This window comes from Ornithorhynchus anatinus, chromosome X3 (genome assembly GCF_004115215.2).
Source record: "Ornithorhynchus anatinus isolate Pmale09 chromosome X3, mOrnAna1.pri.v4, whole genome shotgun sequence".
Lineage (NCBI taxonomy): Eukaryota > Metazoa > Chordata > Mammalia > Monotremata > Ornithorhynchidae > Ornithorhynchus > Ornithorhynchus anatinus.
In genome coordinates this window covers 25,314,058-25,602,415 of record NC_041751.1, presented here as the reverse complement: position 1 = coordinate 25,602,415, position 288,358 = coordinate 25,314,058, and the positions used below count along the sequence as shown (strand labels likewise).

General features: G+C 45.3%; 2 protein-coding genes across 12 annotated transcripts in view; one reads left to right on the top strand and one right to left on the bottom strand.

The window, feature by feature from the left end:
- Positions 1-7,039, bottom strand: part of EPB41L4A (erythrocyte membrane protein band 4.1 like 4A) — a 199,015-nt gene extending 191,976 nt beyond the window's left edge. For 2 of the 3 annotated variants that reach the window (XM_029053855.2, XM_029053856.2), the window contains exon 1: positions 6,611-7,039. In XM_029053855.2, the coding sequence (XP_028909688.1) occupies positions 6,611-6,709 (99 nt within the window). In that variant the 5' untranslated portion in view covers positions 6,710-7,039. The remainder of the gene's footprint in view (positions 1-6,610) is intronic. The other variant, XM_029053854.2, reaches the window with a different exon arrangement.
- A 149,143-nt stretch (positions 7,040-156,182) lies between these two features.
- On the top strand, positions 156,183-277,783 carry APC (APC regulator of WNT signaling pathway). Of its 9 annotated transcripts, none has more exons than XM_029054016.2 (17): positions 156,183-156,509; positions 179,518-179,575; positions 227,948-228,100; positions 232,986-233,070; positions 233,572-233,773; positions 239,951-240,059; positions 241,264-241,377; positions 243,471-243,554; positions 254,788-254,892; positions 259,125-259,247; positions 262,476-262,854; positions 264,252-264,347; positions 268,242-268,381; positions 268,663-268,740; positions 269,059-269,175; positions 269,745-269,959; positions 270,323-276,899. In XM_029054016.2, the coding sequence occupies exons 3-17, from the start codon at positions 227,966-227,968 to the stop codon at positions 276,897-276,899; spliced, it is 8,559 nt and encodes a 2,852-aa protein (XP_028909849.1). In that variant the 5' UTR covers positions 156,183-156,509; positions 179,518-179,575; positions 227,948-227,965. The 9 variants fall into 9 exon arrangements, with proteins under 9 accessions (XP_028909849.1, XP_039766566.1, XP_028909848.1 ...); XM_029054015.2 differs by having other exon boundaries at positions 156,184-156,509; positions 179,518-179,604; positions 270,323-277,783; XM_029054020.2 differs by having other exon boundaries at positions 156,184-156,509; positions 179,518-179,604; positions 259,125-259,223; positions 262,617-262,854.
- The last annotated feature ends 10,575 nt before the right edge of the window (positions 277,784-288,358 follow it).

The window sequence follows — 288,358 nt, the reverse complement described above, 5'->3', positions numbered from 1 at the left end:
TTGTTGCGCTACTCTGGTTGTCCTGCTAAAAACTTATAATCAGCTATTCAGCAGTTCAGTATGTGTGAATTCGCCTGCAGCCATGCGTTTTCCATCCATTGTATGAGTACGGATTAGAGTATCTTGGCAACAGACTTTTCACAATGAGATTCTCCTTATTCTTTTGGTCTTTTTAAACCAATAAATATTGTCCTGTGCCCTTCTCTCCCTTCAATAACTGGTGACAGTCATTTTCACTTAGTTTTCATATTTCACCGTGCTCAGCTAACGAGAGTTAGGAGCTTGACTGAAGTTAGCGGCTTTGATTAGGACACGCTGCTGTTCTTCACAGTGAAAGATGACACGGCTGATAGTTGGGCGACAGCATGTACAAAAAGGCAGACAAGGGTGACCTGCAGTCCTTTTCACAGCGTCTGTCCGTCCTCTGGTTAACGATTCGGGTGTAGGTCTATGGACTTGTCTCCGGAGTCCACAAGCTGTATAACAAAGTATCATGAAATACCACTTGAGTAAAATTGTGGCTGAAACCCTTTATCCTCTGAATATTTTCAAAGAGATTTATATCTTTAAAAAAAAAAGTCAAGAACATACATACTCTATTGTGTCTAATGTTCTAGACCCACTATTTATTAGCCAACCCCATGGAAAGGGAATCCTTTGGATACCAACATTTGGAAAAATGTTTTTAAAATGGCACAAAGAATTCTTTTTCATTTCTTGCTGCCTCAGGAAATGTCTGCTCAAAACCCCAAAACCGAGTAACCTGGTAATGTTATTTCATAAACCACAGGATGATTAAGAGGTAACTTCATTTAAAAGTTAATGGGTTTCTGTCTTGCTGTCATATTGGTTTCATTAATTTAGTTAAGGGCACCTGGGGAAAAGAAAGTGTCTCAGCATTCATTTATTATGTGGTGATTCCTTGGAGGACAAAAAAATTGCTGGTCTCATCTGTAGAGACTGGGGCAAAATTACTAATCTATTTCAAATAGGTGACAGGAATTCTGTGGACTAGTTACTTTACCTCAAGTTAAATGAAGTCCTTTGTCCTTGTAACCCTTCATCACCAGATAATACCCAGAGGGAGAGGGCTCATGCCATATCCAAAGAATTTAATCAACCCTGATCCGGCCATATTATTTTAGGCCAGTGAGATTCCAAAGAAACACAGGGTTTTGTGTGTATGGTTTGATTTTAAATTCAAAATAAAGGTTTTGTTGTTCCGTGTTTCAAAGCAATATTTACTGAGTACTTACTGTGTGCAGAGCGCTGTACTGAGCACTTGGAATTAATGTTTATTCTTCACAGGAAAGCATCTTGCCTTTTATTGTGTTTTGGAAACAATTTCTACTGCAAAACAATAGAAAAGGAACCTAGGATATCCATTAAAGGATAATGTCATGGATATTAGTAAACTCCTACCTGGTCACTAAAAGCTGTTCATCGATAGCCAGAATAGAAATGGCATTTAAGCACAATTTGGATGAGCTTTAAAATAAAAATTATAAAAAGAACAGGCATAAGACGTTTCGAACACACATGCCAGTGATGAGAATGACACTGACGATAAATATGAATATACTACTTACTGTCATTCGCAAGTCCCTTTCCAAAGGCTTAATGTACTCTTAAGAGCACATAAAGAATCTTCACTGAAATGGTTTGGCAGATGCTAAAGTAATTTTCAAATCTTAAACCAGGGTAGGCAAGAATTTTGATTTTATAAAAGTGAAAGCAGCAAGCATAAGAAACTGGTTGTCACCACACCCTGTCCCTATAATCGATCACTGATTATTAGTATCAATTATAAAACTTCACCTTGCATGCCATGCTAATTACAGGCTAGTTATACAGTATAATGACCAATGCTACCAAGGACTGGAAAACTATAAACTGGCCTGTTTAACTTTTCCTTAATGGTGTTTCACAGCGAAAATAGTTAGTGCTCTTGGTTTATGGATTAGGGGACGCTTATTCCCCACTGAAATTAAATGTAATTATTTCACGCAAGTGTTAACTCAAGTTACAGAGAGTGATACGCAACTATGTAACTCTTCCACATGAAGTCCTACTGCCTTCAAGGCAGCTCTATGAACAAGAGAGACATGGGATAAAGGTAAAAAAAACCTTAAGGAACTGTCCAAGTGGAAAAGATGCATCACCTTTTTACCTTCTATGAATGGGACTAGCAAGTACTCAATGAATTTAATTCTCCCATATTTAGAAGGGTGTGGAATTCAGGTAGTAGAACAAAGGGGTGACTTCTGCCTCACAAAGCTGAATTTACAATCTCTCTGAATTCAGGGGGAGCCAGGCTCAATATTTGGTTTCAGTAGCGTGGCATGGATATTTATTTTTCTTTAATTACCCAGTGCTGTTATTTCAACAGTCTCCTGAGGCTTGGTGCATGGATCCCATCTGTCCACAGAAAATGACAGGGCCACATCCATCTTCTGAGACGCACAAATTTGCAAGACCTTCCCCTTGCAAATGAAAACCCCAGGCTCTTAGCCCAAAGCCACACTGGAGGTCAGTGGCAGGACCGGGAGAGGAATGCTCAGTTTCCAGCCTGTTGTCCAACCCCCGCCCCGGTCACCACCCCAAAGCAATGAAGCTGCTCAGCATACAGCCATAAAGGGAAAATTGACGTGGGCTACAAGGAGTTCACATCAGTCATAAGAAATGAATATTCTGACATTACAGTGGGAGTCCCAGAACGGAGGAAGAAGATAGTAGTTCCCTTCCCTACAGATCTTTGTGAATCAACCACCATCTGGACCTGGGATGGTTTAGATACAGCCCTGCTGGGAGGCAAGAGCAACTATTGGAGCCTCCTGCCCGCTCTAGGAAATGTCTTGTCTGCAATATTCACTAGAGTTCTAACAAAAGATGTTGACAAAACCAGGTGACAATGATTATACCATAACAACACAAAATGATAGAAACCTGATGAAGTGTCTTCGGAAATATTAGAAGGATTTCAGACTGATTTAAAAGAGGCTTTTCCCAAGCCTTTCTCATATTCAGTTAAGGGTAAAAGTCTGCTGTTCAAATGAAATTCTAATTATGGGTAGCTATTATCTTATTTTGAAAAGTCAGAAGAAAAACCTGCACAATTTATAGCTAATGTAAAATCAAGTGTCATTTTCGCTCGCCCCCGAAACTTCCAAGTTTGAAAAGAAAAAAAAGTGTGCATTCGACCCAAAGAAATGATGTCCACACTACTGAAAATATACACGTTGAAGTTGGATGCCAATCACCAATAAGCATTTTGATGCTGTACAGAAGATGACCATGAACCAAACATTATTTCCAAAGAATGCACATCACAGAAAAACACAAGATTTCGATCTCTCTCCAAGCCATAAAATGCTATATAAATATTTTAAAAATAGAACATCAAAAAGTCCTGATCACATGCACGGAACGCCAAAGTGTTAATGTGGTAAGCTCAATCATTCACGAGGAACACAAAGTCAAAAAAAGAAATGTAGCAACCTTATGATGCTAGCCTGTTTTGAATTTGCAGTTTCTATGAACAAGCCAATTCAAAGTATTGAATATGGCAACCAATTTCAAAAGTGAGGAAGTTATGATATGGTGTTTGTCAAGTGCTCACTATGTATCAAGCACTGTACTAAGCACCGGGGGCAGATACAAAATAATCATGTCCCAAGTGGGACTCTCAGTCTAAGTAGGAGGGAGAATAGACAATGCATCCCCATTTCGCAGATGAGGGAACTGAGCCACAGAGAAGTTACATGACCGCCCAAAGTCACACAGCAGACACATGGCGGAGCCGGGACTATAACCCAGGTCCTCTGACTAGCAGGCCCGTGCTCTTCCACTAGGCCACACCGCTTCTCACACTGTTGGTTTAAAATACAAGTTAATGAGAAAGTTGGAAAGATGTATTCCCAGGTTAATATCTTACTAAATTTACTCTATAGAATCTTGCTTTATTGAAACTTTCTATGGCTCACCTTGCTCATTTTGACACTTATGAGACTCACTAGAGGCAATGAAAGTGCATTTATAAAGATTGGGATGCTTTTCTCATTGGTCCTATGTGAAAAAAGTATTCTCAAGATTCACTACTTTGAGGGGGGAAAAAAGTGCACTTAATTAGCTTTCCTTTAACCATAAAAGCAAAAAATGATGAATTCTCCAAACAGTAAATAATTTGAGAATTACCTTGAACAAAATACAGACACCGATTTAACTAGCACTCTATTTTCAAAACAATAAAGCTCAGTTGATATTGGCATCACTTTTTGCTTTTGTTTTCACTGGGGAGAAGCAACTGCTCAACAATATCATTACCCACTTTACAAGGAGTAAAAACTACAATAGTAGCTGTTAGCTGCTAAACTTGAAAACACTGCCACCACCTTCATTTAAAGGCTAGCATATTTCAATTGTGAGCGGTAAGAACGATACACATGAAATCTGAACAGAATTTTAAAGGGAATAGGAGGTGGGAAAAGTTATACACAACCTCACACCACAACCTGGATGGATGGGCTTTCAATAAATAACGACGGCTCTATAAGTTTTATTATAGACATCTGTGTCACATCACTGATTATTGTTGTCTTGTGCTTCCCAAGCGCTTAGTAGTGTTCTGCATATGGTAGGCGCTCACTATATACGACTGAATGAATGTGTGGCCAAACTAATTGTGACAGGCTTTTGTGACCCTTGAACAGGCTAAGCCTGTTGAGAAATGATTACTTCCAATAAAAGCCCATTTAAATTATCAATTATATATATGGCATATATCTAAAATAACAGTATTATTAAAAGTGGTTATTGTCTTTGAATCACCAAACCATCCCCAAGCCACGATAAGTGCCACGAGGTTTTAAAAAACCATTACAAAAGGGGCTATTAGTCTCAGGCTCCTGTTCCTGTCACAATTCCACCCCACCCCCGATTTGAAACCAATGTCCTTACCCTGATGGTACAATGTAAGGTATACCAACTAGAGGTATACCCCTCTGGAATGTAAACTCAGAATGGGCCGGGAGCGTGTCCTCTAATGTAGTTATATTGTACTCTCCCAAGTGCTTAGTACAGTGCTCTGCACAAAGAAAGCTAACAGTAAATACCACTGACTGATTGAGGTGATGCTCGGCACGCTGTGGTTTGGGCAACACAGTAAGCTCATCCTCTGGATAACTTGGGACTTTGGACTAAGAAGATATGTCCTTTTTGTTTTCTGATCACAGTAATCTTCCCCCAAACTAGCTTTTCAAGACACACACACACACACACAGAGTTAAAAAAAAAATCTAGGCTGAATTAGGGATTCTTCTGATCTTGTTTATCTACCCAGTAGACCAGAATGCTCCTCCACTCTGGAGAGTCTACCTTTTCATCTCAACTGAGTCCTCCTCTTTTGAAACAAAGAAAAAATGATACATTAAAAAAACCTCAAAGAAAACTTGCTTTGTTGGCTTGTAAGGAGTAACTCCGAATGAAATTCTAAATGCCAGAAGCAGCTCTTTCATTACAATAATCAGAATACTTTTAGTAAAGGTCAGGGCAGTATGACTGGAGCCCCTGATGTCTTTCTAAATTGCCGGTAGCCATGATCAGACCTGGGTACATCTGAATCATGTTCACAAATCATGGCAAGATCAAAGCCTTACAGTTAGCTTGGAGAAACCATCCTATCTTCCCTAGCAGGCAAGAGCTAGGCACTTAGGTTGCTATGGGACTGATTCCCGGAGGTAAGCGTCACCAAATTGCCCAGGACCCAGCCACCCCAGAAGGCTGAACTTCATTCAAGCACAGTAGTGGACATAAGGAAAATTTTCGCTTCTCAGAAACTGATGTGCCGTATTTAAAATGGCATTTTCTCTCCCCAGACCGTTCAGTAATGGTACATTATTTTAAAAGTCAACTGACAGACCGACAACAGCGTCTCTGTTTAAAGTTGGAGGGGAAAAAAAAAAAAGCCAAACCCCACACTGCTGGAATTGTAGTGGAAACACTGTTGCAAGACCAAACACATGTGAGCATAAAACTGTTGACAATTTACACCTGGACAGCAGACATATGGCTTGGCTATCATCCCTAAGAAACCGGATTTCCTTCATGGACACCTAGCCTTTTTCTTTTTTCTTTTGGTGGGGTGTCTGAAGGAGGGAATGAAAGGGGAGATTCTGCAATGGTAGCTGCGTTTTAATGACTTCCAACCAGAGCAAAGTCATTTCTGAGTCACTCCCGGTGATGTTTAACACGATGGGAAAGAAAACCAGTTCTCTCGTTACAAGATGAAGATCTCGAAGTCAAACGCTGGGTCGCTCCAACATCGCAGTTCGATAAAACGCAGTTGGTTTTTCTCCCCCCCTTCGACAGCCCGATCTGACGTCCTGGATGCTCCCCCTTTCGGGGGCTAGGCAGGAAGGTGGGAGAGGGAGGATTTGTCTCTATTTGCAGATAAGGGCTTATTTATTTTTTTGGAAGGGGGGATGGAAGAAGTTTTCATCTTGAGAAAGTGTGTCCGGGGGAGGGGGTAGCCCTAATAAAGCGCACCAGTCACCCCATCTCCCTCTCCACCGCTAAAGCTACAGACAAAGCCACCGTCCCGAGCTCTCCTTACCTTGATCCCCTGCTGCTGGGTGGTCAGGGGCAACTTGGACTCATCCAGGAGCAAAACTTCGCAATAAAATTCTTCCGGGACCGCACAGAAACAGCCCATGTCGGCTCCGGACGTGTCGGGGTGTCGAAGTCGAGAGAGAGAGAGAAAGGGGAGGGGCGGACACGGGACCGGCAGCGAAGCCTGACCCTCCGCACCGACCCCGGGGAGGATGCGTGGTCAAGGGGCAGCCCGGCGGCGACGGCCGTCAGGCCCCGGCCCGCTCCGGCCAAGCTGCCGCTGCAGCCGAGCCCCAAGGCCGGTCTGCTCCGCGCATCCTGCGCTTCCCTCCCGCGGCTCTTCGACCTGGAGGAGAGACGAGACGCGGAGGGAGCGGGAGACAAGTGGCCGGTCCAGATGTGTCTGGCCTCCGCCGCCCCTCCCTTCCCGCAGCCCCAGCGCACCAGGGCTCCTCCTCCTCCTCCTCCCTCCTCCTCCTCCTCCAGCCGCTGCCGCCCCCCGCCTTTGCCCCGGCAGGTCACCCCGCAGAGGATACGTCTTTGTGTCAGCAGACCCTCCCTCCGTGGAACAACACATCCACCCCCGAAAGGCGTCGGGGGCGGGCCCTCTGCCGCACCCCCTCCCAGCCCCCCACCAGAACCCCGCGATCCCGCGTCGGGACCATAGTTAGCGGGGGGCACGACAGGCTGGGTGCAAGGGAAACGTCTTTGGGGCTCCCGCTTCGGGGCGTGGAGGAATTGGAGTTGCCCCCGAACCTGCGGCTGCCGCCCGATCTCGGGCAAAGTTGTCGCGGTCGTCACCTGCCCGGCCGAGGGGGGGCGGGGATCAGGAGCCACCCGAAGGGGAGAGGAAAAGGCGGAAAGATAGGGGCGGGGGGAGGGGGGAAGGTGGCTCCCCGGGCGGAACCACGAGCCACTCGGGCTTGCTCCACCTGAGCCGGGGCAATTGGGCCGCTCAGGTGGGTCGGAGGCGGGAGCATCGAGGCGGCAGTGACCCCTACTGGGGCCCCACATCCGTGCACCAAACCCCCCCCCCCCCCAAGATGCACCCTCAGAGACCCCCCTTCTCCCTCTATTTCCTTCGGTTCTTTGGGGGGGGACGCTCCATCTAGAAGAGATCCCCCCTCTCCACCCCCTCTAGACTTTAATAATAATAATAATAATGTTGGTATTTGTTAAGCGCTTACTATGTGCAGACCACTGTTCTAAGCGCTGGGGTATACAAGGTAATCAGGTTGTCCCACATGAGGCTCACAATCTTCATCCCCATTTTACAGATGAGGTAACTGAGGCACAGAGAAGTTAAGTGACTCGCCCACAGCCACACAGCTGACAAGTGGCAGAGCCGACATTCGAACCCACGACCTTTAAGCTCCCCGCGGGCAGGGAGGTGTTGATGGTCGTATCGTACTCTCCCGGGCGCCCAGTACAGCGTCCTGCCCGCCGTAAGCGCTCGATCAGTGGAAAGAGCCTAGGCTTGGGAGTCAGAGGTCATGGGTTCTAATCCCCGCTCCGCCGCTTGTCAGCTGTGTGACTATAGGCAAGTCACTTCACTGTGCCTTAGTTATCTGTAAAATGGGATTAAGACTGTGAGCCTCACGTGGGACAAGCTGATTACCCTGTATATACCCCAGCGCTTAGAACAGTGCTCTGCACATAGTAAGCGCTTAACAAATACCAACATTATTATGATTATTATTATAAATACGATCCAGCGAAAATGGGGTACGTGGCTCAAACGGCGAACGAGTCATCCGGAAAATCCAAAGCAATCTCGATTTGCATCTAACCCCGAGGATGACAGTCGGGGCTGGACACCCTCCCACCGCCCAGTTCGGTCGGCCCCTAAACCCACGAGGAACCAGGTCTAAGGCTTGAATCTATAAGCAAAATAGAAACCTGGGCAACTGATACCGTTTCGCTTAAAACGACTTTCTTAACTCGGGCACGGCCTTGATTGTTCGGCAGAACAGCACTTGTTTGTCTTCTAGGTTTAGTTAATGGCCTAATATAGTTAACTGCCATATCTGGTTTAAGGACATAACCTAGTAATCTATTCCTTCACGCCCCCCCCCGGAGAGCTAAGGTGGATTTTCAGGTGTTTATCCTCAACTTGATTCGGCAAATTGGGGTTTTGGACAAGGGAATCACGTGGGAATCCTTAAAGCCTTATTTTTGATGATCTAGATGCATCATCTCTAGTCCCAGACATGAAAAAGAACCAAGTTTATAAGTTACAGAAAGAAAGTTTGAACATTCTGCTCGATCCTGGGTTCGCTGTTCCTAAAGGATAAGGCTCTTGGAAATCATCTGACTTGCCCTCCCTTGGGAGAGCTACAGGGTAATAGTAATAATAATTTCAGTATTTGTTGAGCGCTTAGTATGTTCCAGGCACTGTACTGAGCACTGGGGTAGATACAAGCTAATCAGGTTGGACATGGCCCCTATCCCACACGAGGCTCACAGTCTTAATCCCCATTTTACAGACGAGGGAACTAAATCAGGGAGAAGTTAACTGACTCACCCAAGGTCACGCAGCAGGCAAGTGGCAGAGCCGGGAAGATTAGAACCCAGGTCCTCCTGACTCCAATGCTCCTTCTCCTACAATGTTTTTTTTTCCAATACCATGGATTTCACAGTCCCATGATTTCTTCATTTTGACTGTGAGTAGCAGCATAAGTGCCAACTCTTCATTTCAAGTTCACAGGTGCATTTTGGGCAGGGCTTTTAGGGAGCAGGGGGCTTGGAGGGAGGAAAGAGACAGCAGGGGGGGAAATGAGAGACAGAGTAGTCTAACAGGAGTGTGAGAACCTCCCCATTTAAGTTATCAGAGGCATGTACTAGTTGTCAGTGGCCTGCATAACAATAAATCTTCCTGTTAGTCAGCTGGTATCCAGGTAAACCATTAAAACTTTCTCTTTCTTTCTCTCTTTCTTCTCCCCACCCACTACGGCCCTTTGAACTTGTGTCCCTGTCATGGGTTCTTTCCTGATTCTATTTCCCCGAACCCCCAAACTTTTACACAGTAAAAATATCACTGACACATAAAACTGTGAGCCCATCACTGGGCAGGGAATGTATCTGTTGCCCAATTGTACATTCTAAGCACTTAGTACAGTGCTCTGCACATAGTAAGCGTTCAATAAATACAATTGAAGGAATGAATTATCTTTTATTTACTGTCAGCACTTGACAAATTCCACTTTTAAAAGTCATGTATTTTATGCTTTGATCTCTTTTGGGATGATTTGTAATGTCTTTTCTGGTCAAGATAACATTTTGTCATTACAAGTCCATGTAAATGAAGCCAAACTCCAAACACATTAAGCCTAGCTATGGAAAAATCTGCATGGTGTCCTACTGCTAAAGATCTTACTTTCATAAACCATTCTTTCTAACCCCTTTGGTGTCACATGCACTTGAAGTTATCTTGCCCAAAAGTATTTTTAAGGTAGGGTGTTCTCATTAGGATGGTTCATTTAAATGACATATGTCACCTGTCATCTTTATATTCCCACACTCTAGAAAATGTAAACTTAGAAAGTTGAAAAAAAAAACACTGTGAAAATCATAAGCCACAAGGGGGGCAAAATTTTAATTCTAAAAAGGATTGAGAAGCAGTGTGGCCTGCTGGAAAGAGCATGGGCCCGGGGTTCGGAGGACCTGAGTTCTAATCCTAGCTCTGCCACTGTCTGCTGCATGACGTTGGGTAAGTCTCTTCACTTCTCTGTGCCTCAGTTACCTCATCTGTAAAATGGGGATTAAGAGTATGAACCCTACATGGGACATGGACTGTGTCCAACCTGATTAGCTTGTATCTACCCCTGTGCGTAGTTCAGTGCCTGGCACATAATACGCACTTTACAAATACCATTAAATAAAAAGTAGTCCTCAGGGAGTGACTTTTCCAAGGGAAAATACAAATACATTGTAAATGAGCAATAAAACTAGAACCGGAGGAGGCTTCAGGTACAGTAATAGGTAGGTAAAATGGCCCACCCTAAGAGGTACCATTGTGAAGTTGAAATATATTTATAGCATTATCATCAACCTTAAACCATACCAGACAGATGCAATCTCCTTCTGGGGGCGGGTTGGGGGGAGCTAATTCCCTTCCTCTGGTTTTTTCCACCTCCACCCCTAACTCCTTGTTGAAAAAATAGCAAGGAGGAACCAACCTCGGAAGGAATGGGAAGACTATGAGGATCCAGGCACTAGCCACTTGGGAGAGACCCCTCCCTATATTAAATGTCCCCACCGCCCCCACCCCCTTTTCTGGTACTTCTGTGTTTGAGCACTCAGTTGTGAAAGTAAAAATAAAATCTGTTTTAGGTTTGTAAACACCTAACCCTCACACAGCACAACACTAGTAGACTTCTTTTCTGATACTTGCATTGTGACCATATATGAAGCAGGGTTGTTGTCATTGGTACTCATGACAACACCTTCCCCTACACATTCAAAGTCATTCATTACCAATTTAAAATATACAGTTACATCATTGTGTGAGCGCCAGTTCCTCTCTCATTACAAATTAAGCACTACCCAACACAACATAGTTTACTAATACTGGTAACAGACAGCTTTCAATTGGCATTATCACTTAACGCTATTTCTACCCCCATTGAAAGCTTTGTAAAATAGAAATTAAATCACTTTCCTAGGGCGTTATTAGTTTTGAGCTGTTGTCCCAACATAGTTGAAAATCATAATATTCTGATGAAATTGTAATAATATTGCATTCATTAAACGCTTACTACGTGCCAAGTACTGTTCTAAGCACTGGGGTAGATACAATGTAATCAAGCTGTCCCAATTGGGGTTCACAGTCTTAATCCCCATTTTCCAGGTGAGGTAACTGATGCACAGAGACGTTAAGTGGCTCGCCCAAGGTCACACAGCAGACAATTGGTGGAGCCAGGATTAGAGCCCATGTCTTCTGACGCCCAAGCACGTGTTTTTTCCGCTAAGCCATGCTGCTTCTTAAGAAAGCTTCTGTAGAAAGTCTTGCTTTTCTAAACCCACGTATTCAAGCTGTCCCCAAATCATGGCAGTTCTACCTTCCCAACATCTCTAGAAACTGCCCTTTCCTCTTCATCCAAACTGCTACCATGCTGATCCAGGCACTTATCATATCACACCTTGACTACTGCATCAGCCTTCTCACTGACCTCCCTGCCTCCTGTCTCTGTCCATTTCAAGTCCTTCATGCTGCTGCCTAGATCATTTTTCAGTTTTCATGCCTCCCCAACTCCTCAAAGATCTCCAGTGGTTGCCCATCCACCTCCTTACCAAACAGAAACTCCTCTCTTTCTTCTCCTTCCAAAGCCGTCGAGTCATTTCTGTCCATAGCAACTCCATGGATGCACTCTCTTCAGAACTTCCCTTCTCTGTCAAAGTCATTCTGGTATGTGTATCCCCAGAAACTTCTTACCGTTGGCTTTAAAGCATCCAATCAGCTTGCCCCCTCCTAAATTACCTCACTGCTTCTCTATTACAACCCAGTCCACATGTGTTCCTCTAATGCCAACCTATTCGCTATAACTCGAGTTCATCCTCCTCACCCACGTCCTCCTTCTGGCCTGGAACTCACTCCCCCTTCGTATATGACAGACCATCTCTCTCCCCACCTTCAAAGCCTTATTAAAATCACATCTCCAAGAGGTCTTCCCCTACTAAGCTTGCATTTCCCCCACTCCCTCTCCCTTCTGCATCACCTGTGCGCTTGGATCTGTACCCTTTAAGCATTTGATATTCACCCCAACCTCTGTCCCACAGCACTTACGTACGTACCTGTGATTTATATTGTCTGTCTCCTGTAAACTGTAAGCTCCTGGTGGGCAGGGAACATATTGGCCTATTGTACTCTCCCAAGTGCTGAATACAGTTCTCTGCACACAGTAAGCACTCAATAAATTCCATCGATTGCTTGCTTTTACATCAGTTATATCATTTGTCCTCACAGCATTCCTGTGACATAAAGCAAGATAGAAATTCATTTTCCCATTTTATAGATGAAACAGGGGCCCAAAACTGGTCAGTAACTTCAAGCAGCTTCACTAGAGTAACCTCTGAACCATACTCAACATCGAATGGATGGTCAGGATCATCAAAAGTAGGACCTGGAACACAGTCAGCATCGAGGCAACATACACAACAGCATAACTTTGCCCACATTAGACATGTGAAAATAATGGATGGTAGCAGGATTCCCAAGCAGCTGCTCTATAATGAACTGAAATGGAGGACATAAGCACTTAGTACAGTGCTTGGCACACAGTAAGCACTCAATACATATGATTGAATGAGGACATGAAAGTCACGGGAGACAGGCAGGGAAGAGGTGGTAAGGACAAACATTTAAAGACATGCTTGGCCTCCAGTTTTTGATATAATAATAATAATCATTGTTGCATTTGTTAAGCCCTTACTATGTGCCAGGCACTGTACTAAATGCTGGGGTAGATACAAGATAATCGGGTTGGACTCAGTCCCTGTCCCACATAGGGCTCACCATCTTTATCCCCATTTTGCAGAATTGAGAAAACTGTGGCATAGAGAGGTTAAGTGACTTGCCCAAGGTCACAGAGCAGACAAGTGGTGGAGCCAGGATTCAAACCCAGGTCCTCTGACTCACAGGCCCAAGCTCTTCCTACTAGGCCATGCTGCTTCTCTCCATCTTCACATCTCCTCCAAGAAATCTTCTCCAATTGATTTCTAATCTCCCTACTTTATATCTCCCAACTGCCACGTCAACGTTTCCATGTCACCTAAGCACTTAAGGACTCACAAGTCCCCATAGCACTTATATACATAGCTTTATGCTCTATTACTTCCTCTTATCTGTAACTTATTTTCCTTTCTGTCTCCGATAGACTGGAAGGTCCCTGAGGGCAGGATTCATGTGCACTAAATCTACTGCAATCTCCTAAGCACTTATTACAGGGTTCTGCCTACAGTAGACACTCAATAGGTTGCATGGCCTAGTGGGAAGAGCATGGGCCTGGGAGTCAGAGGAGCTGCAGTCTAATTCCAGCTCGGCCACTTGCCTGCTGTGTGACCCTGGGGAAATCACTTCACTTCTCAGGACCTCGGTCTCCTCATCTGTAAAATGGGGATGGAATATCTGTTCTCTCTCCTACTTAGACAGAGAGCCCCATGTGGGACAGGGACTGTGCCTGACCTGATGATTTTGTAGTTACCCCAGCACTTAATACAGTGTTTGGCACATAGTAAGTGCTTAACAAATACTACAATTACATCATTATTATTGATTAAACCTTCCTCTTCAGAGTCCTCTTGGACCTATCTTTTTTTGCTAGTATCTGATCTGCCACTCTTTATGGATTTTCCTGTCATCCTTACTTGGGTGAACTTTCCATTTTTGAATGGATGGCCTTTCCCTCTGCTGCCCTTTCCACCCTTGTCAGTTAGTCATGCAGCAGGGTGGGTAGAGAGGAGCTTCTGTTTAATTGCTTGATTTTTACTTTTTTTTGGAACTGTACCAAACCATTTTATCTGAGACTCTTAATTTTTAAGTCTTCAGGGGTCTAGTTTCGACCTTTGGATGAGCCCTGCGTTTCTGATGCCTGTTTACTTGTTTTGATGTCTGTCTCCTCTCTTCTAGACTGTAAGCCTGGGGTGGGCAGGGATTGTCTCTATTGCTGAATTATACTTTCCAAGCACTTAGTACAGTGCTCTGCACATAGTAAGCGCTGAATAAATGACTGAATGAACAAATGAATGAGCACAATGCCCTGTTCGTTTGCAAACCTCTGTGACCATCTCACCTCTGTGACCATCTCTCTGCAGTGGTAGAATAACCCACTAACTCTTTGGCCTTGGGTCCTGGGTCTGATTTTGGCTGTGTCACTGCGAATGGGCCCAGAGTGCCCCAAGGAGTTCTGCCTTTTCTTCTATCTTTCTCTACCTCTCCTTCCAGCGCTTAGAACAGTGTTTGGCACAGAGTAAGCACTTAATACAATTATTATTGTTTCTATTTCTCTTTCTCACTCTCTGTTTCTCACTGTCTTTATCTCTCCAGCTGACTATGGCTGTCTCTTCTTTTTGTTGAACCAGCAGTTCTTGTTTCTGTTCCTCAGTCTTTCTCTGGATCTGTCTCTATCTCTGTCAGTCTCTTTCTGTTCTCTGTCTTTCCTTCTCTTTTTGCCCTATAAATATCCTGGAGGTCTCTGGCCATATCTGTCCCTTTATGGTGCTCTCTCTACTCAAGGGGCTCAATGTAGGGTGCTGTGCTTCTCCTACAATTCCCAAAGTTTACAAATATATTTGACTCCCACTGCCTGTATCCAGAGGTTATGGCGCGTACCCTTCTCACTTGGTGGCAAACCACCCAGTTCCCATATCACAAACCTCCACTCCCTACCACCCATAACTGCTGTCTGCTCTACTAGGCTGGAAGGGACTAAGGCTGATATATATGCCTCCTTCCCAACAGTTGATGAGCCTATATTTGAATGTCAAGAAAAAGATCATGACAACTTTAAGACATTTGTAGTGGATGGAGAGAAGATTGAAATAGTTGACAATTTTTGTCTCCTGGGATTAATAATCAATAATAAAGGAACTAGTAGCTGAGAAATACACCAAAAGATTAATGTTGGAAAGACATGCTATGAAGAGCCTGGAAAATGTCATGAAATGTGCCAATGTAACAATTACCACTAAAATACAAATGATCAAGTCTATGGTGTTTCCAGTGACAGTGTATGGCTCCGAAAGCTGGACAGTGAAAGAACAGGTTAGAAAGAATTTCAATTCTTTTGAAATGTGGTGTTGGAGAAGGCCTTTGCGAATACCATGGACTACCTGAAAGACAAACAAATGGATTTTGGAGCAAATAAAACCAAAGTGGTCTTTGGAAGGCCAAATGACTCGACTTAGATTAGCATATTTTGGACACATAATCAGGAGGACCTATTCTCCGGAGAAGACACTAATGTTAGGAAAAGTCCAGGGGAAACATGGAAGAGGCAGACCGGCAGCTAGATGGATAGAGACCATAACAACGATAAAGGAAGAACCGTGAGAAAGGTGGCAGAATATGGCAGAGGACCGGACGTTCTGGAGAAAGTACATCCATGAAGTCGCTGTGAATCGGAATTGACTCGGCGGCACTTAATAATAATAATTCCCAGCAGTTACAGTCAGAACAGAATGGTAGGGGGAGCGAAATGCTCTGTTTCCTCCTCTTTCTCCCTCCCTCTCGTGTCTTTCCACTGCGCTCCTTGTCCTGGATTCCCTTTCCCTTTTTGCTTCCTGCTGCCTTCACCTCCCATTCTGTCATTGCCTCAGGGCAGTCCCCAAAGTCCAACCAAGCAGTTGTCAAGGTCCCCCAGATCATCCACACCCCTATTTTTTTTTTAATTGGTTCAGCCTCTGATGGGAATTCTGCTTCTGAAAACTGGGAATAGAAGGGGCTAAGAGACCAACCGCACACTAAATCCTCTTCCTGAATGTTAGGGCTCAGCCCAGATTTTCTGCTTTATCCATGTTCTGTGCAACTCCCAACCTCATTACCTGCCCCCAAAGTAGCAGCTGGCAACTGTGCATACTCATGGGTCTATCAAGAAAATCACTGGAGACTGAGAATCCTTTAACTCTGTAGACCACTTTGATTTTCCAATGCACTTGCCCATCAATGATCACATCTCTATGAGGCAGGGGAGGGATTATTAACCCCATTTAACAGAGGAGGAAACTGGGTCCCAAAGAGGTTAAGTGACTTGTCCACCCACCAACAGCAGGCTAGCAGTGGTAGAGATGAGGACTCCCAGACTTATGCTCTTTCCATTTGGTCAACTGAAAACTAGGCAGTGATGTGATGCAAAGTGCCATGGGCAGGTTTCTGATGCATTGTGACTGGCAAAGGTTATGCCAACTTATGAGCTCAAGGGTCCAGTCACGCTTTTCTTTCCCTCACCGAGCCTCTGGAAAGAGTGACTGACAAAGGCTGCTAGCCACAGGAAGTTGCTCTTTGGAATACATCAAACATTTTTTATAATCTACTGGCCCTTTGCTCTAAAGGAAATAAATAGAACAATGAAGTAAAATGTTCTTTTACTGTGTTTATACTTCAGGGAAATCCTTGTATGCTTGTAAATATTTGGTGTCAAGTGTCTACCATCAAGACAACTTAAATTCTGCTTTCTCTGGCTATTTCTTATGCCCTTATTATTACAATATTCCATGTTTATAAAGAGGTAACTAGTGGATACGTCTCAGGGTTCTTTGTTATTATGCATTCAGGTGGGCACTTTATATTCTCCAAGGGCTTGGGAATCATGTTTATAAATGATTCCTCCTAGAAAGCAGTCAATTAATCGATGGCATTTATTGAGCACTTACTGTGTGCAGAGTGCTGTCCAAGCCCTTGGGAGAGTACATTACAACAGAGTTGGTAGACATATTCCCTGCCTACAGTGAGCTTATAGTCTAAAGGATGAGCTATGAGGTAGATCAGTATTATCAGTCCCATTTTACAGGAGAGGAAACTGAGGTACAAGTTAAGAGCCACTGGACTCGGATAATAAATTCCAGACCAGGGATGAGGGGTTCTGACCACAGCACCAGGAGAAAGATGATGCCGCTGATCTAAGAGAAAAAATATCCCAGATGGAACCCTCAGCTAGCTGACACTCCCATGCTTCACAGATGTAAACTTCTTTAAGCAGATGGGCCTTGCACTGTGCCCTAGAAGCCAAGAGAATGAGCTTCTGTCAAATTAGTCTAACATTTACACTGTAAGCTCCTTGAGAATGGGGATCGTGTCTTCTCTTTTGTACTTTCCCAAGCACCTCTAGTAGGCTTTATGGATGATGGCTTCATTTGAATAGTTCAAGTAAGTCATCAGATGTTGTACTGAAATTTTGTTTCTAAAAAGCAATAACAATGTTGGCATTCTTTCCATCCTAGGGGAGAACTTGGTGCCAAATGGTGACTGATGACCAACATTTGCCAAAATTTCCAGAGCAAATGTAACAGTTTTCTTTATCTAGCCACTGTGTTTTACAATATGAAACTCTGAAAAGAACCGATAGTTTACTTCTAACTGCTTAATTAGTCACAGTATTAGGTGTTTTCTGAAGGTCAAGCACTGGAGTAATAATAATCATAGTGATTATGGTACTTAAGTGCTCACGATGTGCCAAGCACTGTTCTAAGCACTCAGATAGATACAAGTTAACCAGGTTGGAAACAGTCCCTGTCCCACACTGGGCTCACACTCTTAATCCCCAATTTTTACAATTGAGACACAGAGAAGTGAAATGACTTGCCCAAGGTCACCCAGCAGACAAGTGGTAGAGCTGGGATTAGAACCCATGACCTTCTGACTCCCAAGGCCATGCTCTATCCACTACACCATACAAGATAACTAAATCAGGGAGGCCCTGCCCCATGTGGGGCTCACAGCCTAAGAGATAGGGAGAACAGGTAATCTTATCCCCATTATATGGATGAGTAAACAAAGGAAGGGGAGGTAAATGGACTTACCCGAGGTCACACAGGAGGCTGGTAGCAGAGCCTGGACTAGAATCTGGGTCTTCTCCTGACTTCCACTAGGCCATGCTCCTTCCCTGTCATTGCACATACTTTTCCTCTATCTAATGATTAGAGGCTGGGTTTGCATCTGACAGCCATGAACTCAGTAGGGACATGGCCCTGGATAAGCCAGTCCCCCGCCGCATGAACAGACCCATCACTCCTGCCACCCCCTGCTCCTCTCCCGGCCGCTATCACTCACCCTCCTCTCCCCACCTTTCTTGGGCTCTGCAATTTTGGCCCCACCCACCTAAAGTACTATGCTGTGAATCCTTGGCTCATCTCAATGCAACACAGCAGCAACAAGGAAAAGTTGAGGGGAGGAGGTGCTAAGGGAACTAGCAACCTTCACGTTCTGGGCACTCACTGCACAAGGATTAAAGCTGTCTGGGAAGACAACTGCTCAAACTGCCATACCCTCAGCACAGCTGGAGTCTCCCTCACTGATTGCCTCGCTGTTGACCTCCCGGCCCACCCGAATGAGATAAATGGGCAATATCTGCTACCTTCCTGTGGTGTGACTTTCATCAAGTCACTTCTCTGTGCCTCGTCTTCCTCATCTGCAAACTGGAGATGAAATACTTGTTCTCTTTTCCCCTAAGACTGTGAGCCCCTTGTGGGACAGAGACTGTGTCCAATGGGACAATCTTGTATTTACCCCAGCACTTAGCACATAATAAAAGCTTAAAATACAATTTTTAAGCTATTACCATTATCAATAAAAATGTCAGGGCCCAAGGAACAATTGGAAAATATAGTCTTAACTCTTCCAAGACACCACACATAAAGCAGTTAGTGGCACAACATTAGTATTGTTAAGATTTCAAAGACAACACGAACTTTCCTTTATAAGAGGCTCTGCAGCCAGACCTACCTAGGGAGAGCAAAATGCATGATCAAGCAATTATGCAGTGAATCTGGGACAATCCTACCACCAATCTAGATAATTTAGCCAAATAATAAAACCCTCTTCAAGTATCTGAATTACCCTGATTGACTGCAAGCAAAGACCATTCCAAATTCACCACATGATTGGTGATCTTCTTTTGGGTTTCAGGTGGATGTCAGTGATTTAGTGAAAAGGATTTTTGAAAGAAATGAAGTGAAGGTTCTGTATTGCTCTTTCTTCTAGAAACCCTGACTGCATATGCCATTTTAGGTCTGAGAATGTCTGTCCCAAATCCCTTCATCCTGGGGCAGATCTAAGCAATCGTGAGATTCCTGTTCTACGCAAAGGGGGGCGGGGAGGGGGGGTTTACAAAAGATTAAGCGCATCGTGAATGTTTTTAGTCCTTTCTGCTTGTTTGAGCTGATGATGGCCATACACAGCACCCACCCCGGCAGGATGGCAGCTTGTTGGCCGCACGAAAGTCTCACGTGACTGGCAGCCGGCGGCCTCGGCTGGTGACTGGGAAAACATATGGTATCCAGTTCAATATTTGGTTTCATTTGATGAGTGAGGTGTTTTATTTACTCTGGGAGCAAAATCCTTTTGTTCCCTGCCTGGATTACTGGTTATCCCAGTGCCTAGGGAAAACTACTTTCAGCCAGCACTAGCCAACACATAATGCACTGTTTCCAGACTTGTGCTTTTCAGGCCCGTACAAACTTACTGTTTATTCAGCCAACCTCTGAGGCATCTTTTATGTATTAGTGAAGGACAGGCTGATTGAGAAATGCTGCTATTCTTTGCATTCTTGGCAGGAAGTAGAACTAAGGACAACTTCTGCCTCTTCAAATTCACCCTTGCTTGCTATAACGCTACCCTCTCTTCTGCTCAGCAACATTACGTCAGCTCCTTCACTGACTCCCATGTCCACTGCCCCCACCAATTACTCCAGGCCTTTAACTCCCTTCTGAAGTCCCTAGTGTTTCTCCTCTCAACCCCAATGACCACACCAACTGCTTAGTTAGCAAAATTGAAACCATCAAGTGTGAGATCCCCAAAGTCCCTCCGTTATCTCTCCAACTCCGTCCAGGGCCTAATTCCACTCGCTCATTCTTTCCAGTCATCTCTCAAGAGATCTCTTCCCTGCTCTCAAAAATCTACTCCCTCTTCCTGTTCCTCTGACCCCATCCACTTCTTGTTCCCGCCCTTCTTCCCTCTGTAACCGTCACTTTCAATCGTTCACTATGATGACTCCTTTCTGTCTTCAAATATCTCCAAGTCTCCTCTGTACTAAAAAATGCCGGTATACTGCGACTATCACTCCTTTCCTTGTTTTCATTCCCATCCAAACTCTTGGAATGAGATATACAAACCTGTTTCCTCCACTTCCTCTTCCCGAGTTCTCCTCTTGACCCACTAAAATCTAGTTTTCACCTCCTTTACTCCACCGAAACTGCATTCTCTAAGGTCACCAGTGACCTTTTCCTCACCAAATTTAATAGTCTCTATTCTTTTCTAATCCTCCTTCACCTCTCAGCCACGCTTAACACAGTGGACTACTCCCATCTCCTGGAAACATCATCTAATCTTGGTTTTGTCAGGGCATTTCTCTCCTGCTTCTCTGGATGCTCTTTCTCAATCTTCTCTTCTGCCTCTCACTCCCTGACTGAGGATGTCCCTCCAGGATCTGTTCTCAGTCTTGTGTGATACTCATTTCCTTGAGAAAGATATCCGCTCTCTTGGCTTCAACTACCACTTCTATGCAGGTGACTCCTGAATCTATCTTGCTAGGCCTGATGTCTCTCTGACCTCTCTCCCCATTTGCAGTCTAGCATTTCCTCTTGCCTTTTACTGAAACCTCACTCTGCGCACATCTCCCCACTCCTCGAAAACCTCCAATGAATGACCACCCATCTCTACAAATAGAAACTCCCTGCCACTGACTTTAAGGCACTCAGTCAGCTCTCTCCCTCCTACTTAACCTCAGTAATCTCCCACTGTAACCCAGCCCACACACTTTACTCCTCTAAAGCAACCTACTCTCTGTACCTCGATCTTCTCTCTCTTGCCCCTGACCCCTTGCTCACACCCTCTCTCTTGCCTGGAGGAACCTCCCCCTTCAAATCCGACAGATCACCACTCTCTCCATATTCAAAGCTCCACTAAAACTATATCTCTCCCAGAAAGCCTTCCCTGACTAATCCCCCATCACCCCCCACTATTCTCCCTCCCTTCTGTGTCACTTAAGCACTTGGGTCTGTACCCTTTAAGTACTTTGCTACCCCACCTCCAGCCCCTCAGCATTTATGTACATATTTTTATACCCTGCTACTTTCTCAACCTGTAATTTATTTTATTGCCTGTCTCTTCTACTAGACTGTAAACTCCTTGAGGGCAGGGATTGAGTCCACCAACTCTATTGCACTCTTCCTGGCCCATGCTCTTTCCACTAGGCCACACTGCTCCATATGTATACACAACACACACACATCCAACACATCACTCCATTCCTCAAAAAGCTCTGTGTACTAAAATGCTAATATTCTAAGTCACCAAAATTGGTTCCATGCAAATGACTCAATTTAAAAAATCTACTTACAGCAGAGGAGGTGCACAAGAGCATTTTGTGTCATCCCAGAATTGGCTCCAAGTGGCTCCCATCTCATCACAGTCAAGGAGAAAATCTGGAAAAGATGACAAGAACATTTCAGTATTCTCCTCAACCCACCTTTCATTATTGAAGACCGATTTCGTTTATTACTGTTTATTGTTGTCAGTGCTGCCACCCACCTCTCTGGCCTCGCCATGTCCCTCCTCCCCCCCTCCCCCCTCCCGCCCCTTCCTATCCTCCCCTTCCCCTTCCCCTCTCTCGCTCAGCTCTTTCCCGCTCTCTCCTCTGTCTCCACCCCCCCTCCTCTCTCCCGCCCTAGAACCCCACTTTACCAGCGCTACCCCTCTTCCCCCTCCCCCTACTCTTCCCCCCACAAAACCCCCTCTTCACCCCCTCCCCCCTTCTCTCTTCCCCACCCATGCCCCATCCCAGTCCTCTTGTCCCACCGCCACCCCTCATCCCCCTCTCCTCGTCCAGGGCCCCGCCACCTCCTTCCCATCCAAACCCTCCCCTCCCCCCGCCCTTCCCCCCTCCTCCCCTTGCACCCACAGCTACTTTCAAGTGTGGCCTCTGGAACCCCCGCTCTATTACAGGCAAGCTACCTTTCATCCATGACCTTTTCCTCTCCCGCTCTCTCCTCCTCCTCGCCCTTTCGGAAACGTGGCTCTCTCCCGAAGACACGGTCTCCGCCGCCGCTCTCTCCAGCGGAGGCCTCTCCTTCTCCCACTCCCCCAGACTCACCGGTAAGGGAGGAGGCGTCGGCTTCCTCCTCTCGCCCCGATGCCGCTTCCGCACTATCCCTCCTCCCCCCTCCCTCTCCTTCCCCTCCTTCGAAGCCCATATCATTCGCCTCTACCACCCACTCCAGTTACTTGTCGCCGTCATCTACCGCCCTCCCGGTCCCACCTCCGACTTCTTCAACCACGTTGACCCCTTTCTCACCTTCCTTCTCTCCTTCTCTCTGCCCACTCTGATCCTTGGAGACTTCAACATCCATACGGATGTACCCGACGACTCCTCTGCCGCCCGCCTGCTATCCCTCCTCGACTCTGCCGACCTCCTCCTCCACCATACCGCGCCCACTCACCGACTCGGTCACACCCTCGATCTCGTCATCTCCTACCGCTGCACTATCTCCTTCCTCACCAACTCTGAAATCCCTCTCTCTGACCATAACCTTCTCACCTGCCTCATCTCTCACACTCCCTCCCCCTGCAAATCTTCGCTACTGCCCCACAGAGACCTCCGCTCTCTCGATCCCATCCGTCTTTCCAATAGCATCTCGCCTCACCTTGCCTCCCTGTCCTCTCTTCCCACTCTCGACGAGCGGGTCTCCGCTCTCAACTCCACCCTCTCTACTCATCTCGACTCTCTCGCCCCCCTTTCCCTCCGCCGCTCTCGCTCCACTAACCCACAGCCCTGGATCACCTCCTCCGTCCGCCTCCTACGCTCCTATGCTCGAGCTGCCGAGCGCTGCTGGCGAAAGTCCAAGCACCAAGCCGACCTCACACACTTCAAATTTATCCTTTCCTGCCTTAACTCTGCCCTCTCCTCCGCCAGGCAAAGCTTCTTCTCCTCCCTCATCGACACCCATGCCCGTCACCCCCGCCGATTGTTCCGGACCTTTAACTCTCTCCTTAGGCCCCCTGTTCCTCCCCCTCCCCCATCTCTCACCCCCAATGATCTGGCCACCTATTTCCTCAAGAAAATCAACACGATCAGGTCTGAGCTCCCCAAAGTCACCCCTCCGCCTCTCCCCTCCCCCCCCAACAACCCCCTCCCCTACTTTCCCATCCTTCCCTGCAGTATCCTCAGAGGAGATCTCCTCCCTCCTCGCAAGCGCCACCCCCTCCACCTGCGCCTCGGACCCCATTCCCTCTCACCTTCTTAAAACCATCGCCCCTGCCCTCCTCCCTTCCTTAACTTCTATTTTTAACCACTCAATCTCCAAGGGCTCCTTCCCCGCTGCCTTCAAACATGCCCACGTCTCCCCCATCCTAAAAAAACCCGCTCTCGACCCCACTTCCCCCTCCAGTTATCGTCCTATCTCCCTACTACCCTTCCTTTCCAAAATCCTAGAACGAGTCGTCTACAATCGATGCCTAGAATTCCTTAACTCCCATTCTCTCCTAGACCCCCTCCAATCTGGCTTCCGTCCCCTCCACTCTACCGAGACTGCTCTCTCTAAGGTCACCCATGACCTCCTTCTTGCCAAATCCAATGGCTCCTACTCCATTCTGATCCTCCTTGACCTCTTTGCTGCCTTTGACACTGTCGACCATCCCCTCCTCCTCCATACCTTATCTCACCTTGGCTTCACGGACTCTGTCCTCTCCTGGTTCTCCTCTTACCTCTCTGGCCGATCATTCTCGGTCTCCTACGCTGGAGCCTCCTCCCCCTCCCATCCTTTAACTGTTGGAGTTCCTCAAGGGTCAGTTCTTGGCCCTCTTCTGTTCTCCATTTACACTCACTCCCTCGGTGAACTCATCCGCTCTCACGGCTTTGACTACCATCTCTACGCAGATGACACGCAGATCTACATCTCCGCCCCTGTCCTCTCCCCCTCCCTTCAGGCTCGCATCTCCTCCTGCCTCCGGGACGTCTCCACCTGGATGTCGGCCCGCCACCTAAAACTCAACATGAGCAAGACTGAGCTCCTCATCTTCCCTCCCAAACCCGGTCCGCTCCCAGACTTCTCCATCACCGTGGATGGCACGACCATCCTTCCCGTCCCGCAGGCCCGCAATCTCGGTGTCATCCTTGACTCGTCCCTCTCGTTCACCCCACACATCCTATCCGTTACCGAGACCTGCCGGTTTCACCTCTACAATATCGCCAAGATCCGCCCTTTCCTCTCCACCCAAACGGCTACCTTACTATTACGGGCTCTCATCATATCCCGGTTAGACTACTGTGTCAGCCTTCTCTCTGACCTCCCTTCCTCCTCTCTCGCCCCGCTCCGGTCTATTCTTCACTCCGCTGCCCGGCTCATCTTCCTGCAGAAACGATCTGGGCATGTCACTCCCCTTCTTAAACAACTCCAGTGGTTGCCTATCGACCTCCGCTCCAAACAAAAACTCCTCACTCTAGGCTTCAAGGCTCTCCATCACCTTGCCCCTTCCTACCTCTCCTCCCTTCTCTCTTTCTACCGCCCACCCCGCACGCTCCGCTCCTCCGCCGCCCACCTCCTCACTGTCCCTCGGTCTCGCCTATCCCGCCGTCGACCCCTGGGTCACGTCCTCCCGCGGTCCTGGAACGCCCTCCCTCCTCACCTCCACCAAACTGATTCTCTTTCCCTCTTCAAAACCTTACTTAAAAATCACCTCCTCCAAGAGGCCTTCCCAGACTGAGCTCCTCTTCCCCCTCTACTCCCTCTGCCATCCCCCCTTTACCTCTCCGCAGCTAAAGCCTCATTTTCCCCTTTTCCCTCTGCTCCTCCACCTCTCCCTTCCCATCCCCACAGCACTGTACTCGTCCGCTCAACTGTATATATTTTCGTTACCCTATTTATTTTGTTAATGAATTGTACAGCGCCTTGATTCTATTGTTTTTACGAGATGTTCTTCCCCTTGACGCTGTTTAGTGCCATTGTTCTCGTCTGTCCGTCTCCCCCGATCAGACTGTAAGCCCGTCAAACGGCAGGGACCGTCTCTATCTGTTGCCGACTTGTTCATCCCAAGCGCTTAGTACAGTGCTCTGCACATAGTAAGCGCTCAATAAATACTATTGAATGAATGAATGAATGAATGAATGAATGAGGCTCTTTGAAACTTAAGAAAACTCTCCAGTGCATACCAAAGACACAGCACTTGTCCCAACAAGAAGCAGCATGACCTAGTGGATAAATCATGGGCCTGGGAGTCGGAAGGACTCGGGTTCTAATCCCAGTTCTACCGCTTGTCTGCTGTGGGACCTTGGGCCAGTCTCTTCACTTCTCTGTGCCTCTGATGATGATGGTATTTGTTAAGCGTTTACTGTGTGCCGAGCATTGTTCTAAGTGCCGGAGCAGGGGGAGATACAAGATAATCAGGTTGTCCCACGTGGGGCTCACAGTCTTAATCCCCACTCTGTTCCCTCACCTGTAAAATGAGGATTAAGACTGTGAGCCCCATGTGAGATAGGGACTGTGTCCCACCTGATTTGCTTATACCCACTCCAGCACTTAATACAGTGCCTGGCACATAGTTAGTGTTTAACAAATACCCCAGTTATTATTATTAGGTTCTTCCGAGTCCCAGACCCATGCTCTATCCATTAGATCTCATTGCTTCTCTTATCTTACAACCCTTCCTCATTGGTTACTGAATCCTCTAGGATTGGCTGCTGCTGTTACCTCCTTCTCCCGATATCAATCAGGGCTAATGAATGATCATTAGCATTAGCCTCCTTCTCCTGTATTAGCCTACCCTCAGGCTTGACAGTGGCTTATCAATGAATGCTAATGGCTGATCATTAGTGTGCACCGCAGCACCTCCTCCTCCACCCCGTCTCTTTAAGAAGGTGACTCAGCCTTGGCCGTTTGCCACAGTCTAAGTCAGTCAATCGTATTTACTGGGCGTTTCTTTTGTGCAGAGCACTGTACTAAGCGCTTGGGAGAGGACAATATAACAATATAACAGACACCTTCCCTGCCCACAAGGAGCTTACAGTCTAGAGGAGGAGACAGACATCAACATAAATAAATATATGACAGATGTGTTCATAAGTGCTGTGGGGTTGGAAGGGGGGATGAATAAAGGGAACGAGTCGAGGCGATGCAGGAGGGAGTGGGAGAAGAGGAAAGGAGGACTTAGGGAAGGCCTCTTGGAGGAGATGTGCCTTCAATAAGACTTTGAGGGCGGGGAAAAGTCCTTGCCTGGCAGAACAAAGGGGAGTGGGGAGAAGGAGGGCTGGAGAGATACATCTCAATAAGTACGATGTCATCTGAGACGCATATCCCATTAGGGCCATTTCTGGGCCCTGATACCAGTAGCTCAGGGACTGCACTTGCGAAGAGCTTTCTGTTGGGTCACCCACCAGGAATCCAGCCCCATTATCAATTACTCTGTTGGAACTATCTGAATAAAGTACTTGAATTACATAAAAAAGCCAGTAATATCAGTCAATCAATTGATCATATTTATTGAGCACTTACTGTGAGCAGAGCAGTGTACTAAGCGCTGAGGAGAGTACAATATTACAACAGACATATTCCCAGCTCACAAGGAGCTTGCAGTCCGGCAGGGGAGACGGACATTAATATAACCCAGAACTAAATAGGAGGGAGAATTACAGACTAAAGAAGCCTTGTTTTCATTTTCCCTCTTGCCTCTCTTTAGGACTGAGCCGGCCCAAAGCCATTTATTAAAATCACCACCAATGCCACTCAAGGATTCGGTATCCCCCATAGAGCCCTACGCAGGCTTCGGTCACACGCCAGGCCTCAGGTGAAAATTCAGGCGGGGCCAGGTACATCCACTCCCGCCCGGAGTCTCGTCCAGCTCCTCTGGACTCCCACCCAGCATGGCTTGGAAAAAAAATCCCACATGCGTAGCTCCCTGTGAAGCTCAAATCCCAGCGGTCCTGAGGGACAGCATCGCATGTACATGGTAACTGCAAGGGCAGTGCTCAGAAATGAGGGAAAGACTTCCACGCTTGGAGCGTGATAAGCATATGGAATATGTTATTATGAGACACTGCGCCGGCTGAATTATATCAGCAGGTTCAAGAGGGGTCTGAATCAATATATCAGTGACTATAACACAAAGGATTGCTAGAGGGAAAATGAGGGATGCCAGCTGGTACATCTATAACTGTGAAGAAGGAGATTCAGGCAGGCAACCATCAGTTCTGTCCAAAACCCAATTCCTCATCTTTCCTCCCAAACTCTGCCCTCCCCCTGACCTTCCCATCCCTGCGGAAAGCACCACCATCCTCCCTCTCTCACAAGGCCATAACCTTGTGACCTCGGGCATGTCACTTAAGTTCTCTGGGCCTCAGTTGCCTCATCTGTAAAATGGGGCTAAGAGTGTGAGCTCTATGTGGAACAGGGAGTGTGTCCAACCTGATTAACTTGTATCTACCGCTGCGTTTAGAACAGTGCTTGGCACATAGTAAGCACTTAAAAGGTACCATTAAGATGAATTCGGCTGAGGGATTATGTAAATTGTACCAAAACAAATACCCAGTCAAGCAACTCAGACAACTGGATTTTAGGGATTAAATAATAAGGTGACCAAGTTCATTACATTTTCTGTTTATGCTTAGCCACCCAGCTCTGTCATATTTGCCTATGATCATTTTAGGCAAACTTGTTTCCTAGTAGACAAAGGGGCATTGTTTCCAGGTTGATTACCAAATACCAGAATGAAGTCATGATGATCTTGCCCTGCTGGGTTTTATTGCCAAATGCAATGAGAAAGGAAGCCAACTATCCTTAGGTAAAGAGGTATAGTCAAAATTGCAAATTCAACTTTAAAACTGCATGGTCTTTATCTGTGTCATACATCTGTTCAAACTGTTCATTCGAAAACAACATTTTTGCACCTAGCTCTCTCCATATGGGCTGCTTTCTGCTGACATGTCATTCATGGTCAGCATCCTTTCTTGTAGAGACACTAGAGAAGCAGCATGGCCTAGTGGATAGAGCACCAGCCTGGGAATCAGAAGGACCTGGGTTCTAATCCTGACTCTGCCACTTGTCTGCTGTGGGACCTTGGGAAGGTCACTTCACTTCTCTATGCCTCTGTTACCTCACCTGTAAAATGGGGATTAAGACTGTGAGCCCCATGTGAGACATGGACTGTGTCCAACTTGGTTAGCTTGTATCTATGCCAGTGCTTAGACCGTAGTTCACTGTGGGCAGAGAATGTGTGTTTATTGTTGTATTGTACTCTCCCAAGCATTTAGTACAGTGCTATGCACACAGTAAGCGCTCAGTAAATATGATTGACTGATTGAGTAGAGTGCCTGGCACATAGTAAGTGCTTAACAAATATCATTAAAAAAAAAATCACTTTCTCTTTCCAGGTTTCCTCTGCTCTTGGAAGATCCGATTTATGTATTTGGCACAAATCTTGTATCTGGGGGGCCGAATTGCACAGAAAATTCCTTGAATGGGCAAACTGGTGACACCAGAGCCACCAAACTTTGTGGGTCCCCAACTTTTCACTACCTAGGTGAGACTCCCAAACCTTGAAATCGATCTTCTAATTCACTGTTCCAAGCACGTTCCTTTAAGTGAGAAACCTGGATTATATGGCTAAATTCAACTAAAATGCAAAACAGCTCTTCAAAATCTGCTTAATCACCATAAAATTTCCATCCCAATGAAGTTTACCAACTTTCTAGCAATAATAAATGAACTTGGAGCACCATCAATTAACAACGAGAATTTCCTTTGGCTCAAAGTCGCTTTCAATGCGAGGTTGAAACACTTTGCTGTGTAACAGCACTGAATGCTTTCCCCACATTGCACATCAAATAATGATAATAATAATAATAATAATGTTGGTATTTGTTAAGTGCTTACTATGTGCCAAGCACTATTCTAAGCGCTGGGGCAGATACAACGTAATCGAATTGTCCCACATGGGGCTCACAGTCTTCAGCCCCATTTTACAGAGGAGGGAACTGAGGCACAGAGAAGTGCAGTGACTTTCCCAAGGTCACACAGCTGACAAGTGGCAGAGCCAGGATTAGAACCCACGACTTCTGACTCCCAAGCCCGGGCTCTTTCCACTGAGCCACGCTGCTTGTGATGTCCATGCAGAAGTACATGTCTTTTTAATGGTTTCGGGTTGAGACGCTACAGGATTTTGATTTCCCAGTAGGGACTTGGCTTGGGTCTGCTCTTTTGCCTTTTCTAATGCCAATCTCAAAATTACCGTGCACTGTAGACATTCTTAGTCATCACCTATGTCACTTTGCTTATAATTTGTTTTTTTTCAAGACTGTATCTGTTTAGTAGTCATTATGCCTTAAGAGAAATCTGGGCACTTTTAGAAGCAATTTTTGGATTAAAAACTCCAATCTTTTGCCTTAGCTTCTTTTGCCTATCTCACCACCAACCTCCCAGCCACGTCCTGCCTCTGCCCTGGAACGTCCTCCCTCCTCAAATCAGGCAGGCAATTACTCTCCCCCTCCTTCAGAGCATTATTGAAGGCACATCTCCTCCAAGAGGCCCTCCCGGATTAAGTCCCCCTTTCTCTTCTCCCACTCCCTTCTGCGTCGCCCTGAATTGCTCCCTTTGTTCTTCCCCCTTCCAGCCCCACAGCTTTTATGTACATATCTGTAATTTATTTATTTATATTAAGTCTGTCTCTCCCTCCCCCAGCTCCAGACTGTAAGCTCATTGTGGGCAGGAAATGTGTTTGTTTATTGTACTCTGCCAAGCGCTTAGCATGGTGCTCTTTACACAGTAAGCACTCAATAAATACAACAGAATGAATGAATAAATGAACATTCCTGAAATTCACACTGAGAACTGGAGCCATCTAGGCAGGGGCTACCTAAATGATTCTGAAATAGACACTCCACCGTTTGACCAGCCTTGCAGTTACAGTCTTAATTTACTAAAGATGAAGCACCAGAAGTGAGTCCAGAGATGGAAAAAGAGAGCAGAGAATTGCCTAAGGAAATATGCTTGTTGTCTATTTGACGACTCTATTGTTTTGTACTCTCCCACGTGCTTAGTACAGTGCTCTCCCGTGGTTGCCCATCCACCTCTGCATCAAATAGGGACTCCTTACCCTCGGTTTTAAGGCATTCAATCGTCTTGCCCCTCTTACCTTATCTCAATGAGCTTCTCCTACAGCCCAGCCTGCACACTTTGCTCCTTTATCATCAGCTTGCTCACTGTGCCCTGACCTCATCTATCTCGCCACTGACCCCTTTCCCATGTCAGCCCCTTAGCCTAGAACTCCCTCTCCCTTCATATAATAATAATAATAATGATGGTATTTGTTAAGCGCTTACTATGTGCAAAGCACTGTTCTAAGCGCTGGGGGAATACAAGGTGATCAGGTTGTCCCACATGGGGCTCACAGTCTTAATCCCCATTTTACAGATGAGGTAACTGAGGCACAGAGAAGTTAAGTGACTTGCCCAAAGTCACATAGCTGACAAGCGGTGGAGCTGAGATTAGAACCCATGACCTCTGACTCCTAAACCCGTGCTCTTTCCACTGAGCCAAGCTGCTTCTCTTATACTCCACCCTCATCCCCAGAACACTTATGGACATATCTAAATTTGTTTATTCTAATGTCTGTCTCCCCATCTAGACTGTAAGTTCATTACAGGCAAGGAACGTGTCTACCAACTCTGTTGTAGTTTCCCAAGTGCTTAGTACAGTTCTCTGCACACAGTAAGTGCTCAATTAATACCACTGATTGCTTAATTGAAAGACCGACAAATGGCGAAAAATAAATAAACTTTGGACAAGAGATTAATTCACTAGAAGGTTAAACTCTTTCTCTCCAAACTGCCCTTTTCCTCAAGCCTCTGGGAAAGTTCACAAGTGCCAGAGTACAGTGAACAGTAGTGACCTTAGGGACAGGAAAATCATCATGGCTTAGTGGAAAATCCTGGACAGAGGAGTCAGAGGACCTGGCTCCTAATTCTGACTCTACCAATTGCTTGTTGTGTGACCTTTGATGAGTCACTTAACTTCTCCATACCTCAGTTTCCTCAAGTGAAAAATGGGGATTCAATACCTGCTGTCCCTTCCTGCTGGACTGTGAGCCCCAAGTGGGACAGGGACTGGGTCTAACCTGCTTAACTTGTATCTATACCAGTGCTTGGAACAGTGCTTGACATAAATTAGTGCTTAACAAATATAATAATAATAATAATAATAATAAATAAAAAAAAACCACACCAGCCTCTACCCTGTAGGGATTCTGACCCTAGAATCAGTCGACCTCAAATTTCCATCTCCTTTGGCCTCCAACTTATTACAAACTGGGTGTTCCTTAAACAACAGTTTGGCAAAGGCAAATGGAAAGGTGAAATGTCCAATTTGCCTTTAGATCATCCCAAATCAGCCTCCCAAGGAGCCTAAATGACTCTCCCTGCTTACAGCCCTGCAACCCAAAAGCCAGCACTCTCCTAGTTGCAAACTTCCTTAGAAGCTTGCCTCACAGTTTCGAGAGAGCAAAATTTTTGGAACTAAGGGTTAATGTGTAAAATAGCTTTAGGGCGCTGAATATGCTTGAAAAGGAGAAAATGCCGCACCCATGGCTTCACATAATGATGTGCAGCCTAGTACCAAAGGGAAAAAGTGAAATATGGATGGGACTGGGGAGAGGCAGGAGGCTGGATGGTCAGTGAGGAGGCTGATGGAGTAATCAAGGCAGGATAGGATAAGAGCTTGTATCAGTCAACCTGATAACAGTTTGGGTAGAGGGAAAGGGACGATTCTAGAGATGCTGTGACAGCATTTGTGACAGACTGAATAAGGCGGGTTGAATGAGAGAGATGAGTTGAGAATGCCAAAGTTATGGACCCATGAGGCAAGGAGGATGGTGGTGCTTGGCCTAGTGGAAAGAGCACAGGCCTGGGAGTCAGAAGATGCGGGTTCTAATTCCGGCTCCATCACATGTCTGCTGTGGGACCTCGGGCAAGTAGCTTCACTTTTCTATGCCTCAGTTCCCTCATCTGTAAAATGGGGATTAAGACTGAGCCCCATGAGAGACAGGGACTGTGTCCAACCTGATTACCTTCTATCTATCCCAATGCTTGGCACACAGCGCTTAACAAATACCACAGTTATTACAGTGATGGGAAACTCAAGGGGAGGATAGGATTTGGGTGGAAAGAGGAGGTGTCCTTTTTTGGACATGTTATGTTGGAGGTGTCGGCGGGACATCCAAGTAGAAATGTCCTGAAAGCAGGAGGAAATACGAGACTGCAGAAGAGAGAGGATGATTGCCCTCATGTGATGATTATCCTCTCTCACCGTTCTCCCTTCTCCTTCCCCACTTTTCCTCCTCTCTTGCGTCTCAGCAAAAAGGCCAGCCAAGCTTGCCTGTTAGAACTGGCAGGGTGGGTGGGACTGCCACCTCCTACAAATTCTTGCAAATGAATAGACTACTCATGATGCAGTTAAAGCAAGGAGCAGAAAGATCATCCAGGTGGAGGACTAACCTTTTAAATGTTAGTCATCTTGGTGTTTTTTCAATCTCCTTCCACCCTAAGGGACCCACCTTTTTCCACCTTTCCCCCTCCTCTACTCCAGCAAGAGTGAGAGGTTTTACCCCTCTGAGTCCAAATTAGAAGGCAGAGATAACTGCTCCTCAGGCAGCTGAAAAAGAAGCAGTGTAGTCTAGTGGATAGAGCACCAGCCTGGGAGTCAGAAGGACCTGGGTTCTAATCCTGACTCCACCATTTGTCTGCTGTGTGACCTTGGCCAAGTCACTTCACTTCTCTGGGCCTCAGTTACCTCATCTGTGAAGTGGGGAATTAAGAGTGTGAGCACCATGTGGGACAGGGACTGTGTCCAACCTGATTACCTTGTTTCTACCCCAAGCTTAGAACAGTGCTTAGCACATAGTAAGAACTTAACAAGTACCATAATTATTTTTTAATATTAATTTATGGAACATCACAATATGTGTCCTTGCCCAGTTTAGGGGAGAGCAATCAGTGGTCACTCTTCCCTCAACATATTCCAGCTCCCACTCCTTTACCAAGCTGCGCAACCTAGAAAATGCAACACTGTGCCTCGAGAGTGGGGGAGATGTGATGGGAGTGGTGGTGATTCTTTTCTCAATCTTTAGCCCTGTTGCAAAAAAAACTGTAAGTGGTGATAGGTTTCAGGCTAGGCCTGCAAGACCTGGGGCAGGAACTTTTAGGGGGCAGAAAAATGGGAATTAAGACTGTGAGCCCCATGTGGAACAGGGACTGTGTCCAACCTGATTACCTTGCATTTACCCAGCGCTTAGTACAGCATCTGGCACATAGTAAGCGCTTAACAAATACCATAAAAAAAGAAATAGAATCCCCAGGTTTGGCCTCTCTCCAGTGAGGAAAGTCTTAGGACTGCACTTCTGGTTGCCCGCTCAAGGCAAGTTGGAAAAAAAAACAGGTACTTTTATTAAAAGTTATAATCAGCTATTATTAATGACAACAAAATGAATGAGTTGGGTGTGAGAAATCTGGCTCTAGTTCAACAGAAACTCCACCCCCACGTTCTGTAAAGGGAGATACGTTCAACCGATCATTCATTCATTCAATTGTATTTAATGAGCGCTTACTGTGTGCAGAGCCTTGTACTAAGCACTTGGGAAGTACAATTCAGCAACAAATGGAGGCAATCCCTGCTCAATAACAGGCTCAATCAAACACCATACCCAAACTTGACAGGATGGGAATACTGTCTCACTGAGCTGGTAGGCAAGAGAAGTTTGAAAATTTCCAGAATTGCCAGCTTCATCGTAAATATGATGAACGACAAAATGTCCCACAGAATAATGGAGGGAGGAAGCGGCAATGAGGGGATGCAAGATATAATTAAATTAGACAGCAGATCTTAAGTCACTGTCAGAGTGCTGCTCTCAAAATTTGCCTTGAAGACCAAGGACATCTTTCTTAAAAATGACCTTCTCCAATCCTCCTCCTCCTCCTCCCCCTCATTGTCATCAGCAGCAATAGCCTCAGCAGTGTTTATCAAGCCCCTACTGTACCTGTTTTGATTTGCTTTTATGACTGTGGTAGTTTTATACATATTTCATAGAACACACTCATCTATTTTCAGTTGAAAACAGATTGAAATACACCCCAAATTATATCCTCGGGCTAATAGTGCTAATCAGTTTCACGGATCAAAATAGTACATGTAACCTAGCTTTACAAGGCTTTTTTTTATTAAAACCTGATTATTGAATTTTGTATGAATTCTAAAGCAAAGGGGATATAGTATAACACTCAAGAGTACAGGGTATTTCACCTAAGCTTTAGGCAAAGTATTTCAAAGGAAATTCACAGTTGTACATGACAAAAATAGGTCAAGCATAAACAAAAAGGAATGCATACAGCAAGAATGTGGTTTTGCATCAATAGGATTATTAATCCATTACATTATCCTGCAAAGTCCTTCTTCAATCTGCTAAGTAGTTTCGTATGGGAGACCATCAGTATGATCTCTGTGTTGATAATTCTGTGACAAACCTGCACTGGGCATCCATTAACTTTAAGTATTTTAGTTGTTTCTGAAGTGAAGGTTATAAACAGCAATTCATGTGATTGCATGCGTCCAAATGGCATTTGGTTCATAAAAAACAGCCATGAATACTTATTTCTGTTAGGACCATTCAAACAGAATGGCTTCTGGAAGAATTCAGCTATATATCATACTATTTTGGTGCACTTAGAACAGATATGGACCCTGTGCCCTTGAAGCCAAAACCCTACGCTTGAAGGAATCCCCAAATCACCTGTGGGAATCAGGAGACCTGGGTTCAAACTCTGGTGGGCAAAGACTGCACATGAATTTCGCCCACTTGCTTGCTGAATTCCGTGCCCCAGAGGGAGTATGATCGGCTGGGACGAGAGAATGCAAATGACACCGCCTAAGCCCCTAAGGCTAGAATCGATTCCTCTGCTCAAGTTTTTCGTTCTCGGGTCTTAGGACTGAGGCTCATCCATCATTCCTGATGGGAGACTCCACTGTCACCTAAATCACTGACCTTGTATCTTCTCTCTCATTCAACATTCATTTATTCATTCAATTCATTCGATTGCATTTTTGAGTGCTGACTGTACGCAAACTACTGTACGAAGCACTTGGGAGAGTACAATGAAACAGTAAGCAGACATGATCTCTGCCCACAGTGAGCTCGCAGTCCAGAGGGGCAGAGAGACATTAATATAAATAAATCAATAACAGTTTGAGGAATATAGTAAGTCCTTAACGAGTACCATTTTTAAAAACACATATTTAATCTGTCACCAAATCCTGTTGGATCTACCTTCACGACATCTCTTGAAATGCCCCATCGAAACTGCTACCAAGCCGATGCCACCTTGACTACTGCATCAGCTTCCTCTCTGAGCTCCCTGCCTTCTGTCTCTCCCCACCCTAGGCCTTACTTTACTCTGCTGCCCGAATCATTTTTCTACAAAACACGTTCAGTCCCCATCTCCCCACTCCTCAAGAAATTCCAGTGGTTGCCCATCCACCTCTGCATCGAATAGAAACTCCTTACCACCAGCTTTAAAGCACTCTATCACTTTGCCCCCTCCTACCTTACCTCACTGACCTCCTACTACATCCTAGCCCACACAATTCAACTCCTCCAGTGCCACCCTGCTCACTGGACTTCGATTTTGTCTATCTCATCACTGACCTCTCGCCCAAGTCCTGCCTCTGCTCTGGAACTCCCTCCCTCTCCATGTATGGCAGATCATCACTCTCCCCACCTTCAAAAGCCTTATTGAAATCACTTCGCCTCCAAGAAGCCTTCCCAGACTATGCCCTCCTTTTCCCTTCTTCTCCCTTCTGTGTGACCTTTGCAGTTGGATCTCTACCCTTTAAGCCTTCGATATTCACCCCAACCTCAGCCCTGCAGCATTTACGTACACATCGAGCACTTAGTACGGGGCTCTGCACACAGTAAGTACTTAATAAATATCATTAGTTGATTTATATTCATAATTTATTTTAATGGATTTTCCCCCCCTCTAGACTGTAAGCTCTTTGTGGGGAGGGAAGGTGTCTACCAACTCTGCTGTACTCTCCCAAGTGCTTAGTACAGTGTTATGTACACAGTAAGCGCTCAATAAATACCAATGATTGCTTGTGTCACTGCTCTGAAACATGTTATTCATTCATTCATTCATTCATTCATTCATTCAATCGCTGACTGTGTGCGAAGCAGTGTACTAAGAACTGGAACAGTGGGTTCTGACCATTTTCAGGGCTCAAGACAGTGTCATGACTTAGCTCCTGATGAGAATCTGATTTATCAGCTCTTTTCAAAGGTAGTGAACAAAGAAATACGTTTTTCTTCCACTTAATTCCATCTCTGTTATCTCAGCTCTGCCTAACAAAGATTGAAAACGGGCGGAACCATCTTGCAGAAGTGTATCTGTTATTGCCAGTACCATCAGTGGAATTGGAGTTAATGAACCTAACTAGCCTGAAGCCTCTAAGTAACAGATAGCACTCCTGACGGAATAGAAAGTGATACTGATAATCAGTACCTTGCCCTTATGGGCCTGCTGCTGTAGGTTGCCTTGAAGGTGGATGGGTGGGGGGTGAGAGAGAGAGAGAGAGAGTGTGTGTGTGTAGAAAATAATTTTTTCTTTCTCTGGGAAGAGAGGGAAAAAATGGAATTTTGAGGAGTTCCACCTTGGCTGGTTAGAACCCCGAATCTTCCCAGACTGAGCCCCCATTTTGCTCTGCTCCTCCACCTCTTCCCATCACCCCCCTCCCCACCCCACAGCACTTGTGTATGAGAAGCAGCGTGGCTCAGTGGAAAGAGCCTGGGCTTGAGAGTCAGAGGTCATGGGTTCGAATCCTGGCTCTGCCGCTTGTCAGTTGTGTGACTGTGGGCAAGTCACTTAACTTCTCTGTGCCTCAGTTACCTCATCTGTAAAAATGGGGATTAAGACTGTGAGCCTCACGTGGAACAACCTGATTACCCTGTATCTACCCCAGCGCTTAGAACAGTGCTCTGCACATAGTAAGCACTTAACAGATACCAACATTATTATATATACATATTTATTCTACTTATTTTATTAATGATGTGTATATATCTATAATTCTATTTATTTATATTGATGCTATTGATGCCTGTCTACTTGTTTTGTTTTGTTATCTGTCTTCCCCCTTCTAGACTGTGAGCCCGTTGTTGGGTAGGGATTGTCTTATTTGTTGCTAAACTGTACTTTCCAGGGGCTTAGTACAATGCTTTGCACACAGTAAGAGCTCAATAAATACGACTGACTGAATGAATGAATGAATCTGGACATAAACACCCAAAAGAAGCCCCTCAATCAATGGTATTTATTGTAGACATACTGTATTGTACACATATTATCGTATGTATTGTATGTGTACATTAATATGTATTGTACACATATTATTACTATGTGTACAGCACTGTACGGAGCACTTGGGAGAATAGAACTGAATTAGTAGATATGATCTATGCCCTCAAGGACCTACAGTCTAGCAGGGGAGACAAAATAAATTACGGTTAGGAGGAGGTAACCTAGCATAAACATGGGCACAGAATAATAATAATGGTATTTGTTAAGCGCTTACTATGTGTCAGGTACTGTACTAAGCACTGGGGTGGATACAAGCAAATCGGGTTGGACACAGTCCCTATACCACATAGGGCTCACAGTCTCAATCAAGTCCTGGGGCCGAGGGTTGGGGACTGGAGAGGGGTATTAGGGGGGCGCCGGGGGAGTCACCCAAGTGCTGATGCAACAATAGGGGAGATATAAGGTGGGGAGACTAGAAATAATCAGGGATGGCCTTTGGGAGGAGATTTGATTTTAGAAGGGCTTTGAATCTGGGGAGATCAGTGGTCTGCTGCCTGTCAGATGTGAAGATATCCAGGTGCCAGATATCTGATAACGTTTAGGAAACCCTCTGGAGACCAGCCCAGAAATTAGCCACACAGAAATTAGGAAGAACTGGAAGTCACTGGGAATGATGACTCAATCCCCTCGGAAGGATGCTGTGAGAAGGCCAAGAGACCCTTCCTTCAGAACTCCTGTCCTTGGAGAAAAACTCAGGATTGACTTTGCCAAATGGGGATACATTCACTCGTTCGATCATATTTACTGAGGGCTTACTGTGTGCAGAGCACTGTACTAAGCACTTGATACAGGGTGTGAATGATGGGCACTTGCAGTCATCAAGAATTTAACACGAAGAAATAAGGTGCAAGTCCCAGGGAGGCTCATCAGAATCCAGTCTGGAAGAGATCATCTATGATGGGCAAAGGTACAAGGTGCTAATGCCAGTTGCTTACGTGGTATTTTTTTAGCGCTTACTATCTGCCAAGCCCTGGGGAAGATAAAGCATAATCAGATCAAACACAGCTCCTGTCCCACATGGAGCTCACAGACTAAGGAGGAGGGAGAACAGCTATTGAATCCCCAATTTACAGATGAGGAGACTAATGCACAGAGAAGTGAAGTGATTTCCTCAAGGTCACACAGCAGGCAACTGGTAGAGTTGGGATTAGAACCCCGATCTTCTGACTCCCAGGCCCCTGCTCTTTTCACTTAGGTCTTGCTAATTCTCTGGGTAGTCTCTGTATAAAGGTGGGAGTTTGTGTGTGTTCTTTTTTGGGGGTTGCCATTTTGAGAAGGGACTGGTCATTTTCTCAGGTGGTTATCTGTATGAGGGGCCACTCTGTTGGGGAAGGCTGCATCTTTCTAAAGGACACGACCCCACTAGGAATCAATCAATCATATTTACTGACAGTTTACTATGTGTCGAGCACTGTACTAAGTACTTGGGAGAGCACAATACAGCAGAATTAGCAGACACATTCCCTGCTCACAATGAGGATGCAAATAAACCATCTATGACAACTGCCTGATGACCTGGATTGTTGAAGATCATTGCTGATCGGGGAGTCCGTCAGCTCGACATTTCCGCGCACACATGTGCACGGGTGTAATTTTTTAATGGTATTTTTAGGTGCTTACTATGTGCCAGGCTCTGTACTAAACACTGGGGTAGATACAAGTTAATCAGATAGGACACAGTCCACATTCCACATGGGGCTCACAGTCTTAATCCCCATTTTACAGATGAGGTGACTGAGGCAGACAGAAGTTAAACGACTTGTCCAAGGTCGCACAACAGACAAGTGGCAGAGTGGGGATTAGAACCTGGGTCCTTAATATAATTGTGGTATTTGTAAAGCGCTTACTAAGTGCCAAGCACTGTTCTAAGTGCTGGGGTAGATACAAGTTAATCAGGCCACAAGGGGCTCACAACCTTAATCCCCATTTTACAGATGCGGGAATTGAGTCCCAGAGAAGTGATGTGACTTGCCCAAGGTCACACAGCAGACAAGGGGCAGAGTCAGGATTAGAACACAAGTCCTTCTGACTCACAAACCCTTGCTCTAACCACTAGACCATGCTGCTTCACTGTTCTTACATATAAGTGCACGTGTCTATGTGTATGGCCTAAGGTGTCCCTGGAACAAAAACAGGTGGGCTGGGGCAATGAAGTCTGTCTATGCTGGTGACACTCTCCTCTTCCACTCCCTTCTGCTTGCCGCTCTTACTTGCTCCTTCATTCATCCTCCCTCCCATCCCCACAGCACATATGCATATATCTGTAATGGTTTATTTGTCTATCTATTCATTTATTTATATTAATGTCTGTTCCCCCCTCTAGACTGTGAGCTCACTGTGGGCAGGAATGTATCTGTTGTTATAATGTACTCTCCCAAGGCTTTAGTACAGTGCTTTGCACACAGTAAGTGTTCAATAAATACGATTGAATGAATGAATGACATCTCTCAGAGCTGAATGCAGCAGAAGTAGCAGATGCACGCGGGACTGTCCTGTTGAGGACGTACAATTCCGATATTCAAAGAAGGAAGAGGGATCCATTTATGCGATTCCATGGCTCCAGACCAGAAATGTATTGAACCAGTTTGAAACCATCGTGGGTGTCTTTTGAGGCCATGCAATCTCAACATCCAAGCAGCAGATGGAGAGTCAGGTTGCGCTTCTGCTATAACACATCTTGCTTGGATATAACATAATGGAAGAATTAGGGAATGTTTTTCCCACAACATCCGAGGAAAGTAACCGTGGTAACTGCGGCTCTCCCTCCCATCCCTGAGGACCCCTGCTTCTGACATGCTTCACGTGTGCCGGGCTGGGGATAAAAGCTGCTTCTGGGAACTCCTGGCATGTTCTCATCCTCCCCGCCCCCCCGCCCACCAATCAGACAACCAGCCAGAAAACACAGCCTGAAATGCCCTGGGGCAAAGTGGGAAAGATGTCCAGGTCAGAACAATGGTCACTTTGACCAGGTCCTCTCCCTTGTTCAAGCGGTCTGGAAGTCAGAACAGAGAAATCGTATCTACACTGGTACACTGAAGAGAAGCATTATTCAGATTTAAAAAATCTTGGTATATCTTAATCCCAACAGTCCCACTGGCTTTTTTGAATTAAATTTGCCTATCCTGGTAGTCTAAATTCCCCAGGAGATTGCTGAACTCAACCTTCCACTTTGGGCAGTCCTTTAATCCAGGAAAGTTACCAATCACAACAAGGAAATGGAATCCAGTAGGGGTGTTTGGGGGACCGGTTTTGCCACAGCTCTAACGGCCTCTCGTGAGACTTGCCTATTTCAACTGAGAGTTTAGGATTTCCAAATTGGTAAGATTTCTGTAGGCCTTACAATGTAGCTCAGTGTACAGTGCGTCATCTTGATGGCATCATCAGTTTAAATTAAGAAAAGAAGTCGGCATGACATTTATTTAACACATAGTCACAGTATCATCCAGGTTCGTTTTTATTTAGTTCAATAAAGGACACCACTTTGGGGGGTTTGGTATTGAAACTACAACTTGATTTTCATCAAACTATCACCCCCCAAACTCTAGACTGGTGGCTTAATCTTCTCCTTGACAGGGGTCAGTGACATCTCTACTTTACAGGCAAGGGATGTGTGTGCTTAAGTACTAGCAAACTGTAAAATGTCCTACTGCAGGCTTTAAGGGTCCAACTTTCAGGAGAATGATGTGGGAGGGATTTGAGAGGATTGGTATGGATGACAATAATATTCATGCTTAAGCTTGGGGCCCAGAAATGTATCTATCATTATAGTAAAGAATGTCCCTTTCCAACCACAGAATGGAAAGGAATGTCTGTTATCTAACACACAGTGCAATTTATAATTGGCAGCACACATAATCCCAGTGGAGATACGGCAGATTCTATATGTACGCATTGGCCAGCTGATCTCGAACCACATTTGGCCATCAAGAATCCTAAATTAGACACTGATTTATGAACAGATTCCCTGGGTGCTTATGGATTGAAATTGACAAAGCTACTAAATTAGATTGCAGACCAGATGCTTCACTTTGGGGAGATTATTTAAAATGAGAAACCATCTATAAAGATGGAGGTTGTCCAGCCCCTTGCTAGAACGGATTTATATCACTAATTTACAATAGAAAAGTTGAGAAATTCATTTATATCTGAGGTCACCGTGACTGCATTTACATACGCCAAGTGAAGCTCAGAGTTGAAAAATAAATTAGATCGGTGCAATCAACCCCATCTGATCACTCGGGTCTCCTGGAAAAACCTTTCTATTCTTCAATTGCAAGGGTTTTTTTGCTTGAATTCTATGAATAATCACCTCAACTATGCACTTGATTCGGCCTGGGTGGAGGCAGCCTTACTGCAGAGAAAAATCTGCCTCAAAAGCAAATTTCTGCATGCTACCAAGAAAAGAAATAGAGTAGAAGATCCTGAAAAGACTGCTGAAGCTGAAAAGGTCCCTATGGCAGTAACGGATGCTCACCTTGGCCTAATTCTCCGTTTTGCAGTCAACTGGGATATAAACAACCAGAACAAGACAGAATGACTAGCCATAGATGATCAAAACAAATCAAATCAGTCGATCAAGAGAAGCCACATGGCCTAGTGGAAAGAGATAGGGCCTGAGAGGCAGAGCACCTGGGTTCTAATCCCAGCTCTGCCACTAGACTGCTGTGTGACCTTCGGCAAGTCACTTATTGTTTATGTGCCTCAGTTCCCTTATCCACAAAAGGGGACTCCAATACCTGTTCTCCCTCCTATTTAAAACTGTAAGCCCCCTATGGTACCCGATTATCTTGTATATACTCCACGGTTTAGTACAGTGTTTGGCACAGAATAAGTGCTTAACAAATACCACACTTCTTAATAATAATAATAATAATCATATTTATTGAGCACTTACTGTGTGCAGAGCACTGTACTAAGCACTTGGGACAGTACAATAAAACACAGTTGGTAGAGAGTTCCCTGTCCACAAGGAGCTTACTGTCTAGAGATGTAGACAGATATTAAAATAAATTATGAGTTCTTCATCTCTGCTTCTCCTCCATGTCCTTCACTAATCCATCTCTAAATTATTTTCTTCTATTAAACCATCTCATTTTTCCTCAGCTGAATGTCATCCACCTTCTTGACAGGAAAAGTAACTTCAGTCACATTCTATCAATCAATCAATAGCATTTACTGAGCACTTGCTTTGTGTAGAGCATCGTACTAAGTACTTGGGAGAGAGTACAATAGTTAGACACGTTACGCTGCCTGCCTTCAAGGAATTTACAATCTAGTCAGGGAGACAGACAGTAAAATAAATTACAAGAAGGGGAAAACAAAAGTGTTAAAAGATGGAGCTACCTGAGTGGGATGGGGGGTGGGGAGGTAGTAGGGTGGTCAGAGACACAAGAACAAGGCCCAGTGAATAGTTTAGCTTGGTAGGACCAAAGCTTGTGAGCTGAGATTTTAATGGGAGAGGAGCGAGGATAAGCAGTGGGGTGAGTGCCTTAAAATAATAATAATTAATGATATTATGGCATTTGTTAAGCGCTTACTATGTGCTGAGCGCTATTCTATGCACTGGGATAGATACAAGGTTATCAGGCTGGATGCAATCCCCGTCTAGCTAGGAGGAAATGGGATTTAATTCCCATTTGACAGATGAGATAACTGAGGCACAGAGAAGTTAAGCGACTTGCCCATGTTCCCGCAGCCTACATGTGGCTGAGCTGGGATTAGAACCCAGGTCCTTGGATTTCTGCCCTTTCCTCTCCATCCAAACTGCTACCACATTCATTCAATAGTATTTATTGAGCGCTTACTATGTGCAGAGCACTGTACTAAGCGCTTGGAATGTACAAATCGGCAACAGATAGAGAAGTCCCTGCCCTTTGACGGGCTCACAGTCTAATCGGGGGAGATGGACAGACAAGAACAATGGCAATAAATAGAATCGGGGGGAAGAACATCTCATTAAAGCAATAGCAAATAAATAGAATCAAGATAAATATAATCAAGATAAATAGAATCAAGAATTACCACATTAATCCAAGCATTTATCCTAACCGTCTCAATTATTGCATCGGCCTCCTTGCTGACCTCACTGCCTCCAGTCTCTTCCCATTTCAGTCCGTACTTCACTCTGTTGCCCAGATCACTTTTCTACAAAACCATTCAGTCCATACCTCCTCACTCTTCAAGAATCTCCCGTAGTTGCCTGTCCATCTCCACGTCAATAATAATAATAATAATGATGTTGGTATTTGTTAAGTGCTTACTATGTGCAGAGCACTGTTCTAAGTGCTGGGGTAGACACAGGGGAATCAAGTTGTCCCATGTGGGGCTCACAGTCTTGACCCCCATTTTACAGATGAGGTAACTGAGGCACAGAGAAGTTAAGTGACTTGCCCACAGTCACACAGCTGACAAGTGGCAGAGGCAGGATTTGAACCCATAACCTCTGACTCCAAAGCCCATGCTCTTTCCACTGAGCCACGCTGCTTCTCAAAACTCCTTAAAAGAAACTCCTTACTATAGGCTTTGAAGCACTCAATCACCTTGCCCCCTCCTTCCTCACCCCACTGCTCTCCTACTACAACCGAGCCCAGACACTTCATTCCTCTAATGCCAACCTTCTCACTGTACCTCGATCTCGTCTATCTCGCTGCTGACCCCTCGCCCACATCGATTAGACTGTAAGCCCGTCAAAGGGCAGGGACTGTATCTGTTGCCGATTTGTCCATTCCAAGTGCTTAGTACAGTGCTCTGCGCATAGTAAGCGCTCAATAAATACTATTGAATGAATCCTGCCTCTGGCCTGCAAAATCCTCTCTTTTAATATCTGACAGACAATTATTCTCCCCACCTTCAAAGTCTTATTAAAAACACATCTCCTCCAAGAGGCCTTCCCCGATTTAAGCTCTCATTTCCTCTTCTCCCACATCTTTCTGCATCACCCTTGCACTTGGATTTTCACCCTTTATTCACCTCACCTTCAGCCCCACAGCACTTACGTGCATATCCGGAATTTATTTATACAAGGGTCTGTCTCCCTGTCTAGTCTGTAAACTCTTTTCGGGCAGGAAACATGCCTTCCAACTCTGTATACTCAGCCACATGCTTAGTACAGTGCTCTGCACCCAGTAAGCACAGAGAGGAAGCGTGGCTCAGTGGGAAGAGCACGGGCTTGGGAGTCAGAGGTCATGGGTTCTAATCCCAGCTCTGCCACTTGTCAGCTGTGTGACTGTGCTGTGTGACTGTGGGCAAGTCACTTAACTTCTCTGTGCCTCAGTTACCTCATCTGTAAAATGGAGATTAAAACTGTGAGCCCCATGTGGGACAACCTGATCACCCTGTATCTACCCCAGCGCTTAGAACAGTGCTCTGCACATAGTAAGCACTTAACAAATACCAACATTATTATTAATAAATGTGATTGATTGCTTGATAATTTACCAAGATAATCTGGGAAGGCTGCAAGAAGGAAGTGGCTTTTTGGAGGCCTTTGGAAGGAGGGAAAATGCATATTTTGGCAAAGATTTCTGCACTTCAAGCTTTTATGGCCTCCTTGAATCCTAAATCTAGTCTAATTAAATGCTATGGACTTACCAGAAAAGGACTATGCCTTCATTTGGGTGGGAAATTTCCCGCTCCGCAAGGGATTCTGGAGGATTAACCCACTCATCTGGCTTCTAACAGGGTCAACCAATCGAGTCTGACTCCACTCCTGGCCAACGGGAAGAGCTTGACCCCCTTCTCCTGCATACCCCACGCTGCCTCTGTCACTAGCGATGGTCTGCTGCCCAGCTGGGATGTGGAGGTATTTGAGTGGTTCCCGAAGGGTTCTGTTGCTAGGACCTTATCAGCATAGACCTTACCCCTCTTACACTTGTGGTTGGTAGAGTAGCTTCAAGCTCCACAGGAAAGGCATCATGCAATCTAGTCTCAGCTCTGCCCCTAGCCTGCTGTGGGAAAGTCTCTGGGAAAGTCACTTCACCTCTCTGGGTCTCTGTTTCCTCATCTGCAAAATGGGCATACATCTCTCTGCACCTTAGACTGACACCCCTTTGGGGAAGGGACTGGATCCAATCTGATGATCCTCTATCTACTCCAGGGCTTAGCACCATGCTTGGCACATAAGAAGGGCTAATAAAATACCATAATTAACAGAGGACAAATCTCAGACTTCCACCTTCAGGCATGCTCCCTGGTGTAATTCCCAATTTAGTCCCTCTAAATTAGGAGTGGGGGATGAATAAAAATGGTGGGGAATTCTTCAGTGGCCCTTAAGTGTATGGCAGTTACTAATTGTATGCATACTGTGTCGGAATCAAAGGGGCTACTGCAGGAAGAAGAGTAACAGTGTTGCCTAGAGGAAGAGCACAAGCCTGGAAGTCAGAGAACCCGGGATCTAATCCCAGCTCTGTCATGTACCTACTGTGTGACCTTGGGCAACTCACTTAACTTCTCTGTGCCTCACTTCTCATTGCCAAAATGGGGATTCAACAACTGTTCTCTTTTCGGCTTAGACTGTGAGCCCTTTGTGGGACCTGATTATCTTGTATCTATCCTAGTGCTAAATACAGTGCTTGGCCTATAGTAAGTGTTCAAAAAAATACCACAATTAGAAGAAGCTACTCTTATGGAGTTGGAACACAATCGGTCAATCAGTGGTATTTACTGAGTGTTTACTGTGTAATAATAATAATAATGTTGGTATTTGTTAAGCGCTTACTATGTGCAGAGCACTGTTCTAAGCACTGCGGTAGATACAGGGTAATCGTGTTGTTCCACATGGGGCTCACAGTTAATCCCCATTTTACAGATGAGGTAACTGAGGCACAGAGAAGTTAAGTGACTTGCCCAAGGTCACACAGCTGACATGTGGCAGAGCCGGGATGCGAACCCATGACTTCTGACTCCCAAGCCCAGGCTCTTTCCACTGAGCCACGGTACTAAGTACGTAGGAGAGTACAATACAATGGAGTTGGTAGACGTATGCCCTGCCCACAAGGAGCTTACAGTCTAGAGCTGGGAGACAGACATTAATTTAAGTAAATAATTTAAAATGTATAGCATATAGATATATACATAAGTTCTCTGGGGTTTAAGGTGGGGTGAATACTTGAATACTGATCCAAATGCACAGATGAAGCAGAAGGGAGAGAGAGCTGGGGAAAAGAGGTTTTCAACAGGGAAGGCCTCATGGAGGAGATGTGACCTTAACACACCCCCGCACTTCACTTTTGCCTGACTCACAGTCACTTCGAAGACTAGGTAAGTGTCCCAGAGGCAGAGCCCCCAAATAATTGCTCACCCTTGCCAAGGGCTCCTACGGGGATCTCATGCCCTTCTTCCTCCCCCTTTACCCGTCCCCGACCCCAAAAGTTCTATAAACCCAAAGCCTAGCTCTGCGTTTCCCACCATTTTTGCGGAAATCAAACAATCGAACAAAGAGAGAAACTGGAGACAAACAGGAAAGAGAGCACAATCATGGTGCACAGAGACTGAACACCAGGTGTCCCTGTTGCCTCATGAGTGGTTGATTCAAGGCTTCTCTGGAGTGCATTGATTGCATACATTGATTTCTTAAGGAGATGTATACTGAGGAAAATGGTCAAAACCCAGCGTGTTTTCCCTTTTGCTTTCTAAAAAAGAAAAGTAATTGAAGCTAGAAAGCAGCTTCCTGGACTACTTTCAGCATAGCTGGGGTTAGGAAGCTTTGTAATGGTGTTTGCTTATTCACAGCATAAACTGATTATCCTGCTGCTTCCGGAGCTCCATCACAGGCCGGGAGATTCCTCCATTTTAGGCAGCCACTGGGACCAGACTGCCTGGAGTCTCTGAATCCTTGAGCCCCTTTGGCTGCCATCGTGGCACTAGGGTGGTTATTTGCCTGGTTTTCTGCTGGTCCGTCCCCTGTCCGTTCTAGATAAGGCACTTGGATCTGTGACCTTTGGACATTAGATAATAATAATAAGAATTATGGTATTTCTTAAGCATTTACTATATGCCAAGCACTGTTCTAAGCGCTGGGATGGATACAAGGTAATCAGGTTGTCCCACGCGAGGCTCACAGTCTTATTCCTCATTTTAGAGAAGAGGTAACTGAGGCACGGAGAAGTGAAATGACCTACCCAAGGTCACACACCAGACAAGTGGCGGAGGTGGAATTAGAACCCAAGTCCTCTGACTCCCAAGCCTGTGCTCTTGCCACTAGGACGTACTCTCCCTACCCCCAACCCCACAGCACTTACATACATATCTTTAAATTATATATTATAAATTATTTATTCCTATTATTGTCCATCTCCCCCTCTAGACTGTAAGCTCGTTATGGGCAGGGGGCGTGTCTGCTAGTTCTGTTGCACTGTACTGTACCAAGTGCTTAGTACAGTGTCCTGCACATAGTAGGCACTCACTAAATACCACTGATTGATTGACTGGATGTCCTAGATTTAGTTTTTTTTCAGTGCCTCTCCTCCATCCACCTCAGCTCCTGCTGCCAAATTCCATGGCTCAGATAGGGCATTCATGTTCAGAAGGATCTGAGAAGGCAATTTATAGCTATGGATCAATAGGCCATAGCATCAAGGTGGAATATGTTAAAAAAAATGACAAGAATAAACATTCATTCATTCATTGTTGGGGGGGGGGGGGGTGACATAGAGGGACCGGGGAGACAAGGGGGAAAGCCATGGGAACGGGGCGGGGGCGAGGTTGTGGGGAGGGGATCCTGAGAGAACGGCCAATTAACGGCAGTTAAGTTTCACCATGAGAAAGTGCAAAATAAGATACCTAGGGGAAAAACCATATAAATTATGACTCCCTGATGATGGGCTTACCAGCCATGACTCAAGAAAGAGATCTCTGAGTCACTGTTTGACGGTTCTTTGAAATCATCAGTCAAATATGCAATGACAGTAGACACCTGCATGGGTGCTGTATTTGACACCTGCACCCAAACCATGCCAGCAAAGAAAGTTTACTTGCCCAACCTGCAATATTGCTGCAAGTACCTTTGGATTGAAACACATAAAATGCAGGTAATGCAGGCCTCTGTGGCAAGGAGGACAAGGGGACCAATTCTTTTCTTTCCTTAGTCCATAGGTGACTAACCAATTCACCCTGCCACCCTACCCTCAGGGCAGAATCATGAGAGCTAGGCCTGGGTTGGGGGGCGTGGGGGGGGGGGGCAGGGCATGAGGGGGAACAGGAAGGGAGGAAGGGGAAAAAAACAGGAAAGGCTGCTGTGCAGTCTTGGCCTTTGGCAGCTGCTCATTTATTCAGGCAATGCAGCAGAACTAAGCAATGCATAGCACACTGTGTGTGTGTGTGTGTTTGTGTGTGTGTGTGTGTGTGTGTGTGTGTGTGCACGCTCCTCTCTCTTTGTCTGTCTCTCTGTGTCTGGTCTCTGAATCCTTTTGCTGTTATTTTTCACATATTTGAATCATTGACCCAGCTTCCCCCCACCTCCCCCCCCCCCCCCCGAACTCCAGAGAAGATGGTCACTTTTCATTTTCTTTGGTTTCCATGGGAATTTTGGACGAGTGAAATCTAAGGGGATAGCCGCCATAGGCTACATTCTGGGAACCTGAAATGATTGATTTGGCATTAATGTGGATCAATTTTTTGAAGATTTGGCTCAGAAGCTAAGTGGTTTGCATATGGTGAGAGTGCATACGTTGTACTCTCCCAAGCATCCCGTACAGTATTTTGCACACAATAAAGGCAGTCAATAAATACCACCGATTAATGGGTTGAACTATACCACATACCCCACAGAGTGTTTCAGAAGGTTCAAAGAAATGCACACCCTCCAAGTTTCAAATTGTGCTGGACCATAGAAAGCAGTCCATGTAGCTGGCTATGAGCCAGAATAATAATTACAATAATAATAATAATAATTGCAGTATTTATTAAGCACTCACTATGTGCCAAACACTGTTGATTCTCGATTCCAGATACTCAGGTTGGACACAGTCCCTTTCCTACATGGAGCTCACAGTCTAAGTAGGAGGGAGAACAGGCATTGAATCCCCACTGTACAGAAGAAGGAACAGAGATACAGAAGTGACTTACCCAAGGTCACACAGCAGACAAGTGGTGGAGCTGGGATTAGAACCCAGATCGTCTGACTCCCAGGTCTAGGCTCTTTCCACTAGGCCTTATAACAGTGCTTGACATAGAGCAAGTGTTTAACAAATACAATAATAATGATGATGATGATGATAATTGTGGAAACAGGGTGGAAGGGTGAGGACCAGGGAGATAGAGCTGGACCAAGGAAGCGTCCAGTTGGGGCTACCCATTCCCAGGTGCTGGAGTTTCAACCTAGTTGGGTGGCCCTAGGAAACACACCTTGGAAGCATGGATTTGTGGTTCCAGATTATAGGATAATTAGCTCAGGAGATTTTGGAAAAGACCTGAGTCAGGAAATCTGAGCACTCATTCTTGTTTTACTTTCTAGGCAACTCCATAATTCAAGAATTAAATGTAGGTCAGAAAGGCCCCTGGCTTGCTCTCTGCCATCTTTCTCACCTCCCCTCCTCTGAGCAAAGCAAGGGGTAGCGTACTCTCCCAAGCATTTAGTACACTGTTCTGCGTTGATTGATTGATTACCTACTAATACCTGAGTTCTCCAAATGATGGATGATACACTCAGTGATCGCTCTGGACTTGCCCTTGTAAATCTTGAGGGATGGCCTCTTTGGATAGTAAGCAGTTGGCTCAGAAAGAACTTCTCTCCGAACTTTCTCCAAAGAACCAGAGCTCCGCTGAAGTCTTCTAGACTGTAAGGCTGTAACAACTGTGTGTAGGGGGCTGGGGGGTGGGGGCAGCGACAGTTTGTTCTTTAGTGACCCTAGTTACATTTTGACTCCAGAACACATTCCTTTTTTTGTTTCAACCATTCTACTGCTTTCTCTTCTCCTCCAGCCAGGTGACAGGATTATCACTGTGCACCTTTGCAAACATTCCCAGCCCTCTCGATCGAGGGTGGTGGTTGCTGGGATAGGATTTTGCTCTGCTGGGAGTTCCCTCCTTGTCTGATTGAATGAGCTGGCTGGAGAACACTTACTGCACCTGTTTAGGTCAGAGGGGCTCACCACCACCTTATAGCTTCCTGGATGGTCTCCGCCTCTAGACTGTAAGCTCATAGTGGGCAAGGAACATGTCTCCCAACTCTATTGCATTTTACTCTCCCAAGCGCTTAGTACAGACAGGGCTCTATCCAGAGTAAGCACTGGCCTAGTGGAAAGAGCATGGACCTGGGTTCTAATCCTGGCTCCACCACTTACCTTCTGTGTGAACTTGGGCAAGACACTTAACTTCTCTGTGCCTCAGTTACCTCATCTGTAAAATGGGGATAAAGACTCTGAGCCTCACGAGGGACAACCAGATTACCCTGTATCTACCTCAGCGCTTAGAACAGTGCTCTGCACATAGTAAGTGCTTAACAAATACCAACATTATTATTATTATTATTATAATAAATCTACCCTAGCGCTTAGTACAGTGCTTGGCATACAGTAAGCACTCAATGAATACCGCAATTATTAATAAATATCTTTGATCGATGACCGTGCACTTAGCTGAACCCGGTGATATATTGAGGTGAGTGGCATATATCAATGTTCCATTTGAGCTTCCCAAAGGCATGACCGAAACCCCCAGTGTCACTCCTCCCCTAGAACACAATGATAATAATAATAATAATAATAATAATAATAGTACTTGTTATGTGCCAAGCACTGTTCTAAGCACTGGGGTAGATACAAGATAATTGGGTTGGACACAGTACAGTACCTACCCCACAGTGGGCTCACATGCTTAATCCCCATTTTACAGATGAGGTAACTGAGTCCAGAGAAGCTAAGTGACTTGCTCCAGGTCACACAGTAGGGATGTGGCAGAGCCGGGATTAGAATCCAGGACCTCTGTCTCCCAGGCCCATGCTCTTTCCACTAGCCACGCTGCTGACATCACCCTCACCACCAGTCAACCCCAGAAATCACTATTATATCTGAAACAAACTGGCACCATCAACAGACTCAATCCAAAGGGCAAAAATCAAGAAATGAGCAGATCTGATGAAGAAATAAATGTGTCCCACCATCCCTCTGGGCCAGGGTTTAATGAAGCCGTACTGCTGTGCCCTTAGGTCACTGTAGCCTCTTCAGTTCAAGATGTCCCCCCACTCACTCTTTGATCTGCGGCTGTTATTTTCCCCTCCCAAGTCCTGGTTCTCCTAGGCAATGGGTTGTTCTTATTAAGCCGTCTTTATTGCCCACCACTCAGCTGACGCGTGAGACATATTTAACTTTTCACCCCAATATTGGCTTAGGCAAGACAGGTCCACAGCCAGAACCACTTATTCAGAGCATTCAACCAAATGAACATAAAGCCCTTTTTAAAAATTTACCACTTCCTATGGTCTTGGCATGAGCAAAACCCGAGAGGTCAATTTAAAAAAAAAATGGTATTATTTTAAGTCATTTTTATAAATATGAGAAGTTGGCCCAAACCATGATCATTTCTTTGGACAATAAATTGTCTCAAGAAAGAAAATAGTCTGAAGCTCACACATACGACATACCGTTTTGTTGAATGGTCTTTATTTCACTAACGCTCTCATGGACAGGGAGCTATTATTCTTTTTCATTTCTCCTTTTTCAAAGAATAGGTGGGAGTATTTAGTTCAAATTTTTGTAATTGAAATACAACTGCAGCATAGTAGTGGGAATTTCTTTTGGAAACTGGGTTAAAATGTGTGACTCAAATCCATTTCCATTCTGTTCCCCTGCAGAGACTTGGGATTTGGTGTACACAGTCACCGAGTTGACTGCACAAAGAGACACCCAAAGAATACCAAGAGGAGAGTCAAGCCAAACATGAAAGCACTTTAGCAGAGTGGCTAATCCTTGGGGAGGTAGAAATCAAACCAAACACATTAAAATCAGGTAAATATGACAGAACGGTGGAGATGATGCAGATAACAAAACAGCGGAACCAGGGAACGCCATCAAATACTGTTGTTGTGACACGGTGATTTATTTTAGTGTTGGGTGTAATTTCCCTGTTTGTCTTGTAGTGTCTGTCTTCTCCACTAGATGATAAACTCTTTGAGGGCAGGGATCATGTCAACTAACTCCACTGTCTCCACTGTCTCCTCCCAAGCATTTAGGACAGTACCCTGCACAGAGTAAATGCTCAATCAATCGATCCATGGTATTTATTGAGCACTTACTGTGTGCAGAGCACTTGGGAGGGTACAATACAATGAAGTTGGTAGACACGATCCCTGACCACAAAGACTTTGCAGTTTATAGGTTGACTGATTGATTATTGGTATTGCTCATGGCAATATGACTGTGAAAGACATCAATCAATCAACCGAAGATATTTATTGAGCACTGTACTGGGAGCTTGGGAGACTGCAATATAGTAGAGTTGGTAGACACGATGCCCACCCTCAAAGAGTTTACCATCTAGCGGAGGAGACAGACACTAGAATAAATGACAGGGAGATTACACTTACACTAAAATTGGCACCTGAGCAGCAGCTGCATAAAGCAGGCTAAGCAGGAAAAGAAGATAGAGGAACAGCTTTTAGCAACTTCTCTCCTTCCCTCTCCTCCTTTTCTCTCTCCTCTCCTCACTCAGCCCACCTTCCATTCAGGCAGTGGTTTTCCTGGGGGGCCCAGAAGGTGGGCTGGTGGAAGATAGGGGAAGAAAACCATTCAATCTGTTCAGATTTCCAAACTGACACCCAAAAGCATGTTTACTTAATGCTAACCTTCTCACTGTACCTCAATCTTGTCTGTCTCGCTGCCGACCTCTCAACCATGTCCTGCCACTGGCTGGAACGCCCTCCCTCCTCATATCTGACAATTACTCTCCCAACCTTCAAGGCCTTACTGAAGGCCCATCTCCTCCAAGAGCCCTTCCTTGATTAAGCCCCCCTTTCCTCTTCTCCCACTCCCTTCTGTGTTGCCCTGACTTTCTCCCTTTGTACAGCCCCCCTCCCAGCCCCACGGCATTTACGTATATCTCTGTAATTGATTTATTTATATTAATGTCTGTCTCCCCCTCTAGACTGTAAGCTTTTTGTGGTCAGGGAATGTGTCTGTTATATTGTTATACTGTACTCTCCCAAGCACCTAGTACAGTGCTCTGCGCACAGTAAATGCTCAATAAATACTACTGACTGACTGACTCAGATTGGGGCACCCAGGGAGATGGTTATAGTGAAACAGCTCCCCAGAAACACGCCAAGAACCCAGATCCAGACAAACATGGTGACACATAGACAGAAAGAACTGTATAGACATAACTGTATAAACAGAGAAAAGTCTAGGAGGAAAATGAGGCGAGAGGTAGGGAAACCAGAAGGAGAATGAGAGGAAGTACATTACCTACCTAAACTTGGAGAGGAGGATATTTTCTGAAAGTTAGCATTGCAATAGAGCAGCCAGAATGTACAGAATTGTGACCAGAAGGATAGATGTGGAAAAGGATTGCCTGCCACCTATGTTTCCCACATACGATGAAACCTCACATATCCCAGTATCTGGTATCCAAGCTTAGAGATCTGCTAGATCACTTATCTACAGGCTTCCCTTTTTTCCCCTGAAGCTGAAAGGGGTTGCCAACAGCGGAAGACAAGAATACAATTCAAAGCTACTGAAACAAATTGAGGAAATGATCCCATAAAAACAGGAAGAAATTTAACAGGAACAACTCCAAGGTGGATTGAAAAAATAGGTAACATAATGACCGGATGGGGAAAGGCTGGCTAGGCACAATAGAACTGAAAGAGATCTGGGGGTCATCGATGACCAGAGGCCTAATATGAGTCAGTGGCATAGTGCCGTATTAAAAAAGCCATCATGCCACAGGGATATATCAAGAGGAGTGGGAATACTATGCCCCAAAGTTGGGAAGTTACCATTCTGCTATTCTCTGTACTGGTTAGTCCTTTATTATTATTATCCTGGACCCAGTTTTGATCAATGCATTTTACAAAGATTGAGGAGAAACTAGAGCGGGTCCAGAGAAGAATGACAGTAAACTAGAGGAATGGAAAATTGGTTGAAGAAATTGAGATTGTGGAACCAGGAGAAAAAAAAAAGCCTCCATAGTGACTTCCCAATTTTGAAGTATATGAAGAATTTTTTAATAAAATGCTGAGTGGCTGTTTTCTGAGGAAATGGACTGAAATGAAAGTAGGTGGGGATTAGGGTTTAGCATAAGGAAAACCTTGACTATTAGAAGATAAATCATCAAGGCACGTTGTGAGTTTTCCATCCTTGACAGTCTTAAAGAACAGGATAGAGACCTCTCCTGTCTCCTGTCTCCTCCTCTACACTATAAGATCATTGTGAGCAAGGAATGTGTCTACCAACTCTGTTGTATTGTGAGGCTGGACAGCGACTGGGTCTAATCCCATCTCTATATCCTTTCCTGGTGCTTAGTATAGTTCTGTGCACACAGTAAGTGTTTAATAAATACTATTCCTACTATTGTATTCTCCCAAGTGCTTAGTACAGTGTTCCGCACACAGTAAGTGCTCAGTAAACACCACTGCTTTATTGATTGATTGATTACTAGGTGTGGGTTGTTTTTTTCCCACAGTAGAACCCTCTAGGGAAAAAGCAAAGGCCCTATTGCCTCATGAGCAGTTCCTTCAAGGCCATTTTGTAGTCACTTTGTTTCTTTTGGAGAAATTTACTCATGGAAGAAAACAGTGGCATTTCAGCACCCACACCCCATCTTTCTTTTTATAATAGCACTGAAAAAGGAATACAGTTAAATGAGCAGGTCTTATAAGCATACTGAAATTAGGAAAGTATTCAGTTTGCATAAATATTTGGTTACTCACAGGATACATAAGTAGTCCTTCTGCCTTAATGATAATAATGGTATTTTACAATAATAATTACTATTATTATGTTTTTTCTTAAGCACTTACTCTGTGCCAAGCCCTGAACTAAGTGCTGGGGCGGACATAAGCAAATCAGGTTGGACCCAGCCCTTGTCCCAGTCTCGATCCCTGTTTTATAGATGAAGTAGCTAAGGCACAGAGAAGTGAAGTGCCTTGCCCCAGGTCGCATGGCAGACAAGTGGCAGAGCCGGGATTAGAATCCGTGACCTTCTGATTCCCAGGCCTGTGCTTGAGCCACTATACCATGCTGCTTCTCTTACAAATTTTGTAATGTCTGCCCCTCTTTTGAGTGTGTAAGGTAGAATGGCGAAAGGGATAGCGATTTTATGAGATGTAGAAAAACTTGTGGGCCTATCCAGAGGTGAAAGTTGTCATTTAGCTGAAGAATGCAGGCTGGAAATTGGACCCATTTAGGTAATCAGTAGCTCTGAAACCACCGGGAATCATCATCTTCAACATAATCAAAAAATATTTATTACACATCACCAGCACACGGCATTATTTTGGTTGCGAAATCTATTTAAATCAAGTTAAACAAACACAGTCCCTGTCCCTTCAGAGTTTATATTGAAAACCAGGAGATACTGAGGGGGAGAAACACAGATAAGAACCTCTCAAATTCCTCTCCCACTCCAGGATTCTATGAGTCTATTCGCTGACACAAGAACAAAAAGAGGCTTATTTTAACCCCACACTTAACCCTCATTTCCCTCTTCAGAAAGTATTTCCTGCAATCTCATTTTTTCTCACTAGCCACCAACACGCCTGAAACACATTGAAAATGGAGTTCAAGGGCTATTGACACTTATAATTTGCTCTTTGTCATCACGCAGGGCTATATTTCCATTTTAAGAGCTGCAGAATTTCAGGCCCAGAAAAGAGGACATTGATTAGAAAATTAGATCCCAAGACTAGGTCTACACAATCACAATTAACTAGGGAAATGGGGGTCCCAGACACATAGGGTTTGCTGGAGTTTGAAGGATAAATAACATCCTGCTGCCTTTTGGCTGAACTTGGCTTTTGCCAGCTAGGATGCATGAATACAGAACACAATCTCTGGATGCTCAGGACCTGAGACCAGGTAGGCTTACATCAAACCATGACTAGCTGGTCACCTCTCCCTTATGACCCCTCGCCAATTCATTCGCTCCACAGAGGAAAGGAAAATGTATAATTCAGAGGTAGAAGCTGAATGGCTGTAGGTGAAATGCCTCTCTGTATTCTCTGATACATGTGACTTTTTTTTTAATGAAGGCAGCTACTGAATTTGGGGAGCTTTGGTTCAGAAAATGAATGCGTCCCGCCACTTTTGTTGAAGAGTGCTTCATGAAGGCTGAAAACTAGAATATCAGGCCACCGTCCCCAGTTCACAAACCTTTCCCTTTTCTCCTGGTAACCATGAGACACAGTATGACATAGTGGATCCAGGCTAGGCCTGGGAGTCAGAAGGACTTGTGTTCTAATCCTGGCTCCACCACTTTTCTGCTATGTGACCTTGGACAAGCCACTTCACTTCTCTGTGCCTCAGTTTCCTCATCTGTAGGAAACTCCAATTCGCTTCTATCCACCCCAGCGCTTAGTACAGTGGTTGGCACGTGGTAAGTGATTAACAGATACAATAATTATAATTAATGAGAATGGTGTGGAAGGAACAGCATTCTAGGGCACCTGTATTACAAGGTCCAGAAAGCAAATCGGGTTGGACACAGTCCCTATCTGACGTGGGGCTCACAATCTCAATCCCCATTTTACAGATGAGGTAACTGAGGCATAGAAAAGTAAAGTGACTTGCCCAGAGTCACACAGCAGACAAATGGTGGAGCCAGGATTAAACCCATGACCTTCTGACTCTCAGGCCTGTGCTCTATCAACTAGGCCATGCTGCCTTGTCTCCGGACAGGTCACTCCCAAGCCAGCCCCGCCCTGTAGCTGTAGGCTTGGCTGGATGAACCTTGGGCCAAAACAACTGAAAACGCTTCGCAAATTGACTCCTGTTTGCAGGCTGCTTTCCACTGAGCAGAAGATTTCACAAAAATAACTTCCAAGCCGAGTGGATTCCCATTGCTGTAACACAATTAAGGGCTGGCCGTTACCTAGACAACCAAGAATTCAGATTAAAAATCAGAAAAAAGTAAAGGAATTGAAGGTTGATGCTTCCTAACAGATTTGGCCTGAGTCCTTTACTAGTTGGGAATGCCTCAGCTTGACACATGATAAAGGAGACGAAAATTCCCGAGATAGAACAAGTTTCTTGAATGGGCCGATGTGGTGACCAGTGGCTCTCCTGCAACTCGAGATTCTGTTGTATTTAAGTAATCCTTAAGAGCTGGTAGATGCACTTGGCTGGGACCTACCAATACAATTCTCAGGAAGCTGTGGGACCTTGGGCAAGTCACTTAGATCTTCTCTGGGACTCAGTTACCTCAACTGTAAAATGGGGGTTCAATGCCTGTTCTCCCTCCTACTTAGAATGTGAGCCCCATGTGGGACAGGGACTGTGTCCAACCTGATTATTGTGTATCTACCCCTGTGCTTAGACCAGTGCTTGACACATAGTAAGCACTTAGGTGCCATAAAAAATTGTGTGTTTTGTCAATAGACACTGCCATATACAAGGGATATACTTGTATCTTTGATCTTGGAGTAGACCAGATCCCAAAGCATTTTGGGAAGTTTAGATAGATGAGGAAGTTTTAGACATAGGAGGATGTAGGAGCTAATGATAAATTTGTAGAGCCAGTGAGGATTTGTAGAGGCTGAGGACCAGCTAGCCCAGGATTTAGAAAGCCTTCTGGGTCTTTCCTATAGCCCTTGACACCACTGGTCAAAAATTACAGTCCTGATGATGATCTGGCAAGGCGCCTTCCTTGTCTGCAAAAAAAAAAATCCAAACACCTCTTGCTTCTGTCCTAGTTAAGCTGTAAACTAGATTGGTATCCTTAAAAAGGGCTTATGTGACATCTGAATTTCAGCTATCATTTGTTTTCTGAATTTAAATTTACCTTCACCATAGACTTGTTCTAAAAAAGGCCAATCTCTCCTATTTACCTTGAGGGTGAAGGCTATGTGTTTTACTATAAATATACATGTGGCTATTTTAATAAGGCTTTGAAGGGGGGGTGAGTGGTGGTCTATCATATATGAAGGAGGAGGGAGTTCCAGGCCAGAGGAGGATGTGGTCAAGGGGTGGGTGGCAAAAGAAACGAGATTGAGGTACAGAGAGTAGGTTGGCATTGGAGAAGCGGAGTATGTGGCAAGGTTATGTAAGAGGGGGTCAGCTGATCGAGTGCCTCCAACTTGATAGTAAGGGGTTTCTGTTTGATATGGAGATGGATGGGCCACCACTGGAAGTTTATGAGGAGTGCCGAGATGTGGAATGAGCAGTTTTTGAAAAGTGAACCAGGCAGCAGAGTGAAGTATGGACTGGAATGGGGAGAGACAAGAGGCAGGGAAGTCAGCGAGGAGGTAGGACAAGATAAGGTGCTTCAATCAGTACAGTACCAGTTGGAGAGGAAGGAGGCAGTGGGAGAAATGTTGTGGAGGAAAAATTGATAGGATTCAATGAACTACTGAAAAGAGACCGAGTTGTAAGCTTGCTGTAGACAGGGGCTATGTCTGCTAATTCTGTTGTACCATACTCTACCAAGCTCTTGGTCCAGTGCTCTGCACACAGTAAGCGCTCAATAAACAGAATTGATGATGAAATACCATTAGTGATTATGAGAGTTGAAAGAGAGGGAAAATTCAAGGATGATCCCAAGGTGCGGGGATTTTCGAGATGGGAGGATGGTGGTGTTGTCAACTGTGGTTGGAAAATTAGGTGGAGGAGAGGATTTGGGTAGGAAGATGAGGGGCTGGGTTTTGGACATGTTAATTTTGAGTTGCCAGAGGGACATCCATGTGGACATCCAGAGGCAAGAGGAAATGTGAGATAACAGAGACGGTCAAAGGTTGGGGCTAACAGAGTAGTTCTGGGAATCACATGGAGATATTTCGATTCAGTTATTCAAAATCAGAAATGATTATGAATTTGACCCCAGACTTTGAAATAGAACTCATTCTCTTAAACAATTATTAGAAATACTGTAACCAGTTTTGGCTAGTGAAGAAGAGAGTGCATATTATTCTCTCTTGTACCAAATTAATCTTCTGCAAAATGATTTAAAACATTTTTGGACTATTCTGAGATCCATAAGTACCGAGCACAATATGGAAACTTTCTGTAATAAGCAAATAAAGGTACAGACCTTCAAAGAAATGGGAAGAGCCATTTTGTACCTGAATGTTTACTGAGAAAATGCTCCCACCATGGACTTTTTGATGTTTTTTTTTTTTTTAAAAAAACAAACAAAACAAAAAACAACTCGTTTCTTCCTTTTTGAACATGGAATGAGTGCCAAAAAAAGAGAAAAGCTCAAAGAAGGTTTTTGTGGCCTTTTCCCTCCTGAAATGAATTTATCACACATAAAAGCGGCCCATTTAGACTCTGAAAACAAAGTCATCTCTCCTGAAACAGCAACTCAGCAGCACCACTGGCTTTAGCCCTTATCTTAGCCAGTGTGCTCCTATCCCAGCCCAACCTCACCTAAGAGTGATGGTGCGAACAGCTCTTTGCTTTCAAGTTTAGGGCCTCTCCCCTGAGGCTGCACGGCACAGTGCCAGTTGTGATGTTAGGTTTGAATGTTGACATTGGTCCAGGAGAGGATGGAGCTACTGGGGGGAGGGGGGACAGAGGGGGAGTGCTAGTTACATTCATTAATTAATTCACTTATTCATTCAGTGGTATTTATTGGTTCACGGTTTCCCTCTCACCTCTGCCACTTCAAGGCATATTTATTTCTATTATTTCTTGCTTAGATTTCTATAGTTCCTCTCCTCCAAATAACTCAAAGTGCTGTCCAAAGAACTTCCCAAAGATCTACATTTCTTAAGCACTCTATCGGAAAAGCAACGATTTTTTTAAAAATGGTGTAAAGTTTGAGGCGGAGAACAGAAAGGAGGGTTACAAAGACGTAAAGAGGGGAAAAGAACCAGCAAATTCAAGCTGGAAGGCCAGTGGTAAAAATGCTCATCCCAAGCCTAATTCACCCCTCTATTCTGGATTCAAAGAGGCAGTTGAGGAAACTGAGGCACTGAGGAGTGAAATGACTTGCCCAAGGTCGCACAACAGGAAAGTGGAAGAGCTGGGATTAGAACCCAGGTCCTTCGAGGTGGCAGATACATCCGCAATGAGGGCTTGACAAGAGTAGGAAATTTTTGTGAAGAGAACAGTCCTGGCATCTTAAATAGCCCACAGATCTTTGACTCCCTCCCTCAATTTACCCCGGGACATCATGCCCCATATGGACTCTCTACTCAACCTCCCCGCTCCTGATTTTTTATGCTGTTTCCCAAGTGCTTACTATGATAAGTGCTTATTATAATTCTAGACATTTTACCAAATGCCTAGGTACAGTCTGCACAGAGTAAATTCTCAATAAATACCATTCCCCAAATGAGTTGGCATGGGATTGGCTGGTGGGGAGGACTCTGAAACAATCTGGACTGTTACAAACCTCAACCTGTCTGGTCAGTTTTATAGAAAAATTGAATACAAAATCTTAAGGAAGAGAGTTAGATACAAATAACAGTTGATACATTATGCTAATTTAACTAGACTTTATTTTTATCACAGTTAAATTTCAAATTGCATAATTACACACACAATTTAATTATCCTCGATGATTAGTTCTACCTTCAAACCACTAAAATCCACACTTTCCTCTCCATCTAAACTGCTACCATGTTAATCCAAGGATTTATCTATCCTGCCTTGATTGCTGCTTCAGCCTCCTTGTTGACCTCCCTGCCTCCAGCCTCTCCCCACTCCGGTCCTTCACTCTGCTGCCCGGATCGTCTTTCTTAAAAAAAAAACAACATTCAATGTTTCCCCACTCCTCAAGAGCCTTGAAGTCGACTGAGAACACGTTTTACTTGACGTGGAGGGAAGTGGGATGCTATGAGAGAGTTTTGGGGAGATGGGAGATGAGCAGTGCATATCTACAAAATATGAAAAGAACCCGCCTCCCCTCCTTGCACTGAATAAATCCCAAACCTGTTAAAATATCTTTATCCCCACTTCATACCAAGAGAACCATAATTTTCATATCAATCCCTGAAATAAATGTATTTCCCAGTGGCCAGAACTAGTTTTCAGGTAGATAAGGTACAGCTCAACAAGGCCAAGGCCTAAGAAACCATCTCCTTGCCGAGAGACCTGCACTGTACCTCACATGTGCATTTTCCACCCTCTCACTGCTCACGGTGAGGGTCCATCCACTGCCAATTAGACACTCAAAAAAGGAAAATGCCAAGCGATAGTCTGGACAGCAGTAAAAAGACTAAGTTGAAAATATCACAGACAAAATAGAATTAAGCTGGTGTCAGCATTATTACAATGATGATGATGGTATTTGTTAAGTGCTTTACTATGTGTCAAGCACTGTTCCAAGCGCTTGAAGGTAGATAGAAGGTAATCAGGTTGGACACAGCCTCTGTCCCACATGGGGCTCACAAGCTAAATCAGGGGGAGAACAGGTATTGAATTCTCATTTTACAGTTGAGGGAACTGAGGCACAGGGAAGTTAAGTACTTGCCCAAGGTCTCAGAGCAGGCAAGTGGCAGAGCTGGGGTTAGAACCCAGATACTAAGCGCTGGGGTAAATAAAAAGTAACCCGGTTGAACACAATCCATGTCCCCAGGGGCTTATAGTCTTTTTCCCCATTTTTTAGAGATGAGTTAACTGAGGCATAGAGAAATTAAGTGACTTGTCCAAGGTCACAAAGCAGACAAGTGGGGGAGCCGGGATTAGAACCCAGGTCCTTCTGACTCCCAGGCCCGTGTTTTTTCCACTAAGTCATGCTGCTCCATTGCTATTTATTTTGGGTCGGAGCAGTCCTAGACCCGGACTCCTTCTAAGGCTGGTCACTCAACTCGCTGCAGTGAGCAGCCATACACAAATGAACCAGAGACGCAGCTCGGCCTAGTGGAAAGAGCATGGGCTTGGGAGCCAGAGGCCCTGGGTTCTAAACCCAGCTCTGCCACTTTTCTGCTGTGTGACTGTAGGCAGATCATTTAACTTCTTTGTGCCTCAGTTGCCTCATCTAAAAAAAAAAGGGATTAAGACTGTGAGCCCCTTTGGGACATGGATTGTGTCCAATCTGATTATCTCGTATCTATCCCAGCACTTTGTACTCTCCCAAGCACTTAGTACAGTGCTCTGTGATAAATACCATTGATTGATGATCAAATACCTTTTAAAAAAACCAGATGTTTGAGCAGCAGGTTCTGCAAGATTTAATAATGTTGGTATTTGTTAAGCGCTTACTAGGTGCCAAGCACTGTTCTAAGCACTGGGGGAGATACAGGGTAATCAGGTTGTCCCACGTGGAGCTCACACACTTTTAATCCCCATTTTATAGATGAGGGAACTGAGGCACAGAGAAGTTAAGTGACTTGCCCACAGTCACACAACTGACAAGTGGCAGAGCCGGGAATCAAACCCATGACCTCTGACTCTGAAGCCCAGGCTCTTTCCACTGAGCCATGAAGATTTCACCACTACAGGAGCAGGAATAAAGATAGGAAGGATTTGCACTTGTAAATATACCTGCCTTTCATAGCAACATTGAAATTGTAAATGCAGAGGCTGTGTTAAACAGTGGTCATGTACATTGGCCATTCTTGTAATAGATGCTTCATGGGATCATAAAATGGTGCTAGTAAAACTAATGTTAAGCATTCAGGTGATACTTTCAAAGAGCTTTTACGGACAAGAATTTATTGTGAATCTCTGGCCGCACAGAGAACCATTAACCAGGCTACAGACCCTTTTAAACACAATTACCGCCTAATGGAATGGTAACATAGTTTACATGCACACCTAACAATTTTATAACAGTGTGAGGAAGTGGTACTGGGGGCTAGGGTTAACGATAATACAATTTCAGCAGAAATGTGCAGGTTTAGAGCAATTTTTCTACCATCTAGGCAGGAATGTCATCCATTTACATGAACAATACCAATTGATCTTCTTTGTCATTTCTCTTGGTGTTAAACTAAGAACTCAAGACTGCCTCTGACAGGGACAACATCATCTCGGGAGGAATCATGGAATGGTTGTCCTCCTTGGTTTCGGAAGCAGGAGGTCATCCAGGCCCACCAATATCAGAGGGAAGAAATCTGGTAACAGAACCCCTGGAAGTAAAAGACCTAGGGCTTAGTCTCAGGAGACAGTCCCAGGAGCAAAACTGGGCCTAGAACATGTGTCTCTGACCTCCAGTCCTTAGCTTTTTCCACTAAGCCAGGATAATGGCTATAGTAATAGTTGTTCCATCGATGTAGAAAACCTTCAACTATATCATCGCATATGCAGATAAATCAATCAGCCTACTGATAAGAACAAAAACGTTATTGGCCTACAAGCATTTTTTCTTTTAACCAACAACTCTCCCCACTGACTACGAACCGTATAACTAGACAGTCCAATAAAGGAAATCAGCATCCATTCTACTGGCCCGCCATCAATGACAGTGGAAATGGATGCTGATCTGCTGGCTCCAGGCCTGCAGCTCTCTGGTGGCCGATGCTCCAGCTTCCCTGGGCTTACCCATTCAGCCTTCCCTCTCCTGCCAGACACCCAAAACCTCTCCCTTCCAATCAGCATCAAGAGATCTGCTGATTGAAATCAGGAGAATGGAGATGAGACCTCATTTTGGTACCATGCTTACCAGGGAAAGGGGAGGGAAAGATGGGAGTGCTGATGACACTGGAGTCTTGCATTCCACGGACTGGCTGACAAATGCATGCAGCGGCAGGTGGCAATCGCAGGGGCCGATATCTGCACTGTCTCAGAAGGTGGGTCCCTTCGGGTACATATTTACATGTACAAGTAAAGCCTCTTTACTTCCCAAGACCATGGTGGTTGCTGTTATTGCGATAGGTGGTCTTTACGAATACCGGACAAGGAAACACGCCTGATATCACATACATTACACCAGGCACACGGAGTAACGTGGCAGAAGTAAACGCAACATTATGCTAAAGAAAGCCAAGTTTACCCAATTCTAAAGTGCATCTCCGGGGCTCTACCCCTGGCCACCCCCACACTTAATGTAGAGTCTTCGTGCTCCTTCTTGGGGGTCTTTGTGAACAAGGGGAACGCTTCCCAGCTGTAGTGGAGGGAGATGGGATGTGAAGAATTGAAATACTCGATATAAAAATGTCTGGTACTGGAATGTAAGCTAGACTGTAGACTAGGTTGTAAACTCCTTGTGGGCAGGGATTGCAACTACTAACTCTATTCTGTTATACTCTCCCAAGCACTCAGTACAGTGTTCTGCCCACAGTAAGCGCTCAATAAATACCAAGGATTGATCTACTGGTACTACAGCTGGACCAGACAGGGGCAGGCCGGATCCAAACTGGATTGTCCGGTGCAAGTAATGGACAACTGGCCTTCCTAGCAGTCAACTCTTTCAATGTCTTTATGACCGCTCTGGCCTAAAGCCTCCACTAAAGAACAGTGAAAACCAATCACTGAAGATCCTGCCGATTCGATGGATTGGACACTGTTCTAGCTAAGAATGGGACACAGGGGACTAGTGGGTCATGGGGACTGTGAGGGTTAGTGCGTACCAAGCAGGATTGTCATTTTCATGAGGATATCTGGAGCCACCCCTGGGCACAAACTAGAGGTAGGAGGCCGGGTGTTTTAGCAGGAGCAAGGTAAGGTGAACGAAAACCCCAAATGAGCCCAACTTGGATGATGCCTCTCCCCTCACCACATCGTTCGTGGAATTAGACGGGCTGGCAGAATGAGAAGCAAAAGGGGCCGGTACATCTGGGTTTTCGTTCAAACGCCACGTAGCCTAGTTCATTCCACAGCCTCTGACTGGAAGGAAAACAGCTTCCCGAGCCCAATTCCCACATGAGCAAAGGAAAGGCTTCTCTGGACTCTGGGAAAGAAATGAGATGGCCTTTATCCACAGCACGGGGAGGGGGGAGATTTCCACAGAGTTCCTGACGGTGCTTATTCCCCTCTCACCTGGACAATGAGTTGCTTGTTCCCTTTGCAAAGAAGGTCCAGCTGCACAGGTGCAGGTTCCCTTTTGGATTTTGAAAGTGTTTACCAGAGCATCTCCTTGTCTGGAGAGAGGCTTTCATCCTGTTCCTGGCTAAAAGAACTGGGTGGCAGCCATTCATTCATTCACCTAACCCCAATCCCACTTCCAACATTCACCCATACCCACGTAAATGCATGCAATCTATCGATCCATCAATCGATCCCCCTTGCTTGTATCCCCCCCCAGTGCTTAGGACAGTACCTGGCCCATAGTAGATGCTTAACAAATGTCACGATTATTATTATTACTTCTTCATGACTACTGGATCTGTCTCCTCATTGACCTCCCTGCCTCCCATCTCTTTCTCACTCCAGTTCATACTTCGCTCTGCTGCCTCAATGATTTTTCCTACAAAAATGTTCAGTACATGCCTCCCCACTGCTCAAGAACCTCCAGTGGTTGCCCATTCAACTCCACACCAAGCAGAAACTCCTTACTATCCGCTTTAAAACACTCACTCAGCTCTCACCTTACCTCACCTTACTCACTGATCTCCTACTACAGTCTAGCCCTTTTCCCATGTCCTCTCTCTGGCCTGGAATGCCCACCCCCTCCATATATGCCAGACCACCACTCTCTCCACCTTCAAAGCCTTATTAAGGTTATATCTCTCCTGAGGGGCCTTCCCTAATTAAACCCTCTTTTCCCTGACTCCTCCCTTGTGTGTCATCTATTTCACTTGGACATTTGGCATTCACCCGACCCTAAACCCTACAACATCTATGCACATATCTGTAAATTGTTTATGTTATTGTTGGTCTCCCTCTAGTCTGTAAGTTCCCTGTAGGCAGAGAACATGTCTACCAACTCTATTGTAATTATTCTCCCAAGCACTTAGTATGGTGCTCTGCATACAGTGAGCCCTTAATAGTATTTAGGTTCTATTTTGAGACTGCCTCTACTTAAGAATGGGGTCTGGGTGCACCCCGAGTCAAAAAATAGCCATCGCCTCTTCATCCCCTTCTCTATTCAGAATTCAAGGTACAGGGAGGCAGGGAACATTTCCTACCCAGCAATAGGAACTGCTTGCCTCATATCAAGTTCAGAGACAAGGCCCAAGCATCCCTTTGCTCCCTAACATTCCCAAACACCAAGCCGGAGATGGGCCTTGTCAAAACAAAATTTCAGATAAGTGGAAAATTCAGAACATTTATATGTGGGTGTGCAAGGGTTTACTATATTTTCCTCTGCCCTGCCTAAAGGGATTGTCTTTCTTCTTAATAAAGAACTTCCGCAAGGAGCAAGAAAGCTTTCTTAACTACTTATGCCTCTGCCTTTCAGCAAAGAGATCATTTATTAATGTCTGTCTCCCCCTCTAGACTGCAAGCTTGTTATGGGCAGGGAGCGTGTCTTTTAATTCTGTTGTATTGTACTCTCCCAAGTGCCTAGTATAGTGCTCTGCACAAAGTAAGCCATTTTGCATTCCTGGATAATCTGGTTGCTGGGGAGAGGGTCCAGGGGAGTGCATGCGGTGTGTGTGTGTGTGTGTGTCTACCCTTGAATTTGTTGGGAAATTCAATTTCAGCTGCATGCAAATAGAAACCTGCAATGCTTCCTGAAGGACAGAAGCTGATAGCCTCTCTTCACAGGCAAAGGAGCCCCAGCATGAAAGACTAAGCAGGTGCTGGCTTGAAAACCTAAGAGGATGCAGACAGAATTCCAAAATTCCAATCAATTCTCTGCTGGCATACCAACTGGGTCTTTTGGCAAAGGAAATGTATTTTCTTCGATAACTTTGGAGAATAAGTGCCAGGAGGAGAGAAGCAAGTAATGCATTGAAATTCCAGGGAAAGAGAGTCTCATCTGCTCTGCTCCACCCTGCCTTATTCAAACACGGCACTAGATATTCTGGGAACAGACATTGGCTATTTCACACTAGTTCCAATTCAGTGAATGCTTGTAAAGACTTTTTAAACATTTGGGATTATTTGCATTTGTTTAATGAGCAAGTCATTAAAAAAGGGGCCGTTTTGAGAGAGATTCCTGGGCTATCAGGAACAGTCACACTATACACCACTACCAGAATGCCTACTCTTCACCTGAAGTTCATGATCCTTTGCCCTGCCCTTTTCCTCTGAGCTCCTCAGTGGGGAAAGGAGGCAAAACTACTCAATTTGTTCCCTATGCATGCTCTGACACATCCCTAAAGCTAACCTGCCTTCTGAACTACCATCCTATATTGCTGCCTCATGGTCAGCTTGGTATCCATGTGGAAGATCATTTTCTGCTCTAATACTTATATTATTTGTGGGCAAGGGCTGTGTCAATCAACTCTGTTATATTGTACTCTCCCAAGCAGTGCTCTGCACACTGTAAGTGCTCAATAGATACCACTGATTGATTGATTTGTTAAGCACTTACTATGTGCCAAGCACTACAGGTAAGTCTCGGAGATGATGCAAAACAACTCAGGCTCAGAGCTTGTCCCACATGGGGCTCATAGTTTAGTGGGGAAGGAAAATTGGTATCTTATCTCCATTTTACAGATGAGGAAACTGAGCTACAGAAAAGCCAAGTGACATGTCCAGAGTCACCCTGCAGGCAGGTGGGGAGCCAGAACCTGAACCCAGGTCTCCTGACTCCCAGCCCTGTGCTCTTTTCACTAGACCCAGCTGCTTCTCATACTTGCCCTTATTTTTTCTGTGGCAATTGTTAAGCACTTACTATGTGCCAGGTGCTGTTCTAAAAGCTGGGGTAGATACAAGCTAATCGGTTTGGCCACAGTTCCTGTTCTACATGGGGCTCACTGTCTTAATTCCCATTCTACAGGTGAGGTAACTGATGCACAGAGAAGTGAAGTGACTAGCCCAAAGTCATCCAGCAGACAAGTGGCAGAGTGGGATTAGAACCCAGGTCCTTCCAACTCCCAGGCCTGTGCTCTCTCCACTAGGCCATGCTGTGTTTTGGAGCAGTTTGTTCTCTCTTCCCAGATGTGCCTACCTCCTCTGGCCCTGTCTGAACTTCATTTTGGTTTTCACTCATTACTTCTCCACTTCACTTAAATCGACTTTAAAAAACAAAATAGGACCCTGACTTTGTACAGAAAGGTGACTGGACCAAGCCAGGTACATCATACCAGATAACTCGTTCTGAATTTTGCAAGGTGGATCTCGAAGCCTTAGTATACAAAATTAATATGGAAAATAATGCCACTGTTAATCCAAGGAGCTTGGAAATTCATTTTACAAAACCAAACCGACCAGATTGGTTTAACAACCTAAGCTGGTATTCTTCAAGCACTGCTAATGAACAACTCCCTTTGGCTCAAAAGACAACAGAGCCAGACAAGTAACTAATTAAATTATGGGCTTAGTATAGACCTGCCCTAAATTTCCAACAAGCGCTCTAATGCGCTTAGGAAATATGCACCAGAAGAGCCAGGGAGAGTGGTAGAATTAGCGGCTTTTACTCTTATGCGGCCCCCCTCACGTGTTGTTTACGAGGAGGGGAGAGAAGCGGAAGGTTGTGGCCGTTGCCCACCGCTGCGAGACTCCGTTGCTACCGACTGCTGGTGCTGCCGCTTCTGCCTGGTGTTAATGCATGCAGCCACTGCCGTTGTGTTCAGAACTGAAGAGCAACCTAACATTAGCATTTTCCCTCCCAGTGGGCCTAGTGGCTAGCCCCTCCTCCTCCATTCTCTTTCCACCCACCAGCTGCCTCCATCGTAGTGCCCCACTGGAGAGAAATATCCTATTTCTAGACTCTCTTTAATGTTTTCAGCTGTGAAGATACATCACAAACAGAGAGGGCTTGCGGAAGGAGTGTCTTTCTTCTTTAGAATACCACAGGCCTTGTCCTTCTCTCCTCCCATAATATTAATAGTTAAGCATTTAATATGACCCAAGCGCTGGTAAGATCGTCAGGTCAGACACAATCCCTGTCCCACCTGGGGCTCACGGTCTAAGTAGGAGGGAGAACAGGGATTAAATCCCCATTTTAAGGTTGAGGGAAAGTAATGAGCTGAGAAGGGAAGGGACATGACTGACGCCACGCCACAGGCAGATGACAGAGCAGGAATTAGAACCCGGGTCTTCTGACTTCCAGGCCTGTGCTCTTTCCATTGGGTCATGCCGCTTTCCCACAGGTGATGCTTCCAGGTCCTGGTTCGTCACACTATGGCTCTGGTGTAAAATGGGGTCACGTCTCCACCTCCCAGATCCCGGGCCGCTGATCCTAATGGCAGCTCCTGACTCTCCACCCGCAGTGCTTAGCCATGGTCTCTCTTACCCCGGCTCCTAGCCCCTTGAATGGAAGGACTTGAATGCCTGGCTCTTCTCATTTCCAGATATGGGCCCTTCCTTACCCCGGGGCTCAATCTCTTTCTCCTCATAAATTCCCAAGAAAGACTTTTTTTTTGGATTCAATGACAACCTAACATGATGCTGATGCTCATAAAAAGGGAGGGAATCTAACTTCTTGGTCCTTAAAGGAACTGCAGCACACATGTCTAAGCAAGTTGTAAAAGGACTCCCTGGTCCTAGGCTTGTGCAAATGTATACTTGCACACACGTGCGCGCGTGCACACACACAGACACACACACACTAAAATTTTTAGGCTTTGTCTTTCTTTTCCACTGAATTGCTTTGGCTGCTTGACAACATTCTGCTTTAGCAGACCCAACCTTGATAAACCTTCTCTCATGGTCCATCCTGCCCTTTGGGAAGGGCCTTCGAGAATCTAACGAAAGGCAACCTAAAAGGCCAGTGGGAACAGGCAGGTGTCCAGGGTAGTCAGGAACTCCTAGGAAGCCCATCCCTAAAATCTCATCCTCGACTAAATTAGAGAAGAGTGATGGCAGGACTCACCTCCTCCAGGAGGCCTTCCCTGACTGAGCGCCCCTTTTCCTCTGCTCCACCTCCCCTCCCCATCAACCTGATTCCCTCCCTCTCCTCTATCCCCCTCCCCGCCCCTTAGCATTTGTGTATATATGTACATATTTATTATTCTATTTATTTTATTAATGATGTGTATACATCTATAATTCTATTTATTTATATTGATGCTATTAATGCCTGTCTACTTGTTTTGTTGTCTGTCTCTCCCCTTCTAAACTGTGAGCCCATTGTTGGGTAGGGAATTGTCTCTATCTGTTGCCGGATTGTACTTTCCAAGTGCTTAGTACAGTGTTCTACCATTTTTTATGGTATTTGTTAAGCGCATGCTATACGTCAAGAGCCGTTCTAAGCGCTGGGGTAGATACAAGTTAATCAGGTTGGACAGAGCCCCGTCCCAGTGGGACTCAAAGTCTATGGAGGATGGCTCTTACCCCTTGGTAGGCTTGAGGGGTTATTGTCCCATCGCCATGATTAGAAAGGTGGCTATATTTTCTGGAGGACAGAGTGGGGGTTCCATGGGGTGGGAGAAAAGAACAGGAAAGAAAGACAAGAATGGACAGAGTCATTGAGAGTGAAAGCCAGATTTAGATAGACATGGAGACTGAGAGTCACAGATGGAGATAGGCAGAGAAAGGCAGACAGAAATGGGGAGAGAAGGAGAGAGTGGAAAGAGAGATGATAATGACAACTGTGGTATTTGTTAAGCACTTACTATGTGCCACACACTGGACTAAGTGTTGGGCTGGATACGAGCAAATCGGGTTGGACGCAGTCACTGTCCCACGTGGGGCTCACAGTCTCAATCCCCATTTTACAAATGAGTTAACCGAGGCCCAGAGAAGTGAAGTGACTTGTCCAAGATCACACAGAGATCAAGGGAGAAAAATGAACTAGAGGGGGAGACAGGGAGACAGAAGTAGCGTGCTTCCTCTCCTCTCTTCTGAGCCTGTCCCTTCAACTCAGCCCAAAACCTCTGTTAAAGGAAGCAAAAGTCACCCTATTCCTGCTGCTCCCTTCAATTCCCTTTCTAGCTCCCGTAGTCTTCCCCAGAGTCTCCCCCTCACTGCTAGCCCTTCCCATAAGCCCATTATCTCCAACACAGGAACTGCCAGACCCCAAAGCAGAATAGGTTGGAGTGTGCCCTTCAGCAAGTCAAAGCCTCTCCTCCCTGTAGAAAGAGGATTATGCTTGCCACCTACCCACCTGGCAGTGCTGTTGTGAGGATTAACACGTTGATGTGTATGAAATGTTTTGAGCTGTGAGGCGGAAAAGTGTCACTGAAATACAAAGCCGTATTAAAGGCAAAACAAATTGCTCTAGTGCAATAGTTTGCTTGAAGCCTCACATGCAGAAAGAGTCAAGAAACCTCGAGTTTTGTTTCCAAAGCAACAGTCAGTCAGCTTTCCATCCCTTTTTACCATGGATACACTGCATTGTGGTAGCCTTGATCCCAGGGAGGGTCTCTGTCCCTACTTGTAACTCACATATCATGTATACTGAAGGTGACCCCTCCTCCCTTTCCCCTTTTTCCCTCCCCCCACCTTCTCCTTTGTGAGCAGGTTGTTGAATCACCCCTGTGGCACTTGCTTTCTTAACTGCAGAGGTAGAATAACACTGCAGCATGCATGGAGGAACCAAGCTAAAAAGCCGTTCTGTTCACATAAGGCTTCTGCATTGCCTGGCCTTGTTAACTGTGGCAGCATTTCAGCATGTCTTTAACAATTTCAGCAGGAATCAGTCAAGCATTAAAATAGCTGGAGCATAAAAGAAATTCAGTCACTGGTCATTCCTGAACTAGTTTCTATGTGCCTTTTGTGTTGGTCCACCAAAACAAGTTTAAGACGCAGGCCAGGACTCTAATTTGCCAGCCTTCTATTGTGAGAGGAGTTGAGCTTTTGATATGCTCCCGGGTTCCGGCCAAAGAAAGAGAAGATATTTGAGCCATAAGGGTACGGTAGCCCAACCTCCACCCGCCGGCCATGGACATCTGCTGCCTCCAAGTCGGCATGCTCAACGAGTCTGATGGTCCCCACTACACAGGGGCCAGTGGGCTGGCACCAATGTCTCCTAGGTATTACTTCTTGCAAAATGGCTGCCTTTCCTGTAGAACTACACATGGACTGGGTCTGCCCGGGTAAGTAGGTCAGGGGTCCTGTTTTGAACTGGTTTATCCCCCTGCCCAGTACCGATATGGCACCAGGTGCCTCTGTGTCCCATACTTTTCCCTTTGAACCCCCAACGTCTAAGAACCACGACTAAACCTTGTGTATGCTTCCCCAAAGGTTTATTTTATTTTTGACCTTGTAAATAGCTATTATCATTGCTGGCTTTATTGCTTTCATTACTATTATTATCAAAAACTATCAGTTTGTGAGCTATAAGCACTTTTTAAGACAATGGATTGTTTATAGGGAAAACACTTGAAATAATAGCATGAGGTTTGAGGGGTGCTGTCGGCAAAGGGATGTGTCCTGAATTGTTGAAGATCATACGTGGCCACCTTACTGACCTGCAGATTCTGAGCCCGTGGGGTTGGGCCAAACCCATAGAAAGTTGGACCCCATCCTCTTTGACTGGAATTGGTCAGCAATCAATCAGTGGTATTTATTGAGAGGAAACTGGATGAAGAGCATGGTACTAGGTACTTGGGAGAGAGTACCATATGATACAGGATCCCTGACCTCAAGACATTAGGGTCTAGTTGGGGAGGCAGATGATAAAATCAATTATAGATAGGGAAAGCAACAGAGTTCAAGGGTATGTACACAACACTTGTGTTGTGGATAGGGTGAGACTCAAAGGGCTTAAGGGGTACATAGGTGATTCAGGAGGGAGGGAGAATAGGGTGGAGGGAGGAGAGGTTCCATGCAGATAGTAATCCCACCTAATTTCAGACCCTGATTTTAGACATCTGGAGCCTGGCGGGGCATAGATGAAGAAAGAAATGTCAAGTCCACAGCTTAACCCAGAGGTGCTGCCAGACAAAAAATGGGAATCGTGAAGTGGTTCAGGCCTTTGTTCCAGGGGACTGCCTTTTGGTAACCACATTATTTGAGGTTTTGACACACTGAGTCTTTAAAATTGATTCTAGTCACCAGGTGTCTCGAAAGAGGCAGAAGGACTATGCTAATCGGGGTTCTGCCTCACCACCCAAAAGGACTACTTTGGGATCAGTTAGGGTTCCATCTTCCACTGGGATACTGTACTAAGTGCTTAAAATTATGGTATTGTTAAGTGCTTACTATGTGTCAGGCACTGTAATGAGCGCTGAAATCGGGTTGGATATGGGTTGGGGTTGTATCTAATCCCTTGTCCCACGTGCGGCTCACACTCTCAATCCCCATTTTCCAGATGAGATAACTGAGGCCCAGAGAAGTGAAGTGACTTGCCCAAGGTCACACAGCAGACATGTGGCGGAGCCGGGATTAGAACCCATGACCTTCTGACTCCCAGGCCCATGCAGTGGAAAGGATGGAGGATATAGGGACATGAAAGGAGAAGAGATGGCAGGAAGAAGTCCCAACAGCTGATGCTTGGGGGATCTGAAAACCTTAGCTTACTTCTCTTTCTCTTCCTCCACCTGCTCTGCCTTTTCCCCCCTCTTCCTTCTCTTCCTCCTCTTCCTTTTTCTCCTCCCCTTCCCCCTCTCTTCTCTTCCTCCTCCTTCCCCTGTCCAGCCCTGGGACCCTCTTCTTCCTCTTTTTCAGCTTAGCCCTGTGCAGCAGCAGGGAACCAGTGAACTCTTGAGTGGAGGCAGTCTGTAGAGGGGAAAGTGGCTAGACTGGGTTATTTAATATCAGGTGAGAGCAGACAGGCCAACACTGATTTACAGGGGTTTGGATGGGAAAGAGAAAAGGAGGTGGAGGAGCCCTCTGGATTTATATCTGGGTATCCCACTAGGGTAGACCTAGTGGGGTAGGGTAGCAGGTTCTAAAGGTATTTTTTTGTCATCTGACTTTGCCATATAATGGCTGCAGTGTTGGGAAGATATGTGAGATACAGTGGGTGGGAAGAGAGGAGAGGCTGGGATTGATTGAAGGGCCTTCTTTATGATAGAAAGAAGCTCCATGAAAATGTTAGCTAAATGCCCTTTCCTGGCACATAGGGAGTATTGGGCTGCTTTATTCCCCTCAAGAATTCTTTCTTCCACCCAGGCAAGTACTGAGTTCAGCCAGAGGGGAGAACAGCCATTTACCAATGCTCTCTAGCTGCTTGAACCCTCATCCGGTAGGATGAAAAAGCCTTCCGGGCTGGAGTTTTTCCTATTGGAGCTCGCTCCGGTCCACCTTTTTGGTATCATTTGTCCCTGTTTATAGAGCATTTCAAGCTTGACCTTATTCACACTGGCATCAGCAAATGTCTGCTTCAGTTATGCTATTTCAGCAAGAATGTGCTCCCAGATTGTCTTAAAGCCCAGAGGGCAATCAGGCCCTGCAGACCTCAGGCTTAACTCTTGTGGAAAAGGAGTCACCTGGGTGAGGTGGAATCACCTGAATCTCACCAGGGTCCAGAAAGATACATGAGGTAATTGAGGACCATGATTTATCTGTCTGCTGCTTCTAGATTACCCTGGCTTCCAAAGTGCTAATGTTTGATTAATGTGTTCTTCTTTTAGGTATCTCATCTGAAAATACTGAGTCCGTGGTGAACAGATGGTACGTTAAATCAAACGATAAGAAATGCTTTAAGCGGAGAGGGAAAAGCACACATAAAATGCTGGTAATAGGAATTTTAATCCCTTAAAAGGGAATTGCACAGATTTTCATCGTTTCAGAGAGACTGCCAACTCTAGCCTGTCCTCTGCCTCCCTGTATCTATTTTTGCTGCTGTTGGAGGAAGAGGTGGGGGTGGATCAATGTTACTTCTGTCCTTCAGAGGTTATGACTTGATATGTCTATGCTATATTGGTACTTGGGGATTTGCATATCGTTGCCCTCTGTCTAGGAATATTCTGCCACTGACAATGTCATAGCTTGTGTGCATGAAAGTTTCTGCAAGGACTAAGGTGTGGTCTGAAGTTCTCACCACACAAGAAGTTTGGGCTTTGGCAAGCCACTAGGGCCGTTGTTAAAACCTGTTCCTAGACTTCTGCTTAAAGCAAGCCCGCCACCCCCCACACCCCACTCCATCCCCCCTCCCTGTCGTCTTTGACTGGAGTGAGCTGTCTGTTGCTGCTGCTGCTTCTCACCAAATAGTAACATAGCTGATTGCTTTCATGTGCAGAGTGACCCAAGTATGGGACCAAAAGCATCATCTAACGTCATCCCCACTGTGGCCATCATGGCCAGCTGCCCAATGAAACCAGGTGAGCTGGGGGTAGGGGAGAGGGACTATCCCTGCATCTTGATAAGCATGATCACTGAGCTGTATGGGCTCTCCATATTCTCACAGGTTTAAATCCAGGTAGAAGCTACCACTAAAATGGGAGTCACTCTCTGGCTTTTAACTCTCACATTCAGTCTGTCTCCAAATCCTTCTGGTTTTCCCACATTATTTCCCAGCCACAGTTAAGGTCACTTCCCTGGTCCAAGCTCTCATCATCTCCTGACTAGATTATTATATCAGCCTCCTCGCTGGTCTCCCTGTCTCCAGCTTCTCCCCCTTTTCATTCTATACTACGCTCTGCTGGCTGGATCGTCTTCCTTAAATATCATTCAGAACTCACCCCTTCCCCACTCAAAAGCCTCGAATGGTTACTCATTTCCTTCTAAGACAAAGAGAAGCTCCTCCTCATTGGCTCTCTCCTTCTTACCCATCCCTTCTCTTTACCCTCTACACCCCATCTCACATTCTATGCTCCTGCCAGGCTAATTTTCTCACTGTACCTTATTCTCAATTCTCTCATCTCCAACCCTGTCCTTCATGTCCTTTCCCCTGTCTGGAACTACCTCCCACTTCAAATCCACCAGATCTCATCTCTCCCCATTAACAGAGCTCTTGAAAATCTACCTCCTCCAGGAAGTATTCCCCAAGAATTTCAGCTGCTTCTGGCCATATCACCCAGCAATCAGCCCTGGCATACATACATACACACAAACCCCATTTATATATACATACACACACATACATATATATACGTACACACACACACACAAATACAATTTAGTTATTCATTTTTCCATTCTCTGCAAATCGTATTTATATTTTTCCTATCCCCACTGTGTGTACATATACATATATATACACACACACACACAATGTATGTATCCCCTCAATTATATTGTAAGCTCCTTGAGGGCAAGGACCATGTCTTCTTTAATTCCGTGCTCCCAAGCACCTAGTACAGTGCCCAGTAGACAGTAGGTACTCAGTAAATATACTATTAACTAGTCTACTCCCAATCCCATGAATCCCTGCTGGGATTTAGGGGACAATTCTGGGCTCCCCTAGGGATTCCAGTCATATCACAGGTCCTCAGAGGAGCTTAGTTCCAACCAGAGCCTCAACTCCCTCTTCAATCAATGGTATCTAATGAGCACTTACTGTGTGCAGAGCACTGTACTAAGTATCGGGGGAGAGTACACTATAACAGCATAACAGAGTTGGTAGACACATTCCCTGACTCCAACAAGCTTACAGCCTAGAGGAGTCCCTACCCGTGAAAGTTCTCCACCTGGGAGTAGGGGCAGAAGCATGGCCCAGTTCATGCTGGGGCTACCGTAAGTATCGTCGCCAGCCAGATAGACACGGGCACGAATCTTCCAGTCAGCCCAGCTGATCTGGCCCACTCTGGGACTGTTTGTAAAATAAAATTTTAGACCCAGCTGGAAACCTGCAGTTCTGACTGGGCCGGAAATTCCCATCATGCATCAACCCAGCGTGGGCCAGAACAACCATGGCAGTGATAGCGGGGGCTGCAGTTCTGGCAGTTGCTGTCGCCGTAGACGAGGGAGGGGAGGGCTCAGTCTCTTCTACTCAGGATTCCTCATCTTCCCACCCAGACCCTGTGGTTCTCCTGTCCTTTCCCATCACTGTAGACAACAACACTATGCTCCCTATCTTATAAATCCATCAATCAAATAGATCGTATTTATCGATCGCTTACTGTGTGCAGAGCACTGTATTAAGAGCTTGGGAGAGTACAATATAAAAGAGGTAATAATAACAATAATGATGATACTTGTTAAGCACTTACTATGTGCCAAGCCCTGTTCTAAGAGCTGGGGTAGATACAAGTCAATCAGGTTGGACACAGTTCCTGTCCCACATGGGGTCCACATTTTTGGTAGACATGTACCCTGCCCACAGCGAGCTTATAGTATAGAAGACTGTAACCTTAATGATAATTACAATAATTGTGGTATTTGTTAAGCATTTTTTACGTGTCAGGCATCGTACTAAGCGCTGGGGTAGATATAAGGTAACTGGGTTGGACACAGTCCATGTTCCACTAGGGGCTCACAGTCTAAATCCCCATTTTACAGATGAGGTAACTGAGGCATAGAGGGAGTGAAGTGACTTGCTCAAGGTCACAAAGAAGACAAGTGGCGGAGCCGGGATTAGAACGCAGGTGTTCTGCCCACTAGGCCACACTGCTTCTACCACTAGGCCCCACAGCTTCTCACCTTGACATCGCCCTCAACTCATCTCTCTCATTCAACCCATATATTCAATCTGTCACCAACTCCTGTTGGTTCTACCTTCACAACATCACAAAGTCCATCCTTTTCTCTCTGTCCAAACTGCTACCACACTGATCTAAGCACTTATCATATATTGCCATGACTACTGCATCAGCCTCCTTGCTGACCTCCCTGCCATCTGTCTCTGCCCACCGCAGTCCATATTTCACTCTGCTGCCTGAATCATTAAAATGAAAAGATAAGTCTATGTCTCCCCACTCTTCAAGAACCTCCAGAGGTTGCCCATCCACCTCTGTATCAAAGAGAAACTCCTTACCGTTAGATTTAAAGCACTCCGCCAGCTCGCACCCTCCTACCTTACCTTGCTGATTTCCTACTACAACCGAGACCACACATTTTGCTCCTCTAGCCCCAATCTACTCACTGTACTTCGATCTGGTTTATCTTGCTGCCGACCCCTTGCCCATATCCTCCCTCTGGCCTGGAACTCCCTCCCCTTTCACATCCGACAGACAACCACTCCACTTTCAGAGTCTTACTCAAGTCACATCTCCTCTGAGAGGCCATCCCCAACTATGCCCTCATTTTCTCCACTCCCTCTCCCTCCTGTATCAGGCAAGCACTGGATCTGTACCCTTTAAGCACTGAATATTCACCCCATTTTTAGCCCCACGGCACTTAGGTACATATTTGAAATTTATTTTAATGTCTGTCTCCCCTTCTAGACCATAAGTTCCTTGTGGGCAGCAAACATGTCTGTCAACTCTGTTTTACTGTACTCTTCCGAGCACTTGGTACAGTGGACTGCATCATCAATGGTATTTATTGAGCACTTGCTATGTGCAGAACACAAGGCAAGTGCTCAATAAATACCATCGATTGATTAACTGATTGATTCTTCCTCTTCAGTTTTCTCCATCTCCCTCCTGCCTGACACCAGTAGTACGAATGGGTCCCTTTTCACTATTAGTGAATCCAATTTTAGGCTTTTTGGGGAGTGGGACAGAACCTCAAAATCATGATCATTCCTCCTAAAGCAGGGCACTTCATGACAATAAATTAGTCACTTTCCATTCTATCTGAAAAGAACGCAGGAACCTTTTATCTAATACCTCAAGAGAATAAAAATGAGTGGATCCCATGATAACTTTTTTTCTTTTCTTCAAAAGTCTCCTCAAATCACTCTCCTAGAAGCAACAAGTTCTAGGGAGAATATGGGTGTTGGCATGCAAACCCAGTTCCTGGCCTCTGTTCCTGATAAGGGGGAACTTAAATTCTGACAGAAGAAATGCTGAAAAGCTGGAACTCAACCAAAGAGAATGAGAGGGCAGGGTAACTCATGTGGGCAAGTTCATTTGCTTTTCTATATATTTTTAGGGTAGAACTAGGTCAGTGTACCTTTCTTAGAAAGGTTTGGGGGATGTCCCCTCAGCAGGTATGAAGGGAAAGAAAACTCAGATCTGTTTCAAATTATTAAAGCCCTTCCCAATATCATAAAATGATTTCCCTAAACCTCCTTGAATCAATCTGTCTTACCATCACCCCCTCAACTGATTTCTTGGGGAAGAGAGATTCCAAACAATCATTCGGCATTGCTCCCAAGCCATTTCCCCTCCTACCATTTCTACTTACACAGAGATAAATTGTAGGTAATTAAGTGAGTGAGACTGAGTAGTAGGAGAGTGAGTAAGTCATCAGTAAAATGACCAGAAGGTTCTAGAAAGGAGAATGGGGAGGAGAAACAGCTGCAGCTTGGGAGGGGGTCATTGCCCCCCTTCCCCCCAACTTTATCACTGCCTCTCCCCATTTGCTGTTCTCCCTTCTAGAACCTTCTAGCAGCCACTAAAGCAAGGACTAAAAGTGTCCCACAGTACACAGTTCAGCACCTAGGGAGTGTGGGAATGTAGTAGGGAATTTCTGGAGAGGGGCTGGGCTAGGACTGTGGGTTCAGGGAGAGAATGGAGTCGGATGTGCCTCTTAGCAAAAAGGTCTGACTTCCCCCTCCATCCTTCTGGAGAGAGCCAGCTTTGGGAGAGGGGGAGGAGGAGGGGTGGTACCTCTCACCTAATCTGGAAACATATCCTGAAAAGCCCTGGAAGAATCTCTGAGCTGCTCTGTCGTTTTAGGGTTGGGGTTAACCCTATTTTGTATTCTAATTTTGTGTTTTAATATTTTCTGTTTTAATATTTTTGCATATTTTGAATGGATTCATTTTAAAAGTTTTTAATAGAAAACCTCATGTTAATGTTGTGATGCTATGCTTAGAATTACTTTAACCAAGATGAAACAATAGCTTATTGATGGTTAACATTGCAGTACGTAGCACATAAAAGAATTTGATATTATATTTTCAGAGGTTCTAGAATGGAGTCTAATTTAAAACATGTAAATCCATGGGAAAATGTACCCCATGATAGAGGCCTTCACAACACAAGTATATTTTCAGGATACATAGCCCTGATATATATATACATCCTGCCTCTGGCCTGGAACGCCTTCCTTTTTCATATCCGACAATCACTCTCCCTCAATTCCTCTTCTCCCTCTTCTGCATCACCCCTGCACTTGGATTTACACCCTTCATTCACCCCACCCTCAGCCTCACAGCACTTATGTACATATCCATAATTTGTTTATATTAATGTCTGTCATTCCCTCTAGACTGTAAGCTCATTGTGGGCATGGAATGTAATAATAATAATGTTGGTATTTGTTAAGCGCTTACTATGTGCCGAGCACTGTTCTAAGCGCTGGGGTAGACACAAGGGAATCAGGTTGTCCCACGTGGGGCTCACAGTCTTAATCCCCATTTTACAGATGAGGTAACTGGAATGTGTCTACCCACTCTGTTTTATTGTACCCTCCCAAGGCTTAGTACAGTGCTCTGCACACAGTAAGTGTTCAATAAATACCATTGATCGATTGATTGGGTAGGCCTATAATTGAACTCGTTTAGTAAGCTACACACAGAACATTTGAAACACAGGTCTTAATAGAGTGATAGTATTTACTGAGTGTTTATTCTATACAGAGCACTGTACTAAGCACTTCATTCATTAAATAGTATTTATTGAGTGCTTACTATGTGCAGAGCACTGTACTAAGCACTTGGAATGTACAATTTGTCATTGGGAGAGTATGATAGAATTAGTAGACACAATATCTGTTGTGTAGGACTTTATGGGCTAAAGCATTCAATGGTTTTGAGAACTCGGGACTGAATTTTCCCATTAAGTTCCTAGTAACATTACAACATTATTATTTTAGTTAAGCTCTTGTTTAGGATATTTCAGAATGGAAACCTTACAATGCAAAGATTTCTGTTTGGATGAGTAATGAAAATAGGTTTAGGGTTTCATTACTCTATGCTGAGATATGTGATGACATATTAGTAGGGAAAAGAAATCACGTGGTCCAATAATGGTATTAATTAAGCACTTATTATTTGCCAAGCACTGGGGTAGATACACGATAATCAAGTCAGACACATTTTCCCACATGGGGTTCGCAGTCCAAGAGGTGGTGTAAACAGGTAGACTGTGAGCCCATTGTTGGGTAGGGATTGTCTCTATTTGTTATTGAATTATACTTTCCATGCACTTAGTACAGTGCTCTGCACACAGTAAGTACTCAATAAAGACGATTGAATGAATGAACAGCTATTGAATCCATATTTTACTGGTTAGGAAACTGAGGTACCGAGAAGTTGAGTGACTTGCCCTAGGTCACACAGCAGATGAATGGCAGAACTGGATTTAGAACCCAAGGTCCTCTGACTCCCTGGCCCATGCTCTTCCTACTAGGCATAAATACCAGCTGTTAGTGTAATACCGAGATGGGTAGCATGGCCTAGTGGATAGAGACAGGCCTGGGAGTAAAAAGGGCCTGTGTTCTAACACCAGTTCTTCTGCTTGTCTGCTGTGTGACCTCAGGCAAGTCATATAACCTCTCTGTGCCTCAGTCACCTCATCTGGAAAATGGGGATTAAGAGTGTGAGCCCCTTGTGGAACAGGGACTGTGTCCAACCTAATTCGCTTTTATCTAGCCCAGTGCTTAGAACAGCGTTTGACACATAATAAGCGCTTAAAACAAACACCACACACAAAAAAAGTAACCAATCCTCTGGGGCAGGATGGTGTGCTTCGGGTGAAGGAGAGCACAAATCCAAAGCCAGGTGAATTAATCACACCCAGTATTCCCTGAAACTTTTTCAAGTACAGTATTTGCTTTCCATCAACCAAAAGCCTGATTCCTTTTCAAAAGGCTTCCCTGAGGCACAGAGGTTTTATGAGCAGAATGGGGTTTGCTGGTTGGTGTAGAGCTTGATAGTAATGTTCAGTGTTTATGATCTCTGTTCAGTCCAGATGGGGCTGGCTTGTTGAATCTGTTTCCTTTTGGGATTTCATAGGGCAGAGGCGCACCAGAGTTGGATTCCTGACTGACCCCTTGCTCGGAATTAGGTGGCATGTCGGGGATAACTGAGAAAGGGTGTTTTTTTTTTTGGTATTCACTAAGTGCTCACTCTGTGCCAGGCACTGAACTAAGCGCTGGGGTTGATGCAAATTTATCAGATTGGACACAGTCATTCATTCATTCAATCATATTTATTGAGCACTTACTGTGTGCAGAGCACTGTACGAAGTGCTTGGAAACTACAATTTGCCCTGCCCCACATAGGGTGCACAGTCTTGATCCCATTTTACAGATGAGATAAGTAAGCCCCAGAGAAGTTAAGTGATTTGCTCAAGGTCACACAGCAGAGCTAGGGTTAGGACCTAAGTGAAACCCAGAGGCATTACAACTTTGAGGAAACATCTCCTTGGCTCTTTTCTGTCTTTCACCATCCTCGCCTCCCTGTGGCTGTGTACTACATGATTTAGCTTTCAAATGACCCAGAGTGTGATTATCTGCTGCTTCTTCCCATCTCAGGATCAATCAATCAATCAAGCTGGGAGTCAGAAGGACCCGGCTCTGCCACTTGTCTGCTCTGTGACCTTGCACAAGTCACTTCACTTCTCTGTGCCTCAGTTACCACATCTGTAAAATGGGGATTAGGACTGTGATTCTCCATGTGGGAGAGACATAGACTGTGTCCGACCTGGTTTCTTTGTGTCTACCCCAGTACTTAAAACAGTGCCTGGCACATCATAAGCACTTCACAAAATTTGTGTTCACTGAGGGTTTGCTGTGTGCAGAGCACTGCATTAAGCACTTGAGAAAGTACAATAAAGTTAGTAGACACAATTTCTGCCCTTCAGGATCTTACAATCAAGTGGGGGACACAGACACTAAAATACGTTACAGGTAGGAGAAGCAACTGAGTGTAAGGATGTGAACCTAAATGCTATGGTGGATTGTGGTGCAAAGGGATGAAGTTGCCGTTGGGGAGTGTAAGGTGAGGAGATGAGAGATTAGTCAGGGAAAGCCTCCTGAAGGAGATGTGATTTCAGAAGGGCTTTGAAGATAGGGAGAGCAATAGGCTGTCAGATATAAAGCGGGAGGGAGTTTGAGGCAAGACGAAGAATCTGAGCAAGAAGTTGGTTGGGGGAGAATTGAAAATGAGGCCCAGTAAATAGGTTAGTTTGAGAAGAATGAAAATTGCCATCTAAGGTATAGCAGGAGACAGTAGATGAGTAGGAGAAAGAGAGAGCTAATTGAAGATGAGGAGTTCAATTCTGGTCACATTGAGCTTGAGGTGATTGCAGGACATCCAAGTAAGTGCTATCCTGGAGGCTGGAGGAAAGAGGAGTTTGCCGAGGTGGATATGGGAGTCACCCACATAAAGGTGAAACCTTGAGATTGGATAAACTCCTAAGGGAGTGAGTGTAGATGGAGAAGAGAAGGGAATCCAGCCCTGAGTCTTGAGAGATTCCCATGCTTATGGGTGGGAGGCAGAAGAGAAGCCTGAGAAAGAGGCTGAGAGGGATCAGCAGGAGAAGTAAGAGGAGAACCTGGAGAAAAACACACTCCCAAAAACAAAGGTGGTGTTTCCCAGTGGAGGGAGTGGTCCACGGCGTCAAGGGTAGCCAAGAGATCGGGGAGGATTAGGACTGAGTGGAGACCTTTAGATTTGAGATGAGAGACCTCTGGCATGGCCCAGGGAGGTGAAAGAAAGATTGTCTACATAGCTTGTCCTCCAGAGGAAAACAGTGGTGATTTCAAGCTAAAAGCTGCATATGGTACATTCCCTTTTCCCCTGCCAAGAGAAAGTATCTAAGATTTCATTCCCCTTGGAGAAAAGACAACAAGTGAATGCCATCCTTTTCTGGGATCATTCGTGTGTGAGGAGAGAAGATGCCTGCAGTGCGTTAGGAGTGGAGACCTAAAATTTTACCCCCTTGGAGTTAAAAATATGAGCAACCCAGGGGGCAGTGGCTGCAGTGCATTTAAAGTGGAGTCTGGCAGATGGATTCTTTCATGAGAGATAAAAGGAACCCACACAGTGGTTGAGGATGACATTTCCACCCTGACCAAAAAAAAAAAATCAAATGGTAAATCCCTATGTTCAGAAAATTAATCTCTTTTACAGGTACAGCATCCTTTTTTTACCTCCATTTAGAGGTCCGATGTCTCTGTTAGCAGTACACCTTAAAAAAACTAGCCTGGCAGCCATATACACGGAGGATCACACTGCTTTTGCCAGAGAGGATCAGTTTGCCTCCGAACTGAGTGATGTGTCTGGTATGGAAGTGCAGCTGAGACATACAATAGTGCTTTTCACCAAGAATCCCTTTTTCTCAGGGCCAGAAGGCAAAGCCCAGGATGAGATGAACTTTCTACACCCAGAAAATTGCTGAAATCTCCAATTGGCCTTGTTTCTTAAGTACAGTGCCATCTGGAAACTCCCTCCCTCCTTTGTCTTTGATATATCCAGTATAGTCATTTGAATTGAACTGTGCAAGAGGGCACCTGATCTTCCTTGACAGAAAAAAAATACCCTGACTCTGAATATCTTTATTTCTCCTTGTCGCTACTCCAGCTGAATGGTGGAATCATTTCATTCCGGCAGCTTTATCTAGGCTGGGTGCTGAGAACTGTGCTCAGATCTACCTCTCAGCGGCATTCTTTTTCCTTAAATACTACAAAATGTCAGGCAAAGAAAAGAAGCGATTAACACATAATGGTCCAAAAGTAAAATGATACACGTTCATGGAGGGAACAGAGCTAAAACGGTCAGTTTCAACAAATATCAGCAAACATTGCTCCACTTTAGCGTGCTACTCCTTTGCAAAATGGTGCCTCTGATTTTTTTTTGCTGCTTAGGCTATGAGAGAGAGGGAGAGAGAAAGAAAGAGTCCCTCCAAATGATGCTATCTTTTTCTTTTTTGTTTGCAGCTCCCTTAAAAATTTTCCACACAGACTCATAGAAGATCTAGTTGTGATCTCTGATGAAAATAAAAAAAGAATCAGTTAGGGGGTTACGATCTCTTATGGCGTAACTTCTTGAGGGGGGGTTTCTTTATGGTCATATTTCAATTGAACAGAATAATAATGGGCAAATTGACAGCTGTTAAGATTTTAGTCTTGTCTCTGGGAGACGATTCCACCGTCTGTAAAATGGAGCTGCCAATGCTTAGTCACTTGAGATTACACTAATTGTATGCTCTTTCAAATTCTTATTATCATTGAGCCAGTTCTGCCCTCTGAATAAGAGGAGAAGGGACTAGCGTGTAAGAATGCCCGAGTGGACACAGGTTGGTGGGGCAGAATGTATGTCCGTCCTCTCTCTGCAAATCCAGGGTTAATTCATAGTGGCCTTGTGAGGAATTTTTAAATTATCAAATACGATCAGGAGTCCCACACTGAATCACTGCTGGGACTTGTTCCCTCTGTGTTCTTTTTGCATTCCTTCAATAATGCAACAAGCCACTGAGACCTAGGGTGAACAGTTGGTGGAGAATGTCCTGGTGAAGCAGGGATCATCAGACCGGCAGAACTGGATCAGTAGTGGTTCCAGGGTTGCAAAATTTGTAATGCAGGATGAGAAACAAAGGTGATCCAACCTCATTTCATTCTAGTCAGGACAACACTCCCTCGGGCAAGCCCAGCGGCTCCCAGTTACTTCCTCTGGAAGGGCCCGCCTATTGAGACTTTGAGCCCTATGTGGGACAGGGACTGTGTCCAACCCAATTTACGTGCATCCACCCCAGCACTTAGTACAGTGCCTGGCTCACAGTAAGTGGTTAACAAATACTAGTTAGTATTATTATTAATTCCAAGTCCAATCCCTAGCCCTGCCCAAGCCCCCCCTCGACTGTCTGGCAGGAGCTGCTGTAGGGAAGCAGGGTGGCCTAGTGCTTAGAACAGTGGTTGGGCACATAGTAAGCGCTTAACAAATGTCATTATTAATTTTAGTGGCAAGAGCACAGGACTGGGATTCAGGAGACCTAGGTTCTAATCCCTAGTTCTTTTGTACCAGATTGAAAAGGTTGTGAATGACAAAAGGCATTGAAGGACAGAACCCAGGAAGCAATTTCACCTGTACTGTGCACAGCAGGCCACCCCTGTGGACTTAAGCCACTGCTGATCGGGCTCTGCCCCTCCCCACTAACGTCCACCCAGCGCCTCTTCATTGCAGCTCTCAGGGCTCTGCCGCCAGCAATAACCACCGTTGATCCCTCCTGGGCCTCCCCGCCAGATGGCCGCATTTCTCCTCCCAGTACTTGCCCCCCCAAACTGTAGTGCTCAAGGCCCCGGCATCCACTTCTACCCGATCACCAAGCCGCCTCCCCGGGATCCCACCCCAGCTCTCTTCCTCATCGCCTAGGAACCACCATCCCCCTTCGCCTTCCACCACCCGGGAGGGACACAGCACCGCAACTGCAGCCCGGCCCCACCTCCACAAAACCTCGGGAAGACTGGCGCCGGCTGCCATAGTGGCCGCCGTGGCCACAGCGGTCACTGTGGCCGTGGTTGTGACTGTGGACTCTGAGCCACGGGGAGCCGGAAATTCTGCCCCTCTAGCCAAGGTATCCTATTGAGTTTTGTTTGCCTTTATGTTGTCTTGGTGTTTTCTTTCATGCTCCTTATCTGTCTGTGGCTAGTCCTCTCCCCCCATTTTTGTGGTTTAGACTGTGATGTGTGGACTAGTGGGTAGAGCACAGGCCTGCGAGTCTGAAGGTCATGGGTTCTCATCCCGGCTACACCGCTTGTCTGCTGTGTGACCTTGGGCAAATCACTTCACAGGTTGGGGCTGTGTCTAACCTGATTACCTTGAATCGACCCCAGTGATTAGTACAGAGCTTGGCACAGAGTGAACACTTAACACATATCCCAATTACTATTATTGTTATTGAGACTATTATTATTATTATGGTTATTACTATAAAAACCAATTTGGGGTGGCTGTGGCAGTCTGCGGGGTGCAGACAAGAGAAAAGAAATACAAGCACCACCCCATGGTGGAACCTGAATCTCAGACTCTGCAAACCCAGGAGGGTAAAACGTGCTGCCGAGCCATTGACCGGGAGCGGCACATGTGCAAACACGCATTCATCTGAGGATTGGGATACATTCGATCCTGCCAGGATGCATGATTTCACTACATGCTCTGGCTAAAATGCTGGTAGGATACTAGGGGATTCTCATCCGACAAGGCAAGCAAGGCTAGAGCGAGCCGCGGTGGTGGAGGTACCATGAATCACTGTCCTGGTGTTTCTCCCCAGCACTTAGTACAGGGCCCCGCACATTATAAATGCTTAATAAGCATCATCCCGACTACTGCTCCTGCCATTACTTACTACCATTCATTCATTCATTCATTCAATAGTATTTATTGAGCGCTTACTATGTGCAGAGCACTGTACTAAGCGCTTGGAATGTACAAATCGGCAACAGAAATCGGCTACCATCACTCCTCAACTACTAAGACTATTGCTAGCAAACTCAGAGCAATTGCTGGTAGCTGCTTTTTCAGAGAGCACAACAAGAGACGTTCAGGTCATCGAGTAAAAACCCTGATGGCCCCTGGTGATTTTGTGACTGGACTTTTGACATCTTTTAGGACTGGGTCAGTGATCATGAAATGGTGGTTCTTGGAGATTGTTTTTCCCAACAGATGAAAATCGGCCAGGTGAAGTAACGATGGTAAAATAGCTCGCCGCTTGAGAGTTTGGTAGAGAACAGGGTAGAGCAGAGGCATATGCTCTCAGCAGTTCTGCTGTCAATGTGGCCGCCCCTGCTCTACTTCCCCTGACAGTTTGGAGAGGCAAGTTGGAGGGTAATGGAATGGGAGGTAGCAAGAGTGTTTCTTTGCTTGAAGCAGGCTGGTGCCTGCTTCCAACGGAGAATGGGAAAGAACAGAAGGAGGTGGCTTTGCCCTCCATGGCAGCTCTGAGCAGGATAATCAGTCTCGTCATTTTTTTAATTAACCTTCAGCAGATCCCCTGGGATCTCTGTGACATCAGAGGTTTTATAACTACTGCTATAAATGTACCCTGCATGAAATTACTGATGTTTCTGTGTACCTGTGCTTCTGTTGTGCCTTTCAATGACTACAATTTTTGGTGTGTGACTTCATATATTGGGGAGCAAAGGCTATTAGTTTGTTATCGGGATCATATCGACCCCCTGGCACCAACATGGAGTTCTGAAATTATGAGGGTTAAATATCTTTCTTGCTTCTCTTCGGGGGTATTTCCTCCCTTTGAAATGTTGTTTGGCTTTGCTCTACTTCACCGTTCATTAGGTTTCATTCCTATTCATGTCAATAATCTAAACAACATTTGGCATTAAAGCCAGATAGCATGCCAGGCACCACAGCAAACATCAGGGCAGAACTGACTTCTTCCAGTTACTGCTGTTTCTCATCCAGAAATACTCACTTATGAACAGAAGAGCTTCTGTGATCATGCAGCCATGTCCAAAATGGGATCATTCTAATGTGATTTTTAATGAAATGTTTCCTGTGCATTTCATGGCTTTGAAAATAAATGTGAAAGAGGCATTCATTCATTCGGGTTGAGTTGCCTAGTCATATATCTTTGGACCATTAGCATTTGGGTCAGGCTTAATTGGTTTCTCATTGGATTATTTAATTAGGATATAGGAAATGAAGTAAAATAGAAATCTCCCTCTGCAGCTCTCTCTCTCTCTCTTTCCTCTCTCACTCTCTCTTCCAGTCTCTCTCTTTGCAGTATCAATTAGGACTTGGGGCCTTTTTTATTTCTTCCCCCATACATCATTAAGACTGATATGAAATTAAAGACACTAATTGCAGTTTCCCTTTTGAAATCGGAGGCCCACATTACTGCATTGTAGCAGACTACAAAATGAAGCCTTGAGTTAGACATAAAATGGAGCAATGTGATGAACAGACAGGAATTTTAAGCAACAGTGAATTTCAAGAAACTATTTATGAGTCGATTTAAATATCCACAAGCTAGTAGCCAAACAGGCAGAAGACTGAAAAACTGCAGAGTAAGAATCTCAACTGTCTTGTGGGTTGTCAAATCTCTCTCCAATCTGTACAGTAGAATGGCCACACTTCAAGCCTCCTGTTAACCTAGACTTTTCTGAACTTCTTTAAAGAAATAAGACATTTTGCCATGAACACCATTTGCTCCATAAGATTGCCAGGTTAAGCTGAATTCCATGCTGAAGAGAGCCACCAGGGCCTGACTGTACAAACGCCCTGAGTAGCTGATATATTAGGAAATATTTGGTGGATTTCCTTTTCCCATTGACCTGTCAGAGAGAGCACCAAATAGCCGCTCGTGATGAAAATTATCATCCAGTAGCATGAATCAGGGTCTCGAGTGTGTAATAAAAGATCGTTGCTCTCAAAGGGTCTACTGTCATAACCTGGCCTATAACAAATAGAGCAGTTGCCTATGGATTACATGAAAAGCCAGCAAAGAAAAGGTTTTCATGCAAATCTAACTTCCAAATGAGAAATCGGCTTAATCTGCCTTGGGGCTGACAACCTGATGACACCACAGAAACCTATCAACCGGCTTTGGAAATTCTAAACCAAGTTCCAAAGCTCCCCACTGAATCGCTGTTGGAACACGCTCCATTTGTGTTTGCTTTGCATTCTTTCAATAGCGAGGCCAGTTTATAGAGACCAGGGTGGTGAGTGGGAAGAGCAGTTTGAGAACATCCCGCTTAACAGGCCTGGTGTTGTGAGAAGGGGAGGGAGAGGGGCAGGAAAGACCATTACCCAGGATCCCAACCGGGATGGGGGCCCCCGCTTCACCCACCCAGGCCCCTGTGAGAGATTCCCCCAATGGTAAGAGATCCCCCCGGGCGGTTGCAAGGCGGCTGGCGAAGAGGGCTTCTTCTGATCCACAGAGTTGGGCAGCTGACCCCCCGCCCCCCCCCCCCCCGGGCCCTCCTGTATTTATTGAGAGTTAACTCTGTGCACAACATTGTACTAAGCACTTGGGAGAATATAACAATCAACAGATAGACTCCTAAACCCCAGGGCCCTGATGTCATTGCCCTGTGGGCCTCTAATGCAGTTCTTTCCAGGAATCACCTCTCGCTGCCTCATTAGGGCTCCCTAAATCCTCCAGGAGAGTTTGGCCAAGGCCAGATGGGCCTCTTTTCCCATAATACTTGGGCCACCTCTTTATTTTTGAATGTCTCCCAGCCAGAAGCTGGGCTATCTGAGTCAAACAATCTGTGTCAAACTGCACAGTGTCCAGTTTCCTTCACTAGAGACCAGCACCATGGTTCCTGAGAGCTGAGCTCTAGAAATGTTAGAGCCAAGGGGCTTCCTCAGGGGCTTCAAGGCCTCCTGGCTACTATCATGGCCTCAAAGCCCCTCCGCCTGCAGGAAGAGAGGATGGGTAAATACACTTTGGAAGGTTGGGATTTTCTGTTACAGGGCAGGGGAGGAAAGAGGGAAAGGAGAGGGGTCATTATGTGTCTCTGAGCAGTCTTGCGGAGTAGCCCTTGGGTAAATATTTATTACACTGTTTCTCTGTTTGTCTCATCGTGCTCCCTGCAACAGATGGTGGCCAGGAGCTGACTTGAATTCAATTTTCTGTGGACATTCTGAAGCCCCTAGTACAGTGCTTCCCTGAATTTGTAAGTGCTCAACAAGTGTTAGAAATAATAATAATCATCATCGTATTTGTAAAGCGCTTACTATGTGCCAAGCACTTTTCTAAGCACTTGGGTAGATACAGGGTAATCAGGTTGGACACAGTCCCTGTCCCACATGGAGCTCACAGTTTCAATCCTCATTTTACAGATGAGGTAACTGAGGCAACGGAGAAGTGAAGTGACTTGCCCAAGGTCACAAGCAGACAAGTGGCAGAGCTGGGATTAGAACCCAGGTCGTCTGACTCCTAGACTTGTGCTCTTTCCACTAGGCCATGCTGCTTCATTGCTCTTATACCTCCAACCCAACAGCCCTGGATCACTACCAGTGTAAATTTCCTCTGTCCCTAGCCCCTTGTGGGTGAATGCAGCTGGTGGGAATCCAGGCTCCAGGGCAACTTCTCCCACTACAGATTCACACTCTTACACTTTAACTCAGTTCTGCTTTTTGCTCAACAACTCTATTATTCCTCCCTTATTGACTCACATGCCCAGCCCTCCCCTAGCTCTTCTAAACCTCCAATTCTCTCCTAAAGCCCCCAATCCCATTTTCTTTCCTAACTTCTGATGATCACGCCAGCTACTTTGTTGGTAAAATCGAAGCCATCGGACATGAACATCCCAAAATTTCTCTAAAACCTCCTTGACGCTACACTCCTGCTTCTTCATCTTTCTTCTACTTCCCAGCTGTCTCTATTTTTTTAAATGGTATTTGTTAAGCACTTACTATGTGACAGGTACTGTACTAAGCACTGGGGTAGATACAGGCTAATCAGGGGGCTCACACGGGGCTCACAGTCTTCATCTCCATTTTATAGATGAGGTGACTGAGGTGTAGACAAGTCAAGTGACTTGTCCAACGTCTCACAACAGACAAGTGGCAGAGCCAGATTAGAACACAGATCTTTTTCACTCCCATGCCTGTGCTCTATCCTCTAGGCCACGTGGCTTCTCTATCTCTCTCAAGAAATTTCCCACCTGCTCCTTAAATCCCTCCCGATACCTGCATCTCTGTTCCTATCCCTTCTCACCCGCTAATATCCTTTGCTCCTACTCCCCTCCCTCACTGCCTTCTTCAAACTTTCACTAGCCAGTGGCTCCTTCCCTTCTACATTCAAGCATGCACATCTCACCAAAAAGCCCTTTCGACAGCCTCGGTAGTCTCTGGTTATCACCCTACCTCCATGCTCCCTTTCCTATCCAATTCTTACATACTCATTGCCTCATATTTCTCTCTATCGACTCTCTCCTTGATGCTTTCCGGTCTGTTTTCACTTCACTGATATTGCTCTATCCAAGGTCATCAATGAACTCCTCATAGCCAAGTCCAAAGGGCTAAACTCCACCCTGATCCTCTGTAATCTCTCTGCTGCTTTTGACACCGTGGACCACTCCATCCTCCTCAAAACCCGATCAAGGTTGCTGACAGAGTGTACTGTCCTGGTTCTCCTCCTACCTCTTTGATCATGTCTCTGTTGCATCTGCTGGCTCCTCTTCTGTCTCTCATCATTTACCGTGGGCACCCCTCAAAGCTCTCTTCTGGGTCCTCTACCTTTCTTGCTTTACACTCATTCACCCCAGAGGGCTTCTCAGATCATCTGGCTTGGAGTCACCTCTACTCAGATGACTCCCAAATCTCTCTTTCTAGCCCTGATCTCTCATCTGACTCACAATCCTGCATTTCTTCTTTCCTCCAGGATATCGCATTTCCTCTTTCCTCCAGGATATCTCCTGGCAGTACCTTAAGCCTGTGATTCCCCCTAACTTTCCCATTTCAGTCAACGACAACACCATCCTTCCCATCCCAGAAGCCCTTAACCTTGGTGTCCTCAACTCTTTGCTATTGTTTAGCTCTCACATTCAGTCTACTGTCTATTCTGCTGGTTTTACCTGCACATCTCCTGGATCCACCCCTTCCTCGCCAACCAAAACTACGACCACCCCGGTACAAACTTTCATTTTCCTCAGCTAAACTATTGCATTAGTCTTTTCACTGGTCTCCCCACTCTAATCTCTACTCAACACACCTGCTCAGATCATCTTCCTGAAGCATCGCTCAGCCCACATCTCTCCTCTCCTCATAACTCTCCAATGACCTCGTGTGTCTCTTTGCGACACACAAAAAGTCCTCACAGTTGGCTTCAAGGCTTTTCGCCACTAACCCTACCTTGTCTATTTGCTCTCTTCACCCACTATTCCCCAATTCACTGCCTTCACTCCTCCCAAGCCGACCTTTTAGCCTCACTTTCGACTCTCCTGCCTCCATCTCCTTGCTTACACCTCTGTTGAACTGCTCTTTAATAATAATAATAATAATAATAACAATTGTGGTATTTTTTGAAACACTTACTATGTGCTAGGCACTGTACTAAGCGCTGGGGTGGATACAAGCAAATCAGGTTGGACACAGTCCCAGTCCCATGTGGGGCTCAGTCTCAATCCCCATTTTACAGATGAGGGAACTGAAGCACAGAGAAGTGAAGTGACTTGCCCACAGTCATACAGCTGACGAGTGGCAGAGCGGGGATTCGAACCCATGACCTCTGACTCCAAAGCCCGTGCTCTTTCCACTGAGCCACGCTGCTTCTCCTGACATCAGACCACAGCTCTCCCCGATCTTCAAACTCTTCCTAAAATCCCCCCTCCTCCTTTTTCCCTGCTAGTTAGAGATTGTGAGTCCTGTGTGGGACAGGGACTGAGTCTAATCTGATCATCTTGAATCTACCCTACTGTTTTCCCTCTCGCCGTGGCACCTGGAGAGTTTCCAGTACTCGACTACAGGAAGGAGAGTCAAGCAGAGCACATCCATTCCATTCCTAGCTTGGGTAGTGGCTAGCGAGTGGAAGGCCATCTGCTACAAGTCAAAACTCACCTGTGCTGGGCAGCAGCGGCCCGGAAGAGAGTCGAGGGCGGAGACTCAAGTTTACTGTGCAGAAGGAGACAGTGTAAACCACTTCCAGATTTTTCCAAGAAAATTCTCTGGGTACACTACCAGAACCATTGCAGATGGAGCTGGAACGTTCTGGCAGAGAAGTATCTATGGTGTCACCATGGATTGGAGATGACTCGACAGCATAAAACTGGACAAGTCTCTACTGTTTAGAACACATAGTAAGCACTTAAAGAATACCATCATTATATATTAACGTTATCATCCCTTCAGTCACCTCTAGCACTTACAAACTGATTTACACTCTCCTTAGTAGCCATGTGTATATGTCTGCTCAATTTATTCATTCATTCATTCATTCAATAGTATTTATTGAACGCTTACTATGTGCAGAGCACTGTACTAAGTGCTTGGAATGTACAAATTGGTAACAGATACAGTCCCTGCCCTTTGACGGGCTCACAGTCTAATAGGGGGAGACGGACAGACAAGAACAATGGCAATAAATAGAATTGAGGGGATGAAAATCTCATTAAAACAATAGCAAATAAATAGAATCAAGGCGATGTACATCTCATTAACAAAATAAATAGGGTAATGAAAATATAAACAGTTGAGCAGACGATTACAGTGCTGAGGGGATGGGAAGGGAGAGGGGGAGGAGCACAGGGAAATAGGGGGAAAAGAGGGTTTAGCTGGGGTAGAGGGAGTAGAGGGAAAAGGGGAGCTCAGTCTGGGAAGGCCTCTTGGAGGAGGTGAGCTTTAAGTATGAGCTTTATTTATTTTGACAGTGCTGTAAATATTTTTACATTTGGGTCCCCCATTAAGACGTAAGCAATGGGGGGCCCGGAATGATTCCTTTTGATTTTCTGTACTTCCCAAGTGGGCTCTCAATAAATACCCCTGGAACCATTAGTATTATTCTAAGTTCTACTATTCCGATTACTACTACCTACTACAAGAGCCCAGGAGGCTTCTAACTTCTTGCAGATCTCTGCGTCCTGAATTCTCAATCTCCCAAAGAAGTATAGATGAGGCCTCCTTAAATAGGCCAACCCTCACCCTATAACTGTTGCTTGTTTGTTAATGGTTCATTCAATAGTATTTATTGAGCGCTTACTATGTGCAGAGCACTGTTCTAAGCGCTTGGAATGTACAAATCAGTAACAGATAGAGGTAGTCCCTAACCTTTGACAGGCTTAAGCACATTGACTATGTGCTAGGCACCATACTGAACAGTTGGGTGGATATAAGCAAGTTGGGTTGGACACAGTCCCTGTTCCATGTGGGGCTCACAGTCTCCATTCCCATTTTACAGATGAGGGAACTGAGGCCCAGAGAAGTGAAGTGACTCGCCCAAGGTCAAGCAGCAGACAAGTAGCAGAGCTGGGATATTTGGAATATATTTGGAAGATATATTGGGATATATTTGGGAAGAGAGAGAACAGGTCCAGTTCTACAAAGCACCCAATCACTTGCACGCCAGTCCTCTCTTCCCCGTCACCTTCCTGGTCTTCCCAGCCACTTGGAGTCCAGAGTCATCTTTGGCTTATGCTGATGAATAATCATGAGAAATTCAATTGATTAATCTATGGTACGTACTGAGCGCTCACATGTTGCAGACCGCTGTACTGAGCGCAAGGAAAAGTACACTATAATAGAGTTAGTAGATGCGATCCCTGACCACGGGGAGTCTACAGGGAAAGACAGACATTAAAGCACGGATAGGGGAAACAGTAGAGTATAAGGATATTTAGGTAAGTGCTGTGAGGTTGAGGGGAGTATCAAAGTGCTTAAGGGGTACCCAGCCAAGTGCATAGGCCACGCAGAAAGGAGGGCGGATAGGGGAAATGAGAGCTTAGTCACGGAATTAGAGTGTACGGACCTTGAAAATGTTGTTTTCCTTGAAGGCCACTTTGCAGTTTTCTGTACCAATTGCTTTTCTATTCAGCAGACGTCCTGGGTCGTTGTCTAAGGGCTATTACCGTCTAAAATCCCCGAAGCCTTCTTCTCCCCCAGATTGGTAGAATGTGGTTTTCTGAGTTACATAGAGTGAGTAACCGTTCAACAGTGGCTGATTTGATGAGGTTGCATTAGTTTCCTCTTTTTTTTTTTTGTTGTTGGTGGTTTATTGTACATTAAGGCTTTATATGGTCTTAATATTGGTCACGCTACTGCTTTCAGGCCAATCGAGCCGAGCTCAGGGGCTTTGTCATTAAAAAAGAAGCAAGGGTGATTAGGTTAGGGGAGCGCTTCACTGTCACTCAAGAAATTTGCTGCTTTTATTGGTTTGTGGAGTCTGGAATTACTTCGTGACAGCAGAAAGCCCAACGCTCTCGTCATTGAACACAAGAAAGTCGTTTGCCCAGGCTTCCTGGGGATATTTACAATATTTCAGGAAGAATTCACAACAGACATCATTTTAGCAGCTCCTTCTTCTCCTCCCGTTACCTCGCCATCTCCCCATTTCCCTGCAGCCACTCTCAACCGTCCCCCACTGCAGAACTAAAAATGGCCCCTTCGATGGGATAAAGAAAGGGTCACGCTCCAGGAAGGTTGGGAGCAGTGGGTGGTTTCACTCCCGCTCCTGCCCCAGACGGCAATCTGGAACAAAAGAGAGACATCTCCCTATTCCAAACTTAGGTTGTGAGATTGGCTTTACTGTAGTGTGGCAGACTGTTGAGCTTGGCATCCTGCCAGTTTCAGTGGCCAGGCCAGCCGCTACTGAGCAATATATATTTTGGGAAAGGATTTTCTGGTGGAAAATTTCTCCTATGACCCAAATCCACACAGGCCACACCTTAGTGGACAGAGCACGGGCCTGGGAGTCAGAAGGACCTGGGTTCTAATCCCAGCTCTGCCACGTGTCTGCTGTGTGATCTCAGGTAAATTGCTTCACTTCTCTGTGCCTCGGTTACTGCATCTGTAAAATGGGGATTAAGATTAAGGCCCAGATTAAGAGTGTGAGCCCCACGTGGGACTGGGACTGTGTCCAACCTGATCAAGTTGGATCTGCCTCGGTGCTTAGAACAGTGCTTGGCACATAGTAAGCACTTAACAAGTACCATAATTTTTATTATATGGTCACACTCTGAAAACTGGGGTACCGTCTTTGGAGTCATGGACTGCTGGGCCCACCTTAAAGCCCACCCCAGGACTACTGGTAGAGAAAATTTCAAGCTTTTCCACCTCCCACCCTGCCCATTTGCCCACCTACATTTATGGGGGAAACCCATAGGAGTCCCCAGAATCCCAGCAGTGAGGTATAAGGAAAAGCACAGCACCTCCAGTCTTTCCTGGGTAAAAGCTCTCAATAACAATAACTGGTATTGGTTAAGCACTTACCCTGTGCCAAGCACTTGGGTAGATACATGATGATCGGGGCCTACACAGTCCGTGCCCCACATGAGGCTCACAGTCGAAGAAGGCAGAAGAAGGGGAATTGAATCCTCATTTTACATACTGAGGCAACTGAGGCCCAGAGAAGTTGAGAGACTTGACGAACATAATAATAATAATAATAATAATGTTGCTATTTGTTAAGTGCTTACTATGTGCAGAGCACTGTTCTAAGCGCTGGAGTAGATACAGGGTAATCAGGTTGTCCCACGGGAGGCTCACAATCTTAATACCCATTTTACAGATGAGGGAACTGAGGCACAGAGAAGTTAAGTGACTTTTCCACAGTCACACAACGGGCAAGTGGCAGAGGCGGATTAGAACTCAGGTCCTCTGACTCTTAGGCCTGTGCTCTTTCCACTAAGCCATGCTTTCTCAGATGGGATCCTGGACCAATCAGAAGGCACAAAGAACAACAAGCTCACAAGGGAACCAGTGGTTCTCTGCCAATCCCCAAAAAATATGCAGTATTCACGACTCATCCAATGGGAGGTGAAAGGTTATTGTACACAGTTGCCCAGCTCCATTACGAAACATGAGCGCAGACTCAATTTTGAGTATGAACACTGGTTAGAGAAGCAGTGTGGCCTAGTGGATAGAGCATGGGCCTGGGAGTCAGAAGAACCTGGATTCTAATCCTGGTTCTATAACTTGTCTGCTGTGTGACCTTGGACAAGTCACTTCACTTTTCTGGGCCTCGGTTACCTCATCTGTAAAATGAGGATTAGGACTGTGAGCCCCTTGTAGGACAGGGACTGTAGGGACTCTGTCCAACCAGATTTACTTGTACCTACCCTAGTGCTTAGTACAGTGTCTGGCACATAGTAAGCACTTAACAAATACCACAATTATTATTACTATTATATCCTGGGCAGGCTCAGGCCACGTATACTGTCCTCCGTAATGTGCCGGTGCACAACCAGATGTGTTCTAGAAATGGAAGACACTGTCCTTTGGGGAACTGTCTTGTCTCCCAGTGCTTATTTTCAATCTTTTCTACTACTTTAGTGGGTTTTGTGATGGTATTTCTTTAAGAAAGGAATGTTCTAGGGGAATTAGGAAGTAATGCAACTCGGTGCAGAGCTAAGACCTGAAGCAGCTGAACAGAGATGGACTCAGGTTTATTTGAAAATACTTTCATGCTTTAAATCAATAATTCATTTGTTTTATAAAACCTGCAGTAACTAGCTCACTTCTCTGTGAAGACACATATCCGTCGTGGGGCACTGTGGGGCGAGAAAGGGTTTTGTTTGGCTTGTTTCCTTTCAGGGACTCCTGGCTTCCATAGGGGCAGTGAATTTTGAACCACAAACACCAGGAACCATTAAGTGGGTAATGACTTAACATCTTGGATCCCACTCAACCATACCATGGAGAAAATCTGTGACGAAGTGCAGTCCTAGCACTTTAGGATAGAAATAGCCAGTTCCCCTCCCAATAATCAACTGGGGGAAAATCACAACACCCCAAAACTAGTTTGAATGATAATAGTAGGAGCAGTGGGGCCTAGTGGATAAAGCACGGGTCTGGGTTCCAATCCTGGCTCCGCCACTTGTCTGCTATGTTCATTCAATCGTATTCATTGAGCTCTTACTGTGTGCAGAGCACTGTACTAAGCACTATGTGAATTTAGTCAAGTCACTTCATTTCTCTGTGTCTCAGTTACCTCATCTGTAAAATGGGGATTAAAGCTGTGAGCCCCATGAGGGCCATGGACTGTGTCCAACTTGATTAGCTTGTGTTTAGTAGAGTGCTTGGAACATAGTTAGCGCTTAACAATGTGGTTGGTCCAGGCTGGACGTTCATTTCTCTGCACCTCAGTTACCTCATCTGTAAAATGGTAATTAAGACTATGAGCCCCACATGGGACAGGGACAGTGTCCAACCTGATTACCTTGTAACTACCCCAGTGCTTAGAACTGGTGTCTGGCACGTAGTAAGCGCCTAACAAATATCACAATTATTATTATTTTTATTATTGCAGTGCTCAGTATACATTAAGTGCTTGATAAATATGATCGATTGATTGATTGATGAGTCTATCTGCTTTACACCAAATGGGCTATGGATTAGGGCATCCTGGAAGGGGAGGAGCACAGCTAATAGACTTGGTGGGTAGGGCCCATGAGGTGCAAAGTCAGGCTCCATAACTGGTTAAAATTAGCTATAAAATAAACAGATGAAGAATTAAGTAGGTAAATCAGGATGAGCACACAGCCAGGAGTGACATTTCGTAATGTGGAAGTCTTTGGATGTCTGGCTGTTGTGGAGAAATTTAAAGTTTCCAAACGGGAGGGGACAGGAGGGTCATCACTGGTAATGATGATGAGGGGAGCAAAGAAAACAAATCGATTTTCAAAGTCAGTCCCCAAAAAACCCATTAGCAGAAATCGATCTGGTGCCTGGGCCAGGTTTCTGAGTCAGTAGCTCTCCAACCAAGTCAGCACATTGGACCGATTCCCTGAATGCGCCCCCCCCCCCCCAAATCCAGCTGCCACACCATCCCCAAACTCCCAGCAGGCCGGCAGCAAGGGGAAGGGAGAGAGGAACCAGCACATTTCCCTTCCTTGCAGTCGTCTCTCTTCCCTCATGCGTAAATAGCAATTGTGTCTCCCCTGAACTGGACCTGTGCCAGGCTTTCTGCCTCAAGTGTAACTGCTGAGGGGTGGCAGGAGACAAAATGCCCCAAATCGAAAGACTATCTCCCCAGTCCCTTGTCCCAGGGGCCCCAGAAGACAATCCAGTTCCTGTCTAGCCTGGCAACCACCAATCTTGAGGAAGGTTTACTCTCCCGAGCACTTAGTACCGTGCTTCGCACACGGCAAGCCCTCAATAAATACGACTGAATGAATGAATGAAAGTTGCCCCAGAAGGTTTGGCCTGGCGTATATCCTCTTAAAACCAAACTGTCCAGTGGAAAACAGAAGAATGACCATCCAAGTTGGGGTGATCCTGAGCAATGAGTCATGGGAAATTCTCCTCTCTGGCCTCTGACTAGTTCCATCCTTATGAGTGCATCTTCTCCTCTAGACTGTAAACTTGCTGTGGGCAGGGAATGTGTCTGTTCATTGTTATATTGTACACTCCCGAGTGCTTAGTATAGTGCTCTGCACACAGTAAGTGCTCAGTAAATACAATCGACTGGCTGACTCTTTCCCTGAGATCAGGGTGGAGTTGTAATACAGCAAATTAACCCTTCTTATATGCTCCTCTATCTCCCCTCTCTCAACACCACCCTGAACCACTTCGACTGCCCTCTTACCTTACGGATCTGGTGTTCCTGCTTTTACAGATCTATTCCCCTCCCCCAGGCTCCTGGGGCAGCAGGCCCAGAGTGTCTTTAGACTCTATATTTACTTAGACTGTGAACCCCATGTGGGACCTGATTATCATGTATCTACCCGAGCGCTTAGTACAGTGCTTGGCACATACTAGACCCTCACCAAATTACCACAATTATTATCATTGTTCTCCTCATTATTATCATTATTATTTCTTGCCACTTTTTCACAACATTAAACAATAGCCACGACTTGGCGATGAACAATGTGTGCGCAGCCCTAAAAAACAAATGGTTAATTTTTAAAGGGGCATTACCGCTTTTCCCTTGGTATCTGATTCCCAGAAGAGATGTGGTTTTCCTGGTATGCCAACTCAACACCAGTAGGATTGGTGGGGGCAGAGATGAAGAAGGAAAGCAGTCTACCAATAGCTTAATAGGGGTTCAGCTGTGGGCTCTGGAGCTTGAAAATTGTGGATGGCCTGTGGGGACAATCATGGAACCTGTGGTTTTGTTCTACTTGCAGCAGCTCTAGTTCACATGCAGCAGGGGAAAGTTTCCTTAAAAGGAAATTTGGGAATGCTCTGCCAGGGGTTTAGGTTTTTGCTATCTAGACAAGAAAAACATCCCCAAGGGAGAAGGGCACGAGAAATATACCCACCTGCTCCAAAAGGCATTGATTTACAATTAGATATGGGTGAGAACGAGGGGAATTAGAGGGTCATCCTGTCTAGCCCTGCTCATGGTTTCCGGAAAGAAAGAGACATTCCCAAAATGGACGGCAGCCAGAGAGGGAGTCCTAAAATGGCCAGAAGAGATTGAATAGACAGGGCATACACTGCTTCTCTGGCACATACTCTTGGCGCTCTCTGCGGCTGCAGGCGGAATCATCCTTGTCAGGAAGCTCAGCGTCCCTGAGCGATGCTGAGAAAAGAAAAATGAAGAGGCTTGCGAGGGTAAAAGATGCTGCGGATCTCGAGGAGAAATATTGCTAGGAGAATTGTGCCGAGGGCATCGACAAAGCCCTGAACATATTTGAAGATTTGTTGCAAAAAATGTGGATAAAAGGAAAGCCCCTTCTGTATGTGGAAAAGGAGGGGGTGGTGTTTGAGACCGGTGTATTTGTGCTTACAAGAGCGGGAACTAGAAAGCCATTTATGAAGGCCATTCAATTCTATGCAGGTGGCATTAGACTCTGATGATGACAGTACCTGTGCTTTCATGACTGTTCCACTTGAGTAAGAACCTTTTCCTTCATGTTCCTTCATGTTCCCTATTTTATTTGAAATGGTGAAGAGTTAAGGGCTGTCAGCATTTCCATAACTGCTGGGTCTCTCTACTTCTCAGGCTGGAATTGAGAGGTCTTATTTTCCCAGTAGAATCTTTGCCCCTTTATGAACTGAATGGGTGGTATAGATTTGTAATTTCTCCTATTTGATATTTTCAGGTTCCTGTCAAAGAAAACCATTATCTTTCAAATGGGTAAAGCTGTGTTTAAGGAAGGAGGCAGTGAATCCAATTTGGGGGTATTTATTTGGGTATCATCCAGTAGCCCTCTAAACTTGTATTCAGGATTTAATTAATAACCAGAACCAACACTGAAAATACCATATTTGGTTTTTCAAAGCTGCAGGTTGCACTTGCGATCGTTCCAAGCACACGGAGCAGTATTCCAAAATGGGATGCTAACCTTTCATTTTGAGAGTAGGAACGTTTCTACCAACTCTGTTATAGTGTACTCTCCCAAGCACTTATTAAAGTGCTCTGCACACAGTAAGCACTCAATAAATACCACTGAGGGATTGAACGGACTTGGGGCGAAGTGTTGAGGGGGTGAGGTGCCGAGGGCTGAGCACAGGGACTGGGGCTTTGATGGGGAAGGGAAAAGAAGGGGCTACTAAGAAGCCAATCTGACTTCATGGACGGAGATCCTCCTGTTTGGCTTATTTGCCAAAGACTGACTGTCTTCGAGATGGCTTATCAAAGCAATGGTTTCCTTTCTTACGGCTAGGTTTCGGTGTTGCTAGTAAAGAAGGGGTGGGGTGGAAGGAGGAAGTATGGTGGGATTCTCTACACAGCCAAGTCAGTCGTGGCGGGGGGGGGGGGGGGAGGGGGTTGAGAGCAGTGGGCCCCAAATTTCCCTGGGGATTCGCTTCTCCTTTCTGGAAAAGCCTCCATAGGGTGCCTCTCCCCTCCCCCCTCGACCCCACCCCTGGGCCACCAGCTTCTGGATTTGTTCCTCTTGTCTTCTCCACCCCCGTGATACTGGGGACAGAGCCTGAGCTCCTCTCTGGGACTAGCAGCAGCGAGCGTATCCTGGCTCAGACAACCCCCCCAGTTGGAAGAATCCAAACAACAGAGGTTTCCCAGAAGCCTCTCATTTGTCGTGGGAGTTGGAGACGAGCAAACTGCAGACTTACCGGTACCCAAAGAGGGAAGGAAAAATAGGAGATGGAGGGTGGAAGAGAAGAGAAGATGAGGTAGAAAATGGGGGAGGAACGAAGAGGAAGATGAAAAGGATTAGAGGCAGTGGGGAGAATGGAAATTTAGAGCTCTGCATACAGAAGACCCTCAAAAATACTAGTGAATAGGTAAGCAGCATGGTGTTGTGGATAGAAGCCGGGCCTGGGAGTCAGAAGGTCATGGGTTCTAATCCTGGCTCCACCATTTGCTGTGTGGTGAGAGGTGACTTGGACTGTGTCCAAACTGATTAGCTGGTATCTACCTCAGCACTTAGAACAGAGCCAGGCACATAGCATGTGCTTAATAAATACCATTAAAAAACCTCCTTAATTATGATTTTTGCTTTCAGAACTTTGGGTGGATTTGGATTTTTCAATTTCCAGGCCACTGCCTGCTAGAGCCTCTTGAAGTAGAATGTGTCCAACACTGAGTGATTATTAACACTACAGGTTACATCTAAGATGAAAGGGAACAATTTCTGATGTGTCATCACACAAATTCCATTTATGGCTTTGCTCCCACTCGATCTGAATTAAAGCATGAAGAGAGGGTATAATTATTTTTTTTCCCGTTGCTGATTTCACTGTAGTGGAGTTGGAAGCAACAATTACTCGATCAATTGATAGTATTTACTGAGCACTTATTCTGTGCAGAGCCCTTTACTAAGCCCTTGGGAGAGTATAATAGAGTTAGAAGACAAGAACTCTGCCCTCAAGGAGTTTAAAATCGAGTCAGGAAGACAAACAGTGAAATAAATTACAGGTCGGGGGAAGCAACAAACTTAAAGATATGTACGTAAGTGTTATGGGTGGGGTTGGGGAGTATCTAAGGCTTTAGAGGGTGAAGGATCAAGTGCTTAGGTGATGCACAAGTGTGGAAGCGGCAGTGGTGGGGCAGGGGGTGGGGGGTGAAAACAGGGTGGAGAGACGTGAGATTCAGCAGGGAACAAGCCTGATGGAAATCTGTCTGTGTTCCTGTGAGGTCCAGGTCTGCCTCAGCCAAATTCAGAAACCGTGCCTAGCAGGATAGCTTCATTTCTACTCCCTGACATTAACTCTGAATGATGTGGGGGTTATGGAGACACTTGCCTCGGAAAATCGGAATATTCGACAACTTTTGTTGGGTCCTTTCCTTTTCTACAGCTTGAGTGAGTCAGCATTAGTACCAGGACTTGGCACTGCTGTGGCAAAGAATGTTCTGTCCCCTTCCTTCCCCACTTTCAGCAAAACAGAGCAGTTTGTCTACCCGACTCCCAGCCGCTGCGGGAGGTCGAGCTTCAGGAGGGGAGCACGGAAAGGGTTGGGGAAGGAAGAAGATGGGGGGCCAGGCAGGCTCATAGGCTCTGTCCTTCGCTGGCTGGATGACCTTGGACGAGTCACGTCTCTTCACTTAGCCTTATGATGTTAGTCACTCCTGGCATGCTGGGAGGCCTGAGGAGTTACCAACTTTGAAGCAACCTGAGATTTGGGGGAATTGCTACTATTATTTGGGGTGCATGTTGAGGGGACATCCCTCAATCTGGGTGGACCTTTACTGTATTATTTTATTTTTTAAAGAAAGAAACTAGTGATAACGGGTTCAACACAGTTTGAAGTGGAATAATTACCTGCCATACTGCAGACAATGCCACCATTCACCCTCTGGGATAAGGATTTCCTTATCAGATATAAAGTCAGTTGCAATAGTTATTTACAGATGGAAAAAGGTGACTGGGGATAAAATCATGGGAAAAGCAGGGATTTCTGTGAGAGCTGAAATGAATGAAAATGTTTGAGATCTGGTCAAGTTCCTCTAAAAAAGCAATCCCTGAAGGAATTAGTCTACGGGCTGAAAGTGTCGCTGAGCAAGAAATAGAGCAATGGCAGAGAAGTGGCCAAACCTGGATCTGGAATAATCTAAAGAGCTGCTAACAGGGTCAGAGATTATCGGAGAACACATGGGAATAGGGCAAGGCGGAGAAACTGGGAAGCTGAGAAGCAGCGTGGCCTACTGGTTAAAGCACAGTCCTGGGAGTCAGGAGGAGCTGGGTTCTAATCCCGCCTGTGACATTTGTCTGCTGACCTTGGGCAAGTCACTTCACTTCTCTATGACTCAGTTACCTCATCTGTAAAATGGGGATTAAGACTATGGGCCCCGTGGCTCAGTGGAAAGAGCCTGGGCTTCGGAGTCAGGGGTCATGGGTTCGACTCCCGGCTCTGCCACTTGTCAGCTGGGTAACTGTGGGCAAGTCACTTAACTTCTCTGTGCCTCACTTACCTCATCTGTAAAATGGGGATTAACTGTGAGCCTCACGTGGGACAACCTGATTACCCTGTATCTACCCCAGCGCTTAGAACAGTGCTCTGCACATAGTAAGCACTTAAATTCCAACATTATCATTATTATTATTATGTGGGACAGGGACTGTGTCCAATCGGATTACCTTGTATCTAACCCAGCGCTTAGAACAGTGCCTGGCACAAAGTAAGCGCTTAACAAATACCATAAAAAAACACCCCAAATAGGCCCTGAAACCTCTGTCCTTTCCCTAGATTCGGGGTTGGTCATCCATGGCCTTTGAGTCATATCTTTTTGGATGTCAGAAATAGTTCTCAAGGATAGGCACCCACTACATAGTCACCATCCAAGCCAGAAAAGGAAAGGGTATACTCGGTCCGCCCCCATGTGCCAGGGGCAAAAACAAGCCCCTACTGTGTTGAGCACTGGTGCCAGCACACATTGATTGTGGCAGCAGGGGGCTGCATCCAGCCAGGGAAAAACTGAGGCTTCATGCCAGACACTGCGGTGGAGAAAAAATTCTTCCCCTCACATGCACCAACCAGGTCCAGATCAGCAAACCGGCAGTAGTTGGTGCAGGACAAGGAGGACGTGTATGAGATGCCAACAACCCTCACTTCCCAAATGAAGAGAACTGCGAATAAGTTCATTCATAACTCTCTTTCTCTCTCTCTCTCTCTCTCTCTCTCTCTCTCCCTTACTATGTGCAGAGCACTGTACTAAGCACTTGGGAGAGTACAATACCACAGATTTGATAGACACATTCCCTGTCCACCGGGAGTTTACATTTTAGAGGAGACAGACATTAAAATAAATTACAGACAGGGGAAATGGCAGAGTGTAATGATATGTACATAAGTGATGTGGGACAGAGGGTGGGGTGAATATCAAGTGCTTAAAGGGCACTGATCCAAATTCACAGGCGACACAGAGGAGAGAGGGAGTAGGGGAAACGAGGGTTTAGTCGGGGAAGGTCTCTTGGATGGGATGGGATTTTAGAAGGCTCTGAAGGTGGGAGAGTTGTAGTCTGTCAGATACAAGGGGGGAGGGAGTTCCAGGCCAGAGGCAGGACATGGGCAAGGGGTCGGAGGAGGAGAGCTAGATGAGATCGAGGTACAGTGAGTTGGCTGGTGTTAGAAGAGCAGAGTGTGAAGGTGGGATTGTAGGTTGTTGTACTGTACTTTTCCAAGCGCTCAGTACAGTGCTCTGCATTCAGTAAGTGCTCAATAAATATGATTGAATTGAATGAATGGATGAATGAATAGTAGGAAATCAACAACTTAAGTAGGACTGTCTCCTCCAAGAGGCCTTCCTTGATTAAGCCCATCTCCTCCATCATTCCCATGGAGTGGGCTCCAATGGGGGTAGATGCAGGAGACCAGCGGGTGGACATGGGAGAGCAATCCCATGGCAAAGCAAACCAAGAGAAGCAGTATGGCTTAATAATAAATAATAATGATGGTATTTATTTATTAAGCACTTACTATGTACCAAGCACTGTTCTAAGAGCTGGGGTAGATACAAGGTAATTAGGTTGTCCCACATGGGGCTCACAGTCTTATCCCCATTTTAAGGATGAGGTAACTGAAGCACAGAGAAGTGAAGTGACTTGCCCAAGGTCACACAGCAGACAAGTGGCAGAGCCGGGATTAGAATCCATGTCCTCTGACTCCCAAGCCCGTACTCTTGCCACTAGGCCACGCTGCTTCACCAGTGGATAGAGCACGGGCCTGGGTGTCAGAAGGACCTGGGTTCTAATCCTGACTCAGCCACATGTCTGCTGTGTGACCTTGGGCAAGTCACTTCACTTCTCTGGGCCTCAATTCCCTCTAATATAAAATGGGGATGAAGACTGTGAGCCCCATGTGGGACAGGGACTGAGTCTAATCCCATTTGCTTGTATCAGCCTCAGCGCTTAGTATAGTACCTGGCACATAGTAAGCACTTAACAAATACCACAATTATTACTGTTAATATTATTAAGTCTCAAAGCCGACTCTGGCATAATAATAATAATAATGTTGGTATTTGTTAAGTGCTTACTATGTGCAGAGCACTGTTCTAAGCGCTGGGGGAGATATGGGGTAATCAGGTTGTCCCACATGAGGCTCACAGTTAATCTCCATGTTACAGATGAGGTAACTGAGGCACAGAGAAGTTAAGTGACTTCCCCACAGTCACACAGCTGACAAGTGGCAGAGCTGGGATTGGAACCCATGACCTCTGACTCCCAAGCCCGAGCAAGTGTGTGTCAGCATGTGTGCTGGTGAATACTGCCCCCTGCCCCGGAGGCCTTCCACCAACAGCAGATAGCCTGCCTCTATCTTCTCTAGACTGTAAACTCCTTGTGGTCAGGGAACACGTCTACCAACTCTAGAGAAGCAGCGTGGCTCAGTGGAAAGAGCCCAGGCTTGGGAGTCAGAGTTCACAGATCCCGGCTCTGCCACTTGTCAGCTGTGTGACTGTGGGCAAGTCACTTAACTTCTCTGTGCCTCAGTTCCCTCATCTGTAAAATAGGGATTAACTGTGAGCCTCACGTGGGACAATCTGATTACCCTGTATCTACCCCAGTGCTTAGAACAGTGCTCTGCACATAGTAAGCGCTTAACAAATACCAACAAAACACAAAAAAACCCCTCTGTAACACTGTACTCTCCCAAGCACTTAGAACAGTGCTCTTTACACAGTAAGCACTAGATAAATACCATCGGGCAACTTATTGACTGATCAATTTGTTTCCGTGTCACCTCTCCTCCATCTCCCCACGCCGTTGACACCCTCCTCAGAGTTTGGAAAAGGAGGAAAAGAACCAAGAATCCAGGGATCCTGCAAGGCTCTCAGCAATCCTGGAGGTTTCTATCTTGATAAGGAAAAATAGGACAACTGCGTCATAATATTACCGTACACAAATGAGGACAGAAAAGGCATGCGTGTCATGAACGGCTTGACCAGAGAGTTAAATAGAAGGCAATGACACTGTCCAATAAAACATCTATTTATTCTGACGTGGCTTCATCGTGCTTCCTTTCCTTGACCCGAGGCAGTGCCTAATCTCATGCCATGGTCTGCATGCTCAGCATGCTTCTCTGATGCTTCCAATACTAACTTGTTTCCTTGTATGCCATCAAAGCCTCACTTTTAGAGATACAAGTCAAATCATGCTCCGATACAACAGCTCAGGTTAGAAATTCTGTGGGCACTCGAAGACTCAGGCTAGGGGCATGGGATTGTTGCTTGGGGCGGCCTGGGGGGAGACATCCCAGTGCCCTGAAGCCCGGTGGCTTCTACAAGCTGAGCGAGGAAATGACGAGGGGGAAAGGGAGAAGACCGGCAGGCGTAATGAGAAAGATCAGTAAGAAAACGGACGAGAAAATGAGCAAATGGGGGGTGGGCAGCCACGGCCATCCTAATGAGATCAACGGCAAAGACGGTGGCTGTTGCTACTCATGTCCTATTTTCATTCCATTCTAAAGGTCCTGACGGGAAGCAGCGTGGTTTAGCGAATAGGGGCCAGGCTTGGAAGTCAGCAGACGTGGGTTCTAATCCCGGTTCCACCACTTGTCTGCTGTGTGACCTTGGGCAAATCACTTCACTTCTCTGCGCTTCAGTACCTCGTCTGTAAAATGGGGATTAAGACTATAAGACCCTTGTGGGACAAACTAATTACTTTGTCTCTACCCCACCGCTTAGAACAGTGCTGGGCACATAGTAAGTGCTTAATAAATACGATTGAATAATAATAATAATGGTAATTAAGTGCTTATTATATGTCATGTACTGTTTTAAGCACTGGGGTAGATACAAATTAATCAGGTTGGACAGAGTCCCTGACCTACAAAGTGCTCGCATTCTTAATCCCCAAGTTACATATGAGGTAACTGAAGCGCAGAGAAGTTAAATGACTTGTCCAAGGTTACCCAGCAGAGATGTGGGATTAGAACCCAGGTCCTTCTGACTCCCAAGCCCATGCTCTCTCCACTAAGCCATGCTGCTTCTTCCCTGGCTGCTACGGGGAAGCCAAACACCTGGAGTGGCCAGATTTAATTTTTTCCTTTTTTTGAGGTATGTCACTCTGTGCAGTTTTTGTTTTTTCCCAGTGGTATTTGTTAAGCACTGACTATCTACCAGGCACTGTACTAAGCACTGAGGTAGATATAAACTAATCGGGTTGGACACAGTCCATATGCCACGTGGGGCTCACAGTCATAATAATCCCCATTTCACAGATAAGATAACTGAGGCACAGAAAACTGAAGTGACTTCGCCAAGGTCACACAGCAGACAAGTGGTGGAGTCAGGATTAGAACCTAGGTCCTCTGTCTCCCAGGCCCGGGCTCTTTCCACTGGGCCATGCTGCTTCTTACTGCAAGACACTGTTAAATCCAGGGGATACAGTTGGAGGAGAGCAAAGGTGACCAGTGGTAAAGACACATTAGATCATTCCAGCAAATGACCACTCACACCTGACAAGTAACTATGTAGGAAAAAGTAGCTGAATCTGCTTAACTGACTCCTGGGAGAAGTGTTGGGTAAAAGCAACCGATCAATCATATTTATTGAGCACTTACTGTGTGCAAAGCACTGTACTAAGCACTTGGGAAGGTACAATATAACAGAGTTGGTAGACTCTAAAAGGAGAAAATTGTATGGGTTAGTAATTTTTTTAACTTTATTGCAAAATTCAAATCAGTCCTAATGAATAGGATATAGTCAATCTAGGGAGATTCCCTTCTGACATAACAGGATAAGAATTATCGCAATATCTCCTGGCTAGTGGAGCTCAAGAATAGAGGGAATAGAGTATGTGAAACAGTCGGGAAGGTAGGAGTGTTAGGGGGAAAAGCCCGGAGTAATAAGCCCATGAGGGAGTTGGAAATTCAAAGCAAAGGAAAGAAGACTTGAGTGGAGAGATTGATTTGGCTTGGAGAGAAAAAAAATACAGAAAGACAGGCAAAAATGAAGGGGAAATTGTAAAGGAAATACATGTGAAAAGTCCTGTGTGTGGAATATCAAGACATTCCTTTGACTCTAGAATATCTTTAGGAAATAATTTGCATTTTTGGCACTCGAATAAAGAGGTGGTTGACCCTGCAATAGGTGAGAAGGTGCCAAGTAGCACTACAGAGCAGGACACAAGACACTGGTCCTCAGTGTCTTTCTAAAAGGATGCAGGGCACTACTTTTTTTCCTGCCCCCCCAAACTGCTAGTTGTTGGCATGAATGATCTCTGTGCAGATGGAAGCAGTTTGAAGTTAGGCTGCAGCTGGCCCTTCTCCAGTCAATAATTCACTCTAGAGATAGACGCATTTGTAAAGCTAACCACATACACATCTGTAATGTACGTTTTGGTGGTGATTATATTGTTTAATAAATGGGTCATAATGGCTCATAAATAGTTTTATAGAGCACTACAATAAGGAGGCCTACTTTTTTCAGGTTTTAAGACTCACTCTTCCTCTTGAGTGTTTGTTCCGTCGTTTCCATTTTTACCGTTGCACGTACGCTTCAGTTCGCGAAGGAAGCTAAAGCAAGCGGTTATTTGCTCAATAACCTTAGGTAGCAACACCCAACTCCAGATGTTCCCCATTTCTAGCCCGAGTTTCAAAGGAGAATTTATCATGCTTCATTTCTCAAAAGGTCTTTGATTTTTTTTTTCTTTCTTTCTTATTTTCATTCATCCCACATATTGAGAGTCGCGGCAATTTTCTCTCATGTTAGGCAAAGGAAACAGTGGCCTGGGACCAAACAGGGAGAAAATGAGAAAGATACAAGTGGAAGAGACGCTCGATGGCTAACAGGAATGAGACCAGAAAGCATGGAGTCAAAGTACCATCTCTGTCCTTTTAACCCAGGTCCTCAGAGTCTTAAGTCCAACATCTTAACAGTTTGCAGGACCCCAGCCAACTTTTTGGTCCACATGTTTCTACTTAGCCTTTGGCAATGTATAAAGTTGGTTTTAGGGTATCAAGGACAGTTCAGGCCTTTCCTATTTATTTTCTCATTCTCATCTTTTTGGGGTAGTTTTCTTTTAGTAGGTAATTGTGGCTATTACTACGAATAAGCATCAAAAGGGTTGCTAAAGTTTTCCCTGCTCCTTCCACTTGGAATCTGTTTCGAGTTTTGGTCTGGGCATTAACTGCATAAATGACTGGAAGGAATCCCAAGCATCTAAGCTTCCATATTGCTGTCTCCTTTCCCCTACTCTTTTCCCTCCGAGAAAATCCCAACCGCTTTGTTTCCCCCTTACTTTTCAGCAGCCCATTTCTTACCATCAGAGCTTGAATGGGACACCCAAAGCGTGTAGTAGGAATTCCCTTCGGTGGGCTCAATCTAGAGAAACTGATCCACTGCACCTGGCTGAATCACAGGTGCAAATCAGAGAGCAAACCCACCCCGAACAGTCAGGGCTGGGAGGGTGAGGCAGCTGGCACCTCTGATTAGACAATAAGAGCCTTCAGTAGGCTGGGCAGAGCAGGGCACAAATTCAATAATAATGACTGTGGTATTTGGTAAGCCCTTATTTGGTGCCGAGTACTGTACTGAGCACTGGGGTAGAGATGAGTTAATCAGGTCAGACGCGATCCCTGTTGCATAAGGGGCTCACATTCTAAGTAGGAGGGAGAACAGGTATTGATCCCCCCATTTTACAATGAGGAAACTGAGGCACTGAGAAGTTAAGTGACTTGACTAAAGTCACAGAGCAGGCCAAAAGTGCAGAAGCAGCAGCCGGGTCCACCCGCATGAAAGGCAAAGGTAAATAGGGGTGGAGCCCAAGTCCTCTTCCGCTTAAGGCTTTTCCTTAGCAGTTCTCACTTGACCTCATCCTCGGGAATTAGAGAGGTATTTGGGCGTCATCATCAACTCATGGTATTTATTGAGTGCTTACTGTGTGCAGAGTGCTGTACTAAGCACGTGGGAGAGTACAAAACACCAGAATTGGTAAAAACTTTCCCTACCCACATCTCATCCTCTACTGCCTGGGAAAGTAGAGGTGCCATTAAGAAGGTAAGGCCCTAATGGGAAATACTTTTCATTACATACCAAGCAGCTGAGCAGCCTTTAGATCCTGGAGCTAGGAGAGAACCTCAAACCATCCTATATGTCCTTCTGACAATCATCCTACTGATTAGGAACAGGTCAGCTAATATCCCTAACTTTTCCATGAACAGCATTTATTAATACTACTATACACAGGACACTGCACCAACTGTTTGGGAAAGTTCAAACACAAACCATAGCAGCAGAGAATTACCAAGGGCTGTTGTTCCACAGCCAGCTCTGCTACTTGTCTGCTGTGTCACCTTGGACAAGTCACTTCATTTCTCTGTACTTTCGTTACTTCATCTGTAAAACGGGGATTAAGTCTGTGAGCCCCATATGGGACATGGATGATCTCCAACCTGATTAGCTTATATCTACCCCCGTGCTTAGTTCAGAGCCTGGCATGTAGTAAGTGCTTAGCAAATACTATGAAAATAAGAGATGTGGTCCCTACCCTCAAAGTGCTTATAACTGAATGACAGAGGCAAGCAAGTATACATTATTTACAAAAACCTGGAGCAGGAGAGGAAAAAAAAGCTAGATTTGGTAGTAACAGCAGTATGACAAGATGGCTAGATGAATCAATGATTGAAAAAAGTATTGTGAATAATGATAATAATAATGATGATGATGGTATTTGTTAAGCACTATGGGCCAAGCACTGTTCTAAGAGCTGGGGTAGATACAAGGTCATCAGGTTGTCCCACGTGGGGCTCACAGTCTTAGTCCCCATTTTACAGATGAGGTAAAAGAGGCACAGAGAAGTTAAGTGACTTGCCCAAAGTCACATAGCAGACAAGTGGCAGAGCCGGGATTCAAACCCACAATCTCTGACTCCCAAGCCTGTGCTCTTTCCACTAAGCCCCGCTGCTTCTCATGTTTAACTCCTTCCTCAAAACCCCTGCCCCACCTCCCCCATCTCTTCCCCCTAATGACCTGGCCACTTACTTTACTGAAAACATTAAAACTATCAGGAGTGATCTCCCTAAAATTTCCCTGGCTCGTCTCTCTCCTCATGACCCTTCTTCAACTCTCCCATCTTTCCCAGCAGTATCTCAGGAAGAGATTTCTTGCCTTCTCTGAAAATCCACCCTTTTCACCTGGCATCCGACTCCTTTCCTCGGCACCTTATCAAACCACTTGGCTCCTCGCTTTTCCCCTCCCTGACCGCTATCTTCAAATGTTTGCTCTCCAATGGTTTCTTCTTCACTGCCTTCAAACATGCCCATGTCTCCCCTAGCCTACAAAAACACCCTCCCCTGACCCAATGGCCCCCTCCACTTATCATCCCAACTCCCTCCTACCATTCCTCTCCAAACTCCTTGAGCGATTTGTCTACATCAGTTGTCTCAAGTTCCTCTCCTCCAATTCTCTCCTTGGCCCACCTCCAATCTGGCTTCCGCCCCCTTCACTCCACAGAAACTACCCTCTCAAAGGTCAGAAATGATCTCCTTCTTGCCAAATCAAACAGCCTCTACTCTACCTTAATCCTCTTCGCCCTCTCAGCTGCCTTCGATACTGTCGACCTTCCCCTTCTCCTGGAACATTATCCAACCCCGGCTTCACTGACTCTGTCCTCTCCTGGTTCTCCTCCTATCTCTCTGGCTGCTCATTCTCAGTCTCTTTCACGGATTCCTCCTCTGCCTCCCCCCGCCTTAACTGTGGGAGTCCCACGAGGCTCAATTCTGGGTTCCCCTTCTATTTTCCATCTAAAACCACTCCCTTGCAGAACTCATTCATTCCTACGGCTTCAACTACCACTTCTAAGCAGTTGATTCTCAAATCTCCATCTTCAGCCCTGATCTCTCTTCCTCTCTGCCATCTCGCAATTCCTCCCGCCTTCAAGGCATCTCTACTTGGATGTTCCGCTGGCATCTCAAACTTAACATGTCCAAAACAGAACTCCTTATCCTCCCACCCAAACCCTGTGCTCCCCGTGAATTTCCCATCACTGTAGACGGCCCCACCATCCTTCCCGCTTGTAAGCCCATAAGCTTGGTGTTATCCTTGACTCCTCTCTCTCATTCAACCCACATATTCAATCTGTCGCTAAATCCTGTCGGTTCAGCTTTCACAGCATTGCTAAAATCTGCTAAAAACCTTTTGGGTACCTAATGTGGGTGGAAGAAAAAAAGAGGTATAGGGTGGTAGAACTCACATCATTGTTAAATTCAGTGTTGAGCTGCCTATGTACTCTTCATTTTAAGGTTATTGTTGTTGCTGTCTTATGCTGTCGAGTCATATCCGACTCGTAGCGACGCCATGGATACGTCTCTCCCAGAACACCCCACTTCCATCTGCAATCGTTCTGGTAGTGTATCCATAGAGTTTTCTTGGTAAAAATCCCGCAGCGGTTAACCAATGCCTCCTTCCGCACAGTAAACCTGAGTCTCCGCCCTCGACTCTCTCCCGTGCCGCTGCTGCCCAGCACGGGTGAGTTTTGACTTGTAGCAGATTGCCTTCTACTCACTAGCCACTGGCCAAGCTAGGAATGGTACAGTTATACCTCTGCTTGACTCTCCCTCAGTGCAGCATGGCTCAGTGGAAAGAGGCTGGGCTTCGGGGTCAGAGGTCATGGGTTCAACTCCCAGCTCTGCCACTTGTCAGCTGTGTGACTGTGGGCAAGTTACTTAACTTCTCTGTGCCTCAGTTACCTTATCTGTAAAATGGGGATTAACTTTGAGCCTCACGTGGGACAACCTGACTACCCTGTATCTCCCCCAGCGCTTAGAACAGTGCTCAGCACGTAGTAAGCGCTTAACAAATACCAATTTAAAAAAAATTTTTTTTTAGTCAAGACTGGTAGCGTGCTATAATAGGGAGAGGAAAAAGATATCCAGTCACCAGCAAGATGTACCCTTGAGTTGTTTTTCCAGGTGAAGCACTGGATTATGCCAAACCATCCACACTCTGTCACTTGACCCTCACATCCCCAAGAGCACACACTGGAGGAGAGCTAGTCGACATCGATACTGTGGGTGCAGTCTGTGGTCACTGAACAGAAAATCTTGTGGAACTTTCCTCACTGCTATCCCCTCATCTGCTTCATAAGCCACCACTGAGTTTATAGATACGCTATAATAATAGTAATCATAATAATGGTATTTGTTACATGCTTACTACGTGTTCTGAGCACTGGGGTGGAGAAGCAGTGTGTCTCAGTGGAAAGAGCCTGGACTTGGGAGTCAGAGGTCATGGGTTCAAATCCCAGCTCTACCACTAGTCAGCTGTGTGACTGTGGGAAAGTCACTTCACTTCTCTGTGCTCATTTACCTCATCTGTAAAATGGGGATTAATTGTGAGCCTCACGTGGGACAACCTGATTACCCTGTATCTACCCCAGCGCTTAGAACAGTGCTCTGCACATAGTAAGCGCTTAACAAATCCCAACACTACTACTATACAAGCAAATCAGGTTGGACACAGTCCCTGTCCTCCATGGGGTTCATAATCTTAATCCCCATTTTACAGAGGAGGTAACTGAGGCACGGAGGAATGAAGTGACTTGCCCAAGGTCACACAGCAGATACGTGGCAGAGCTGGGATTAGAACCCAGATCCTTCTGACTCCCGGGCCCGTGCCCTATCCTAGGTCATGCTGCTTCTTACTAGGTCACGCTGCTGCTTCTCCACAGGGGCTAGAAAATGTGCCTTTCTATATTCTTGAAGAAATGGTGTGGAACTCTTTCTCAGCAGCATTCACACATGAATGGATTCTCAGTGTCATCTTCAATGCAGAGGAAAGCTCTCTTTCTCCCTCCCTCTCTAATTTTTTTTCTCTCTCTCTCTCTATATATATATACGTATATATATTTATATATATTCCTACAGCAGCCCTACACAATAGCAAGTGCCCAAGAGCCTAAAAACCTTCAGGAGGTGGCTCTAATAAGGATTTTTTTCATTCTATCTGTGTAGGGTTTATTTAGAAGAATTATGAAGGAAAGGCCATTCTGAGACCAAGTCCTCACAGAAAAGTAGACAACTGAATCAAGTTATTGAGGAATTTCAGGCTAAAGTACGTTGTTGGTCTTTTACCTAAATCGTGCAGATAATTGCCTCAATCCCTCCAATTCACCTCCAACTTTTGGAGCCCTGGCCTGTATATATTTTTGGTGTCAGCCGCTCTGATTCTTTTGAACTAATGAAGCGGAGGAGGTGGTCAGGGAAGGAGCAGTGGTAAGTGTGGAAGGGGTCGCTGAAAATTATGCATTGAATGCTTTGCCAAGGACATTTTAAGGGTGGTGGTTTTTCAAATCATTCTGACTCTGTCAAAAATGGGGCTAGAAAATTGCAATTGCCTTATGACCTGGAAAAAAAAAATTGCTCAATACCAGAATGATACTATAAAATGCCCAGATGGAAAACTGGGCAGAATCCTACTGTCTCTCCTTAGTCTTGTCTTCTTTTCTGTAATTGCTTCCTTTCAACTGTAAAGTTGTTTAGTGTCAGAGAGCTCTTCCAAGGGACTTTTTATATTCACTGTGGCAAGATCCACTTTTAGCATAATTACAGTCTAAGGCCTAAAGAAACATGTTCGCTCTGTCTAGAGATGGTTTGGTTTTCTCAAATGACAACAGGATGCTCACTAACCTAAATCAAGGAGTCTGTTAACCAGAAGATGGCCAATATGCTGGAATGTTATCCTGTGCTTCCTCTGTTTTCTTGGAGTGTGGGAAAATTCTTCTGAGTGAGGGAAATATATTTTCTATCACTTTTAATTTTATACTAGCAGAAGTACCCATACTTTGTGCAGGTCTGAAAGCAAAGAGGTGTATATTGGGGAGCGTCAGAGGAGAGGGACACCCACACAAACTCATACACCAAGAGAAGCAGCATGGTCTCTTGGAAAGAGCACGGGCCTAGGAGTCAAAGGACCCAGGTTCTAATCCTGACACCTGCTGTGTGACCAAGGGCAATTCGCTTAGCTTCTCTGTGCCTCAGCTTCCTCATGTGTAAAATGGACAATTAACTACCTATCATGCATTCGTTCAATCGTATTCATTGAGCGTTTATTGTGTGCGGAGCACTGTACTAAGCGCTTGGGAGAGTAGAATATGGCAATGAACAGACACCTTCCCTGCCCTCAGTGAGCTCACAGTCTACTTATACTGTGAGCCCTGGGTGGGACGGGGCTTTGTCCGGCCTGATTACCTTCTATCTACCACAGTGCTACACTACCAGAATGATTGCAAATGGAGAGTAGGGTGTTCTGGGAGAGATTCATTCATTCATTCGTATTTATTAAGCGCTTACTGTGTGCAGAGCACTGTACTAAACTCTTGGGAAAGTACAATACAACAATAAACCATCACAATCCCTGCCCATGGCAAGCTCAAAGTCTAGAGGGGCTCGCTTACTGTGTGCAGAGCACTGTACTAAGCGCTTGTGAAAGTACAATACAACAATAAACCGTGACAATCCCTATCCATGGCAAGCTCAAAGTCTAGAGGGGCTCACAGTCCACAGAGACGCTATGGGGAGGAGACGACTCGACAGCGTAAGATGAGACAGGCCACAGTGCTTCCTGGGTTGTTTCCCTTTCCTGTAATTTTATTTTAATGTCTGTTTCCCTCCATTAGATCGTGAGTTCCTTGATGTCAGGGATTGGGTCTAACAACTGTATTGTACTCTCCCAAGTGTTGAGTACAGTGCTCCACATGCAGTAGGTGCTCAATAAATGCCCTAATTGACTGTTTAGAACAGTGCTTGACACATAATAAGAGCTTAAGAAATACCATTTAAAAAAAAAGAGATAGCCGAGAGTGTGTTGACTTAAACTGTCTCAGAAGACTGAGGTATTTTCCAAGTGAGTATATTTTCTGCAGCTCAAATTGGGACAAGGATGGGACTTTCAAGGGGGCAGGATCAAAAGTCCAAGAATGGAAGGTGGGGAAAGAAAAAAAGCCAGAAAGGGAAATTGGCAACATGCCCGGGCATGCATCCATTGCCATGGTTCCCATCACCCCTGCTGCTACAGGCCAGAGTAGGATTTTTGCAAATGCCACCAATCACCTTTTAGGTTGGCTGAAGAAGTCCAATTTTGTCAGAGTCATATGGTCTTGTCTGTGTGCAGAGCACTGTACTAAGCACTTGGAAGCATTCAGTAGAGTAAGGAGACAAGATTTCTATCCTCAAGGGGCTTAGAGTCTAGTTTTGGACACTAAAATAGATTACAGAGCAGGAGAAGCAACAGAGTTTAAAGATAGGTGCAGAAGTGGATGGCGTAATGGATAGAGCATGGGGCTGGGAGTCGGAAGGTCATGGGTTCTAATACCGGCTCCACCACTTGTCTGCGGTGGGACCTTGGGCAAATCACCTAACTTCTCTGGGCCTCAGTTACCTTATCTGGAAAATTGAGATTGAGACTGTGAGCCCCACGCGGGACAAGGGCCGGTGGCCAATTCGATTTGATTGTATCCACTCCAGCACTTAGTACAGTGTCTGGCACATAGTAAGCACTTAACAAATACTATTATTATAATTCTGTGCTTTGGACTTCTGGTAAGATGAGCACTGGACACGCATGAATACTAGACACATTTGCTAATCTGGATGCAACAGACAAATGTTATGATGTAGGCTATGCAACATAAAATAGTCATAATGATAATAACTGTGATATTTGGCAAGCGCTAACTATGTGCCAGGCATTGTACTAATTGCTGGGTTAAATACAAGTTAACCAGGCTGGACACACAGTCTGTGCAACATGGGGCTCACAGTCTAAGAGGGATGGAGAACAGGAATTTTATGCCGATTTTACAGATGAGGAAACTGAGTCACAGAGGAAGTGAAATGACTTGCCCAAGGTCACATAGCAGGCACGTGGCAGAGCTGAGATTAAAACCCAGGTCCTCTGACTCCCAGGCCCATGCTCTTTCCACTAGGTCATGCTGCTTCCCACGTCATATGGAATCGGTCGGTCAAAAATATTTACTGAGCACCAGAGCCCAACAAGTGCCTGGAACTTTTTTTAAAAAAAATCCTTTGAAACCTCTCACGCATCCCCTGGGGGCCACCTGACCTCCCCTCTGCGGATCTGTGGAACCTCGAATGAATGAATCAGTGTGTTCTCTTTCAGGTCCCTATAAACATGGGCCCAACTTATGCGTCACGGAACTCAGCAATAGGAGCTAAGGCAGAAGGAGGCTAGGCGTTTGAAATTAAAATACTGGACCTAAAGGCGTCAGGTGTTGTAACCCTACCAGATGGGGCATACCAGCTGAAAACCAGATGGTTCAGTCACAAAGCAGCCAAATGGCCACCCTAACTCCTGGTCACCTTACATTTCCACCCCAGCCTTAGCCAAGCAATATCACAACTTCTCTCACACAAATTCCCTTAGGGTCAAGTAGTCTTTGCTTTTTCGATTTAGTCATAGGTCTGGAATGAGAGAGCATAGCAAGTTTTCCCTTCTGGATTCAATTCACTTAATGCCTGATCATAGCCATTAAACTGATCATGGTCTTAAATAGCTGTAAAAGGAAAAAAAAAATCCCTCTTTAATTAGCTCTCTCCCTGTTCCTCCTCAGTCACTTTTTTTACACGCAAAGGATTGTCCTTTAACTGTGATGTTAGGCAGCATCTGCTTCACAAATACAATGAGATTTAAGGACTTATTTCCTTTGTGAATTCAAACCACACTTCTATTATAACATTTTATCTCCTGCTCTTAAAGTGCTCATTATGTCACTCCTGGATCATGTTGCTCTTAATTAAGAACTTAGCTTCAGAGGAAGGATATTCAATAGTGTTCAATTTAGGATTCAGGGATTGTCACTTGTTCATCGGTTTGCCCGGATGCTACTTCTATTTCCTGTTCATGACAATGCTCAAGATTAGAAAAAAAATACAAATACTACACTGATCTCTTTATTAGAACCATTATTTCTCTCATTAAAATATGGTAAGTGCTTACCACGTGCAAAGCACTGTACCAAGCACTGGGCAAATTCCACGCCCCCCCAAAAAATTGAAGGCACTGTCCCTGGCCCAAAAAAGGTTTACAGTCTAAGTAGTGGAGAACAGACCCCTAGAAGACCAAGATTAGGAAAGTGTGGCCTAGTGGAAAGAGCATGGGTCTCAGAGTCACAGGACCTGGGTTCTAATCCGGACTCCACTACTTGCCTGCTATGTGGCCTTAGGCAAGTTACTTAACTTTTCTGTGTCTCAGTTACTTCATCTGTAAAATGGGGATTAAGACCATAAGTACATGAGGGGCATGGACTGTGTCCAACTTGACTAGCTTCTATCTACTCCACTGCTCAGTACAGTGCCTAGCATACAGTTAGCACTTAAATGCTATAAAAATCAAACAAACCCCCCCAAAAAATCCCAAATCCTCAGTGAGAAACTGTAGGAAAAGTAACTTCCATCTACCCTCCATTGCTGCGGAGGCAGGATTTATCTGCCTCTACATCCGTAATTTAATTATTTATATTAATGTCTCTCCCTCTAGACTGTAAACTGGTTGTGGGTAGGGAATATATCTGTTATACTGTACTCTCCCAAGCACGCAGTACAGAACTCTGCACACAGGAAGCACTCAATAAATACGATTAACTGACTGATGTTGGGCAGAGAGATAGAAAGCATCCCAGCTAAGTTTACCACCACCTCGGAACTCCAGTAGCTAGGAAATTCAGGTCTTCCTGGTCCAAAATATCTCCTCACGTCCTGCTCTTTCCTTTGAAGCTGTAGTCTAGTCTGATTCCTCCCTGTTCACTTTCCAGGTCAAGATTTGGCTGGCATTACGTCCAGATCTGTGATCTTAACCGTACCATTTTAATTGTGTTTTTATTTCTTTGTGGTTTTTTTAATGGCATATGTTAAGCCAGTGACTGTACTAAGCACTGGGCTCAAGTTATAAGTTATAAGATAATTGGGTTGGACACAGTCCATGTCCCATGTAGTGCTCATAGTCTTAATCTCCATTTTACAGATGAGGTAACTGAGGTGCAGAGAAGTTGATGATTTGCCCAAGGTCCCACAGCAGACAAGTGGTGGAGTTGGGATCAGAACCCAGGTCCTTCTGACTCCCAGGTCTGTGCTCTGTCCACTAGGCCACACTGCTTTTCATGTGTTCTGATGAGTGCCTATGCTAGGTTTTCATGGTTGGAGGAATATGCATAATCTAGGGAAAATGTGAATTAACTCAATAAGTGAGTCATTTGAAGGGATGTAGGAATTTAAAAAAAAAACATTGATCAACCAACTGGCAGAGAATTCTAATTAATTCATCTGAATCATGCAGTTGGATCTGTGACCTTTGGACATTTGATATTCACCCTGCCCTCACCTGTACAGAACTTAGGTACATATCTGTGAATTATATATTACAAATTATTTCTTTATATTAATGTCTGCCTCCCCCTGTAAGCTTCTTGTGGGCAAGGAACTTGTACTGTAGTCTCCCAATGGCTTAGTAGAGTGTTCTCTATATAGTAAGCGCTCAATAAATACCACTGATTGATTGACTGAATTAGAAAAGAAGGCTGGGAGAATGACGGCTTTTTTTTTTCAGATTTTAGAATGTAGCTTTTTCGTAGGAACTTTTTAATGGAAGATTGTAATCACAGCAATCAAAGAAAACACCTAGTATTTGAAGACATCTTTTCAACTTTATTTTCTTGCTCCATATCCCTCATTCCTCTGCTTCCTTCTTCTCTCCTAATCCATCTCATTCCCCTTGCTTCCCCCTTCCTGGATTCCATTCCATGTCTTTGTTTCACTCTGATTTATCACTCACCAGCTTCCCTTTCTCACTTCCCTTCATCCCCAAAATAGGAAAAAAAAAAAAAGAAAAACAACAAGCAGTGCAAAAATGAAAACCTTTAACCTTTTAGGGTACTGGGGACAGCATCTGGTAATAGTAGCAACAGCAGCCATAGCATTTATTAAATGTTTGCTTTTTGTAGAGCACTGTACTTAGTCCTGGGAAAGCATATGCTGGTGGGAATTAGATAGGGTCCTTGTCTCTTGGGGGCCTCAAAATTATTCTCACTCCTATTCCCGTTTTAACAAGGACGGTGGCCATGGGGTCTAAGGTGGTCAAGGGGGTTAAAGAGGGTTAGGAAAGAGTTAAGCCCACTGAATTAAGCTTTGAGGAGATCAAGATTGTTAGCTCCTTGTAGGCAGGGAATGTATTGTACTCTCCCTAGGGCTCAGTACAGTGCTCCGCACACAGTAAGCACTCAATGAATACGACTGAGTGGAAACAGAAGTTCCTTCAAGGCAGGCAGCAGGTCCGTTGCTTAGTATATCTCTTCTGCATTTGGAGACATTTTGACTGTTCAACTACAGTCAGACTTCTTGCAGTCTTGAGGGTTTATAGCATGATCCGGTAGAAAGAGCACAGGTCTGGAAGTAAGGAGACCTGGGTTTTAATCCCAGCTCTGCCACTTGCCTGCTGTGAGACCTTGGATAAGTCATTTAACTTATCTGTTCATCCGTTTCCTCATCTGTAAAATGGGGGTGAAATGCCTGCTCTCCCTCCCCCTTATACCATGAGCCCCGAGTGGGATGGGGACGATGTATCGTCTGATTATCTTGTATCTTCCTCAGTGCTTGGCACACAGTAAACACTTGACATTCACCCCACCCTTAGCCCCACAGGGCTTATGTACATAACTGTAATTTATTTATTTACTTTAATGTGTGTCTCTCCCCCTTGTGACTGTAAGCTCCCGGTCGGCAGGGAACCTGTCTATAAACTCTGTTGTATTGTACTCTAGCAAGTGCTTAGCACAGTGTTCTGCACAGACTAAGTGCTCAGTAAATGCCATGGATTAATTCATTGATACAGTAATGTCAATATAAGAGGACTGCTTTAAAATAAGCTTCAAGTGAAATAAAGCCTTCTTGTTATTTTCCTCTGGTGTCACAGTTCTATCAGGGTAAGGAGATCAGATTTAGAAATCTTGTGATAATCAAGGTAATGTTCAGTCTAACTGAATGTAATGGAAGTTACTAACTACACTTTTCCCAAGTGAATCGGTACAGTCACCTGGCTAGTCTTAAAATAAAACTAAATCAATTTTATATTATCTATTTGTTTCTGAGCATTCAAAGCTAGCTGTCCTCCTGGTCAAAACATGACACATTTTTATTACCTATGGATGGGATTTATTTAATAGCTGAAAAAACTCCCATTCTGTATCAACTACTTCAGAAATGAATTAGGAATTGGAGAGGACAAAAATGATTCAGCGATTTGACCATGAGTTCCTAGCAGAAAAGTCAAGATGAACAGGGATAATTCAGGCCGAAGGAGAGAGGGCCATGGAGAACTTGAAAAAAGACCAAGTAAAAGAAAGGGTACTTGATGAAAGCTCATGAACAGCTTTCTCTGAGGAGATATCCTAGTGGGAAAGTTCTTAAATGGCCACAGAAGGGGCTGAGATTAGACATTAGGAATGGAATCAACAATACGATGCCTTTGTGATGGCAGATGTAGGATCAGATCACAAACCTCCAGCCTGATGGTCCGTTCCACTAAGGTGTTCCTGCACTCCAGGACTCCCGAGGCCCATGCTCTATCCACTAGGCCACACTGCTTCTCTTGGACAACTTGGATAACTTCCCAGCTCTTCCCCTCCTTCTGAGGCAGCAGTGGCTCAGAACTGAGGCTGCCTTGGGCTACCCCAAATAACCATGAAGGTTTCTGGGTATCCCAGGTTGCTACAAGGTTCAGGGTAGCAGTGTGATTTCTCAACTGTTGGCTCAGTCGCAGCCTACTAAGGACAGCAGCTGGCAGAGAAACTTGACAGAATGTTGTCTTTGGGTACGTTATCTATGTCGACAGTGGAAAGACATTCTTTACTGGAAAGGGTCTGAAGCTCTGTAACAGTTTATCAATGCAGGGCAAGGAAAGGGTAGACAATCCTTTGTAGGACTGTTTGGACTCATGGCGAGAGGCGTTGGGCTAGATGGGTTCTCGAGGCACCTTATCACTCTCTGAATCTCAGAAATGGAGAATGTGATGGTTAAACTGAGAACAGAGCTACTGCCAGCCCTCTGCTTTTTATCTGGACTCTGTGGGAACCATTTGTAAAGATAAAGCTCTCCTTTCTCAAGCCCATATTAAGCCCCAGGGAGGTTGGACATAATAAAAAGAAGGGTTTTTTATGTTTGGTAAAGATAAACAAGTTTGTGGATCCCAGAACTTTTATAACTCGGGCCACTTTAATTTCCTGATCAGGAGGCTCCTAAAGAAATCCTGTAATATTCCCATGGTCCTTGACTCACTTAAGAGCACAAAGATAATCATTGGGGAGAAATTGCTCTTTAGGGGCCCCACAGGCTTCTGTTTCGCATTCACTCACTACCCAAGAAGGCTCATCAGCCTCCAGAAGCATTTATTGCCCATCTCTTCCTTTAAATTCTCCACCTGCTATCTGCATAACAATTTGATGTGGTCAAATATTCATTTTTAATGTTTTTTTTTTCTTCTGAGTCAAGAGGCTTAAAATTCTGGGCTAGTTGGGTTTTGGGGTAAGGAAGACAAGTCCATCTAAGAATATGATTAGACTAGATGACTGACATTTTGAAAGACCCTTCCGAATCTCAGATGACTGAGCTACTTGCAATTTGATGACTTTGATCAAATACCGAAGATGCTGAATGGATTATAGACACAGTGTTTACTTGGCCAGAGTACAGATATTCCTCCTTTCAAAAATGACTACATTCTCTTTAATGCTGACTCCAAATCCTGAGAGCTCCCAAGGCTTAAAATCAATTGATAAATAACTGGCATTTGTTAAATGCTTACTATGTGCCAGACACTGTACTAAGCACTGGGGTGGATGTAAGCAAACTGGGTTGAACACAGTCCCTGTCCCACATGGGGCTCACGGTCTCAATCCCCATTTTACAGATGAGGTAACTGTGGCAAAGAGAAGTGAAGTGACTTGTCTGTCACACAAGAGACAAGTAGTGGGGCCGGGATTAGAACCTGTGACCCTCTAACTCCTAGGAGATAGCGGGTACCTCTCTTCCAGGATGTCCTCTGACTCCTTGCCAAGTACTTAGTTGTAAAGGTGAGTTGGAGGTTGGTATTTTTTTTTGTCCCAAATGTTTTTCTCTGTGATAGCAAAGTCAGAAAATCATTTCTTCTCTGTCACAATCTTGACGCTAGGGCTTTGATGAACGATCACAAAAATTGCTCTAAACAGTAAGCTCGTCGTGGGCAGGGAAAGTGGCCACCAACTCTGTTATAGTGTACTCTCCCAAGTGCTGAGTACAGTGCTCTGCCCGCAGTAAGCTCTCAATAAATGGTCAGGAACTTCTGCGTGATGCAAGGAGGGATGGGCAGCCATTAGAGAGTTTTGAGGAGTAAGGAGAAGTGCGCAGAACGACGTTTTAGAAAAATGATCCAGGTAGCAAATGATGTATGGAGTGGAGGGAGGGAGTTCTGCAAGGAGGCTTGAAGGAGGCTTGAAGTTGACTAAAAAAAATCCCCCAATGAACACCTGACTCTAAGTGCTCAGTCGTTTCACTCTTCAAGCTGAAGGCCCATCTTCCATCTTCCACCTTGCACTCTGGACACCCCCCTCCCCCAGTTACTTGGCCTGTGTGCAAATGAGGTAGACAGTTCCATTACCTAGTGTCAGGGAAGATAAATCCATCCAGATTATCTGCCAAAAACATTTCCCGGGCATCAAAGGGATGAGCTCGGTTGTCCAAATGATTCTGTAAACTATGCAGGGGAACTGGACCTTTTTGATTTTTGCACTTCCGACAGTACGCTTTTCTGGTGAGGTGGTGGAACTCGAAGCAAATCTCCTCCCCTCCCCGTTCCCAAAGCAGAACCATTTGGAATGGGCTTTGCTATATAATCATTTGCTCACCCAGTGTGGTTAATTGCCTGCCTGAGGATGCATTAGGCTCAGGATTCATGACTCATGTGGGATTCTCTGCATCACAGCCCTGGACCAGGCATCACAATGGTTTCCATTTAGGTAGCCACAGGGGCCAACTCCATAGAGGCTGCAGTGGGGGGTGGGGGAACAATCACTTCATGAGCTTGACACCTCCAATAGCTTTGCCATAAAACTTTTTAAGCAGGTCAGGAGCCACATGCTGATTCAATCAATCAAGCAGCACCGCGTAGTGGATAGAGCATGGGATTGGGTGTAAGAAGGTCATGGGTTCTACTGTGACCCTTGGGCTAAGAAGGTCATGGGTTCTACTGTGACCTTTGGGCAGGTCACTTCTCTTGGCCTCAGTTCCCTCATCTGTAACATGGGGCTTGAGACTGTGAACCCCATGTGGGACAGGGACTGTGCCCAACCCGACTTGCTTGTATCTACCCCAGTGCTTAGTACACTGCTTGGGATGTAGTAAGTGCTTAACAAATACCACAATTATTAGTAGTATTATTATTACTGTGTGCACTAAGCCTTTGGGACAGTGCAGTAGAGTCAGTAGACCTGATCCCTGCCCTCGAGCAGCTTTCAATCTAGTGGGCAAGCAACAGTGGCTCTGGCTTAGCTGGAACATTCTGCATCTGTCGGCAGTGGCGTAGAGACTGTTCTCACGCACAGGGCTTTATTATTATTATTAGTTTTCATAATAATACTAACAATGACAATGGCATTTGTAAGACAGTTGGAAAAAAACTTTTAGGGGCTGCCAAGTAATTCTATAATACAATTGCATGTGAACATATAAAAATATTACAGTCACGTTTTTCTCTAAAATATAATTAAAATGAAATGAATTTCATCTGACCCTTCAAAATCGGTTTACTTTCTTAGGGCAGCCCAGCTACAAACTTTCCTAAAAAAAAAAAGTGCAGATATATTCTAATTATACCCTATGACACTTATTTTACCTCAGTATTATTACATGGAATAAATCTTTATGGTGCAACATTAACATCTCCTGGTGTATAACAAAGGGCACTAATTTATATATGATGTGGTTTCTTATAGGAAGCGAGGAAAGGTATTTTCAAAGCCAGTAGGTGTAATAGTTCCCGGTAACCTGTCCTTGTGCTTATTGAATAATTTATTATAATTGAATATTCAACTTTCTCAAAATAGTGAACTGAGGTTAATAATAGCAAGGAGTACAATTGCTTGCCCCAGGAGTACCACAGACTGAAAAGCTTCACGGAGTTCTGAAAATCTAAAGCCTCTTTAAATCAGTTCTAAAAGTCATTTTTTTTTTAAACCAGAGTTTGATATGATTTGGTCTTGCCTTTAGTTCTCATTGAGCCTGACAATGACCCAGGGATCAGAAAGTGGCTGCAATGATCCCGACAAAGTAATTCCATAGTTGCAAATCCAGGTCCAGGTTCCCTTCACAGTTTCAATGCCCATTTTACAGATGAGGTGACTGAGGCCCAGAGAAGTGAAGTGACTTGCCCAAGGTCACACAGCAGACAAGTGGCAGATGCAGCACTAGAACCCACGACCTTCTGACTCCCAGGCCCGTGCTCTATCCACTGCACCATGCTGCTTCACTGAACACAACTCCACCGTCCTCTCCGTCTCACAAGCCTGCAACTTTGGCATCATCCTCAACTCATCTCTCCTTCTCAACCCAAATATACAATCCATCACCAAATCTTGTTGGTTCTACCCCCTCCTCTCCATCCAAACTGCCACCACACTGACCCAAGTATTCAACACATCTCACCCTGACCACTGAATCAGCCTCTTTGCCGACCCGCCTGCCTCCTCTCCCTCCCCACCCCACCTCCCAGCCCCCTCTGCTGCCCCGATCATTCATCCATAAAAATGTTCAGTTTACATCTCCCCACTCCTCAAAAACATCCAGGGGTTACCCATCCAACTCTGCACCAAACAGAAATTCCTTACCATTGCCCATCCATCTCCACACCAAATAGAAATTCCTCACCATTGGCTTTAAGGTGCTCAATCAGCTCTCTCCCTCCTTCCTTATCTCATTGATTTCCCACTTCAACCCGTCCTGCATAGTTCACTCCTCTAATGCCAACCAACTTACTGTACCCCCAACTTGTCTCTCTCTTGCCATCAAGTCCTTGCTCAAGTCTTCTGCCCCAGTCTGGAATCCCCTCCCCCTTTTTTCCCCAACAAACCACCATTCTTCCCATCTTCAAAGCCCTAGTAAAATATCTCTCCCCAGGAAGCCTTCCATAACCAGCCTTTCGTTTCCCCACCCTACTGACCCTCCCATGGGTCTGTACCCCTTAAGCATTTTGATATTCACCCCACCCAAGTCTCACACACTTCTGTACATATTCTTGAACTCTGCTGCTTCCCCTAACTTCAATTTCTTTTCATGTCGGTCTCCCCCACTATACCGAGAATTCCTTGTGAGTAGGGAATGGCTCTACCAACCCTATTGTATTTTCCCAAGTGCTTAGTACAATACTTTGCCCACAGTAAGCACTCAATAAATATGACTGATTGATTTCTCATACTCGCCCACACCTAATAATAATAATAATAATAAAATAATAATAATAGTATTTGTTAAGCACTTACATTCTGTTCCAAGGACTGTGCTGAGTATGGGGGTAGATGCCAGGTAAGTAGATTGGACCCAATCTCCTATATGGGGTTCACAGTCTAAGGGGGGAAGAAAAACAAGCACTATTTTTGCAGATGAAGAAACTGAGGCACAGAGAAGTTAAGTGATTTGCCCAAGGTCACACAGCACACAAGTGGCAGAGCAGGAATTAGAACTCAGGTCCTTTAACTCCCAGTCCAGTGGTCTTTCAAGTAGGCCTTGCTGCTTTTTCTCCACCCTTGGAATACCTCCTCGCCATTCTGGTTAAAAGAATGTATTTTTGATCTGCAGCTCTAGAGCAAATTAACGTGTTTTTGGTTTGAAGCTCTTCAACTGGGAGGCTAGGCCACCTCTGGCATCGGCCAACCAAACCCCCCTTGGTGAGGTATGCCTGGGAATTCTCTGTGCAGTAAGTACCGAGAGTTGCTTTGGCCCTACTGCAGCTTGAAAATATTTCTAGCTGTCAGTGTCAGGGGAGCCAAATCTCTGGTGGCTGCTTAGGATACCAGCTGCTGGAAAGAATACCCCTCCATGGTTCTACACTATTACCTTCCAGAGTCAGAAGAGGATCGTCTAGGACATTGTGAATTTTAATGGAAAGTCCTCTCTCTCCTTCCACAGTGACAGACCACAAGTCTCCCACCTCCAGAGCCTTATCAAAATCATGTCTCCTCCAAGAGGCCTTCCCTGACTAAGCCCTCTTTTCCCTTACTCCTTCTCCCTCCTACCTCTCCTGTGCCACTCAGGTCTGTACCCTTTAAGCACTGAGTATTTGCCCCACAGCACTTTATGTACATATCTGTAATTTATTTACATTAATGAACATCTCTCCCTCTAGACTGTAAGTTCCTTGTGGGCAGGGAACGTGTCTACCAACCCTGTTGTATTATACTCACCCAAATGTTTAGTGCGGTGTTCTCCACATAGGTAAAGCTCAATAAACACCATTAACTGAATGTATCAACCTGTGAAAAATTATGTACTGTATTTCTTGCACTGGGTCACGATGCATTTCGAAAGCATTTGAGTTGCCACGAAGGGGTAAGAGTCCATTACTGAATTCCCCTTATAGATTACTTAAAAAGAAGATAAGAAAAGAGCTCTAACAAGCTGGGCGTCATTGAACAGCTTTTTAATTTACTTTCCAAATTGAACTCAGAAACATGTACTGTGCCATCAAGAGTCAGTGCTCTCTGCTTAATCTGGCCCCCAAACCATCCCTGTATCTGGCAAGTATCTGCCCTTCCTGCCCCGGTCTTGGCAGAAATAGAGCAGGGTCCAAAAAGAGTTGGATCCAGCTCAATTCCCTTTCCCCTGCAAGCAGTGTGGCTATTTGTATCTCTGCTGCTTCTGCTGCCCATGCCAGACTGAGCTGACCCGAGAATGAATAGAGGACTTGAGTCTCCACAAAGATCAATTCACCTCTTGGAGAACAACTCTCAAGATCACTAATCTTTTTATTCATAAACCCTTACACTCAATGGATAAACAAGTAGATTGCCAGTAACCGATCTGCAAACTCTTCTCTGGAATCGCCCAGGATCAAGGTTGGAATTCCTCCTTGGAGGCGGCAGATTTTCATGCCAGGCCACCGAGTGAGACTCCTGAAGGGAGGAGGCTCATGAAGGCAGAACCTTCAGGGATCAAGGTTGCAAATAGCCTCACTCCAGCCAATAAAATTTCCACATTCCCTGAAGCCAGCTGCTGCCCTTCCTCACAAAGCAACCCAACAACTTTTCCTGGGTGAATAACTGGGTCGGACCACCAACTAAAAATGATTGGGCTCCCCATCTCGTAAACTGTGGGATTCCCTCCAGGCTCAGTTCTGGATCCCCTTCTATTCTCCATCTAAACTCACTCCCTTGGAGAACTCATTCGCTCCCATGGCTTAACACTATCATCTGGATAATTCTAAGATCCATCCCTTCTCTGATCTAAGATCTCTCTCCTTCTCTGCAGTCTCGCACTTAATCCTGCCTCCGGGACACCTCTACTTGGATGTCCTGAGGACATCTCTACTTGGATGTCCCGCTGACACCTCAAACTTAACGTGTCCAAAACGGAGCCCCCCCATCATCTTCCCGCCCAAACCTTGCCCTCCCCTTGATTTTCCCTTCACTGTAGACAGCACTACCATCCTTGCTGTCTCACGAGTCTGATCCTTGGCATTATCCTCGACTCATCTCTCTCATCCAACCCGCCTATTCTGTCTGTCACCAAAGCTTGTCGGTTCTACCTTCACAACATCTCTAGAATCCACCCCTTCCTCTCCCTCTAAACTACTACCACACTGGTCTGAGCGGTTATAATATCCTGCCTCTTCTTCTGCTTCATTCTCCTTGCTGATCTCGCTGCCTCCTGTCTCTCCCCACTCCAATCCCTATTTCACTTTGCTGTCTGGATCATTTTTTTTTAAAAAAAAGTTCAACCTTGTCTCCCCACTCCTCAAAAAACCTTTAGTGGTTGCCCATCCGTCTCCGCATTAAACAGAAACTCCTTACCATCGACTTTAAGCTTCTCTATCAGCTCACCCCCTCCTACCTTACCTTGCTGATCTTCTACCACAATTTAACCTGCACACTTCACTCCTCTAACACCAACCTACTCAAGCAGCATGGCTCAGTGGAAAGAGTCTGGGCTTGGGAGTCAGAGGTCATGGGTTCAAATCCCTGCTCTGCCACTTGTCAGCTGTGTGACTGTGGGCAAGTCACTTCACTTCTCTAGGCCTCAGTTCCCTCATCTGTAAAATGGGGATGAAGACTGTGAGCCCCAAGTGGGACAACCTGATTACCCTGTATCTACCTCAGTGCTTAGAACAGTGCTCTGCACATAGCAAGCGCTTAACAAATACCAACATTATTATTATGATTATGATTATGTCACCGCCAAAACCATGCCCACGTCCTCCCTCTGGCCTGGAATCCTTTCCCCTTTCATATCCAATAGCTCACCACTCTCTCCCTCTAGACCGCAAGCTCGTCCCTCTAGACTGCAAGCTCGCTGTGGGCAGGGAATGTGTCTGATTATTGTTATATTGTACCTTCCCCAAGCACTCAGTACAGTGCTCTGCGCACAGTAAGCGCTCAATAAATACGACTGAATGAATGAATGAAAGCACTATTAAAATCATATTTCCTCCAAGAGATTTTCCCAGACTTGGACCTCATTTCCTCTATACAGCTTCCCTTCTTCCATCATCTTTGTACTTGGGTCTGTACCTCTTAAAGCACTTTGAAACTCACTACACCCCAGCCCCATAGCACTTACTCACAGGGGAAATGGAAGAGTATAAGTACATACTATGTGCCAAGCACTGTACTAAGTGCTGGGGTGGATACAAGCGAATCGAGCTGGAAGCAGTCCCTGTTCCATGTGGGACTCACAGTCTCAATCCCCATTTTCAGATGAGGCAACTGAAGCACAGAGAAGTGAAGTGACTTGCCCTAGGTCACACAGCAGACAGGTGACAGGACTGGGATTAGAACCCGTGATCATCTGAGTCTCCGGCCCATGCTCTTTCCATGCTGCTTCTCACTCTCACTTTGTACCCTTTACGCACTTGATACCCCATCCTCAGCCCCACGGATCCATATACTCTGCCATTTCCCCATCTCTAATTTCTTTTGTCTTTCTCCCTCTGTAGACTGTAAACTCCTTGCAGACAGGGATCATGTCTACCGACTCTATTGTATTATACCCTCCCAAGTGCTTAGCAGTGAACGCTCAATAAATACTATTGATTGATAGAAGTGGGTCAGATGCATGCTGATTTACACTAAAAAAGAGAGCAATCAAAATCCAGAAATTTCTCCAGAAATCCAGGGGCCATTGTTTTGGGTCCCCACTTTAATCACATGTTCATATTCACAGTGGGTTGTGTTTGTGTGCTTTTCAGTATCGTAGCCTTGGGATATGGAGATTGAATGGAAAATAACCGGGTAGGTACATAAAAATATTAACATCAAAAGCAAACAGTTTCAACTTCAAACAAATGTGGTATCGTTAAAAACATATAGAAACTATTGAAGGTTTAAAATATTACGTGACCAGTGTAATAGGAAAGAAAATTGCCCTGAAGTGATGTGTAGGTTATTCACTTTCCTTATGTTTCAACAACCTGGACTTTTCGGGTGGGGATCAGGTTCCAAGGCTGTCAGATTGATGAGGATATACTGCTTCTAGTGATTTCAATGTATTGGAAACAGGTCACGTTTAGAATCTGCAGAAGGTTATATGGAGCACTGGGGTTTAGGTTTCAGCTGTTCAGACCACAAGCCCCATGGCCCAAGGAGTTGAGGTAGTCATAATAGGTACTAAGCGGGGAGAAGCAGCGTGGCTCAGTGGAAAGAGCCCGGGCTTTGGAGTCAGAGGTCATGGGTTCGAATCCTGACTCTGCCACTTGTCAGGCTGTGTGACTGTGGGCGAGTCACTTAACTTCTCCGTGCCTCAGTTCCCTCATCTGTAAAATGGGGATAAAGACTGTGAGCCCCACGTGGGACAACCTGATTCCCCTATGTCTAACCCAGCGCTTAGAACAGTGCTCTGCACATAGTAAGCGCTTAACAAATACCAACATTATTATTATTAGGTGCAGAGCACTGTACTGAGCACTGGGAAATCATACACAGGTGGGAATAAGACCTGATCCTTGTCGCTCAAAAGGCTCACAGTCTGAGAATCTAACGGGGGAGAGGGGATTGGAGACAGGCACATAATTTTGACATTTGCTAAGCATTTACTATGCTGCTTCTTAGAACGCAGGTCTTCTGACTCCCAGAACCGGACCTTTTCCACAAGGCTGGGCAGGTACACCTGACCAAAGGGGACTTTAATGCTGATAGAACTCAAAGAAAAGAGGAACACTGTGCCATAATAGGGCTGAGAAGTTTGCCATAATGAAATGCAGCTCTTCTTTGCCTTCAAACATATCACGCTGTATTTCTCTATCAGTTCACTGGTAATATATAAGGAACTAATTGTAAATGTTGAAAGTTCACTGTTGACATATGTTTACTGGAATCAGTGAATTTAAAGCAGTTTCAGATTAGTTTCTTACACAATGCTAATGAACGGATACAGTGTCAGATACACACCGGTCAGAACAGGTTATGTACTGTTTTAATTGTTTTTGAAACATCTTCCTGCACCTCCACAACCCCTGTTTTAACAATAACAGAGTAGTTGACACCCCATGATTTTTTTAATAGGATTGGAAGAGGACAGGACTGATCTAATCCCATTTCTGCCATATCCCTGCTATATGACCTTGGGCAAGTCACTTAACTTCTCTGTGCCTTGGTCTCCTCATCTGTAAAATGGGGGTTAAAGGCCCGTTCTCCAATCAGTCAGTCAATGGTATTTATTGTGCATCTAATGGGTGCAGAGTGATGTACTAAGCACTTGGGAGAGTACGATACAATACAGTTGGTTGACACATTCCCTGGATCTGTACACTTTAAGCACTTGATATTCACCCCACTCTCAGCCTCACAACACTTATGTACCTATCCATCATTTATTTTAATATCTGCCTACCAAATCAATCACTCATATTTATTGAGCACTCACCGTGTTCAGAGCACTGTACTAAGCACTTAGGAGAGTACAACAGAATTGGAAGACAAGTTCTCTGCCCAAAACTAGCTTACAGTCAAGGTGGGATATGATAAACCACAGAGTCAATTGGTCACCAAGTCCTGTTGAATCTACCTTCACAACTTTGCTAAAATCCACCCTTTCCTCTCCATCCAAACTGTTCCTTACAGTAAACCTATGGTAAGGAGTTTCTTTTGACATGGAGGTTGGATGCGGGGTGGGGAAACATAGGCTGAACGGTGTTGTAGAAAAATGCTCTGGGCAGCAAAGTATGAACTGAAATAGGGAGAGAAGAGGCTGGGAGATGAGCAAGGAGGCTGATGCAGTAATCAAGGTGGCATAGGATACGGGCTTGGATTAATATGATAGCAGTTTGGATGGGGAGGAAAGCGTGGATTTTAGCAATGTTGTGAAGACCCATCCCTGCTCTCAAGGAGTTTCCAACCTAGCAACCCCTGAAAAGCAAAGATCCAACTCTTCTTCTCTGGCCAAGGAATGATTCAGGATTTGATAGTGAGTGAACACTACCAGAATTAGACATGTGTTTGAGGGTTGGAGAGAAGGAAACAGAGGGAGACTTAGGTTGGCAGAATCTCCAATATCATCAACTTTTCCAAGCATGACAGACACCTACCTACACATACACGCACACACACACACACACAGTTGGGGGGAGGGTGATGGAAAATCTTTTTTATACAAGGTCTGTTCCTCTTTGGAACCATCCTCCAAAACAGAGTGGAATGGTAGTAGGAGGAAAAGGGAGAGTGGAAAACAAGGGAGCGAGGGAATATGGAAACAGATGGCAGTCCTGCTGTCTCCTCAAGCAAGAGAAAAGATTTAGTGCTCCCTGCCCTATGGCTTCTCCACCAGCAGGCATAGCCCCTCCCCCATGTTCTTGTTATCGCCTGAAAGGGGAAGCAACGCTGAGCCAAGGAATAAATGATGGAAACTGCAAGGAAAATATGAACACACCAAACAGGAAATAACAGAACCAGATTTCATTAGCTGTTGGACATACACTTCACTGAAACACATTCTGGTGCACTGGTAAAAGACATGTGACAGAGCTGAATATCTAAATCCACACATCTAGAATCGACCCTCTGGGATCCCATGACGGTCCAGGAAAAATCACTTTCCTTTGAAGCCATTTCATTCATCCAGTCATATTTATTAAGTGCTTACTGAGTGCAGAGCACTGTACTAAACGCTTGGGAAAATACAATACAACAATAAAGAGTAACATTCCCCGCCCACAACGAGCTCACCATTTCTACTCAGCTTTGTCGTTTTGACAGGTGCAGCCGTCCACCCCTTTTTACTGCCTCTTCTCCGCACCTTTCCTGGTTCTCTATATAGTTTTCTTTCCTTCCCCCTCCCCTCAAATTCACACTCCTCCTCCCCATCTCCCCTAGGCCTTTTTGTCTTTGCCCAGCCAGGGATCCTTCGTGCTCCCTCCACACCTTCCCACCACAACTCCCCTAACCTACACCAGATCTTTTCTTTTCATATAATTGTTTATCTTTTTTACTTAGTGGCACTTCTCCCCACTTCCCCAGCTTGCAACTGTCCCAGGCAAAGCCAGTCGGGGCGGGAAGGGAAGGGGCTTCCCATTGAATAGTATTTATTGAGCGCTTACTATGTGCAGAGCACTGTACTAAGCGCTTGAAATGTACAATTCGGCAACAGGTAGAGACAATCCCTGCCCAATGACGGGCTCCGAACCACAGCAGGATGGAGGAAAGGCAGTGGATGTCAGAGACCTGGAAGGACACTGAAACCACCTGCCCCGTTCCCACTCTGGTCCAGCCCTACCTCCCTGGCCTTGACAGGTGCAATTGCCATCTTGGGAAAGGGGTGCAGAGGTGGCGGTGGGAGTGATGGAGTGACCTAAAAGGGAAAGTTTTTAAAAGGGAAAAAGCCAGGTCAGTTGCAGGGTCTGGGCAGTCACATGAAGAAAAAGATGTAAAAAAACCTGAGGCGAATCAACCCTCAATCAGTGGTATTTATGGAGCACTTACTGTGAGGAGAGCACTGCACTAATGATAATTAATAATTCTGGCATTTGTTAAGCGCTTGGGAGAGCACAACACAATGGAGATGGTAGGTCTGATCCTGCCCACAAGGAACTCACAGTCTAGAGAAGAGGATAGGAATAATTTTGGTAATAATTATTGTATCTGTTAAGCACTTACTATGTGCCAAGCACAATTCTAAACGCTGAAGTAATACAAGATAATCAGGCTGCCCATCTTGGGGTTCACAGTCTTAATCCCCATTTTACAGATGGGGTAACTAAGGCACAGAGAAGTTAAGTGGCTTGCGAACCACACTGATTTAGAGGTCACTGTCGTTGCACACTTCGGCATTCAAAGGAGGGGGAAATCTCTCCATTTTTCATGTCAAAACAGTTTTTAAACATTCAGCTTTGGCAGGCCTAGTTTTCAATATTCACTCCTCCTCCTCCATACTAACAGCTTGGTCCTATTCTTAGCTACGTGGGTTGGTTTCACTGTGAAATCACAGCTCAAATCTGCTGCTCTCGTGGATATGCAAGCAAAGTTGCTGATTTTTACAAAGAATGCAGAACTCTCTGGGCTAGGCTTCACTGCAGAATTGAGGTTTAAATTAAACTTGTGATGGCATATGCAGTTTGAATTTTTAATGATAAAGCACCACTACATTTTGGGCCAAGAGGATGTGAAAATGCCCATTTCCTAAAAAGGATTTGTGAGAGTACTGTATTCTGGTTATGCTTAGGTCCTAGAATTATCAAGAGTCCAAAGACACTCAGGCAGGTGAGATCTTTCAAATGACAGTCCTATCATTCAGATTTGGGGTAAGGGGAGAAAGGCAGGACTCTTGCACTTTCCAGAATCCTGGGGACAAAGACATTGTCCTCAGTGAGGAAAATGAAGCAAAAAGAGCGCACAGCACTGTGCTGAAGAGCTGAAGCACCACCTGACCTGCCAAGTCTTCTTGTTTGTTCTGACTAATAGGTGAGGATTACGAACATCCCCAGTCGAATGCATGAGAAACTGAGGTCCGGAAAGGTTGACTTTCAATAGTAATAGTATTTGTTAAGAGCTTACTATGTGCCAAGCCCTGAGCTAGTTACAGTATAAGCAGCTCAGACACAATCCCTGTCCCACAATCTAAGAGCAGCTATCTTAGCCTCATTTTTACAGATGAGGAGCTAAGGCCCAGAGAAGTTAAGCGGCTTGCTCAAGGTCATCCAGAGGACAGGTGGCAGAGCCAAAATTAGAACCCAGGTCTCCTGACTCACAGGTCCAGGTTCTTTCCACTAGGCCATGGGGCTTTCCATCCCCACTTCGAAATCTTGCAGTTACGGTTCAGTTCTCTAACCCAATCTTAATCAGACACACTGACTTGGTCTACAGCAGGTAAGTCTCGGGGCTGATGGAAAAGACAGTATGGAATCCATAATGGCTCTAATAACATCTTTCATGTTAGCCAGCTAATATTGGGAGGATCTGATACCATTACTTTTGGTCACAGATTCAGCATTGCGGAACTCAAAAGTGTTCGCTTGAATTGGGGCAGGCAGGGAAGGTTTGCCATGAAAGTGTTTCTTCATGTGTGTCTCGGATGGGTCTCTAAATCTGCCCAATTGACAGCTACTGCCTGGGGCTGCTCACAGCCATCTACTGCCTCAGAGCAGTAATAGGGCAGATGGGATTGGGATGAAGGTTGCTAAATTCAGGCCACCTGGACATAGCGGTTAGGCCGAACTCATGGCCTGAGGCCCCTAAAATTGTTCATCATGCCCACCATCTCATCTAACCCTGTCTCCAAGATTTGCCCTCTGTAGATCGGGGCGGGGGGGGAAATTTGCTATACAAAATACATCTGCTTATGAGCAAGAATTCTAAAGGTCGTCTACTACAGCATCAACAACATTATCAATAACATTTACTGCGCATCTACTGTGTGCAGAGCACTGTACTAGAGAAGCAGCATGGCTCAGTGGAAAGAGCATGGGCTTTGGAGTCAGAGGTCATGGGTTCGAATCCTGGCTTGGCCACTTGGCTGTGTGACTTTGGGCAAGTCACTTCACTTCTCTGTGCCTCAGTTACCTCATCTGTAAAATGGAGATTAAGACTGTGAGCCCCACATGGGACAACCTGATTCCCCTGTGTCTACCTCAGCACTTAGAACAGTGCTCGGCACATAGTAAGCGCTTAACAAATACCGACATTATTATTATTATATTACTAAATTTTTGGGAGAGTACAAAAGCCTCAAGGATCTTACAGTCTAGTTGGGGAACCAGACACAAACACATTCAGGTAGGGGAGTAATAGAGTGGATAAGTTATGTGCATAAATACTAGGAGATGGTGCTTACTTCAGTCCTTAGGTGGACCAGAATGACCTAGGGTGATACAAGGAGGGAAAATTAGAGATTCCTTGGAGAAAGCCTGTGGAGGAGACATGATGGCAGAAGGGCTTTGCAGATGGGAAGAGCTGTGGTCTGTCAGATATGAAGGGGAAAGGAGCTCCAGGCGGGGGGGGGGGGGGGGGGGGCGTGAGCAAGGAGTCAATGGTGAGAGCAGGAAAGATGAGTACGATGCCCAGTGAGTGAGAGGATCAAAAATTGCAACCTGGGGTGGAGTGGGAGAAGAGAGTGTAAAAGTAGGAGGGAGAAAGCTGATTGGGTGCCTTTAAACCAGTGCTCAAGAGTTCCTGCTTCTAATCCCGGCTCTGCCACTAGTCTGCTGTGTGACCTTGGGCAAGTCACTTCACTTTTCTGTGCCTCATCTGGAAAAGGGGAATGAGACTGTGAGCCCCACATGAGACAGGGACTGTGTCCTACCTGATTTGCTTGTATCTACCCCAGCACTCAGTACAGTGCCTAGCACATAGTAAGTGCTTAACAAATACCATGATTATTATCATTACAGAGAGGTATGGGTAAGCACTGGAGGTTTTTGAGGAGGGGGGAGCTGAATGAAGAATGACAGTTTGGAAAATGATCTGGGCATTAGACTGAGGTATGGACTGATGAAGAGTGTGCGACCAGAAGCCGGGAGATTAGTAAAGAGGCTTGCACAGCAATCCTCTCGAGTTCTAGATAATTCCCAAGCAGGGTTATGTCTCAGTCCAAGTCCACACTGGCAAAAGGATGGGAAAACTGAGGCAGTTCTCCAGCTACTTTAATTCAAGACACACTTGCCTCAGTTAGTAGGTTGTTTTTGGAGAATTTTTTTTTAGGTTTGAATTATGCAGTTTCATTTCCTGAATTCTCCTCCTTCTGTTAGAGTAGATTTGCCCCCAAGCTGTGGCGCTAGGTACCAAATGCTTCTTTTAGAGAGTGGAATTGAGGAGCCAAAACCCTGCATGGGTTCTGAAAATTCTGAGGGGTGTTGAGAGGGTTCAGGGGACTATTCATCAGAGCTGCTAAAGAGCATTTTGAATTTTTTAATTTGGGACAAGACTGTGCCCACCAAGCCCTCATTCCCCAATACCCCTTGTGAGCAGGATGAATGTGGGGTCCCCAGATTCAGAGAGCCTATCTCTGGGGATATTTGTTCCATCTCCTCGGAGGTGGAACAAATGCTATACCATGCTGCTCAGAGAAGCAGCATGACAGTGGCTAGAGCACAAGCCTGAGAGTCAGAAGGTCATGGGTTCTAATCCCAGCACCGCCTCTTGTCTGCTGTGTGACCTTGGGCAAGTCATTTCACTTCTCTGGGCCTCGGTCACCTCATCTGAAAAATGGTGATCGAGACTGAGCCCCACATGGGACAGGGACTGCATCCAACCCGATTTGCTTGTATCCACCCCAGCGCTTAGTACAGTACCTGGTACATAGTACGCACTTAACAAATACCATCATCATCACTATTATTATTACTATTCACTGAGCACCCACTGGGAAATGAAGGTGGGAGAGGTGAGAGTGAGGGGCATTTCGCAGGTTGGCTTGAGAGAAGTGAAGAGAGTGAGCTGGAGAGTAGCAGGGGAAGAGAGCAGATGTGGATGAGGGGACGAGTTGGTGGAGAGCCTCAAAACCGAGCAAGAGGGGTTGTCTTTCCTTCAAAGGGACCCAAGAAGATAGTGGAGGGTTGTAAGGGGTAGAGGAGATGTGTGCCGAGCAAAGCTCCAAGAAGATGATCCGTGCAGCACTGTGCTGTGTAGGTAGGAAGGGGAAGAGGCTGGAGGCAGGAAGGCCAGCAAGGAGGTAGATAGTCTAGCCATGATTATAAATAGGTCTTGGACCAGTGTAGTACCTGTCTGGGTGGAGAGGAAGGAGTGGATTTGGAAGATGCTGTATAGGAAGAACAGGCAGAATTTGGCAGTCGATTGAATATGAAAATGGAAAGAGAGCAAGGAGTCCAGGATGACTCCAAAGTTGTAAGTTTCTGTGACATGGTGGATGGTGGTGTGATCAACATATATGGGAAATAAGAGGAGTGGGTTTAGAGGGGAAGATCAGTCATTCCATTTTAGAAATATTGAACTGGAGAACTGGAGATAAAGACCACTTTCCACTGTCTTGTTTCTATTGGCTGGAGTGGGAGGAGGAAGTTTCTAAATGTTCCAACAGTAGATCACTAACTTCTCCATTCCCAGACTCTGTCACTAACCATAAGATCTTTGAGGACAGGAACTGTGCCTTCTACTTTGGGGGGGCAGGGGGGTGTCATGGTGTTTGTTAAGCACTTACTATGTACCAGGCACCGTACTAAGCGCTGGGGTAGATACAAGTTAATCGGGTTGGACACAATCCTTTTCCCACATAGGGCTCACAGTCTTAATCCCCATTTTACAGATGAGCTAAGTGAGGCACAGAGAAGGTGCATGCTCCCAAGGGCATACGGTACTTTGCGCCCAGTTAGATACTCAATAAATACCGATGATGAGGAGGGTGAGGATCGCGATGATGCTTGCCGCCTGTAGGAGAAACCAGAAAACATGAATGACAACATCTTTCCTTTCCTATGGCCAAACACAGAACCTTGCCTCTCTTGAGGTCCCCGCAGATAAACCCGGACTAAGGTTTCACTGATAATGAGCCCAGTGGCAAGTCTTCCCCTGTCATTTCACAGACTAATTACATGAGCCAAGACTTTGGGCCAAAGCACATTTGGATAAAAATGTTAATGTAAGTAGTAAGCAAGTTCCTTTGATGGACTTTTCTGTATTCCCCTCACTCTCATTCCTAATTACTGTATTCAAGATAGTGCATTTGGAAGGGAGCTTTGTTTCTTCCCAGCCATTCTTCCATCTGCTTGATTCTGTAACAAAACCACCAACCCGTATTTATGACATCAGAATGTTGCCATGGAAATGAATTTAATTCTTCAAATATAAGATGATGACTTCACAAGAGTCGAGAGGCAGGTCTGAGCGGGAAGTATTAAACCGAGAGGCCAATTTTTAGAAGTCCAAAGGACACTTTTAAAAAGCCCGGAGCCAAATGAAAATGAAGCCATTGTTAATGTTGAACCATTGTCAGCTTTGTGCACACTGAGCCGGAGGAGTGTTTTTAAAATGAGGTGAATTCAAATGCATTCTTGGGCCCCCCCCCCATCTCTTGGGCAATGCTACTGGCTACAAAGGCAGAGAAACGCTTGCATTTATTTAAATTGGTCTCAAATTATGAAATCTCTTTGAACTCTCAGTATAAAGGCCCTTTTTAAGGACTCAGCCTTCCTTGTTCTCTCCGGCTTCCCCTACTTACCTGGAGTAATCTCACCAGGCTAGGCATAAATTAGGGGCTCTCAGAGGATTTCAGATCTAAAACTTTTTTGGTGCTTGAAGGGAGAAGGAGCTGAGAAATGTGCTCTTGGCTGGCCTTTTGTTTACCATTAAAGCCCTGGAAGCTGGCCACCTAAGGGAGTGGGGAGAGTAGGAAACAACATCAATGGCTGAGCTGTTTTTTTTTGAGGGGGGGTGGGCGGGGGGAGGTGGTGATGGGATGGAGAAGACTAGTGGAAGCTTGGTTTTATTTCATATAGTACACGGAGCCCATTGGAACCAAAGTAAAAATTTCCTTTTGCATGCCCTTCTTTCACTCTCCCCGTGGCTTGTATTTCTTTTTTTCCCCCTTCTTTTCGCTCTCCCCACCTTTCTTCTCCCTCTCTCTCTTTCTCTCCCTTTCCCCTACCTCTTCCTCTACCCTCCCCTCTCTGCCCCTAGAAACAGAGTGTGATTCTCTCTTGAGTCAGGCCTTTCTGTTAATTCCTGCTTGCCCATTGCCAGTCCTGACCTCCGCTTGCTGACTGTCTGGCTTTGAATGCAGCCTGCCCAGATATGTCTGTTGAATGTGTTTATTGTTGTAGTGTACTCTCCCAAGCGCTTTGTATAATGTTCTGCACACAGGAAGTGCTCACTCAATACAATTGAATGAATGATCCTCTTTTGTCTTTCTTCAGCCCTGACCTCCAGCACTTGGCGCGGGGCAAAGGGAGTGTTGGAATTGAGATTGGAAGTCATCAATCAGTCAGTCAATCAATCCATGGTATTTATTGAGTGCTTACTGTGTGTAGAGCCCTGCATCAAGGACTTGGGAGCATACAACGGACTATTAAGTCATGACTAGGACATCTTTATGATTTACAAGGTCTTTGTTTTCACAGCTTCTAAACAGGGAGAGATGGGAAAGAGGGGCAAGAAGGGTGGGAAAAAAACTGGGGAGAAATGAAGGGAGAAAAGTAGAAGACTGAAAAGAAAGAAAAGAGATAAAGGAGGTAGCTTGCCTGGAAAAGGTGAACTGATGAGACTGCCTCTTTTCTTTTTTCACCAGCCTCTTTATCTTTCACACCCTCTTCTTTCCCCCAATCTTTCTCGCTTATTTTTTTGTTTCATTTTATTTTAATGGTATTTGTTAAGCACTTACTATATACCAGACACTGTACTAAATGTTGGGGTAGGTTCAAGTTACTCAGGTTGGACACAGTCCGTGTCCCTCATGGGGCTCACAGTCTTAATCCCCATTTTACAGATGAGGTAACAAGTATTTATTCCCACTCTTCTACTTTTCTCCCCCATTTTCTCCCATTCCTCTGAATTCCTTCCCCACCACTCCAGCAGTCTCTCTGTGGGTGAGAAGAGGGAAAGCTGTGCATTTTAATTTGGCATTTGACACCAACTCCAACGATTTTTTATTCTGAGCAGCTAGTGGAGATGTATGTACAGTTTCAACCCCTTAACCTTATCAAACAGGGTGGGTTATTTAGGTATTATAGATGCAATATAGCCTAGTGGAAAGAGCACAGGCCTGGGAGTCAGAGGACTTGGATTCTAAGCCCAGGTCCACCACTTGCCTACTGGGTGACCTTGGACAAGTCACCACCTTCTCCTTGCCTCAGTCTCCTCATCTGATCTCTCTTCCCCTGGGACTGTGAACCCCATGTGGCAAAGGGATTGTGTTTTGACCGGAATATCCTGTATCTACTCCAGAGTTTAGTATATTGCAATTATTAGTATTGTTCTGTCCCCTGAAATATTTCATCAAGTTTAATTTTCATCAGGTCCTCGTTTTTCTTCAGTCATTTTCTTCAACACTATTACCTAAAAAAGTTTTCCTATACATACATCTATCCTTAATATATTAATATTCAGAAAAAGTCCCTTGAAGTTTGCTGCACTTGGGGTTAAATAATTTGGTAGTAGCTCTATAAAGAGTGGAAGAATAATTTGTCATTTCCCCTAAGAGAATGATGAGTGAAACAGACACTACTACATTCAGTTGCATTTAAAAGCCAGATGTCCAGGAATCGGATATGACTAATTATCAATTTTCTCCAGATGGAGTGTTTTCTTTTTTCCTATCATTAGAAGGAGAAAAACAGCATCTCTGGCAGCTCACTCTCTTACGTGCAGTCAATTATGCTGGAAGACTTTGAGAAATAGGTGGAGTTTGAGGAAGGGTAGCTTAGGTAACTGCATTTTTTCGCTCAGACAGAAAGTTCTGATTTAGCCTCGATTCTTAGCTCTGCAGACTAGTGGTGGGTTAAGGTCGAGCAGATGTAACAAACAGCAGAGGGAGGCCCGTACATAAAAACCGTGGTATTTGTTAAGCGCTTACTATGTGCCAAGCACCGTATTAAGCGCTGGGGTGGAGACACGATCGTCGGGTCCCTGTGTGCAGAGCGCTATACTATATGATAGAGTTGGTAGACAATGTTCCCTACCCACACCGGGCTTACCGTCTAGAGACTCTATTTGTACCCTTTATACCCCCCACCCTCAATCCCAGAACACTTACGTACATAGCCGTCATTTATTTTAATGCGTCTCCCTCTAATGACCGTAAGCTTGTTGCGGGCAGGGAACGTATCTACCAATTGTGCTAAATTGTGCTCTCCCAAGTGCTTAGTGCAGCGATCAGCACACTGGAAGCGATCGATAAATACAAATAATAATAGCATTCGTAAAATGCTTACTATGAGCCAAGCACCGTTCTCAGCACTGGGGCAGACACAAGACAGCTCTCCTCTGCAGTCTCACACTTCCTTCTGCCTTCAGGACATCTCTACTTGGATGTCTCGCTGACACCTCAGACAACATTCTAAAACAGCATTTCTCATCTTCCCACCCAAACTCTGTCTACCCACATACTTTCCTATCACTGTACGCAGCACCACCATCCTCCCTGTCTCATACACATGTAATCTTGGTATTATCCTTTACCCATCTCATCTCCCTCATTCAGTCCTCACATTCAATCTGTCATGAAATCCTGTCGGTTCTACCTTCACAATATTTCTTAAAATCTGTCCTTGCCTCTCCATGCAAACTTCTACCATGCTGATTGAAGCACTTATCACAACCTGATTGTCTTGTATCTACCCCAGCGCTTAGAACAGTGACTGGCACATAGTAAGCCCTTAACAAATACCATTATTATTATTATTGTTATTTCCAACCTGGATTACTGTGTCAGCCTCCTCACTGACCTCCCTGCCTCCTGTTTCTTCCCCTCTACCGACCATGCTTCACTCTGCTGCCCAGATCATTTTTCTACAAAAATGTTCAGTCCATGTTTCCCCACTTCTCAACAACCTCCAGCAGTTGCCCATCCACCTCTGCATCAAATGGAAACTCCCTACCACTGGCTTTAAAGCACTCAATCAGCTCTATCCCTCCTACCTCACTGATCTAATACAACCCAGTCGGCACACTCCGCTTGCCAACTTACTCACTGTACCTCAATCTCACCTACCCTGCAACCGACCTCTGGTCCACATCCTCACTATGGACTGAAACTCCCTTTCCCTTTGTATCCGACAGACCAAATCACATCTCCTCCAAGAGGCCTTCCCTAACTAAGCCCTCATTTCCCCATCTGCCCTCCCCTCTGCATCAACTAGACACTTGTACTCCTTAGTGATAATAATGACAATAATGATGGTATTTGTTAAGTACTTACTATGTGCCAAGCACTGTTCTAAGCGCTGGGGTAGATACAAGTTAATCGGGTCATCCCATGTGGGGCTTGCTGTCTTAATCCCCATTTTACAGATAAGGTAACTGAGGCACAGAGAAGTCAAGTGACTTGCCCAAAGTCACACAGCTGATAAGTGGCGGAGTCAGAATTAGAACCCACGACCTCTGATTCCCAAGCCCGTGCTCTTTCCACTAAGCCACGCTGCTTCTTGCTGCTCTCTGCTCGCTGAACGCTGCTTAAGCACTTTGATACTCACCTCAGCCCCACAGCACTTATGTACATATCCTTATACTCTGCCATTTCCCCTACGTGTAATTTATTTCAACGTCCATCTCCCCCCTAGACTGTAAGTACCTTGCGGGTTGGGGCCATGTCCACCAACTCTAGTAGATTGTATTTTCCCAAGCGCTCAGTACAGGGCTCCTGCACGCAGTAAGCGCTCAGTGAATACCACTCATTGATTGGCTTAGCCTCAGCACCTTTTAGCAAAGAACCTTTAAAAACTCCTTTAGCCTTTCTTCTGAGGGCTGAATGGCGGGGGCGAGGCCATAAGACTGCGTCTCTCAGCACAACCTGCCAACACTTGAGTCCAAAATTGGAGGGGGGCCAACACCTTTCCCAGTTCTGGCCCCCCCAGCTGCCACTGCCCGGAGCCCACCGGCATCTTCTCCTTGCCCCGCTTGCTGCCTTCCTTCCACCCAACTAGGGAGCTTGAAGGCAGACGGTGCTGAATTGCAATGTGCAATTGCAATCCCCTCATCACTGGATTCCAAAATGAGTCTGGGAACACTGGAACCATTAAAGGTGCAGCCAGTATCCACCCAGATTCTTTTTACTTTTTTCAACTGCCATGCATTTGCCTGTTATAGACACGATAATAGTCTACTGTTAACGGAAAGGTTATTCCAGGCATAAGAGGTGGAACAGAAAAAAGTCAAGAAGTTTCAGGTGGAGAAAAGAGACAAAGGGGGCAGTCAGCAGTAAAACTTGGGTGGAATGAAAGAGGCTGGCTGGAGTAAACTGGTATGTGTGTTTGGCATGGCTACTTTTCCAAAGGGATGTGTGGAATAAAATCTTTCCCTAGAACAATGTTTGGAAAATGGCACATTCTACAATCATTTCTTTTTACCACAGACATAACAGCTATTTATCTTTTTCTTTTTTTTTTTTTGGTGGAAAAATTAACCGAGAAACGGGCAAAAATAGGGTAGCTCCATCGTGGTCTGATCAGGAAAATGCTCTGCTTTTTGCCTACTTTTGGAAAAGAAAAACAAGCTAATTGGTTTGGATCAGGGTTGTTGGGTATCTCCCAAGAGGGGACAAGCTCCAGAAATGAAAAACCACAATACAGACCAAGAAAAACCTCCTTCTTTGCTCCCCCATATCCTTGCCAGCTTTAAAAATGTATTTTTCTACATTTTGTTCCTCAGGGGGAGTAATTAAACTTGGTCTCCATGGGATCTTCTAAGCTGGCTCAAATCTGAGATAATACCTTATTGAGCTGAATATAAGATAGCCTTTCACCCCCGTCTTTCATCACAGGAACAACACATCAAAAACATGAAATGGACTTAGGAAAATATGAAAATACACCTCATTTCAGTTTCTTTCTCCACACAAAAATATAAGAAATACCATACTGAGTCAGACTAAAGATCCGACCAGTCCAGGACGCCATCTGGTATAGTATGATGGTCGTCATACTTTTTTAATGGTATTTGTTTAATGGTATAAGTGCTTGATATCATCAATTGTATTTATCCAGCGCTTGCTATATGCAGAGCACTGTACTCAGCACTTGGGAGAATTCAACAGAGTCGAAAAATACGTTCTCTGTCCACAATGAGGTTACAGTCTAGAGGGGGAGACAGACATTGATATAAATGATTTATTATATAAAATATGAAGATATGGACATGAGTGCAGTGGGGTTGAGAGTTGGGTGAATATCATATGCTCAAAGGTCAGAGATCCAAGTGCAGAGACAACGCAGAAGAAAGAGGGAGCCAGGGAAAAGAGGGTTTAGTCGGGGAAGGCTTCTTGGAGGAGATGTAACCTTAATGATACTTTGAAGGAGGGGAGAGTGGCGGTAGGTGTACATGGAGAGGGAGGGAGTTCCCGGCTAGGGGATGGATGAGGGAAAGGGGTCGGCGGCGCGGTAGACGAGATCGGGGCACAGTGAGCAAACTGGCGCTAGAAGAGCAGAGTGTGCAGGTTGAGCTGTAGTAGGAGAGTAAGGAAGGAGGGGTTGAACTGATTGAGTGCTTTAAAGCCAATAGTAAGGAGTTTTTGTTTGATATGGAGGTGGATAGGCAACCATTGGAGGTTCTTGAGGAGTCAGGAAACATTGGCCTGAATTTTTTTTAGAAAAATGATCCAGGCAGCAGAGTGAATTATGGACAGGAATGGGGAAATGGGGAAAGACAGGAGGCAGGGAGGTCAGCAAGGAGGCTGATGCAATAGTCGAGACTCTACACATTCTGACCTGGATCAGCATGGTAGCAATTTGGATGGAGAGGAAATGGTGGATTTTAGCAATATTGCGAAGATAGAACCTACAGGATTTAGTGACAGATTTATATGTAATAATGTTGGTATTTTTAAGTGCTTACTATGTGCAGAGCACTGTTCTAAGCGCTAGGGTAGATACAGGGTAATCAGGTTGTCCCACGTGAGGCTCACAATCTTAATTCCCATTTTACAGATGAGGTAACTGAGGCACAGAGAAGTGAAGTGACTTGCCCACAGTCACACAGCTGACAAGTGGCAGAGCGGGGATTCGAACCCATGACCTCGGACTCCCAAGCCCGTGCTCTTTTCCAGTGAGCCACGCTGCTTCTCTAGGTTGAAGGAGATAGAAGAGTCAAGGATAATACCAAGGTTATGGGCTTGTGAGACAGGGAGGATGGTGGTATTGTCTACAGTGATAAAGTCATGGGGAAGACAGGGTTTGGGTGGGAAGATAAGGAGTTCTGTTTGAGACACGTTTAGTTTGAGGCTTCGGCGGGACATCCAAGTAGAGATGTCCTGATGGCAGGAGGAAATACTAGATTATAGAGAAGGAGAGAGACCAGGGGAGGAGATGTAGATTTGTGAATCATAACAATGATAATGGTATTTGTTAAATGCTTACTATGTGCCAGGCACTGTACTAAGGACTGGGGTGGATACAAGCAAACTGGGTTGGACCCAATCTCCGTCCAACATGGGCTCCCATTCTTGCTCCCCATTTTACAGATGAGGTAACTGAGAAGTTAAGTGACTTCCACAAGCTCACACAGCAGACAAGTGGCAGAGTCAGGATGAGAACCCAGGTCCTTCTGACCCCCAGGCCTCTTTCCACTTAGCTACACTGCTCCTCGACAGACTTCCATGGACAGGACTATCTTGGATTAGCCGGAATACCCCAAGGATCTCCAATAAGTCTTATTAAAACCAAGCAACCGAAGAAACATGGACTTTACCCATCGATTTGGGTCGGTCTTTGCTTTTGGTTTTTCTTTACAAAGTATCCCTCTACTTGCCCGTTTCTTAAAGGTGGGGCTATTTTCCAACTCTGTCCCCTTCCTTTCCCTCTTCCCCATAAATCCGGGAAATTTTCTCCATAAAAGCATTCAGAATTCATTCCAGTCCTGGTGTAGATGTCACAGAGTGACTTGTACTTGCAACTCCTCTGAAAAGGCAAGCCATTCACATTGGGTTTGACCTGTTCCCCACATGAAATTGTATTTCTGAAACTCAATCGTTTTTATTTATTGAGAACCTACTATGTTCAGAGCACTGTACTAAATATTTGGGAGAGCACAGTTGAGTAAGGTCCCTGCTCTCCAGGAGGCATAAGGAAATGAGATTGCAAAGGAGGTGAGAGGGCAGGCTAGCGGGCTAAAGAGATAGACTGGGGGGTCATTTGCATAAAACTGGGAGCTTAATACACTGGAGCTGATTAACTCCCCTAAGCAATCAAACAATCAATCAAGGGTGTTTATTGAGGGTTTACTATATGCAGAGCACTGCCCTAAGTGCTTGAGAGAGTACAATTCAATAGAACCGGTAGACCTAATCCCTGCCCTCGAGGACTTTACAATCCTTGAGGTGGGGCGGGGAGACGGACATTAAAATAAATTCCAGATAAGGGAAACTGTGTGGCTTTGAGGAGTAGTGGGCAAGTGAACCGGAAGACCTGGGTTCCGATTCTAGCTCTGACACTTGTCTGCTGTGTGACCTTGGGCAAGTCATTTAACTTATCTGTGCTTCTGTTTCCTCATCTGTAAAATGGGGATTCAGTTCCTGTTCTCCCCTCATACTTAGATCGTGAGCCCCATGTGAGACAGGGACTGACACAGATAATAATAATGTTGGTATTTGTTAAGCGCTTACTATGTGCAGAGCACCGTTCTAAGCACTCGGGTAGGTACAGAGTAATCAGGTTGTCCCACGTGAGGCTCACAGTCTTAATCCCTATTTTCCAGATGAGGGAACTGAGGCACAGAGAAGTTAAGTGACTTGCCCACAGTCACACAGCTGACAAGTGGCAGAGCTGGGCTTCGAACCCATGACCTCTGACTCCCAAGCCCAGTGACTTGTATCCAACACAGGGGTTAGATCAGTGCCTGATGCAGAGTAAGCACTTAACAAATATAATAATAATAAATGGCAGGGTGTAAATTCTGTGGGGATGGGGATGGGGTGAGTATCAAAGTGCTCAAGGGGTAAAGATAGATCCAAGCAGCATGGCTTAATGGATAGAGCCCGAGCCTGGGAGTCAGAGGATCTGAGTTCTAATCATGACTCCACCACTTGTCGGTTCTATGATCTTGGGCAAGTCACTTCACTTCTCTGTGCCTCAGTTGCCTCATCTGTAAAAGGGGAATTAAGACTGTGAGCCCCATGAGGGACAGGGACTGTGTCCAACCTGATTAACTTGTATCTACCCCAGTGCTTAGGACAGTGCTTGGGACATAGTAAGCACTTAACAAGTATTCACTAATTCATTCAATCGTATTTACTGAGCACTTACTGTGTGCACAGCACTGTACTTTGTGCTTGGAAAGTACAATTCGGCAATAGACAATCCTTACCCAATAACGGGCTCACAGTCTTGAAGGGGAAGACAGACAACAAAACAAGTAGATAGGCATCTACAGCATCAAAATAAATATAATTATAGATATATACACATCATTAATAAAATAAATAGAATAATAAATATGTACAAATATACTCAAGTGCTGTGGGGCAGGGAAGGGGGTAGAGCAGAGGGAGGGAGTAGGGGTGATGGGGAGGGGAGGAGGAGCAGAGGAAAAGGGGGGCTCAGTCTGGGAAGGCCTCCTGGAGGAGGTGAGCTCTCAGAAGGGCTTTGAAGGGGGAAGAGAGCTAGTTTGGCGGATGTGAGGAAGGAGGACGTTCCAGGCCAGAGGTAGGACGTGGGCCAGGGGTCTACGGCGGGACAGGAGAGAACGAGGCACAGTGAGGAGGTTAGGGGCAGAGGAGCGGAATGTGTGGGTTGGGCTGTAGAAGGAGAGAAGGGAGATGAGGTAGGAGGGGGCAAGGTGATGGAGACCTTTGAAGCCAATAGTAAGGAGTTTTGTTTCATGCGAAGGTTGATACAGGTACCATTATTAGTGCTATTATTATTATCCAAGTGCATAGGCGATGTGGTAGGGATGGCTTAGAAAGGCCACTTGGAGGAGATGTGATTTTTAGAAGGGCTTTAAAGACAGGGAGAGAGCTGTGCCTTGCAACCAACCCCCGACCCACGTCCTGCCTCTGGCCTGCAACGCCCTCCCTCCTCAAATCTGACAGACAATTACTCTCTCCCAGTTACTGAAGGCAAATCTCCTCCAAGAGACCTTTTCCCCCTCTTTTCTCTTCTCCCACTCACTTTTGCATCACCCTGACTTTCTCTCTTTGTTCTCCCCGGCCCCTTGCCCCGCCCAGCCCTCATTCATTCACTCAATCGAATTTATTGAGCATTTACTGTGTGCAAAGCATTGTACTAAGCATAGAAACATTGTGACTTAGTGGCAAGAGCATGGGCTTGGGAGTCAGAGGTCGTGGGTTCTAATCCCAGCTCTGCCACTTATCAGCTGTGTGACTTTGGGCAAATCACTTAACTTCTCTGTGCCTCAGTTACCTCATCTGTAAAATGAGCATTAAGACTGTGACCCCACATGGGACAACCTGATTGCCTTGTATCTACCCCAGCGCTTAGAACAGTGCTTGGCACATAGTAAGCACTTAACAAATACCATCATTATTTTTATAATAATATAACAACAAAAAGATTCCAGCCCACAATGAGCTCAGAGTCTAGAGGGGAAGACAGACATTAATATAAATAAATAAATAAATACATACATACATAAGTAAATAGATAAATTATAGATATGTGCTGTGGGGGTGGGAGGGAGGATGAATGGAGGAGCAAGAAAGAGCGGCGCAGAAGGGAGTGGGAAGAGAGGAGGGCTTAGTCAGGGAAGGCTTCTTGGAGGAGATGTGCCTTCAATAAGGTTTTGAAGGGGGGGAGAGCAATTATCTTTCTGATATGATGAGGCAGGGTATTCCAGGCCAGAGGTAAGATGTGGGTGAGAGGGTGGCGGCGAGACAGATGAGATCGAGGTAGAGTGAGAAGGTTAGCATTGGAGGAACGAAGCGTGAGGGCTGGGTTGTACTAGGAAAGTAGCGAAGTGAGGTACATATCTGTAATTCATTTATTTGTATTGATGTCTGCTTCCCCCCTCTAGACTGTAAGCTTGTTGTGGGCAGAGAATTTGTTAATGGTTGTATTGTACTCTCCCAAGTGCTTTGTACAGTGCCCTGCACACAGTAAGTGCTCAATAAATACGATTAAATGAATGAATAAGTAAGCACTTAGGAAATACAAAAACTACGACTATTGCTGGTTCTGCTTACCTTGAGGGAGTCCTCGGGTGCAAGAGTGACAGCTGAACATCAGCTGTTCACCGTGACATCATCTGGAGGGAAGGTCCCATCTTAAATTCACTTGTCTCCTCTCCAGCTTTTTCCTCAACATCCTGAGAGTTGCCATGTAAGCCTTTTCAGAAAGCCACTGAAAGCTTGGTTGATCTCTTCCCCATCTGAAATTGTGTCACTGCCAAATTATCAGTTGTATTTAATGAGAAAGCTCAGAGCTCGGAAAGCTCCTCCATTTTCCTCCTTCCCCTTGCACTCGTTCACCCCTGTTTCACCTCATTCTATGTCCATGCTGTGTTGAGGTGAGCATAGTTTTGATGCTGGTTGAATGACTTCACCATCATCATTGGGATCATTTATTGAGCATTTTCTGTTTGCATGGGCTTGGGAATGTACAGTCTAACTAAATCCTAGAGGCACAAATGTACAGTGCCTGGCACATAACAAACGCTTAACAAATACCATTATTATTAGTAGTAGAAAGGGGCCTTTTGGGTCCTAATTTTGGTCCAGAACTCATTTGCTCCCATGGCTTCAACTACCACCTCCATACTGATGATTCCAAAGCTCCATCTCCAGCCCTGATCTTTCTCCCTCTCTGCAGTCTCCCATTTCCTCCTGCCTTCAAGACATCTCTATTTGGTTTTCCTACCATCACCTCAAATGTCACACACGTCAAATACAGAACTCCTCATCTTCCACCATCCAAACCCTGTCCTCCCCCTGACTTTCCCGTCACTGTAGACAGCACACCATCCTTTCTGTCTCACAAGCCTGTAACCTTGGCATTATCCTTGACCACTCTCTTTCAATCAACCCGCATGCTCAATCTGTCATGAAATCCTGTCTGTTCAACCTCCAGAACATCACTAAAATGGTCTTTTTCTCTCTATTCAAACTGCGTTAATCCAATCACTTGTCCTATTTCACCTTGATTACTCTATCAGCCTCCTTGCTGACCTTCCTGTCTACTGTCTCTCTCCCCGCACTCCACTCCATACTTCACTCTGCTGCCCGGATCATTTTTCTACACAAATGTTCAGTCCATGTTTCCCCATTACTCAAGAACCTCAAGTGGTTGCCTGACTCCCTGCGGATCAAACAGAAACTCTTTACTGTCGGATTTAAATCATGCAGTAACCTTGCCCTTTCCTACCTCACCTCACTGCTCTCTTACTACAACCCAACCCACACACTTCGCTCCTCTATAGCCAACCTACTCACTATACCCTCCATCTCGTCTATCTTGCCACCAAACCTCTTGCCCACATCCTGCCTCTGGCCTGGAATGCCCTCCCTCTTCATATCTGCCAGACAATCACCACTCTCCCTCCCCTTTAGAGCCTATTTGAAGGCAGGTCTCCTCCAAGAGGCCTTCCCTGACTGAGGCCTCTTTTCCTTTTTTTCTCTTTTCCTCTTTTTTTCCTCTTCTTCCACTTCCTTCTGCGTCACCCTGAGTTGCTTCCTTTATTCATTCCCCCCTACCAGCCACACAGCACTTATAACCATATTTATTTATATTGATGTCTGTCTCCCTCTAGCCTGTAAGCTCACTGTGGGCAGGGACTCTGTTATGTTGTCATACTGTACTCTACCAAGTGCTTAGTAAAGTGTTCTGCACAAGTAAGCACTCCATAAATACAATTGATTGAGTGAAGGCTTCACTTCAAATTGAGTTAATTGATTTGAAGTGAAGGCTTCACTTCAAAGGCTGAAAAGCCTTGTGCCTAGTGGATAGAGCAGGGGTCTAAGAGTAGTAAGGACCTAGGTTCTAATTCCACCTCTATCACTTGTCTGCTGTGTGACCTTGGGCAAGTCACTTCACTTCTCTGCACCTCGGTTACCTCATCTGTAAAACGGGGATTAAGATTCTGATCCCCACATTGGGACATGGACTGTGTCCAACCCGATTAGCTTGCATCTACCCAAATGCTCACTCCAGTGCCTGGCACATAGTAAACACTTAACAAATACCATTAAAACCCCCCAAAACTTTCAGGCCCAGAGAAAGGAACATCACTTGCCCACCACTGATCATTAGGCTTGATTTTATTTTTTATTCCTCCACTAGGGTCAGAGGCTCCTTGGGGATTTTTTTTTTGGACCCCATCAGAAGTACCTAATTTTCTCCTCTCTTCTGCTCTTTCCGTGTTTCGCCTAAAGTTGCCTCCTCAAAATGAAAAATCGGCATCGATGGACAAGCTGAGCTATTGTTCTCTGGACACTGGGATACTGCAATATTGCTGATCCTGTTGAAGATCTGGGGCTTGTAGGGATTACCTAACTCAGATTATCGAGAAGCAGGGTGGCTCAGTGGAAAGAACATGGGCTGGGGAGTCAGAGGTCGTGGGTTCTAATTCCGCCTCTGCTACTTATCAGCTGTGTGATTTTGGGCAAGTCATTTAACTTCTCTGTGCCTCAGGTCCCTCATCTGTAAAATGGGGATTAAGACTGTGAGCCCCACGTGGGACAACCTGAATGCCCTGTGTCTACCCCAGCGCTTAGAACAGTGCTCGGCACATAGTAAGCGCTTAACAAATACCAACATTATTATTTATTGAGCGCTTACTATGTGCAGAGCACTGTACTAAGTGCTTGGAATGTACAAATCGGTAACAGATAGAGACATTCCCTGCCCTTTGACGGGCTTACCTATCAGCTGTGTGACTTTGGGCAAGTCATTTAACTTCTCAGTGCCTCAGTTCCCTCATCTGGAAAATGGGAGTGAAGACTTTGAGCCCCACGTGGTGTCCCTGATCACCTTGTATCTACCCAGTGCTCAGAACAGTGCTTGGCACATAGTAAGCGCTTAACAAATACCAAAACGACTATTATTATCCCCGTTTTCCTCAGCTTTCTAATCAGTGTAGGGCGTCGGGGGTCTTCACAGAAGCCTCGGGTATAGAGTTAAAGAGAGTGGACAGGGAGGTCGGCGGGAACATCAGCACGTGCGCCCTGCTAGGGACGCGGCGAGTTAATCGCTTCGCACATGCGCAATGGCTCCGCCCAACTTGGCCTGGACCGGCTCGGCCAACCTTTGGAGAACGGGGGAGTCGGCTCTGGCCGCGCATGCGCACGGGGATGCTCTTAATCCCGCCTCGAAGAAGATGGCGGCGGCGCTGGAGTGAATGGGTGGAGTGAGGTCGCCGGAAACCGGGCTGCGGGGCGCGGAAGGGAACGGGGAACCGGGAGGGGCGGCCGGAGGAGCGGATCTGGCCTCTCGGCACGACTCAGAACCCCGCTGTCGGAGGAATGGGGCGCCCGGTGAGCGGGAGCTGCCGCCTGTGAGGAGCCCCCCCCTCCCATCAGCGCCCCTTATGTCCGCTTCCTCGGACTCCGTCCCGCCGCCGCCTCTTCTTCTTCCTCCGCAGCCCCCTCGGTTTTAACTCGGGGGTCCCGAGGCTCCGGCAGAAGAAGCGCACCGGCGGGGCGAGCGGCTGGCAGGTGAGTCCGCTGTGTCCGGTCGCCCCCATCACCATCCCTCTTTCCCGACCCCCCCCTTCTCTCTCTCCCCTCCGACCCTTTATCTTCAACTTTTTGCGCGTGTTTCTTCCCCCCCCCCCCCACCGAGTGACACCCGCTTTCTTCCGTGGTTTTGTTTCGGGAAGGGGGAGGTTCTTCCTTCCCCGCCCCTCGTCCATCGGCTTCGCTCCGGCCGTTCGCATTGTCCCGTTTCACTCTCCTTCCCCTTTACTCGCTTGGAGTACCGAAGCATCTCCTCGGCGAAGACTAGGAGAACCGGGGGCGGGGGGCTAAACAAAGCGACACAAAAACCGTGGGCCCAACTGAACATCTTCAAGCCAGTCCTTGGGGCTAGTGGATGTGCCTTGGGAAGTGGGTTGGGGAGTTTGGCTCTCTCGGCAAAGTAGCGATCTGGTGATGACAAGTAGGTGTTTGACCCAGTTCTTCTAATAATAGTGATGATGATGGTGATGATGGTATTTAAGCGCTTACTATGTGCCGGACTCTGTACTAAGCGCCGGAGTTCTTGGGGAAGGCTTCCGGACTATATTAAAACCCCTGTTGGCCCCAGGCCGATTTGAGATTTTGAACACAGTACTCCTTTGTGGCTTTATGCCGAGTTTCAAGTTTGACCTGAAACAATAGGGAAAACGATGCTTCGGTTGCGACTTTTTAGGAGGTGTCATGTTCTGTCACAGGAGGGGATTCGTATAAAATTACCCTGGCCATTGGCAAGGAAGTCTCTGATAATCTTCTAGACTGCTGATTGAGGCTATGGAATCCTTCATTGTACTCGTCTATTGTTTCATTTAGTAGGTGAGCATACAGACGGAAGTATTCGATCGTATTTATTGCAGAGGCTTTAAGAGTGGAGAAGTTAGTGTTTCTGTTGTTTGCGTTTTTGATGGTATTAAGTGTTTACTGTGTGCCAGGCTCTGTACTAAACAGAGAAGCAGCGTGGCTCAGTGGAAAGAGCACGGGCTTTGGAGTCAGGGCTCATGAGTTCGAATCCCAGCTCTGCCATTTGTCGGCTGTGTGACTGTGGGCAAGTCACTTAACTTCTCCGTGCCTCAGTTCCCTCATCTGTAAAATGGGGATTAAGACTGTGAGCCCCACGTGGGACAACCTGATTCCCCTATGTCTACCCCAGCGCTTAGAACAGTGCTCGGCACATAGTAAGCGCTTAACAAATACCAACATTATTATTATTATTATTACTAAACACTGGGGTAGATACAAGCAGCATGGCTCAGTGGAAAGAGCCCGGGCTTGGGAGTCAGAGGTGATGGGTTCGAATACCGGCTCTGCCACTTGTCAGCTGGGTGGCTGTGGGCAAGTCACTTAACTTCTCTGTGCCTCAGTTACCTCATCTGTAAAATGGGGATTAACTGTGAGCCTCACGTGGGACAACCTGATGACCCTGTATCTACCCCAGCGCTTAGAACAGTGCTCTGCACATAGTAAGCGCTTAACAAATACCAACATTATTATTAATCAGATTGGACACAGTCCGTGTCCCACATGGGGCTCACAGTCTTAGTCCCCATTTTACAGTGAGGTAACCGAGGCCCAGAGAAGTCACGTGGCTTGCCCAAGGTCACCCAGCAGACAAGTGGCGGAGCTGGGATTAGACCCCAGGTCCTCTGGCTCCTGGGCCCGTGCTCTTTCCACTAGATCATGCTCTCTAGTGTCATGGTCACTGTCTCCTCTTACTTTTTAAGCAATCAATACTTTTCAGCAGAACTTAACTTTTTCCCCTTCTCTCACTCAGAGATAACCTTAGTAGAAACAAATCCATGATAAATATTTCCCACAGTAGGTCATTTCGTTATCAGCTGCTTCAGCAAGGGGTGATCCAGGTTGTCGGATGTCAGGATCTGCTCTCAGTCATTGGCTCCTGGCCAGAACCTGGAAGTGCATACTTCCAGATCTGTCTGATGTGGTGACTGCTCTTTTCCCCACCTCCTCCTGACCTCCAAACTGGCCATGTGGGTATGATCAGAACTGTTTTACTTGACTTCAGGAGAAGCTGCAGAAGTGTATCGATGTATAGTATTTATTAAGCACAATCATGTATGTGTTGCCATTGTACCTTTCCCTAGCTCTTGGTACAAAGCTCTGCAGAGAGAAAGTGCTCATTAAGTACTACTGCTTAATTGCTGGACTGACTGCTTTGTGAGCTTGGGCTTACAATGTGCAGTGCCTCTTCAAAGTGCTGGGAAAGGTAGGGTATTAAGCACTTACTATAATAATCATGGTATTTGTCAAGCACTTGATATATGCCAAGCACTGTAATAATAATAATGGTATTTGTTAAGCATGTACTATGTGCCAGGCACTGTACTAAGCACTGGGGTGGATATGGGCAAATTGGGTTGGACACAGGGATAGGTACAAAATAATCAGGCCCCACATGGGCCTCATAGTTTAAGTAGAAGGGAGAGCAGGTATTGAATATCCATTTTACAGGTGAGGTAACAGGCTCAGCGAAGTGACTTACCCAAGGTCACAAAGCAGGTGAGAGGTGGAGCCAGGATTAGAACCCAGGCCTCTGCTCTTTCCACTAGGCCACACTGCTTCTCTTGTGTGTCCTTTAGGGGTTACAGTCTAAGAAAAGACATGGGAATGGGCAGGCAAATTAAAGACATACAACTGAATCGAATAAACATTGAACAGTACATAGTCAAATCATGAAATAGGTAGATTGTCGTACCGTCCAATCAATGGTATTTATTGAGTGCTCACTGTGTGCAGAGCACTGTACTAAGTGCCTGGGGAGAGTACAGTGTAACAGAGTTGGTAAATATCCCTGCCTACAAGGAGCTTACAGTCTAGATGGGGAGACAGTAAAATAAATTTCAGCTAGGGGAAATGGAGTATTAAGCTATGAGAAGGGCTGGGGTGAATATTAAGTTGCTTAAAGGGCACAGATCTTAGTGCAGAGGTGACACCAGAAGCGAAGGGCACGTAGGGGAGATGAGGGCTTAGTTGGGGAAGCCTCTTGGAGGAGATGTGATTTTTAGATGTGCATTCGGTTTGAAGAAAATACTGCTGACAATTAGATCATATCTGTGGGTGTGAGTGCCACCTGGAAAATCTTGCACACTGTCCCCTGGGAGGTACAGTGAATCTTCTTTTCTGACCAGTTGCCATTTGGGTGATCATTGCTCAGCACCAACAGTTAAGAGGGGGAAAGGTACTAGGGAGAATGGGTGCATTCTGTGGCCACGGAACAGAGTATTCCTGAAGCCTCAGCAACAGCAGGCACCGCTGTGACCCGACCCATTTGTGTAAGCCACCTTTGAGAATGCTGTTTGAGAGGTCAGGGATGTCGTCTCAATTTTCCCGCAAAAACCAGGGGGGAAAACAGGAACAAAATAAAAGCACAACTGTCCTCTAGGCTGTAAGCTCCTTGTGGGCAAGGACCGTGTCTTTGTCTACTGACTCTGTTGTATTGTACTCTCCCAAGCACTTAGTACAGTACTCTGCTCCCAGCACATTGGTTGAGCAAAAGCAGCAAGAAGACACAAACATACTCTTTCCAAGTAGACGGACGGGAGCCGGGAAATGGCAGGAGCATAAGAGCAGGGCATATGCAGGCAAAGGTGGTTGTTTCAGGGGGAAGTGCCACCTCGTCAGACATTCACTTCTATCTCTGGGCAGGTTTAGAAGGCCTGATCTCAGAGCTTGTCTGATTACAAAGCCACTCGATCGTATTTATAAGTGCTTACCGTGAGCAGAGCACTGTACTGAGTGTTTGAGAGAGTAGAGTATAACAATATAACGGACACATTCCCTGCCCATAATGAGTTTGTAGTCTAGAGGACTCCTCCTCCCCCCGGCCCCCAACAGCCTCTGCTCCAGTGAGGAAAACCCTCTCCAAAAGACGTACCTCTCACCAAAAGTCATCCTTCATCAAGGCTGAACGGCCTCATGCAATGCTATTATTCAATCAGTGGTATTTATTGAGCGCTGCCCCCAACGACCTTACAGTCTAGAGGACAAGCTCGAGCTTGATAGCCATGCCACGTCTGGCCAGAACCTTGTGCTACAAGTGAAACCATCCTTTCTGGATGTCGACTGTTCTCCTCATCACCCAGCACCCCAGGCAGAAGGGGTACCATATATAGATAATGGGGGCGGGGGACCTAGAAAAGCCCCCACTCGTCGCTGCCCCAACCAGGGAAGACTGGAGAAGGGGACCCTTGCTTCCTTGAAGCCCCCTTTTCTGGGTCAGGCTAGTGGAAGGACACATGAAAAAGAGAAATGGTTTACCCTGGATCCAGTCAGTAGACTCTTGTTGAGTGAGACAGTCACTACCGGTTTGTAAAGTGATGGTTATTAGAAGGCGTTCAGTAATGAGAAGCAGCATGGCGTAGTGGATAGAGCATGGGCCTGGGGGTCACAAGGTCATGGGTTCTAATCCCGCCTCTGCCCTGCGTCTGCTGTGTGATCTCGGGCAGGTCAGTTCACTTCTCTGGGTCTCAGTTACCTCATCTGTACAACGGGGATTGAGACTGTGAGCCCCATTTGGGACAGGAACCGTGTACAACCGATTTGCTTGTATCTACCCCAGCGCTTAGTACAGTGCCTGGCACATAGTAAGCGCTTAACAAATACCATAATTATTATTATTTTAATTATTATTATTTTAATGCTCATGTCTGTTGTAGAGAGGGAAAGGGCCAGGAAGTCTGGGGCGGGGGAATCGCACTTCATCAGAAGACAGTGGATGGACCTGGAAGTTGAAGGAAAAGAACTGAGAGGTGACTTAGCCTGCTTGCTGCCCTCTTGCTCCCTGGTCCTAGATGATTTTGGTATTAATTGCTTATTATGTGCTCAGCACTGTACTACATGCTGGAGTAGATACAAGATAATCAGGTTGGGCACAGTCCCTGTCCCATACGGGCTCACAGTCTAAGTAGGATGGAGTAGCATTTAATCCTCATTTGGCAGATGTGGAAGATGAGGCACAGAGAAGTAGTGACTCACCCAAGGTCACGCAGCAGGCAAGCTGGGATTAGAACTCAGGCCCTGACTCCCAGGCCCGGCTCTTTGCACTAGGCCACGCTGGTCCTTGGGTAGAGCTTTTCACGGAGTGGCTTGTAGTGTGGAAATTTTAGGGAGGGCCTTGGAAGAAATAGGTTTCTAGAAGGGTCGATTTAAAGACGTTTTTTGAAGAAAAGGAGGAGACAAACTGAAGTGCTGGAGTGGAGAGTGATCCAAACCTGTATAATGCTTGGAAGGAGGATTAGAAGTTGGAAAGGGGTAGCAGGCAAAAAGCACACTGGGAAAATTTTCACTTAAGAGCTTCAGGAGATATACTGAGGACTAGAATGATAGAAGAAGACTTGTTCTTCACTGTCCAGGAATTTCATTCACAATCCAAACTGCTGGGTGAATCGTTGATGGCATGGTCAAAATATAAATTTTATATTCCCGAACTATTCCTCCATTCTCTCCCTCCCCCAGTCCCAGTCATTCTGGTTTCTCCTCCCGTTGCATAGGATGCTTCCAGTGCAGGGGTGTCTGGCTTAGACTGTACAAGATGGAGTAGAAAAAAGAGATGACGATTTCAAGGAGCAGTAGGAAGCTCCACGCTTTCCGAAGACTTGATTCTGATACGTTAGCCACAGGCTTTCGTTTGATGATAGATACTTGCAGGTGTCTACGGTCTCCCTGGCTCATTTATGGCATCAATAGCTACATGGAAGTAGAGGGTAGGTAGTCTTGCAAGTATAAGGAGAGTTCATATTATACTTCATGTGGATGAAGGCAGGAAGCAATTTGGTGCATCGGAAGCATAATTAGTCATGTCTTTTTATATTGCTTAATTTGATCCTGTCTATTGAGTTAGATTACAACAAGGCATAGCACAGGGTGGGCTTTTGTCTAAAAACAGGTGACATTGCATTTGCATCCACATGGCAATTTAACTGTAAGATGGATGTTGGCAGGGAAGGTGTCTGTCAACTCTCTTGTACTCTCCCAAGTGCTGAGTATAGTGCTCTGCACATAGTAAGTGCTCAGTAAGCACTTGGTCTTTTTCTGCTAGCAGTTCTACAGCAGAAAGATCACTTGATTGATTTTAAAAGTTGCTTTTTTTTATGCCTTGAACAAGTCTGTCCTTGCATTGAAAGGACAGTTATACCTACTACCTCTAGAAACTTTTTGAATTTGTGGTCTTTGAAGGAGCAGCGAGGGCAGGGGAAAAGCCCACATCTGCTCATCATTGAAGCATCTTACCCTGAAGACAAGACTTATTTATTTTGTCACTGTACTGAAGTTCCCCAGGTAACTTCTCCAAGGTGTGTGCCACTTACGGCATTAAGTGCTTGCTAAGCGCTACGGTCTTGTATTTGTGATGCCTACTGAACAAGTGTTGACCCTGCGGTAGTATGCCAAGCCCAAGTATCAAATTCAAATTTGTGACTCATTCATTCATTCAATCGTATTTATTGAGCGCTTACTGTGTGCAGAACACTGTACTGAGCACTTGGAAAGTGCAATTCGGCAACAGAGACAATACCTACCCAACAACGGGCTCACAGTCTAGAAGTGGGAGACGGACAACAAAACAAAACAAGTAGGCATCACTACCATCAAAGTAGATAAATAGAACTATAGATTTTAGGTGAGTCACTTACTGTGCCTCATTTTCTCATCTGTAAAATGAGGATTAAGATCGTGAGCCCCATGTGGGACTTGTATCTATGTCACTGCTTAGTACAGTGTCTGGCACATAGTAAGTGCTTAACATATACCACAGTTATTATTATTACAGTACAACTCGATCAAGGAGTTTGGAGAGGAATGGTAGGAGGTAGATGGGACAATAACTGGAAGGAGCCGTGGGATCGAGGGAGGGTCTTTATTTATTTATTTATTTATTTAGAATAAGTGATACGTGAGTGTGTTTGAAAGCATTGAGAAAGAAGCTGTTGGAGAAAGAACAATTGAAGGTGGCAGTCAGAGAGGGAAGATGGGAAGGGGCAAGTTTTTTGATAAGGTGCAAAGGAATGGGGTCAGAGGTGCAGATGGAAGTAATTAATTTTGAGAGGAGGTGAGAGATCTCTTGAAATACCGCTAGGAAAGATGAGAGAGGTGAAGATGGGGCAGGGAGAGGGAGGGCTTGGAGAAGAGCAGGGGAGATTTAGGGAGATCATGCCTGATGGTTTACATTTTTTCAATGAAATATGTGGCCAGCTCATGGTGGGGGTGAGGTAGGGGGCTTGAGGAGGGAGTTGAGCATCTGAAACAACTGGTGAGGGCAGTGGGCTTGGGAGTCACTTAGGTTGGAGAAATAATACTGCTTGGTAGAGGAGAGGGCAGAGCTGAATGAAGCAGTTAAGTACGTAACTGATGTGGACAGGGTCATCCTGATATCTGAGCATCCTGAACAGTGTGTGGCACATAGTAAGCACTTAACAAATACCATCATTATTACCATTGTTATCTGGATTTCCGTCAGCAGTGGCTTTCCAGCTCGTGTACAGGAGCAAATGTGGCGGTGTATCACATTGGATCTTGGGGAGGGAGATACGGTGGTTTCCCCCTATTAGAAGAAAGCAGTGTTAACTGATGGAGCTGCTAAATCCATCCTGCGATTGGGGAAAACAATAGTACCACTATTAGAAGAGGCAGAGAGTGGACTGGAGGCATGCTTTGGGAAATTAAAAAGAAAAAAAATGAATCGGATGCCCCTGGGGCCGCTTGTTCAGCTTCCTCATTGATCTATAGGTAGAGTGTGAAATAGGTGCAAAATTGTATGGCAGATGAGGGATTAGCTCAAACCAACTGATGTATTTACTGAAATACACAGCAGGGCCCCGTGAAAGTCTGTCAGTATCAACAGTATTGATTGAGCATATACTGTGTATAGATGATGTTTAGACACTTAAGGTATTTACAAAAGTATCAGGTGCGACCTAGATTAATTTACAACCTAATAGCAGAGACAGTAGCCATAAAGCGACTGCAGTTTGTCCTATCAACGGCAGATTTTCCCAGTGCAGTTTTGAGTACCCGCACTTAATAGACTGTAAATTATTTTGTATACCGTGGTAGACAACTGAGACATGGTTTTCTGTGGCTGACCCCTGATGTTTCTAATCTTCTGTTCTCATCACTCTGCAAGGATAAGGTGGCTCTGCAGAATCCTATGCACATTCTCACATTATGCTTCAGTGTTAAGGTCCAATGGACGTATTCCTCATTTTCCTCCTGCTTTCATTGTGATTTTTGCCCTTAAGCTTGATTTCTAAGTGAAAGATTAAGTGAACAATTTCTGAAGAAGAAAAGACAAGATTAAAAGACAATAATTTCCCTGTTAAATACATTTCTAGAATAATTTGTTCTCATATTAAAAAGGAATGATTTTTGTATGCTGTACGTTCCTTTATTATTCCTATTTAATACTGGCTAAGTATGCTTATTTTTCACCATCACTACTCTTTTAAACTTTTAAACTTTTCCCAGTGTTTCCAAAGCCTTGTAGTTAGTTCCTCAAGTCAGGAAACTAAACACCGTTTTGCCAACCCATGGAGACTTGGGGAGCCTGATACCAGTGGTAGGCAAGACAGTCTGTATATAGTAGTAAAGAGTGAGAGAAGAGATGCCAATAGTAGACACAAGTAAATGATAAATAAACAATAATTGCTGAATCCTCAGAACTTCATTTGAGAGGTTTCTCCTGCAATCTTATTACACTGTCCAAATGGAAATTTCTACACCTCTGGGCACTTCAACAAATTTAATAGAAACTTCCTTTTTTCTTCCCTTCCTTCACTAGCTTCTTGCTTATTACTACTCCATTTGCTCATGTAGCGTTTTAAGACTTAATATATTTAAGTTCTTTGGTTCTCTGTTACTGCTAGATATTGGGGGAGGAGAAGGAATGCATTCAAATTATTTGAATGTGATTAGTAGGGTTTTTTGTTTGGTTTTTGTAGATATAACCATAATTTGAATTTGGGATTTTCAGTATTGCATTTTAACCTCCAAACTGCAAGGTGTGTAGTTTGGGAGCTTACAGAATCAAGGTGTGTGTCAATTACTTTTGAGAAACATTAATGCTTAAGGAGAATGAGACTGTAAGAGGTCACATTGAGAAGAAAAATTCCAAGAGCCATACAGCACATTTTTGTAAGAATCAGTCATTCTAGTCCTACTGGTACAAATACCCATCTTCTGCAACCAGTTAGGCTCTGCAATTGAAAGATTACCAGCAACTGACTTGACTGTATTGCTTATTGCTTTTTGCTTTTCTTTTTTTATTTTTTGGTCCTTACCCAGTTTTTAATGTTCCTCTATTGCAAACTTAGACTTTAATGAGTTCTAATCCCTCTTCTATAGGATTTCAGACGTATTAGACCTTTACAAAGACCATTTCCAAGAATGGGAAATCTCCACATCATTCCGAGCCTCTCTGCTGGTTGGAGCCAATCATCTTCAGTATTTGAGCATCTGCTGTACACAGGACACCCTATTAGACTTTGTAGAACCTACACTAAATGTAGACCATGAAATCCCTGCCCTCAAGGTTCTTCCAGTCTAATGGGAGAATCGGGTAGTCACAGGTAGTGGACATTTCATGAGACCAACAGGGAAAAAGATACAACTGTTAATAAGAGCAAACATAAAAGGAGTTGTTAAATGAATAAACTTATATGTGAGAGTGGAGATTAGTGGAGGAATTGTTTTTAGGACAGCCTTGAAGCGGGGAGAATTCCTTGCATTGGGGAGGCAGGAAAGCTGCGAGAAAGATATAGCTAAGAGGTTAGGTTGCAAGGAGCAAAGAGGGTGAACAGGGGTGTAGTTAGAAAAGAGATCGGGAAGGTAATAGTAATTATAAGTCATTATGATACTCAGTGCTTTACTATGTGTTCTAGGCGCTGGAGTAGATGCACGTCAATCAGGTTGGACACAGTCCCTGACCCCCATTGGGGCTCAGAGTCTAAAAGAATAGGCACAGTGGTTGACATCTGGGATATGATAATAATTTTGGTATTTGTTAAACATTTACTGTGTATCATTGTTCTAAGGTAAGGAGGAGAATGATGGAGAGGCTTGAATCTACTGATAGGATTTTCTGTTTCATGCGGAGAGCAATGGATAGCTGTTGAAAGCTTTTGAGGAGGGGAGTGATGAATCAATCAGCATCTTCTTGTGCAGAGCCCTGCAGTAAGTGTTTGGGAGGGTACGATAGATGTAGGAGACACGATCCATGCCCACAAGGAGCTTACCATCTAACAAGGGGGACAGGGAGGAGGAACATACATAATAATTTACCGATAGTAGGAAGAAATGGGTACAAACGTTGAAAAAAACATTGCAAGTGCAAAAGCGTTGAGATGATTAATGGGAAGATGTAGCCCGGGGAGAGGAAAACTTAATTGGGGCAGACTTCCTGGAGGCAATGGGCTTTGATGGGAAAGGCTGAGATGTGATGAATCTGAAGCGGGAGGGAGTTTCAGGAATAAGGAAGGGCATGAGCCATGGCTCGGAGGCTGGACAGTTGGAAGGATATGCACAGTAAAAAGTTGGGCTTGGAAGGGAAGGAAGGAGTGAGCTAGGATGTAGTAAGAAGAGAGAGAAAATAGGCAAGGCGGTGAGAGAGCTGATGCAGTTCCTTAAAGGCAATGGTCAGAAGATTCTGCTTGATTCAGAGAAGAATGAGTAGCCACTGAAGACTTTTGAGGAGAGGAGAGATGTGTGCTGAATGACATTTGAGCAAGATAATTTGAGGAGCTAAGTGAAGTGTGGACTGGAGAGGCGAGAGCTGGAGGGTGGGGAACCCGGTGAAGAGGTTGATACAGTAGTCAAGCTGGGATCCGATCAGTTAGCCTGAACTGAACTGAAATGGTGGTGGCCATTTGGATGGAGAAGAAAGGACTGCTCTGGTAGAATTTAACAATGTAAGAGCTAAAAGAAAACGAGGAGTCAAGGATAAAGCTAGGATTACGGGCTACGGAGACAGGGAGGATGATGTCATTGTGACGGGAAAGGTAGGAGGAGTTGCAGGTTGAGGAAGGAAGATGATTTTAGTTTTTGTCATTGGGTTTAAGGTTCCGGTGGGTCGCCTGTGGAAATATCTTAGAGGCAGGAGGAAATGTGAGATTTTAGGGCAGTTGAGAAGTTGGGTCTAGTGAGATAGATTGGGGAGTCAGCTGCATAGAGGTTGATGCCACATCCCGAGAAAATGAGTATAAAGTCAGAAGAATAAAGGACACAGAAGAAAGCCTTGCAGGGCACCTGCAGTTAGAGGGTGAAATGACAAAGAAAAGCCAAACTGAGGAAACTGGAGTGTTCATAGAATGAGATCCAGGAGAGTACCATGGCACTGAAGCCAAGGCCAAAAGTAGTGGCCAGTGGTGCTGAAGGCAGTCAAAAGGTCAAGGAGGATTAGGACAGCTTTGAATAGATTCGACTTGGCTAAATAGATTCGATGACTTGTCATCGGAGACCTTGGTGAGCGCAGTTGTTAGTTGAGCGAAAAGGGCGAAAACCAGTTTGCAGAGGGTCGCGAAGAGAGGTGGTGAAGAGGAAGGGAAGGCAAGGTGTGTAGATGCACCACAGTTTCCAAAAGTTTGGACAAGAACTAGAAGAAACGGGATGAAAGCTGGAGGGTGCGATGGGATCCAGGGAAGGACTCTTTTAGTGTGGGGACGACTTGAGAAAATTTAAAGGTGGTAGAGAAAGAGCCAGAGGGGAGTGAGAAGCTGAAGATAGTAAGGGAGGAGAGAAGGTTGGAAGCAAGTGCTTATGCAAGGAAGTTGAGTTGGTGGCACAGGTAGGAGGATTAGATTTTAAGAGCAGGCCGGAGACCTCTCGAGAAACAGTCAATGAGATAGAATTTCCATAGCATCATCCTGGGATTACTAAAAATGCATTTGCCAGTGAGTCTTCAATGTCCCTTCTGGGTCATCCCTTTTTCTTTTCCAGCACTTGGAGAGCTGTGCTTTTCTCCCAGTTTGGGAGGCTGGAGGAAATTTCTTCAAGCATTCTCTGAGCAGGTGTTCTCTTCAACTTCTCTGCTTATCTTTATTTGTTTGAAATCTGTTTACATTTCACGAGGAGGAGTTCACACAGGCTAGACCATTATAGGAATATGTAAATGTATGGCTCCTGCTTTCTATATTCTATACCATTAAGAATGAAGTCAACTTGGAATGAAATCTGAAAATTTTCATTTGAAATTACAAAATGCATTATATATTTGAGTTTGTGTTTTCACTTTAAATTTTAATAATACTAGGTGTGGTATTTGTTAAGCACTTACTCTCTATCGGGCACTGTAATAAACGCTGGGGTGAATATAAGCAAATTGGGTTGGACACAGTCCCTGTCCCACATGGGGCTCACAGTTTTAATCCCCATTTTACACTTTACAGGAGGCACAGAGCAGTGAAGTGACTCGCCCAAAATCACACAGCAGACAAGTGGCAGAGCTGGGGTTAGAACCCAGGTCCTTCTAATTGCCAGGCCTGGGATCTGTCCCCATAGGAAAGGTTCTCTGATACCTTAAACCGTTTTTTCCACTGTTTTTCCAACTTCATGCTCTACATTTTGTTGATTCTTTCCTCAATATAGAATACTTATACAATTAATGTTTTCTCCTCCTGGGGTGTCTTTGGAGCATGTTTAAGGGAGAATTATTTTAGCCCTGAGGAATTATTTTATTATTTTTGTTCTCATTTTTTGAAATGCCTTCAGACAATTTGGTTTCTTACGAGCTCCCCAGTCTAATTACTAGAATGGCTCATGATGTTGTTTCCTTAATGGGAGCAGAGAGTAAAGAATATTAGCTAAGTGATGATTACTTCCTTTCCAAATAACTGTTCTTATTAGGTGCACATGCGCACACACAACACACACATACACATATTCTTAAGATGTATTTTAAAATTGATATCTAATTTCACGGTGGCAACTTCAACCACCCTTGCAGAGTTTTTCAAAATGAGGTAGTGTGCGCTACATTTTGTGGTACTCTAGTTTGTAGTGAAAGCAACATCACTTTCAACAGTATTTATTGTGTGCTTTCAGTATGCAGATATCTGTACTAGATGCTTAGGGAGTACACAAGAAATATAAAAGATCAGATCCCTGTCTTCAAGGAGCTTCCAATCCAATTTAAGAATAGAGTTTGGGTCTTCTGGGTCAGCACATTGTGAGCCTCCTTATCTAAAGCCCTAGAGATAGGTATTCAAGAACTGCTCTGTGCTCCACACACCCAAGAGAACAAACCACTTGTATGCTGCTTCTCCAAATCAGCCAGACAGTCTGGGGTGATAATTCTGAATCAGTCAATTGTATTTATTGAGTGCTTACTGTGTGCAGGGCACTGTCCTAAATGTAGGGAGAAGCGTGGCTCAGTGGAAAGAGCCTGGGCTTCGGAGTCAGAGGTCATGGCTTCGACTCCCGGCTCTGCCACTTGTCAGCTGTGTGACTCTGGGCAAGTCACTTAACTTCTCTGTGCCTCACGTGGGACAACCTGATGACCCTGTATCTCCCCCAGCGCTTAGAACAGTGCTCTGTACACAGTAAGCCCTTAACAAGTGCCAACATTATTATTATTATAATATAATAGAGTTGGTAGGCATATTCCCTGCCCACAAAGAGCCTACAGTTGAGAAGGGGAGACAGGTACACATCCACAATTTATTCATTTATATTAATGTCTGAGTGCTGTGAGGCTGAGGGCGGGGTAAATTAAAAGGCGCAAATCTGAGTGCAAGGGTGATGCTGAAGGGATAGGGATGAGATGAGAAGTGGGCTTAGTTGGGGAAGGCCTCCTGGAGCAGATGTGTTTATAATAAGGCTTTGAAGGTGAGGAGAATGGTGTTCTGTCAGATATGATTGTGACTCTCAGGCCCCTGCTCTACCCACTAGGACATGCTATGTACGTAAGTACCCTGGGGCCAAGAGTAGGGTGAATAACAAGTGCAGAGAAGCAGCGTGGCTTATTGGGAAGAACATAGGCTTGGGAGTCAGAGGTCGTGGGTTCTAATCCCTCCTCTGCCACTTGTCTGCTGTGTGACCTTGAGCAAGTCACTTAACTTCTCTTTGCCTCCGTTACCTCATCTGTAAAATGAGGATTAAAAGTGCAAGCCCCACATGGGACAACCTGATTACCCTGTATCTACCCCAGCTTGTAGAGCGGTGCTTGGCACATAGTAAGCGTTTAACAGATACCATAATTTTTTTTTTTTTACAGCTCCAAGTGCATAGGTGATGTAGAAGAGAGAGGGATTAGGGGAAATGAAGGCTCAGTCAAGGAAGGCCTCTTTGAGGAGATGTGATTTTAATACAGTTTTGAAGGTGGGGTGAGTAGTGGTCTGTTAGATATGAAAGGGGAGAGAGTTCCAGGCCAGAGGGAGGATGTGGGTGAGACGTCAGCGGCGTGATAGATGAGATCCAAGTACAGTGAGTAGGTTGGCTTTAGAGGAGCGAAGCTCATGGTCTGGGTTGTAATAGGAAGTCAATGAGGTGAGGTAGGAGGGGGCAAGGTGACTGAGTGCTTTCAAGTCAGTGGTAAGGAGTTTCTGTTGGATGTGGAGATAGCTGGGCAGTCACTGGAGGTTCTTGAGGACTGACTTAGTGACTTAACCAAGGTCACAAGTAGGCAAGTGGTGAAGCTGCGATTAGAATCCAGCTGAATCCTAGGCCTGTGCGCTCTCCAGTAGGCCACACTGCTTCTCCACATAGTGATGATAATATAATTATGCTATTAAGCACTTTCTGTGTGCCAAGCACTGTACTCTATGCGGGGGTAGATAGAAGTTAATCAGGTGGGACACGGTCCTTCTCCTACATGAGGCTCACAGTTTGAGTAGGAGAGAGAACAGCAGCAATAATAATGTTGGTATTAAGCGCTTAGTATGTGCAGAGCACTGTTCTAAGCACTGGGGTAAACACAGGGGAATCAGGTTGTCCCACGTGGGGCTCACAGTCTTAATCCCCATTTTACAGATGAGGTAACTGAGGCACAGAGAAGTTAAGTGACTTGCCCACAGTCACACAGCTGACAAGTGGCAGAGCCGGAATTCGAACTCATGACCTCTGACTCCAAAGCCCGTGCTCTTTCCAGCACTGAGCCATGCTGCTTCTCCAACAATAACAGTGATGGCATTTCTTAAGTGCTTACTATGTGCCAAGCACTGTTCTAAAGCACTGGGGTAGACAGAAGATAATCAGGTCATCCCATGTGGGGTTCACAGTCTTAATCCCCATTTTACAGATGAGGTAACTGAGGCACAGAGAAGTCAAGTGGCTTGCCCAAGGTTACATAGACAAGTGACGGAGCTGGGATTAGAACCCACATCCTCTGACTCCCAAGCCCGGGCTCTTTCCACTAAGATGCGCTGCTTTTCATTGTATCCTCCTTTTACAGATGAGGAAACCGAGGCACAGAGAAGAGGCTTGCTCAAGGTCGCACAGCAGGCAAGTGGCGGAACCGAGTTTAGATCCCAGGTCCTCTCATTCATAGTTCTGTGTTCTTTTCACCAGGTCATGCTGCTTCCCATCACTCCATCACTTCTCACTCCTACAGATAGTGAGTAGGCCAAATGATTCTAGGGTAGGATAAAAGGGGAAAAATATTCTTCGTCCTCATACAACCTCACATCCACCCTGCTGGAAATTCCTTAGGCCCTGCAACTACCACTTGTCCTCTGGAGCACAGGCTGTGTGAGGATGGAGCATTTGTTATGTGATTCTTATATTGTTATTCTCCCCTCCCCCCCAGTGGGTGTTTTTCAGTCTGCTAAAATGAATTGTTATGTGAATAAAGGGTCAAGCAGGAGAGTACAAGGTGCTGCCTCTATTGTCTTAAATTGTCCATAAATCTTAGTTTTCTAATAAGATTTTTATTTGGACTACATGCTTATATTAAGCTATCAAAAAAGATGCAGTGGAATGACTTTTAACACGATCTTGGACATTGCATGGAATATACTGCTACTTTTGTAAGGTCTAAATGGGGTCTTTTCCGTAGAGGCCATTAAGCGTTTTTTGAAGTTATGACAGGCCACTGACCAAAGGTCATTATGCTTAGCCGTTAACTAATATTTATTGATACTCTGCTATGTTGGGCACCACCCAATATGAGCCAACCCCTCTCCTGGAAATTGAATGATTCTTTACCCAGAAAACAGATGTAAGCAAATGCGAGAGTAAATATGACTCACCTAGTTAGCAAGTGCATTTGATAAATATTTTTCTAACCTTTTTATGTTCAGAAATCCAATTTCAGAAAATCAGAGCTCTCAATTTCCTTCACTTTGTCCATATTTTAATCAGTGTTAAACTGGTGCCAAGCAGCTTAGCATGTGTAAATCTTTTCTGTAACCATCCTTCTGCCTGTTGTATTAGAGATATAACTTTTTCTTCCAATATGGTCCATTGGCCAGTTGACAACACTCATATTTTTGCAATACCCTTTTAGTGACTCTCCGTGCAGTTTCTCATTGTGTTTTACATTTCTTTTAGTAAAAGAACCCAACAAAATACACACACATGTAGGACTTATGGCATTTCTGTACTTAACCCAATGGTAATAGAGGTGTACCACAAAATACAACTGGGCCATGTTCCTTGAAAATCTGGTTGTGTCATAAATGAGAAGCAGCATAGTCTAGTGGAGGGAGCATGGGGCCTGGGAGTCGGAGGACCTGGGTTCTAATCCTGGCTTCACTTGTCTGCTGTGTGACCTTGGGTAAGTCACTTCACTTCTCTCTGCTTCTCTCCACTCCGCGCCCTATGTTGGACATATTCATTCAGTCATATTTATTGAGCACTTCCTGTGTGCAGAGCACTGTAATAAGCACTTGGGAAAGTACAATACAACAGTATAGCAGGCATAGACTGTTAATAACCCGATTAGCTTGTATCTCTAGCTTGGATCTGCCCCAGCTCTTATTACAGTGCCTGGCACATAGTAATTGCTTAACAAATACCACAATCATCATCATCTACCCCAGTGCTTAGTACAGGGCCTGTCACATAGTTTTATATATATATCAATTCCAGAACCTCTGGAATAGTAATGAGATGATTTACATGTAGTGCTAAGCATCACTGAACTAGTGGTCCAAAACATAACATCCCAATATTCAACAAGAAGTTACGACCATCAGTCTTTGCAGGAGACCACAGAAGTTGAAGCCTGTTCTGTTGATTGTTAGTGGTTTTTGAGTTTTAGTGATGCATTTGTCCAATGTAGGTCAAAAAACAGTTTTCTTTTTTTCAGAAAACGCCTTGGAGTAGCCCAAGTCCTAAACACCCGCCTAGCTATGAAAGCTTCTCTCGGTTAGGTTCTTCGCCTTTCTATTTATAAATTCACCCGCTTGTTTGACAGAAGTCTTGATGCAAGACTTTTTCATCCCCAAATTTTAAGCTGAGGGTCGGGAAACCGTGGCAGTTTTTTTCATCTGTTTTGGCATCTTGCAACAAAGATGCCTTAGATTGTTGAAGTTCTGTGAGGCCCTAGTTAGACAATGATTCCTCTGAATGAGATGCAATTAACTCATTGACCTCTGCACCATCTATTTCTAAATTGTCACCTCCCCAGTTCAACACTTTCTTGGGTAATCTGCTCAAGGGTTTCTTTGAAGCCTTGAAAATCTAGGGGCAGAGCTTCCTCAAGTCTGTTCATTGTCGATGGCTTAATCTCAGCTGAAGGGGAGGGACGGGAGTGGGGGGAAGGGATTTACTTACCTGTAGCACTCCCTGGAATTTCAGGGTCTTATGCATAACGTTAAGACATCAGAAAATACAGGTTTTTATCCCCAGAGTGGTTGATTTGTTGGGTGGTTGTAACCTGGGCAAATCATCACACATTACAGTTTTAATCCCGGTCTAGTTCTATCATGCCTGCCTGTATATGTGATCGTGACTTAACAAGTACACTACAGACACACACAGATCGGCCAAAGAATATCTGCAAAGTGGTAATTTTATTCTGGCAAACTAAGCCCGTGTTTGCTGAGTCCTCTATATGATTTTTTAAAAATCCGAGGCAAGGTAGACCCTAATTTCTCCAAATTCACTCATGCAAGTCTCAGTTGTATTGAAAAATAACTGGGAAGCTTATCCACTTGCTCCCCCTCCCCCCCCCCCCCCAATCGAGCAGGTGATTATTGGAGGGAAAGTTGTGGGTGTTAAATAATTAGTTCATTATGGTGAGGGTGGATAACCAGCAAGTCAATGACCATATTATTCTAAGGATCTGTAATACTGGGCCGAATGGACCATTGATCTGAGACCTGGGGCAGGTGAGAAGCTTTTCTCTGGCAGTGCCTTGCATATAACACTGTCTCTTTCTTTCCTCCTCATATGCAAGGCACTGCCTGAGAAAAGCTTCTCACCTGCCCCGGGGCTTAGTTATCTGGGGAGGTGAAAGAAGGTTTATAAAACTAGATTAAAAGAAGTATCCAGAGAGTGTGAATCTATGGATAGTATTTTGCTAAGCTGTTAAGATAGCCTGAAGAATCAGAATTTTCTTCCCCTTGTATAGAAGGACTACAGTTCTGGGCATCCTTCTGCTTGCTGACAACCAATCGGAGTAAGTTTAATGGCCACTGTTGGCTATGGTAGCGATGTAGCAGCATGGAGTAGTGGATAGAGCAGGGGCTTGGGAGTCAAGGTCCTGTGACACCATGAAATTCCCCTCATTTCCATGCTTCTTCATTCAGTCGTATTTAGTGAGCGCTTACTGTGTGTAGAGCACTGTACTAAGTGCTTGGAAAGTACAATACAGCAAGAGAACTCTAATTGGGTTCATTCAGGACTGCAAAGGAATAAAGAAGCAGGCTGTCTCTCAGATGCTATAACCCTCTCCCTTCTCTGATCTATCAAACAGCTGCCTCTTAGTCCCTCAGGAACTCCAGAGTGGGATTAGGGAAAGAAAAAAGCTCCTGGCATTGAAAATCTAGAGCTGTCATAAACTTTCCTGTCTACCTCCCTGGCTTCTCATCCTGCCCAATGGGCACCCAAGTAGTTTGCAGGGCTGAGCAGGCCACACACTCCTATTTTTTTTTTTTTTTAAGTTCAACCCACCCATTAAACTGTATAGAATTTAATTTATTGGATTGGTGTGTTGAAGACCAGAGTCAATCATATAGGATTTAAAGCTGTCCTCTCAAACTCAAGTTATTCTTCCCTACCACTGAAAAGAGAGTCTCTCTCATGAAGGGAAGATAAAAAATTAAAAACTTTTTGCAATTATATTAGAAACAAAATGCATCCTTTTGAATATTTCAGGCTCCAATCTTGGGCAGGTCCCACTAAACATATTGGCATTTTTTTTTCTTCTTAGCAGTAGGACCCAAAGTCTTATTTTCCTCAATTTTTCCATTTATAAGGGATGGAAGGTAGCTGGGAAGGTGGTATGGAGTCAGAGTGAGCATGCACACGTGTTGTGTGACCCCCCCCAGACTGTAAGCTCTTCTTGGGCAGGGAATGTATTTTAGTGTTGTATTCCCTTAAGTGCTTAGTACAGTTGTCTGCATCCAGTAGGCACTCAATAAATACAATTGAATGAATGTTTGGCAGGGAGGGGCCGAAGAAACACTGCCACTATAAAATGGGAGTGGGGAGGAAGCAGTGCTGTGCTGTTTTCAGCTGAAGCTTCTCTAGACTCTGACCTCCAGGTGGGCAGGGAACAGGTCTATCACCTCTATTGTATTGTGCTCTCCCAAGTACTTAGTTCAGTGCTCTGCACACGGTAAACACTCAATAAATGCCGTTGACTGAATTCAGTTCAATCAACAAACCCCAGTTCCTCAGCAGTGAAGAGGGGTGTTGTCATGGATCTTAGAGTTTATGGAGGGGAGGCAGATGTGAAATTACAGATAGGGGAGAGGAATATAAGGATATGTACATAGATACTATGGGACTGAGGTATCAATGGGCTTATGGGGTACACAGCCAAGTGCATAGGTGATGCAAAAAGGAGGGGGCCGAAGGTAATGAGAGCTTAAATCCGGGAAGCCCCCTTGGAGGAGATGTGATTTTAGGAGGGTTTTGTAGGAGGGGAGAGCGGTGGACTGTCGGTCGGGAAGGGGGAGGGAGTTCCAGACCAGAGGGCGGATGTGGACAGGAGATCCACGGCCAGATAGAAGAGATCAAGGTACAGTGTGTACGTTGGTAGTAGAGGAGCTGTGTTGGGATCTACAAAAAGCAGAAGACAGGTTCCCTGTCCACTGGGAGCTCGCCATCTAAAATCTACTGCGGTACTTAGTTGTTTTGAAAAAGGGACCAAGTCGTGGAAATAACACATGGTCACAAATAATAATGATGATGGTATTTAAGCACTTAAATTAAGCGCTTACTACCTACTTACTACGAGAAACAGCATGGCTCAGTGGAAAGAGCCTGGGCTTGGGAGTCAGAGGTCATGGGTTTGAATGTCGGCTCTGCCACTTGTCAGCTGTGTGACTGTGAGCAAGTCACGTAACTTCTCTGTGCCTCAGTTCCCTCATCTGTAAAATGGGGATTAAGACTGTGAGCCTCATGTGGGACAACCTGATTACCCTGTATCTACCCCAGCGCTTAGAACAGTGCTCTGCACATAGTAAGCGCTTAACAAATACCAACATTATTATTATTACCTGTCAAGCACTATTCTGAGCGCTGGAGTAGATACAAGCTAATCAGGTTGGACATAGTCCCTGTCCACATGGGGCTCACAGTCTTAATCCCTATATTGCAGATGAGGTAATTGAGGCACAGAGAAGCTAAGTGACTTGCCCAGGGACACACAGCAGACAGGTGGTGGAGACAGGATTAGAATCCAGATCCTTCTGACTCCCAGGCCTGTGCTCTATCCTCTAGGCCACGCTGCTTCTCCAAAGCTGTGGGTATCATGCCCCGGTACAAGAGATATGGTTCTTTGGGCCCTTGTTCAGGCTGGAGATTCAGAATTTCTGCAGGAATTTAATACTGAATTAGCAAGGAGTGCCTCGCTTTATACTGGGGAAGTGTTCTGAGGAAACTCAATGCAAAATGAACCTCCACTTGTAAGAGTTTGCAAGGCAGACTAGGTAAAAGATCAGGAATAGAAAAACAACACCACGTAGGCTCTCGAATGCCTCTCCCTTTCTACCTCTTGAGAGGATATTGTGAGTACAATGTTTGCAAAACACCGCTGAGCTCAGATCAAGCTGCTCTCTTTACAATGGAAGTATGTGCTGAGAAAAGGCAGACTATGTCTAAAGTAAACCTAGTTCTCATGATCAGGGGTTAAATTCCCGATTGAAAGCAGGGCTCAAGCAAGTTCCTAATTAGTGTAAAAACCAGGGTAAAGTGTAAAGGATGCCTGGACAAGAATTAATTTTAGCAGATGAATGAACTTTTTTGGTTTCTGCGTTGATTAGAAGAATATTTGTTACTGTCTCTTTTTGTAAACCTGGTTGCCCTGTGTTGCTTAATGACTTGCAACTGTTGAACTTGCATTGTGTGTTAAGTTAACACTGAATATTCAGCTACCTCTGGTTCTGAGAGGTGAACTTGAGAATTTTTATGTTTAAAATGACTTCACGTATTGAAGAATTAATATACCTCTAATATCTATTTAGGACCTTATTACAAATAAAAGCTTTGTCTTGATTTCCTATTAATATTGGACTAACAGGATGTTTGAATTAGTTTAGAATTAGGTCTTTGACAAAAGCTTTGAATGCCAGTTCAAGTGACAGCCTGCTAATTAAATGTCATTGTTAGGACCTTGAGAACTAGACTTGATTCATGAAGCCTTTTTCCCCCCAAAATGTTGAAAGTGAAAGAAATTGAAAGGAGTGATTGAATAGGAAAGGGAGTCCTTGTCTTTCTCTTTAACCAGTGTGTTTGTGTACTGCTTTATTTGCATGAAAAAGTAGATTTCTTCATGTGATTGTCTTTATACTGTTCCAAATCCATCTCTCAATTTTACAAGGGAACAAAATGTTGAGATCTTTTACTTTGCTCTGAGTTGGTGCCCAGAAAGAGACAAAGCTAACTAAAGACCCCATGTGAACCCATCTCAAATGCGTAGAAAAGATCGGGGCCTAGTTTGAAGTTGAGCATGGTTTTGTGACCAGCTACTGTATTGTTTTGTTTTGTGTTTTTTTTTTCATATAATCCTGAAGCTTTTAGTTTGAATGAATCTATGACATTTGAACTCCTATAGTAGTGTTGGTTTTTTTTTTTATAACAAGCCCCCAAAATTTGCTGCCACCCAGGACAGGCATATGGTTTTTGTTGGAATTAGCCAGAAGCCATTTGCACAGGAGGAACAAATGTTAGAGAGAGAAATGTTTGTAAATTCAGGTAGCTTCCAGGGCAGTAAATGGTTGTGTTGAACTTTTTCATTTTCATTTTTTTGGCAGGTGGGTGGGGGGCAGTATGGCCATTCTCACACATTGAAAAGAATGTCTAAACACTGCAGAAAAAGTGTTTACTTAGACCAGTCATTCTCAACTTTTTCCCCTCCTCTAGGGACAACCGGAACTTTATTTTTCCCAGTTTAATAAATAGCCTTTTATTCATAAGTACAAAATGAACATTCAGTATCTTAATGTAAAAAAACTAAAGTTTTTAAAGGGAGTTTGGGAGTGGTGTTGAAATTTAATGAGAAATCTGAGCATGGTGGCACTTGAGGGACAAGAGAGAGAGAACAAGGCAGTCTTGTTTTCCCTTTTTGCTCATCCATCAATCAGTTATATTTACTGAGTGTTTACTGTGTGCAGGGCACTGTACTAAGCGCTTGGGAGAGTACACTATATCAGACACATTTCCTGTTGGTTGCTTGCCTTGGGGGTCTTCTGTTCTCTTCACAGGCTCAACTCCATGATATTGTACTCTCCCAAGTGCTTAGCACCATGCTCTGCACGGAGTAAATGCTCATTAAATACGACAGAGCGATTGATCTACCCTTGGAAGTGTTGCAGCGAGCACTGTTTTGATTTCTGCATTCCAATGTTTTTGATCTTGTCTTGCTCTTTGATTTCAGTGTGGCCTTTGGGTGTCCCTGGTGAAACTTCTGGAGAAACCTGAACTTGACACGTGCAGTAAGTCCGTTTCTCCGCCATATCGAAAGGTTAGCCATTACTTCGGCTCAGCTCTTCAGTTTGATATGAAAATTGGTGAAAAGTCTCTCCAAAGACATGTTGATTGGTCTTGATTTGGTTTTCTATTTTTTTTTTGTCTATCATTATGACATTGGACAGTGTGGCAAGGAATGTGTCTACCGACTCTGTTGTATTGTACTCTCCCAAGCCTTAATTCAGTGCTCTGCACACTGTAAGCTCTCAATAAATAGGATTGATTGATTGGCCTAACTTTCAGTGTTTGGGGTTTTTTTTTTGGTTCAGTTTGGTTCTTTTGGCAGGCAGGTATTTAACCTTGGTCCTCAGGCTAAACCAGCCCATGGTACACTGTAAAGTGATTCATAATCATCTTCATGTTTTTGTGTGTGTGCGTGCGCACGCTTCTAGAGCACATTCAGTATGTTGTAGCTCATGTAGAACTGATTCTAAGAATCTGATGGTGCTTGCAAAGTACTGTTTTGAGAGAATTTTCTAGAGAATTGGAAGCATAGTCTAACACCACCATCCCTGTTCCTTGTGGCCTTCTCAAGCAGAGCTTAAAAAAAATAATAATAATTGTGGTATTTAAGTGCTTACTATGTGCCAGGCACTGTACTAAGTGCCGGGATGGATACAAGCTAATAGAGTTGGACTCAGCCCATGTCCCACAGTGGGGCTCACAGTCTTAATCCACACTTTACAGATAAGGAAACAGAGAAATGAAGTGACTTGCCTGAGGTCACACAGCAGACATGTGGCAGAGCTGGGATTAGAACCCAGGTTCCCTGACCCCCAGGCCTGGGCTCTTTCCACTTAGGGCCCGCTGCAAGAGGTTGAGCAAACCTGCCTATTCTCTCTATCCAACCTCGCCTTAACTCTGATAATGAGAAATGGGTCTGGCAAAGCACCTTCAATCCTGACACGTCTGGCTGCACCGCACCACCATAGCCGTAAACTTCTCGAGACAGGTACCCTGATGGCGCCCAGCCCCTGGTCGAGATGTATAAATACGGGAGAGGGATCTTAGCAGTGCTGTAGCCAAGTTTTATTTTCCCAGGGTTTTCTCTTCCCCCGCCACACGCCTTAGGGGCTCCATCCCACTCCCAAGACCCTTCCCCTCGGACCTAGACTCTCTCTGCCTCAGCAGTAGCCAGGGATCAGAATAGCAGTCAACTGAATAGAAATATAAGCAGTCATTGGCTAGAAGACCATATCTGAGGTCAAAGCGGTCACGGAGTCCAGCAGGAGGTAGGTTGTTTCCAGCTTCGTACCCCCCCCCCCCCCAAGAGGTCTAACCTGTGAATCCTCATGTAGCTGAAAAAGTACCGGCTATCTGAAAAATGCAATAACCATACATGTCCCTCTCCAGTGTTCCGTTAAAATCCAGTCTCACGTTTCCCCCCTTCCCTTTTTTTGTTGAAAAGAAGGAGAAAATCCAAGAATATAAAAAAGGGCACGACTTTAAGATTGAAGTTTATTTTCCATCAGTAGGAAATGGATTGAGGGGTTGAGCTGACTTTCTAGGTTTCTCGGTGAGCATTACGTGATAATTTGGAAATATTACACCCTTCCGATTATCTCCTTATGGAATGTACCCAGCATAGCCCAAGTCACCTCTATTTTTGTACTGGAAAGTTAGACTTTTGGGAGGCAGTTCAAAAACGAGCAGATGGAGGAAATTTCTTAGTTGATACCCTGCCAAGTAAAATAATTAAAAATGTGAATTCCCAAGTGGAAGATGGTAAGGACAGGTGAATTCACCCACTGCTGAATAGCTTTTTCAGTATTTTTTTAATGGTATTTGTCAGGCACTTACTACGTGCCAGGCACTGCATAGATACAAGATCATCGGTTTGGACACAGTCCCTGTCCCATGTAGTGCTCACGGTCTTCATCCCCATTTTGCGGGTAAGGTAACGGAGGCACAGAGAAGTGAAGCGACTTGCCCAAGGTCACACAGTGGACAAGTGGCGGAGCTGGGACTAGAACCCAGATCCTCTGACTCCCGGGCCCGTGCTCATTCTGTTGGACCTTGCTGCTTCTAAGTACATTTGCCATGAACTTGAATAATGGATAATTGAGGACAGGTAGTAATTGGGCAGCATTTATTTGAGCTCTTAACCGAAGTATCTCATTAATTGAACAGCATTTCTTTCAGCTCTTAACCGAAGTAACTCTTGACTAGATTGGTGTGTCTTCACCCAGGGCCTAGTGAAGGACCTGTGGGTTAGAGGAACCGAGCTGATGAATGAGCTCCCCTCTTTTGCTACCAGGTCAGATTGTCTTTAACCTGGGGCAGGAGTGCATTCTTACAGATTTTTAATCCATTCTGGTGGATTTGAGGGCCACGGAGGAGAGAGACTTTTCAAATATCTGTGAACTTTGACTAATAACTTTCAGTCTGGCCGTGGATCCCTCAAATCTACAAAATGAGATGCAATTCTTGAAAATGACAACGTTGAATTTTCACTGCTGACCAACACAGAACAGACCAGCACGGTGGCAGTAATCATAATGAAATGAAGCACGTACGGAGCGCAACAGCCGTTGAACTTATGTTGTCGAGGCTGGTCTGCTTCTGCCAGAGCCTTCGGATTCTGGTTGAGATGGATTCCGCCTGATTTCTCCGAGAGGCTCTGGTCCCACTGGCAAAAGTCCCCAGCCCCTGGGAACACAGAACATCCTGGATTGTCCTTTGCCTTGGGGAGATTTCTGGGGTTCACCTTTTGGCAGGCCTGGAGTGACCCCAGTTCTGTAAAAGGCCTCTTCCCGCCAGTTCCCTAGTCCAAGTATTTCCTCTACTCTTCCTTCTGCACTCCTTCCTTTGTTTTACTGACTATGTACTTATTCTTCTGAGAATTTGCATTCTGACAGGGAAGGGGGTGGAAAGAAAAAAGACCTGGATACCTGAAATAGCCTCCGGCCTAGTCAGCTTTTGCTTGTAATTGGGTACTTTCTAGACCCACGCTACTTCTTAGGTGATCCTGCACTGGTGCGTTTAGAGGTCCCAGAAGCAATACTCCAATTTTTCTTGTAGATGAAGCCGTTTTCTTTGGTGTAGATCTATTTTCTCGGCAGTGTTCCCGAGGTGGCCGTTCATCCAGTTTTCAGCCGGGCTTGTCCCCTGCTTGGGACTAGTGTGGTCCCAGATGCCTTTATATCTAGTATTTGTTATTTTTAAAAGTTGGAACCTCTGCTCCAAATAGTGGATACTCAATAAATTCTGCTGCTGCTCCTACTATAAGTTCTGTCCATTTCTCAGAGGATTTTTGTGTGGTCTTCCCCACCCCCATCTATTTCCCCCTCCCTCTCTCCTCCCTCTGTGAGCCTTATGTGGGATGGGGATAATTAGATAACCTAATTATCTTGTTACTATCCCCAGCTTAGCATGGTGCCTGGCACATAGTAAGAGCTTAACAAATACCACAGGTGGTATTATTGACACATACTAAGGATGTAGTAAATTCCACAATTATTATTGTGTGTCCCTCTGTCATCCTTTCTTATGTTGGGGAGCGTAGATTACGTTTAGGGGTTGGCAAAGGAATTCTTCAGTGTCCTCCATGGCCACCTATATGTCTCCCTGCCTCAAGTGTAGGGGTTTGCTCTTCCTGTGCCCTAAATCCCCAGCACCTACCTGCCTGTCACCCAATCAGCTTGCCCCCTCCTACCTTCCCTCGCTGATCTCCTTCTACAACCCAGCCTCTGCCTCCTCCATGTCACTGCCAACCTCTTGCCCACATCCACCACTGGCCCGGAATGCCCTTCCCCTTTATATTTGACAGACCACCACTCTCTCCTCCTTCAAAGCCTTATTAAAATCATATCTCCTCCAGAAGGCTGTCCCTGACTAAGCCCTCATTTCCCCTATTTGAGTCACCTATGCACTTGGATCTGTACCTTTTAAGCACATGAGACTCACCCCACCCCCAGAGCACTTATGCACATATGTTTGTACACAGCCATTTCCCCTATCTGTAATGTCCTTTAATGTCTGCCTTCCCCCGCTAGATTGTAAGCTCCTCAGGTGGCCAGGTTCATGTCTATTAACTCATATTGTAGTCTCCCAAGTGCTCAATACAGCATTCTGCACACAGTGAGTGCTCAGTAAATACCAACGATTTAATTGATCTCCTTTCAGGTTTCCTGCCTGACAGGTACCAGGAAAAGGACCACCTGACTACAGAGTTTCAGGGAGTGGCATTTGAACTAAATATGACAGTCCAAATCTTGACTAATTTATTTATATTAATGTCTGTCTTGCTCCTCTCCCCCACGCCCTCCCTCCCCCATTGTAAGCTCCTTGTGGACAGGGAATGTGCCTACCAACTCTTTTATTGTATTGTCCCTAAAGCTTAGTACAGTGCTATGCACACAGTAAGCACTCAATAAATATGTCTGAATGAATACTCTCCAATGAGGTGAAATAACACTGGGTGAAGGGATACTCATTTAGCCAGAGCAATCAAGAGAGGGAGGGTTTTTCTCAAGCAAAGGCTTCAGGGTCAAAGAAGGGCATTTGCAAAAAAACCAAGGCATTGAACAGTCAAGGGCTGATCAGTTGAACATCAGACTGGTTGGTACATCACATTGTGCCAACATGAGTCACCTAATGAAAGCTTCTGTGAAGAATACATGAACAATCCTTCCCGAGGTAGAGGAACGAAAGAGAAACCAAGCCTATTAAATAAAAATCTCCCCTTTCAAGGAACTGTTACATGCAATTAAGAATATTATATTTATATAATATAATATATTATATATTGAGTGCTTACTGTGTGCAAAGCCCTGTACTAAGTGCTTATTCTTTACTTGACAGTATTCTTTACTGTCTCACATCTGTTGGTTCTGGCCTGTCTTTTATGATCTCTCCGTTTCAACTCAGCATCCAGTTCACCGTGGCTCTGGCCTGTCTTTTATGATCTCCCCTTTTCAACTCAGCATCCAGCTCACCGTGGCTTTGGTATCGTGCTGTCTGCTCTTCTCAGCTCAGCAAAGTTGGTTTGTGGTAAGGGCATTTTGACCGATGGTGATAGTGGAATTGCCTTTCCAGGCTTCATTGTTCAGGAGCCTATCTTGCCTTTTGATTACTCTGATTAGTAGGTGACACTGAGGAAACCACTTCAGAAATCGGCAGACACTTTTGTGGTAGGTTTTTTCAGGACCAATTAGAGGGTTGGACAGTTCTAGTATTTGTAAGCCTTTAGTTCGGTCTGAATCTTGGTAATAATAATAATAACTGTGGTGTTTTTTATGCGCTTTACTGTGTGCCAGGCATTGTTCTAAGCACTGGGGTGGATACAGGCAAATAGCTTTGGACACAGCCCCTGACCCACAGGGGCTCACATTCTCAATCTCCATTTTGCAGATGAGGTAACTGAGGCACAGGGAAGTGAAATGATTTGCCCAAGGCCACACAGCAGACAAATGGCCAAGCTGGGATTAGAACCAATGACTTTCCGACTCCCAGGCCAGTGCTCTATCCATTATGCCGTGGTAGTCATTCATTCATTCAGTAGTATTTATTGAGTTCTTACTATGTGCAGAGCACTGTACTAAGTGCTTGGAATGTACAATTCGACAACAGATAGAGACAATCCCTGCCCATTGACGGGCTTACAGTCTAATGGGGGGAGACAGACGGACAAAAGCAATAGCAGTAAATAGAATCAAGGGGATGTACGTCTCATTAACAAAATAGGGTAATAAAAATATATACAAATGAGCAGATGAGTACAGTGTGGAGGGGAGGGGAAGGGAGAGGGGGAGGAGCAGAGGGAAAGGGGGGAAAGGGGACTTAACTGAGGGGAGGTGGGGGGGGGCAGAGAGGCAGCAGAGGGAACAGAGGGAAAGGGGAAGCTCAGTCTGGGAAGGCCTCTTGGAGGAGGTGGTACTAAGCGCTGGGGTGGATACAAGTTCATCAGGTTGGAGATAGACCCTGTTCCCCATGGTGCTCACAGTATTAATCCTCATTTTACAGATGAGGTAAGCACAGAGAAGTGATTTGCCCAAACTGCCGCAGCAAAGTGGCAGAGCGGGGATTAGAACCCAGGTCCTTCTGGTTCCCAGGCTCGGGCTCTTTCCACTAGGCCATACCGCTGCTTCCCTTCTGCCTCTCCTCTGTACTAAGCTCTGATTACAATCTAATCAGGTTGGACACAGTCCATGTCCCAAAAGGGGCTCACAGTCTTAATCCTACAGATGAGGTAACTGGGTCACAGAGAAGTGAAGTGACTTGCCCAAGGTCACACAGCAGACAAATGGTGAAGCCAGGATTAGAACCCAGGTCCTTCCGACTCCCAGGTCACTCTGCTTCTAATGGGCTTGCATAGCCTCCACCCTGAAGCCTTTCAACTGAAGTTCTTCCGGCATTCCCGATGGGAGACTCCTTCAGGCGTCAACAATAGCACTTAATAGACATGGCTACCAACTCTGTTGTATTGCGTTCTCTTAGGCATTTAGTTCAGTGCTCCACACCCAATAACACTCAGTAAATACCACCGATTGCATAAGGATTTGAAAGCAAGTCTGAAAGTTTCAAATGTCACTGCCAATGTTACCTCCCAGGGACGAGTGAACAGAATAAACCAAAATGCTGTTTCCCCAAGAAGAAAAATTAATTTTTAATTGAACACTAAAAGTAAAGTCAGTTGACATTTTGGTGTGAAAAATCTTACTCGTATTTCTAAAGAAATTTGAAGACTTCTCCCTGTACGTAACTAAATGACAAATGACTCATCTGATAATCAGACAGTATAAGACTCTATTTTAATGTGTGTCAGGATAATGGCAACTTGTAGCCCAATTTCCTGTGGAAAGTCTTTAAAAATCATTGTGTGCACAGTCCTTTCTTATCCTCCTAATGATGTCATAAACACCTGGTGTTGCTTTGGCAATTTTATACATTAAACTCAGGGTGTTCTAGTCATCTGTATGTAATGGGGATTCATCTGACCTGATTGTTTCTCTCCTTGGGTGTAATGCATAGGGAACCAATCTTTATCAGCTTGGTGCTTTCCTTGGGAAATCATTGATCATCAAAGAATTTCAGTTTATAAAATTGCCCCCTCATAGCTGTTGCCCTTGACTGCACCTACAAAGTTTAAGACTTTCAGTGTGATGCATAAGACTATAAAAGAAGTCAGAAGTATTATAAAATCATTCGTCTCATAATAATAATTATGGTATTTGTTCAGTCAATTGTATTTATTGAGCGCTTACTGTGTGCAGAGCACTATATTAAGCACTTATTTGTTAAGTGCTTACTATGTGCCAGGCACTATACTAAGCGCTGGAGTGGATATAAGCAAATTGGGTTGGACACAGTCCCTGTCCCATGGGGGGGCTCAGAGTCTCAATCCCCATTTTGCAGATGAGGGAACTGAGGCCCAGAGAAGTGAAGTAACTTGCCTAAGGTCACACAGCAGACGTGCAGCGGAGGCAGAATTAGAACTCATGACCACCTGAATCCCAGGCCCATGCTCTAGCCACTACACCATGCCTGGGCTTCTTGCCACTTGTACCTTTGTGACTATCCAGTCAATCACTAGTTTTGCGTGCTTACTGTGTGTAGAGCTCGGGGAGTACAGTTGAGCTAAGACACAATCTCTGTTTTAAAGGAGTTTGCAGTCTTACAGGGGAGACAGACATGGAGTGAGTTACCAATTGGTGGGAAAAGAGAATAGACAGATGTATAGATGAATAAATAAGTGCTTAGTATGTGCTAGGAACTGTACTACGTGCAGGGGTAGATCCAAGATCATCGGATTGGACACAGTCCATGTTCCATGTCTTAATCCCCTTTTTACAGATGAAGTAACTTGAGTCACAGAGAAGTGAAATGGTTTGCCCAAGGTCACCCAGCTAACGAGCGGCAGAGCAGGATTAAAAACCAGGTCCTTCTGACTCCCAGGCCCACCCTCTACCTAGGCCACACTGCTTCTCGGAATATAAAGTAGCTGTGTACAAAAGTGCCACGGGCAATTATGAGGGCAATTATGAGGGCTGAAGTGGTAGTTGGGAGGATGTAATCTGGGAAGGAGAAGATTGATCAGGGAATGCCTCTAGGAAGAAGTGAGATTTCAGGAGGGCTTTCAAAGTAATAAAAGTGTGGTATTTGTTAAACACTTAATACTGGTCAAGCACTGTAGTAAACGCTTGGGCAAGATACAAGTTAATCAGGTTAGACAAATCCCTGATTGACATTGGGGCTCACAATCTAAACGTGGGGAGAGCTGTGGTTTGGCTGTTTTAACGGGGAGGGAGTTCCGGGCAGAAGGAAGGATGTAAGCAAGGTTGTCAGAGGTGAGCTGTGAATATTTGTGCTGGAGAGGAAGGAAGATTTCATTGTTTGGGATCTTCTTTCCTTTTGATAACTGATTAGAAGGTGACACCGAGGAAACCAATTTAAGAAATGGGCTGCCATTTTCTGTGGTATTTCGAGTTCCTCAACCGAATAGGAAGGTGCACACTACTAATGTTGACCCTTTAGGTTGAGCCGAATCTTGGCAATCCCATTAGCTCACAGGGCCTCAGCTGCCCTGAAGGTCAGCTGCCATAGATGACTCCCCAAACTCTCTCTCTAGCCCTGGCCTCTCATCTGCAATCCCGCATTCATTCAATAGTATTTATTGAGCGCTTACTATGTGCAGAGCACTGTACTAAGTGCTTGGAATGAACAAGTCGGCAACAGATAGAGACAGTCCCTGCCCTTTGACGGGCTTACAGTCTAATCTCCTCTTGCCTCCAAGACACCTCCGCTTGGATGTCCTGCCGGCACCTCAAACTCAATAAGTCTAAAACGGAACTCCTCATCTTTCTCCCTAAACCCATCTCTCCTCCTAACTTTCCCATCTGTCAGTGACACTACCATCCTCCCCCAACCCAGAAGGCCCCAACCTTGGAGTTATCCTCAAATCTTCTCTGTCTGCCAGATCCCAGCTTTTCCTGCCTGCCATTTCCCGGATCGATCTGCCTCTTCCTCTCCACTTTTGTACACGGCTATTTTATATACCGAGAAACAGTATGGCCTACTGGGTAGAGGGCGGCCCTGGGAGTCAGAAGGACCTGGTTTTTAATCCTGCTCTGCCGCTTGTTAGCTGGGTGACCTTGGGCAAGCCATTTCACTTCTCTGTGACTCAGTTACTTCATCTGTTAAAAAAAAAAAAGCCAACAAAAAACACCCATCCTAGTTCAATCTCTGGTTTTACCTTGGCTGTGTTACATCGCGTTAGCCTCCTCTCTGGTGTCTCAGCCTTCAGCCTCTCCGGTCTATACTGCACGTTGCCTCTCAGACAGTCTTCTTGATGCATTGATCGGCCCCCAGCTCTCTTCTCCTCAAAGACTCTGCTAGATTTGGCAAGATATAGGGCACTGGTGATCTCGGCTAGAGCGATGTAAGTTTAACGAAGAGAGTGAAATCAGATCGTAGAGGGTCAAAGATGTAGTGAAGAGGAGAGGAAGCGAAAGCAACGGTTGTATGCAGCCCTCTTGAAGAGTTCGTACGGGAACTTGAGGAGGGAGACGGGGTGATAAATGGTTGAGGTTGCAGGGCCCTGGAGAAGGGAGGCGAGGGCATCTTTGAGGGCAGTGGGGAAGGAGCCATCAGAGAGCGAGTAGTTGAAGATCGGTGGTTGGGGAGCAAAGAAGAGTGCACACAGGTGTTTTTATCAGGCGAGGAAGGTTGGGATCGGAAGCGCAGATGGAGTGACTAGATTTCGAAAGTAGGCAGGAGCTGTCTTTTTGAAAGACAGCCAAGAAGGACGAGAGAGTCGGGGAGTGATGGGGCCGTGACAGAGTAGGAGGGATCTGAGGAGATGAGAAGGGCACTTGGTTTTGACGTTGTCAACAAAGTAGCTGGCCGGAACACCCAGGGATGCAGGAGGGAGCCAAAGGTCGGGAGTAGCTGGTGAGGGCAACGAGCGTAGGAACGGACGGGAGAAGAGTTGTAATATTGCTCAATGGAGGAGATGGCCGAGTTTATGGCAGATGAGGAGCTTGAGATGGCCGGAACTGACCCAGTGCTTGGATTTCCGCCAGCAGCGCTCGGCGGTCTGAACACAAGAACGGAGCAGAGCGGGTCATTTAGCTATCCAGATTGCTAAGCCCCACCCAGAGCTTTACGGACACAAAGACTTTTTCTACGGCTTCGGATTTATTAAAGGAACAGTGTGGACAACGATAAATTTCAAGTTCAGGGAATGAAAGAAGCAGAAAGATGGCATGGTGCAAATCTTGATTGGGTGAAAAGACGATAAAACCTTCCAAATAATACTTCCAAAGTGTGCCAGTTTGAGAAATCCTAAGTCTAAAGTTAGGGCTTTAAGATCAGGGTTCCTCTGTTGACTGAATCAGATAATCCCCGTCAAAATGATCATCAAGCCCAGCAAGTTTGGAAATGGATGGTGGGTTGACCGGATTGGGGCAGTTTTCAATTCAACCTTCCAATGGCTGCGTGGTTGGCCGGAAACAGATCGATAGTTCCCTGGATACCCCTTCCAAAGCTAGGGCCAACGTAAAAAACATGAAGCCCTGCGCCGTGTTCTGACGATCATCGTAAATAGACTTTCTGCCAGAACAGGATGGACTTTGGATTTCGTGATTACTTGCTGTTTCCTGTGTATTTGAGTATTTCACCAGGTAAAATGGATACCGTCCCCCAGATCTGCAAGCGTCTGGCCGAGACATGTTCTAGTCAATTTGCGTTAGGTTTTTTGTTGTTTTTTTTTTTTTTTCTTCTGGCATCTGTGGAGCAGTAATAAGAGAATGTTGCCAAAATGCAATTTAGTAAAAATCCCCATACAGTGTAAAAATTACAGATGCTATGTAATACTATGGTTGTAGGAAATGTGCGTGAAGATCTCTGGGGAATCATATTTAGTTGTATACCCAGGTAAATTAGTATGCCGCGCTCACTTTGTTTCCTTGTTCCTTTGAGTCGATTAAGATTATTTGGCTGGTTGTCCAGATATATTTTATGGCATGCTTAAATCATTCGAAACCTATCAAGCATCCACCGAAATGAAGTTTCTTAGACTCCAGCCAACCACGCCTCTCTGAGGATCTGAAACTCAAGCCAGATGAATATCCCTAAATGACCATTTACAGATTTTCCTGGTGCCTTTGACCTTAGAGGATGTTCTTTCCAGTTATTCCAGGATGGTTTCACCTGTCCATTCATTTTTTTTTTTAAATGAATTTGTTAGGAAAGACATGTCATTCATTCAGTTGTATTTATGAAGCGCTTACTGTGTGCAGAGCACTGTGCTAAGGGCTTGGGAGAGTACAATACAGCAGTAAACAATGGAGAAGCATCATGGCATAGTGGATAGAGCATAGGCCTGGGAGTCAGAAGGTCATGGGTTCTAATCCCGCTTCTCCACTTGTTTGCCGTGTGGCCTTGGGCAAGTCTTCTCTGTGCCTCATCTGTAAAATGGGGATTGAGACTATGAGCCCCCACATGGGACAGGGACTCTGTCTAACTCAGTTTGCTTGTATCCACCCCAGCGCTTAGTACAGCCTGCCACATAGTAAGCGCTTAATAAATACCAGTATTATTATTATTATTATTATTAACAGACACAATCCCTGCCCACAGAGAGCTTACAGTCAAGTGGGACACAGACATTCAAATTATTTACAGGTAGGGCAAACAAGAACAAGTCAGCATCAGGCTACAGTTGGCCATAGCCCAGAAGGTGACTGAGTAGGAGTTATGGTGGAAGGAGATGTCAGTCAGCACCATAAAGGCCTGCATTTTAGCATTTGGTTCCAAACTGTTAGGGTGGAAAGTCCAATTACCATTGTTTGCATTCCATATTGTGACCCGCGCCCCCCCACCCCCCCAGCAGGGAGGGTCTCTGGGCAGGATTTTAGCTTGGGGCCTTTCCTTTACTGACCACCAGAAGTGGGAAGGGACCTTAAAGCCATAGGTACTCTCAAGTCTTGACTTTAGAGGTCCAGGAATTTTCAGACTCCCTGCCTCAAGTCGCTCCACCCATCGTTCCTCTACTGTTTTTTGGTATTCTTATGCAGCCAAAATGTAAAGTTTGGAAAGTATCTGCTATTTAGGAGGTTATTAGCAGTAAAAATTTCCTTTTGCAGTCTTCCGGAGAGGTGCTAAAATAAATGGTTAATAATACTGTGGATTTAAACAGCACTTTTCCAAGCACTTGACTCTGCATACAGTGGCACACTTTTACTACTTCCAACTATGGGAGGGTTGTCTCCATTTTTCCAGGTAGAACAGCTTTAAGCCTAGGGAAACCACAGAAACCAGTGGTCGGAATCTGCCGAAGGGTCAACCCTGGAAACCAAGTCCCGTTTGACTAGAGCTTGCCGAATTCAGTGTTGGCCAACTGTAATATTTGATTTTTGTGTTGACTGTGCATACATCTCCATTTCATTAAAAGCTAACTTTTTTTAGGTTTCCAAATACACAGGGGTGTGAATCGATGCCCCACAAGGAACCGATTTTTTCCCCCATGAACATCTTGCCCTCAGAGGAGGACGTTGAAGGAGGCACGGTGTTGGGTTTTTTTTTTTTTTAGGCCATTAGGCCGAAGTCTGTTTTTAATTTCCTACCTTTGCCTTATTCAGTGCCATAATTTAATCCTTTCATATTTCTGCCAGGTGATGGAAAAACTTGCTTTAGAAAACCTGATTTAAGCAGTTTTCCTTGGAGCATTCGAGACATCTTACCTCTCCTTACGGAAGATTGATTTTCCTATTTGCCACTCTTCCTCCCTGAAACAAATATGCAGGCCTTTCAAAATCATCCTTCCTTTCTAAGGGAGGACTGCAATTTAGCATTTTTGCTAATAGTTGGACAGCATATTAGCATAATCCAGACATTGACAACCGACGTGGTACACTAGACAGTTTGCCTGGCGTGTTGTACTCCGTCATGGGGGTCAGTGACCATCGCTACTTCTTCCTCAGGGTCTCCCGGGTATCCAACACTAACCATGCCATCTTCTCATTCATTCAATAGTATTTATTGAGCGCTTACTATGTGCAGAGCACTGTACTAAGCGCTTGGGATGAACAAGTCGGCAACAGATAGAGACAGTCCCTGCCGTTTGATGGGCTTACGGTCTAATTGGGGGAGACGGACAGACAAGAACAATGGCAATAAATAGAGTCAAGGGGAAGAACATCTCGTAAAAACAATGGCAACTAAATAGAATCAAGGCGATGTACAATTCATTAACAAAATAAATAGGGTAACGAAAATACATACAGTTGAGCGGACGAGTACAGTGCTGTGGGGATGGGAAGGGAGAGGTGGAGGAGCAGAGGGAAAAGGGGAAAAAGAGGGTTAAGCTGTGGAGAGGTAAAGGGGGGATGGCAGAGGGAGTAGAGGGAGAAGAGGAGCTCAGTCTGGGAACGCCTCTTGGAGGAGGTGAGTTTCAAGCAGGGTTTTGAAGAGGGAAAGAGAATCAGTTTGGCGGAGGTGAGGAGGGAGGGCGTTCCAGGACCGCGGGAGGACGTGACCCAGGGGTCGACGGCGGGATAGGCGAGACCGAGGGACGGTGAGGAGGTGGGCGGCGGAGGAGCGGAGCGTGCGGGGTGGGTGGTAGAAAGAGAGAAGGGAGGAGAGGTAGGAAGGGGCAAGGTGATGGAGAGCCTCGAAGCCTAGAGTGAGGAGTTTTTGTTTGGAGCAGAGGTCGATAGGCAACCACTGGAGTTGTTTAAGAAGGGGAGTGACAGGCCCAGATCGTTTCTGCGGGAAGATGAGTCGGGCAGCGGAGTGAAGAATAGACCGGAGCGGGGTGAGAGAGGAGAAAGGGAGGTCAGAGAGAAGGCTGACACAGTAGTCTAGCCGGGATATAACGAGAGCCCGTAGCAGTAAGGTAGCCGTTTAGGTGGGGAGGAAAGGGCGGATCTTGGCGATATTGTAAAGGTGAAACCGGCAGGTCTTGGTAACGGGTAGGATGTGTGGGGTGAACGAGAGAGACGAGTCAAGGATGACACCGAGATCCCGGGCCCGAGAGACGGGAAGGATGGTCGTGCCATCCACGGTGATAGAGAAGTCTGGGAGAGGACCGGGTTTGGGAGGGAAGATGAGGAGCTCAGTCTTGCTCGTGTTGAGTTTTAGGTGGCGGGCCGACATCCAGGTGGAGACGTCCCGGAGGCGGGAGGAGATGCGAGCCTGAAGGGAGGGGGAGAGGACAGGGGCGGAGATGTAGATCTGCGTGTCATCTGCGTAGAGATGGTAGTCAAAGCCGTGAGAGCGAATGAGTTCACCGAGGGAGTGAGTGTAAATGGAGAACAGAAGAGGGCCAAGAACTGACCCTTGAGGAACTCCAACAGTTAAAGGATGGGAGGGGGAGGAGGCTCCAGCGAAGGAGACCGAGAATGACCGGCCAGAGAGGTAAGAGGAGAACCAGGAGAGGACAGAGTCCGTGAAGCCAAGGTGAGATTCTACAAGGTCCTGCCATTCCTCCCAACTCCTGAAGTTCTGTTCAGTTCAGTTCCATTTGGGTGGCAGGCTCAGGGCTCGAGAGGAAGGCACCCATGATGCATCTTACCACATAATAATAATGTTGGAATTTGTTAAGCGCTTACTATGTGCAGAGCACTGTTCTAAGCGCTGGGGTAGATACAGGATAATCAGGTTGTCCCACATGAGGCTCACAGTTAATCCCCATTTTACAGATGAGGGAACTGAGGCACAGAGAAGTTAAGTGACTTGCCTACAGTCACACAGCTGACAAGTGGCAGAGCTGGGATTCGAACCCGTGACCTCTGACTCCCAAGCCCGGGCTCTTTCCACTGAGCTACCACATAGTAAGTGCTTAATAAGCCACCATCCTCCCTGTCTCACATGCCCGTATATGTAACCATGGCAGTTTCTTCAACTCATCTCTCACTCAGCCCGCATATTCAGTCTGTCCCAAATCCTGTCGATTCTACCATCAAAACATCTCTAGAATTACCCCTTCCTTGCCTCAAAACCCTCCAATTCTTGCCCATCCATCTTGGCATCAAGCAGAAATTCCTTACCATTGGCTTGAAGGCACTCAATCAGCTCTCTTGCTCCTACCTAACCTGACTCTCCTCCTACTGCATATTCTGTCACCAACTTACTTGCTATATCCAGAGCTCATCTGTCTCGTCCCCGATCCCTTCCCTGCCGGCATCATCCCCCTAGCCCGGAATTCCCTCCCACTTCATATCTGTGTCACTTTAGGCAACTCACTTCACTTCTCTGTGCCTCTGTTTCCTCATCTATGAATCAGAGAAGCAGCGTGGCTCAGTGGAAAGAACCCAGGCTTGAGAGTCAGAGGTCATGGGTTCTAATCCCGGCTCCACCACTTGTCAGCTGTGTGACTTCGGGCAAGTCACTTAACTTCTCTGGGCCTCACCTCATCTGTAAAATGAAGATGAAGACTGTGAGCCCCACGTGGGACAACCTGATCTCCTTGTATCCCCCCAGTGCTTAGAATAGTGCTTTGCACATAGTAAGCGCTTAACAAATACCAACATTCATCTCTAAAATGATTAGACTGTAGACTGTAAGCTCGTTGTGGACAGGGAGTGTGTCTGTTATATTGTTCTAATGTACTCTCCCAAGCACTTAGTGCAATGCTTTGCACGTAGTAAGCACTCCGTAAATACGATTGGCTGAGGATTAAATGCCTGCTCTCCCTTCTCTTTAGGCTGTGAGCTCCATGTAGGAGAGAGACTGTGTCCAACTTGATTATCTTGAAGCTACCTAAACGTTTAGTATAGTGCTGGGAAAATAGTAAGTACTTTCCAAAAACCACTATACGTATGTATGAATATATGTTAAATTGGGCCAAGCCCTTTACTTAGCACTGGAGAATACATGAAAGGTAGTGATGACTTGGGTTCATAATATAAGTGATAAGGGGAAAATGACACAAGTGAACCATTAAATACCATTCAAGATTCAACACTTTAACAATTCAAAGATTCAACAGAAAATTTAGCAGCTCTTTACGGTAATGGAGAAAATTATAGATTTAGTTTCTCTTTCTGCAAAATATCCAGCTTTTACTTTGGAAGTTTGAGTGCTGGCCAACAATAAAGGCCACCTAGCAGACTATGGCATTAACAGGTTTTGTGTTTTAAAAAAAAGGTTTAATTTCTCAACTTTGTGACTTTTTCTTAGGTTTAGGGCATTTAAAAAATATTGAAAATGGTTTCCTACTCCAGATTTATAGTTATGAATAGATCATTTAAGAAACTTCCATTGGAACATGTTGGCCTCATTTTCTTTGGCATAAAGGCAGTTAATTACTGTAAATTATTCCACTGAATAGGAACCTGGTCAATCTCCCAAGCCTGGAGTGATTCATGCTTTTTCCAGGATTCATGTCCTTTTTGGTTCTGTAAATTGACTTATATTCTGGAATGACATCTTGTGTTTTTTTTTTCTTTTTTCTCTAAAAAGAATTTCCTACCAGATAGGCAGGACATTTCTTCATTTTAATGCAAATTTACAATGTCTTTTAAATGATGCGATTATTCTTATGTTATTTCTGGACTCTGTGTAAATACTCCTGCCATTGTGAGAACTGGGAGACAGGCGATGAGGGCTCCAACCTCAGTGCTCTTGGAGAAACTAATTGTAAATAGTACTTAATGATTATTAGATTTAATCACCACATTTCCTGAAGTTCTTCATAGGCCTCTTGGGCCGGGAAAGGACCTCAAGAGATCTTTTTAGTCCAGGCTCCTGCCCCAGGCAGGACTTTACCTAACAACCCCATCCTGTCATATTCCTTCTATACAGCAAAAGCGAAAAAAGGGCCTACAGCAGGATGATTAGCTCCAGGGAAACTAAACTTAAACAGATGTTTTCTTGGTGGATAGCTTTTCCTTTAGCGTCTGAAGGCTTCCTCAACTCTTCTGGCAGGATTTGAATATCTCAGTCTGTCTTTTCAGAGGAGAAAGGTGTTTTGGCAGAGTGTCAAAGCTAGCTAAAGAAAGCGAGGTTCAAAAAGCCTGTAGTTGACCCCATTTGGGGCCACCAACTCTTTACCCATATTCCTGCTGTCAGCTTTTTGAATGCAGTTAAAATGATTAGGAAGAAAGTTCGAGTAATAGGGGAAATGAAGATTTTAAGAGACCCAAAATCCCTTTGGGCTTTGCGTTCCTTGATTTTTGAGTGTGCCTTGCTTTGGACCCAAGGGAACGAGCACAGCCCTGGGGAATCGGGAGACCTGGGTTCTAATCCCCGCTCTCTGTCTGCTGGGGCCACGCCAGCCGTGGCGACGGTTCCTGACCTCCGAACCACCTAGGGTATTCTTCGAGGTTGACCAGTCCAGCGGGATTCCTGAAAACTGACAGGGTAATGCAGGCAACTGGGCCCACAGCGGCCGCCAAGGCAACAGAACCATCTGCTGGTTCGCGACGCTCAGGCTCAGCCGGCTGCTGAAGACATTCAGCCCCTTAAAAACCTTCACACACACACTTGGCAAGATGCTGCACCTCTGCCTCCCCTAAGCCGCTCGTTGCCCTCCGTGCCCCAGCGGGAACGTGAAAGAGAATGTTTGTGACACCGGGCAAACCACTCGCATGACACTGGCTTCCTCTGAGCAGGCCCCCTGTTCAGGAGTCTTGGGACTGAGGCTCATCTCTTGTTCTCGTTGGGAGAGTCCGGCGATTTCTGATGCTTGCTCTGCAGAAGAGGTACTAAAGGTGGAAAGTAGGTGAAAGTGGAAAAATATTTCTTCAGAGGCGAGAGAGGGTCTGAAGCTGCTAAGAACCTAAGTATTTTAAAGTAGCATATAATTTATCTAATTTCTTTTGGGGAGAGATGAAGGCTGGTAATTAAGTATTTATGAGTTATGTCATGGTCATAACTTTTTTACTTAGGACAGCTGTCTTGTGATTAGAACACTGCGATTGCACATGGAATTTGAAATACAGAAAAACAAGTTATTAACTCTTTTGGCTGTTAGCGGGTTTAATGTTAGAGGTTGAATGAATCAGCTTGTGAGTCGAAAGAGCAATAGGCTTACATTTGTTTCTTAGATTACTAATAAGCTATTTTTAGGAACCTCCAAAATGTGTCCTTTGTTTTGAAGGGAAAAAGCAGTTTTCAGAAGCTGCAGCCCTTATCAGAAATTATCTGTTCTCGATTAGTAGTTTGTGAGTAATAGGCCTGGAAGTAAGGATTAAAAAAAAAAGCAAATGTAAGTATGTATAATTAGGTGCCAAACAATGAATCATGCAATTGTCTGATGACCCTGAAAAGCCTTTGACGAAAGAAAGTTATTAAGACATAGTTGAAGTGTATTGAAAATGCATTGAAGTAACTTGGTGGCAGAATTCAGATGATGCACAAGTTCAAACATCTTGTATCTCAAAAGGGAAGGGAAGTGGTACCTAGATGTTGAGATAGTTGGTGCCAAAGATTAAAAACCGGACTTGAATAACGATAATTGCAAGGCCTTTTAAAAACAAGGTCATTATCTCAATTTTAAAAATACATGTATGCAATAATGCCAACTCATTTTCAGCTCTTAGCAGTGTATATCTATCTACCCACAGTGCCAAATAGAGAGCTACAGGATAGGTAGCTGCCCCGAGTCAGACATTGGAATACAAAACCAGTGAGAGTCGTTCCCAATGGAGCCTTCAGAAACATTCCAATATCACTGTCTTCTGAGCAGAGATTTGGTAATCATATGTATGTGTGTGTGTGTGTGTGTGTGTGTGTGTGTGTATATATATATATCATACAGTGTGCCAGGAACTCTAACTCTAAACTCTGGGTTAGATACAAGCTAATCAGATTGGACACAGTCCCTGTCCTACATGGGGCTCACAGTCTTAATCCCCATTTTACAGATGAGCTAACTGAAGCACAGAGAAATGTCCCGCAGCAGACAAATAATGGAGTCGGAATTAGAACCCAGCTCCTTCTGACTCTCGGGCCTGTCCTCTCTCCACTAGGCCGTAGTGCTTCTCTCTTTACATGTCGAATATAAAATGTACAATCTCAAAAGTAGTTCAAATTCTGGGCTAATATTAGTATGTGGTAACTAGCAGCGTACTGTGGTGATTCCTCTCAAAAACAGTGTTTGTGCTCAACTGGAATGGGCTGAAGGCACAGAAAGGTTTACTGCTGGAGTGTTTAAAAAACCCTACCTTTTGATATTTAAAATGCAAAAATAGAATTGTCAAAGGACTAAATGTATGTCCATACTCCTTTTCGCTATTCTTTTAATCATATGAAGTGGCGGTTCTCTCTGATGGGGCGTTTAGAAAGTTCATTAGACTGGATAGTGGAGGCTTGAGGTTTTAAGGATTAGGCCATCTTTCAAGGTTGAAGTCTGTCCAAGATTATCTCATCTCTATTTCTAAGATTCATGGAATTTTTGCCCCTCCAAATCATCTTGCAGCCCAGAAACGTGAAGTGGGTTTTTGGTTGGTTTTTTGGTTAATGCTTTGGAATTTTAAAAGCACAAGTATTCCATAATAAAATGTTAGCGTGTTATTGTAGAACCACTGGCTATTATTTTTGAGGACTCCTGGATGATAATTCTGAAAACTAGCAAAGGCCAAATATATCCTCCTTTTTCAAAAGAGAAGCAGCATGGTCTAATGAATAGAGCACAGGCCTGGAGTCAAGAACCGGCGTTCTCATCCCAGCTCCACTATTTGTCTCCTGTGTAACCTTGGGCAACTCAGTCTCTCTGGGCCTCAGTTACTTCATCTGTAAAATGGGGATTAAGACTGTGAGCCCCATGTGCGTCGTGGACTGGGTCCAACCTAAGGGAACAAGGACTTACACTCTAATGGGGGAAACAAACATAAAAGCATTCACCAGAGCATGGCACATGCCAGTGGTGTGGCTCAAAACATTAGACTAAAATCAGCTCCTTTGTGTAGGCTTCTTGATCCCAAGCTCTCCCTGGCTGAGCTGAGGCTCATTCATTCAGTCGTATCTATTGACCGCTTACTGTGTGCAGAGCACTGTACTAAGCGCTTCCATCATGTACACAGAGACTCCCTCCACACCCAATCCACTTGACTCACAGCACTCTCAGCACGGCCCAGTAATGTGTGTCAGATCAATGGTGTTCATGGAGTGCTCTCCAGGTGCAGAGCGCTGTACTAAGCGCTCGGGAGAGTCCAATACAGCGGAGTTGGTAGACATGTCCCCTGCCCACAACAAGCCATCAGTCTAGGAAATCATCAATCAATCGGCAGTCATTGAGAAGAGGTTGAATTCTGGGAGGGGCCAGGCTTTGTGAATAGCAAATCTTTCCAGACCAATTCATTTCCTTCCCCGAGAGAGTGAGAAATCTTGAGAACAAGGGAGAAACAATAGATTGTATGTACTCTGAGACTTCAGACTTTTGATTCAGACTTGCATGTTCTTCTCACCAAGAAGTGGGAAGAGAAGACCCAGCCCAGCTTCTGGCAGGCCCTGGCAGTTGAACCGGAACGCCATCCAGCAGGCCCGGCAAAGGCAAAGTCATTGCTGCTCTGGAATCTCAACCATTCTCCCCTTCCTACTTCTGTGCCTCAGTGTGCCGAGAACAAGGGCTGAGTCATAGCTACTGCCACAGACCAGCGGCACATCCCTCTCTCCCTCCCTCTTTGCCTGAGTCCCATTTTAATCTGACACGACAACATAAAAGCCGTGCTCGGATAAGCATCGGTGAGGTAGTTTTTTGTTTTTTCCCTCCCTCTACCCGCATGAGGACTTTCTCAAGCCCCAGCCCTCCATTTCTCTTCCCGTCTTTCCACTGCCCCGCTCCCACAAAGCATGACAGGTTCCCTGGCTGATGGAGGAATCAAAGCTCCATCTTTCCTTTCACAAAAGAGGGGCCAACAAGGAGGGGTGTTTGAGTACTGTGATGCGAGAGGGCCTTGCAAGGAAGCAGACTCTCCCCCGCAAGCCTAGGGAAAGGAGACTACAAGGAGGAGTTTTGTCCTAAGGAGCTGCATTGTCTCTACCACGAAACAACTCTTTAAAACTCTAGGGCTTGCGATTCTTCAGAACTCCTCTGTGATCCTGCTTTTAGAAACCCCGATTTTACCCATAAGTTGAGTGGGGGCAGAACGGACTGGAGAATCATAGACAAAGGGTAGGGATAATCTGTGGAAGGGGAATGGGAGAGAAAATGGATTGGTGTCCCACCAGAATAGCAGTGATGTTAATAGTGGTATTTTAAGTGCTTACAAAGTGCCAAGGATTGTGTTAAAGTCATATACAATACAGTCAGATCAGACACAGTCCTGGTTCTACATGGAGCTCACGGTGTATGGTTTCCCAACACTTTGTCCAACGGTTTACACACAATAGGCATTTAATTCATTCCACGTGTATGGGATGCCCTCTTCCCGCAGCAGCCACGGCCAAAAACAGCATAGCCCGGCAACACCTGGCTCCCGTTTGGCTCCGCAGCCTTTCGGCAGTGGCTGCTGTGGAAGAAGGGCGTTACTGGGAGGGGTCATCACCAGCGTGCCCACACCAGAGCTGCTCCAGAGCTCTGCCACCCCCAAGCCACCCGGATTGGGGGGAGCCAGGCCATTGTCCCCTCCTCATAGGATCCCACAGCAGAGGGAGGGGGAAGTGCCTGAAATCTCTGGAGGAAATTTCAGAAGGGCTTGGAAAATACGGAGAGCAGTGACCCAAAGAATGGGACGGGGATGGGAATACCGTGTAGGAAGGGCGGATTTGAGTAAGAGGTTAGTGGGAAAGAGAATGAGGTACAGTGAGAGTTCACTTGTGAGGAAGAAGGTGTGTAAGCTAGGGTGCAGTGAGGGAAGAGTGAGGTTAAGTAGAGTGGGTGAGAGTTGATTGAGTGCCTTAAACAAGCGCTTAGTACCTATAGTGCTTTGTACACAGTAAGCACTCAAATACAATTGATTAATTAAAGGGCCAATTGTCAAGAGTTTCTGTTTGATGCAGCGAGAAATGGGCAACCAATGGATAACTTTCTGAAGAGTGGAGAGAGATACGCAGATCAACAGTTGAGAAAAATAGGGGCAGCAGAGTGAAGTTGTGAGAAGCAGTGTTGCCTAGTGGATAGAGCACAGACCTGGGAGTCAGAAAGACCTGGTTTTTAATCCCGGCTCTGCCTCGTGTCTACTATGTGACCTTGGGCAAGTCACTTCACTTCTCCATGTTTCTTACCTTATGTGTAAAATGGGGATTAAGATGGAGAACCCTATGTGGGACAGGGAGCGTGTCCACCCTGATTAGTTTGTATCTACCCCTTAGTACAGTGTACCCGACACTTAGAAAGCACCATCAGAAAGGGAAAGAGTTTGGACTGTAAAGGGGCAAGACTGGAGGCAGGGAGTCCCTGAAGAGGCTGATGCAGGAGTCAAGCCAGGTTAAGAAAAGTGCCTGGACCAGGGTGGTGGCATTTTGGATGGAGAAGAAGGGGGGAGTTCTGGTAGTATTGTGGAGGAAGAACCTACAGGATTTGGCAACAGTCTGTGTGGGTTGAAGGAGGAGGAAGAGTCCAAGGAAGCGTCAAGGTTACAGACTTGAGGGGCGGCAAGGATGTCCGTGTCGACCGTGGTGAGAAAGCCAGGTGGAGGAGGGGATTTGGGAAGGAAGCTGAGGAATTCACTTTTGAACCTATTGAGCTTGAGGTGCTGGAGGGGCATTCATGTAGAGATGATGATAATAGTATTTAAGCGCTTACCATGTGCCAAGCACTGTTCTAAGCTCTGGGATAGATACAAGGTAATCAAGTTGTCCCACGTGGGGCTTACGGTCTTAATCCCCATTTTACAGATGAGGGAACTGAGGCACAGGGGAATTAATTGCCTTGCCCAAAGTCACACAGCTGACAAGCGGCGGAGCCGGGATTAGAACCCATGACCTCAACCTCCCGAGCCCATGCTCTTTCCACTAAGTCACGCTGCTTCTCTAATGTCGTGGAGAAAAAGGCAATGTGACTTTGCAGGAGGAGAGGTCAGGACTAGCAAGGTTGATCTTGGGATTCAACCACAATGAGGCGGTAGGTGAAGCCACGGGATTGGGGGGCTCCCCAGAGGAGTGAGTTTCAATCCGAAAAGCGAATGGGACCCAGAAGCAACCCTTGAGGGATGCCCACAGTTGGGGGTTGAAAGGCAAATGAAGGTCCAGAGGACAAATGCTGAGCAGGTTTGGCCAGAAAGATAGGAGAAGAACGAGAAGACTGTCAGAAAAACAAGGTTAGATCATCTTGCAAGGAGAAGGGAGTGGGCCACAATGTCGAAGGTAGTCGAGAAGGTGAGGAGGATAAGGTCAGAGTAGAGTCTGTTATATTTGGCGTGAAGGAAGCTATTGGTGATCTTGGTTGTAACGGTTTCAGGAGAGCGAAGGGGGTGGAAACCAGATTGCAGAGGGTCGAGAAGGGAGCTGGAGGAGAGGAAGTGGGAGGAGGGAGGTGGGCAATCGCTGGATGGGATTAGTGGGGTTAGGGTTTTTGCGGGAGAGGGATGTGGAAGACAGGCATTTTTGAAGACAGAGGGGAAGGAACTATCAGGGAGTGAGCACTTAAAAGATTGTGGCCAAGGAAGAAAGAAGACGCAAGTGTCTTCCTTGTATGGTTTAAGTGTAGGCTTGAGTTTGAAGGTGTGATCATTTTTTCCTAGAATGCTATTGCAGAAAATTTAGCCAGATTTCTTTTATTTCATCCTTTCCTTCTTCTTTTTCCCCTTTCACTCTTCCCTGACTCCCAGCTTCCTCTCCATTCTCTCCTTACACTAGCTGACAAGAAGCAAGTCTCCCTTTTGGTTCAGTACTTTGGCAGTCAACATCCTGAGGACTTTGACAGATGATTTACCCTAGGAAGACTCAACTGAACTGTTTTAAAATGCCTTATTCTTTGTTACTGAGTTACTTTGGACTTTGCCAGTTTTGCGAATTGAAATTTTTGCGTGTGGCATGTTTCATCCCATTGTAGAGTTGAGTGCTTGAGAGCGGAGTTCACGTCTTCTAATTTTCATTGTGTTTTCCCCAGTGTAGTTGTCATGATGATAGAATGGCCTAGTGAAAATAGCATGGGACTAGGAGTCTGGAGATGCTTGCCTGCTGTGACATTTTGGGCAAATCACCTAACCTCTCTGGGCCTCAGTTTCCTCATCTAAAATGGGGGTTAAATACCTGTGTTCCCTGCCTTGTGGACTGTGAGCCTCATTTAGGTCAAGGGCCTGTGTCTGATCAGATTATAATAATAACGTTGGTATTTGTTAAGTGCTTACTGTGTGCAGAGCTCTGTTCTAAGTGCTGGGCTAGATACAGGGTAATCAGGTTGTCCCACGTGATGCTCACAGTTAATCCTCATTTTACAGATGAGGTAACTGAGGCACAGAGAAGTGAAGTGACTTGCCCACAGTCACACAGCTGACAAGTGGCAGAGCTGGGAGTCGAACCCATGACCTCTGGCTCCCAAGCCCAGGCACTTTCCACTGAGCCACGCTGTTGTATCCACCCCCACCGCTCAGCACAGTACCTGGCACCTAGTAAGCAGCACTTGATAAGTACCATCATCATCATGATTCTCCCGCTTAGAAGCAGCAGCTTAGAACAGTGCTCTGCACATAGTAAGCGATTAACAAATACCAACATTATTATTATTAGAGTTCCTTCTATTTCTGTGGTCTTATGTTTATTGCTGGGCACTACCGCTCAAAGTAATAACCCAAATTGATTATTCTATCTAGAAATCCTAGTGATTTCACCCAAATGATGAATAAGATGTATCAAGGGGTTCTAAGGATGTGTCAGGTTAAGTAATAAAATCTGGGTTTATTGCGCCCCCCCCCCCCAGAGGCATTATCAGTGCCCTATTCAGAATACTGAAAATGCAGCTATAGAGAATCTTTATTTTCATCGGAGAATTTGATCATAAAATGTTTCTGAATCAGTTTGAAACTAAAACGTTTTTTAGCTGATTTTGGAATCACATCTGAGTAATCATCTAGATACATTTATTGAGCCCAGGAAAGGCTATTATCCAGAACGTTTTGTAAAGATGCATGTCGTCTGTATAGTCTGTGATAAAACGATCATCTGTTCAGAACAGAGAAATTGTGAAAGTCCGCAATACAAATGTATTCTCTGAACACTGTGTAATGCATATCTAGTGATGAGGATTCTTTTTGGGGGGAGGAGGGGGGGCTATACTCTAACCGGAGGTTTTTCTTTTAAATTCAGACACTTAATTTAAATACTGAAAGCTTTGGTCGGAAACCCCGGTAATGAATGTTGTGCCTCCACAGTAGGGTGGAAAACCTTTCCCATTTTAATTCCCGATCCCCTGAATGGATCCGGTCTCGTGTGGCGGAGCTGTGAAAATAGGGAGTGAACACGTATCAAACCCTTGGTCGGTGATCAGCCGGAGTACGGCTCGAATGCTGACCTTAGGCATTTTTGCCTCGGTTGACGGATGTATTGCTGGAAAAAAAAATGGACATCGCTCGTCATCCTTAAAAAAACAATGTGGAGGGATAATGACGGTACTGAGCGCTCGCTGTGTGCCGGGTACCGTGCTAAACGGTGGGGTGGATGCAAGACGATCAGATCGGAGCCCGGACGTGCCTAAAAAAATGCGGAAGGATAATGACGATGGTACTCAAGTGCTCACTTTGTGCCAGGTACCGTGCTAAACGGTGGGCTGGATGCGAGACGATCAGATCGGAGCCCGGACGTGCTTAAAAAAATGCGGAAGGATAATGACGATGGTGTGAGGGCTTACTATGCGCCGGGCGTTGTGCCGAACGCGGGGGTGGATGCCAGATGATGAGACCGGAGCCTGGAGAGTGAGGTGCCCCGCCTCGGAGCGGAGGAGCAGCGTGGCTCAGTGGAAAGAGCTCGGGCTTGGCAGTCAGGGGTCATGGGTTAGAATCCCGACCGTGCCACTCGTCAGCTGTGTGACTGTGGGCAAGTCCCTTCCCCTCTCTGTGCCTCATCTGTCAAATGGGGATGAAGACCGTGAGCCTCAGGTGGGACCACCTGATGACACAGTATCTCCCCCAGCGCTTAGAACGGCGCTCCGCACATAGCGCTTAACGAACACCAACACTGCTATTACCATTATTAGCCTTCCATATCGGGGCTTTTCGGAGGGTGGGTTTTTTTTTTGTCGTCTTAACTGGAGGGGGGTGGCGGTTGCCAGCCAGCCAGCCAACCTTTCCGGGGGTCGTGTCGTCCTCCCCCGACCGGTCGGTCCGGTGCCGTGCGGACCGGCATTCCGATGGGGCGGGAAGGTGAGGGCGCCCCCAGTGTGGGTGGGGAGGGGGATGGGGGCAGAGCCGCCGGGGGAGCTGATTGGCCGGGCGGGCGCGCACGTGACCGGCATGTGGCTGCATCGGCGCAGCCGGGCGCGCGCCCGCGGGGGGGCGGCGGGGGGAGGCCGAGGGGAGAGGCGTGAGGGAGCGCGAGCGCCGGGTGTCACCGCCGAGGGAATGGAGGCGCGACCGGGTCCGGAGATGGGGTGAGTGCCGCTCGCCCCAAAGGGAAAGCTGGCGCGGCGGGGCGGGGGTTGCGGGCCCTCACGTCAAGCCGTTGTTTCTCCTGCCCCTGCAGCCGGGCGGATGACAGAAGACGGCGGGGGGCGGGCGAAGGAGAGCGGGGCGGGGGAGAAGCAGCCGCCGCCGCCGCCGCCTTGAGGGGGCCGGAGCCCGGAGGGGTTGGGAGTCAGAAAAGACCGTCGGCATCGAAAAGCGGCTAACGGTCTCTAAGGAAACGGGGCCAGGACAACAAAGAAGGGAGCAGATGCGTCGCGAGGAGCGAAAGCCCTCCTCTCCTTCCTCCGTTCACTCCCCCATTCGTTCGGTGGCATTTCCGGGGCGCTCGCTGCGTGCGGAGCGCTGCCTTAAGCGCTCGGGAGAGCCCGACGCGGCGGCCAGCGCTGCCATCCCTCAGCCCCCGACGAGCGTCGCCGCCACGGCCCCGAGCCCAATCTAGCAGATCCGTCATGAAGGGCTCCCGGGGAGAGGAGGGGGAAGATGAGGCAGGTAACGCCGAGCCTGCGCGTCGGCTTTGGGGGGGTGGGGGGAGAAGGATGAATGGGGGGCGGCCGGTAGCGTGCGGGTCGGGGCCGAGCTCCCCGTCGATGCTGCGAAAAGCTCCCGGTGTCTTTGTTAGGGCGAGACGCTGGTGGTGGTGGCTTTTTGCGGTTGACTGCGGCGGCACGTTTCCCTCCTGCGGAGGAACGAGAGCCCGTGCCGCCCCGCTGCATCCCGAGATCCATCCGTAAGAGGTTTCGACGGCGAGTTGCCATCTGGGGCGGCTAAAATATTCAAGTCGGAGTGGGGCTTTTCCCCCCGGTGGGGTACGGGTGGAATGTCCGTATCTGATGTAAGGGAAATTAACGGGCACTTTTATGTAACCTCACAAAAGAGATGGTCAGATAGATCGGATCTACCCCGGCTCCTATAGGAAATCTTAATAAATTATGTATGAAGCCGCGGTCCTTTCTCTCCCTTTGTTAGGTGCGGCTTTTATTCCATTAATTAGGTCATCCGAAAGCAAATCAGTCGGTAGATAAAAATCGTCGGTCGAGAGGGCATAAGGGGATAAGTGCTTTAGTCGGGTATTTGGAGTCGGTGGAATTTTATTTTTTTAAGAGCCTCGCGTGAACTCTGCGTGAAGTCGAGAGGCGAGTGTTTCAAGGAAATTGGCTTTTCTCTTAATTGCCGCAGACGATGAAGGTTCTGCTCAAAAGATGCAATTTGCAGGCGAGGGATGCGTTTAAGTGGAGACGTTTAGGCATCGTGTGAGAACTCATCCCGTGAATTAAGTAAAAGTGAATGTTGGGGCCTAAAATACCGAAATCTTTTTACATATGTACCCTGCCACACCCCCGGCAGAGATGGCGCTTGTTCCATGTAAACCTTTTAAAGACCAGTGACAGTGATTTCTCCTTAAACGTGCTCACGATATGACATGCTGTCTCCAAAAAAAAAAAAAAAAAAAAAAGGCGCCCTGGTAATTATTTAACAAACAAACCGGAATCTCGGGTACATCTTTTTCTTTTTTTTCCCTTCTCTCTCTCTCTCTCTCTCTCTCTCTCTCTCTCTCTCTCTCTCTCTCTCTCTCTTTCTCTCTCTCTCTCTCCCCCCCCCCAACCGCTCCCCCCCTCCCCAACCGCTCCCCCCCTCCCCAACTCCCCCAGTGTCTTCATCATTGCAACTTAGCAGGAACTGGACTGTTGACCATTTTAAAAATGAGACTTCCCAACACACTCCAAAATATTTATATTGAATCCTTATTCTGTACTTGGTTCTGTTGAATTTAGCGTTCCATCAGAGTGAAATGAGCTGCAGCCGTTAAGGATTTGTGACAGAATTTCTGCATAGGAAGTTTAAAACCCTGTTCATTTAGTATGACCGATTTGATTTTCTGATCCGAGATAGTACACGTGGGGGATCTTGGGGTTGATATTGGTTTGATAGGTTTGATTTTCAAAAGTCTGAATTTTAAATCTGAGTAGAGACCTTGGAGACTGAGCGTATTTGGGACGAAAAAGAAATGCCACCTGGAAGGTATGTGTGTCTCAAAGTGAATGAATTCCAATGAAGTGTCAGTACAGATTAGGTATAAGACAAAGCATTCCTAGGATATTAAGATCAGCAGCAATTTACATCAGATGATGGAATCCAGTTTATAGTGTTGAATAAAAGAAAAATCGAATGCATTTCCTTGGCTGGATAGTCAAGCGCGGATCGATAATTTATTTTTTAAGAAACAAAAAGCCCTACTTAAAGTAGTGGTTTTTCAGCCAGAGATGTGAAATGCATTTGCAGATATCTAGGGTCTGGAAACATTATCCTTAGGCTTCAGTGGGGAAAAACTGAGGAGAAGAGTGGTGGTTCTTTTCCCAGCTCCACTTGGTAGTTGTCAGAAACGGACCTTTTGGACCTTGTCTCTCATTGTCCAACTCATATAGGGAAAGCTGTCTTTCTGGGTTGTGATGGTAAGGCATTCCAATTAGTGAGTTACAGCATTTGGAAACAACAGCGGCAGGAACACAAGACAGTGAATCATCTACTAAAATATGACCCAACTTTTGGCGTTTCTTCTTCATTAAAAATTAATTTGGGGGGATAATAGTCCAGCTGGCTGTTTGGGCCAGAATTGAGGTTTTCCCGACCCTCGAACGAGAGAGACGACGCAAAACGAGCGAAAAGGAGCTGAGGTCAGACGAGCAGTTCAGCGATCAGCTCAAAGCAGCCTCCTGCACAGTAACTCTTTGTCTTTACGATATTCGGTATGACCTCTAGAATCCTGGTGCGCAAATGTTGAGCACCGGAGCAGAACTTAGTGTCATCTGCCCAGATTTGGGGCGAACATGCTTCTCTTTGGCATTTAGTTCTAAATGCAGTGGTGACTAATGATCAAGGGAACTTCCCACCTTGGATTGGGAGTGGTGTCATCTTGACTAAACAATGAAAGCTAAAATTAATGTGTCTATTAAGTCTTTAATCATTTAAGAGATTCATGCCTTGAAATTTTCTGTGCCAGTTGAGTCAGGGATATCAAAGTTTTCACAATGTCATTAATATTTTCTGGACGGAGCCCAGTTCTGATTTCATCGTGTAAATCTAGAAAGAAGGTCCTTTGTCTAATCTGCGGAATCAAGGAAGTATACTATGGTCCAGTAGTTGAAACTCCCATCCATCGTTTGCCACTTGGCTTCAATAAAGGCTCATTTCCAAATGGTAGATGACTTGGGGTTGAGGAAGGTCTGGTGGCAGGCAGGAATCCCGGGTTCTAGTTTTATGATGACGGTGATGATGGTGTTTGTTAAGCACTTACTATGTGCCAAGCACTGTTCTAAGCGATGGGGTAGATAGGAGGTCCTCAGGTTGTCCCACGTGGGGCTCACAGTCTTAATCCCCATGATGAGGTCACTGAGGCACAGAGAAGTTAAGTGACTTGCCTAAAGTCACACAGCTGACAGGCGGCAGAGCCGGGATTAGAACCCACGACCTCCGCCTCCCAAGCTCGGGGTCTATCCACTAAGCCCCGCTGCTTCCTAGTTTTATGACCTCAGTGTCTCGGGCAAGCGTGTGTGGTCTCAGGCAAGGGTCAGCCGGCTGATCTTTCCGGGTCTCAGTTTTCCCATCCGTAAAATGGGAATGAATGATACCGCCCAGGCTCAGCATATAATACACATGTCACAGATGGGCAAAAAAAATCCAGGTCGGCAAACCCGGCTCGCCCTCTAATTTTAACACAGTGAGAGGTAGATCTCGAAAGACATCATACTAACAAACAGCAGGGAGCATCTGACAGGGATAATTTTGTTTGACTAATCAACTGAGCCAACATTTGTTCATCTCAGCCTCCCACCGTCTAGGGCCCAGGACTGTTGTGGAGATAAACTGGACTGCGGTAATATATGCGAAAGTTCTGCAGAAGAGAAGAAATGCTTTTGCCATAGGGAACCCAATTCTTTCTGGGCTAAGCAGCGCTCCCTGATAGTAAGTAAAGTACTCTGGGAGGAGCATTAACTCTTCAAGATCTTTAGGGTACCGTTTGCTGCATTGCAGCAGTCATGTACCATGTATGCAGCAATGTACTGAAAGGTCCCCTAGAGGTCTGAAAGAGTTAATGTTTCTCCTCAAGAGCCTTGCTAACTACAGGGAAACAACTTAGTGGGAAAAGGCACGATAGAAGATCTCCTTCCATAAGTCATGCCTGTTTTATGGAAAAGAGAAATTCACTTTTTGGGGTTTTTTCCCCCCTCTGGCCCTCAGGTTTCTCTGAGGGACCCCAAATGTTACCCGGTTTCAAGCCTCACCCATCCTGAGCTCACCTTACCCTCCAGTCTCTGACAGAGGGGATTAGGCAGGGAAATGGTCTTACCTAAAAAGAACAGGGAGGCTGGTGTGAAATTTAGGCAGCTTCTCAAGAAGGTCCTTGAGTGGAAACCCTTTGAAAACTCTGGTTTTATTAATGTAACTTAGAGAATCTTCAATGCACCAATTTCCAGCCCCCCCGCAACTTCCAGAAAAATACCGGGCTGGTTTCCTTTTTCTTTTCATCGCCCTTTCTGACTGACCCTTGTGCTAAATTTTCATCTTTCATATTTTTTTTTAAAGTGTGGTCTATTTTTATTTAGCCTCCTCCCTCCCCCCTTTTCTCTCTCTCTTTCCTCCTCCCTTTATATTACTTCTTTTGTGTTGCCTCATTTGGCTGTAGATTGCAGACAGCTCATCTGCAGTGTTCACGAAATGGAGAGGAGAGGGGCGAGCAATGCTGCAGGAAACACAGCTGGCATTTGAGGGACTCAGGTGAAAATGTCATAATAGAGCTATGAGGAGCGACGGGTTTTAGTGGGAGGTACTGCGTCCTGCTTTGGTTCACCTCAGGGGGAACCTTTAACGATATAGCGGAAACGTGGGAGCAGTAGAAATCCAAATGCAAAAATAAAAGCGTAACTTCTAATTTCCAATGTGGTATTGATATATCTCTGGCAAAGATCCTTCCAGCGTGCTTTCATGTTGAGGTGAAAATAATTGAATACAATACAGCAAAGGCCCAGGACCCATTCCTTAATCAGAAAGGCGAAGGGAGGTCAGAGAACGTTAATAAAACAATAAGTTAAAAAAAAAAAGACATGCAGCAGTTTTTTCATTTGAATGATAATTTTCCTCAGATTGGATGTAGGACTTCAGTTTTATTTTATCTTATGAGAGGGGCTCTTCAGTGTCCCGTTGGGGTTTTTTACACCAAGCTTTCTGTGCTTATTTTATCGCTTTGATTTGCAGTCCCCTATTTCCCTAAGAGCAGATGATGTGAAAAATGGCTTATTCATTTCTAGCCCCCAATATGGTCTGGGCACCTGAACAAGGCAGCCATTTTGGGGCAGTTTTGGGATCGGGGCACCCTTTCCACCCTATAAGGGAAAGTAGGCTCCTCGGCAGTCTCAGAGGGTGTAGAAAGAAGAGAGGGGCTGGGTCTCCAGGGTGGTCACAGGGTCCCCTCTCTCTCCCCGTCTGTGTTGGAGAGAGAGAGATACTCCCTTAAGGCATGTCATGCCATTGGGAGAAGGACAAAATTATAACTTCTCTGCCTTCTCCGGGCGAGGAAAGTCCTGCCTCCTTGGTTCATGAAAGACCAATTCAATTCTGTTTTCGAGGCAGAAGGAAGTGAACCAAGGTAAACTGGCTCCAGGTCAGGAAGCCTTCCCGCTGAGGGCGGAGCTACCTACCTGAACAGAAAAACTTTGTGACTGGTCTTCTGCCTACCTCAGAGACTGGGAAAGATCTGGCAGAGAGCAGATCAGATCATCATGATTATTCATGATCTGGCGTGCCACACACCTTTGGAGAACTACTATTACAGGTAACATGTAAGTTACTTAGAAAGGTAAGTGAAGGATATGTCCGATGATCCCTCTGGGGCCTGCTTTCCAGATGCCCTGTAGAACGTTTCCCTGGTATCGCAAAAGTGATTTGGGGCATTGCAAAAATCCTGCTGTCCAAAAAATAAATATAAACCCAAAGCACTCTCCCGTGCAGGTGGAACAGTTTTAGCCAGGTTTTTCAGTTCCTGGCCCTGACTGACTTCTCGTCTTCTGCTCACTTTTTTTGATTTTCACCTGTCCACGTTCTGGTTTGTTCACTCTTTTCAGGGTTTGTTTTTTTTTTTTAAAGTGTTGCTTTTCATACACTGTGACCACAACCACCCTTGTCTTCTGAATGATCTTAGTTTTATTGAAATTGTCACCGTAGAAGACTGTAGGGCCGACTTGGTTGATAGGTGCTTCCTCCCAAAGGCGATGTGGTTAATTGAGTTACACACATTTTTCAGCCTGGGGGTTGACAGAGCCTGGTCCCATAGCCTGATCTAGCGACTCCCCCCACTGAAGGAGAACCCGAGCAAGACTCCCCCCCGCCCAGCTATCGTTCGAGGGTTCGGTAACACTGTCCTTAGCACTTTATTTTTTTTGCCAAAGAGAAGAGTTAGAGGCGTAGGAAAGAATAGTTGATGAGGTATTTGTTTAATATATATTTTTTTTGCATTAGCATTCTTCGAAGTACCACATGAGCATTTTTGTCCTTGGGATTTCTGGTGTAATTGGAAGGTTTAGGTGGAGCAGAAAGAAAAGCGGCACCTTTCTTACCCGCTGTGCCGTATTGCAGTGCTGCCACCAATATCAATTTTTTTCAGCCCAAGTTGGTCTTTAAAAAAAAAAAAACAGGAAAAGTCTGTGAAAATAATCATGCACTCATCGAAATACAAACACAGTACATTTTTGATGTTTTGAGATTTCATTTTCAGCTCTGGGCAGTTTTGGGGGTGAAAATAGCCCGGCTGATAGGTTATCCTCTCACAGTTGTAGGGGTGCTCATCTTGGGAGGAGTGTATGCCCTCGGCCTCCATCAACCTATCTGGGCAGGAAGAGCGTAGCTGTGGGTGGTTCTCTCTCCCCCCCCCCCCCATCTTCTTCCAACCCCTGTTATTGCTCCATTATCTGCCGCCCTGAGCCCAGAGCATGTATCCCTGGCTTGGATTAGTGTGCCCAGATGTCAGGCAGGCCTCCCCTATCTCTGACAGGATGGTTTTAATAAAATCTGGATTTAATCTGGTTTTGCAGATTTTTCAGGGGCACGGAAAGGGATTAAAGAAAAAAAGATGATTTGAAAATGATAGTGAAATTCTGTAAAGGACTGTAATTTTGCTCTCACAAAATCTACACACAAAAATGAAATCAGTGAAAATGGCACTCCTCTCCTCTTGGATAATAAGTTGATCAAAATTACTTCAGATAAACCCAATGCAGTAAAACATGGCTTCCTCTGGCAGCAGTAGAAAGGGACTGAAGGCAGAACCAAGAGGAAAAGGCCAGCCCAAATTTCCATACATTTTTCAATAATGGGACCTGAATTAATGAGATTTTATTGCACATACTTGCAGAATAAGCACAGAGTTGAAGCATTTTGTAAGATTACACACAAGTAATACACCCGTGAAGTAGGGCAGCTGCTTGACAAAGAAAAATTAAAGCTTGGTCTAGTTGCCAGAACATGAGCCTGGGAGTCTGAAGGACCTGGCTTCCAATTTCGGTTCCTTCACTTGGTCTGTGACCTTGGGCAAGTCACTTGACTTCTCTGTGCCTCAGTAACCTCATCTGGAAAATGGGGATTAAGACGGTGAGCCCCTTGAGGGGCATGGACTGTGTCCAATCCTATTAGCTTGTATTTATCTCAGTGCTTAGTTCAGTGCCTGGCACTAAACAAATACCATAAAAAAAAAAATTCCCCCTCCATTCTTGTGGATGCCCATTTTCTTCCTAATACAATTTATAGTCAATATATCATTGGCGGTGGTGTAGAGGTCATTAGTCACTCTCCTCTCCTTTTTCGTGCTCTGGATGAAGGCACACAGGTAAGTGGATTTCCTGTCATCAGGTAGATCTTCCTGGATTACATGCCCTGTGTTCTTGGACCGCCATTATCCCCCTGACCAGGAGCACAATTTCCAATTCCCTCTGTTGGTGCAGTGCAGCAGTAAATGCACCTTGCATGGAATTCAACCCTGCACGACATTGAATACTCTTTTTAAGAATATTCGTTCCATACCTCTTCTCTGAGAGATGATGGTAGAGTTTGATTTTGGAAGCATTAATCCACATACGTTAAAACCACAACAATGCCAGTAAAGCTAACAGCTATCTGAATAGTGGTCCAGAAGATTGATTATGCAGCCTTGTAATATTTTAACCTGTGGGTTGGGGTTTCTTTTTTGTTTTTTTTGGTAGGAACATGGTGAGTTGAAGCCATTATCTGATAATTTATTGTTAGACCACAAAAATTGTTGCCATGTTAAAAAAAAAAAACAACCTGTGAGGAGTAATATGTTTCTTTTTCTCCAGGGCCCCTTGTTTGGAAAATTGAGTTTAGGTGACGTGCTAATTAGGAAGCAGTTGCTATTTCTAACTAAAACCATATCGCATCTTTGTCATCTGACAACTCTTGTGAACACCAAGTGAAAAATTGTAAAAATGCAGAGCTCAGTGAATATATTTGTTGCATCCACCCTCTGACCTGTCTTGTAATGAAATGTGGTTGGAGATGGTGGTAACTGTTAGGAGAAAACGTTGCTAAGGGGTCAGAGATGCAGCATTGCCTAATGGATAGAGCACGGCCCTGGGGGTCAGAAGGACCTAGGTTCCGATCTAGCTCCACCACTTATCTGCTGTGTGACCTTGGGTAAGTCACTTAATTTCTCTGTGCCTCCATTTCTTCATCTGTAAACTGGGAATTAAAACTGTGAACCCCATGTAGGACATGGATTGTGCCCGATCCGATTAGCTTGTATCTACCCCAGCGCCTACTACAGTGCCTCGCACATGGTTTGCACTTAAATACCATTTAAAAAGGGAGGGGGGTATTGTGGGGCAGCACTAATAAGAATGCCTGGCAAGTTTCCTGACTTGCAGTACAACCTCAGGAAAATCTTTTGTGCTCTAAATCCATACTTCTGTCCTTTACGTGGGGATGATTCTCGTACTGTTGGTGTTGCAGGCATATTCGGCAAAATATCGAATAGTTATAAAACACATCGAAAGTGTAGCTGAATGAATAATGAAGCCAAATAATGTGGACGTTAGACCTTTGGCACCATTCAGATACTGGAGCCAAGTTGTGAAATGCATTTGAAGTGTCTATTACGATGGGGTAAAGGCAAATTTGCAGGCCTGGGGAGTGAGAGAGATGATTTTTTTTTCTTGAAACTAATCAAATCATAATCAAATGTTGAATTTCATCTGGGATCTTACTGTATCCTAAAATGGCAGGAGCTCGGTGGCTCCGATTGGGTGACCAGGAGTGGTGTCTGAAGAAATCCTAACCCTTTTTAAAAATAAAAAATGCTATTTTGGCACCAGAGAAGCCCTCAGCCCCAACCTTTGTGTCTTAACTTCCCAGGAAACTAGTTTCGTCTCACTCAGTTTTGGTGCCTTAAAGAACCACGAATTAGAAGAGACCCTTGAATGGGCAGGCTACGTGCTGAAATGCTTTTGAAAGCTGCCTGATAACTTGCCCAAGCAGGGAGTCGGGACAGAGTGTGTATAGCTTACCTAATTTAATCAAAGAAGTGGGGACCAAGAGAAACGGTTGGAGCAGGTTCCGGAGGTGGCAGAAGCTGGAACCCAAAGCCTTAAGAGCAGGAGACCTGCCAAAGATGAGGCGAGATTGAGGGGTTAGACCAAACTAGGAGAGGGAAAGCCTCAAGCCGACTTACTGTCTGTCCTGTGTTTATTTCCTCTTTAATGAATGCACAGTAGTTTTAAAATAAGTCTATAAACATTTTCAGCCAGCGGTTGGCCACCAAAATTTAGTACTGGCCATGGCATTTGCATAGGTTCCACTCAGTCACAGCCCAACATTCCCGCCCATTCCTCTCACATCTCCCGCCAAGCTTTCCTAGTTTCCATCGCCTCCCCCAGGCCTGCGGCCCGCTCTTCATGGGAGTAGAACAGGTAGCATGGGGGACAGTTGCCCCGTGCTGTGCTGTCCCTGCGTGTCATCGTAGAGGACGGGGGAGATGGAGCACGGCCATCCACCGGATACTGGAGAGCGAAGAGGGAGCGTTCCAAGAAGCGTCCCTCAGGTAATGGAACCAGTTAAAGAGCTGTTACAGTTACGTCGCTGGAGCTCTAAACCCTTCGTTTGGGTCAGGATCGGTCTGTCTCCCCTGAGGGCCGCTTTCAGCCCCGTCGGCAGTGATCCTTGAGGTCAGGGATCGGGTCTGTTAACTCCCAAGAGCTTAGTACAGTCCACTGTGCAGACTAAGTTGTCAATAGGTACGATTGATCGATTGCCTAGGAGGTGACCCTGGACCAGCCCTTGGTTACACCGGGGCCCAAGAACGCTGGGGCAGGTAGGTCGGTTCAGGAGGTCTTGGGAGTTCAGGTTTACTTCCAATCAGTCCGTCGTATATATTGAGAGTTTGCTGTGTGCTTGGGAGGGTACAACACAATAGAGTCATTAGACACATTCCCTGCCCACCGTGAGCTTACATCAAGAGGGGGAGATAGACATTAATATAAGTAAATTATAGATGTATACATGAATGCCTTGGGACCCGAAGGGAGGGAGGTGAGTAAAGGGAGGAAATCAGGACAATGCAGAAGGGAGTGGGAGAAAAAGAAATGAGGGCTTTAGGGAAGGTCTCTTGGAGGAGAAGTGCTCAGCAGAGAGCAGCTGGCTGTGGGATAGTTGGGTGAGAAGGGGAAGAGCTGAAGTGGTGGTGGAGGGGAGAATCTGATATCCTTGCACTGCTCAGAGGAAGTGGACAAGGGACTAGAGACTGAAATGTCACAACATCCCCCCCAGAACATATGACATTCTCCAAATCTGATTCCCATTCTGCCTGTTCTTCAGATGTCTGCCCAGAGGCCTTTGGGTAAGTGAACAGTTTTGCACGGCCTTCAGGTCTTAGCTCCGTGGTGCACGAAGAACAGTAAAGACCATACCTTTTAGCTTTTCGATTATAAAATTTTGGCAATATATTTAGTAACCCAAAGCATGAATTGTGTTAAATATAACCCAGATCCCTCTTTTGTTACAGTATATTGTATGATCCTAGATTGAGGCATGCTACACTGTAGAATAGGCTACAAAAACCATAATTATAAAATGTTATGAATTGAAAGATGTATTTTTATCTTGGGAGTCTGGAATGTGTAGCCACATAAACTTTCCTCTTGTGGTTTATTAAGTTGCCAGATACCTCATACTAAAAATGCAGCCTGGTGCCGTAGTTCAGTGGAGTTCATGCCTATTCTCTTGGGTAGGAAAAATCCCGTTTCATTGGCTCCAGCCAGCGAGAGGCTGGAAATGATCCGGAGCTCACCCCACCACGGTCTGGCCTGGTGGCTACCCACTTTTGGAGAACCTATTTTTACTTGTGTGTATCTTGAAATGAAATCACCACCTCTAAGTAAATGGTGTACTATTCTGAATCCTTAACTTCATGCTCTTTTAAAGAGAAATTGAAGCCAGTTGCAGATAATTAACTCTCATTAACAGAAGCCTACATTGCTTTGATTATCACTCTCCAAGTCTGATTCCCTTTCCGCCCGTTCCTCAAATGTTGGCGGCGCCCAGAGGCCTGTGGGTAAGTGAACAGTTTTGTGCGGTCTTCAAGTCCAGGCTCTCTGGTGCACAAAGAACAGTGAAGACCATACATTTTAGGTTTTTAATGATACATTTTGTAGGCCGCCGGATGGAATTTTAAACTCCAAAGGTTCTGGGACTCACTGGACTGTACTTGCCCTATTTTTGGTAGAAAGGGGTGGGTAAGGAATAAGAGAGTGAAGAGAAGAGGTCTAGTTCCCTCTAGACTGTAAGCTCGTTGTGGGCATTCATTCGGTCATATTTATTGAGCACTTACTGTGTGCAAAGCACTGTACTAAGCGCTTGGAAACTACAGTTCAGCAACAGAGACAGTCCCTGCCCACAGTGGGCTCACATGTCTGCTAATTCTGTTGTATCTTATTCTCTCAAGCGCTTACTACAGTGTTCTGCACATAGTAAGCGCTCTCAATAAATACGACTGATAGCAATAATGGTATTTGTTACACGCTTACTATGTGCCAGGCACTGTACTAAGTGCTGGCGTGGATACAAGCAAATTGGGTTGGACACTGTCCCTGTCCCACTTGGGACTCAGTCTCCATTCCCGGTTTACAGATGAGGTAACTGAGGCTCAGAGAAGTGAAGTGACTTGCCCAAGGTGTCACAGCAGACAAGTGGCAGAGCCAAGATTAAAAATAATAATAATGTTGGTATTTGTTAAGCGCTTATTATGTGCAGAGCACTGTTCTAAGCGCTGGGGTAGATACAGGGTCATCAGGTTGTCTCACGTGAGGCTCACAATCTTAATGCCCATTTTACAGATGAGGTAACTGAGGCCCAGAGAAGTTGTGACTTGCCCAGTCACACAGCTGACAAGTGGCAGAGCCGGGATTCGAACCCATGACCTCTGACTCCCAAAGCCTGTGCTCCTTCCACTGAGCCACGCTGCTAGATTAGAACTCATGACCTTCTGACACACAGGCCCGTGTTCTATCCACTACGCCATGCTGCTTCTCTAGTGTAGGGGTGCCAAAGTGGATGCTGTGGAGCCAGTTTGGGCCCCTCTGAAGTCAAATGGGCCCTCCTGGGTGGCTCTGTAGCTTTCTGTCTCCCGGTTGGTCATTTCCGAAACTGGATTTCAGCCCCCCACTCAGGATTCCTACAGGTCCAGCTCAGAGGAACATGAGCAGTTGCCATGCGGGGTCAGAACCAGAACCGCAGTCCATCTAGTCCGGTATTCTGTGTCTGACGGTGGCGTAATGGTTGCTCATCATTTAGCCCTCTCCTACAACTTTCAGACTATCCCGTCTTACACATTGTAAGATGTGAGTGGGTTGGAAACGGAGTGTTTGGGAATAGGAGAAGCAGCGTGGCGTAGTAGGAAGAGTACGGGCCTGGGAGTTGGAGGACCTGGGTTCTAATCCTGGCTCTGCCAATTGCTTGTTGTGTGACCTCGGGCAAATCACTTCATTTCTCTGTGCCTCAGTTTCCTCACCTGTAAAATGGGGATTAAATACCTATTCTCCGTCCTACTTGAACCGTGAGCCTCATGCGGGACGGGGGCTATGTCCGGCCTAATTAACTTGTGCCTACCCCAGAGCTTAGAACAGGGTTTGACACAAAATAAGCACTTTACAAATACCGTAAAAAAAAAAAATTGCCTCCAGAAAACCTGTGTAGGAGCGAAAGAAGGAGGAGGTGTGTGTTGCCTGTGAGAACAGTGGGAGGGAGCTTTGTAATGGGATACAGGTTACCGTTCCCATGAACATTTCCTCCACTCCCATTCACCTGCATCTCGTAGGTCTCAGATTTCTGCAGATTATCATATGTGGGCAACCTTGGTTTTGGTATGATGATTGGGTGTACTGCTCTGATTTTATTTACAGGTGTTTATTTTTCTCTTCAAATCATTCCTCAATGTCCCTGCTTCCTAAAAGGGGCAAGTTATACTAGTGGAATATTTGTTTATGCCTGTTTACTTGTTTTGATGGCTGTCTCCCCCCTTGTAGACTGTGAGTCCGATGTGTGCAGGGATTGTCTCTGTTGCTGAATTATACTTTCCAAGTGCTTAGTACAGTGCTCTGCGCACAGTAAGCCCTCAATAAATGCGATTGAATGAATGAATTAATAGAGGCGTATCCCTGCTCCGGAACGACCACGCTGGGTCCGAATCTGGAGATTGCGTCGTTCACTAATTAATGACGTAGTCCCAGGAGCTAAAACCAATTGACCGATCAGTGGTATGCAGCGAGCGCTTACTCCATGCAGAGCACCGTACTGAGCGCTTGGAATTGGAAGAAGACAACCCAACGGTCCAAAGGCCCCGTGAGACATTACGTCCGTTAGCTGCAAGGAATCCCGTCCCACCCCATCACTGACACAGACTTGAAGCCCAACTTTTCGGCTTCGGCCAGGGTCTCGGGAGGGGAATTAGGGTCTCGGGACTTGAAGGATTTAGCCTGCTACATGGTGCTTTCATAAGGAAAAGAAGGCAGCGGCTGCTCAACCTCAGATGGACACATTTTTCACTATTTTCGAACCACGACCCCAGTGAGCAGAGTAAGCTTCTACTGCCGTCTGCCGAGACTCATAATGGTCTTTCGGCTTCTCATTTAATGTTATGATTCTGTGCTTTGAATTGCTCCGTTAGCAAATGAAGAATAGTTTAGCGGTGTGAAGTCTTACCGGATATCGCATGTGAAGGCGTTTCATATTTTTCCAGAGGTTCTGGAACGGATCCCAATTTACTGCATGTAAATCTATGGGAAGACGTTTCCCGCTATACAGCCGCTCGAGATACATCCACGTTTCTCGAGACACACGATACGACCGTATCGTCGGGTGTGCCTGTATTTCCCGTCGGAATGCTTAACCTCATCAGTAAAGAATTCGTACTTCTTCATCATACGCGAGGTAAACAGCCTCCTATTTTTCTGCCTTCCTGAATGTGCACTGCTTGTTAATTGAGGTTGCTTGCACCAGGATCGTTTGGGCATAGGGGACGGTGGAACACACGTTACTAGATAGGAGAGGGCTGCTGTAGACTCGACCAGACCCTAAGAGTAATTTCAACTCTTTGGGCACAGGAAGAATTCAGTAGAAAGAGAAGGAAGAGACTCCAGGCTGTGAACCCCACATGGGACAGGGACTGTGGCGTAACTGATTATCTCCTAGGGCCCCAGCACTTAGTACAGTAGTTGGCACACAGTAAGCGCTTAATAATAAGCAGCGTAGCCTAGTGGCTAGAGTGTGGGCCTGTGAGTCGGAAGGACCTCGGCTCTAATCCCGGCTCTGCCGTTTGGCTGCTGGGCGACCTTGGGTAAGTCACTTCACTTCTCTGGGCTTGAGTTGCGTCATCTGTAAAATGGGGATTAAGACTGCTAGCCCCATGTGGGACAGGGACTGCGCCCCACCCGATTTCCTCTCGTATCCATCCCAGTGCTTAGTACAGTGCCTGGCACATAGTAAGTGCTTAACAGATACCACAGTTATTACGATCTTCCCTCTCCAGACTGTAAACTCTTTGTATTGTACTTTATTGTACTCTCCCAAGTGCTTAGTACAGTGCTCTGCATACAGTAAGCACTCAGTCAAATCATTGAAGGAGATGTGTACTTATATTTATACTCTGTACTCCTTACGCACCTACTATGTGTCGAGCACTGTTCTAAGCGTTGAGGTGGATACACGATAATCAGGTTGGACACAGTTCCGTCCCTCATGAGGCTCACAGTCTAAGTAAGCGGGAGGAGGATTTAGGATTTAATCGCCATTTTACAGATGAGGAAACTGAAGCACAGAGAAGCTAAGTAACTTGGCCAAGGTCACTCGGCAGACCAGTGATGAATCTGGGATTGGAACCCAGGTCCTCTGACTCCCCAGGCCTGCGCTCTTTCCCCTAGGCCGTGTTGCCTCTCAAAGGAGAAAGAAGATGAGTAGGTGGGAGTGGATTATCAAAAGATTTTTAAACCCAGACTAAAGAAGGTGAGGTTGGAGCTATAGAGAAATCCACACTTTAATCAGAGACGTGACACTGTTAAAGCACCTTGTCAAGGAAGGTAAACTTTTGTAGCTCCAATTTGGAATTGCTGATTGGGAAAATGGATGGAGATGAGGTTAGGCTGGGGGAGGAGGGAGGAAAGGAAGAGACATTTAGCAAGACCAAAAATGCCAGCTGTTCGGTAGCTGTCGATTCCTGTTACGGGCTCCTCCAGTACTGCCGTCATAAGAGGACATTTTAGAAATTCATCTTTCTGGGATCGAATAAAATAGATTAGAAAATGTCTTCAGAGAAGTGTTCTGCTACTACCGAATTTTTATGTCCTGTTACTTATTGACACTTAATGGAATAGATGCTATCCACTGTAAAATGTTAATGTGCACCTCATGGGCTTTTCCATTTTGTGGAGCGTAGGTGGGAGCGTGAAGGGAATGAAGAAGTCAGGTGGGGTTCAGGGTGGGCTGATTGTTTTATCTTTAACGATGGCACCGTTACTTACATTGACGCTCTAATCCGTTTTGAGGAGGCTAGTGAGGCAGCCAGCACAATGATCAGTCAATCAGTGGTATTTATTAAGCGCTCACTGGGTGCTGAGCACCGTACTAAGAGCTTGGGAAAGAACAGGATATGAGTTGGTAGACCTGTTCCCCGCCCACAAGGAGCTTACAGTCTGCCCGGGGAGACCGACATTAACGTTAAGTTCCAGCTAGGAGAAATAGAACAGGGATATTTACAGAAGCGCCACCTCTTTTTGCACCCCGGGAAAGCTCAGCCTGCTCCTCAGGTGCTCCGAGAGGCGGCCGCGTCGCTCTCGGCTACTCCTAACTTGTCTGGATTTGAACCGACGACGGGGAGTGGGTGGTCTACCGTCTGTTATATTGTACTCTCCCAGCGCTTAGTACGGTACTGGGCACCCGGAAAGTGGTCACTAAGTACCACCGATTGATGACCTAGAGGTGGATAGCCTTAGCCCTGAAGAATTTGCTTTTCATGGTCAGTTTGGGAATAGAGCTTGGGCTCCCTCTGCTGCCTGGACCATAAAGCAACTCGGTGGCCTTCGAAACTAAATCAGCTGCAGGTCACCAAGTCGCCGAGACATCCCTTTGAGTTTGTAACGGCCGGAAACTCGTGCGAAACTCGTGCAAATGCGTACGTACGTCCAGAGAGACCAGAGGATAGAATAAATTGGCTGGCCTGAACTGCGCGTACAGGGGGCCCAAGTTCTTCTCTCCCTTCCCCTTGTGCTCCACACAGCCTCTCCCCCTTTTTCCTCCAAATTCAGTGGCTCCTCTGTGTCGGAAGCCACGTGTCGACGGTGAGTGGCATCCACTTCGAGGACCACGTACCGAAACGGGTATCGGGGGGATGCAGAGAAGCAGCGTTGCCTAATGGATAGAGCACGGGCCGGGGAGTCGGAAGGACCTGGGTCCTAATTCTGGCTCTTCCGCTTGTTTGCTGTGTGACCTCGGGCAAGTAACTTGACTTCTCTGTGCCTCGGTTACTGTATTTGTCAAATGGGGATTGAGACAGAGAGTCCCATGTGCGACGTGGACCGTGGCCAACCCATTAGCTTGTATCCACCCAGCGCTTATTACGGTGCCTGGCACATAGTGAGAGGTTAATAAATGCCATTAAAAAAAAAAAGAAATGCAGAGTTGCTGGCCGGTGGTTTGTTATTTCAGTGGGCAATACTTATCAATCAGAGGTGTTTATTGAGTGCTCACTATGTTCAGGGTACACTAAGCACTTGTTAGAGTACAATAAATACAATAGAATTGGTAGGCATGGTACTTATCAGAATAAGTAATTAAATGTACAGTTGACTAGACATATACACGGAAGTGCTGAGAATAAAAATAAATACTTAAGTGCTAGAGATAGTTGCCGTTTCATATTTGTCTCCTCATATTGTACACTCTCTGAATGAGTCAATTGTATTTATCGAGTGCTTACTGTGTGCAGAAGAGCACTGTACTAAGCGCTAGGAGAGTACAGTATAACAGCATAATGGACATATTCCCTACCCACAATGAGCTTACAGTCTGGGTGGGGGGGACAGGCATTAATAAATGAGTGAATTCCAGCTATGTACATGAGTGCTGTGGGGCCAGGAGCAGGATGAATAAAGGGAGCAAGTTAGGGTGATGCAGAAGGGAGTGGGAGAAAAGGAAAGGAGGGCTTAGTCAGGGAAAGCCAATTGCAGGAGATTTGCCTTCAGTAAGACTTTGGAGGTGGGAAGAGGAATTGTTTGTTGCATATGAAAAGGGAGGGCCTTCCGGGCCGGAGGCAGGACGTGGGCCAGAGGTCGGAGGCAAGAGCGCAAAAGCAGTGTGGCCTAGTGGATAAAGCGTGAACCTGCGAGCCAGAGGACCTGGGTAGTAATCGTGGCTCTGCTGCTTGTCCCCTGAGTGACCTTGGGCAATTCATTGAACTTCTCCATGTCTCAGTCTTCTCAACTGCAGATTGGGGATTCAGTACCTTACCTGTTCTCCCTCCTTCTTAGACCATGAGCCCCAACTGGTACAGGAAGTGTGAGACCTGATTACCTTGTATCAACCCCAGCATTTAGAACAGTGCCTGATAGAAAAGAAGTGCTTAACAAATCCCATTAAAAAACAAAACAAGCAACCACTTTATATTGAGCCAAATGGAGAACCAAATGGGCTTATTTGTCAAATTAAAACTCTTGTTCATGGATGGGTGTTAAACTCCTCCACCAAGTGACTATCACTCACAAGTGCCTTTATATCCTCTTCTGCTGTGGTTTATGCTTTCAGGTCTAGCGAGACAAATTTTCTTGCCCACCCCCACACATTTTCCATCCCAGTCCATCTATCTCAGAGTCATTGCAGATGCTATTTCCCTATGTGGATTCCCTCAGTCTTCCCCATCAGAGTGTCCTCCCTTTACTTCTTTCAGAGATCTCTTCAATTCAGTTCCTTCTTAAAGTCTTTCCTGATTAGCCCCACCTAGCTTCAGTGAATTTCAATCACTGCAGTAAAATTTATTTCCCCCCTTCTCTCCCCTACAATATTCATCTTTTCGACTGTCTATATCCTTAACCTTAAGATGTATAGCTATTCAGATTTAGTAGTTATTTGCATTTAAGTACTCCCATTTCTTGATAGGCTTTTGGATTATATTCTCTTTGAAGGCCAAGGTTTTTTGTTTTTTTTTTTTGACTCAGCTGACAATAATGTCTTGCACTTAGTGGGTGCTCAATAAATGGTTACAGAGTTCAATCTCTTCTTGACTTGGAATTGGGCTTTCTTGAAAATAGGTTGTATTTTTTCCCCTCCCTACATGCTTTATGTGCCGTAGTCATTTCTGTAATAAAGTACAGATATGGAAACAATAGTGAGGAACAGTGCCATTCTTCCACTGGATCAGAAACCGGGGCATCAGCTCCTTAGCATTGTTTAGGGAACTATGGGAAGTATTTCAAGTTTGCTGTTCCCTTATATATACTGTAAAGAGTCGTCTTTAAGCTGTGACAGGTTAGTTTGATGTAAAATGCGATTTGGATACAGCAGTACGGTGAAGGCTATTTAGAACAAGCTAGAGTGGCCCAGGGGTAGTCATGTGTCAATTCGATTTTCTTCAACCATCTTCTTCCCCCTAACCGAGGTGTATCTTCAATATAATGATTAACACATTATTATTATTATTATTTGATAACACAGTACTCAGGGCTCTGATGGAAAATGGTGCAAAATCCAATAATAAAAGAATCTAAAATTCACCCCAAGTTTTCTGCCCCTTGATTGGCCATGACCAGTTTAGAGCTGCTGCATTTAAATTTCATGGAGTGAGGGTGTAAACAGGAGGGTTGAATTATCGGAGTAGTAGTCACCTTGTGTCAGTAGGAATTTCCTTTTTAGTGGCACAGTACGTTAAGTTAGGGCTGGAAAGAGAGGGCAGACGAATAGATCGTTAAAGTGGATGCTGGATGGAAGCCGGGAGGGTGAGGTGGTTTTAAAGAAACCAGGGCCCAAGGGTATCTTGGGCTCTGGAAAGTAGAATTACAATGGAGGTAAATGTGATCATCTAGGAGGAGCTGCCCAGACAGGGGCAAAACTACACCGTGGCAAAGAGGAGGATATTCCTAGGGAAACGGATCAGTGCTAGGTGTATGAAGAGATTGGGAGAGAGAATATGGCTAGAATGGTCGGGGGAAGGAGGGAATCATACCGGGAGAAAGAAATGGAGGAAGAAGATTTGCCTGCAGATTATTATTATTATTTTACTGTTTTTGCAGGAGAGAAGGTAAGATGGCATGAAATGGAAAAAAAAAAGTGTAGACGAGATATCGATGAGTGGAGTGAGAGATCCCAATGGACATCTGCCTAATCTTCATTGTAGCTAAACCTCCTGCCTTGAGTACTAGGACAGCTTGCCAGGAAATGGTGATTGTTACAGGAAAACTTGGGAGACTTCATTAGGTGGAGGTTTTGTTGTGGGAGTTTTTTTTGTTTTTTTTTGGTTTTTGGTTTTTAAGGTTTTATAGCTTTTGGTCAGTGGTTCTTTCCTGGAAATGATGATCTACCTCCATTGTTACTGAGAATTGACAGCCCTGCGCATTTTTAGGAGAAGTGTTTCCCAACAGCTGGTGGTATCTTTAATTGATGGTGTAACTAATGGTACTATTGCGGAAATGGTGTTAGCGGAATTGTTCAGCGTTTGGAAAGTGGGGACTTGGGCGGGAGGAGAGTAGGCTGTGGAAAAATACTCACCAAAGGCAGTCCTGGTGCTATGGCTCTTGGCAGCAGCTGGAGTTTCTTATTTGCTTCTTCCATTGTTTTCCTGTTCTTGGACCTCTGACATAGGGACAGTAGCCCCAAAGAGAACTGACTAGAAAATAGGAAGGTGTGTGTGTGTGTACACTTGTACCCCTTTCCTTGAGGGGTAAAATTAATTCAAAGGCATTCCTGCTGTGTTTACAGAATGTTTATACATAATGAAATGCTATCAGTCAATGGTATTTATTGGGCATCTACTGCATACAGAGCACTGTATTAAGCCCTTGGGAGAGTAGGATAGAAGGAAAAGACATGATCCCTGCCCACAAGGAGTTTCCAATCTAACGGGGGCAGGGGGCGACACCTTGGACCTACAAATTATGTTTCCAGCATTCCTTTCTGGATCCAGTGTTGTTTCAAAAACCTTTAGACACCTATGCAGCAGTGGGACTTAGGTACCTATTTGTCATTTATTTGTATATTGTATATATTAATGTCTGTCTCCCACCCTAGATTGTAAGCTCATTGTGGGCAGGAACTTTATCTGTTATATTGTCTAAATGTACTCTCCCAAGTGCTTAGTACAGTGCTCTGCACACGATAAGCATTCAATAAATACGATTGAGGCAGATGAAAATGACAGAGGAGCAGCTTCTAGAGACATAGGAGGAGAACCAGGAGAGGACAATGTCAGAGGTGGAATTTATGAAGGGCTTTGAAGTCGGAGAGAGAATTCTGAGCCGAAGGGGCGTAAGGTCGGCGACGAGAGAGGTGAGAACAAGACACAGTGAGTAGGTTGGCTTAAAAGGAGTGAAGCGTGGAATCTGGGGTGTAGTGGGAGAGGAGTGAGGCTAAATAGGCGCGAGCAGAAGAGAGCCGATTGAATGCCCTAAAGTCCAATGGCCAAGAATTTCTGCGTGAAGGAGAGAGGAATTCTCACACTCCCCTGTGGGGAAAACATCTATTGGGTTGTTCTGCTGCTTTTTTGTACGAATGAAGTGGAATTTCATTTTAGTATTCATGGTTCTACTCCAAGGAATTTATCTAAAACTACCATGAAAGATAAAACCCAGCAATACATATGTGCTTATGGTAAATTTCATGCTTGCCGAAGCTATTTAACTTGAAGAGGGAAACTATATTTCCTCCATCCTGCTCCACATTGAAAGAGATTTGAGTCAGACTTAGGTATATTATTTTCCAAATTTTGTTTTTCCCTTGAGGTTTTGGCCTGAGGACCTGGTGAATCTTGTATATGACATAAAAAGAAATCTTCTCCAAGGAAGGATCTCATCAATCAACAAGTTTCCATACACTGGTGATCCTGGGGTGACACTTTCATTTCATCAACTCTGATTTACCCCAAATTGTTTCAAAATTACACCCAATTTTTTTCTTCATCCTCTTTAAATATGCCTAAAATATCGTAGTGTATATTCTCATTTAAGACCTTGATGCACGCATTCTGAAGATGCAAAAGTATTGGGCAGTGATTCAAGTAGTTGATGGTACATGGTAAATCCTAATAAATATTAATTCAGGCTATCTCTGTAGAAATTAATTTCAAAATCCTTTTTACCTTTCTAGGTCCAAGGGTAGCCCAGGATGGCTGCAGCTTCATATGATCAGCTGTTAAAGCAAGTTGAAGCACTGAAGATGGAGAACTCAAATCTTCGACAAGAGCTAGAAGATAATTCAAATCACCTTACAAAACTGGAAACTGAGGCATCTAATATGAAGGTATCAAAAGTGTTCTTTCATTTTATTTGATGTTCTCTTTTTAGCAATTTTACTTTTCATATGTACATGAAAGGTCCAATCTTGTATTTGAAGCTCCAGTCATGTCAGGCAGCTGAGGAATTTAAAACAAAAGCACAATGTTGTCCCTTGCTCCCATACATTTTAAAAAGTGTGCTCTTAATCATAACTCTTGGATATCTAAAGTGCTTTGTTTGACCTTCTGATTAATCTGGAAGCTTCACCATAGTAGTCATTTAGAAAGCAAACATTAAATGCATCATTTGAAAAGCAGACACCAACCCTCTTCCTACCAACCTCCTGACTTCTAGGACTTTGATAGGCTTTTTTTTCCATTCAGTCGGTGGTATTTATTGAGCCCTTACTTTGTGTAAAGCACTTTACTAAGCACTTGGAAGAGTACAGTAGGATTGGTCGACGACCAGATCCCTACCTTCAAGGACATTGTAATTCCTTGAGATAGACACTAAAATAAAATTCACGTAAGGGAAATTTTCCTTCATCTTTTCCTAATCCTCCTCCTCCTTAGTATGTGTCAAGCAGTGTTCTAAGCTCTGTTTAGATACAAGTTCATCAGGTTGGACACAGTCCTTGACCCACATGGTGCTCACATTCTAGGAGGGAGAACAGGTATTTAATCCCCCTTTTGCAGTTGTGGAAACTAAGGCCCAGGGAAGTTAAGCGACTTGCTCAAAATCACCCAGCAAGCAGTTGGCAGAGCCAGGATTAGAACACGAGCCCTGCGACTCTCAGGCCTGTGCGCTTTCCACTAGGCCATGCTGCTTCTCAGAGTTTAAAACAGCAGAGTTTAAAGAGATATACTTAAGTGATGCAGTAGGGTGGGGAGGTTAGAAATTATTACAGGAAGGCTTCCTGGTGAAGATTGTGCTTTTAGTAGGGCTCTGAATAAAGGAATTGTAGTGGTCTGCTAGATATGAAGGGGGAGGAAATACCAGGAAGGAGGGAGGGCATGAGGAAGAGGCCGATGCCAAAAGAGATGAGAGTGAGTATGTTGGCAAATCAAATATGAAATCAAAGGAAGCCTCTTTTTCAGTGTGTTGGATAGGGTTTTTGACTTGGTGCATTTGTGGAGTATGAGATGATTGGTTGTATGAGATGCATTTGATTTTGCAAGGGTTGTTATGTTGTTTCTTGGCAAACTGGTTTCTTTTCTTTATGAGAGATAGTCTAATACAGTAGACCTTGAAGCAGACTTGAGGCATAAGTGCCCTTTCCAACTAGGAATACTCCTCAAACAGACATCTTTTCATTGACGTTTAATAACATTTCAGGTCGATATCCACTGCGATTCTTCCCCTTCTTCAGCCCTGCCCCTGAGGCGAGGGGAGAGAGAGGAAAGTAACAGCCCCGGGAGAAGATTCTCAGATGACAGATTCCCAGGGGGCCGCTTTTTGGCGTGGCCTGGGTTTGTCACATGTCAAGTCCTCTCCCACGCGCTTAGTCCAGTACTCTGCACACTGTAAGCGCTCAGTAGATGCCACTGATGGGTGACAAGCTTTCTGGACACCTAGAGCAACCCCAGCTGTCACAGAATGCCAGTGACCTGCAGGGAGACTTCAGAATTGAGCCGTGGTTAATGCCATTTGGGAATGTCTCTTGGCCAGAGAGCAGACCCTATTTACTATGTACTTTTCTTCCGCCCGCCTCGCCTGCCAAAGTCTTCACCAGGGATAGTAATCAATTAATCCACCCTATTTATTGAGCTCTTATTATGTGCAGAGTACTGTACTAAGCGCTTGGGAGAGTACAGTACAACAGAGTTGGTTAGGCATGTTCCCCGCCCACAAGGAGCTTACAGTCTAAAGTGGGAGACGGACATTAAGATAAATTACAACTATGTACAGAAGTGCTGCGGGGCTGAGGGAGGGGTGAATAAAGGGTGGAAATCCAAGTGAGAGACAGAAGGGAGTGGGAGGAGAAGAAATGAAGGCTTAGTCAGGGAAGGCCTTTTGGAGGAGATGTGCCTTCGCTAAGACTTAGAAGGTGGGGAGAGTAACTGTTTGTCAGATAGGAAGAGGGAGGCGTTGCAGGCCAGAGGCGGATGTGAGCAAAAGGTCAGCGGCGAGATAGACGAGATCGAGGTAAAGTGAGTAGGTTGGCATTTGAGTTCCAATCCAAGGGTACAGATCTAAGTGCAGAAGGGAGAGGGAGGAAGGGAAATAAGGGTGGAATCTAAGCAGGAGGTACTTCTGAGACCAAAGCTGGCAACTGTGCATAGGTAGAGTAGGAATGTTCCCTTCTTGTTCCTTTCTGTTCCTGGGTCAAGTACTTTCTGCATGCCCTAACTCAGTCTCATCAGTTCCGTCACTGCAGACCAATAAAGCCCTCTTTTCCCCGGCTCGCTTTCGCTCCGGGTCTTCTATGCAGTTGCACCTGTGACCTTTGGGAATTGGATTGATCGACTCATTCAGTAGTATTTACTGAGTGCTTACTGTGTGCAGAGCACTGTACTTATCGCATGGGAGAGGACAATCTAACAATAAACAGACACATTCCCCACAGCACTTAAATGCTTATCTTTAAATTATATATTATAAATGATTAATATTAATGTTTGTCTCCTCCTTTAGACTGTTTGGGCAGGGACCATGTCTGCTAATTCTGTTGCATTATACTCTCTCAAGCACTTAAGTGCAGTGCTCTTCATATAATAAGCACAATAAAGACCATTGATTGATTGATTTTCACCAAGCTACTTCAGACCTCATCACTTAACTTCTTTCCTTTTGCTCCCCAGATCACCCACTCTGCTTCACTCTGGCAGATGTCTGCAGTGCACTCTTATCTACTTGGTCTGCTTCCTTCTTTAAGTTTGTTTCATAGAGCACACACTGTCTAGAACACCCTCTCCCAACCATCCCTCTGTTCGAGGGCTTTCTGAAATCCCACCTGCTCCATAAAACCTTTCCTCACTGGCTCTGAGCACTGGTGATTTCTCCTTTGCCCAAACCTACAACTCCCATGACTTTCTCTTCTTCTTTTCGCATTTTTCTTCTCCATCTGGTAAAATTTTGCATCCAAATTCAATTTTGTATCAGTGTCTATCTTTGATACATGTTTCTCTATTTTTGTTCGTCCTCGATTACAAAGTCCTCCAAGACAGGGACTCATGGCTCGTTCAATTAATAGACCTAATTACAAATAATGTTTAATGCGTGAGAGGACGATTAAGGGAGATCACATGAGATATTTCTCTAAGGATCTGCCAGATCATCGAGTGTGGGGTGATCTCTACGTCAGTCTTCTAGTCAGGTACTCCTAACCTCAGGGCTAGTCACAACCAGAGAGAGAAGCGATATCTACCTGTGGGCGTCAGGTTCCACCCCTCAGTAAGCTGTCTCTCCTCTCCCTACCCCTCTCTCTCTCTCTCTCTCTCTCTCATATTCTGAGTCAGCCCTTCCCAGTTTTACTCCTGCCCCGGGATGCAGAATTCTGAACATCTTTGAGATTTCTGAAATACTCAGCTAGGAAGGAGGAAAAAGTCAATCCTCCCTTTGCCCCCAACTCTTGGTTCACCTATGGGCAAGGTAAGTACTGCGATGGGGCTCAGAGGAGTTTGTCAGCTAACATTAATCCCAGAGACCTCACCCATCTGGAGTCCGGTGGCCGGGGGGTGAATGCCACTCATTCCCTACCACCATCTCGAAAAGCAAGGACGCTTTAGTCACAATATATGCCTCTAATAGGCATATAAATATTTACATGACCAAACTTAGCCAGCAGTAGGATGCCATAACTAGGAAAACTAGAATTAAGTAAAAAAAACCCTGAAAGCTGCAAGGGGCTATTTAGTAAGATTAATAAGCATTTTATGCTACTCTTTCACTTAAATGGAGGAATTCAGTGATCGTAGTGGCCAAAAGGAAAGTTGACTGCCCATCAGTTTGGATTTCAATTATCCTTTTTCAGAGGCCAGTACCAATGTATTCCAGCTATATATTTCCCTTTTGCCCCTTTTTTCTCCTGTTGCCTGCATCTTCACCCAGCAAACTACATTGGGCCACTACTCTCTTTTCCTGATTGAGAAACTTTCAAAAGCTCGCTTTGAAATGGATCTGACCCCCATTACTCATTCCCTTAGGTTCAAGAGTTCAACCATGATAGTCTGGTCATTATTTCGGGGGACAGGGGTGGTGGAGGAAGGTTTCCTCCTCTTCTCTAGCTGGTGCCACAGTGTAGGTGCTCAATAAATGCCATTGATTGATTGACCACAATGTATTTACTGTCAGAATCAGTGACACTGTGGTTAGTATTTCCCTCCTCCTTGGCTTTATCTTCTCAGAATTCAGTGGATTTTATTAAAACTTAAAAGTAGAAGGGCCAAAGAGATGGGCAGAACTAGCTGTTTTATAGTTTAGAGAGTTTCTTTCTTTCTGGCTCTGCTCTAACCAGCACAAAAGATAGAAATACTGAAGATCATTCTATGCTTTAATATCTGGTGTGACTGGGTTCCTATATTATGAGTGAGTAACTTGGGCTTCTGTGGCTGACAACCAAATACAAATATACATTGAGCTATGAATATAAAGATGTCCCCCCCACCCACTCTCCCTCCCCCTCCAATGTAATTCTGATGAAGCACATTAAAAAAAGTAGAAATTGCATCTCATTGAGTTTTGATGTTTATGAGCATGAAATACTGAAGAGGTTCCTCTTTCGATTACATTTCCGTTTGTGCTAATTCAATTGAAATATTTTCAGGTGACAGAAGATACTTTGTGTCCTTCCCAAAGAATGAAATGCTACATTTAATAATTCTTTTTCCAGTTAAGTCCACAAAGTGGGAGTCCTTTGTGCCATAGGTTAGTTTCATTGTGGGTATTCACGCGCTGCCTTCTTGTTACAGGAGGTGCTTAAACAGCTACAAGGAAGCATCGAAGATGAAGCGATGGCTTCTTCAGGACAGATTGATTTGTTGGAGCGACTTAAGGGTAGGTTGCAAATTGAGTTTAGGTTTACTCTGTGGTATAAAATACATCAATAAAATCAGATGGGTAGTGTAAGCAGAATAGGGCACAAAATATTAAAACATTCCAGGGGTGGTCCCCTTTGCCCAGCTGGGTCTCCTTAAGAAGGTGGCTCTTCTTCCTTACTGCCCAGAAGGGAAATTACCTGTCTTTCCACAGTTCCTGGGTCGTTTGAAAGATTAGCTGCCTTGTATCACCTTTTGAAATGGATTCAAAGGCAAATTCAATTTCTTGCATATTTCAGATGAGTTATACATCAAATTGATGAATGTTGATACCCAAACTTGGCTTTTCAGAACATTTCTCGAAGAGAAACGACACAGATTTAAGAGCAGTTGAGATTTTCGTGCTAAACCGTGTTCTGCAATTTGACTTCCAGCCCTAGGATGTACTTTTTTGGTACTTTGGGCACTTGTGGGGAGGAACAAATGGCATTTAAAGATTTGTTCCTCCTTTGTTGTTCAGAACTTAACTTGGACAGCGGTAACTTCCCCGGGGTGAAACTTCGGCCAAAGATGTCCATGCGCTCCTATGGAAGCCGGGAAGGGTCTGTATCAAGTCGTTCCGGAGAGTGCAGCCCTGTTCCTATGGGTTCTTTCCCAAGAAGAGGGTTCGTCAATGGAAGCAGAGAGAGTACTGGATATTTAGAAGAACTTGAGAAAGAGAGGTAACTTTTTTGTTTTGTTTTTTTTTGGAGTCACTCAACACTAAGATTATAATGGAAAATGAAATGTAATCCTACAGGTGTATTCAGAACCAGACATTCTAATCACTGAGTTCACAATAGCAGTTATCAATATGGTATATAAAGGATCAATTGTATGTACTGAGCACTTACTATGTGCAGAACACTGTACTAATCGCTCTGGAGAGTACAGTACACCAGAATTAGACACGTTCCCTGCCCATAACGAGCTTGCAGCCTAGAGGGGGAGAATGCATAAAAGATACTGTGGTATAAGTCTTTGCATACGGCTCAAGAGGTCTTTCTTCCAGTTATCTGCATTTTGAGAAGCCACGCAATCCCCAAAAGCTTGGAGCCATCTCAACTCTACACTTAATGTTCCAAGAGAATGTCCATTTACTTTCCTGGCAAAATCCCAAATATACCAGATCTGGAATGAAAGGGACATTTCTAAAGACCACAACGGTTGACTTTCTATTTAATTTAGCCTCACTAAGCAAGGATCTGGGAATTAAGGCGAAGGCAGTGTAATCCTACTCCATCTTTCTACCGGAAACCGCTGGACAAGATGTTTACCTCCCCCCACCCCTTCAAAAGCGTCTCTGGATATGGGTCACCATCAAATGCATTTGTAAAGGGCCTCCGCGTATTATAGCGTACAGTTGGCTGAACAAGGGTTCTCCTTTCTGTTGCCGATGGACAAGGTGAGTTACCTCTTGAGCCAATATAAGCATCTTGGGCCCAGTAAAATAGGTAGCCTTTCCGAGCCATTTTGTACTAAAGACTTTTTGCAATCTTAGGCGGATTCTGTGTTGCTTTCATTTACAGTAGCTCCTTGGCATCTGGGCTTTCGCCTGTCTGCGGGTGGCTGGACCCATATTCCCAGCAGCGGGCCCCGGCCCCTGCGGCCCTACCTCTTCAGGAAAATCCAAACAGCCCTGAGTTGTCGAATACGTTTCCCCATGGGGTGAAATGGTATCGGTGGTTTCATCTCATTCACGAGAGCTTCTGTAACCGTTCCCCTGCAAATACCAAAATACAGAACAGCACATGGTTTACTACTGGCAGAAAGTGGTGGATCCTAAAATAATAAAAATAATAGTAATCATGGAATAGTTAAGCATTTACGATGTCCCAGGCACGGGTTGGACACAGTCTCTGTCCTACATAGATCTCACAGTCTCAATCCCCGTTTTACAGATGAGGCCCAGAGAATTGAAGTGATTTGCCCAAGGTCACACAGCAGAGCTGAGATTAGAACCCATGACCACCGGACTCCCAGGCCCTTGCTCTGTCCACTACACCATGCTGCTTCTTTGCTTCTCCTATTTTGGAAAATTACTCCCGCCCCTTTTCTTCCCCATCTGAGGAAGAATGTTTCCTGGAAGTATTTTTTTCTGGGTAGTTGTTCGGGACACGCTTTTTGGCAAATCCATTTTGGTTTGGTTCTGTCTCCTGAGTTATTACTATTGGGAAACTTCTAGAGATGATCTGTTCTTGATCATGGGGTGAAACCCGACCCACAGTAGTAGGTAATAGTAGCTAATGAAAATAATTAGCTCGGGTTATACTAAGGTCTGAGTCAGGAATTCAGGGCTCCCCTTCAGGTTCCACCACTTGCTTACTTATCAGGCTATAAATTTCTGCAGGGAAACCCTTTGCTTTCATTCTGCTATCACCATGGTTGCTTTTCCTCAACAATGAGTGCTTAATTTGCTGCTTTCCAGATTACTCCTGTTAAAAGGAAGGGTAAGTCCCCTGCCATAATTTAAATGGACTAAAACTAGCAAAAAGACTCAGCAGGTATATGATTGTTTTGGCTTTTCGTCGGTGAAAACTAATCTCCTTCTTTCTCCGCCCACCTCTCAGCCCAAGGGATGTCGGCTCTTTTCAGAAGTCTAACGTAGAACATTGCTGGCAATTGGTGCGCTAAATAGTATTCACTGGAGCGACAGACACAGAACTGGAAATGATATCCCTGTGTCCTTTAAAGTGTGATGGTCTTCATTTTCCTCTTTGTTTTTTAAAGTCCAGCTTTCTTTTTCCCTAATCCCAATTCTGTGCTCCTATGCTACTGTCTTTTTTTTTTTTATTAAACTCTTCACTTCGTATATAGTCTCTCAGAGAAAGATTAGTAGCCCATGTGAATTTACACATTTGCTAGTCAGGCATCGATTGTATTGTCCTTTTATCTCATTTTCATTTTCAGTTGAGGAGTCTTGATTTTAAAATTATTTTATTATGAGTTATTATTTTATTATTTCTTAATGGTCTTAATTTTAAAATTATTACAGAGGACTAGCCAACTGGCATTTTTTCTGCTGTATTTACTTTTAAAATTAATTAGATTTCCATTACCTCTGAAGGAGTAAAAGAAAAAAGTTATAGAACTTTCTTGCTCTACATAGCAAAGAGCATCATTATAAGCAGGAGCAGAAATAATAGTAATAATGTGCAGGCATACAAAGTTTTACTTTAAACCTCCATGACTTAAAAAAAAAAAAATCACTTTTCATCCAGATGATGGAAGGCAATTTTGTCTACATGTGTAACTTGTTTGGCCTTCAAACTTGCAATTCTTGCAAAGCCCAGTTTTGCTACTTCTGTATGCCATTTTTTTCCACCTTGTTAGCAAAAATCAAGAGGAACAGATGTGCTAATTAAGTGATTAAATTCCAGGTCAGGTTCCCATTCCTTCAACCCAAAGGTTTGAATCCTTTGGCAAGAAAAGAGCGCAGATGTCTTTGGGAAAATATACCTTGATATATTTTCCAATTATTTCATGTATAATTGGCCTGGCTCCGGATTATCTTTTTAATATTTTCGCAGAAAAAGCTTTTTTATGTTTTCATTATGTTGCCGTTCATTCAACAAAACAAAGTTGAATGTTTTAGAAAAATAGTAGTGTGATAAGAGCTACCATAAAATATTCTAAATGTCATTTCACTCAGAATGAAAATAGGGAGAAAGTTAAGGAAACACTGCAACTTTTCCCTCGAGAATCTGATCATTTAGTGTTTGTATTCTAGGAGCATGAAACACATAGACTCCAATCAATGCTTATCTCTGAATTAATATTAAGGTCCCTTAAATAGAACATCAGGATCCTTGTTGATAGCTCTCCCTTAGCACATCATTGAATTCAGAATATGGTTTGCTGTACTTTTTGTGGTATTTAGAGGCAGTGTCACTTATCATGGATTAAATATTAAACAAGTAGGTCAGGAAATAGGAAGTCTATTCACCGTTCCATCATAAATGCCCTCTGTGGTTTTGGGAAAGTCATTTAATCTTAAGGAGTGTTTGACTTCGTTCTACCCATTTGGGCTAACTATTTTTTCCATATAAAGAGAATAAAGACTTTCTTCCTGGAAATATCAGAAACATGGTGGTATCACTTGAGGTTTTTGGACCAATTTTGAATGAGATTGTACTGCAGTGAATGATTTTGACAACTGGTAGGATTTTTATGTACTTCACCTTTTGTCCCATTGGCCTCTTGCTTAATATAATGAGTAAAGCCTCTAACAACTACTGAATGTACCTTTTTTTACACATTTGATTTGTATTCTTTTTCTTCAGATTCGTCCCTTTTAGAGCTGTGTCTTTAATGTCTCACTAATCTCTGGCAAGTCTATTTTTTGTAGAGCGTATAACATAAATAATATTCTGTGATCACCAGTCTTTGCTACCCTGGTTAGCATTTCACTTGTTTATCTCTTAGCACGTTGCTTTCGTAATCCCGATCCACCTATCAGTTGCTTTTGCTTCATAGCCAACAGCTACCTAATCTTCTATCGGGAGGGGATTGTATTTTAAGGATAAATTTTAGCTTTGCTCTCATTTGAATCCACATTCTTCAGCACACTAGTTTAAAATAAAAAGTGGGAAAGTAGATTTTTTCAACCAGTTGAAAATTAGAGCAGGATTTTCTCCTACACCAAATGAAAATGTTGTGATGTGGAATCTTCATTAGAGAAAGTGATTTAGTAGAGAAGAAAAACGTAATTAAGGTACAGGGCAAATTCATTCATTCAATGGTCTTTGATTACCCACTGTGTGCAGGGCACTGTAAGGGCACAGCAAGGATAAATGAGGATAATGGATGGGGTCCATCTGAGAAACAGCGTGGCCTAGTGGATAGCGAATAGGCCTGGGAGTCAGAGAGATTTGGGTTCTAATCCTGGCTCCGCCACTTGTCTGCTGTGACTGTGGGTAAGTCACTTCACTTCAATGGAGGGGGGGGGGTCCATTAGTGGTTAGAGCACGGGCCTGGGAGTCAGAGGACCTGGGTTCTAATCCTGGCTCCGACACCTGCCTGCCGTGTAACCTTGAGAAATGAGGGTTGGGGTTTGCCACTTGCGCTCTCTCATCCCTGCCTCTTTGAGGAAAGGGATCACCTCTACCAACTCTATTGGATTGAACTCTCAGTGTACTGTGTGTACACAGTAAACACTTTGTAAATACGAATGGTCGACTGATTGGACATAGAGTGTACTGAGTGGAAAGGTGCTTAGGGAAGCAACACATTGAGGTGGGCACACAAGTTTTTGGGTTTTTGTTTTTTTTAAATCAACAAATCCCCTTTAACCCCTCCTTACTCAGCTTCTCATGCTGAAACTAATGCGGGCAGAGGGTTTCGTCTGAATTGGGCCTGTGGGCTGACAGCCAAAGTGAAAGAGCTCACCTGCTCCAAGAGGCCTTCCCAGACTGAGCTTCCCCTTTTCCCTCTGCTCCCTCTCTGCTCCCCCTCCGCCCTCTGCTCCCTCCCCCTTCATCTCCCCTCAGCTAAGCCCCCTTTCCCCCCTTTCCCTCTGCTCCTCCCCCCTCCCTTCCCCTCCCCTCAGCACTGTGCTCCTTTGTATATAATTTTATTACCCTATTTATTTTATTAATGAGGTGTACATCCCCTTGATTCTATTTATCGTGATTAAGTTGTCTTGTTTTTGTCCGTCTGTCTCCCCCGCTTAGACTGTAAGCCTGTCAATGGGCAGGGATCGTCTCTGTTGCCGAATTGTACATTCCAAGAGCTTAGTACAGTGCTGTGCACATAGTAAGCGCTCAATAAATACTATTGGATGAATGAATGGTAGCATGTTGCTGATGCTCTGCCAAAGGGGCTGAAGTTAGGGAAAGGGTCAAGGATGCTCATTCACACACCTGGGGCGGAAGGAGAAGACTAGTGACAGGCAGATGTAGAGAGAGAGGAAAGACAGGAAATGCAGCAACAGAGAAGGCAGGGACCACAATGTAGAACAATAAGAGCTGGAGTCCACTGTGTCAAAAGGAGCGATTTTTCAGGCCTCACACTGCTCTGGCTGTGGGAGATCCTGGGGGGTGGGCTTGTCAGGATAGCAGTGCCTCATTTACAGTTCCCAGGGCTCCAGTGGAGGAGGAGCCAGCATGGCTGCTGTTTATTTCGTGATTCTTCACAAATCATTCATTCAGGCCCCCCTAATGACTCCAGTCATAGAATTTGCCAACCCCAGCATATGATAGTCAAAGATTTCTCTGCCCATTTGTCCCCTTAAAGTTGTAAGGCACCTCAGAGAACACAGCTTGCTGTTCAGTGCTTAATGGGCTTAATAAACTATTTCTAACCACCCTTGTAAATTCTGGCACTAGCGTAGTATTGGGCATGTCACTGAAATGGAATCTGACGACTACTCCTTCCGTTGCTTGTTTCAGAGCCCCTTCCTTCCAGGTGAATGTTTTGAATAAAAGTGCGGGAATTCATCATACCTGTAATCAGTCTGAAAGCATTGCTTTCAATAAGAAGGATCATCTTATCTCTTTGATTGCTCTGGACTTCAAGAGAAACTTCACAAATTAAGTATATTTTTGAACACTGTGTAACACCTTCTCCGAAGGCCAGAGCGAAACAACAGGGGGAATCTCAGAGTATTCCCAAGCCCCGACAAGGTTTGGGTGACCTTCTTGCTTGACACCCTGTAGAATTAAATCTGCCTCGTTGACAGATATGCCGATTTTATGTGTGGCCCTTAGCTATTTGAGCATTGCTTCATTGTTAATATTGCAATTCAGAACAGCTCTGCACTAAATGGTTGTGACAGAGAAGATTTGTGACAACAGTATATTGCCTTCTCTTTTTTATAAATGACTTCTCGATATCACTCTTCATTCTGTATTGTAAAACAGATCACTCCTGCTTGCTGAACTTGAGAAAGAAGAGAAAGAAAAGGACTGGTATTATGCTCAGCTTCAGAACCTCACTAAAAGGATAGATAGTCTTCCTTTAACGGAAAATGTGAGTAATCAAACGGTCCAACTCCCGTTGGATTTTAAATATCTTTTAAGAAGTGGTTATGTTGCCTTGGGGAAGTGTGAAAAATTGAGGGGAACCTGTTTGGCCCAGTAGTCTCTAGGGCTACGTGAAAAATCCAGCTCTCCTGAATGCAAAAATGAAGTTGGCGTGGATGATAATTGGGTTCTTTTCATTTTTGAGCTAGGTGACAAAAGAAGTGTAAGCATATGACTAAGATGCTGTGTTTCCTTGTTCTGTACAAAACCATAAAACATAAGGTCCAAATCAAGTATGGACATCCAGAAAAGTCTGAATAATTCAAGTCCAGGTATGAGAGCATTTAGAGAATGTAATTTCCAGTTTTCCTATGGGGCACCCCACTCTAGGTAGAAGAGATTCGTAGAAGGGCAACTAAATGAATCAATCAGTGGTATATATTTAGCGCTTACTGTGTGCAGAGCACTGTACTAAAGCACTTGGGAGAGTACAATATAACAGAGTTGATAGACATGTTCCCTGCCCAGCATCCATGTGAGGGCTAACTGAAAAAATGAAAACTCTTTGGTCTGGAAAGGTGAATACTAGAAGAGGACGTGATTGAAATCTTCAAGTCTGTGTGGACAGGGTGAACGTATCATTCTCCAAATCTCTCAGCATTAGTTACTGGGGACACCCACTGAAGTTGGGGGTTCAAAGCAGACAAAAGGAAGCATTTCTTCCCAGGGCAGATGGTCAGTTATGGAATTAGTTAACACAAGAAGTAATGCAGTCAGAACCTAAATAAGTTCAAGAAAAGTTTGGGGAAATTGGTGGGCAGTAAGCCCCTAATGGATTCTGGGGACAGAACTGGGATGCTAGACACTACCTCCTGAACTCTTTAAGATAGATGTCAGAAAGTAACCATCACACTCTTCAAGTGCCCTTTGGCATCAACGTTGAAGACATAAGACTATAAATTTTACCCAGTAATGGCAGTTTTTTATGGCACTCCAAAATCTAGTGCTTGGCCAGAGACAATTTTGCAAGGCAAAATGTATTAAAGATTAAAGATTATTTCCCCCTGCGATCTCATTTCGTATGAATAGAACACAGCAAATTGTTGCCATGTCATTTTGCACAGGCCCGCCGCACCTCACAAGCACAGAGAAACGGTCATACTGACCTCCTCAGACATGATGAAAATGTCCCCATTTTGCTTCGGTTTCAGTTCTCCTTGCAAACGGACATGACCAGGCGGCAGTTGGAGTATGAAGCGAGACAGATCAGAGCCGCAATGGAAGAACAACTAGGTACTTGCCAGGATATGGAAAAACGGGCACAGGTAATTTGAATTAGTACGTCAGGCTCCGCTACATGTACATAAGGCCAATAAAATGCAGTATTATAAAATTGGAACACTGTGATGCGACTGCACTGAAATGAATGGTGTCCTGTGGCATATTTGCTCCTGACCAGTAGTACAACTTCAGAGACTTCATGAAAATGTAACAAGAGTATATTTGAGAGATTTCCGGATCCTCACTAAATGACAAGGCCCGAAAAAAAAAAATGGAGCATTTGTACTAAAGTGATATTTTAGGATATTTTAATTAATTTATATTAGGGTATTTGTTAAGCTCTTAGTATGGGTCAAACATCATTCTCAGCGCCGGGATAGATACAAGTCAGGACGGACCCAGAACTGGCCCCATGTGGGGTTCACGGTCTAAGTAGGTGGGCGAACGAGTATTGAATCTCCATTTCACAGATGAGGGAAGTGAAGCGTCAAGACATTAGGTGACTTGGCCAAGGTCACACAGCAGGAACATGGCAGAGCCAGGCTTGAGCTCTTTTTACTAGGCCACCCTGCTCCTCATGTAGGCTAAGCATTGGGCAGGAAACTTTGTCTTTTTACAGCATTAGAATCTTTGATGGTAAAATAGCTCATCTCAAATAAAGTGATTTTTATTTGGTAGCATCTCCCTATTGAGGGTCTCCCTTGGTTGCGTCTGCTGATTCTTTGTCATTTTCCTTTTTAATGGTATTTGTTAATCACTTAACTGTGTGCTAGGTACTCTACTAAGCATTGAGGTACATACACGATAATCCAGGTGGACAAAGTCTCCGTCCCACATGGGACTCATTTTATAGATGAGGTAACTGAGGCACAGAGAAGTGAAGTGACTTGCTCAAGGTCACACGGCCAACAAGTGGCAGAGCTGGGATTAGAACCCAGGTCCTTCTGACTCCCACTAGGCTATACTGCTTGTCATTTGAATTTGTTTCCTTGGTTCATGCTTAGAAAGCCACAAATGTTCTGATATTTACAGCCTTTAGTTCATTAGTCCCCCAGAGAACCTTACGACAAAGTGCTTTTCCCCATTTTCATCCTGAGAAACTGAGACTTAAGAGATTTCGATGGTCCAGGGTCATCCCACTGATCATTGGGATTTTTCACTTCAAAAGCCGTGACCTATATTGATCTTGCTGACCTCTACTGCTAGGAAGAAGAATATTTTAATCCTATAGCTTTCAACTATAAAACCCTAAAAAAATGGGAATGTATTAAAGTGAAGAACAAACATTGGAAAATGGAATGCCTGAGTTCCAGACCTGACTCCTGAGCCTGTCTCCTTGGATGATTGCTCCAAAGCAGCAAGTATATTTCCAAGTATCTTGAGTTCCTTCATTAAAGGCACACTTTAGGTACAAATTAATCCAATGTTAGCCCTCTTCACTTTTGCCTTAAAAGAATTCGTTGGTTTTAATGCTTAAATTATTTTCCACTCTTTACATGAAATAAATGAAGGCATTTAGCCAGGTATCACTTATCTAAACCAACGTTAATTTGGAAAATCAAATGGGTAGACCAAAGCAAACTTTGTTGTTATTAGCAAAACTCAATTGCCTAAAGAAGCCTCAGTGCTTATCAGTTCAAATATTTGATTTTTTTTTTCCAGTAGCATTGGTTATCTGTACTTTCTCTAGTGCTTATGGTCATGGTTTGAATGGGCCCAAAACCCCATGACTTCCAGGTTAACACTTTAGTCTGAAAGTGATTCCACCTGAGACAAAGGTGGGCCATTTCTGGGATGCAGATTGAGAGGAAAATATGTCTCCCTTTGGATCTTATGCCTTTCTTGAATTCTCAACCTGGTGCCAGGCTGATAATAGCGTTGAAAGGCAGAAAGCCAAGTTAGAAGAAGCATCAACCACTTACACTAGGATAGAACATGGCAAGGTAGCCAGCCCTACCATGTAAGTCCGTGTGATTTCTTTCAATCGGATTGTCACTTTTGTCAATTTGGTGTTACCGGATGGATTTCCTGTTGAAATGATGAATTGGTCTGAAATGTTCAAAGGTACCCCTTGGTATGACTTTCCTACAGTATGTTTTTGCTTCCAAAACTCTAATTTGGTGTCTTTCTATTTCAGTTAAGAGTGGCTAGAATTCAGCAAATAGAAAAGGACATACTTCGCATCCGACAGCTCTTACAGTCCCAAGCAGCTGAAGCAGAGGTTAGTGAGCTGCTTTTTCCTGATCTAGAGATGTAAGCCCTAGGATTTTTCTGCGGAAAAAATGTGAATCAGTTAAGAGCGGTATTTTTTGGTAGAATTATGAAAAAGTGATTATTTTTGGGAGAAAGGAGTGCTTCCCTTAGTCACACCCATTTTAGACAGATGAACAAAAATCACCAACTGCCCTACTATACGGACAGCCATAACAGATGATGCCAGATTAGTTTGATGCAGTTAGTTTCCAGTCTGATTGTGTTTTAAAGATATTCACTGGTCAGAGATTAATTTGCTCGGTAATATGATGCCATGAATACACAGCTCCTTGTACTGCCCTAAGTATTAAAGTTAGGCAGTAACTAAAGGTACAAAATCTGAGTCTATATTAGGGAAACGAAACTGGGGTTATTCACAGGTGCTTCCAGAGAACTCTAACTCTTCCCCCACCTCACCCCCGGAATTATCTCCATCACTCCCTCTAAATAATACCTTTGGTGGAACTATTAGTATGTTATTCTTCAGCAAAACGAACAATTTACAGATGCCCGCTTCACATTTCATAATAACTAGGCAAGGAGCCTCAAGTACTGGAAAATGAATTATTGACTTCATACGGTAGAACTGTCTTTCTCCAAATAGATTCTGTCTAAAGTAACTTTAAAGAGTTAGTAGACTTCAGGGAATAATCTACACATTACCAAGTTGTATGGTTAGACTTAAATATATTCTACTCTATTTTCTCCAGAATATCTACCTCAGAAAAGCTGAATGGAGTTTTTGTTGTGTTTTTTTTCCTAAAACTCAATCGGTTTAAAAGAGCAGAATCATGGACCAGTAGAGGAATTTAAATTCTCTTAAAATTCCACTTACTATCGTATAACGTGGGAAGAAGACTCTGAATTTAAATAGGTTTCCAAGCCACTCCTAAAAGCTCTATGTGTACAGGCTACCCCTGACTTGTCAGCTGCTCCCATTCTCAAATAAGGAAAGGAGGCAGATGCTATAACTACAGTTTCTCTTTGCATTTTGCATGTGAGATAAAAGATACGTGGTTAACAGAAGCGTGCTATAACAAAGAAGCTATAGTTGATTGTGATCACAAAGGTCGAACTTGTGTTCTATAGAAACAAGTTTCTGTTATCATGCAATTACTGAACAACCAGAATGACATGTGCAGTGTGACATTTCCCCATCTTTCAGTCAGGAAGTCATGCGTTAGGGAAATTTTTTGTTGTGGGTTGGATGCAGATGTCATTTACTCCAACCAACTTACCGTATGGCCTTGTTCTCAGGCCACCCCTTTCCAACCGTCACTGATTTCTGTTGGTTTATGTCCAGTGATGCTCTTCTTTTCTGGATGAGACAAAATCTGCAACAATTCAGTGAAATTGAGGTGCCAATATGAGTTTTAGTCTTTGTTACGGTCCCAAGGAGGATTCCTTTGATTGGTTTTTTTACTTAGGAGACACTGAATTCCTAATGCTTTATCTTTCCCCGGCAAGAACTTGGATGACAAAATCCTTATAAATATTAAGCATTTCTTGGTTTACAATAAGCATAAGGCACTAAGCCTTTTCCAGGTTTCACCCAAGTTGTCCCTATATGAAATTTGTCCTGATTCTCCAGTGATAAGTGCCCAAAGAAACTAAGTGTATGATTAAGCAGAAAGTGAACTGTATTAATGTCACTATTCTTTTTATTGTTAGCAGTAACATTTCTCCTTTCTATCCATTGTGGGAACTTTTTCTCTAAAAGGTGCTCCCAGTGATAATGTCTCTTGCAACCTTGTTACTAATAGCCATATCACTTTTTGGTTTGTAAGATGGTGATTTCCACTTAAAAGCTCAAAGTGTCATTTTGAACCAATTGGATGTCAGTTTCGTTCTTAAATTTGAATTTTATTCGTATGTCTCTGAAGTTACGAAAGGTGCAAGTTTTAATGAATTTGGATGTGGCTCTTTTTCTACCCCCTTCCTCCCTCGTCTCTTCCCCGCCCCTCCAACATTTCTTTGAGTGCCTTGGAAACTCAACCAGTTCTCCAAAGGTGACTAAAGGACAAGCTTCTGGTATCTGCTCCCAGATGCCCCCAGGATGCATCCCTGCAAAAGCTGCAAGGGTTGCCTGCTAGGATGCAGGGAAAGCCTACCTGCCCGAGGTGGAGCCAGGCTCTGCCCCAGGGATTTTAGCCAGGGTAGCCAATTCCCCTTCCAGTTTTCTCCTGATGCCGAAGAGGCAAGACCTTCAGGATCTCTCTTCAAGGACTTCAGGAATCAAAGTAAGAAGTGTGGCTTGAGGAAGGAGGTAGACTTCTCTACCTCCCTCCTCACCCATTCACGCCCCTAATCATCTCCCTCCTCCTCCTTCCCCTGGAAGGACCCTAGCACCCCGGCCTCAGGCCTAGCCCTCCTTTTCACCCAGTACCCCACAGATAAGTGGGAGCCACAAGTTCCCTGGCCCATAGGCCAGGGAACTCCCTGATGTTCCTGCTGTGCCCTGAGGCAGCCATCCCTCCCTCCCCCGCCCCCCACAGGAAGAGTGACCCTGGGAGAGCCTGTGTTTTGCCCAGCTCATCTACAGCTGTCTACAAGAGAGAGCTATAGGCCCCAGCGAAACACAGAGGTGTTAATGCAGATGTGGTGGGGAAGGTGGGGCTGAGGGTTTCGGCCATGCTTTCCCTGCCATGCTGTCTCCACCCACCAGGGATGGAGAAGGATCTTAGCCTCCCTACCGGGTGGCTCCCTCCCCAGCTTCCGTACGTATCTTAAGTGATGTAAGCGCTCCATTTTTGGGAGCGATGTCCTGGCTCCGTTTGGTTTCTTTGCATCGATCGCCCCCGGCAGAACATCCCTTCCCTACAAAGATTGCAGTTGCTCATGCCTCCAGTCAGCATTTAAATTACGCTTCAGGCTTTATAATTATGCTGCAAGCCTTAAAATGCATAGCTAGCATTTTCAGGAGTGCATTGAGCACCGAGGCCGTATCAGCATTTGAGAGGTACTCTCTACCTCATTCCAGTGTCGAGTTCCACATCTTGATTTCAAGCCCGCAGAAGAGCGCCCTACCTTGTTTTAAAAGTCTGGCGGCAGGTCTTCGGCCTGACAGTGAACCCCTAGTCCCTACATGCACCAAAATTAGAAAGCTTGCACAAAATTGGCAACCGTGAGGATTGGCAGTTGATAGAAATTACAAGCTTACATAAACTCATCACCTAGCCTACTTGACAAGATTTCTGTATACTGGCAGCACACCTGCTCTCTCTCTCTCTCTCTCTCTCTTCCTATGTATAGATATATACACTTATATGCATATAAGTATTGATTGAGTGCTTTCTGGGTGTAGATCACTGTACTAGGCGCTTGGAGAACATTCAAAAGTGCTCCGCACATAGTCAGCGCTCAGTCAATACCATTGATGGTTACAAAAGAAATCAAGATACGACCTCAGCATGCTTAGTACATACACCTACAATGGCAAGTCGTCATTTCATCTACTGTGCGTTTCACTTAAACAGGGGTATGACAGAGTTTGGCCTGGTTAGAAGAGACATACATTGTTACACGTATCAATGCGTATGTCTGTACGTTACCATACTCTTGTCCGTCGATACACGGCATAGGTTTCCATAGCCACCCGTCGCTGTGCTTCGCACGAATGCCACTCTCCACGTTTCAGTGCCCATCTCTCTCGAAATTGCATCTTGCTCTTCGCCCAGGTTATGCAGTGGCACCGCTTACACAACCAAGCCCATGTTACACCGTGCCTCCATGGGGGCCCAGGGAAGGGCTGGCCGCTCAGCACAGTTAATGGAGATGCTGTGATATGCAGATTGTCTCAGGCATACCTAATCCTCACCCAAACCCAGGCACTCCCATTTTCTTAGTCCGGCACCAGAATGGATTAAAAAGAGGCCAGGCTGGACCCGTCCACCCAAAGAGCTAAAATGATTCTCGACCAGAAGACTACCTATCCCAGAGCAGGTGAACCGGTAGCCCGATGCTCACTCAAGTTTCACAGGTAGCTCCCGCTTGCCTTTTTCCAATGCCTGTAGGTCTGATTTGTGCAAGGGCTGTTCAGAATCATCCTCTTCCTCTCCCTCCCCCTGGAGTACCAGGATATTCCAATTCCACTCACTAATTCAGCTCCCCGTGACCTCAAGCACTGACCCGGGAAATGCGTTTCCCCTGGTAGCAGTTAACTCGGCCAAACGCGTCAGTGAACGACTCTCCGTTTACTGGGATTTTCAAGGACAAAAGTAGCCTTCATACATATTTGGGCTTCCATCCTTAAGGAGCCTTCAATATTAATCAGGAAATTATCCTCCCCTCCTTTTTTCCCAGACCCCGATCATCAGGGGAATGCATCCTTCAAAATTGTGATGATAGGAGGGCAGTTCCAAACTACCTAGACGATCTCAAGGACATCGGAGCAGACAGACAACTCTTTGACTCTTGTGACCACGGGTACCTAGGTCAAGCTACTTCCTAATGCGCGGTAGCCAAGGAACTGGTCCAGTGTATCCTTTTTTGTTAGGGAGGGGTGGGAATGTTTCTCTCCAGGGCCCTTCATGGCTCACGCCACCAAAGGTCAGGCGGTCGTCTCCTCGTCCCTCAGAAACGTCCCTCTAGAGAATAGCGGCACAGTGGCCGGCAGTCTCACCCCCTCTGACCCTCCCCTCCCCTCGTGGTCGTTAGTCAACGTGCTCTAGATGCGGCCTTCTTTCAGGAGACTCGTATGGGGCATTCATCCCCAGCAGCTCTGTCAAGAGCCTCCTTCCCTGTTCTGCCGAGGTAGCGGGGAATCTCCCAGAAGTGATCATCTGGTGTGGTCCGGACTCACTTTCAGAGAAACGAGAGCTACTTACCGTACCTGAGTTCTCTGAAGGGGTGTGGATATGCCAGATGATCACACCCGCTCTCCTGTCCCGCTCCCGAGGAGAGCTCAACTCGCTGTTTCTCATCTGCTTCCACAGGGCCCCGGCTCTGGGAAAAACTGGACTGGGAAATGGGCTGTCCCCAGGGACAAGGGCTGCCTCTGCTAGGGCTCCTGGGGGTGGACGGAGCCTGGCTCTTCCTAGGAGTGGCTTCTTGTGCTTCCTAGCAAGCGGCCCTTTGAGTTTTGGCCAGGACAAGTCCCGTCCCGGGGGCTGGGTGCAGATACCAGAAGTGATTATCTGGCCGTCCACCGACACCTTTGAAGATCTTAGGTTAGGGTAAGTAACCCGGATGGTGACATGGAGTTATCTGATCTCAAAGTCTGCATTTAATGGGCAAACATTGACCTTTCCCTTTGGATTAAAAAATACTCTTTAGTATTTCTGAACAACCTAAGCTTCTGGTCAGCATTCGCCAGAGGTATGAAGGTATTCATAATTGTCATATAAGCGGTGGGGTTGCATTGGTTAAGGCCACCACCTGCCGCTGTCAGAAGTTGATTTTGCCAAAACAGAGGTGTTCCACAAACTTCAAGTCTCTCTCTTATACAACGTTTAAGTAATTGCAGCTCACACTATCAGATTTGGCAGGGTAGTAGTTGTTTCTCTATGTTCTGAAACGTGCAAAAATGAGGTTCTTTTATTTCAGTCTAAATGATCTGACTTGTTTTTGTTCATTCAGTGATTTGTCTCCTAATTATGGCATTTCAATAATAATGAAAAAAACCCCATAGAAGTGAAGTGAAACGTGCTATTTAGTTATCCAAAATGGGCTCTGGATTCAATAAATTAAAAAGAGTCTCCTCACTATGGTAAAATTTTAGTCATTGTTTTCTTCCTTCCTATCCAGTATTGGTCAGCGCAGTCTAGTGGAAAGACCATGGGATTGGGAATCAGGAGACGTGGGTTCTCAGCTCTGCCATGTCGGACAAGTCACTTCACTTTGTGCCTCAATTTCCTCATCTGTAAAATGGGTATTCAATCCCTGTTCTCCCTCCTAATTGGACTGTTTACCCCATGTTGGACAGGGCCTGAGTCCACCCCGATTATCTCGCTTCTACCCCAGTGTTTGTCTCCATGTACTTTAAAAATCATAATCCTTTTTGAGCAGGCTATCAAATTTTCAGAGCAGGGAACTGAAGCATAGGAAAATGAGACCTTTATGAACACCATCTTCTATGTCTAAACCATGTTGTAATGATTTTTGCTGGCCCACATTTTAAAAGTGGTTTCATGGAAATGTGTGAAGCCTCCGCATTGGCAGTATTTATTGCACTAAATAATGGAAAACATTTTTTTTAAACACTTTGTATTGGATCAGTTAAGTGCAGTGAATGCATTTCCAAAATACCATGTGTATTTGCAAAATTGCCCCAGTTTTTGAAATCCCCCAAAGAGGGGAAGGACTGTTACATGGGAATCAGGTATAAGAATAGGGGAGGAGAGGGGGAAAAAAAAAGGAGGTGAGAAGGAAGAGGAGACAGGAGGACACTTGATGGCTTCTCTTCTACTGCACTCTCCTGAGTGCTGCATACAATAGGAATTCAGAGAATTAGGGTAACCCCTTCTCCCTTCACCCTGCCTACTGCCACAGTGCCTGTTTTAAAGACCCCAGCACAAACCTGTCTCTTCAGTCTTCTGGCCCTTCCCTGGCACACACCACTTAGACTGCTTACAGTTATCGGTGGGTAGTACCAAAAAAAAAAGTATCATTGCTTTCCTCCCCTCAATTCAAGGTGAGGGATGGAATTATGTGGTGGAGTAAATCCGGTATTTCCCTGGGAACTAGATCTTTTGGCAGTTTTATTTCTCCTGAGGGTTGCAGGGGCATGATACCTGAACTGCCATTATTGTGCGTAACAAATTCTTAAAGGTGGGGGAGGGAGATGCTGTTTAGGGATGCTGTTTAGGGTTGGGGTGGGACGTCTCTAGATTGGGTTCAATAATTACATTCCTCCTAGAAAATAGAGATCAGACAATTTTTAGCTATTACCTAGACTGAGGAGAAATGCCCTTTCCTGAAATCATGTGTCTGTCATGTATCTTCCTCAGTGCTTGGCATATAGTAAGCAGCTAAATAAATGCCCCTGTTGTTCTAGACTGTAAACTCCTTGTGGGCAGGGAATGTGTCTACCAACTCTGTTGTTATTGTACTCTCCCAAGTGTTTACTACAGTGCTCTGCACACAGCACTCAGAAAATGTGATTGCTGATTAAAAAACAACTTCCTTTCCCCCCGTTTTAAAGTTCTGTCCGAGTCTCAGCGTGAGACAGGTCGAGAACTCTTATTCTAAATGGCAATATCATTTTATCTTGGCTACCTGGTTTCCATTAGACATGTTCAGATTTCATTTAGGACAGTATAGGTATTTATATATAGGAAGATCAGGAAATATTTGTTGAAGTCATTATTAATGAATAACGGTAATTTAGTAGGTCTTAAATTTTTGCCCTGAGTCTTCACTTGAATCTCAAAAGGTTTTCAAGATGAGGAGAGCCAAGATTAAACTCAATGGGTTTTGTCAGAGGGCAGCCTCCTCACAAAGGACTTTGATGAAATTTCTCCATTGTAATTTTATGCCATACAACGATAAATGCACATCATCGTAGAGTATATGAAATGCAGCATTAGTTGAGTAATCCAGAATTCAGAGTTTACGTTATGGTGAATCAATGTCTGCTGCTGTGGAGGATGTATAAAAATGTTCTGCTCTCAGTTCACAAACTGTACTCTTAATCCCAGCCAGCTGTCGTCACAGCGGGGGCGGGTGTGAGAGAGTGTGGATGGCTTACCACAGTCCATCACCACTACTGGAAAAACATCTCCAACATATGCCTCGGTAACAATGGGCCACCCTAATCGAAAATCCTAGGTGAGTCCCAAGTGTCCAGGGCATTGGTCATTTGGTTGCTGAAAAGGCAGTAGCACTTTTTGGTAGCAATCTGGGTACTGAGCGGTCCTATTTAAGAGTGTTTTGTCCACCCAAGGAGACTAGAAAAGGTATCACTAAAAATTGCCTGCGTCACCCAAATTTAGCAGCAGACTGTAATTCTGGAGCTTTAACCTGGTGATCTAAGTACAAACAAAAACCTAACAGAAATGAAGGAGATAAGTCTCATCATGGAGCATCTGGACACTATGTGTCGATGGGAACAGCAGACCAGCAAAGAGAACGACCCTTCAGCATGTGAACTAGTCAGATTTGGAGGCAGTATTGCAGCAGTGAGTGAAACAGCTTTCTGGCAAACGATTCTGAAAGAAGAAACTCAGGCAAAGTTTTATCCATCAAATAGTCGCTTGTCTTAAGCAGTGAGGTCCTCGACCCCAGTCAGATCGTCAATTTGGAAGTGGTGCAACTCAAGCCACATCTGTGCTGCGCTGGCCACACGAAGAGAATGGATGACAACAGAATATCCAAGCAGCTGTTCTGTAGCAAACTGAAGTGTAAGGACCATCAACAGGATGGATGAAAGGAATTTTTTAAAGATGGAGGGAAACAAGTCTCAAAGCAGTGGCATGGTAGTGGACAGTTGGGAGATAGCAGAAGACAGGTCACCTTGGCAGACGGCAATCAGAAATAGAGTAACTGTCAAGGAACAGAAGCTTTGGGAAGATGAGTGACACCAAAAAGGAGAATTCAGAATCGTTGAGTACTGTGGATACTATATGCAGCAGTGTGGCAAGAGGCAAGGTAAATTCTCACAGACGGTAGCGTCGCCTAGAGGACAGCTCAATGCACAGGCACGTGCGCTCTGTCTCTCTCGTCTGTCTCTCCTCTCTCTCTCTCTCTCTCTCTGTCTCTCTCACACACACACACACACACACACACACACACACACACACACACACCTATCTCTACTGAATCAAGAAAAAGGAAATCTTATATCACAGTTGAGAGGCTCAAATCATCAGCCAGATTAAAGAAAGCACTGTTTAAGCATCCATTAAACCGACAACTCTCCACAGGTAGCTTAAAGATAAATTGAAGTCGAGGAGGATGTCAAGCTAAGACGTTTTTATCAACAAAAAGTGAAGTTATCATTGCCTCTTTACAGTTTGAAGTAAAGGATGATATGAAATTTTTGCAAGTTATTAAAATTGGAGAACATTGGTCTACAGACCCCCATCCACCACATCATTTGCCGAGGGATTAAAGAAGATTAGCACTGAAGGACGATGCTTTGAGTTTCCATCCCATGCCGTCTTCACTGTTCCCCTTTCTCTTGATTTTTATGGTAATTTTTTTATGTTATTTGTTAAGCGTTTACTATGGGCCAGGCACCGTTCCACACGCTGGTTAACTGTCTTCTGCAGTTGTATTTGATGGTTTATCTGGAACCATCAAGTCACATTTGGAGGCTACAGCAGGCGATAAGCATATGGAAGACTTCCTGGTCAAGAGGGTTTGGAGAGGTTGTGCTTCTCAAACATACTCATCAATTTTATCAAAACACCCTGGGTTCTACATTATAAGCAGAAACCAACAGCAATGATGAGGATCAGAGCCTTCATAAAGAAGAAGCTCATGAGAGCGAGAATCAAAATGTGGAGTACAATGCCAGCATGCTAAACCGGTTTGTATTTGAAACACCTACATTGTGATAATTGCCCAACATGGCTGAATGTTGACTACAAAGAAGCTATCAACAAAACTAGGTCTGGGGGTGACACATTGGCCATTGTAACAGATACTAGCACTATAGATGTCCAGTAAGCTGAAGATGATTACGACGTGCTGGATAGAAATCGCCAACGTGGTTTGGCGGTCATTGAAAAGTCACCTATTAAAGGGTCGGAATAGCTCCCCAGTTGTTACCGGGAGTGCTTGACAAGAGAGGGAGGGGGATGGAGGCACCTCAACTTCAATCTGCGGCACTGCGCTGTCTGGCTCCGAGTAACTCTTTGCAAGCAGGGAGCCTCCCAGAGCCAGACGCGGCTGACCGTGACCCACCCCAGTACACCCTGCACCCCCCAACGCCTCCCCATTGGATCTTCCCAGTATTTCCCAGGGGTCTGTCCAGCCCCAAACCGGGTAACTGATTTGAACTGTTGTCATCGTTTTGTTGTCCGTAGTTTGCATCAGATTATTTTTCTGTTAATGAGGTCATTGTCATCGGTTTAGCTGAACTGCTGCCATAATTTAACGGGGTTGCCGTCTTTAAAAGAATTTCTTTGTGCTTTGTTTCCTCTATTTCACCCGTGGATCAAATAGTCAAAAAGAAGGGCCCTGGAGTATTTCTACCCTTTGCTTTTTTTTTTTTTCTTTTTTGTGGGGGGCGGGGGTGGTAAATTCAGTTAATCTCCCTGCTTGTTGTTTAGAGCCAGAACCTTTCACAAAATGATTTTAATAGGGAAACATTTTCTGTGGCAGTTCTTTTGTGCTCTAACTTCTCTATTGTCTAAAAGGGAGGGACCCTCTGATTTCTAGAGGCTTGTTCAACGCATGCCAGCTGATGGCAAAAAAAAGACCTTTTATCGAATGCTGTTTGTTTTTCTGTGACTAGGTTTAAAGAGGTCTAGCAAGAGCGTTGATTGGTCAGGTGGTAGTCATTATTATTTCTTACAAAGGAGAATAGCAAATGTCAATCTTCATTTTTACAGAGCTATTCTACCAGGGCACTCGAACGTCTAATTCTACCAGCTGCACGTTCTCATTTCCCTTAAGTGACTGAGTTGGAAAAGGCTTTTTAAAAAGGTGTTTTCCTGTTAAAATGGAGGCTTTCTCAGTGCTTACAAGATCATTACAATGAGGAAAAAGTGCCTTAGAAATTTTTATTGAGGGAAGATTTCAAGCAGTACGCTCATCAATCTGCATATCAATCAATCAATGGTGTTTATTGAGCGCTTGCTACGTGCAGAGTACCATACTATGCACTTGGGAGAGTACAGTACAACAGAGTTATAGACACGTTCCCTGCCCACAATGAGTCTTGAGCCTTCTGAGCTTACCCAGAAGGTCTTTGATTGTGACTCATTTACCGTTCGAACCGCAGCTCCCTCAAAATGTGCGGATCCTGTGACCTTGCAGAGCAGTCTCCGTGTATTCCTGTTAGTGATGTGAGTGCAGCTGGTGGAGAAAGATGTTTTCGTGTCTCCTAGAAAATCCTTTGTCTTGCAGAGCTACAGTCCTCAGAGGGCCCGTTCCACATTCATCTTACAGGTTCACCGAGTTAGCTGCTAATTAGTGAAGCAAAAGGTTATGAAATCCGAAGCGCAATTCTGTGGCATTTCCAGTGTGAAAAGCATTTGCCTGATGGAGTGTAGTCCTTTTTCCAAATGTAATGCTGCAAAATCTTACATTAACAGAGGACACCCCAGAGCAAGCATGATGCAGGTTCTCATGAAGCCGAGAGGCAAAACGAAGGTCAAGGAACAGCCGAGATCAGCATGGCAACTGCTGGTAGTGGTCAGGTAAAGGAACATTTCATTTCTCTGTACCCAGGGTGTTTAAAGTGTCTGGGAAGTGGATAGTGGTGGATTGGTCACTCAGTGGTAGATTTCTCACCTCTCCCGTCATGGGAAATCTGGGTTAAATTGCCACCCAGTGCAAAATTTTTGAAGAAGCAGCCTGGTCTAGTGGGAAGAGCATGGGCCAGGGAGTCAGAGGACCTGGGTTCTAATCCAGGCTCTGCCACTCGTCTGCTGTGTGACCTTGGACAAGTCACTTCACTTCTCTGAGTCCGTTTCCTCATCTGTAAAGTGGAGATTCAATGCGGGCTCTCCCTCCTTAGATTATGAGCTCCTTGTGGAACAGCGACTGTGTCCAATCTACATATGCTGTATCTACCCTAGCAGTTAGTATAGTGCTTGGCACATAGTAAACGTTTAGCAAGTATCATAATCGTTAACTATTAGTACATTTCTTGTCTGTATTTCTTCAGAGGTGGCATTTCAAAAAAAAGACTTTTTTTTTACTGCCCTTAACAAGAAAGCATTCAACTGCTATTACCACTCTTTTAAGTAAAAGTGCAAATGATCCATGCAATAAAATCCTTTGTTTAGAGTGAAATTGTAAATATGAAGAAGTTGGTTGGGAAATGAAGGTATTAAGCAAACAGTTCTGTCAAATCTGATTGACCCATTTACAACTGCTTGTTAGAACAGCTTTATTAGATTCTTTATCATCCCTATATTGGATTTTTAAGATAATTCTTGTTTTTCATAATACGCCATAACTGGAACTTTTCTATTAAAGTAGTTTTGAGAATATTCAATTGCCGTAACGATTATATCTTGATGCCAGCAATCATGTTAAGGTAACTTTCTTTTTTTCTGTTAATCCGAAATGTATAGTGGCTTTGAACTGTTTTTATTGAGGCAGTTTGGAAGAATTGTCCTGAACGGTTCATTTCAAATCTTCCTTCATATGAATATTTTAGAAGTCTTCTTAGTGCTGTTCCAGTTTATTTGAGCATATGTTAAGGTCTTCCTCTATTATAGTTGAACTATTACCTAGGCCCCTCCCAGCAGTAAGAAAACACTGAGATGGCCAGGCTTGGCTTGGAACCGCAGTTTGTGCAGAGTACTATGCTGAAGCGCTCGGGCAAGTACAATATATTGGAGTTGGTAAACATATTCCTTGTCCAAACCGAGCTTACTGTCTAGAGGAGCAAATTTTCTTTACCTCCAACCGCATCTGCTTCTCTTTCATTCATTTGTACTTGAGTGCTTACTCTGGGCAAAGCTCTGTACTAAGCGGTTGGGAGAGTTCGGTAGAGCAATAAACACATTCCCTGCCCACAATAAGCTCACAGTCTAGAGTGGGAGACACACTTTAATAAAAATAAATAAATAGATTCTCTTGGGTTGCTGTCCTAGAGTTCTTCCTGGATTAGAGAGAGAGCCCTTGAAAAGCAGCTCAGCAGAGACCAAAGCAGGGACCATACCCACTTCTCTACTTAGCAGTGCCCCTGCTCCTTCTCCCCCACCAACCCCCCTTTCGCCTTGGAAACCTTTGACCTAGACTATTCCAACATCCAGGAAGCAACCTAAAAGCTGAAAAGCAAATCCATATTACGAATTGGGTGTGGAAACCACCCCACAACCTATGTCCCGTCCCCCGCCACCCCGGCACATTGCTTCTCTCATTCTCATGCTACTTTCCTCTCCCTTGTCCTTGAGCTATGGGAGATGTGGTAGGGAGGAAAAGGAACACAAACTTGGTATGAAAGGAGAACACACTTAAGAAAACAAAGAAAGTTCTGATGGTATACCAAGTGGATCGATTTTTCTCGGATGGTCCTTAACCTGTGGGTCTGTGCAAATTCCCTTATTCCAACTTGTTTTGTTCCATTTGGGAATTTTTTAAGGGAGCATCTTATTCCTAAAATCCTCAAGTAAAGTGGGGGTGCATAACTACCCAGAATGACCTCAGTGAGCAAGAAAGTGAAGCTTGCACCTGTTGAGCTGGGAACAAGTTGGACACCTCTCTGGTGGTAATATTTGCCTCTGCAAATAATAATAAAGTGCTTACTATGTGCCGAGCACTGTTCTAAGCACTGGGATAGATACAAGGTAATCAGGTTGTCCCACGGGGGGCTCACAGTTTTAATCCCTGATTGCCTATGAACTATCAGCTGACTTCCTCATTGTGACATAAAGGAGAGCTGCTTGTTTTCCACACCATTTGAAGACCCCCAAATCAGTGGACTGGTTAAAGACTTTTTCACCCCTCCGTGTCTCTTCTTCTTGAACACAGCTACAGGAAAAAGGGCTCGGAGCAGGTTGTTGGCTCCCACTTAATTGAAACCTTAGAAAAGAAATTTGGCTGTTATGGCTCCAAAGAATCTGGTGATGTTGGTTTTTAACTTTAAATATAAGTTGAACCTAACTAGCTATGGTTCATATTTAAAGAGTCTTTACTTAAAAAAAAAAATCTACCAAAATCTCATTACAATCAGGAGTCATTCTTTTGAATAACACTCTTCAAAACCAAGTTACAGGCTGATGTCAGTACTGTTTTCAAGTAGTACTGGAGAGAAATGGCAGTCTAAAACGTTTTAACTGATTAGAACTCTGATTTTTTTTTTCTTCTAATGCTGGCCTTGAATGGAGAGGCTTCACAATACTTATAGTACTTGTTAGGCGCTTGCTGTGTGCCAAGCACTGTACTATGTGCTGGACTAGACGCACATTAATCAAGTCGGATACAGTCCTGGTCCCTAATGGGGCTCACGGTCTAGAAGGGAGAACAGGTATTTAATCCCCATTTTACAGATGAGATAACTGAGGAACAGAGAAGCTAAGTGACTTGTCCAAGGTCACACAGCAGACAAGTGGCAGAGGCAGGATTAGAACCCAGGTTCTCTGACTCCTTGGCCCATACTCTTCCCACTAGACCACACTGCTTCTCAAAAGATACTGCTTCCCAAAATTCGCAGTCGAGAGTGGATTCCACAGCATCTACTCCCTACCCTTTATTATTCTGCACAAAGAGCCCACCTACTTATAATCACCATGTTTAGAAGTAGAATTAAAGATGGTTCTTAATCCTCGATTGTTGTTAGGCTGATTGAGGGTATTTAGTGATGGGGAAGGGAAATGAGTGAGGCTGATTTTGGTGGGGGGGGTTTCTGTGTGTATGTGTGAATTCTTCATCACCAATAGAATATAACGCTTTTCTCTATGGCTTTGAAAATTGACCTGAATTTGCAGTGATCTGCTTGACTGTTTCATAGCAACATAGCTCTTCTTTGCATCAACTCCCCTTTTAGTCCTTCCTCTTAATGTCTCCTGAGTAATAGAATTAATATTCAGAGACAAGACGATCTGCTTGGAGGGCCGATTGAACAAATGAATAGCGTAGTGGCATTTTAATGCTCTAAATGGCATTACCAGAGAAGCTTGCTTATAGAGACTACTCTGAGCGCTAAAAGGAAGCGATCTTTTTGACGGGTGATCTTTGACTACAGATCAACTTTGCTGTCAAAGTCTCTAGTAACAGCCGGCGTTTAATCCTGGTTGGAATCAGTAAATTCCACTGGCCTAAAAAGTTCTGAAGTTCCTTTTCACATCCTGCCCAACGTCCTTCCTCCGAGGGTAATTAGATCTCATGATCCCCGACTGTCTTTAAGAGCAGCCAAACAAATGTACAAATTTTCTGGGGGAATCCACTTAGTTAAAAGGTTTTGTATTGTTCCTATCTCATGAGCAGGGGTACTTCCTGCCTCGATTAGTTTCTGGATTGGGGAAGAAAATCGGCAGTATGCAGGGCATTCCTCCAAACTTTTTCCTTTCATTCTGAGAACCCAACTATAACTTTTTGGTACCTATGAGCACCCTGCCCTTCTCCTGTCCCCTCCCAGGAGCCCTTGTTTCAGAACTGACCCTGCACCCCAGCAGTTTGAGCCAGATGTTTTTTCGAAACCCATAAAAGTTGCAAAAGCATGAAATAATTGATCTGACCCCTTGAAGCACTCCAGAACCTGCCATCGGTCAGCTGTGGCAGGTGGGCTGCTAATGCAAGTTCAGAAAGCATTAATTCCAAAGGAAAAGTGGCGATTGGAAAATTTGTCCTTTAAGCGGGTGGTCTTTGACTATAAGTGATAGGAGGAGTAGACGATACTGTCATAAGTGTCATCACCATCTTTTTGGTCCTGATATTTCAGACTTGTAATTCTGTCTAATTGTCTAAACTTGTATAGGGTTCCACTGCACGGATGGACCACGAGACAGCCAGTGTCATGAGCTCTAGTAGTACCTATTCTGTCCCTCGAAGACTGACAAGTCACCTGGGTACCAAGGTAACCGAAGATTACAAACCACAGGTCGCTAACACAACATTTTTACTAATACAATAACTTCATGTTTTCTACCTGTGGTACTAATATTAACAGAAGGATCTTTACACACATACAGCTAAGTTAGGGTTTGGAGGGTTTTTTGGGTTTTTTTTTTTTTCCCCTGCAGGAACACTTTGGAATGGAGTTCCACTACTTCTGTCAGTGGGGAAGGTGGTAAACCCAGAGTAGATACCCAGAAAACATTGACCAGCTGGGAAACTAACACCTAGGCTAGAAGAGAAGTGGAGGAAGTTACCTTGTCGTTTGCCCCTCCTGTCCCCCCTCCCCCAGACCAAGCACCTCTTCAGAACTTCAGTTGTAAACATTGCAATCAGTGTATTGGAAAAATGTCCCTCTTCTTTTTCCCCCTCCTTCTCCCATCCCCACCCCAGTCTCAGGTTTCAGACCTAGAAGTCAGCAATTTGGGAAGTATTGTAGAAAATAAGCCCTGGGTAAAGGAAACTAACCTTATACTGAGTAGAAGTGAGAAATTTTCCAGTTTGCCTCAGTTGTTTGGAGGGCTAAAATGTAAAAAGAGCTGGTTATATTAAGCAAAATGGGGGAAAAATCCCAATGTGGTTCATTTTAGAAACTGGGAATTGTCTGTAGTATACTAGGACAAATTTCAAATATATACATATATAGTTTGTATACACATATATAGTAGTGTGTATATATAGATATATAATTGTGTTTGTGTATATGTACCTATGCACACAAAACACAGAAAGAGTTGTCCTTTCTACTCAGAGAAGACACCAGTAATGGCGAAATTCACCCAGGCATATGTATATGGCTGTAAAGGCCAATGCAGGACCTACAACCCTATCTGCATTGCGCACCCAAAAAGAATGTCCATTTTGTGCTGCTACGGTTGATGCTTGCAGCAGATGGGCCAAGACAGCAAGCTGTTTTTCGTTTAATCCAGGCCATTTCATTTACAGAGAATACTCAGGTCTACTTACCATTCTACATCAAGTAATCTAAGGATTTGTTCTTGTCAGAAATGACTGAAAAATGAAATGGTTATTTCAGGTTTGTCAGACTTGTCAGATTCCTAGGTTTCCCCTTCCCCGAGAGATGATAATGTCTTTAAATAATCTCATTAGATTTACTTGTTTTAATAATTAGACCCATCAAAGTCTGAAATGGGCTACTCACTTAATTGAGATGAGTGGTATTAATTGGAAATACCAGTATTCCTGCAAGCCAGCACTTTTATTCAGCTCCTTAGAAATTTTGTTTTCAGATCTTTTGGGTGTTTTTCCTAAAATGTACGCCCCTTAAACGGAAGGTGTAAGAATTAGATTTCAAGTACGTTCATGAACTATTGACCCTAAAAATAAGGTGGCTGGCCAATTAAATGAAGTCCACAGGCCAGATTCGGGCCATCTCCATGGTAGCCATCTTGTTTGGCTCCGTTTTAGAGGTAGCATCCCCCCTGACCCCGAGACGGAGCTGCGGGTGGCCTTTTCTAATGCTGTTGATGCTGTCTTGGAGTGCAGAAGGGGTGGCTACTGGCAGAAAGGGCTGTATTTCTGGAGTCCCAAACGCTTAGTCCAGTGCTCTGCACACAGTAAGCACTCAGTAAATACCTGGATTGATAGATTGGAGTATAAATTGCCCTGCCCTTCCCCATTGCCCAGTTCTCACCTACTTAGGAAATCTGGGAAGTGGCCACAGACCTGGACTTGGTATACAAAGGAGTGGAGGAACTACGTAACTGGAGAAAATGGCCAAAAACTTGGCTTTTTCCAGCTCTGTGTTCAAACACATTTTTTCTTAATTCAGTATTTTAGCTCCCGGTAATTATATGCCCTTATTGGTGTGGGATCCCCCCCCCCCCCCATTTGGCACTTACCAATTGGGTGTGGTGTGTGTGGTTGTTTTTTAATAACATATTTCGGTTAACACACTTCCGGTTCTTAAGCTTTCCAAACTAACGATTTTCCTGATACTGTTTTTTACACGAATGTTAATTTTTCTCTTTGTTGTCCAGCATAATATTGGCAGTAAATATAACCCAGCCCCGGGAAATTTTGTAGCACCCTGAAAAGGTGTAGTATTTAAAAGATTTTATGGAAAACGAGCCACTTTTGTGAGAGGCAACATTACCGCTTCTTCCTTTAACTATAAATTCATGGGTATAAAGAGGAGTGTTCAGAGAGCTATGATACATACATTTTTCCACGTTGCCCTAGGTCAGAGATTAAAAAGAAGCGGTTATCTTCTGCTTTATAATTCTATGATTTGTAACGGCTTAAAATTCCTGGCATGTTCAATCTTCTAGTCTGAATTTCAGCTCTTTGGTTCTAAAGAAACGCCTTTTACCTGGCAGAGCTGGCAGAGTCAGTGTATGTCACTGGCCTAATCAACAGACCGAGACTCTAATTCCGATTCTGTTGGCGGACTTTTGGACACGCACTGAGGTGTAGTTACTGCGTGTGTATAGAGAAGCAGCGAGGCTCAGTGGAAAGAGCCCGGGCTTGGGAGTCAGAGGTCACGGGTTCTAATCCCAGCTCCGCCGCTTGCCAGCTGTGTGACTGTGGGCAAGTCACTTAACTTCTCTGTGCCTCAATTCCCTCATCTGTAAAATGGGGATTAAAAACTGTGAGCCCCCCGTGGGACAACCTGATCACCTTGTTTTCCCCCAGCGCTTAGAACAGTGCTTTGCACATAGTAAGCGCTTAACAAATACCACTATTATCATTATTATTATATCTACCCCAGCACTTAGAACAGTGCTTGGCGCATCGTAAGCGCTTAACAAATACCGGAATCATTATTATTATTATTCTTACAAGACCAAAGCAATGTAACAGTCGAGCACTGAGCCGCTTAAATGTGGCTTTTAGGAATGACTCTAAGGGTGATTGTCAAATACTTTGAAAGTAGGCTATAAAATCCCACTGTGGATAACTTGTGTTTATCGGTTAACCCTTTAATGAACTGTTCTGGTAATTGGGTTGAGCATCCGCTAGAAAGTTTTCATCTAGCTCACTTTTACGCCGGGCCCATTGCTACCACATTAATGGCCATGATGTATTGTAGCAATTAGTATTGCTTGCGGTTTTTAAATAACGAGTGTTCGTTCTTGAATTCTGGAAAGCGATGAGAGATGTTTTTGCAGCCGCCCCCATTCATCATTTCATTTGACCGGATTTTCCCGTGCCAGAAATCATAATTTTGTTTTTAAAATGATTTGGCCCACAGGTGGAAATGGTGTATTCATTGTTGTCAATGCTTGGTACTCATGATAAGGATGACATGTCACGAACCTTGCTAGCTATGTCTAGCTCCCAGGACAGCTGCATATCCATGCGACAGTCGGGATGTCTCCCTCTTCTCATCCAGCTTTTACATGGCAATGACAAAGACTCTGTGTTGTTGGGCAATTCTCGAGGCAGTAAGGAGGCCCGGGCCAGGGCCAGCGCAGCACTCCACAACATCATTCACTCCCAGCCTGATGACAAGCGAGGCCGGCGCGAAATCCGCGTCCTTCATCTTTTGGAACAGATCCGTGCTTACTGTGAAACGTGTTGGGAATGGCAGGAGGCCCACGAACAAGGCATGGACCAGGACAAAAACCCAAGTACGTTGCCGTGCGCGGTACAGAGCAGATGGGGAAGATGGAGCAAAGTTAGACTTTTGGGGTTCACGTATTTGGACCAATCCCCGGACCGCCGGTGCTCATCCACCATCGGACCCGCTACCACTAGCGCTTATTATGTGCCAGGCACTGTAATTACCGCTGGGGTAGATACGAGCTAGTCAGGTTGGACACAGCACACATCCCACCTGGGGCTTATTCCCTTACTCCCCATTTTCCAGATGAGGAAACAGAAGCCCAGAGAGAAATGCAGTGACTTGCCCAAGGTCACCCAGCAGACAAGTGGCAGAACCGGAATTGGAACCCAGGTCCTTCTGACTCCCAGGCCCATGCTCTGCCTCCCAGGTGGTTCCCCAGCTAGTCACTTGGGAGACGGTGAGGGCAAACTGCCTGTTGGCTTTAGCTAGCCGACGGATCATGTAATGACTCGAGTGGGTGGAGTAATTTACCAATAAAGTGTGCTATGTCCTTGTTGGCTAGTCCCGTGTCACACTGACCGGGGTGGGGGGAAAGGGGTTCGGAGGGGTGGGGAGGGAAGCGGCCTCCAGTGCTTCAAAACTGGGCCCAAACAGCATCGTCCTTGTGTGGGGCTCTTCCATGTGTGAACAGGCCGATCAAAAAAAAAAAAAAAGTTGAAAAAGTCCGGGACGATAAGCAGCAAACTGACACAGAGAGACAGATCCAATCTGGGCAGAGTGCAGAGACAGGGGAATATAGACAATAAGGCCTCGGTCCTAGAATTTCATACTCTGTGCCAAAGAGAGTTTTTCATCTAATGGTTTCCTAGGATGATCAATGTAAGCATATTTGGGTTTGAATTGTTGGTTAGGCACAGAAGGGGGGGTATTTCATCAGGAATTGGAAGATTTTGATGTCTTTAGTGGAATATCTATGGCCTTGATATTGTAGTATATACATAATTAGGCAAAACTTTGCTTCTCATAGACTTTTTACATTATGTATTTCTCATATTTTTGAGGACTTGCAATGGAAACAAGTCAAGTGAAAATAATTAGTCTTAAAAAAGAAACAGTATTTAATGTTGAACGATCCCACTTTTCAGTCTTCTTACACTGACACTTTGCCTTATGGATTTTCATTTTCTCTAGTCCTTTTAATGTCTTGGACTTTCTGATGTCTCTTCAGGTTTGTGTCAAGGCCTTAAAACTCAGATGATGTATCCTAGCATATTTTGCCTAGAGCAAAGGCACTTAAATGGCAATGAACATTTTTGAGCATTCAGCTAAGCAGATAATTTCCCCACATTTTCAGCCTTAGAAGTAGCTTGCAAAATGGCATTTCAAGACTTTGGTTTTTAGTCTTTATTGATTTTTTCAAGATCTCAAGAAAATTATGATGTTCATTTTACTAATGCACAGTGCCGGCACCCGTTGAGCATCAGATCTGCCCAGCTGTGTGTGTTCTAATGAAGCTTTCATTTGATGAAGAGCACAGGCATGCAATGAATGAACTTGGTAAGAAAAAAATGAATTCTTAAATATGGCTCTGTCATGGAAAGGTAATAGTTCATCTTTAAATCGTGTTTGAAATCCAGACTAGTAGTAGAAGATCCTTCCTTGATCATTTGATAAATTGTGTTGCTTGTCCAATCACCTCCATATTCATATAATTCTGGCTCTTGGTCACCAGAATGAAACAAGAGGGTGATTCCACCCTTGTTTCTAGTACTGAGGTGTTACTACAATGCAGAAATTACCATTCCACTTGAAACCAGTTGTCACCTTAAATAGCCACAGCAAGAAATGGACAGAATTAACACCTCCCTTCCCACCCCACAGTCCCAAAGGTTAAGCTGGAAGGGTAGTGTTGTAAAGCTTGTATTATGCCCACCCCGAAAAAAAATTGTATATATGCTGTCCCCTTTTCATTGCCCTAAATTGGGAAAAACTGCCAGATCTGGGCCTCGTATATCTTTAGCTGAAGAGTAAGCAATTTAGCAGTGAAGTAGATTTTTTAAAAAAAATTTATCCAGTCAGCAAGGGGTGCCCTCTTTAATTGATTCTGCTTTCTCACATTGTATTAATAGGCACCTCTGTATGAAGTACACATCTCTGAACAAGAACATCACCGGTTTTGTGATTGACTCAGAGACAGCTCTCAGCTCTAAACTGTTTTAGCAGGGCTGAATTAGGGAAAGGAGGAGAGAGCACCGGGGAAAGAGAGAGAGAGAAAGAGGGAGGCCAGGCCCTGAGAGCGGAGCCATTAGGACAGCTCAGGAAAAGGAGAGAGTTTAGCGGCCAGGAGCATAGACAGTGACTAGGGTGGTGGCAGGGCAGGGATATCTAAGTACAAATCGGGGATTTCTGCTAATTATTCGTGGATCACCCGAATATATTGTGTGTGTGTGTGTGTGTGTACTAGAAAAGCCATGGTACTTTTTGCTTGCTACTCATTCAATTTATAACTCAGGTAACATCTCACATATTGATATTCCTCCAAGCACTGATTTTTTTTCACCCAGTAATAATGCAAATTAATTTGTATTGAGAGGGTTTATGGGTACCAGGACCTCACCTGCAGCTCATTGTCATCTTAATGCCACCATCACCACCCTCCTCCTCTTCCTTTGGCTCCATCCTGTTCCACTCCACCCCATTGCTGGGTCCACCTCCACCTGAATAGACTAAAAATCAAACAATCAGTCAATCAGTGGTATTTATTAGGCACTTACTATGTGCAGAGCACCATGCTAAACAACTTGGGAAAGTACAATAGAGTTGGTCGACACCGTCCCTGCCCACGAGGAATTTAAAGCGGTTCAAGTAAATCTGGCCTTTCTGTGGTTTGCTCTGATGTAAACTAGACTGTAAACTCATTCTGGGCAGGGGAAGTGTCTGCCCAAGCACTGCCCAAGCCCAAGTACTCTCCCAAGCATTTAGTACAGTGCTCCACAATCAATCAGTGGTATTTATTGAGCGCTTACTATGTGCAGAGCACTCTTGGGAGAGTATGATTCAACAGAAGTAGCAGATACTTTCCCTGCCCATAACAAGCTTAGTCTAGGGGAGGAGCTCTCTGCACAAAGTAAGCACTCAATCAATACAATTGATGATGATGCCAAAAACAAGAGTGATAATCCAGTGGTGGAGAGCCATGGGGAAGAAGGCAGGTTGCAGGAGTGACAGCAATGGAGGCAGTGGTCTAAACGCTGCCTTCAAAGAGGCAGACACTAAGAGGTCTGAAAAGTAGCTCCAGCCCATGAGCAGAGGAATGGGTGGAGCTGGGGAAAGCAGGTGGGCTCGGGAAAGGGGTGAAATAAAGTGCCTCGAGCCTACCTACCTCTCCCAGCCCCTCCCACGAGGCACTTGATTTCAACTCTCTTTCAGTCCCCTAAAGAGGCTATCAGTGCCCTACCCTAAAAGCTGAATCTTCTGTAGTCACTCATACCACAAGTTGGCATCTAGGTCAAAACTGCTAAGATATTTTAGCTTCTGTTAATCCATTGTTTTTAATTCTGCTGAAATGGATATACCACAGGTTACAAAAAAAAAGGCCACACCCTCTCTTCTCCCCCCCCCCCCCCATACTGGAAATCTTTTTTTTTTTTTGGAACTGAGAATAACGTTTTTGGAAATGAAAGGGCCGTTCTTGGTCCCATTTCAAGGTCAGAAGCGGACCCTGTTAGCCCCAGGATCTGAGCAGAAGGCAGACTAAAACAAATGACTTCTGCAACTTCACAGAATTAAACTCTAGGATATGGATGGGACAACCATAGTCCTGATTGATGGATATTTATTGAATGCTTACTGTGGGCAGAGCTCAATATTAAGCTCTTGGGAGAGTACAATACAATGGAGTGGGTAGACATGATCCCTGCCTACAAGGTAGCCAAGCCATCCCTATTTCTGCACACCTTAGTGATGTCAATATTTGTTTCCTGAAATAATCCACTGTCCATTCCAATGAAGACCCTCAAATAAGCCAGAATGTGTTGGTGCCCAGAAAAATTACTGTTGATTGTTAGAAAGAGGCTTTCCATCAGTCAATCATTTAGTCAGGCAGTCGTTCATGTATTGAACACCTGTTGTGTACAGAACACTGCACTGCTTTAGAGGGGATAATTAAGCAGTGATCCCTGCTTTCAAAGAATTTTGACTCTGTTTCCATCTAAACAGTGACAGATAAGAGCCTGCAGTTTACAGTAATCGTGAGTAGGTTTGTGCTTTTAACAGTAACCCACCTCTGCCATTTGTAGCCTTTGATAGTATTTCCTGGCTCCCGGAAAGGACGTTAAAGAATCCCACACACCTAATCAGTACTAAAAGAGGAGGAAAGAGAGACATGAGTACATATTAGGATTTGGCTAAATCATACAAAATTTGTCTCTCAACTAATGAATGGAACATGGCATTATAACAATGCACTTATTATTGGAGAATGAGTTTAAAAAGGAAATTTGGATTTTGTAAGCGAAAATCAGAGGTGTTTCAAGGGCCCAAAATAACAACTTGGGAGGCGTTCAGGTCAAGTTAGATGGTTTTCGATATGAAGCTGTTCAGAAAGATCCCCGTAGGAAGCCAACCTTGGAATCAATCAGTCAGTCATATGTATTGAGCACTTACCTTGTGCAGGGCACTGTGCTAAGCACTTGGGAGTGTACAGTATAACAATATAACAGGTGCATTCCCTGCCCACAACGAGCTTTACTGTCTAGAGGAGACAGACGTTAATATCAGTACGTAAATTATGGATACGTACCTAAAGTGTTGTAGGGCTGGGAGTGGGGATGAATAAAGGGAGCAAGTCAGGATGACACACTCAACTGCTCACCTCTGGTGCGTAATGCTCTATTCAGGGCAATGATAATTTTTCTCATGAACAGAATTTAGAATTACAAAAGTCCTCCTGGTTTTTCTTGGGTTCATCCATCGATCAATCAATGGTATTGACTGAGCACTCACTGTGTGCAGAGCACTGTTCCTTGGGAAAGTACAATACAACAAAGTTGGTAGGTGTGATCCCCGCCCACAAGGAGCTTACAGTTTAGAGGTGGAGACAGGCATTAACATAAATAAAAGAATAATAATAATCATCAGGGTATTGGTTAAGCGCTTACTATGTGCCGGGCGCTGTACTATAACTGGGGTGGATACAAGCAAATCGGTTTGGACACAGTGCCTGTCCCGCATAGGGCTCACAGTCTTATTCCCCATTTTACAGATGAGGTCAGTGAGGCACAGTGAAGTGACTTGCCTAAGGTCACACAGCAGACAAGTGGCAGAGCCGGGATTAGAATCCAACTACAGATATGTACATAACTGCTGGGGGCTGAGGATGGGGTGAATACCAAGTGCCCAAAGGGTTGAAATGAGTATGATTTTCCTTCTGCTTTTTTTATTTTTAAATAGGGGGACTACAAGCCATTGCAGAATTATTGCAAGTGGACTGTGAAATGTATGGGCTTACTCATGACCATTACAGTGTTACTTTAAGACGATATGCTGGCATGGCTTTGACAAACTTAACTTTTGGGGATGTAGCTAACAAGGTATGTTGCCATTTATGATTTTGTTTTAGATGGGGCTTGGTTCATTTTCCTGCCTGCAAGAATACTAATCAGGGCCCCGCCTAGTGTCATGCACACACTGACATGCACTCTTTTTCCAGTGTGGGTCTGTCCTTCCAGGTGGGCACACTGGAGAGAGGTTCTCTTGAGGCCATTAAGACTGTATTTCAACCTCTGATCTCCCAAAGTCAAAAGCCATGCATTGAATTTCAAACACTCTGCATGTTCACTTTCTAGTCTTTTCTCCTTTTTTTATTTTACAGGCTACTCTGTGTTCTATGAAAGGCTGTATGAGAGCTCTTGTAGCCCAGTTGAAATCTGAAAGTGAAGATTTACAGCAGGTAACGCTTTTTGGTCCTCTCACGGGGGTGAATGATGATTTTCTACCAAAGGAATGGCCTCCTGTTTTGTTAAAGTGGCTGGAACCTCCGATTTGAGCCCAGATCAGATCTGTTGGGGACGAGGGGACAGAAGCCCATCCCCTCCCAGCCCTCCCCGCCCCAAGTCCAGCATGTCTGGAATCTCTTGGTAATTCACACAAGTGCTAAGAGCTGCCTTAGTTATTAGAGATTTTCCACTGAATTCCTGGCATTGAGAAACTACAAGAAAGTTAAAGAAACCAGCATTCTGAAAAAGATTTATTAAACTCTACTTCACAGGTCATTGCAAGTGTTTTGAGGAATTTATCATGGCGGGCTGATGTAAACAGTAAAAAGACTTTGCGTGAAGTTGGAAGTGTGAAAGCACTGATGGAATGTGCTCTGGAAGTTAAAAAGGTACCACTCTGGATTCTTGGTAGTGTAGCATGTGATGCCGGGAAAGGGTGAGATTCAATTCTGAGTTAGTTTTGATCGGGCACTGTGGTCTCCCAAATGGTTCTCAATCTGGCTGTGTACATAACACAACTGAGATACGACTGGCATGCTTTTTTGTAGTATTCAAACGGCATTTTTTTTCACAATATATTCTAGAGCACCGTACTATTTGCTAATTTCCTGTAACTTTAGAGATTTTAGAAAGCTATATTCCTACCTAAAGATTTAGCACCCTAAACCGAGAGAGAATTATATAAGCATTTCCTCTGTATTTATAATAATGCTGGTATTTAAGTGCTTACTATGTGCTAAGGACTGTATTTATCATTTTGCTTGTTTAACAGATGGTAGAAGCACTGACCTCATAGCCTAGTGCTAGATTATCTAGGGAATAAAAATGAAGATGCTAATGGGGAATCCAGATCCCACCGTCAGTTGAATTTTTCCATTAAAAAGAATGTCGACCGGTATTAAAAACTGTGAGATTTGGCTCTGCAGTCTGATCAGGTATATATGTTGTCTGTTTGCAGGAATCCACTCTAAAAAGTGTATTGAGTGCCTTGTGGAATTTGTCAGCTCATTGCACTGAGAATAAAGCCGAGATCTGTGCTGTGGATGGTGCTCTTGCCTTTCTAGTTGGCACCCTAACGTACCGTAGCCAAACGAATACTTTAGCCATCATTGAAAGTGGAGGCGGGATATTGCGGAATGTGTCCAGCCTAATAGCCACCAACGAGGACCACAGGTACGTACGTGATTTCATTTCATTCTGCACCCCCAGCTGAGCGCGATGCTTTAGGGAGAGGCAAGGGACGGCCTCATTAGAGCAGCCTAGCCTCTCAGGAGCTGAAACCAGCGGCCAAGACAGTCGAAGGCAATGGAACAGAACTTGAAAAGCTATAGCCTTAAGCATTCAGGAAGTTACCTTCACGTACATCTGCTTTACAATTTGGAGAGTCGAAGTGTATAGTCTGAATGTACGCACAGAGATTTGGGTAGTTTTTGAGTCTGGCCTTTTTAGGGTGTTGTGGCTCTGTGATGAAAAAACAGGCCTTAATGATTTAGCGCTCTGACTTTTTTGTTTTCGTTTGTGTTTGTATTATTTCAGGCAAATCCTGAGAGAAAGCAGCTGCTTGCAGACATTATTACAGCACTTGAAATCTCATAGCTTGACAATAGTTAGTAATGCGTGTGGAACCTTGTGGAATCTTTCAGCAAGAAATGCTAAAGATCAGGAAGCACTGTGGGACATGGGAGCCGTTAGCATGCTCAAGAATCTCATTCACTCAAAGCACAAAATGATCGCTATGGGTAGTGCTGCAGCTTTAAGAAACTTGATGGCAAACAGACCTGCAAAATACAAGGATGCCAATATCATGTCTCCCGGTTCCAGCTTGCCATCTCTTCACGTTAGAAAGCAAAAGGCATTGGAAGCTGAATTAGATGCTCAGCATTTATCGGAGACTTTTGACAACATTGATAATCTAAGCCCCAAAGCATCTCATCGTAACAAGCAGAGACACAAGCAAAATCTATATAGCGACTACGTTTTTGACCCTAATCGGCATGACGAGAGCAGGTCTGAGAGTTTTACTACCGGAAATGTGACTGTCCTTTCGCCATATTTAAATGCCACGGTCTTGCCTGTGCCTGGCTCCTCTTCCTCTGCGCGAGGAGGCTTGGAAAGTTCTCGTTCTGAAAAAGACAGGAGTTTGGACAGAGAGCGAGGGATCGGACTAGGCGCGTACCATCCAGCCCCAGAAAATCCCGGAAACTCTTCCAAGCGAATAGGAATGCAGCTGTCCACCACCGCCGCCCAGATTGCCAAAGTCATGGAAGAAGTGTCTAGCATTCATGTCGCACAAGATGACAGGAGTTCTGGACCCACGACAGAAATGCATTGCATGGCGGACGAAAGGACCGCCCTGAGAAGAGCGTCAACAGCCCACCCACATTCGAGTACGTATAGCTTTCCTAAATCCGAAAATGCCAACAGGACGTGTCCTGTGCCGTACCCCAAAATGGAGTATGAGCGAGCTTCAAACGATAGCCTAAATAGCGTCAGCAGTAGTGATGGCTATGGGAAAAGAGGCCAAATGAAACCTTCCGTTGAGTCATATTCTGAAGATGACGAGAGTAAATTTTGCAGCTATGGGCAGTACCCAGCCGACTTAGCTCATAAGATTCACAGTGCCAATCACATGGACGATAACGACGGTGATCTCGACACACCGATCAATTACAGCCTGAAGTATTCAGATGAGCAGTTGAACTCGGGAAGGCAGAGTCCCTCCCAGAATGAGAGATGGGCCAGGCCGAAGCACATGATAGAAGATGAACTGAAGCAAAATGAACAAAGGCAGTCAAGGGGTCCGAGCACAACCTATCCCGGGTATGGCGAAAGCAGCGATGACAAACACATAAAGTTCCAGTCTCACTTTGGACAGCAAGAGTGCGTCTCCCCTTACAGATCCAGAGGAGCCAATAACGCGGAGCCGAATCGAGTGGGCTCTGGTCATGGGATGAACCAGAAAGTGAACCCGTCCCTGTGTCAGGAGGATGATTACGATGATGACGATAAGCCGACCAACTACAGTGAACGCTACTCGGAGGAAGAGCAACATGAGGAAGACAGGCCAACCAATTACAGTATCAAGTACAGCGAGGAGACGCATCACACAGACCAGCCTATCGATTATAGTTTAAAATACGCCAGCGACGTCCCGCCTTCCTCGCAGAAGCCATCTTTCTCGTTCTCCAAGAGTTCTTCAGTGCAGAGCGCCAAAGCGGAGCACATCTCCACGAGCAACGGAAATGTGTCCACCTCCTCGGCTGGTGCCAAGAGGCAGGGCCAGCTCCACCCCAGTTCCGTGCCAGGTAGAGGCGGACAGACTCAAAAGGCGGCTTCCTGCAAGGCTCCCTCCATCAACCAAGAAACAATTCAGACGTACTGTGTGGAAGACACACCGATATGCTTTTCGCGGTGTAGTTCTCTGTCATCCTTGTCGTCCGCCGAAGATGAAATTGGGCGTGACCAGGTGACCCGTAGCACCGACCCCGCCAGCACGCTGCAGATAACGGAGCTGAAAGAAAGTGCCGGAGCTGGGTCAACCGAGGATGCCGCAAGCGAAGTCCCATCCGCCTCCCAGCATATGCGAACCAAATCCAGCCGGCTCCAGACTTCAAACATATCGCCTTCTGATTCGTCGAGACATAAAGCTGTTGAATTTTCCTCCGGTGCCAAATCTCCATCCAAAAGTGGGGCACAAACCCCGAAGAGCCCGCCCGAGCATTACGTGCAGGAGACGCCACTCATGTTTAGCCGCTGTACGTCTGTGAGTTCCCTGGATAGTTTTGAGAGCCGCTCGATTGCAAGCTCTGTTCAGAGCGAGCCTTGCAGTGGAATGGTTAGTGGCATCATAAGCCCCAGCGACCTTCCAGACAGCCCCGGGCAAACCATGCCCCCAAGTAGGAGCAAGACCCCGCCGCCTCCCCAAGTGGTCCAGGCGAAAAGGGATGCTGCTAAAAGCAAAGGGCTGCATCCTGACAAAAGAGAACCTGGGCCCAGGCTGGCGGCTGTGAGCGCTGCGGTTCAGCGGGTCCAGGTATTGCCCGATGCTGATACTCTGATGCATTTTGCTACAGAGAGCACCCCAGATGGATTTTCTTGCTCCTCCAGCCTAAGCGCGCTGAGCCTCGATGAACCGTATATACAGAAGGACGTGGAGTTGAGGATAATGCCTCCAGTACAGGAAAATGACCATGGAAACGAAACAGACCCTGAGCAGCCAGGAGAGCCAACCGAAAAGCAGGAGAAGGCAGCGGAGAAACCCACGGAATCAGAGAAGGACATATTGGATGACTCGGACGACGACGACATTGACATATTGGAAGAATGTATCATTTCAGCTATGCCGACAAAATCTTCCCGAAAAGCCAAGAAGCCCTCACAGGCTGCTTCGAAAATCCCTCCACCTGTGGCCAGGAAGCCCAGTCAGCTGCCAGTGTACAAACTCCTTCCTTCCCAGAGCCGATTACAGCCTCAAAAGCATGTTAGTTTCACCCCCGGAGATGATATGCCACGGGTGTATTGTGTAGAAGGCACCCCGATAAACTTCTCCACAGCTACGTCGCTGAGTGACCTCACGATAGAGTCCCCCCCGAACGAGTTGGCTGCCATCGAGAACATCGGGACGGGGGCCCAGCCGGCCGAGTTTGAAAAGAGAGATACCATCCCTACAGAAGGCAGAAGCATAGAAGATATTCAGAGAGGGAAAAACTCGGCCTCAACTACTCCCGTGTTGGATGACGGCAAAGCCGAAGAAGGGGACATCCTTGCGGAATGCATTAATTCCGCCATGCCCAAAGGAAAAAGTCACAAGCCTTTCCGGGTGAAAAAGATCATGGATCAGGTTCAGCAAGCATCAGCGGCTTCCTCGGGAAGTAGCATAAGTCAGCCGGATGGCGAGAGGAAGAAGCCTACCTCCCCAGTTAAGCCCATGCCTCAGAGTATTGAATATAGGGCCCGAGTGAAGAAAAATGCCGACTCCAAAAATAACTTTAATATGGAGAGATCTTATACGGACCACAAAGAGGCAAAGAAGCAGAATCTGAAAAATCACTCCAGGGACTTCAATGATAAACTTCCAAATAACGAAGACCGTGTAAGAGGAAGCTACGCTTTCGATTCCCCGCACCACTACACGCCAATTGAAGGCACTCCGTACTGTTTTTCGCGAAATGACTCTTTGAGTTCCCTGGATTTCGACGACGATGACGTTGACCTGTCTAGGGAAAAGGCAGAGTTACGGAAAGGAAAAGAAACCAAGGAAGCAGACGCTAACGCTAGCAGCCATCCGGAGCCATCTACCAATAGAACCCAAATTTGTCCGAAACCGCCGCCGAGCAGGGGTCAGCCCAAGACTTCACTGCAAAAGCCAGCCGCTTTCCCTCAGCCGTCTAAAGATATCCCGGATAGAGGAGCGGCTTCAGATGAAAAAATGCAGAATTTTGCTATCGAAAACACACCCGTTTGCTTTTCTCGTAATTCATCTCTGAGTTCTCTCAGTGACATCGACCAAGAAAACAATAACAACAAGGAGAGCGAACCCATCAAACCACCGGAACCTCCCGAGACACAGATCGAATCGAGTAGACCTCAAGCGTCGGGTTACGCGCCCAAGTCGTTTCACGTCGAAGATACCCCAGTGTGTTTTTCGCGAAACAGTTCCCTGAGTTCTCTTAGTATAGATTCTGAAGATGACCTCTTGCAGGAATGCATCAGTTCCGCGATGCCGAAAAAGAAAAAGCCTTCCAGACTTAAGGGGGATAATGAAAAGAATAGTTCCCGGAACCTGGGTGGCATATTAGCCGAAGATTTGACCCTTGATTTGAGAGACATCCAAAGGCCAGATTCAGAGCATGGTTTCTCTCCCGATTCAGAGAACTTTGATTGGAAGGCGATTCAGGAAGGTGCAAATTCCATCGTAAGTAGTCTGCATCAAGCTGCTGCCGCTGCTTGTTTATCTAGACAAGCTTCATCTGACTCTGATTCCATCCTGTCACTAAAATCTGGGATTTCTTTGGGCTCACCATTTCATCTCACCCCCGACCAAGAGGAGAAACCCTTTACGAGCAATAAAGGCCCCCGAATACTGAAGCCTGGGGAAAAAAGTACGTTAGAAAGTAAAAAAGTCGAGTCTGAAAACAAGGGGATCAAAGGAGGGAAAAAAGTGTACAAAAGCTTGATTACTGGGAAAGTCCGGTCAAACTCAGAACTCTCCAGCCAGTTGAAGCAGCCCCTGCCAACAAATATGCCGTCCATCTCCCGAGGTCGAACAATGATTCACATTCCAGGAGTTCGTAACAGCTCTTCGAGCACGAGTCCAGTTGCCAAAAAGGCCCCCCCGCTGAAGGCCCCGGCCTCCAAAAGCCCCAACGAAGGCCAGCCCGCCACGACTTCTCCAAGAGGGGCCAAGCCGACGATCAAGTCAGAAGCCAGTCCAGTGAACCGGCAGCCATCCCAAGCGGGCGGGTCGAGTAAAGGACCTTCCAGATCGGGGTCAAGAGATTCCACTCCCTCTAGACCGCCTCAGCAGCCACTGAGTAGGCCCATGCAGTCTCCAGGGCGAAGCTCCATTTCCCCCGGGAGAAACGGAATAAGTCCTCCCAACAAGCTGTCTCAACTGCCCCGGACGTCATCCCCCAGTACTGCTTCAACCAAGTCCTCGGGTTCGGGAAGAATGGCGTACACGTCTCCGGGCCGGCAGATGAGTCAGCAGAATCTTGCCAAACCAACAGGCCTGTCCAAGAACCCCAGCAGTATTCCCAGAAGCGAGTCCGCCTCCAAAGGATTAAACCAGGCAGCCGGCGGCAGCGGGCCCAACAAAAAGGTAGAGCTCTCCAGAATGTCTTCAACCAAATCCAGCGGGAGCGAGTCCGACAGATCGGAGAGACCCGTTCTAGTGCGGCAGTCCACTTTCATTAAAGAAGCTCCAAGCCCCACGCTGAGGAGAAAGTTGGAAGAATCCGCCTCGTTTGAATCCCTCTCTCCATCTTCGCGACCGGATTCACCCACGAGATCCCAGGCCCAGACTCCGGTGTTAAGCCCATCCCTTCCCGACACGCCGCTCTCCACGCATCCTTCGGTCCAGGCCGGGGGTTGGCGCAGACTGCCTCCCTCTCTCAACCCCGGTGTCGACTACAGCGAGGGAAGGCCGGCGAAACGCCACGATATCGCTCGCTCCCATTCCGAGAGCCCCTCCAGGCTGCCGATCAACCGATCCGGAACTTGGAAGCGCGAGCACAGCAAACACTCCTCCTCGCTCCCTCGCGTAAGCACTTGGCGAAGAACTGGAAGCTCTTCCTCGATCCTCTCTGCTTCGTCGGAATCCAGCGAGAAGGCCAAAAGTGAAGATGAGAAGCAGGTGAGTGCTCCCGCGGGCCCCAAACCGGCTAAAGAAAACCAAGCCCCGGCGAAAGGGACGTGGAGAAAAATCAAGGAGAGCGAGATGGCTCCCGCAGGTAACACACCTCAGGCCGTCTCCTCGGGCGCCCCAAACGGCGCGGACTCGAAGACTCTGGTTTATCAAATGGCCCCCGCTGTCTCTAAGACAGAGGACGTGTGGGTGAGGATCGAGGACTGTCCCATCAATAACCCTAGATCGGGAAGATCTCCCACGGGAAACACTCCCCCGGTGATTGACAGCGTTTCCGAGAAGGGCAGTTCAACCGGTAAAGAGGCAAAAGAGAGTCAGGGGAAACAAAATGCGGGAAATGGCAATGCACCAGTTCGCTCTGCGGGCTTGGAAAATCGCCTGAATTCGTTCATTCAGCTAGATAGCCCAGATAAAAAGGGGACTGAAGGCAAGCCGGCCCAGAGCAATCCGACCCCCGCTCCGGAGCCGGGGGAAAGTTCCGTCCCTGAGCGTACGCCATTCAGTTCCAGCAGCTCGAGCAAGCACAGCTCCCCAAGTGGAGCCGTTGCCGCCCGAGTGACCCCTTTCAATTACAATCCGAGCCCTAGGAAGAGCAGCGCAGACAGCAGTTCAGCTCGGCCATCCCAGATCCCCACCCCGGTCAATAATAGCACAAAGAAACGGGATTCGAAAACGGAAAACCCAGAGCCCGGAGGAACTCAGAGCCCTAAACGCCATTCTGGCTCTTACTTGGTGACTTCTGTTTAAGAGAGCCAGAATGGGTGAACAAAGAACATAATGTATTATTTACAACTGCTATGTAGAAATTCTGTTTCAAATGAAACTTTAAAGAAGACTGAAGAATCTTTTGTAAATAGGTTTGATTCTTGTTAGAGGGTCTTTGTTCTGGAAGCCATATTTGATAGCATACTTTGTCTTCACTGGTCATATTTTGGAGGGATGCCTGAGTGTTTAGGGAAGAAAAGTCGTCGGTAAAGCAAGTATATTTGTACAGTACGTTTTACTTGTATTTAAGAAGAATCCCATGGTCACTTAATTATTGCCTGTCTTAAAGTAATGAACATTACCGATAGAGAAGATACAATGTAATGCTGTGTATCAATCATTTCTAGATTATAAACTGACTAAACTCACATCAGGGAAAAAAAAATTGGTGTTATTTATGCAAAAAAAAGAAAAAAAATCTCAGTTTTTGGTTTTGTGAATCCATCTAACCCTATAATTAATCATGTGGCTGTGAAATTCACAGTAATATGGTTCCCGATGAACAAGCTTTCCCAGCCTGCTTTTCTGCATGAATGAAACTGATGGTTCAATTTCCGAAGTATGATTAACAGTTCTGTGGTCACAATGATGTGCATAGGTAGATATGGTGTAACAATTTACACTACTTTGTTTGTGCTCTGCAAAAAAAAAAAAGGAAATCTGTGTAACTGTAAAACCTGGAACGAAATTATTTTACCGGAGCTAGATTTTATCTGAAAGTAGGTAGAAATTTTGCTATGCTGTAACTTGTTGTATATTCTGGTATTTGAGGTGAGATGGCTGCTCTTTTATTAATGAGACATGGGTTATGTCTCAACAGAAACTAAATGAACATTTCAGAATAAATTATTACTGTATGTAATCTCTGCTGACATCCATGGTCTTATTTCATCCTGTGGTTGAAGCTGTTTTCTGTCAAATGAGCCTCCTTTTGTTGTGATTTTCTTTTATTCTCCCCGTTTAAAAAACAACACAATGCCCGGCTTTACTGAAGAAAGCTATATTATGCACTGAAGTGTACTTATTCCTGAGTTATCCTATCATGACAGTCATTCATACTCCCCTCTACATAATCAGATTGGAAAGTTCTAACCACTGTTTTTTGGCCTTCACCGCTCTTCCACCTACATTTCCTTCTTTTCGATCCATTGAAAGGCAGATACAAGCAAGCCCCCTTTCATAATATTAGTGAAACACTGGAGATTTGTCCACACAACATCCTTTTGAGTTGAACCACTGAATCTGTCCTCACTTTATAGTTGAGACCGCAGTTTGGCCACGTTACAGGATGAGCGCTAAAAGTTCTGTTCCTCACTCCCACTATGCCTTGCCTAGTAGCTTCTCTGCCCTTCTTCTCTCTCCTGAAATAGATGAGCTTTTTTTTTTTTCCCCAATCATTTTCAGTAATTGCCCACTCGATATTTTCTTAGGCTAAAGCGCAGACTTGCCTCCCTCCTGTATTCTAAAAGCAAAAACACAAGCAAGGGGCATGGTGTTTTTCAGAAGTTTTTAAAGCCAAGTTCAAGTACTTCTTACATTCCTTGGGGGCTTCTATACAGTTTTCGATCCTCTCCCCACACTCAACCATCTGAATCACGGTGAGACGAGAAAACCTGAAACTGAAGCTTCCCTGAAAAGACAATATAAAGCATCTTTAAAATTCGATTCCTTAAAGAAAAGACCTTTTTGGTTATAAAACTTTCTGATGCAACTCTGTGGACTATAGTGATGGTTAAAAGTAGCCTTACAAATTACAAGTTGCCTCATTTACAAATGGGAAGAAAATTCCCATCTTCACTTCATCCCTAACTCCATACCTGCCTTGTAGATTGTGTTGGCGTTCTTTGTATTTTAAAAATAAATGCCCCAGTGCTGGGGCTCTTCCGTCTGTGGTAATGACTGCCTGAGGGAGGCAGCACCAGGCATTCTTTGTGTTCAAAAGTGAATGAAAAATAAATCCCCCAGTCTGTGAATATATCTGGCTGGGGGGGGGGGGTAGCTGTGCCATGAGGGGACTTTGTGTGGGGAGGGTGGGCCCAAGTTACCATCTAATTGCAACCAGTGACTAGCAGGGGGAGGCTGTGCCATTTTGAGCAATTGTTGGCCAGGTGATTAGTAGAATTAAGACATTTAGACAACTCTAAGTCAAACACACACCTCTCCTGCGATTCAAAGTACACGGCACTGGTAGAATGTCACCCTTTACTGTGTTCACAGCACTGTACTAAGCACTCAGGAGAGGACAGTAAAACAATAAACACATTCCCTGCCCACAACACGCTTACGGCCTAGAGAATGCATTCATTTGTAGGAATACGGATTCCAAGATCAACCAGCGGCTCCTTTTCACCATTCCCTTTCCCCCTGCTTGACAAGGGTCATCCTCAGACGTCTGCTGCCTAAGTTATTCTGAGATACCCTCTTTAGCGACCTGTGGCACTTACTGAGCACTAACTGGATATGAGAGAATAGTTGAGGGTAGAAGAAGAGATTCCAGTTCCCTCAGGGATGAAGCTGAAGTATGGAGAAAATTAATGTCTACGTTAACCTTAACAAATCTCCCTCTCCTCCCACCCCCTCCCAGGTTTTAGCCCAGACTGGTGAGTGGGTGGTGAGTGATCCAATCAGGCCACTGTTGGCAGGGCCATACTTACCCCCTGAAAACAATAATAATAATGTTGGTATTTGTTAAGCCCTTACTACGTGCAGAGCACTGTTCTAAGCACTGGGGTAGATACGGGGTAATCAGGTCATCCCACGTGAGGCTCACAGATAATCCCCATTTTACAGATGAGGTAACTGAGGCACAGAGAAGTGAAGTGACTTGCCCACAGTCACACAGCTGACAAGTGGCAGTGCTGGAATTCGAACCCATGACCTCTGACTCCCAAGCCTGGGCTCTTTTCACTGAGCCACGCTGCTTCTCAGTGGCACTGCTAGCCACCGAAAGCGAGCCAAAGAAAGCGAGAGATCTGCCGACCAACTGTGGGGTGATTGTCCAATGAAAAGAATGCACGGGGGAAGAGCAGGGAGGGGTAGGCGGCTGAAGTAGAGAAATGGAAGGTGAGAAGCTGGATGTTGGTGGGTGTGCAATCTTCGGAGGCGGGTTGGGAAGCGGGGCAGGAAGGCGGTCGGATCTGAAGATCGACAGCCAGAGAGCTGACAGGCCAGCAGAGCCATTAAACGAGCGGATGGCAGACGAGCAAACGGAAGCAGAAGGAAAAGGCAGGTTGGACACCAGGAGGCAAATACAGGTCAGGGGCACATAGCGTGGCTGGGTGAAAACACAAGCAAACAGACGTGGGATTGGAAGCCCCATGTGGGACAGGGACCGTGTCCAACTCGAGAAATTTGTATCTACCCCAGTATTTAGAATAGTGCTTGGCATGTAGCCCTTTACAAATACGGTAAACAAAAATTTTTGAAAAAGCAAACAGAAAATAATTTAGAGGCCTAGGGGCTCAGTACTGTTCCACCCTGTGGTCGGGTTGCCATTTAGGGGCTTTGAATTCTCCCTAGAGGGAGCTGAACTGCTTTGAATGGCGAGGATACAGCTAATCCCAGCTCTGCCATTTTTCTGGTCTGTGAATTTGGGCAAGTTATTTCACTTCTCTGTGTCTCAGTTCCCTCATCTGTAAAATGGGGATTAAGACTGTGAGCCCCACGTGGGACAGGGATTGGGTCCAACCCGATTATCTTGTATCTACGCCAGCGCTTAGAACAATGCCTGGCGCATAGTAAGCTTTAACAAATATTATTACTAAAATACGTTGTCCGCCGAAGACCCTTGATGCTCGTCTTCTAGAGGGTAAGCTGGTGTCTGCTAATTTTGTTGTACTGTACTCTCACAGAGTTTAATGCAGTGCTCTGCATAGTAAGCATTCAATAAATACTCACTGATTGATCGATTTATGACAGTTACCAAGGGGCCTTTCATATTCCCCTAGCTGCGTGAGGGGCAAGTTGTCATAGAGAAGCAGCGTGGCTCAGTGGAAAGAGCCTGGGCTTGGGAGCCAGAGGTCATGGGTTCGAATCCCGGTTCTGCCGCTTGTCAGCTGTGTGACTGTGGGCAAGTCACTTCACTTCTCTGTGCCTCAGTTCCCTCATCTGTAAAATGGGGATTAACTGTGAGCCTCACATGGGACGACCTGATTACTCTCTATCTCCCCCAGCGCTTAGAACAGTGTTCTGCACATAGTAAGCGCTTAACAAATACCAATATTATTATTACTATTATTATTACCTCTTACAAATGGTGAAAATCAGACAAGCTCCTGGAGTTGCCCTAGTAAAGTAGCTCGAATCCTGAGTCCCCGGGCGATGCACTGTTCTACGCAGCAGTTAGTGAAAGACCAGCCTCTGTCTAGGTTGAGCTGGAGCTTGGGGAAGCTAACCCAGTGGGGAAAGGGAAGGGGAAAGGGCAAAACTCTCTCTCCCTGTCTCTCTGTCTCTCTCTGTCTCACACACACACACAAACACTGTGTCACACTCTCTTTCACTTCCAGTTACTCTGCTCCATCACCTTGCCCCCTCCTACCTCTCCTCCCTTCTCTCTTTCTACCGCCCACCCCGCACGCTCCGCTCCTCTGCCGCCCACCTCCTCACCGTCCCTCGGTCTCGCCTACCCCGCCGTCGACCCCCGGGCCGCGTCCTCCCATGGTCCCGGAATGCCCTCCCTCCTCACCTCCGCCAAACTCATTCTCTTCCCCTCTTCAAATCCCTACTTAAAGCTCACCTCCTCCAAGAGGCCTTCCCAGACTGAGCTTCCCCCCTTTTTCCCTCTGCTCCCTCTACCGCCCCTTCACCTCTCCGCAGCTAAACCCTCTTCTCCCCCCTCTCCCTCTCCTCCTCCCCCTCTCCCTTCCCCTCCCCTCAGCACTGTACTCGTCCGCTCAACTGTATATATCTTCATCACCCTATTTATTTTGTTTAATGAGATGTACATCACCCTGATTCTATTTATTTGCCATTGTTTTAATGAGATGTTCTTCCCCTCGACTCTATTTATTGCCATTGTTCCTGTCTGTCTCCCCCGATTAGACTGTGTGCCCATCAAAGGGCAGGGACTGTCTCTGTCTGTTACCGATTTGTACATTCCAAGTGCTTACTTAGTACAGTGCTCTGCACATAGTAAGCGCTCAATAAATACTACTGAATGAATGAGTGAATGAATGAACCATGGACCTCAAGGGGCAGGGATTATCTGTTGCTGAATTGTACATTCCGAGCACTTAGTACGGTGCTCTGCACATAGTAAGCGCTCAAGAAATATGATTGAATGAATGGACCTTGAAATTGTTAGCGTGCCCTGTGGTGCCATCTACTGGACCAAATTCCTTTGGTCGTATCCATTGTCGATATGAATACGTATACTCGACTTTCTTATCAATCAATGGTATTTGCTGTGTGCTGAGCACTGTACTGAATGTTTGGGAGAGTACAATACTAGAGAATTCCAGAATACAATACTAGAGAAGCAGCGTGGCTCAATGGAAGGAGCACGGGCTTGGGAATCAGAGGTCATGGGTTCGAATCCCAGCTCCGCCGCTTGTCAGCTGTGTGACTGAGGGCAAGTCACTTCACTTCTCTGTGCCTCAGTTACCTCATCTGGAAAATGGGGATTAAGACTGTGAGCCTCACGTGGGACAACCTGATTACCCTGTATCTACCCCTGCGCTTAGAACAGTGCTCTGCTCATAGTAAGCGCTTAACAAATACCAACATTATTATTATTACAATATAGTCGGTAGACACAACCCCTCCTCTCAGGGAGTTTACAGCCCACAGGGCAGAGACAGACATTCAAAGAAATTGCAGATGGGGGAAATGGCAGGACACTTGTAATAAAAATAAGTATGGTATTTGTTAAGCGCTTACTATATGCCAAGCACCGTTTTAAGCACTGGGGTAGATAAAAGGTAATCAAGTTGTCCCACGTGGGGCTCACGTTCTTAATGTCCATTTTACAGATGAGGGAACTGAGGCACAACGAAGTGAAGTGACTTGCCCCAGGTCACACAGCAGACAAGTGGCAGAGCTGGGACTAGAACCCCCATCCTCTGACTCCCAAGCCTGTGCTCTTTCCACTGAGCCACGCTGCTTCTCTATAATTATGGTACTTCTTAAGTGCTTTGTTAACTATGTGCCAAGCACTGTTCTAAGCATTGGGGTAGAATCAGGGTAGTCAATCCTTGTCCCACATAGGGCTCACTCACACTCTTATTCCCCATTTTACAGATGAGGCGACTGAGGCCCAGAGAGTGAAGTGACTTGCCCAAGGTCTGTGGCAGAGCCGGGATTAGAACCTATGACTTTCTGACTCCCAGGCTCGGTCTCTATCCACTGAGCCACGCTACTTCTCTGTTGGTACACACACACACACACACACACACACACGCACATGCTGTGGGCCAAGGGGGAAGTGTTTAAGGGGTAAAGTTCCAAATGTATAGATGACACAGTCATCCCCTCTAAACTGTAAGATCGCCGTGGGCAGGGAATGGATCTGTTTATTGTTATATTGTACTCTCCCAAGCACTTACTACAGTGCTGTGCACACTGGAAGCGCTCAATAAACATGAGTAAATTTAAATTTATTTATTTGTTCATTTAAATGAATGAAAAGGGAGAGTGAGTAGGGGAAATGAGGGCTTAGTTAGGGAAGGCCTCTTGGAGGAGATGTGATTTTAATAAGGCTTGGAAGACAGGGAGAGTGGTGGTCTTTCAGACATGAAGAGGGAGGGCGTTCCAGGCCAGAGGCGGGATGTGGGCAAGGGGTCAACAGTGAGATAGATGAGATGGAGGTACAGTGAGAAGGTTGGCATTAGAAGAGCAAAGTGTCAGGGCTGGGTCGTAGTAGGAGAGTAGCAAGGCAAAGTAAGAGGGGGCAAGGTGATCGACTGCTTTAAAGCCGACAGTAAGGACTTTCTGTTTGACGTGGAGGTGGATGGGCAACCGCTGGAGGTCCTTGAAGAGTGGGGAGACATAGATTGAACTTTTTGTTAGAAAAATGACCGGGGCAGCAGAGTGAAGTAAGGACTGGATTCGGTAGATGCATAGAGAAAACATATATATGAGAAGCAGCGTGGCGCAGTGGAAAGAGCACGGGCTTTGGAGTCAGGGCTCATGAGTTCGAATCCCAGCTCTGCCACTTGTCAGCTGTGTGACTGTGGGCAAGTCACTTAACTTCTCTGTGCCTCAGTTCCCTCATCTGTAAAATGGGGATTAAGATTGTGAGCCCCACGTGGGACAACCTGATTCCCCTCTGTTTACCCCAGCGCTTAGAACAGTGCTCTGCACATAGTAAGCGCTTAACAAATACCAACATTATTATTATTATGTAGCTGTCCACTGCTTGAAGATGCCACTATTAACAGTGAAATCTTAGGCATGTGAGGAAAGGGGGCTGAAAGACTGATGCGTGACTGACACTGCATTATTTGCATGTGATGATAGTTTCTTTGTCCCGTACAGAGCCGGTCTCTGCTTTGAAGTCTGCCTCTTACTATCCTAATCTCGCCTAGGCTCTCCCCACTCCAAGTCCGTACTTCACTCTGGTGTCCGGGTCATTTTTCTACAGAAAGGCCATGCTCTGCACCACGGTGCCAAAGCTGGGCGTAGGACCGTAGACCGACTGACAGTTGCCACGGTAATCGCCTCGGAGCCACTCTACTCTTCGCTGCTCACATTAACCGGATATTTTTAACATTACTGCTCCGTCGATCAATCAGTGGTTATTTATTGAGAGCTTACTATGTGCAGAGCTCTGTATTAACTGCTTGGGAGAGTACAATTCGAGTCGGTAAACATGTTCCCTGCCGAAATGGAGCTTACCGTCTAGAGGACTGCTGAGCTGATCCACCACCCACGACGACACGAAACCTTTCCCCTATTTCTGGCTGTTTCACCCATCACGCCTCTCTGTCCCACCTTCAAGGTGAGTTGTAGGTTGGAGAAGTGTGGCCTAGTGGATAGAGTACAGGCCTGGGAGTCAGAAGGTCATGGGATCGAATCCTGGCTCCACCACTTGTCTGCAGCGTGACCTTGGGCAAGTCACTTCACTTCTCTGGGCCTCAGTTACCTCATCTGAAAAATGGGAATGAAATCCGTGAGCCCCATGTGGGACAGGGACTGTGTCCAACCTGATTACTTTGTATAATAATGTTGGTATTTGTTAAGCGCTTACTATGTGCAAAGCACTGTTCTAAGGGCTGGGGTAGATACAGGGTCATCAGGTTTTATCGTGATTAAATTGTCTTGTCTTTTTGTCCGTCTGCCTCCCCCGATTAGACTGTGCGCCCGTCAATGGGCAGGGATCGTCTCTATCTGTTGCCGAATTGTCCATTCCAAGCGCTTAGTACAGTGCTCTGCATATAGTAAGCGCTCAATAAATACTATTGAATGAATGAATGAATGAAAGGTTGTCCCACATGAGGCTCACAGTTAATCCCCATTTTACAGATGAGGTAACTGAGGCACTGAGAAGTTAAGTGACTTGCCCACAGTCACACAGCTGACAGGTGGCAGAGCCGGGATTCGAACCCATGACTTCTGACTCCAAAGCCCGGGCTCTTTCCACTGGGCCATGCTGCTTCTCTAAGTATCTCCCTCAGAGCTTAGAACAGTGCTCGCCCATAGTAAGCACTTAACAAATTAGTTTATTATTAGCATAATAGTAATTACTATTATTATCATTTCGGAGAGGGGGTGAAAAATAAAACAGCCAGAGAACCAGACCCAAACCTGAGACCCCAGAGGCCTTTTACTGGAAAAAAGTAGCCACTGGATGTCTCCCTTGCTACACAGAAATGCTTGAGAGAAAAGACTAACTCGAGCAGCTAGTGAAGAGCCCCTTCTCCCTTCCTCCGAGAAGCACATCATTTCGGCACTAGTTCATTGAGCGATCAGTGAGGGACTTGGAGCGAATTAGCCTCGGTCACCATCTCCAGCCATTAACACCATATTCTATTCCACTGCCAATTCACCTCACTTCAACTCACTGTGTTTAACGTTTCCGTGTGACATTCTGAAGCAGAGTCTGTTACGTAGGGCCAACTCCGAAAAGTAAGCATCGCCTCAGGTCACTTTCCGGCAGGGGCAGTTTCTCCGGACCTCCGCCCGCGACTCCTCTCGAAAATGACACCCCGCCTCGGGACCTGGCAAATGTAGCCCACCTCTTCAAGACCGATGTAACAGCGAGGCATAAAGTGGTGTCTCAGAGCCGACCTGCCCGGAGTGGGTGGTTAATGGAGTTCCAGCCAAATGGTATGACATCGCCACATGACATCATATGTTTGCAACGAAATATAATGACATCAAACAGGATGGGGTGGGGCAGCCAAATAGTAAGCTCGTTATGGGTAAGGCATGTGCCTGTTTACTGAATTGTACTCCCCCAAGCGCTTAGTACGGCACTCTCCACACCGTAAGCGCTCAATAAACATGATCGAATGAATCTGAAATTGGCCTTCCTGCAACCCTGCCACACTGAGGGTGAGGGAGGTACCTTTCCAACCCACCTAAAGGGCCCACATCAAATCAACATAGCAGAAAAGCAAAACAAAGCAGCATGGCCCAGTGGATAGAGCAGGGGCCTGGGAGTCAGGAGGACCTGGGTTCTAATCCCACCTGTCTGCTGTGTGACCGTGGGAAAATCACTTCACTTGTCTGTGCCTTTGTTCCCTCATCTATGAAATGGGGATTGAAGACGGCGAGTCCCACATCGGATGGGGATTGTGTCCAACCTGATAAGGGGAAGAAGCGTGGCTCAGTGGAAAGAGCCTGGGCTGCGGAGTCAGAGGTCATGGGTTTGACTCCCGGCTCTGCCACTTGTCAGCTGTGTGTCTGTGGGCAAGTCACTTAACTTCCCTATGCCTCAGTTACCTCATCTGTAAAATGGGGATTAACTGGGAGCCTCACGTGGGACGACCTGACTACCCTGTATCTCCCCCAGCGCTTAGAACAGTGCTCTGCACATAGTAAGCACTTAACAAATACCAACATTATTATTAGCTTGTATCTACCATAGCGCTCAGTGTAGTGCTGGGTGCATAATAAGCGCTTAACAAATACCATAAAAAAGTAAAGCTCGTTGTGAGCGGGGAATGTCACTGTTTATTGTTGTATTGTACTCTCCCAAGCGCTTAGTGTAATGCTCTACACACAGTAAGCGCTCAATAAATACGATTGAATGAGTGAAATTAGATTTAATCCATAGCATTTTTTTTTCCCCCACCGACAGCAGGTAAATCTCAGTTGGGTAGGGTTACCCCAGTGGACTTTGCAGCTGTTCCGGGTTTGTGGTAGCCATAGAGAGCTTATACTTTCGCTGACTTGGAAGGAACAGACATATATAATAATTCTGGTATTTGTTAAGCACTTACTATGTGCCAGGCACTGTCCTAAGCACCGAAATTACATCACATGTTTTACACAGGTTATACAAAGTAGTATGATGGTGTCATATGGAACGCAGTAGAACCTAGTGGAGGCGGAGGAGGCTGGGCACTTAACATAAAAGTGCCAGACACAAAGGCGTCTCGAACTATACCAGCACCAGAGAAAAACCGGATGGTACGGTACGAATTGCCACTCTAGGTGTATTCCAACTCTCCTCTGTAGCTGGTGGCACTATTATAATAGTGTTTACTATACTTACTTAGACTAGGCAGGAAATATTTTCCTGTTAATCCGGTTCCTCTAGCTGTAGAATTCCTAATCTCAGATCTCCTGTGAGTTTTGCATTCAGAACTTCTTTGATACAACCGTGATTGATTGAAATAGCATAATACGTAAATTGATCTGTACAGAAGGGTTGCATAAGTGCAGAGATGGTCCAAAGGAGATAGCTGGGAAACTTTCACCTATGGAAAGACTCCTGGAGGCCATGATGGGATTTCAGAAGGATTTGAAGATGGAGGGAGCTGTAGTCTGGCTGATTTGAGGTGGGAGGGAGTTCCAGGCAGGAGGCAGGGTGTGAGCCAGGGTCAGAAGCGGGAGAGATAAGAACTGGGCATAGTGAATAGGTTAGCTTGAGAGGTGCGATGAGTGATAGCTGGGGTGTATTGGGAGAGGAGAGTGGATAAGTAAGAGGGACAGAGCACTTTGAAGTTAAGGGTCTGTAGTTTTTGCTTGATGTAGAGAAGAAGGGGTATCCAATGAAAGTTTTTGAGGAGTGGGGAGATGTGTAGAATGACAGTTTAAAAGGATAATCCTGGCAGCAGAGTAAAGTGTGTACTGGAGAGGGGAGAGACTGGAGGCAGGGAGACCAGTGAGGAGGTTGATTTGGAGAAGCAGCGTGGCTCAGTGGAAAGAGCACGGGCTTTGGAGTCAGAGTTCATGGGTTCGAATCCCGGCTCGGCCACTTGTCAGCTATGTGACTGTGGGCAAGTCACTTAACTTCTCTGTGCCTCAGTTACCTCATCTGTAAAATGGGAATTAAG

What these genes read in the sequence shown, in the direction of transcription:
- APC (XM_029054015.2), top strand. Translation starts at nt 227,966, where the DNA reads ATGGCTGCAGCTTCATATGATCAGCTGTTAAAGCAAGTTGAAGCACTG. An exon ending in CCGAAGATTACAAACCACAG is followed by an intron (nt 259,248 to 262,475) that starts GTCGCTAACACA and finishes TTTGGCCCACAG; the next exon opens with GTGGAAATGGTGTATTCATT. An exon ending in AAAGTGAAGATTTACAGCAG is followed by an intron (nt 268,741 to 269,058) that starts GTAACGCTTTTT and finishes TCTACTTCACAG; the next exon opens with GTCATTGCAAGTGTTTTGAG.